The sequence below is a fragment of the Lepus europaeus genome, chromosome 10 (assembly GCF_033115175.1).
Source record: "Lepus europaeus isolate LE1 chromosome 10, mLepTim1.pri, whole genome shotgun sequence".
Taxonomy (NCBI): Eukaryota; Metazoa; Chordata; class Mammalia; order Lagomorpha; family Leporidae; genus Lepus; species Lepus europaeus.
The window spans coordinates 18,188,539-18,476,896 of record NC_084836.1 but is presented as its reverse complement, the minus strand read 5'-3'; the positions used below and the strand labels follow the sequence as shown (position 1 = coordinate 18,476,896).

At 40.4% G+C, this 288,358-nt stretch overlaps 1 protein-coding gene and 1 long non-coding RNA gene across 8 annotated transcripts; one reads left to right on the top strand and one right to left on the bottom strand.

The window, feature by feature from the left end:
• Positions 1-71,325: 71,325 nt before the first annotated feature.
• On the bottom strand, positions 71,326-148,358 carry IGF1 (insulin like growth factor 1). Of its 7 annotated transcripts, none has more exons than XM_062203021.1 (5): positions 148,110-148,358; positions 142,092-142,248; positions 93,000-93,181; positions 91,451-91,502; positions 71,326-77,502 (listed from the first exon to the last, which is right to left on the bottom strand). In XM_062203021.1, exons 1-5 carry the CDS (start codon positions 148,125-148,127, stop codon positions 77,477-77,479), a joined length of 435 nt encoding a protein of 144 aa, XP_062059005.1. In that variant the 5' UTR covers positions 148,128-148,358; the 3' UTR covers positions 71,326-77,476. The 7 variants fall into 7 exon arrangements, with proteins under 7 accessions (XP_062059005.1, XP_062059009.1, XP_062059003.1 ...); XM_062203025.1 differs by lacking the exon at positions 148,110-148,358 and adding an exon at positions 147,868-147,957; XM_062203019.1 differs by lacking the exon at positions 148,110-148,358 and adding an exon at positions 147,323-147,651.
• Positions 148,359-148,936: 578 nt separating this feature from the next.
• LOC133767570 (uncharacterized) lies at positions 148,937-187,816 on the top strand. Its single transcript, XR_009866893.1, has 4 exons — positions 148,937-149,025; positions 149,340-149,434; positions 180,171-180,286; positions 185,757-187,816. It is a non-coding gene; the product is annotated as an uncharacterized LOC133767570 (long non-coding RNA).
• Positions 187,817-288,358: the final 100,542 nt, after the last annotated feature.

The window sequence follows — 288,358 nt, the reverse complement described above, 5'->3', positions numbered from 1 at the left end:
ACAAATTAACATATTGCCTTGTACTTGGCATGTACCTATTGATCTTGCAAATGCATCTTCATGACTGTTAAGTACCACCAGAAGCAGTCTGCCTGCCCCTCAGTTATATCAGTTCTCCAGCCCTACATGGATAATTTTGTTCACAAGGGTCTTGATCGCCTTTTCCCACAAGATAGAATATCATATCAATGATGTTATGATGATTGGACCTTGTTGAGCGAAAATGTGCAGCAAGTCTGCAGAAGTTGATAAACACATTTGCAGTCAGTAAAAATCAGACAAAATTAGAGGAACTTTCTATCTCAGTGAAATTTCCAAGGGTCCAGTGGTGTGGGACCTGTCAAGATGTCCTAAGGTAAAGGAGAAGGTGTTGTACATGGTGCTTCTTATAACTCAAGAGGCACAATGCCTATTGGGACTTGGTTTTAGAGACAACATCTCTTATTTGGATGTGTTACTCCAGACCATTTACCACGTGACCTGAGATACTGCTAGTTATGAGAGGCTGAGGGAAGGATGAGAGAAGACTATGCAACAAAATGAGGCCATTTTGGAAGATGCTCATTTTGGGTCATATTATCCAACAGGACAATGACACTTGAAGTATCTGCAGCAGATAAAGTTTGTTTGGAGACTTTGGCAGGCTCCTCTAGGTAAATTGTAGTGCACTTTGGATTTTGGATTACAGCTTTATCATTCTCTCCAATAATTACTCTCCTTTTGAGAAATCTCGGACTACTACAGGGATTTGGAGTGTAACTACGGGCTACCGAGTTACCATGGAACTTGAACTGCCTATCCTGAAATTGAGCGCTGACAAAGTCATAAGATTTGATATGTACAGTGACACTGTCAAACAGAAACAGTGTTCTGTGAAGTGGCCCAAATGCCCATGCTCTTCACTCCTGATACATTATCTTCTCTCCAATCTAAAGCTATGTGTTCATGAGGAGTTCCTTATGATCAATTCACAGAGGAAGAGACCTGGACCTGGTCTCCAATGGTTTTGTATGATATTGCTAGTTGAAGATGGACAGTTTTAGCACTGCAGCCTCTTTTTGGAACATTCCTAAAGGACATCAGTAAAGAAAAATCTTGACAGAAGGAAGTAGGAGTAGTGACCTAGTTGTTCCCTTTGCTTGGAAGGAGAAAAAGCCAGGCATTTGATTATATACTGATTCACAGTTTGTGACCAATGATATGGCTGAATAAAATGGATATGGCAGGAACATGATTGAAAGATTGGAGACAAGGAAATGTAAGGAAGGTATATATACGGACAGACCTCTCCAAATGGGGGAACATTTAGGATGTTTGTGTTCCATGTCAACGCTCAAAGGGTGATCTCAGAATTTTTGTATTTAAGATTTTTTAGGCCGGCGCCGTGGCTCACTAGGCTAATCCTCCGCCTTGCGGCGCCGGCACACCGGGTTCTAGTCCCGGTCGGGGCACCGATCCTGTCCCGGTTGCCCCTCTTCCAGGCCAGCTCTCTGCTGTGGCCAGGGAGTGCAGTGGAGGATGGCCCAAGTCCTTGGGCCCTGCACCCCATGGGAGACCAGGATAAGCACCTGGCTCCTGCCATTGGATCAGCGCAGTGCGCTGGCCGCAGCGTGCCTACCGCGGCGGCCATTGGAGGGTGAACCAACGGCAAAAGGAAGACCTTTCTCTCTGTCTCTCTCACTGTCCACTCTGCCTGTAAAAAAAAAAATTTTTTTTTTAAATTTATTGGAAAGTCCGTTACAGAGAAGGAGAGGCAGAGAGGGAGAGAGAGGGGGAGAAAGTGAGTCTTCCATCTGCTGGTCTGCTCCCCAGGTGGCCGTAACAGCCCGAGTTGTGCCAATCTGAAGCCAGGAGGTTCTTCCTGGTCTCCCACACAGGTACATGTGTTCAAGGACTTGGGCCATCTTTCACTGCCTTCGTAGGCCATACCAATGAGCTGGATCAAAAGTGGAGCAGCCAGGACTCAAAACAGTGCTCATATGGGGTGCCAATATGTTAGGCTGTAGCATTACCCGTTATGCTACATTGCCACCCCCCATTTTTTAAGTTTTTGAGATAACGTTTTCATTTCACATTATAGTCAAAGGCTTAATACTGCACTAAGTAGAGTTCAAAAAACAAAAATCAAGAAGACTATAGTTCAGTAGGAACACAGACAAGGGTCATAAGCAGTAAACTCAAAAGGTATCAGCCATACCACAAACAGTAAACTTCAAGATAGTCACAGATCAAAAGTATGGTACAGTTTCCACCCACACAGAAACAAAGTGTAAAGTACTGTTTTAGTTATAGCATTGTACAACACTTTATTTCATAGATGTGAATTTACAAAGTGCAACTTTTGTATTGAGTGGCTCCCCCCACCAACCTCCCTCCCTCCCTCCCATGGCCCTCCCCTCTCCCTCTCCCATCCCGCCCTTTATTGAGTTTCATTTTCGATTACCTTCATATACTGAAGATCAACTTAGTATATACTAAGCAAGGATTTCAACAGGCTGCATTCACACAACCGCACAAGGTATAGGGTATTGTTCGACTAGTAGTGTTTTTAAGTTTCATAGTAAAACACAATAAGGACAGAGATCCTACGTGGGGAGCATGTACCCAGTGACTCCCGTTGTTGATTAAACAATTGGCACTCTTATTTGTGATGTCAGCAATCACCCGAGACTCTTGCTATGAGCTGTCTAGGCTATGGAAGTCCCTTGAGTTCACTGACTCTGAACTCGTTTAGTCAAGGCCATGTCACAGTGGAGGCTCCTTCCTCCCTTCAGAGATGGCCTGTTCCTTCTGCTGGGGTCTTGTTCACCAGGGTCTTTCATTTAGATTGTTTTTTGCCATCGTGTCATGGCTTTCCATGACAGAGATCCTACATGGGGAGTAGGTGCACAGTGACTCCTGTTGTTGACTTAACAATTTGACACTCTTGTTTATGGTGTCAGTAATCACCCGAGGCTCTTGTCATGAGTTGCCAAGGCTATGGAAGTCTTTTGAGTTCATCAACTCTGATCATATTTAGACAAGGTCATAGTCAAAGTGGAAGTTCTCTCCTCCCTTCGGAGAAAGATACATCCTTCTTTGATAGTCCGTTCTTTCCACTGAGATCTCAGATCTTTCATTTAGGTCAATTTTTTTTGCCAGAGTGTCTTGTTGAAATCTTTATTTTTATATATTTCTCTACATATCAATTTAGTATAATCAAAAATAAATGTTGATGTGAATGGAATGGGAGCGGGAGCAGGAGATGGGAGGGTTGCAGGTGGGAGGGAAGTTATGGGGGGAAAAAGCCATTGTAATCCAAAAGCTGTACTTTGGAAATTTACTTTTAATTTGTTTAATGAATATATAGTACAAAACTCCTAACAATTTTCCCAAAATTCAGAGTTTGACAAAAAACACTATTTGCAGCAAAACTGAACAAGAACAGAAAAGCCTGTGTGTAGCTGTTTTTATTTTACCTTCCAAATATAAGGGAGAACATGTAGGAAGTGTTCATGCTTGTTTTACTTTACATGATGTTCTCCAGTTGAAGCCATTTTGATGCAAGTGATAGAAAATGATAGAATTTAATAGCAGAGTATTCCATTGTGTATATTTTTTTTACACATTTAAACTTTTATTTAATGAATATAAATTTCCCAAGTACAGCTTATGGGTTACAATGGCTTCCCCCCTCCCATAACTTCCCTCCCACCCGCAACCCTTCCCTTTCCCGCTCCCTCTCCCCTTCCATTCACATCAAGATTCATTTTCAATTCTCTTTATATACAGAAGATCAGTTTAGTATATATTAGGTAACGATTTCACCAGTTTGCCCCATATAGCAACAAAGTGAAAAAACTACCGTTGGAGTACTAGTTATAGCATTAAATAACAGTGTACAGCACATTAAAGACAGATCCTACGTAATTTTTTAAAATTAATTTTCTATGCCATTTCCAATTTAACACCAGGTTTTCTCATTTCCAATTATCTTTATATACAGAAGATCAATTCAGTATATAATTAGTAAAGACCTCATCAGTTTGTACCCACACAGAAACACAAAGTGTAAAAATACTGTTTCAGTACTAGTTATAGCATCACTGCACATTAGACAACACATTAAGGACAGATCCCACATGGGGTGTAAGTACACAGTGACTCCTGTTGCCGACTTAACAATTTGACACTCCTGTTCATGGTGTCAGTAATCTCCCTAGGCTCTAGTCATGAGTTGTCAGGGCTATGGAAGCCTTTAGAGTTCGCTGACTTTGATCTTATTCCGATAGGGTCATAGTCAAAGTGGAAGTTCTTTCCTCCCTTCAGAGAAAGGTACCTCCTACTTTGACGGCCCCGTTCTTTCCACTGGGATCTCACTCAGAGATCTTTCATTTAGGTCTTTTTTTTTTTTTCCATGGTATCTTGGCTTTCCATGCCTACAATTCTCTCATGGGCTCTTCAGCCAGATCCGAATGCCTTAAGGGCTGATTCTGAGGCCAGAGTGTTGTTTAGGACATCTGCCATTCTATGAGTCTGCTGTGTCTCCCGCTTCCCATGTTGGATCCTTCTCTCCCTTTTTGATTCTATCAGTTAGTATTAGCAGACACTTGTCTTGTTTGTGTGATCCCTTTGACTCTTAGACCTATCAGAGCCATCAATTGTGAGCTGAAATTGATCACATGGACTAGTGAGATGGCATTGGTACATGCCACCTTGATGGGATTGTGTTGGAATCCCCTGGCACATTTCTAACTCCACCATTTGGGGCATGTCTGATTGAGCATGTCCCAAATTGTACATCTCCTCCCTCTCTTTTTCCACTCTTAAATTTAACAGGGATCACTTTTCAGTTAAAATTTAAACACCTAAGAATAATTGTGTGTTAATTACGGAGTTCAACCACTTGTACTAGAACAACAACAACAAATACTAAAAAGGATAAAGTATTACATTGTACATCTAGAGTCAGGACCAGAGCTGATCAGGTCATTGTTTCTTATAGTGTCCATTTCACTTAACAGGTTTCCCCTTTGGTGCTCAGTTGTCACTGATCAGGGAAAACAAATGATATTTGTCTCTTTGGGACTGGCTTAATTCACTCAGCATGATGTTTTCCAGATTGCTCCATCTTGTTGCAAATGACCAGGTTTCGTTGTTTCTTACTGCTGTATAGTATTCTATGGAGTACATGTCCCATAATTTCTTTATCCAGTTTACTGTTGATGGGCATTTGGGTTGGTATATCTTATTTGCTTTATCTGTTCATCAGATGAGCGTACCTTAGTTGATTCCATTAATTTGTCTGTGACTAGCACTGCAATAAGCATGGTGGTATAGGTATTTGATAAAGTATGTTCATGTCTTTTCAGTATATATTCAGTATGGGAATTGTAGGATTAGATGGCAAGTCTTTCTGGATTTTAAAGAAATCTCCATTTTCACCAACAGTGTATAAGTGTTCCCCTTTCTTTTCACCAGAATTTGTTAGTCTTTTGGGTAACTATTCTGACAAGAGTAAGGTGATCTCATTGTGGTTTTGACTTGCAATTCTGATTGCTAGGGATATTGAGCTTTTTTTATAAGAAATGTTTTTGGCCATTTGTATTTTTTTTTGGAACGATTGAGGTCCATTGCCTAGTTCTTGAACCCAAGATGGATCAGAGACCTAAACTTAAGACGTGAAATTATGAAGTTTCTGTAAGAAATGTAGGTGAAACACTTCAAGACATTGCTGTAGGTGATGATTCCTTGCTTAAGGACCCCCCACACCCCCAAAGCAAGGCTACAAAAGTAGAGCAAGATAAGTTGGATTAGGTAAAACTCAAGCTTCTGCACAAAGGAATCAATACAGTCAAGAGACATCCAACAGAATGGGAAGAGTATTTGCAAGTTATCTGGCAAAAGATTAATATCCAGAATATATCAGCAACTCAAACTCAGTAAAAGATTTTAATAGTCAAATGGATAGATTTATTCTGTGTATACTAGTCACTTTTCCCTAGCATCTCTGCCATGAACCAATGATTTTATAAACGAAGTGACCATGGTGACAAGAACGGAAGAAACAAGAACTTCTGCTCACTAGGGCCATCTTGGGTGTGGCTATTGCTAAACCAATGCTGAGTCTTTCCATAGGCCACTATTCCCTGGGGTTCTCATTCCTGGCTGCAGGTTGAATACATTGGACCGCTTCCATCTTGGGACAGTGTTATGGTCTTACTGGAATAGATAATTATGCTGATGATGGATTTGCTTTCCCTGCATGCAGAGCTTCTGCCAGAACTATCATTTGTGGCTTATAGAATGTTATATTTACTGTTGTGGTATTCCATTAAGTATTTCTTTAAAAAGTAATTGGCCAGTTTTTAAAACTTTACTTGAAGAATGAGCAAGCAAAAAAGAATGTCCACCTGTTGGTTTTCTTCAAGGGCTTGAAATAGGACTGGACTGTGCCAAATCCAAGAGCTCAGAACTCAGTCTCCCCCTTGGTGGCAGGGATCCAAGTACTTGAACTACTACCTGCTGTCTCCCAGGGTGTGCATTATCAGGAATGCTGGATTGAAAGAGGAGCCAGGAGTTGAACTTAGAACTCCAAGAGGAGATGTAGGTATCCCAAGCAGTGTTTTAACCACTGTCAAGCACTCATACAGCATAGCTTCTGACCAAGTAGCCCAACTTCATAGCAAGAGAAGTGTTGCTAAGGAATGATCCCTCTGAAAGTCTCCTCTTACCATGTTGCCTACTATCTTGAAGCAGCTGGGACCATACACAGTTACTGCTCGTGACTCATTAAGGGTAAGTTTTTCTTCTTATTCCTATGATTTTATTCTGTTTACCTATAGCTCTTAGTCCCAAATGGAAGAATGCTACCACGGAACTGCAAGATAGGACTACCACCCAGATATTTCAGACTAACATCTCTAAGTCAACAGGCAAAAAAAAGAATTACTGTGTAGACTAAATAAAGTAGCTTGTCCTTCCCACTGTAGGTGGACCTCATCCAATCCTATATAGAATAAGCAGAATTGGAAAACAAGGATTTTATACCTCATTAAGATGGACATCAGTCTTCTCCAGCCTTTAGAATTTTTGTTCAAGTCTTTAAGTGCAAATTGAAGGTTATACTATTGGCTCTGCTGGTTCTGTTACTAGACTCAGACTAGAAGTATATGATTGGCTTTAATGGTTCTCTAGATTGCTAGAGCTGTAGTGCCTGGGACATCTTGTCTTCCATTGTTATGCGAGTCACTTCCGTATAATCTATTGTCTACAACTGTATTTATCTTCCATTTGTTCTGTTTCTCTAGGTAATCCATAGCAATGTGGTTTTGGTACAAGTGAAGATTTGCTTAATACCTAAACATTTGGAAGTGGCTTTGGGACTGGATAATGGGTGAGGCTAGAAGCATTTTGAAGTGTATACTAGATATATGGCTGTTAGGAGCAATTCTGTTGAACTCAGATTGAAGCAAGGAACATTGAAAACGAAGATATTCTTTGTTATGACAAAAATTGGAATGAATTCAGATTATCTGTTTTGTGGAAGGTAAGTTTTCAAGTGGTGAAGGTGAATGTTAAACTGAGAATATTTCTAAGTAAAGTATTTAAGGAGTGGCTTTGTCTCTACTGGATTGAGAATACTAAGACAAACAGGTTAGTTGAAGGAATGGTTAAACAAAGACAGATCATAGGACTCATAGGGGCTATGTTACAACAAATAAAGCATATTTTAGAAGGAGTCAAAGTGTGTCGACTACCAGTTGATAGTGTTTTTGGGATAATACAAGTATAAAACACTGCCAGTTTACACTAAAGCACATGGAGACAGGACAAAATGAAGGTTGTCAGATTCTTTGTGTTTGAGTTGATAGCCAAGTAATTCTATCTTTCATGAAAAAAGGGGACCTAAAAACCTCAAGTCAATAGGACCACCACTTTAATAGTCCTGATGACTCTTTGCCTGAGATTGTAGGGCAATTCTGCAGAACCTTGATAAGACTTCCCGACTGGCAGAGGCAGGAATATAAGATTCCCTGCTCCTCTGGGTCCTGCAGGTGCAACCTATGACAGCAGGCTTCCTTTTCATGTCAATGTAGGATCCTGGGAACCAGAAAGTCCTCTCCCCAAAAAAAGCTAACCTTTGCATGTAAATTGGGACATGACAAGATTTCTGTTCTTCCTTCAGTGGCAGATCCATTTTATTTCATGTAAAAGCATGGTCATGTCTCAGTATGGGCAGATTACTTGTACAACAGATTTTGCTTTGAGAAAATTCTGGGCTGTGGGCAGTCACAGCTGCTTACCATACTGTAATTAAACAATATGCAGTGTGAGAAAAACTCTAGGCACTCCTGCTCTACTTTCAGACCTTAGCAGGATTTGTACACCTGTACCACCAAGTGGTGCTTTCTCCAGTTTCCTACCTGTTCCCAATCATTTTGTGATTGTACAGTGGAGATCTGGTCTGTCAAGAATCTTATGAGGGGGTACAGACTTCTTTGTGCTTGAAGTTCTTGGAGAATTGATGGCCCACTATCTCACACTTGTTCTTTAACCTGCATTAAATTTCAGCAGTTCTTGTCTTTCCCGTTCCTATGGCTGCCCCTTTCTCCTCCTGGGCTCCCTCAAGGGTGGAATATTTGGTGTCCCTAAGTTGCCCAAGAGGACCCTTTCACCCCTTGGAACTTAGTTCCCTATTTTGCAACCTTAGCTCACTGATGAATAAGAATTATTTTGTAGATGACCTTTATTTTTCAAAGGCAGCATAGATTTAGGAGTATAGATATCAGGTTGTTCTGTTTGGGTAGCGATACTGTTTTTACAGGTTGTACATCCTAGGTGGAAGCAGAACTGTATTCAATGACTTGAGAAGTGTTCTGATCAAACGTATACCTAAAGGACTGATCGATGTTTCACAGTGAATGTATCCATAGTGGAACTTTTGGTTTTTCCCAACTACTTTGTTGTCCTATCTAAATTTGTACCACTGTCTGCTTAGTTGGTAGAGACAGAAATCCAAGTTGTCCCAATTTTCTCTCCTTTACACATCCAATGCAACAGTAACCACTTTAGTTATTAATCTTATGACTAAAATAAGTACAGCTATTTATTTCCATGATTATTTTTACTTGTATGGTCTGGATTATCATCTGTTGCCTGAATTTGTGTCAACCAGTGAACTGGTCTTGCAGCTATTACTTTTATCCCCTTCGTCTGCATCATCCTCCCAGAAGCCAAGGTCAAAACAAACCTAGTTTTATTCTAAAAACAAATGATCTGAACATGTCAAATCCCTGCTTATAATCATTCAAGGTCTTCCCGTTGCCCTTTGAATAGAATCTCTATTCCTCATGACCTGAAAGGCCTTGGATGATCTGGCCCCTCCTACTTCTGCAACTTCAGGCAAGACCACTTCCCCCACTTACTATCTGGCTATGGGGACATCTTTATTTCTTGATTGCACCAAATTTTCTTGCCACAAGGTCTTTACACTTGCCACTCATCTTCTGCCTGAACTTCTCTTTCCCATTACTTTTCAGTGTCATCTTCATTCTTTGGATCTCAGCTTGAGTGTTGCCATTTCACATATGCCTATCATGATCCCTATGTCTAAGACAGTACTGTCAAGTCTAGTTAGTGATACGAAGGAAATGGGATGATAGACTAAGTACAACTTGACTTTTGTGTCTCTCCCCTACTAGAATATGAGCTTCATAGTGGTTTGCTAGTATATATCCAGTTGTCAGAACGAAGACTAGAAGATGGTAAGTATCTAATAAAACTTGATCAGGTGAAGTTATTTAGTGCATTTCAATATACCAGGCCCCAGGCTAGGTGATGGTGATATTGTAGCAAATCACACAAGAGTGGTTAATTTTGTATAGTTCAATACTTTACAAGGGGTGGGGGCGGAAACCAACTACACCAGTAACAGTTTGATTCCACTTGTGATTGGTGCTCTGAAGGGCACACATAAGAACTTGATTTTTACCTCCAAGGAAGTGATAGCTAAACTCTAAGACTTTGTGGGAAGAAACCAGTGGAAGAGTGGGAGAAGAGCAGTCAAGTGTGTGTGAAGGCCCTAAAGCTGAAAAAGAGTATGTATGTTTCGAAACATCAACAGTAGTCCCAAAAGGGTCTCATGTTGAGCTCATTCTGACACACCGGCTCCAGAGCTCTTGATCTTAAGAGTTCAAAGTTAGGCTATTGCCTCATTCAACAGGTCTTAGAAGTTCTCACACACTTATTGCCTTGTGCAATAGACACAAAGACCATTTGCCCTAACTGGAGAAATTAAGTTGAAATGTTTCTTCAGAATTTCAGGGAAACTTGGGACGTGTGGTGGAATAGTTTCTCTTTATTTTGGAATAAATCAAGGGCAAAGGATACCTTCCCTGATTTGTGCATAAGGATCAGGAATTAAGTGTGTGACGTGTAAGTTGTGAGAAGCATGTAAAACTTAAAGAGTGTAATGAGGTTACCAGAGGCTGGGGAGGCAAGGAGGCAAGGCAGGAATGGGGAAAGGTTGATGAAGCACTAAGTCACATTTATATAGGAATAAGAAATTCTGGGATTCTATTGCACAGTAGGTTAAGTATAGGAAAGGTCAACATTGATTTATTTCTCCAAGATGGGATTTTAAATGTTATCACCACCATAAAGAAATGTTAGGTCTTTGAGGAGACATAGTTATCTTAAATGGCCATTATCCAATTATGTATCAACGTAGTACCCCTTAAATATGTACGATTTTTATGTGCCTGTTAAGGTGAAAAAAGTGGTAAGCAGAATTCAGAGGCAGAGAGCACTAGGGGACTTCTAATAGTCTCCACTGTCCTTGACTCCAGAGCAGTCTAGTTTCAAGAAGCTGTGAAAACCACCAACCCCTCTTGGGGCTCCTGTTGTCTCCCTTGTACAATAAGATATTTGAATCTACTGGAAGAGGCCAGAAATTAAACAGGTTGCTTATAATCACACAGTGAAGGTATAAGAATATGAAGCAGTGCTTGGGGATTGGCATCAATGTCAAGCAATTTTATTGAATTCAGTACTTACCCTGGGATTCATGTCTGAATCATTGGGCTTGGTAATTTTTCTAGAGAAGAGAAAAATGCTACCATCATTTACAAGATGCCATAAAAGAAAACTTGAAGTTACAAAACATTGTGAGGTATCTGGATTGCTGATTTATGACAAGAAACTAAATAGCCGTGTAAATGTATTTTAAATGTCTTAGATTTTATTGATAAGATACCTTCTAGGAACCCTGTTGAGTAAACAGGCACTCCCAACTTATGCATGTCTGAAGAATTAGTGCACCTAAGAACTTCAAAATGTCAGTTCCAGAATATGTTCATAAGTGTTATTCCAGAAAGTTTTAGGTTTTAATTATTTCACCTTTTGACATTGCTTCACTTCAAAAGCTGACTCAGTTTTCATAGTTAACTTAGTGTTATTTTGTGGCCTAGAGTGAAAGATCTCTATTTACTGAAAACATGTATTCTTCTGAATCTTAGCCATTACTGGAAAAAAAAAAGTCTTTGTTACCAAGTGCAAATTGTTTTGAGATGGTGGATAAGGAGGCAGTAAGTCTGTCTTTCCTGAATTTCCTGGTCATTGGCATCTTGTTTGGAAGTAGTGTCAAGGGGAGCCTCCATCTCTGCATATTTTCCTTTCCATTTTTTTCTTAGCCAAGTAATTTGTAGGTGATGGCTTCCCATGTGCATTAGTGCCTTCCCTGTCACTGGAAGTATTTTGGTAGACAAGGATACACAGCCCTTTCAGAGCTATTCATCAAAATGAAAATATTTGTTGATTACTCCTTTAGTCAACATTGGAATACTCCCTTGGAGTTCAAATATGAACAAAAATCTCCACTTTAAAAAGATCTATTTGAAAGTCAGAGATACTGAGACAGACTTTCCAACCATTGGTTCATCCCCCAGATGGTTATAATGGCCAGAGCTGGACCAGGGTCAAGCCAGGAGCTTCAGCTGGGTTTCCCCACATGGATGGCACTGGCCCAAATACTTAGGCCATTTTCTGCTGCTTTTCCCAGGCCGTTAGCAGGGAGCTGAATCAGAAGTGGAGCAGCCAGGACACAGACCAGCACCCATATGGGATGCTGGTGTTGCAGGTGGTTTTATCCGCTACACAATTCTTGCCCCTAGAAAGCATCCTCTTAATGTATCCATTTGCAGTATTAGACACAGTTTTAACATAAGTGCTGGCTATTCTAATAGGAAATAGAGGGTTCAACCATAGAATTATTGTATTGCCTAGAAGACCTTTTAAAATATATAGCCTGATTTCTGAGTCTATGATGTCATTTTGTAAGACTTCTAGAGATATTGTGAGAAGGAAGATGAGAATATTGGCTGTATTAGTGATGAACTACGTGAGCCTTGAACAAGTTTTCTGAAGCCCAGTTCTCTTCAAAATTTTTTTTAAATACAAGAGAACTAAATGGAACACAAATAATATTCAAGTGACTATTAGGTGAGGTAAGATAGGAGTGTTTAGGGAAAAATGAGTATTTAAGTATGGATACTTCAGTGTAATTTTTCCCCTAGATGTGCCTGGCAGTGGCAGGGAGTAGGAGATGGAGAGTGTTTTGTAATAGGAAAGTAAATAGGAAGAAAAATGTGAATATCCACTTCACTGGGGAGAATTCCACAGCCTATACTGGTGACAGGCAATGAATGCATGGTGCGAGTTGGTTGTAGAGACAGTGAACCTTAGCTCGTGCAGTCCTTATGTACCAGGAGGGCAATGACCTTCAGTTTGTTAGAAGGTGCGATTCTGGCGAGTTTTGTTTGCAATCTGAGAACCAGAAAACGTTAGTAGACTTGATATTGACAGAGAAGTTATTTGAAAATATGCAGTGGATTACTCAAAGGCCCTGGACTAGAGTTTGTCATTTTCTCTGACTCCTGACATGGCTTCCAACAGATGTGCCAATGAAGACAGTCATAACAGAAGAAAAATGCCATGCATGAAGCAGAAAGAAAACCGTGACATAAGTTTATCAAGGCTGAATTACAAGTACTTATTCATTTGGACAGAATCCTTACACTGACTTTACAGCCAGAGAAGAACTTGCCCATCAAGTATGTTATTTGTAATTGATACCTGGTTCTGAAATAAAAGCCAGACTACCAGCTAGTGAGACACAGGTTATTTGCTGCCAAGAAACTGAGTTTCCCATCCAAGGATACTCAGTTGTAAGCCTCCAGGGTACCTGGGAAGACCCTCCCAACTCTGCCAGTGAGCAGGCCATTTTGTGCCCAGGAGACTGTTGTATGAAGTTGTCTACTCTGAAGACACAGAAGGTTCCCAGTGAACACGATGGCTCAAGTGATGCTGAGATTCTAGGCACCAAAAAGGAACTGAGCTGTGCTTTGGAGAATAAGGTAACAGAGTGGTTGGGGAAGTCATCTTCTGCAGCCACAAGTTTCAGAATTACCAAGACAAGCGGTCATTCTAGGAGCAGCTTCTAATGCTCCTTAGTCATAAGGATTTAGGATGGCAGGTACCTTCCCTTCTGTCACAGCAGCAGGGTGGAAGCTGTCAAGCTAATGGAGAGCCCACATTCTCAACTGCTGCACAGACCTCTTCAAGTAGTCATGGCCAAAGTAAAGCAAGAAGTTGCAGGAGAAGTCTAGTTCCATAGTCCAGTGCCATTGGAATGAGGAATCTACAGAAGTCCACTACTAGAATGAGAACTATGGCTGTAGGAAATAACATTAGACTATAGAGCAACAGATGTAAGTGGTACACAATTATCACATAGGAACCCAAAGGCAAAGGACTCTCCAGAGCCTGTACATGAAAATGCTGACTTTCACAAGGCTCTGAGTTGTTGGTGCCTTCTGAGATGTCAGCTGTATCCACCGGTGGATGCAGGACTGTGTACTTTGTAGAACTCTAGAAAAATCTGGGCTGGAATGCAAAACCAGTAAGAACAAAGGAAGATAACTACTCAGTTATAGTAGCTGCCAAACCAGAGCTCCGGGCAGGGGGCGGGGGCGCAGAGACTATTGCACATCCCCTGCTTCAGGTAGCATCTCCCCTCTGAGGTAGGATACACCAGAAGTACAAGAACATGAGGGACTCCACTGCAGCAGCCTTTGTATGGCCAGGACTACAAGGTTGCTCCTGAGAAGTTCTTCTCCATGGATCAGGAGAGCATCTCTAGAATATTGAGAATGGCCTGCCAGGACAGCAGCCATATGTCCTTCCACTGCCAGTCCCACCAAATCCGAGTAAAGGACACCACCGCGTCAGTCTTCAATATATTTAAAGGCATGGAGGCACATTAAGGCAGGTGCTGGAGCAGGAACGCAGTCCATCATTTGAGAATTTCAGCCCCAATAATCTGGAGCATTATACCCTGATCACCCATGGTGCGGGGGCATAAGCATCCGAATGCCATGTATTATCCGTGTTTTTGAGGTCTAGGAACCTCCAGCTTTGAAGTTATTTAAGTAATTGACCTTTAAGATTAGGTAGAATCATTTCTTAGATAGGAGCAGGTCCTAGCAAGTACCAACCTGAACAGCTATGCAGGCTGTGCTCTAACTACCACTATGCAGCACTACTCACATAGCAATGTCAGTATTCATAGGGTGGAGCGGGGAACTCCTGTGAATGACAGGGCTGTATCTTGGAGAATTTCACGTGAATACATTAGTCTTCTTAATCCTATTTCTATGAATTTTGCTCTTTGGCAAAGTTTAATAATTACAAGAGAGCATAAGCTTGTATAATTCAAGCAAGACAGGTACTTATGAAGTTTGGACTTTTACTCTTGCACCGAGTTCATACTCTTGACATAACCATTGTAAAGATTTGATTTTTCTCATCTTTGTGTTGCATTTTAACCAAAGTAATAACCATACATACTAACTTGCAGAACCAAGCATATTTTGTGCAGTTTTAAGATACTTTTACTTCCTTTTGTAAAATATCTTTCTGTTAGGCAATAGTGGGGACACAGTGATTCTGTAACACTGATGGCAAAGTGGTTTGTACAACATTTAGAGAATCAATTGGGACGTTTATTAAGGTTGTGGATGCTCATTTATCCTCTTGTGTCATGTAGAAGTATTGCACGTTCTTACAGAATACAAGACACAGAACCACCCACTTCCCCCCAAAGAATCATGTAATAAGCTAACAGTTAATAGACTTGATCCATGCAATTGTGAAAGTTCATGGGACACACTGTTCAATGAAAGTTTCCTAATGAGTTTGTAATGTTATGAAAACAATGGATCAAGCAGTAATATTTTTCTTGGATGCACAGTAAATATGAAGACAAGGATTCTTTAGGTTTTCAATCCCACTGTCAGCATCAAGATTTCCCCCCATAACCTGTTAACATGGTGATGTAACTAGTTTTCTTAGAAGAATCTTAAGCTCTTGGAATAACCCAACTAGTTCATGATTTTACATATATGCTTTTTTGTATTGTTTGGTTAAGGTTGTTCATGTATTTTGCATTTATCTTCCTGAAGGACATGTTATTCTCATGTTTTACTGATGCTATATTTAGGAGTTTGTATCAAGTTAGTTTTACTATGAATTAATTATGCTACTTCTCTTGCTATTTTCTAAAGCTTTGTAAGAGAACAGACTTCTCTTTTGAAGGATCCCTGTTTAAGTCCTTTGCCCATTTCTTTACTGGGTTGGTTGTTCTTTTGAATTATGTTCGAATTTTCAGCGCCAGCATTGTGGCATAGCAGGTAAGCCACCACCTGTGACACAGGCATCCCCAAAGGGCATTTGTGTCCCAACTGCTCTATTTCTTTCTTTTTTAAACTTTTATTTAATGAATATAAATTTCCAGTGTATAGCTTATGGATTACAATGGCTTCCCCCTCCCATAACTTCCCTCCCACCCGCAACCCTCCCCTCTCCCGCTCCCTCTCCCCTTCCATTTGCATCAAGATTCATTTTCAATTCTCCCAGCTAATGCCTTAGGGAAGTAGCAGAGGCTGGCCCAAATGTTGGGTCCCTGCCACCCATGTGGAAGGCCTGGAAGAAGCTCCTGCATCCTGGCTTCTGCCTGGTTCATCTGGGTAGTGAACCAGTGGTTGGAAGATCGAGCTCTGTCTCTTCTTTAACTCTGACTTAAGTCAGTCTTTTTTAAAGAAGCTTGAATTTAAGCTTCTTTATTAAGAACTTTATTAATCTTTAAGGGAAAAATAGTGCATTCCTGGCCTACTCCCAACATGTCAGAAGCTAGTACTTTGTGAGGTACTTTCATGATAGTCACCAACATTTGGCAGGATTGCTCAAATTACAAATGCTTTTACATGGATGACCTTGTTTTGTCATGACCTTTTTACAGACAAAAAACGAGCTCAAAAATGATTCATCTGAGGTCAAACAGCTAGGATGTGCTCAAGCTGAGACTTGAGACTTGAATTCATACTGCACATCACTTCTGTAGTACTCTGTAGCACTCTATGTACAAAGCCAAATTACAGGTGTACGTAGCAACACATGTTGTACTCTGGATCAGAGGTTTCACTGATGAACGTTAGGGATAGTAGCCTTTCTTGTAAGTAGAGGTACACAGCTATGGATCAGAAAGATCACACAGGCAATTCTTTGAAGGAGTAAAACTGAAGAGCCTAGCATGCTCTGATATCTTCAGAATGTCCGTGGGTTGAGAATTTTGGTTCTATTTAATCAAGAATTGGTAGCTCGTTTCCATTATGAGCTTAACAGTGAAAATCTAACAGGAAAATCAGCAAAGCCTATTGGAATGCCTGAAAGACTCCAAAACTTCCTCAGACCCACAGGAGTAGTTTTTATAACTATTTTGGAGCTAGCTTGTTAAGGGTGTCTAGATGGCAGAATGTGATCTGAGATTTTACTTAGTGCTTAGTGGTCGGTTAGGGGAAGTGGTCACAGCTTTCACATCACTTATTTTTATTCTTATTTGACAGAGTTAGACAGAAAGGTCTTCCTTCCATTGGTCCACCCTCCAAATGGCTGCTATGGCCAGAGCTACACTGATCTGAAGCCAGGAGCCAGGTGCTTCCTCCTGGTCTCCCATGCAGGTGCAGGGGCCCAAGCACTTGGACCATCCATTGCCTTCCTGGGCCACAGCAGAGAGCTGGACTGGAAGAGGAACAACCGGGACAGAATCCAGTGCCCATATGGGATGCAGGTGCCACAGGTGGAGGATTAGCCAAGTGAGCCACGGCGCTGGCCATCACGTAATTAGTTATACTAACAAATATTCCAGTGAAAAATATTAACCATGAAAGACAGTTGTGAAGAGACAACTTGGCTTTTATCAGTTTGCAATATCACTGAATGTCTAAGTTTGGGGCCCTTAAAGTTCCAGTCTACAGAGACCTTTTTGTTTAATTTTGAGATGCATCTGTTGGCCATTTGGATTTCCTGTTTTGAAAGATGCCCATTTAACTCCTTTGCCCATTTCTTTGTTGGGTTGATTGTTTTGTTGCTGAGTTTGAGTTCTTTATATGTTCTGGATATTAATCCTTTATCAGTTGCTTAGTTTTGCAAATAATTTCTCATTCTGTTGGTTGCCTCTTTGCCGAATTTCTTTTGCAACGCAGAAGCTTCTCAATTTGATAATTCCATTTGTCAGTTTTGGCTTGGATTGCCTGTGCCTCTGGGTTCTTTTCCAGGGACTCTTAGCCTATGTTAAGGTCTTGCAGGGTTTCCCCAGTTTTTAAAGGATTTGTTTTTTGTTAGAGCAGCAAATCTTTCATCTGCTTGTTCTCTCCAGATGGCCCCAATGGAACTGAACCAATCTGAAGCCAAGAACTTCTGGGTTTCCCACATGGGTGCAGGGGCCCAAGGACTTGGGCCATCTTCCACCTCTTTCCCAGGCCACAGCAGAGTGCTGGATTGGAAGTAGAGCAGCCGGGACTTGAACCGGTGCCCATGTGGGATGCCTGCACCATAGGCAGTGGCTTTACCCGCTATGCTGCAGTGCCAGCACCATCCAGTATTTTCTAATTTCATGGTATCAGTTTATAGATTTTGGTCTGATCCATTGAGTGGATTTGTGTAAGGTATAAGGTAGGGATCTTGCCTTATACTTCTGCATGTGGAGATCCAGTTTTTCTGTCACCATTTCTTGACTAGACTGTCCTTACCCCAGGGATTGGTTTTAGCTCCATAATCAAATATAAGTTGGTTTAGATGCATGGATTGATTTCTGGAGTTTCTATTCTGTTCCACTGGTCTATCCTTCCATTTTTGTACCAGTACCAGGCTGTTTTGTTACCATTTCTTCTTATCAAGTATGAAAAGTAGGTGCCAAGAAAGTCATCCCAGCAGAGAATGGTTTTGTCTACAATGCTGGGTTTGTGGCCAAGGTTGATATACAGACTTGCATTCTCAGAGCACAAGGGCTTGAAGAGAGACCAGAGTGTCCAGGTACTTTTTAACTATGGTGATTATATGGTATTCTGGTATGGTGGCTTTAAAATGTGCCCCCCCAATGCATTGAGACTCCTTCCTTCTACAGATGGAGGGAATAGCCTGTAGCCTCTACTCTTCAATATGTTTTACTAGTCAAAGTAGTCATAAAACCAAAGGACTGGAACAGCCAGTCTTCCAAGATATAGATCTGCAAACTGGCCCTTGATCTGGTAAGATCTAAAACCATATCCCAGAAGGCCAGCTACTTCCACTTCTTGACTCTTGAGATATGTGTTCTTAGAATCTAGTCTTCACATGGTAAGGAAGCCTAAGACATCCCAATGGAGAGGTTCATCTGGAAAGAAACTGCTTGGCCACAGCAACTTACCAAACAAGCATCTTCCAGGTACATCATTTCACCCAACTCCACCCAGGCTATGTGAAGCAGAGTTGAGCTGTCCCCATTAGGAGATCTCCAAAACTTCAGGTTCTTAAGCCAAGTCTGTCATTGTTTATGCTACTATGAACTGGGATGGTTCATTATGCAGCTGTAGAAGCCTGAAAACACTTGAGAATCCCTCTGAGTGATAAGAGGCTCTTAGATGCTTCTGTGTTACTGTTTTTCCTCTTACTTGAACTGTTCTCTTGAAGACAGTATATGTATATATGTTTCTCTTGTGTTTGCTTGCTCCTACTGGCAGCAAAGAAAACCCGAGCTGAACATATTTGATCAATGGAAGTTTGAACATCCTTTCTCAAAGTAGTTCCTGTAGGGCAGATTTTGGCATATGAGTGAGATGCAATTATGCTGGGTTGTATAATCCTTTTGACAGGTAGAGTTATAGACGGTGAGACACAGAAAGATCTTCCATTGGGTCACTCCCCAAATGGTCACTGCGGCCAGTGCTGCACCAATCTGAAGCCAGGAACCAGGTGTTTCCTTGGGCCATCCTCCACTGCCCTCCCGGGCCACAGCAGAGAGCTGGACTGGAAGAGGAGCAACCAGGAATAGAACTTGGTTCCCACATGGGATGCAGGCGCTGCAGGCAGAGGATTAAACAAGCAAGCCATGGCACTGGCCTCTGTATAATCCTTTTTCTTTCTGGTCAGTGATCATCATGTCCTCTGACTGCTAGGTCTCCATAGGCAGTCCTTTTTCCCAGCTCTATGGATGTTTTCCGAGTCTTGAATCCTGAAGTGAGACTCTGGAAACAGAAGTTGTTTCTCTAGTACTTATGAGAGAAGCCTTAACAAGCCATTTGACATTCCTAGGAATGTAGTAGAATGAAGAAATTTAGGAATCTTAGGGATTGGACTTATGATGCTTTGAACTCCAACAACAAGTAAATGTGACAGAATTGATTAAAATTGGAGTCAAATGTCAACTTTGTTATTTTGTTCTTTTGGTGTCTCTACTTAGTAGTCTATGGAGTAACCATTGTCCAGTCCTTCATTGACAACCAATAAGTAGATGAATTTGATGGATCAGCCTATCTCAGATCTGCGCTTTTAATCCTGCAACTGCTTTTATTCCCTTCCCTTTGTTTGCAATGTCACCACCCCTGCTATATTGAGGTATAATTAACAAACTGAACGAATTTAAAGTATACTGAATTTGACATTTATGTCCATTGCCATAATCAAAGTAGCTAACAATTTGTTGTTCCTTCCAATTTCCTTGTGTTCTTTGGTAAGTCTACCCTTCACCATTTCCCATCCCAAACACTAGGCAACTACTGAATTGCTTTATGTTTCAGTAAACAATTTCAGAAAATGGAACCTAAACAGTCAGGATTGTTTAAAAAATTCATTGTATTTGAAAGAGTGGAGAGGGGAGAATTTGTCTATGGTTTACTTTCCAAATGCTTACAATAGCCAAAGAGCCAGCCTTAAGCCAGGAGCCTGGAATGCAAACTCAGTCTCCCAAGTGGGCCCACAAGGAACCAAGGTACTTGTACTACCTTCTAGATAGACCCTTCCCTCCCTGTTGTACGTTAGCAGGAAGCTGGAAGTGGAGTGGAGCCAGGACTCAACTCAGGCACTCTGATACGGAACAGGGGCATTCCAAGTCATTCTAAGCACCATGTCAAAAAACCACATTCAGTATTCTTTGGCTTCTGCCCAGAATGACTGAGATAACCACATTGTTGTATATATGGGCAGTTCATAAGTTGCTAAACAGTATCCTATTGGATAAATAGGTTGCTATACCTATACATTTACCTGTTATTGGACATTTAGGTCATTTCCAGGTTTTGACTATTATAAAGCTAGTAACATTCATGTATGCATACTTCGTTTTTTAGATATACCTAGGAAGATGTGTGTATGATATGGTAATTGTTTAATTTCAGAAAATCGCCAAATCCAATTTTCCTCATATCCTCGAACATTATGTGATCAACTTTAATTTTGGCTTTTTTTTTGACAGGCAGAGTTAGACAGTGAGAGAGACAGAAAGGTCTTCCTTTTTCGTTGGTTCACCCCTCAAGTGGCTGCCACGGCCGGCGTGCTGCGCTGATCTGAAGTCAGGAGCCTGGCGCTTCCTCCTGGTCTCCCATGCAGGTGCAGGGCCCAAGCACCTGGGCCATCTCCCACTGCCTTCCCGGGCCACAGCAGAAAGCTGGATTGGAACAGGAGCATCCGGGAAAGAATCTGGCGCCCCAACCAGGACTAGAACCCTGGGTACTGGTGCCGCAGGCAGAGGATTAGCCAAGTGAGTCATGGCGCCGGCCAATTTTGGCTCTAACATGTAGTGGTATCTCATTTTTCGTGTGCATTCCTCTAATTCATGGTGTTGAAAATCTCTTGATGTACTTATTTGTAATCTATTTCTTTGGTTAAGGTGTTTGAATTATTTGTCCATCTTTAATTTTTGAATTAAGGTATTTAGAATATGTATTCTAGATAGAAGTATTAATTTGTAGATACTCTAATGCTGTGACTTATATTTTCATTTTAATAATTTTGATGTTGCTAACATTTTAACAGATGTGAAATATTTTACTAGCTTTTGAGCTCAAGGAGGAGCAGAGGTGGATCTTGGGAGAAGTATCAGCAAATCCTTCAGTGGTTTGGCATCAAGTGCCTATTTTTTAAAGTTTTCTTCAGTGAACGTTTATTGAGCAACTTTTGTGCATAGAACATTGTAGTATAAGCATTGTGGTAAGTAATATTTAAACTTGAATTCTGGGATTCAAGCAATGTTTTAAAAACAGCTTCTAATTTGGAGACTCATGGTTTCATATAGCATTATACTTAGTCTAAAACTTCAGACTAAGCTAAACAGCCATGCTTGGCATCCTATAGCTTTATATCCACATCATCTACATCCATCTATTTCTATGGATGTGTTTGCATAACTTGGAAAAAGATCAAGATTACATTCACATTATGTCTTTGGTCAAACAAGTGTTGGGTAGACTGTTGCAAATTCAGGGTAAACCAAATGATAATGTGAGAATACATGTCATGAAGCCTATACTCTTAACTCCATAGTAGACACACAGATATGCCCTCAGGCTCTTATCCCGACAATTTATAAAAGATTATAAGCAGTGAGCCCACACTGACAGCATGTATAATAACAGTTTAAAACAGTGGGAGGAGAGAACATACAGATCCCAAAACTACAGTGCACAGAAGTCTGGATTTATTTTGTACCTCTATAAAGCCTTATAAGCATAAATTCCCCAGAGGATGTTTAGTCATAAAGTTTGTAATAATTTAGGTCAGGAGTTGTTGGAATAAATAACTTTAAAGGAATAGAACTTTGAGGAATATAATTTCCTTACAAGAGACTTAAGTTATAACCTGAAGCTATAAAAGTATAAACCTGCAAAAGAACAGAGTCAGTGCTGAATGGAGTTATCCTAAATGCCAACTTAAATTTCTAAGCCTAGAGGGATACAGTTTGTTATCAATAAGATATTTAATGTGTTTATCATGGCAAAGAGAAAAGGGAAATTTCTAGGTAATCTATTATTAGAGTTCTAATAAAAATTTTTAGTCTATTAGTTTAAAAAATGACACGTGAAAAAATGTTCAAGATCACTAGCAATCAGGGAAATGCAAATCAAAACCACAACTAGGTTTCACCTCACCCCGGTGAGAATGGCTCACATTCAGAATTCTACCAACAGATGCTGGAGAGGATGTGGGGAAAAAGGGACACTAACCCACTGTTGGTGGGAATGCAAACTGGTTAAGCCACTATGGAAGTCAGTCTGGAGATTCCTCAGAAACCTGAATATAACCCTACCATACAACCCAGCCATCCCACTCCTTGGAATTTACCCAAAGGAAATTAAAATGGCAAACAAAAAAGCTGTCTGCACCTTAATGTTTATTGCAGCTCATCTGGAAAACATGCTGAGTGAAATAAGCCAGTCCCAAAGGGACAAATATATGTTCTCCCTGATCGGCAACAACTGAGCACCTAAAAGGAAACCTGTTGAAGTGAAATGGACACTATGAGAAACAGTGACTTGATCAGCCCTTGTCCTGACTGTTGATGTACAATTTAGCACTTTACCCCTTTTAGTACTTCTGTTCTAGTACTAGTGGTTGAACTCTAACACAATTATTCAGTTAAATTTAAGCACCTAAGAAAAGTGATCCCTGTTAAATATAAGAGTGGGAAAAAGAGGAAGGAGATGCACAATTTGGTACACGCTCAGCTGGACTTGCCCTAAATGGTGGAGTTAGAAACATACCAGGGGATTCCAATACAATCCCATCAAGGTTGCATGTACCAATGCCATCTCACTAGTCCAAGTGATCAATTTCAGTTCACAATTGATCACACTGATAGGTCTAAGAGTCAAAGGGATCACACAAGACTAGTGTCTAATACCAAATGATAGAATTTAAAAGGGAGAGAACAATCCAACATGGGAAGCAGGATACACAGCAGACTCATAGAATGGCAGATGTTCTAAAGAGCACTCTGGCCTCAGAATCAGCCCTTAAGGCATTCGGATCTGGCTGAAGAGCCCATGAGAGTATTGTAGGCATGGAAAGCCAAGACACTCTGGGAAAAAAAAAAAAGCTCTCTGCGAGTGAGATCCCAGAGATCCCAGTAGAAAGAACGGGGCCATCAAAGGAGGTACCTTTCTCTGAAGGGAGGAGAGAACTTCCACTTTGACTATGACCCTGTCGGAATAAGATCAAAGTCAGCGAACTCTAAAGGCTTCCATAGCCCTGACAACTCATGACTAGAGCCTAGGGAGATTACTGATGCCATAAACAAGAGTGTCAAATTGTTAAGTCAACAACAGGAGCCACTGTGTACTTATTCCTCATGTGGGATCTGTCCTTAATGTATTGTCCAATGTGAAGTAATGCTATAACTAGTACTGAAACAGTATTTTACACTTTGTGTTTCTGTGTGGGTGCAAACTGATGAAATCTTTACTTAATATACAGAAGATCGATTTAGTATATATTAAGACAATTGAAAATGAATCTTGATGTGAATGGAATGGGAGAGGGAGGGGGAGATGGGAGGGGTGCGGGTGGGAGGGAGAGGTTATTGGGGGGAAGCCATTGTAATCTATAAACTGTACTTTGGAAACATTTACTAAATAAAAGTTAAAAAAATCAGTTTATAGAGCAAATTTAAGAAATTTAAGGTTTCTTTGAAAGGCAGAGTGGCAGAAAGATCTTCCATCTACTGGTTCACTCCCCAAGTGTCTCAATGACTGGGGTTGGGCCATGCCATAGCCAGAGAACCCAGAGCTTCATCTGGATTTAAAAGTTTTTGAAGATTTTGAGAGGTAGAGTTACAGTGAGGGAGAGAGAAAGGTCTTCCATCTGTTGGTTCACTCCCCAGATGGCTGCAACAGCTGGAGCTGCTCCAGTCCAAAGCCAGGAGCTTCTTCCCATGTGGGTACAGGGGCCCAAGGACTTGGGCCATCTACTGCTATCCCAGGCCACAGAGAGACTGGAAGAGGAGCTGCTGGGACTAGAACTGGCACCCATATGGGATGCCGGCACTGCAGGCAGAGGATTAACCTACTACTCCATGGCGCCATCCCCCATCTGGATCTTTCAACACTTGTGCTATCCTCTGCTGCCTTCCCAGGCATATTAGCAGGAACCTAGGTTGGAAGGAGAGCAGCCAGGTCTCGAGCCAGTGCTAAGAGACGGCATTTCAGGGAGCAGCCTTGTTCACTGAGCCACAATGCTGGCTCCTGCTCTAGAAATTTGAGCAATTGCAGTTTAGTCTTCCTTTATATTTTCTCTTCAGTGCATAAAAAGTAGGTATGGATTTGAGTCTCAATACCATCCATTAATGGATTGACTTCTATAGACCCCAGGTGTCTCTCCCTGCAGCTTAGTTGCAAATTCCCACCTCCTGGGATAGTGACAAGGATTTTAAGAGGTAGGTAAAGGGTTTAGTGCAGTACCTGGCCTGAGGTTTGAAACAGTCAATGAATTAGATAGTATCATTACTTCTGGGTAGAAACCTGAATGAGGAGCAGTACTGGAAAACCTAAGCAAGAATGTCAACTCTCAGTATCCCATGATTCGGTACTGAGGATTGAAATCAGATTTTCATCTAGTTTTTATTTCTATGATTATTAACAAAGTTAAGGAAGCTTACAGAAGTCACTGACAACTTTTGGAGGGTGTCTCTCGATGCCTTGCATGCTCCATCTGGGATGCAGCCATTATTCTACCTGACAGATGAGGAGGTTACTGGGGCCAAGTGTTTGTCACAATGACACCCAGGTCAAAGGCAGAGTTCAAGTACACCCCAGGTCACATAACTCATTGTATTCAAGAATCTTCCCTATCTCTGGTGCCATTTGGTAACTGTTTCCAAGGCATTCCAACTGCAGAATCATGCCAGTGCACTAGTTATTGTTTTCTTGATCCTTTAGCAAATCTTCAAACTGGGTTTTCTGCCCTCCTGAGACACAAGTCACAAGGCTGACCTTAACCATTTTGGCATACCCAACCCCCTCCCACCTTCGAGTCCCAAGGCACATGAAAGAGCAGCACAGGGTTCATGATTTATTATTTTCCCAAGCAGGTCACACAAGCCCAGGTAGTGAGGATCTGTAATGAAGTGTACCATTTTGTCATAAATTCAACTTAATGGCAATTTTAGAAGGGCAGCTTGCCCAGGGTTTGTAGAAACAAATCAAAAATACCAAGTTCCAGGCATGTCCTCCTAGAAACTTTTGGCAACTCCATTTCATTTGCTTTTCAAGGAAATCAGTTTCCTTAGTTTTGGTCCCTAGTTGCTTAGGGTAGCTTTGCACCAAGTCTAGAATCACTGTGGTAGCAGAGAGGGGAGTGGGTGGCATGCTGTTCAAGTTATTTTGCCAAGTCTTAGGTCTCCACTTCAATCGTCAAGGAGGCATGAGTTAACTGCCACAGATTTGGGTTATGGCCCAGTAGGAGTAGTTTGTGGTTAAGACATTCAGATGTCTAAGAGAGGAGTTTACTTTTTCAGATCTTCATGTTCTTGGCTAGTTCCAAACTGATGAATACTGGTCATTACCACTCTCAACTCAAGAACTTGTTCTTAATCCATGAAGAGTTGACAGTATTAGAAGTATAGTGTTTTCAGAAAACGCTGTCAGACACTTAGGGATACACTTGAATATACCAAGTGTGTGTTTACCTTGTACTGAGCTCACTTCTATCATAGATACTAGCAGACCTTACTGTGCTTAGTTATCCACATGTGTTACCTTCTACAAAACTCTGCTAAGGTACAGGGCAATGTCATACCCGATTATTTCTCTAGCTTCCAGCCCAGTGCCTGGCATGTGGTAGCTGCACAGTTAACATTTCATTGAATGAATGAATCTCATGACTTTCCAGCAAGATCTGACTTTTAAGTCAAGGAGCCTGGAAGTGGTCATTTCTTCCCATTTTCAGGATGATCCACATAGCCGGGTGAGACAGTGGTCTAGAAGACATAGTGGAGAGAAACAAGACCCAAGAATGACATAGGTAGGGTAGTGAGTATAAAAACTTTCATTTGAACATGTACAAGATGCCAATACAACCACAGCATACATACTACCAGTACTAAAGAATGTTCATGGGACCGGCACTGTGGCTAGCGGGTGAAGCCACTGCCTGCAGTGTCGGCATTCTGTGTGGGCGCCGGTTCAAGCCCCAGCAGCACCACTTCTGATCCAGCTCTCTGCTGTTGCCTGGGAGGGCGGTGGAGGATGCCCCATGTCCTTGGGCCCCTGTACCCATGTGGGAGACCTGGTGGGAGGCTCCTGGCTTCGGATTAGTGCAGCTCCAGCCATTGCTGCCAATTGGGGAGTGGACCGGCAGATGGAAGATCTCTCTGCCTCCCCTTCTGTGTGGCTCCAACTTTCAAATAAATCTTAAAAATTTCATGGCAACTGGAGTTAGAAACCTTAGTTATTATTCTAGCTTTCAGATCCAGTGTGTAATATTAGCCTAAATTATCCCACCTTCCCACCACCAAGTAACATTGCTCTATTGCTGTACTCCAGAAAGAGGACATTCTAGCTTCCCTTTTTGGATTTGGTTTTGTAGGTGGGTCTTACCCATATTCCTCCCCTCAGTGTAGAGGGGAGTTTAGCTGGTAGTTTAACTTTTATTACTGCTTACATGTCTAGCTCATAACCGGGCCAAGATCAGCACCAAAATGTAGGTCCAGAACACCTAGGTATGGAATGTTTGGATCCTCAGTTCTCTATCAGGTGCGATGGAGTGGGGGTGAGGGACTCAGGAAATGGCTCTCCAGTTTGAGCAGGTATCAGAATTACCTGGAGGATTTATTATGGTACAGATGACTGGGCCCCACTCCCAGACTTCCTGTGTCAGGAGCCTGGGCTAGGATTCCATAAGTGGCATTTTAAGAACTCCAAGAAATGCAGGTTTGTCCAGGACAGGCTGGATCTGACGTAAGCCTTGCAACTTGCCTCCCACCATCTCTAAGCCTCCCATTCTCTTGTAAAACTGCCCTACGCCACCCAAAAGCGATTCTACTCAGTTTTGTCAGAGTTGGCCTTGGGGTGGGGGGAATCGAGTTACTTGTAGCCATTTCTCAGTGATCTGGGTCAAATCTTTTGTGCAAGATATCTTATTTTGCTGTTTAGGCCATGTCCTTATGGACTGCCTCTTAGTTGGCAATAAATCAAGTGAGAGAACCTATCACTTACATAGGGTTGCATCCACATAAACTATGTATTCATGCCATTGGTCTTGCATGGACAGTTAAGTAAAATAAGTTTCACATTATCTTTTAGATACTTTCTTTTCCTCATCTGCTCCAAGTAGGAAAATAATCGCAGCTTCAGTGTAAATGGGAGAATCTTAGCCAGGTCTTTCTGTCCTCTAGATAGCTTGGCTGGACTACAGGAGCTATCTGGTTTTCTGATTAGACTGTTTTTATGAAGAGAAAATAGTTATTTTCCCTTCTCATGATGAAAGGCTTATCTAAAATCCCAAACTTCATTCAGGATTCTTCCCCACTATTTGTCACCACCCATCCTTCCCTGACCCCACTTGCCCTCCAAAAGCCAGGGATTAAAAATATGTGGGAAGATTTTAGTGGTGTCTGCAGAGTAGAACTGCATTTTTCTATGTAGCATCCAGACACAAGATAGCACAGTTTTAGTTCTTGTGTGTTTAATCTCATGATATTGTTTTGATTGTAGCATTTCTTAGTCACCATCTATGCACGGATTGTGCCTCAAATTATGGGAATTTGATAAGAATGCTTTGAATTCGTCTCTTTTCCAATGGGCTCCACACTCTTCAAAGCAGAGAGCACAGGAGGACAGCTCACATTTTTTTTTTTTTTGTATTTTAGCAGTGTTGGCTGGGATTATATACGAGCCTACATACTCTCATTTCAGGTCTTCTTTCACATGCCTAAGGAAAGATTTTCCCTCAAATACTTAAGGATTCTAAGGAGAATGTGAAATGATACACATCCTGTTTAGATACCTTTACCAGCAAGCTGGCAATTTGTATCCTAGGCGGGCCTGTGGAGACATTTGTTCTAAGTTGATTTATAATAATGGATGACAGTCTATTAGCCATCCCTTACCTTCAGAAGGGTATAAATCTGGCTATAAACCTTTTGTTATAAAGTCAGTTGTATTTCAACTTACTTGCCTAAGGGATGACCAGATAGCTAGAAAAGCATATTTCTGGATCTGAGTGTTTCTAAAGGAGGTTAACATTTAAATCAGTGGAGTAAATAAGATCCACCTTTACAATGTGGGTGGACATCAGTCTGTTGGAGAACAGAGGACAAAAAGGCAGGGGGAAGGGCAATTTTTTGAGCTGGAACATCCATCTTAGACATTGGAACTCCTGGTTCTTAGGTCTTTGGACTCTGACTTCCACCAGGCAAGCCTCCCTCTGTTGAGATTCTCAGACCTTTGGCGGGCAGGGGGTTCCACCACCAGTTCCCCCTGGTTTTCATGTCTTTGGAGTTGGATTGATTCACACTGCTAGCTTCCCCAGTTCTCTAGCTTGCAGATGGCATATTCCAGGACTTCTCAGCCTTCGTAATTGTTAGACTTACTTCAGGAAGTGAATAGGTATCAGATGATCTCCTATATGGTTCTTTTTCTAGAGCATCTGGACCTATACAACTACCATACAAGGCTTATTTGATAAATTCAAATATTTATCATTGAGCTATGTCAGGTATTATTCCTGCCTCTAGCTTAAGTTAAACAGTATTGCTACTTTCATGGCATTGACATTCTAGATTTAAGGGTGGACAAGCAAGAACATTATGGTTTTAGATAGGATTAGTCCTGTGGATAAATTAAACTGGGTTAGAGAGTCAACTAGGGTTGAGTAGTGTCTTGATAGGAAGAGGACATTTGAAGAGACTGACGAAGAATCAGAAGTGTGAAGATTTGGGATAAGGGAATTCTAGGCAGAAGGAATATGCAGTGTAAAGGGATGAGTCTATGATGAGCTTGGTGGTTCTGGGAATGGTGGGTAGGGCAGAGGGCCTGGAGAAGAGTTGAGTCAGGTGTAGTTGTTAGAGCAGATGAGGTAGAGGCCAGGTCAGGACTGTGCCTTATGGCAAAAGATTGGATTTTAAAGTAATGGGAGGTCTTAGTGGCTTATATTACCCATTAAAAACAAGCAGTTTAGAAAAATCATGCCAATTGAAGATTAGATTTCTTGTCAAGAATGGAAGCCAATGAGGCCAGCTGGGAGGCTTAGTGGCTCAGGAGTCTACATGAGTTAGATGTGAGTAGTAAAAGGTGGGATCAGTGGAAGACTAGATACACAGATGGTTCTCACCACTCATAATGGCTCACATTATGAATTTTGGACGTTATGGTGGTTCAAAAGCACATGCATACAGCCATTATATTTTTACTTTCAGCCTCGTAGTCAATGAATTACATTAAATATTCAGTACTTTATAAGAGTGTCAGATTTTTCTTTAACTGTAGGCTAGTGTAAGTGTTCTGAGCATATTTAAGATAGGCTAGCCTAAGCTATGATGTTTGGTCAGTTAGGTCTATTTAATGCATTTGACTTAAGTCCATTGTAAGTTGAAATATGATACAGTTAGTAAATCCTTGTTCAACTTATCAGGACCTAATAGGTAGGCTTTGGTGGTTAATATGATGAATGGAATCAAAACTGAATCCCACATTTCTTGCATAAGCAGTGAGGGGAATGGAGAACCTGCAAGTGAGATAGTGATGACTAGCGAATGCAAGACATCTTTAGTTTTGTTGAGTTTCAGATACATTACATCTCCAACTGGGAGTTAATAGAAAGTTAACATACACATCTAGAGTTCAGATAATAGTTCAGTTGGAGATGAGCGAGGAGTTCTTACTGTGTTCAATATTGCCTAGCCTAGATCTTGGGCAAGTGAAGAGATGTGGCGATTTAAAGGAAATCGCTGCTCTGCTTACTACAGCATAAACTTTTAAGGTTTGAAAAGGAGGGCATGCATGAGGGAAGAGATCTTGCATACACAGGCTCACTCCTGAAGGGGTGAAACAGCTGGGTATGGACCAAGCTGAAGCCAGCAACTCCATTCTGGTTTCCCACATGGGTGGCAAGAACCCAAGCTGGGCCATGTGTTGCTGCCTTCCTGGACACATTAACAAGTAGTTGGATCGGAAGCAGAGTGAGATTCAAACTGGCACTCCAATATGAGATTTGGAGTTATAAGCAGAATCAATCCACTGTGCCATAATGCTGGCCCTTGTAGCTCTTAAAGTTTGTTTCTTCAGATGGTTCAGTCAATTTATTGAAACATTCAAGTAAAGAAAAAGCTTTGCCTTCTGTTTTCTTCCTGTTACACATGTGCTCCCAGAAACCTAGCTCCCAAGCTCTTTTTTTGAAATCTCTAATAACCTGTTCTTTGTTGAAAAATCCCCTTCAGACATGAAGTACTACCTTCTCCTTCAATTTGCTATCAGGGAGTGTTGCAAGTCTTCTAGTAATCATTTCATAGTAAACTAAGAATTGATGCTGATATACTATGATCTGAATTTTTAGTTTTAATGACAGAACAAGACTTGAAGAAACATCTCTAATGATATAAATAAAAGCATTTGCAAGCATTTAACTGGTATATTTCTTGTCTGAGAGCCTTCTGTCTGAAATCATGGTCTATACAACTTATAAATTTCCCCTCAATCTTTAGGAACAAGAAATGGTTTCCCTTGGATGCTACTATAAAAGAATGGTCAAGATATGTTCTGCAGAGTTCCCTTGCCACGTAATATATTAGCAAATGGTCTTCATAGGTGTTAGAGTAGTGGGTCAAATGTTGGCCTTTACCTTTGTTTAGCTAGATGGCGTTTAGATAGTATTGAGCCTCTATCACCATAGCTCTTTCAGCCTCTGCAATATATTATTACAATCAGCTTCACTTGTTCCCAGTTCTTTCAGCAACTATAGTGGCAGCTGGCACATCTCCCACTTCATCCGGAAGTGCATTCAAGGGTCTCCAGCTAGAAGTTCCCCCAGCATTTCTTTTTTGACAGGCAGAGTGGACAGTGAGAGAGAGAGAGAAAAGTCTTCCTTTGCCGTTGGTTCACCCTCCAATGGCCGCTGCGGCCGGCACGCGGCGGCCAGTGCACTGTGCTGATCGGAAACCAGGAGCCAGGTACTTCTCCTGATCTCCCGTGGGGTGCAGGGCCCAAGCACTTGGGCCATCCTCCACTGCACTCCCAGGCCAGAGCAGAGAGCTGGCCTGGAAGAGAGGCAACCAGGAGAGAATCCAGTGCCCCAACCGGGACTAGAACCCAGTGTGCCGGTGCTGCAGGAGGAGGATTAGCCTATTGAGCCGTGGTGCTGGCCCCCCAGAAATTATTTCTTCATACTGCAGAATGAAAAAGCTAGGGTTCAGTTGGAAATATTCATATCTAGAGTCAAAGGAATGAGGCCCAAGTGCACTAGACAGGGCCTAAAACAAAGGACAGTCATTATTAGAGGAGCTAAGAAAGGTGCTAAGCTACAAGTAATTTTTCTGATTGAGAGGCAAATAGAACCTGATAGAAGGGGCTTGATAATAATCTGGTGGGCTTTAGGCCTTGTAAATTCAGAGGCCCAGACCTATCTATCTCTTCACATGGGGTATATCCTAAGGGAGGTGTGAACCTCCTAGGGGAAGGCACTCTGTTGACTTTCATTACTTGGCTGGCCTGGGAGGAGAGCTGGCCAGGTAAAGGCAGGTGGCATCTCTAACAAGAAACTTACAGTTCTGCCTGCAATGTTGCTGACCCTACTTGACCATCCCCTCAGCTGCAGTGGTCACTTTGGCAGTTGGGCTGAGTGAAGGGCTTTTCAGCTTGGAGCCAATAAGATCTGTGGCTCTGACCTGGGCATCCTTCGACTCCAGGGCAGGTCCATTTCCAGTGATCCAACTCTTGGCAGAGCTGCCAGGGCTCTTCACAAGCTGACTTCTGCTGAAGCCCAGGCTTACCACATTGAAAGCCACTGCAGTGGACTGGCCTGTTGGGTCTCCTTGAGGGCAGATCACTGTACAGATCAGCCATGAATAGGCCTGCCACCCATTGCTTCTGATGCCGAGCTTTCTTTTCCTCCTGGTTTGTGTTAAAGCAGACCAGAGGATGCAAGTCAAGGGAGTGCCCGTGTCCCATCTCTAATCTTCGGTGGCCTGAACTACAAGTCCATAGTCACAGGCATGTTCTGTAGTAGTTTTTCTAAGGTAGACAATGCCCATGAGGAAAATTATATTCTCACTTTAAAACTTTCTTTCCCTTTGGTCTGAAAGGGAGGTTTTTTCTACTTACTGTATACTTCGCTGATGGCGAAGTGAATCTAGCTATGAGATTATTATTTAAGTTCTTATTTTGGCTATGCTATTACAGAAAAATGTTAGCCATCTCTTTTATAAGGTCTAAAGATTAAACTGTGCATCCTACAGATTCCTTCATAATAGAATTAGTTTCCTACCTTGAAGAGAATAGAGAAATGAAAGAACAAGTTGGGCTTAGAATAGAGAAATGAGGGAGCAAGTCCTAGATCGCTTGCTGACAATAGCAATATCACATGAATACTTAGCAAACCGTTTCAACCATTAGATAACAACTTAAGAAAACATTTACCAGAAGGTCCAATGCCTTCTATAAATTTTAAGAATCATGTATTTGAAAACACCTCTTAAATATCTAACATGGTGTAGTTTGTTTAGCCAGTAAACTTAAGCACAACCATCTAAAATGTTTTTAGTTTCTTTCTACCAACAAGTCTAAAACATATGATACACAGATTCAGTCCCACAAATTAAAATGTATCTTTGATTGATTTTAGCAGCTTAAATTTATGGACAATCTTATCTATAAGCCATTTAAAATAAAACTCTTAATAAAATTTCCCCATGTGGACATACAATATTTACACACATATAACATAGCATAGTAGACCAATATAGCAATTTTAATAATAGCTTTTAAAATCTTTAACTCTTTTTGTAGATTGCCAATTGATTTGAATTGCTTTTTGTTTTTAGTAACCTCAGTTAACCATACTTTCTCTCAGTTGGTACTGTTAATACATTATTGGCTTCATCTGTTTACAGAGCCATCCCAAAGTACTGACTACAATAAAAGTGGCTGGAAAAAGTCCATAGGAACCTATAGGAGGACAGCTAAACACAGAACCAACAACGCTTTAGTTTTATGAGCAGCACATCATATATAACTGTGGATGACAAAAGACTTTAAGTCGCCATGTTTAAAATTATAAACTCATCAACCAACAAGAGGCACTTGCTTACTTCACAGTATTTTTGAAAGCACCTGTAGGATTTTACAAGTATTTAACCCTTTAGGCCTCTGGGGCTTTCTCATTAAGATAACTATCATGTCTAGTAACACAAGATCATTAGACTTTTTAATTCTCAAACATTTGTATTAATAGCATTTTCCATTATAGAAAAGTAACGTAGATTGAAGTCAGGGGTGGGGTATCTTCCATCAAAGTTTCTTCATAAGTGCAACCAGTAGAAAATATCCTAGCATTTCTTCTATCCTAGTTTTGATCAGAGGGATCAATAGGATGTGATTGGCACTGCCTATGTTTTCAAAATTCTAAGAATTGCTCTCATACCATGGGTTTTCCAAGATCTACAATGCCAATTGCTATGGTCCACTTGTGTGTGGAGTCTCCCGAAATTTGTCTTTGGACACCCAAGTCTCTTTCCAGTGGGAAGTAGGAAAATTCCATTGTACCAATTGTGGTTTTGCTTTTTCCTCCCGGGAAAAAAACCACTTTTATTGACCTGTATTCTGTACTGATATGTAATTGCATGACAAAGACAATGGTAGTGATGACCAGCATATGTCAAGAGGGTTTGAGAACTGGTCTAAATTAGAAAGATTTGCCTTAGGAAGTCCTGCTCATGTGAAAGTAACTGAAGAAACTGTCAACATTTTCCCTTGGGAGATGCTGTCCCAAAGTTCACACCCAGTCTTTAGAGTCTTACAGTATGTCATGTGTCTAGGATAGTCCATGTTAGAGCCAGAAGTGTTGCTAGACCTCAGTCTTTGGCAGTCATTGAGATAAATGTATCTTGTAGAAAAATTGGTCTGCAGTGTTTAAGGAAATTGTTGAGTGCTTGTGCTGTGCCAGGAAACATACTATGAACTCATGCATATGTTGTCTCATGTCATAAAGCTTCAGTTTTCCAATTAGTTGTAATACGGATTTTTTATTTTTGACAGGCAGAGTTAGAGACAGAAAGGTCTTCCTTCCATTGATTCACTCACCAAATGGCCGCTACGGCTGGTGCACTGCACCGATCTGAAGCCAGGAGCCAGGAGCCAGGAACTTCCTCCGGGTCTCCCATGCGGGTGCAGGGCCCAAGCACTTGGGCCATCCTCCACTGCCCTCCTGGGCCACAGCAGGGAGCTGGACTGGAAGAGGAGCAACTGGGACAGAATCCGGCGCTCCAACCGGGACTAGAACCCGGGGTGCTGGTGCCACAGGCAGAGGATTAGCCTAGTGAGCTGCAGTGCCGCCCTGTAATATGGATTTTTTTTTATATTTTTATTTTTTTTTTTTTTGACAGGCAGAGTGGACAGTGAGAGAGACAGAGAGAAAGGTCTTCCTTTTGCCGTTGGTTCACCCTCCAATGGCCGCCGCGGTAGCGCGCTGCGGCCGGCGCACCGCGCTGTTCCGATGGCAGGAGCCAGGTGCTTCTCCTGGTCTCCCATGGGGTGCAGGGCCCAAGCACTTGGGCCATCCTCCACTGCACTCCCTGGCCACAGCAGAGAGCTGGCCTGGAAGAGGGGCAACCGGGACAGGATCGGTGCCCCGACCGGGACTAGAACCCGGTGTGCCGGCGCCGCAAGGCGGAGGATTAGCCTGTTGAGCCAAGGCGCCGGCCTGTAATATGGATTTTAAGTCTTGCTTTTATTAACTTGGCCTGAAAAGTTGACGATGTAGTTTTGCACTTGGAAGGCACCAGCTTGAAAGAGCCAAAGTGGTATATTTTGAATTCCTGTACTTCGTGAATAAATCCAAGTTCATATTAGAGTTAGGGTAGTCAATACAACTGAGTCAAGTGAACTCATAGGGCATGTTTGTGAATGTTAGTGTTGGTATTCATCTGTTTTCAGACTTCCTTCTGCAGTGTTCCAATGCTTGTATATTATCTTCATAGTTAACTGCATCTCCACCTGTATGTGTGGCCAGATTACTAGCTTTGGGCAATGAAATGAGAATTGATAAGTATTCTGATCAGGTAGAAGGCTCTAGGGCAAGTACATGAGTCTGCATCTTCCCTTTCTCCAGCCATGGTGACCAACAACATCCCGAAGGGTTGAGGCTTCACTAGCCCGAGTCTTGAGTACAGATAGTACAAAGTCAAATTCACTACACGAAGTCAATATAGCATGAGTGAAAAGCCAACCTTTGTTATAAGTCATTGAGATTTGGAGATTGTTAACTTTAGCCCAAGCATTGTTACTCTGACCCATACAGATGCTAGCATCTCAAAAATAGAAATCTGAAGTGTCATTCCTAAATGTCTAAGTCTCAGCAGTTTAGCCTGAGGTTTGAGTTGACCAGACCTCTGTGCAATCAGGGTGCCTTCATTTGTACCCTAAGGCCTGCTGCTGTCCTGAATGAGTTGATCTGTGTTTCAATTTCCTTATCTGCAAAATAAAGTTGGTAGTACCTACACCATAGGCCTATTGTGAAGTGAAAGAAAAATGTGCCCATGATACTTGGCAAAGAGGACTTCCCTCTGTCTCTATAATAAGCATTAACTGTCATTTTATTATCCTGTATTAGTACTGATTTTATAGAACCTATCTTTCATAATCTAATTGAGTAATCTTAAAATTCCTTCCAGCTCTAAAATTTGATGCTTCCATGGGAGACCTTTCTGGTCCTTAAGTTTTCTCGGGGTAGCTTTAGATCATTGGAGTTTTGTGATGCATGTGGGAACTGATGTTAGCAGAGCTTCTGACTGGGCAAGAAGTCTTCCTACACACACACTCAACCCCAAAAAGCCACAAGTCTATCCACTCTTCCTCAACTTTCTCCTCCTTATCTTGATACATCATGCCTCAAAGTTGTTCCATACTTTGACTTGACTTTGAAGTTGCTTCTTGTTCTAAAATATGCTTTCCTTTTTGGCTTTTGACATTAAGTGATAAATTTTTTAATTAACTTGATGTTAGTATATAAGACCAGGAATGTCAAATTTCCTTCGAGAATGTGAGGGGTTTTGATGCTATTTTCAGGTCTGGAGACTAAGAGGGATGAGAAAAGCTTGTTCTTAGAAATATACTGACCTCAGCATTGTATCAAGACTTTTATATGCACATTATTTGCAGTACCTTCTGATATGCTATGTAGATTTTTCTATGCTCTGTCTAGGAAAGAATGCACTGACTCTTGAAAAAGGAACCATCATTGGCTAAAGATTTGGTAGGGATCAATAACTATCTTTAAAATGCAGATGTGTTTTAAAAGGGAGAGAAGGATCCAACATGGGAAGGGGGAGACACAGCAGACTCATAGAATGGCAGATGTCCCAAAATAGCACTCTGGCCTCAGAATCAGCCCTTAAGGCATTTGGATCTGGCTGAAGAGCCTATGAGAGTATTTTAGGCATGGAAAGCCAAGACACCCTGGAAAAAAAAAGACCTAAATGAAGGATCTCAGCAAGTGTGATCCCAGTGGAAAGAACGGGGCCATCAAGGTAGGAGGTACCTTTCTCTGAAGGGAGGAGAGAACTTCCACTTTGACTATGACCCTATCGGAATAAGATCAAAGTCGGCGAATCCTAAACGCTTCTATAGCCTTGGCAACTCATGACTAGAGCCTAGGGAGATTACTGATGCCATAAATAAGAGTGTTAAATTGTTAAATCAACATCAAGAGTCACTGTGTACTTACGTCCCATGTGGGATCTGTCCTTAATGGGTTTTCCAATGTGAAGTAATGATATAGCTAGTACTGAAACAGTATTTTTACACTTTGTGTTTCTGTGTGGGTGCAAACTGATGAAGTCTTTACTTAGTATATACTGAGTCGATCTCCTGTATATAAGGATAATTGAAAATGAAAAAAAACAACATTGGTGTTAAATTACATAGAAAATTAATCAATTTTTTTAAAAAAATATCATGCAGGATCTGTCATTAATGTGCTGTACACTGTTATTTAATGCTATAACTAGTACTCCAACAGTATTTTTCACTTTGTGTTGCTATGTGAGGGCAAACTGTTGAAATCTTTATATATATTAAACTGATCTTCTGTATATAAAGAGAATTGAAAATGAATCTTGATGTGAATGGAAGGGGAGAGCGAGTGGGAAAGGGGAGGGTTGTGGTGGGAGGGAAGTTATGGGGGGGAAGCCATTGTAATCCATAAGCTGTACTTGGGAAATTTATATTCATTAAATAAAAAAAAATGCAGATGTGTTTTGTGAATGAGTGCATGAGAAAGACATTTTCTAGGATGGAGAAAGTTCAAAACTTACAGCTGTGTCAGATGTGAGCTGGCAATGCCAAGGTTATCTGTAAGGTGGTGATTGTTGCATTCCTGGGACAATAGTCCAAGATCATTGCACAGGAAGATGGCAGGAAAAGTGAGCTTGATTTTTTTTTGGGGTGGGGGGAACTCAGGAAGAGTCAAGATCAGAGGATACAGAGTAAAGGCAGGGTTACAAAGCCCTCAGGACCAAAAGTCAGTATCCTGGTTTGTTTAGTCCAGAGACAGGAAAAAGGACATCCTCTAAGAGGACCTAGGTTATGGGCTGGAGGGCGAAGATAGATAACAGGAAAGAATCTGGCTTCTCCAGGGACTCAGAGCAAGGCCTGCTCCAACTTTGTCTATTTATGCCCTAACCCTTCTCATGAGACAATGGTTTCACTTGCAAGTAGGAGGTGGGGATGGAGCTAACTGTTTAAACAGAGGAAGTCAGCGTCCCCAAGCTAGGATACTTCCAGGAAAGGCTTGGCAGAAAGACCAGCATACTAATGGGGACTTCAGTCACAGGTCATGCCAGGAAAGGATTGTCTCATACTTTCAATTTTTTTAAATACACACACAGAATAAGTGGGCATGTGCAGTGGAAAGTGTTGAACTTGGGCTGAGCTTACCATCAACCTGGCATTCCCCTTGAACTCTGGAGGGAAGTTGAGCCTCTGAAATGCCCTTGCAATTGGTAAAGTGCCTGGCCAAGGGCTGGTGCCAAATTAACTGTTGAGGCCTAACTGACCAACAGACCAAGTAGTGAAGGAGACAACTTTAGAGGCTCAGTCAGATCTGAATGGAAAGAGAAGGTATATGTCCTGGAAAAGCAACAGGCATGGGGACAATGCATTCTTTCCCTAACTCTTAGATGAGGCCAATCACAGGCATCTCCGATAGGTAAGCCAGGACAAGTCAATTGCTTTCATGCAAGGTTGTTTATTTACTGTAGTGTTTCTATTCTCTAGGTTACATTAGGTGGTCTTTGAAAATCCAAGTATGGAAGAGTTTGGGAAGCAACTAATGGTAGACAAGGCTCCAGAATCCTTTAGTCAACCCAGCGTCATGAATCCCTACCCGTTATGTGCAGCCTTTATGAATCATCATAGAATCAGGTCCAATTTAGTTTTAAGGGATCCTCCCCCACCCAGTTTGGGACACTATACCAAGATTGCTTTGACTTGCCTCTTAACTTCCTTTTGAGTTAGTCTTTCCAAATGGTTTAGGGTGGTCTTGGGTGCTCTAACATCAAATGTGGGTTCTTCAATCAATAGTTGTCTATGCCTTAGTTATATGAACTTTGGTTTTCTTATCTACAAAATGGATTAGCGCTTGCAACCTTAGGAAGTTACATGAACCCAGAATGTTTGAGAAGTACCAAGGCTGCACCTGGCACACAGAAGATCAGTGTCTTTTTAAAGACTTATTTGCAAGTCAGAGTTAGAGAGGCAGAGAGGTCTTCCATATGCTGGTTCACTCCCCAGTTGGCTGCAATGACCAGCGCTGTGCCGATTTGAAGCCAGGAGCTTCTTCTGGGTCTCCCACGTGGGTGCAGGGGCCCAAGGACTTGGGCCATCTTCCACTGCTTTCACAGGCCATAGCTGAGAGCTGGATTGGAAGAGGAGCAGCTCGGACTAGAACCGGCGCAGATATGGGATAAGTGTTTCAGGCCAGGGCGTTAACCCACTGAGTCACAGCACCGGCCCCCAAGTGTCTTCTTGCATAATGCTGGATATTTATAATCTTTCTTGCCCAAGTAATCCTGGGGCATTTTGCCTACAGGACAAGGAAGCCAGTTTAAGTGTGAGAGTCAAAGACTTCACTCCAGTGACAAAATTTCTCTGGAATAGCCAAATTGGCAATGTCTGTCATCGCATTTCCCAGTTTGACTTCTGGGAACTCTGATCACTTGAAGGGTTAAGCCACTAATCCCTCTCCATTAATCCAATAGAAGATGGGGTAGGAGAACTGGTGAAGATAGATACCAGGACACACACGTGTTATACTTTCAAGTATTGGCTGGGGTGACCTATCCCGATTTTAAAGGTTTCTGATATATATGCTGATGCACAGTGCATATTAGAAATCTCAATGAGATCCAGAGGAACCTCATGGGATTTTCTTGTCTAGCAGTAACTGAAGGGACGATTATAGTATTCTAAAGCAGGACCCCTTGAGAGCTTGGATCCTTCAAAAATAGAGGGTCACTCCATAGTAGGAACACCTATCATCTGAAGATCAAGTTAAAAGGAACTTAGGACGAGTAAAGGGTAGAGATAAATATCCACTAAGGTCTCTTTCCTAGAGAAGCCATGGTTTGATGGTACACATGGGAAGAGAAAACATCTGCCTTTTACCAGTTCTGCTACTGAGCACATAAGATTAAGGGAAACCTTCCAGAAGGTTCTCTTGCAGCCAAGTAAGAGCCAAACTTTGTTCTGGCTTAACAAAGACTGTTAGTCCCCGATTGCCTCTTATCCCATTACTTGGCACATTTGAGTTTACAGGTGAAGCTCATTCCAGCCTCTAGGATCTGCACTAGCTGTTATTCCTACCTGGAGCCTTTCCCCCAAATAGCCACATTCCTTGTCTTCTCACATCATCTTGCCCACGGTTAGATAGAGAGTAGGGCGGAAGTATCCCGTTTTCTGTCCTCCTTATGTAGTACTACTACCCTTCTCTCCGCATTACCTAGGCTTTAGTTTCCAGAATACTATATATACACATACATACTAGCTTCATCAGCTTGACAGATGACATATATACTATATATACACTATACATGTGAACTTGCAAGTCATCCTGCTACTTCAAGTTTGGTTCAGAAACTTTTTCCAGATCTTACTTGTTTTCTGTTGAGCTCATTTCACAGGTATAGCTTGTACCTCACATTTAAACCTTTAATTATGTACTGTTAGCTATTTTATTCCGGCAGCATTTAAAACTTATTTTTGCCTTCACAGTCCTGTTCACACAACCTCATCACCAACGTCTCAGCAGTGATTGGAGTTTGATACACCATTACATTCTATTTGGAAAATGCCATCTATTTATCTGAATTATCTTCCTCAACTAGCTTTTAGTTTCTGGGATCCTCATTGTATCTATATAGTATTCCTCCCCACCACCCAAGTAGATTAATGCCCGAGATAGTACTGGGCATATAGCAGGTACTCAGTTTTTCTTGAGTTTCGACTGAGTTTGAAGTTTAGAAACCTGAAATACTTGTATAGGCGAGTCATCACAGATGTGTGTACTTGAATGTTTTAAGCTCCATTTCAAGCCTTCAGTAAATCTACACTAGTTCTAATCTGTTCTTGCATTAATCCCTTGACTGCAATGTGGGCAAGGGCCCTAAAGTTCCATGGAAAAAATCCAGCTGATTCTGTAGGCATTAACTCCATCTTGAGGACATCTAGTACTAGGGGCACCTGCCATCCCTTAGGTCTTCTTGAGCACAACCTTCAAGTTCTGGGGAAGGAGTGCTGCTGAAGACTGAGTTCAACTACCTAGGTAGTAGTTACACCTGTGTAACGAGGCACCAGTTAACCCTGGACACTAAAAGCCCAGTTTCCCAGGATGGAACTATTTCATTTTTATCATCACCCATCAATGCTGGAAGCATAATTCACTGAGGACAGTGGAGGCTTCACATTTGTGTAGTTCTCCTACACTCTGTCCCTAAGTGTTTTTTCCTTTGGCTGGATCTAATTATTTCCCTGTAATAAATCATAACCCAGTATGACAGCTTTCAGGGAGTTCCATGAATCTTTCTAGGGAATTATCAAGCCTGTGGGTTCTCTGGAGATTCCTCCAAATTAGTTAATGTCAGCCCTGAGCAAAGTCAGACTGTGCCTTCAGAATCTGAGCCTGGTTAACTCCAGGTAATGGCACATCCACATTCTCTTTCCGAAGTTTGAAATGTTATTGAAGTACAACGTTGTTGCTATAAGATTAGGAGTGACAGGGCAGACTTTTGCCTGGATTCCAATTTATTTTCCCACCCCTTCAGTCAACGCTAGCTTCACTTCTCACCATCTGGTCCTTCTTTTTACAGTTCTCACCTTGTACTCACTCCCTACCTCAGCTCTAGGCTTCACGTGTGCAGGACAGATAGGAAGACTGGCACAACTCAGTGCCGGGCAGGGGAAAGTTCTCCAAAGTCAACCCTGGTCCTTCTGGTTCTTGGAGTGACCCCTTGCCATTGCTCCCTAAACTTTGAACTTTTATCTCCCATTAGACTTTGGATTTGGTGACAGCAGCACATTTCATTAAGTGCTTGAGCATTCTGGTGTACCTTCACATTAGAACTTTCTATCTACTCCCGGCACGGAGGTTGGCTTAACCAAGTGTTTCACCAGCTTGACAAATCATAAGGATCACCTGGAGTTCTTAGTATGTCTCATGAAGATTTGATGGTAGGTCTGGGTTCCGGCTCAGGAGTTTATTAGTGCCTCTTGTTTTCTAACACATCCAACTGCCAGGAGTTCTGCTTCATAGCTAACTTTCAGTCCCCATCCTGTGTATTTTATTTCTTCTGGTGTTAGAAACCGTTGTATACTTTTTATGTTAGAGGAGTCTTGCCCTAACCCTGTTCCTAAACCTGGCAATTCTTTCCCCATCTCACCATGGCCAATTCTCCTCTGGCACTAAGATCTTTCCAGTTCCCTACCCCAGCATCTAGTCCTGCCACAAACTGATGGATATCTGGTATGACCCACTCCACAAACAACCTCATTTAACTCAATAAACATTTACCAATTTGAGTTATGTCCCAGGCACTGTGCTAGATGCTGGCACAATGAAGAAAGGAAAGTACAGTTTAAAGGGTGTGACAGACACATAAAGAAACAGCCGTAATACCATGTGATAAATGCTTTAGCAGAAGCGTGTACGAAATGCTATGGAAACTCAGGAGAGCGATTAATTCCTCCTGGGAAGGGTCAGGAAAAGTCAGAAGAGTTTACACTTGGCAGGTGATCAAAAGTTCTGTCCGAGGTCAGTGGGAGGAGAGGGCATTCCAGGCAGAGAGAAAAGCCAGAGCAAAGCCAAGGAGAGCAGGAGTGCTTGATTGTACTTAGGCAACCAGGACCAAGTAGCCTGGTGAGCCAAGAGCAGTGATTTTCCCGAGTTCACAGGCCATCTGCAAGGGAATTCCTCGGGGAGAACCATTGGAAACAGACTTTGCAAATTCCCAATTTGTAGTGGTTTGGAATTTCAGGGGTAGGGGCACAATTTTATTTTCCCCCCCTTTAACCAGCTCCCTTGATTATGCCCAACCCAGTTACAACAGCGATTTTCTATAGGGGTAGATTATAGTTACCAGGATTTCATAGGTATTGATGCCACATAGCTGAAGAGCCTCGCTTGATAGGTCTGGGGTATAGCTTGGGCATCTGCAGTTTTCAAGCTCCCCTATGTTCAGGGCACCAGGTTAAGAAGGCAAAGCAACCATGTGGAGACTTGCTACAAGCTAAGAAGGAGATTTAAGAGGTTCGTGGAAGTTTCCCCTGCCACGTTAGGGAGTTTAAGATTAGGTATCTTCCATCTATTGGCTTATTCCCCTGATGACCACAATGGCTGGGGCTGAGCCAGGCTGGGCCAGGCTTAAGCTGGGAGCTTGTAACGCCAGCCATCCAGGTCTACTCTGTAGGTGGCCCAGGCCCATATAGTTTGGCTGGCTTTTCCAGGAGCACTAGCAGGGAGCTGGATCAGAAGTAGACAGGACAGTGAACCTATGCTCAGATGAGATGCCACCCTCACAGGCAGCTCAATCTCCTGTGCCACAATGTTGCCCCCCACCCACCACTTTAAGATTTACTTGAAAGGCAGAAGAGAGAAGAGAGTAAAGAGGAGAGAAAGTCTTTCATTCACTGGTTCACCCCCCAGATGCCCAGGCCCCTGCCTGGCTAGGTCCAGGCTCTTAACCCAAAAAGGAATTCAAGGTCGAAGCATAAACGTGACCAGAAAAACAAAATTTAAAAATGCATACATTCATAACCAAGCATGAATAAGCTTGAGAAAAGAAAGGGCTTAACAGGACCTGAGGCCGCCTTTTATATATTTGAGTGGGGAGGGCGGGAAAGAGGATGCGGAAGTGAGGCATAATTGAATATTCAAAACAGGTGAAGTTTGGGGCGGGGCTTGAGTGCCACTCATTTCCTTGCTCTTTTTTGGAAGTCTCTAAAGTGTCAAACATCAGTGCATACTGGCAGTGGGGGTGTTGAGAACGGTAATTTTGTTATGATGAACCAAAGCCCATTACAGATATTCAGTCAGCAGTTGTATTGGATTTTTTAAGCTTGCACAGGTTCTTAAGCAGTGAGACCCCAGTAGCTGCTGTTTGCACTTAAGGAGGTGGAGTTTGGATGGTGCATGTGGGCTGCCCCTTGAGCGAGGCTTCAGGGCAGGTGCTGACAATTCTCCCTTGTTAGCTACCTCTCTGCTTATGTCAAAATGAGGAGCCTAGAATTCAAGCTGGGACTTAAGTACCTGGGGCATCACCTGCTGCCCTCCAGGGTGCACATTAGCAGGAAGGTAGAAGCAGGTGTGGAGTCAGAACTGGAACCCAGACACTCTGAAATGGTATGCAAGCATCCCAAGTGGCATCTTAGCATACCAAAAGCCCATCACTAGGAATTGCAGGTAATGGAGAACAGATGAGGGAGGTAGCTCTTACAAGCTCTCAATTCTCTTTAGTGTGATTAGATGTTGGTGTCAAGAAGCAAGACCAAATATGCTTTGTGCACTCCTGCTTGGGAGGAAGGGCTAATGCACTATATTTCCATGAAGTGAGCTCAAGTGTGCCTTCAGAATAACTGTTCTTCCTGGTAACTCAGCTCCAAATACACCTGTTTCTTTCCTCAGAGACACAATGAATATCTCTTACTCTCTGTTGAAAAATCCTCATCTGTAACCCAAGAAAATTCTGAGACATGTAAAGCTTCAGGGAGTTAAGACTTCAGGGAGACTTGATGGTGCGGGTTATACATTCACGTGGTTTCCATTAAGCTCAAGAGTTAGAGGTATGCGACTTCAAGTCCTTGAGGTTCTTGAATACTTGTAGAAAGAAAAGTGCGGATTATGGTGCCTTCAGAGCACAGAGCAGTAGTTTTGGGATGACCACCATGGTATAGAAAAGAGAGGTGTGGGAGGTAAAATGAGAAAGTACAGGAATATAGCCAGGGTGAGGTCCTAGGACTTTGGTGGGCTGACCTGATCAGGATACAAACAGAAGGTAGAAGCCAGTGAAGTCTTACTCTCCAATCATCTCTATTTTCTCTTTCATCATGCCTCCTTTTTCCTCTCTCGTCCTCTTTAACCCTTGTCACCGTTGTTCCCCACAGTGCTCCCAGAAACAACTGAAAATTCCACTGGACTCAGCAGTTCCTTGATGGGCCCATGACTCGCAGCCTTTGTTGAACCTCAGAGCAGAGAATACTGGCGATTCTTCAGTCCAATGCCTTCCATTTGTAAAGGAGGAGATGGAGGCTTAGAGAGGGGAAGTGATTGCAGAGAAAAGAGAAATCTGTATAACTATGTAATGGTAGAATTATGACAGACCCATGTTTTGACTTTCTCTCTGTGTCAGCTGAACTATGCTGTTATTGAAATGGTGAATTTGTATGATTTGCATGCTTTGAGGGGTAAATTGTACTTCATGTTTGGTATTAAAACCACGTGGTAGGAAGGCTACAGCAATTAGTTCAGCTAAACTTGCTACAGAAAAAAAAGTACTTTGCTTAAAAATGCAAGTTTCACCAGAAAGGAAGTAGAAATTTCCAAAATAGGGAAGTTCAGATTCATATCGCTTTAGGCTGTATAGTTAGAATTCCTGTCTAGTAGATTCTGATATTCCTATTTGCCATTATCATGGTCCCAGATCCCACTACCTTAGGACAAGGAGAGACTTCATCTAATGGTGGTGTGGTTGAGTACAGGGAAAGATGTCATGTGTTTACATTATTTTGGTACTTTGACTTTGGTCTTGCTTCCTTTTTAAGCCATCTAATGCTGTCTATGGTACCCTCATGTGAGTTTGTGGGAGATAAGCTCACTACTTCTTTCGCAAAGTAATACACTAGTCTTTACCTGTGATGTTAGGGAGTACAAGAACCCGACACAGTGTGTACCTCAGTGCTCATCACATAGCTGGAACTCAAAAGTCATTTACTGTATTGAGTCGAGATGAATTCTGCAGATCTGCACAGAGTGATTATTAGTGCAACCTTGGACAAGTCATTTCCATTTTGCAAGCTTGCTCCTTTTTCTTACTAACAGACAAGAACCAGAAATCTCTCATGTCCCTTCCCACTCCTCCAAGACTGTATATATTTTGACATTTGTTTTTCCAAAACTCCCAGAAATTTGGACCTAGGAGAGACTGTGAAGGTCAATTAGCCCAACCCACAGCTTGTTCAAGATGGAGCCAAATTATTCAAAGAAGTAGAGATTTGGCAACATCATTGTTTGTGTAATAGTGCAAATCAGCCAAAAAGAATTATTCAGATAAAAATCACTGGAGGGCCCAAATTATCTTCTTTTGCTCAATCTCCATCACATGAGTTAGGAATAGCTAAGTCTTGATTTTGCTTTGGTTTTCTGTTAACTATGGATGTATAATTTATATACATTACAATGTATACATTTTAAGCATGTAGCTTTATGAATTTCCACATATGTATCCACCCATGTAACTATCTCACTAAACAAGATTTAGAACATTTTGACACGTGGAGAAAATTTTCTCAATTCTCTCTTCCATTCACTACCCCATCCAAGGGGCAGAGATCTAATTTATGTCAGTGTAGGTTGTTTTTTGTCTGGTTTTGAATGTTATATGAGTGGAATAATTCAGTATGTAACATACTGTGTCTGAGGATTAGCCGTGTTGTTATATACACCCATAGGTTGTTTGTTTTTGTTTATGCATTGCTGTATGTGAATTATATGATGACCACAACTCAAGAATTCATCATTACAGAATATTAGCTATAGCCCAGGAGAAAAAAATCAGATAATTTGAGTTCTACAGAGTAAATGGGCTCATTTTCCTCATCTGTGAGTGCAGGGGTTGGTAAAAGAATTACTCACGGGGCAAGTGTTTGGCATGCTTGTTAAGACACTTTTTGGGATGCCCAAATTCCATATTGAAGTATCTGGGTTCAAGTCCCAGCTATACTTCTGATTTCAGCTTCCTGCTAATGCACACACTGGGAGACAGCTAACAATGGCTCAGTATGTGTCTCCCTGCCTGCCATGTGAGAGACTCAGTTTGAATTCTGGGTTGCTTGATTTGGCCTGGCCCAGCTAAGGCTATTTTGGGTGTTTGAGAAGTGAGCCAGTGTATGGGAGATAGCTCTTGTCTCTCTACCTTTGAAATAAAAACAAAGAGGAATAACTAGCAATTTTTCTACCTCTAAATGTCCTTGAATCACAGACAAACAACTGGTAGACATCCATAAATCACATATCTGACAAAGCACTCACACGAAGAATATATAAGTGATTTCTGTTAATAAGCAAAAAAAAAAAATTTTTAAATGGGAAACATGCTGTGTATGTGTGTATGTGTGTTCCTCTAGTTATAAAGGAGAAGAAATTGTTGAGTGGAAAATCTTGGAGTCATTGTTATAAATATGTAGCAAATATTTTCAAATATTCAGTAATGTTTGGCCATCCACATACTTCAGAAGCTGATTTTTGAAAATACAGTCCTTTGTGTTGCTTTTGGTAAGGAAGGCACCATATTTAATTTTAATGAATGCATGAAATGCACATAAAAGGGTTTCATTTACTATAAAGCTCTCTGCAAATGAAAAGCATTATTATTATTCCAGATACAATGTGAACGCAGCTGACATCAACCACTGTTTATCCCAGCTGCAGGTGTAACAACCAACAAGGGCATTCTCCTTTGTTCCTTTGCCATGACTGTGGGAGAGCATCTGACCCCAACACACAAATAACAGCTGTGATTTTAATTGAGACTTTTGAGTGGATAAGCAAGGTGTACACTGAATGCATAGCAACAGATAGGTTTTCACTTGGGCAGCCACATTATTATTCCCTCAGACTTTGAAAAGGGAAAGTTTTAACAGGCCTCTTGGACGTGACCCTTGTTTTTTCCCCCACCTGTTCGCAGTTACTGTCATAGAATGCGTCATCTCTCTCCCACGCGCAGAGTGGGAAAACAACTTTGCCATCCAGAGCGAAAGGACTTTGTTTTTTCTGCATCAGGGATACAAGAATTTGCATACGGTTCATTGTCCATATCCAATTAGTCTCCCTCACTAGGCGCTGGAGTTTCCTGCCCAGACAGCCTGCCTGGGATCCTTATCATTTCAGCAAAAATAAGTCAGCGTGAGCAGCCACGGCAAACCAGAATTTTGCCAGAATGCTTGTGGTCTCTGCCTTGCCCTTTCTCAAGATTTTGCAACTCTTGCCTTGCCTTAGCAGGGTGAGAAATTGTCCCATCAACGTAATCAACCGAGATTGGTCAACCAAAGGGAATTTGCTTGTTCACTAACATTTGCTGCCTGTATCTTTTTGGACAAGGATATCCCCATGGCTCTACCCGACTGGGAAGATTAACTATTAGGTATTCCCTTTCCAATACTGTGCATAGATGTGTTTCAGATTTTGTTTTCCCCTTAAAGTTTTCCTCATGATAGGTTTAACAGCTCTATAGTAATATGAATGTGCAGACACACACACACATGAAATTAAACACTATATGGGTGTAGAGTGGAAAAAGTTCAAGAACACAGAAAATCTGGATTTGAATCTAACTAATCACTACACCTAGATGACAGGCCTCAGTTGCCTTATCTGTAAAATGGGGATAAAATTACCTCCTTTATTCTCAGGATTCTTATAAGGTCAGAGAGGGCAATGCATGCACACCTTCCCAGAGAGGGTCTGGCACACAGCAAATGCTGCATAAACAGAGGGTGAGATGATTGTCCCATAGGTTTATGCAGTTAGGGCCAATCAGCCAGTGTAGAAAAGTGGCTCTCCCAAGATTGGCAGGAAGTTAGTGAAAGACCTAGGACAGGGGCTAAGACCCAGAGCTCCTTTCTACTCTGGACCAAAGGGGGCCATGTCCAAGAATTGCTTCAGCATGTTTGGGGGGAGGCAACAAAGCAAACAAAATGAAACAAAACGCAATTATGCTTTTGTGATTTCATAACCTAAATGGCCTAGTTGACTGACAGGAAAGGAAGGTTTTTATTTTTGAAATATTAATGTCTGCTTTGTTGACAGCATTTCTGCCCTGTTCGGTCAGAGACAACCACATTGCTTTGAAGAGAGTTAGGATTGTTAGCTTAGGAAAACAAAAGACAAAACCTGATGGGTTCTTGCAGTATACAACAAAAGCATAGACTGAAAAGTCAAAGCTTGGATTTGCAAGAGCAACGTTTTGTTGAGAGGGGAAAAGGCCCTTGAAAAGCAAAATGACAGGTCCTTAGGGAAGTATGTTGTAGACTGCATGACATAAAATGAGGTTACAAAGTGCACAGGGGAAGAACGAGTTTACTTCACCCCTTCTCTGGGCTGGCAGGGGTGGCCACCTAGTCAGAGGAGGGGAAGGGGGGATGGGCTTGCCTGCCTTTTTACAGGAGGGCCATGTGAACTTTTGCTTGTGACCTTTTCTGTGGAAAATCTTCTATAGACATCAGCCTGTGTGGCTACCCTAGGATTTTCAGTTGAAGCAGCACACCTCAACGGTCCCAGATTTTTCTTTGCTCTTTAGGAGGTACCTGTTTTGAGAGCTGTCTTTTCAATGACCAAGAACACTGGTAAATGCCATGAACCACAGATATGATCCCCAAAAGGTGGTTAGAGATGTGGAGGGTAAACTCCAGCACATGCCCTTGGTGCCCCAGCCATCCTCATTACTTAGGCTTAATCTGGGGGTGTTAACAACAGCACGGAGATTAGGCACTGGGCTTCTTGAGGCAGGCTGAGTGCCTTAAATACTGGTTCTCTTCCCACATTTGCTAGGAAACTTTGAAGAAATTTATGAAACTCTCTGAGCCTGGACTTTCTTGTCTGCCAGATGGCATCATCGTAATTTCTGCCACATGAGTTTGCAATGATTAGATGAATTAATACGGACTTAGTGGGAACAATGCCTGGTACACAGTAGTGTTCAGTAGTTGCTAGTTGGAGTTCTTATTGCAAGTGTGCAGCCACAGCAGAGCAAAGTCACCCCTGCGTGCTTCCATGTTTGTGTATACACATATGTGTGTGTGTGTGTGTGTGTTGGGGGTGGTCTGTCTATGGAGCTGACAAATTCTGACAATTTCCTATAATAACCATGAAGAAAGTTATATTTTCACTATCTTGATTTTCTGTTTGTCCATTTGATTTTCTTTACATTCATTTTGATATCTGTTGAATAAACATGAGGGATCTTTAAAAAGTTTATTGAAATGCATATCATGAAAAAAATTATGTATGGATTTCAAAGACTTGTTTGTACCAAAACAAACTTTTCTTTAAACTTTCCCACAAACTCTTTGAAGTACCCTCATGTTCACTGAGCCTCTTCTGTGTGTCTGCCAGGCACTGAGCTAGGTTCTGGGATATAAAGGCACATTAGATAGGTGTGTTCCTAGCTTCATGCAGTTCACAGCCCCAGCTGGTCTGTTCTAATAGCTCCTTTCTCTTTTTCTGATCTGGGGGCCTGGGCCAGTCTCCGGAGTGAGTGTGTTTCCTAGTGTGTTGGCAATCTGGGGTCCTGCAGCAGGCCATAAAGTGCATGGTATATGGGTTTAATAATGTCAGGGGAAATTTTCAGTTAATCCCTTGGACTGTGGGTACACCCAGGATTCAAAGGCCAGACCAAAACGGCACGAAGAGAAACAGAGAACTGGTAATTATCTGGTGAATTTGGGTCATGTGGAAAGCCAAACCAAATTACTTTAGCCAAGGGGAAAATGATTTTTTTTTCTCTTCAAATGAATTAGTTTTGGTAAGATTTTGCTAGGGTCTTTCTTCCCCTCTTTGCTTTATTTGACCAGGTATTTCCTAGAAACCTGAACACTGTGGGTAAGATGTAGAGACTAGGACTTTGATGGAAACGAAGCTACCCATCCATGGGGTCTTTGGGGAACCGTTATTCCCAGTGTGCAACATAAATGGAAAATTGAAAGAAAGTTCTGTCATACCAAGTTAGCTCTGCTATCATGATCACCTCTTAGGTACTATGATTTTGAACTAAATTTAACAGCTTCTCTTCATTTGTGAATGAACAAATTTTTTGAGTTAGAAGTTTTGTTAGGTCTTTTTAGGTCCTACATTATATTGTATTGCAAACTTGCATTTCTAAGGCAAAAACACATGAAGAGGATATGCTTTAATTTTTATGTTTGTAGTCATTTATAATACTTTTAATGGAGGATTTCAATCTATCCCTATTCAGGAAATGGTAATGGAAATTGCCTTCTTTAACAGTGTAATCTGTAATATCTTGTTAAATAGTATAATGAGAATTTGTCACTTTGTCACCTACCTGACCTTTTACAACCCTGACACTCAAAGTGAAGTGACACCTCCCTCAGTCTGGATGAAATGCTTGCATATTTTACTGTGTTCTCACCAAGAAACCTCTTCAGCCAAAATTTCAGCTTGTCCAAGTCAATTTTTAAGCAAAGTGCATAACCAGAAATTGGCACAAACATTTGTGTATCATCCTTTCCATATTCAAAAGCTGTCTGAGACTCATTTGATTAAGCATAAAAATAACTCTGTGAATGTCATTAGAGAAGCTGATGAACATTCCATGTCTGGTCCCTTGAATCTGCAGTCTGAAGATGCATTATTAAGTCACTGTTAAGTCGTTTCTCTTGTAAGAACCTGATCATGCTCTCTAGAGTCTGAAAAAACTATTTTCATATTGAGTTTAGAAAGTTTAATTTTTCTATTTCCATTCAACAGAAAGGAAACAGCTGGTGAGAGAAGGAAAGCTAGTACAGTTTATTTGGCTACTGTAATCTCCACTGGCTTTTTTGGTCAATAGAGCATCTTTATTCCAACAAGGGTCCCCTCCCTGCCAAATATCCTCATTAAACCAAGCTGTGATTAGAAAAGAATAAGTGACATTTTATTTTATATGTGACTCCTTCCAAGCTTCCATACTCCGCTTTAAGTTTTCCTCTTACACAACTTTTCCTTGGCCTTAGGCATTTCTTTGCCCTGGCAGCTCTTCAACACAGGATGTGCAAAGTCCTTGACAAGTCTTGTAGATTACTAGTGAACAAAGCATCCCCTCGCCCGTGACTGTGGGCTCAACTGTGATCCATGTGCGTATTCATCCCACATCTCGTTTTTCCAACCAAAATGGCCTTGGGTACTTTGACTAAGTGATCATCTATGAGGATAATTTATTGGTTTAGAAATGGAAATCCTCTTTCACTTCCTCAGACTTAGCATTTGTCTTTTGTCTTGGGTGAGGCTGCTTCTTTCTGGAGTCAAGCAGGGTCAAAATACGAGGAGACTTCAACAGAATGATGAAAAACCGGCAGTGATAAGTTTATCTTGGTGCAAATTTTTTTTTTGAAATCCATGCAATTTTTTTTCATAATATACAAGTGGGATGGTTTGGGGGTGGGAGGGCGGGTATGGAGGAAGAGCTGCTATATTCCAAAAGTTGTACCAATGAAATTTGTATTTATTAAATAAAAGCTTTCTAAAAAATAAATCTTTGATCTCATACCTCCTGTTTTTCTGACTCCTTGGTTAAAACTATGTTTCTAAATCTGTATATATGACATAGAGGAAACTTGTATAACTTAAATAAACTTTAAAAAATTTCTACAAGTTTTCTGCATTTCCTCACCCCTTACTTATTTTTCACTTCAGTCTCAGTGTGGTGCTTGTTATCTAACCCACCAAAAGTACCAAAGAAAAGCCACCAGTATCTTTTATGATGCAAAAGAACCTTATTGAACATCTTCTTTTTTCTTTTTTAATTTGAAAGGCAGCTTTAGAGAAAGAGAGAGAGGGAAAGAAAAAAGAGAAGAGAGAGAGAGAGAGGATCTCCCATCTGCTGGGTCATGCCCCAAATGACCAGAAAAACCAGAGCTGAAGCCAGGAAATAGGAGCTCCTTCTGGGTCTTCTACATGGGTGCAGGGACCCAGGCACTTGGGCCATCTTCTGCTGCTTTCTGAGGCACATTAGCAGAGGGCAGGATGGGAAGAGGAGCAGCCGATATGCAAATTGAACCAGTGCCCATATGGAATGCAGGTGCCACAGGCAGAGGCTTCACCTGCAATGCCACAGTGCCAGTCCCTTGCCTTTCAGTGTAGTAGAACACTAACAGTCTCTTGTAACACAATATCTTCCTGACTCAATAGCATGGCTTCGATTCTCCTCTTTCCTTTAAGACTGCAACATCTCAGAACACCTTTCTTTTACCTAAATTCCGAGCAATGAATTTCTTCTAGGTGGAATCTTGGGCCTTCAACTACTCTGTCCACACTTGTCTTACATTTTCTCATTCATTTCTTTGCTCCTAATTATCTATCTTTCTGAGTATCTTCATTTTCTTCCTTCTCTTTCTCTTATCTATAGATCTAATTATCTTTTTTATCTTCTTCCTTTTCCTCCTCCTCCTCCTCTTCCTCTTATCTATCACCTAATTATCTATCTATATCTCTGTCATGTAACTTTATATCGTTATTTTTATAGGAAAATAATTTTACTTCCTTTGCTATTGGTACATGATAGGTTACTGTGATTATTCTACACCTTGATTTCTTCCCTTAACAGTAAGTGTTAAGATGTACACAATTCTGTTTAAGTTAATATTTAATTTAATATTGTCCATTATTGTAAATACTGTTATGGTCTGAGTGTTCCACAAAATCCATGTGTTGAAATGTATTGCCCACTGTGGTGGTATTAAGAGGTAGGGCATTTGAGGAGGTGATTAAAGTATGAGGGCTCTGCGTGCATGAGGTAGAGGGAATTAATTTAGATGCTGTTCATTTATCCTTCTATCACTACTGGCACACGAAGATACATTTGTCTTCTTTGAAGGTTGCAGGAATAAGGTGCCATATTAGATGCCGAGAACAGTTATAACCAGACACTGAACCTACTGGTGCTTTGATCTTAGACTATTCAGTCTGCATAATTAAGAGAAATAAATGTGTAAATTACCCAGTCTGTGGTACTCGGTTTCATCAGAATAAATTGAGCTGAGAAAATACATTCACAGCTGTTTTAACCATTCCCTACCATGAATATTGATGTTGTTGATAGGATTTTGTTTTAACAATGTACTTTTCTCCTTGCACATACTTGTGAGGGTTCATTGGTAGATCATGGAATATGGACATTTGAAATTTTAATCTTTACTCCTCAAGTGCATTCCAATGAACCAGAATATAAACCCAAGTGTGTGAAGTATATGAGAAAATCTGTTTCCCCGTACTATGTCAATACTTGATATTACTAAACTTTAAAGTTTTGCCCACATTATGGATAAAATGTTATTTCATTATGGCTTATAGTTTTGATTTTTTTTATTATAAATGGGAGTAGAACTGTTTTTATATAAATGTCAGCCATTTGAATGTCTTCTTTCACAAATTCTCTGTTCATAGCTTTCCCCATTTTTCTACTGGGTTGGGTGTGCTGGTCTAGGTTAGGTGACCAGCATCGCCTCCTTCCTTTTTCAGCAAAAAATCTATGTGAAGTGAATAAGATTCATGAGACTTTCTTGGAGGATACTCTTCCAGACAGAAAATCGCAAGTAGAAAGACTGAAGGAACATACTTCTACATTTGAGGAACAGCCAGAAGCCAGAGAAATTAGAGCGGAGTGTGTGGACTGAGAGAGTAGGTCTAAGAGTAGACAGAGGCCAGATCACATTGTGCCTGGAAAGGCCCTGGGAAGGACTTTGGGTATTATTCCTATTGTGATGGAAAACACACGAGCAGGGAGTGTCTTTTTCTGGCTTACAGTGAAATTAAAGGCTCTGGTGGCTGTGTTAAAAATAGAATAAGAGGGTCCAGTGCTGTGGCACTGCAGGTTAAGGCATCACTTGTGATGTGCCCGTCCAATTCAATGTTCCTGCTAATGATAAGACAGTAAAAGGTGACCTTTGGGCCCCTGCCACCCACATAGGAGACCAGCACAGGGTTTCTGGCTCCTGGCTTTGTCCTGGTCCAGACTTGACTGTTGCAGTCATCTGGAGAGTGAACCAGTGGATGGAAGGTCTCTTCCTGTGTTTTCCTCTCTCTCTCTCTGTTGCTCCACTTTTAAATAAATAAATAAACATCTTAAAAAAAGAACAGAATAAGAGAAGTAAGTGTATATTATACTTTCACTTCTTCTCTGATGTTCTTGTCTCCTCTTTGTATAACTGAATTCTGACCTATATTATTTTCCTTCTTTCTAAATAACTCTGAATACTTCCTATATGACAGGTGTCCTGATAACAAGTTTCTGTATTGTTTGTTTGTCTGAGAAAGTCTTTATTTCTCCTTCACTTTTGAGCAATAATTTTGCAGGGTATAGACTGTGGGAGATTTTTCTCTCCACACTTTAAATATTTCCATCTACTCCCTTTTTGCTTACCCAGTTTCCAAGGGAAAATTGGATGTAATTCTTTTCTTTGTTTCCCTGTAGGTATTTTTGAACTCTAGCTTTTTTCAAGACTTTTTCTTTATCTTCGATTTTTCATAGTTTGAAAATAACGTGCTTCGGGCCGGTGCCACGGCTCATTAGGCTAATGCTCTGCCTGCGGTGCCGGCACCCAAGGTTCTAGTTCCATTGGGGTGCCGGATTCTGTCTTGGTTGCTCCTCTTCCAGTCCAGCTCTCTGCTGTGGCCCGGGAGTGCAGTGGAGGATGGCCCAAGTGCTTGGGCCCTGCACCCACATGGGAGACCAGGAGAAGCACCTGGCTCCTGGCTTTGGATCGGCGCAGCGCACCGGCCACAATGCACCAGCCATAGCTGCCACTTGGGGAGTGAACCAACGGAAGGAAGACCTTTCTCTCTGTTTCTCTCTCTCTCTCACTGTCTAACTCTGCCTGTCAAAAAAAAAAAAAAAAAAAAAAAAGCAAATAATGTGCTTCTGTGTGAGAATATGTGTGTGTGAGTGTGTGTATATTGCATTTATCCTGCTTGGTGTTCTCTGAGATTCCTAGACTTGTGGTTTGGTCTCTGACATTAATTTGGGGTGTAATTCTCAGTTTTATTATTTCAAATAGTTCTGGTTCCTTCGCTGTTTCTGCTATTCCATATATATATATATATATATATATATATACACACACTGCATATTTTCTATTTGTGTCAGTTGGATATTCTATTCATTTGTTCTCTTTTCTTAGATTTATATATTTATTTATATTATATATTTACTTGAAAAGCAAAGTTACAGAGAGATGGAGAGAGGGAGAGATCTTCTGTCTGGTGGTTCACTCCCCAAATGGCTATAATGGTCAGAGCTGGGCCTGGCTGAAACCAGGAGCCTGGAACTCCATCCAGGATGCCCATGTATCTGGGCCATCTTCCACTGCTTTGCTTGGCACATTCGCAGGGAGCTGGATAGGAAGCAGAGTAGTTGGCACTCAAACCAGCACTCATATGGGATGCCAGTGTCGAAGGCAGCAGCTTAACCCACTGTGCTAAAATGCTGGCCCCCAGCTTTGTTCCGTTTTTGAAGTTTCTGTTGATATATCCTGAAACTCAGAGATTCTTTTCTTAGCTGTGAGCTGTGTCCAGTCTACTAATACAAATAAGTCAAGTAAAGGCATTCTCAAGTTCTGTTAGAGAGTTTTGGATCTCTAACTTTTTTTTTTTTTTTTTTTCGGTTCTCTCTTAAGGTTTTTGTCTCTCTGCTCACATTGTGGATCTGTTCTTACATGTTGTCTGCTTTATGCATTGGAACCTTTAGCATATTAATCAAAGTGATTTTAAGTTTCTGGTTTGATGATTTCAATTTCCCTGCCATGTCTGGTTCTGATGCTTGCTTAGTCTCTTCAAATTGTGGGGATTTTTTGGTCCCTTTTATTATACTTTGTGATTTTATTATTTTTTTTTGATAAACCAGACAACAAGATGTTCCAGGTCAAAAAGAACTGTTGCAAATAGCATTCAGAAATGTCAGTAAGTTATAGAGGAAGGGAAGCAATCCATAGTCCTGTGATTAGGTTTCAGGCTCAGTGAGGCTGTGCCTCTGGGCTGTGAACTCTACGAGGATTTCTCAGTTTTCCCTTTCAGTTGGGGCAGAATGACCGGAGCTGGCTGAAGCTGGGTGTTTCCCTTGCCCCGGGTCAGCTACACTTGGTCATACTCCAGGAGGTTAGACTCTGGTGAAATAGTTTCTTCTGGGGGTAGACCTCCTTAGGAAGAACAGAGTGCTGAGGCATATTTAAGAATGGCTTTTGGGGTCGGCACTGTGGTGCAGGGTGTTAAAGCCCTAGCCTGCAGCACCAGCATCCCATATGGGCACCGGATCGAGTCTCGGCTGCTCTACTTCTGATCCAGCACTCTGCTACAGCCTGGAAAGGCAGTGGAAGATGGCACCCATGTGGGAAACCCAGAAAAAGCTCCTGGCTTTGAATCAGCTCAGCTCTGGCCATTGCAGTCAGTGAACCAGCAGAATGGAAGACCTCTCTCTCTCTATCTGGCTTTGCCTCTCTCTATAACTCTGTCTTTCAAGTAAATAAAATAAATCTTAAAAAGAATGGCTCTTTTCCTGCTCCTCCTGCAGGAAGCACAAAGGTATTTTTTCACTCCGATTTACTCTGAGAACCTGTTTGAGTTCCTGGAGGCAAATCTTACCATACTGTGAAGACTGACTCCCTCTAGAATTATTTTTAACTCTCAGACTCATCTGTACAGAGCTTCCAGAAGTTCATTAGATTTTCCTACACCAGTACTATTTCCTGTCACAGTTTCCACTACTAAGTCCTTGCTCCAGGAAGCCATGACTCCCTGTATTTGCCTGTCTGTCTCTCCAATCTTGGGGGCAGTGGTTTGCCCATGTCCTCGCCTCCCTTTTAGATCCTAGAAGAGTTGTTGATTTTTCAGTCTACTCAGATTTTTACTTTATTGCTGGAATGGAGTTCTGGCTTCCAAGATCCTTCTATGCAGAACATAAAACCAATAGTTCCTGTGAAAAAACTGGGGAGGGCTATTCCACTTCTGATCCAGCTTCCTGCTATTGCTCCTGGGAAGGCAGTGGAGGATGGCCCAAGTATTTGGGCTGCTCCCACCCATGTGGGAGACCAGGATGGGTTTCTGGCTCTTGGATTTGGCCTGACATGGACTTCACTATTGCAACCATTTGTGGAATGAACCTGTGGGTAGAAGAGCTCCCTCTATGTCTCGCCCTCTCTCTCTGTATCTTTGCCTTTCAAATCAATCACTCAATCACTCAATCTTAAAAATTAGAACACATTAAGGAGACAAAAGGATGATATGTTAGCTTGCTAGAACTGCCGTATCAAATTACGATAAACTAGGTGGCTTAAAGCAACAGAAATTTATTTTCTCACAGTTCTGGAGGCCAGAAGTGTAAAACCGAGGTGTTCGCAGGGCTGTTCTCTAGGGGAGAATGCTTCTGTCCACTTTCAGTTTTTGTGGGAGGGTCCCTCCAGTCTCCACCTGCCTCTTACAGGCTTCTTCCTGGTGTCTGTGTCTTAGTGCCCCAACTACTTTCTTTTTGCTCTTTCAAAAGACACAAGTCATTGAATTAGGGTCCAGTCTAGGTTCAGGATGGTTGCATCCTGAGATTCTTAACTAATTATATCTGTACAGATTCTTTCCAAATAAGATTGCATTTATAGATATTGGGGTGTATGTGAGGACTTGGATACATCTTTTTGAGGTATACAACTCAACCCACTAAAGCAGTAAAAAAATCAAGTTAAAAATTTAAATGAGCAATGATGAAGCCTATATGAGGGTGTATTTATGAAGATTACGGGATTTGGGATATGTTTTTAAGAGAGAGGTTATGGGGCTTGATGGTGGAGTGTGAGATGGTGAAAGACATCAGAAAAATGGCTCAGAGCTTTAACCAGGGCCACTGGGCAAATAGTGCTACCATTTACTGATCCAGAGAGAAACAAGCTTTTGGGGGAGAGGATTATGAAGATTTTTTTCCTTGATGACTTTACTAATACAACATGGTACTTAGGAGGAAGGCCTCAGGGCCAGCATTGTGGTGGAACAAGTTCAGCTTCTGCCAGATGTGCCAAGATCCCATCTTGGAACGCCAGTTAGAGTCCTGGCTGCTCTGCTTCTGATCCAGCTTCTTGATAATGCACCTGAGAAAGCAGCAGATGATGGTCTGAGTGCTTGGGCCCCTGTGACCTATATGGGAGCCCTGGATGGACTTCTGGGTTCCTAACTTCGACCTGGTCCAGCCCTGGTCCTTGTGACCATTGTGACCCAGTAGATGGAAGATCAATATCTGTTTCTCTCTGACACTTTTTTAGATTAATTAAAAGAAATGTTTAAAACGGAGCAAGTCCTCTGGGGTCAGATAGACCTGGCTGCGCAAATAGGGTTGTATCTTGAGGCATGTTGTTTAATTTCCTGGGCCATAGTTTTTCCATCTGCAAAATGGCTGTGAGAATAATATTTCTGTCATAATATTGTTGAACAATTAAATGTAATTATGCATGTGAAATATAAATAGGCAAGACTCTGTAAGTCTCTCTATCCATCCAATTTTCAAAGCTGGATGCAAGAATCTGTAAGATCCCTTCAATTGTACCATTCTTTGATTCCAGTATCGGTGTAGTAGTTTTGTTTTATTTATTTATTTAATTTTTTAATCTTTATTTTGGACAGGCAGAGTGGACAGTGAAAGAGAGAGAGACAGAGAGAAAGGCCTTCCTTTGCCATTGGTTCACCCTCCAATGGCCACCGCAGCTGGCGCGCTGCGGCCTGCGCACCGCGCTGATCCCAAGGCAGGAGCCAGGTGCTTATCTTGGTCTCCCATGGGGTGCAGGGCCCAAGGACTTGGGCCATCCTCCACTGCACTCCCTGGCACAGCAGAGAGCTGGCCTGGAAGAGGGGCAACCGGGACAGAATCCGGCGCCCCGACTGGGACTAGAACCCGGTGTGCCAGCGCCGCTAGGTGGAGAATTAGCCTGTTGAGCCACGGCGCCGGTGGTGTAGTAGTTTTGGAAAACTGATACAGTGGCAGCTATAGGATAGACTGGAATGAGAGCAAGAAGGAAGCAGGGATCCTACTAAATTTTCCTTTAAGAGGTGTCAAGGGCAGCGGAATAAGGGTGGAGGGGAGGGAGAAGCAGAGAAGGTGTTACAGAGAGAACTGCACAGAACTTGGCAAAAGAAGAGCAGTAAGATAAAGATGTCTGGCTCCCTAACTCTGGAAAGTTGGATGCAGTCACTGATGGAAGTAGAAAATTCAAGCTGTAGAGAAAACTTGGAAGGAGAAAGGGCACATTCAGCTTAGATTCACCAAGTCAAGTGAGAATGGCATGTGGCAAGTGCTTGATATCTGAGTGGTTGGTAGATATTCTGGGTCAGTTACGTCCAACAGAAATATAATGAGAGCCAAAAATATAAGCCATGTATAATTTAAATTTTTCTAGTAGCCACATTAAAAAAAAGGAAAATAATGAATCTAATTTTAACAATATCTTTTATTAACCCATTATAGTGAAAATATTCTCAAACATAATTAATATATTAATTAGGTACATGTCTTATATGGTACATGGTACCATATATGGTACATGGTATATGGTATATGTTTTATAAATATGGCACATTTTGATTTGTACCAGTGATATTTCAAGTGTTCAGTGGCTACTGTATTGAGCATTGTAATTCTAAGTGGAGGTGATGGTCAGGCAGTGTATCATGACTGATAAAAGAGAGATCAGTCTGGCATCATCTGCATGAGGGAGGAGACAGGATGGAATTTGTAAGGGTGAAAATGTGAAAGGAGAAGGGAACCAAAGATAGAATTGGGGACCAAATAATTTCATAGAGCTTTGATTTTTCCATAAGCCTGCCTGGCCCCTCCAAAGAGGTAAATTCATAGTAGTGATTCCACTCATGTTTTATCACATTTGCCTCTTGTTTTCTTTACTCTACACTTTACAAGTTCTTAGTGTATTTTTATTGCCTATCTCTATCACTAAAATGTGAATCTGTTTTCCTCATGACTATCCTTGTATTTCCAGGAATAGTACCCTTTCACATATTAGGACTTAATAAATGCTGAAGAGATAAAAGCCAAATCCTTGCCTTTGGAGAATTTACAACATGATTGGTAGAGAAGCATTACATGCAGGAAAAACAAACTAATGATAGGTTAATATAGTATTAGATTCCTAATTAATGATATTATAAATGTGGGACACAGGAGTTTAATAGAGCGAAAGATCCATAGGGTTTGAAATAGACTAGAAAAACAGAATTGGAACATGGACTGTGTCTTGAATGATGGATAGCTTTCTAATATTTGAAAAGGAAGAGGGACATTTCTAGGTAGGGTGAATGGCATACAAAGTTGCTATGCTTGTGGATAGTTTATTTGGGAAAAAGGAAGAGATTAAGTTGCAATGGTGGCCACTGAAGTTGTTGAGTTGAGCTCAGCATAATTTCAATAATGGTATATAAAATGTATTGGATAGAGGAGAGCTAAGAGGCAGTTACTGCAACTGTTCAGAAGGCTGTGAGGGTTGGACTAAGGCTATATACCATTGGGGATAGTCAGGATGAGAGATATGAGAGCTGTTTGAATTATGGCCTCCACGGACTTTGTTTTGGACTAAACATGCTTTGGATAGGGAATACATTGTTAAGGACAACTCCAAGGCTCTGAACTTCGTTGACTGAGTGATGGTGCTATAAACTAAAGTTCCAAATAGAAAATGACTTTTAGAGGTGGGGACTGAGAGAGGAAAATAGGTTGAAGTCAAAGTTTGGAAGATATCCAAGTGGAAATTTCCAGTAAGACTTCAGATGACTAAGGGATTCAGAGAATGTAGGCTTTTTCCAAATCTTCTGTTATTTTTGCCTATACAGAGAGTGTTTACTTTATGTGTTTTCCCGTGGCTCAGTTGATTACATTCTTTAGTGTGGTTTGAAGCTTCTTTGGCTTCAAATCTGTATTTGTTTTGGGCATGGTTGGAGTAGAGTGTTAATGAGCACAAGGTCGTGGGTTTGATCCCCCAAAATGCCAGTTAGTTTCATGGAGAGGAAAATTGAGTTCTATGGTTCACAGGCTTCTCCTTAATCCTGTCTACTCGTCTCCAAATTATGTAGCTTTTCCCCAAGGGAATCTGGTGAGAAAGTGTGAGCGGTTGTGTGCAATCCATAAAACTACTTGAAGAATAGCTCTGGGATGTTTCATTGGGAAGCTTAGCCTGCTTTCCTCTCTCAGCTCCTGGGACAATGATCACTTTTTCAGAGACAATGTCATGGCCAAATGCACATGGAATAGTCATGTGCATGTCCTCTCACATCTGCCCTCTCATATTCTTTTGCTTTTCTAGTAAAGGGCAGAGTAATGATCCAGCAATGTGTGGTTCTTTGGTGCAAGCATCTACTTTTGTTGGAGCATTGTCAGTTTGACTTTGAGAACTGGCTTACTGATGTTGTACAAATAAACTCCAGAGAGCATTAACATGCCTTAAAAACTCCCTAAGCAAACTTTTCACGGACAGATTTTCTTTATCTTATCAGGCTTCTTTAGCTTGCTATATACTCTTACTGAGAAATGCAAGCCAAAATTCAGAATTCTTGCAAAGTGGTCTTACTGGAATACAATATAAAGTGTGCTGTGTCTTTAAAAGAGTGATGGTATCCATGGAAGAACCCTTAGACAAACCCGCAAAAGGCATGTTCCACACAAATACAGAATTACCAGCACTTGCTGGGATGGCAGCTAAAGTCTGTTTCTGTTGATACTGCAGTTTCAAAAATCAGTCCTGGAGGTTCTCAGATTGCTTTTCCAGTTGACAGATACACCCTGGGTTCTGCAGAAGTGACCCCCCCAAAGAGAATTTGAAATAACGTTGTGCACATAGTGAAAGATTGAAAATAGATTCTCATGGGTTAAGGAGGACTTGAAAATAGGTTCACTTTCCTTTCAGGGAATCAGATTTTACCACAATGGGGATGCTTCTATTATTTGACATGATGGAAAATTTAAAAGGCTGAGGAATGAGACCAGACCATCAAATACCATATACTAGATTCCTAAGAATAATACCAACATCTTAGAATATGCTGTGGAGTAAATATGACCAAAAGCAAAGGGCAGAAAAGCTACAACTATACTCATATGCTGATGAATCCGGTCAAACTGGGTTAAAAATACTTGATGTTTTGCTTATGCTTAATGACAAGCAACTGATGTGTTTGTGTTGTTCCTTTGAATTAATTACAAAGAAAAGAGTAATTAGCATTATGTAGGGAAGCCTTAAAGTATAAAATTAATACTTAAAAAATCCATTCTATGAGAGTGGGCATTTGGCGCAGGAGTTAAGTTGCTGCTTGTGACTCCCATATCCCAAACAGGGTGCCTGGCTCAAGCCCTGGCTATTCTACTTCCAATTCCGTTTCCTCCTAATGTGTACTATGGAAAGTAGCAGAAGGCTCAAGTCTCTGGGTTCCTACCACCGACATGGGAGACCCAGATTGAGTTCGGGGTACAGCCCAGATGTTGTTAGCAACTGGGAAGTGAACCACCACATGGAAAATCTCTCTTCATCTGTCTCTCTGTTTCTCTGCTTTTCATGTAAAATGAAAACAAATTTTAAAGATTAAAAAAAATCCATTATATTGGGGGTTTGGAGCTATGCTGTCTGGATTGGGCTTAGGTGAACAAAGGTAAAGAATCACAATGAAACAAGAAAAATGTTAGACTTGGAAATTTATATTTGCTTTGTGGTGCAAGAATTTGTACCAGTGCGTTTTACATATTTATTAGGGAAAAAAATTGCCATTTGATCAGTGTCGGGAAAGTTGATGCAATGAGTCAGAATGTACGTGAAAAAAGGTCTCACAAAACCGATGGAGAGAATTCTAGCTTGGGAATTTTAGATCCTTAATTAATATTATCATTCCTAATAATAACCATAGACATAGAAATAATAAAAGCACTGATTCAAATTCCAGGAATCATATATAACAAGACCTGATGAGCAAATTAGTACCAGAGTATGCCTGTGGTTTCACCTAGCCACAGAGAAATTAAAACAATGAAAAGAATGAATGAAGACAATATAACAAATTTTTCAAAAAGCTCAATTAATTCAATTTAAGGAGTAGACTTTTAGTCTGGGATTATATCCTTGTCATTTAAAAAAAAATCATTTCCCTTTATGACACAGTGGTGATGATAGATGGTTATTTTTTATGAGTTTATTTTAGCCAAATAAAGATTCTAGCACTCTGTGTCAGCTTCTCTCAGTTTCTCATTTTATTTTTGGAAATTTCCCTATTTTGAGAAATCTAGACATTTAAGAACTATCACGTGATCATGTTTAATAATATGAGGCAAATATTGTTATTAGTATTATTTTATAAAAGAGGAAACTGAGCCCACAGAAATTGTTTAAATTTGTCCAGAATACATAGCTAGAAGTGTGGGTATTTCTTATACTCTGACATCTGCCTGATTTCAGCACTCATTTTTCTTACTACTTTTATTTTATTATTTTTTTCTTTTTTGACAGGCAGAGTGGGTAGTGAGAGAGAGAGAGAGAGAAAGAGAGAGAGAGAGGTCTTCCTTTTTGCCGTTGGTTCACCCTCCAATGGCCGCTGCGGCCAGCGCATGGTGCCGATCCGAAGCCAGGAGCCAGGTGCTTCTCCTGGTCTCCCATGCGGGTGCAGGGCCCAAGGACTTGGGCCATCCTCCACTGCCTTCCCGGGCCATAGCAGAGAGCTGGCCTGGAAGAGGGGCAACCGGGATAGAATCCAGCGCCCCAACCGGGACTAGAACGTGGTGTGCCGGCGCCGCAAGGCAGAGGATTAGCCTGTTAAGCCTCTGCGCCAGCCTTACGACTTTTATTTTTAAAGATTTATTTATTTGAGAGGCAGAGAGAGATCTTCCATCCACTGGTTCCCTTCCCAAATGGCAGCAATGGCTGGAGCTGGGCTGATTTGAAGCCTGGAGCCAGGAGCTTCTTCCAGGTCTCCCATGTGGGTGCAGGGGCCCAAGAGCAAAGAGGGAAAGTGCCCTGACTTCCTTCTTTTCCACCATCTTTTGCTGCTACCTCCTATCTACAAAACTTACCTTGAAACCAGAAGCATAGGTGATGAGGAATGTAGTTCTTTGTGACACAGAACTGATCAAGGGAATATTGGGAATATGAAAGTGAACAAATACTAGCAGATTCTAGTGTAATGTGTATATCATTTATTATTATTATTATTATTTCACTGTGGCTTTCATGATAGCAGCAAGCTCTTGAGATACCAGAGGAGATTTAAAATATTAATAGTCTAAGAGAATCCATCTGTGTATAGAAAGGGGATGGGAATATTTATATTTCCAAATGACCTTTAGAGTAGAGAGAGGCAGAAGAAATAAGGTGACAAATTCAGTTCTAAGGTAACACTACCTTTGAGTATATGGATGCTCTGGGCCATGTAAGATAGAGAAATTCGATTCTGGGTAATGTTTCTGTATCTCTTTTGGTTGGCTCCTTCTTTCCCTCAAGGAACAATTATCACCACCCTCCCTTTTATCATTTAGAGATTTGTGGTTGGGAAAGGCAGCTCCATATTCCTGGAGAGGAATGATGGGTTCAACCACAGCACTGGTATGGAGAAGTCAAACAAAGCTTTTAAGACTCCAAATTTCCATCTGGAGGGAGAGTCCCTGTCCATGACCCCTCTGAAGGAGGTTGAGTCCGAAGCAGGAAACATTGAGTTCAGTCAACAAAGCAGAGTTAGGAAATCACAGAACCGTGAATCTTTAACCCTACTTTCTTTAACTACAATAGAGAAACCTCCCTGCCAGGCCAAATTTCCTACCTTACTTGAAGTCCAAGGTTGAATTTTACTTGTGATGTATTGCTGCAATTGTTTTAAATCCAATTTGCATCTGTTTCTGTTTTTAGTGATTGCTTTATTCTTTTCAAAGTCATCTCATCCCATCACGGAGTGAAGGAAAGAACATTTAGAAACCAGATGTTGTGTTAATCATAACAGTTATCCTTTATTGGATCCCAAGAGGTTTAATTTTTATCTATAAAAAGGTGAGGAAGATACAAATTTTCAGCTCAACCTCATGCTTGGGAGCTCCATTGAGAAGGCAACAAAGGGTCTGCCCACTATCTGCCATAAAACCCAGGGAGGCTCAAAATTGGTGTCCCTAGCCTATTACTTTAACCTCATCAGAACCGAAACTCTCCTGTTCATAAAATTTTTTTTCATGATATACTCTCTAATGTTCCAAAGTGAAATTCGTAGATAACACCACCATACAGCATGTCAACAATGACCAAAATATACCTGAACTATAACAAAAAGGAGAAATGAAAGAGAAATGTCTTATAATAAAATAACATGTATCACCAGTTTTTTTTTTCATTTTCCATTATTTTTATACACAGAAGATCGATTCAGTATATACTAAGTAAAGATTTCATCAGTTTGCACCCACACAGAAACACAAAGTGTGAAAATACTGTTTTACTACTAGTTATAGCATCACTTCACATTAGACAACACATTAAGGACAGATCCCACATGAGATGTAAGTACACAGTGACTCCTGTTGTTGACTTAACAATTTAACACTCTTGTTTATGGCGTCAGTAATCTCCCTAGGCTCTAGTCATGAGTTGCCAAGGCTATGGAAGCGTTTAGGGTTCGCCAACTTTGATCTTATTCCAATAGGGTCATAGTCAAAGTGGAAGTTCTCTCCTCCCTTCAGAGAAAGGTACCTCCTTCTTTGATGGCCCTGTTCTTTCCACTGGGATCTCTCTCGCAGAGATCTTTCATTTAGGTCTAGGTCTTCTTTTTTTTTTTTTCCCCCAGGGTGTCTTGGCTTTCCATGCCTACAATACTCTCATGGGCTCTTGAGCCAGATCCGAATGATTCTGAGGCCAGAGTATTGTTTAGGACATCTGCCATTCTATGAGTCTGCTGTGTATCCCGCTTCCCATGTTGGATCGTGTTAAATTGGAAATTGCATAGAAAATTAATTAATTTTTAAAAAATATCATGTAGGATCTCTGTCTTTAATGTGCTATACACTGTTATTTAATGCTATAACTAGTACTCCAACAGTATTTTTTCACTTTGTGTTGCTATGTGGGGGCAAACTGTTGAAATCTTTACTTAATATATACTAAACTGATCTTCTGTATATAAAGAGAATTGAAAATGAATCTTGATGTGAATGGAAGGGGAGAGGGAGCGGGAAAGAGGAGGGTTGTGGGTCGGAGGGAAGTTATTGGGGGGGAAGACATTGTAATCCATAAGCTGTACTTTGTAAATTTATATTCATTAAAAAAGGACACATTGTAAATATCAATAAATAGTTTTGCTTGTGCTGCTCATGCTCAGATACAATGCTACCAGAAAATAAAATAAGGTAGTCAAATGGTTGCACCTATGTGGAGAATCAGAAATGTCAGAGCTGGATGTGCAAACTGATACAGGTGTAGAGCAGAGAGTTTCCAACAGTGCTATTCACATTACCAATGATTATGTGGTTTTCTAAAACAGTGGGCAACATTCGGGAAGTTTCAAATAAAATAAATTACACTCTTCTCCTAGTTTACGTGGTAATTGCACTCATGAAAGATTCAGCTTAAGTTAAAATTATGCAAAAATACCTTGAGTTTATAAATAAATTGGGGTTATATTTTAGACTTAGGTCGTAATAAACAGGGTGGGGGCCGGCCGCTGTGGCTCACTTGGCTAATCCTTCGCCTGTGGTGCCGGAATCCCATGTAGGTGCTGGATTCTAGTCCCAGTTGCTCCTCTTTCAGTCCAGCTCTCTGCTGTGGCCCAGGGAGGGCAGTGGAGGTTGGCCCAAGTGCTTGGGCCCTGCACTGGCATGGGAGACCAGGAAGAAGCACCTGGCTCCTGGCTTCGGATCGGCACAGCACCAGCCGTAGCGGCCATTTGGGGGCAGGTGAACCAATGGAAGGAAGACCTTTCTATCTGTCTCTCCCTCTCATTGTCTGTAACTCTATCTGTCAAATAAATAAATAATCTTTAAAAAAAATAAACAGGGTGATCACCTATATAAAAAGAGTGGAGCCCTAGGCCCTACCCAATGGATGCCAGTAGCAGTTTCCCAATCATTCTGACAACTCCATAGGTTCCCACACAGTTCCCAAAAGACATCTAGGGCTGGTAGTGTACCCACTGAGAACCCCTAGTGTGGGCTGATTGAGTCTGTTTTGAAGGTCAGGGATATAAGAATATGGGTCTCATAAAACTCCAGGCTGTGAGTGCATATTTTCTCCCTTGAAGCCCTAATTCAACCATGCTACCAACTTGTATATGCTGTCAAGAGAAAAATAGGTGAATTGTTGCTAGAACTCTTAATAAGATTTTTATGATCAGCTTTCAGTTTTATTTATGCAAATGGCTTATCCCTGTACTGTGTAAGCACCCAAGATATAACCTTCCTCATTTGAGGTTTCCTGAGATTAGTTTATCTGTGATTGTTACACAAGGTGTGATATGTTGCCGAGAACTAACATTGCAAGGTGAACAAATAGAGGATGGAATGCCAGTGGGTAATGGTAAAAGTCCAGTAAGGTACATGGGTGACTCTGCAGAATTGCCTATTTATCTAGATAGTACCATAGTCAAAGGTGGTTTATCACTCAAGAATGTACTTTGCTACCTGTGACACATAAAACCAGTTGAATGAGAATCTTTCAGTGTACCAAGTTGTTCCTATGTCAGGATGGGAGTATAAATGGTACTACAAACACAGGCTTTCATGTCCTCAGACCCTGATTCAGGCCTCCTCTGCTTATGACCTTCAGTAAGTTAAATAATGTCTTTGGCCTCCATGTCCTTGTCTGTAAAATATGGTTCGTAATAATGTCTGATGCATAAGATTTTTTATAAGGACAAATGAAATAATATGGTTAAGTTGCTTGGCCTAGAGATTGATCACAGTATGTGGTTGGCAAATATTAACGATTACTATTGATAGTAGTTGTAGTAAGTATCACTCATACATATCCTATTTTTTTTAAAGATTTAATTTTATTTATTTGAAAGACAGAGTTACAGAGAGAGGCAGAGACAGAGAGAGAGGTCTTCCATCTGCTGGTTCACTCCCCAGATGGCTGCAATGGCTGGAGCTGTGCCAATCCGAAGCCAGAAGCCAGGAGCTTCCTCCAGGTCTCCCACATGGGTACAGGAGCCCAAGGACTTGGGCCATCTTCTACTGCCATAGCAGAGAGCTGGATCAGAAGAGCAGCAGGGACTAGAACTGGCACCTATATGGGATGTTAGCGCTTCAGGCCAGGGCTTTAACCTGCTGTACCATAGCGCCGGCCCCCATACATATCTTATTTTTAAAATATTTATTTATATGAAAGGCAGAGTGACAGAGACAGAGGGAGGCACAGAGTTCTTTCATCCATTGCCTCACTCTCCAAATGGCCACAAAATCCAGAGCTGGACCAGGCCAAAGCCAGTAGTTAGGAACTCCAACAAGGTCTCCTTAAAGGGTGGCAGGGGCCAAGCACTTGGGCTATCTTCTGATGCCTTCCCAGGTGTCTTAGTAGGAAGCTGGAATGGAAGCTGGCCAGCCTGGATGCAAACCTGGTCAGGGATGTCGGAGTCACAAGTATCACCATGCCAGCACCCAAAATTAGATTTTAAAAATAAGGCTATGGTTTGACCTAGAGGACCTTGAAGGAAGATGGAATTCCGCTTAAGGACAGACTGGCCCTTTTAAGTATGTTCAATAATAAAAGATGAGGTAGCCCTGCCTGCACTCTGCAAAGCTGAATGGAGGAAGAATGCTCTGCATTAGAACATCATAGAATTTTCCCACAATTTATTTTTTCTATTTTTTTATTTTTTATTAGACAGGCAGAGTTATATACAGTGAGAGAGAGAGAGAGACAGAAAGGTTTTTCTTCTGTTGGTTCACTCCCCAAATGGCCGCTACGGCCAGTGCTGTGCCGATCCGAAGCCAGGAGCCAGGTGCTTCTTCCTGGTCTCCCAGGCGGGTGCAGGGACCCAAGCACTTGGGCCATCCTCCACTGCCTTCCTGGGCCACAGCAGAGAGCTGGACTGAAAGAGGAGCAACTGGGACTAGAACCCGGTGCCCATATGGGATTCCGGTGCCATAGGTGAAGGATTAACCAAGTGAGCCATGGTGCTGGCCCTCCCATAATTTCTTTCTAAGGGAGGAGATCAAGTGCAGGATATGAAGTAGTTCCTGGAAGAGGAAAAAAGTAAAGGAAGAAGTCTTGCTATGATGAAAGGAGGCAAAAAAGCACCCAGAAATTCTTTGATGGTTTTGTAGTAATAATGTTGTCTGACACTGGACTGGAAGCCATCTTCTGACCTTTGCTTGAGTGCCTTCCACTTCATTATCTAGTAAAAGGGTGTAACTAGGTTAGCCTAGTTTGAATGGGGAAAGGTATTGTTCTGGGTGGGCATTACAGGGAAGCAACACAGAAAACCATGGCTACAGGGGGCAAAATGCTGAGATCCTGAACAGAACATTTAGAGGAAGAGGGGATTTGAAGAATGCTAGTCCTGGAGAGATCCCTGAAAATTTTGAGGGAGTGAGGTTGGATGTGACCTTGAGTTAAGGTACCAATGGCATGTGCAAAATACCAAGGGAAACTTCTCTCTTTATTTTCTTAAAGCTGAGCACAGGGTTCATGACCCTTTTTCACATCTAGGTAACTTTCAAAATAGTACATACCTTTATATATATGTATATATATATATATATATATATATATATATATATATATATGAGAGGGGGGGATTTGCTCATTTTTACACCTTGTACTTCTACAAATGCTACCATGAGTTTGATATTCTTGGTATCTATCTAGTAAAGAATTAGCTAGTTGTTGAATATAAATTCTGTGTTGACAGCTCGCATTCTTATAAAGTTTCTTGATATGGAAGTATATTAAGTGATATTTGTGTTTTATGATATGTTCGGATCTTTTGAGATGAAAATCTTTTCCCAAAGACTTTGTGTCAAGGATTTTAACACACTGCTGGGTTACAGTGAGTGGGCTTGGTTACTTAAGATTGTTTCATTCTCAATGCATATATAATTCATACATTTCTTACTTGTACCTCGTTTGTACAAGTCCTTTGAAACATTTATTTTAAATATCTATAAATTCCTCAAGATACCTCCATTTTGGTATATGATTGTTTTTATTTTTCTGAGTATACTTTTATGCTTATTTGTTGCAATGACTCTAATGAATGAAAGCACTATACAACACTGAAATTCTAAATAAATGACACATTACACCAACATTATCCAAAGAACCAGTTAATCAAATATGATTAATTTTAATGTACTTACTAAAGAAAGATATACCATTTTATTATGACACTCTAGCCATACATTTTCAAAATATGCTTATTAAACAGTAAATGTAAGATAATGATTCAGTTAGTTACATTTTTAGAAGTCATTAGGATTGATATTCCTCTGCCATAAATGAATGAATAATAATTTCAAATACAATCAGAATTAATTTAATAAAAATATGCTTTTGAGCTAAAATGTATATAATGAATGACCTATAATTTTCTGGTTTCAAAGTAGCAGGGAAAATTAATTCAGTGGCTGTAAGTTTATCACTCTTGACCTACAAGTGTGATAAAAATACATGAAGCAAAATACATGATGTAATCCCAATTCTCATAGTTCATCAACTCAGTAAAAAGAGATCTGACACGGAATTTGTGTAAACTGATTATAAGCTGCATGAAAGTTTTTGATATTTTGAATAGACATTTTAATGATACATGAACACAAATAAGAAACACGAGTAGACACTGAGGCTTCAGAGTCCCTCCTGCAGTGTGTTTAGCAGCAGGTACAAGATAAATATCCAAACAAAATCAGATTAAAGGATTAAGAGAAGCAATTTTGTTATGAGTAGGTGAGTGGGGTCAGTGATGGCTTGGAAGGGATCATAGAGTTCTATTTTTTTTCTACTTTGCATCAGTGCACTTTGGGTAAAAGAAAATGAATACTATTTCCTTTGGAGTCTGGGCAATTTTTTGTTTTAAAGCAAATTCTAAGGATTGTGAAAGGTCATTTTGAAGGTGATAGGTGATTCAGCCTGGGTTATTAAGTAGGAAAAACTTTATTTCCATCTTAGCTTGTGTTTCAGTTGGGCAATAACATTTGTATTTTTGTGTTCTTTCATTTTTTTAAATTAAAAAATGTTTTTGTTTCCCCTTGGAAGATGATATCAATGACTATTGACAAATGGGGAAGGAGAGGGACCATGTCCAAGATCAATGTCATCATCCATTAAGAGGCAATGGTGTACAATACATGCTTTTATAAAGAGGTTCCTTTAATTTTAGGGTTTCAGCTTAGACAGCCCTCTACAAAAATCTGAGGCAGACACTAAAAAAACAAGGACTGGGAGGAGTAATAAAGACAGTTTCAAAAATTCCCTGGGCCTCTGTCTTAGCTATGAGAGGTTTCCTTAAAAATTAAAAAAAAAAAAAAGAAGAAGAAAGAAAAGGATTGTTCCAGTCAGGACTTGATTATTTAAGTTGATATCTTTATCTTGTACCATACATAGTTAAAGCTTCAGTCTTTTTGTCTCCTTTTTTTTTTTCAAAATAGAAATCACACAAAAATGATATCTATGTATCAGTTTCTAATATCTAACAGGAAAGTCTTATAGAATATTAAAATAGCAATAAGCAAATACGTACTATAGGATTAAATACTAGCATTGAAAAAAAAACAATAATAAAGAATCAATGGAAATTTCCTTTTGGTTTTTCCCCTCAAATCCGGGATTTCATGATCATTGCAGGGAGGGGCACAAAGGCTCACAATTCTGTTTTTAAAATAAATGATGCCATAGCATAGGTCAGATTCATCTTTTGAAAACATTAATGGGAAATCCCAAGTGATTTCAGTGGGAATGGTCTTTCTTATAAGGAGAGCCAAACAGATTCTGCTATAATAAATTAGTGCAATCTTTTATGATTAAAAATAGCAAAACATTTTAAATAGTCTGATTCAACAAGTCAAACATATATTTCTATCTAGCCTATAGGTTAAAGAGTCTAAATGGGTTTAACTTACTATACCTCCTTCCAATATGAACATAGAAGAAAAGGACCAAGTCATTTTGAACATTAAGATTTCATAAAGACTGTATAAGGTAAAAAAAGAAACCAAAAACAGAAAACAAAAAATCTTCACAGATTGTTAGCCATCTCTTTCAACAATTTCTCATAAATTCTCTCTCTTTTTCAGTAGATAACTCCCACCTCATAAGGAAATACTTTCCAAGATTTCCCAGTGAGATCAGTGATTGCTTTATAGGAGAGCTACTGCTCTTTGAGATGTTTGGGTGAAGGGAGAACATGTTCTACAAACCAGTGAACACTAAAGAGTACCCAAGTAGGATGTGGCAGAAGCTGCTTCTAGTAGATGAATCTTTGTATGTTCTTCTCTTTGTTTTAATTTTCTTCACTTGCTGAATATTTTTTTTAAAGCAGAGAGCGCACACACACACACACACATACACAATCAATAACAACTTAATCATCTGTTTAGTTCTGCCATTTGACTAGAAGGTTTTTTTTCCCATTTATACTCCATGCTCTTGATCAATGTGTTCTGATTGGATCATATATTGCTACTTTGCTGAGTTGGAGAGCCAACAAAATAATGGAGCCTTCTAACTTTTACAAATTTCCATCTTCTGCCCCTCTACCCCCAAACTCACAATTTGGTGAACAGTACACTACTTGTGAGTGATAAAATGTTGAAAGGTGGTGGTGGCTAGACCTAATGCTATTTTATTAAGCCCTCTATCTATAGAATTGTTGTTTTCATACTTTAAAAAAATATGTCTATGCTTTCTTTTTTTTCTTTTTTTTCTTTTTTTTTTTTTAGTCAAGTACTTTCTTAAAGAAACAATAGCACCACATTGGCATAGCTGGCCAAACAATAAATGGGAAAGCAAAATGTGCTACATCTTCCATTCTAAGCAGTTTCCCAAGTGCATAAACTAGTAACAGAAACCCTGGAACCACATGCATGGGATGGTTTCATCTACACAAACATTGACATTCCAAGGAGGGGATGGATTCTCAAGGGAGGCCAGGCTCTTTTGTTTTTAATAAGATTTTCAAGGAAGTGACTTCTTCTTAGAATGTGTGTGTGTGTGTGTGTGTAGGGTAGGTATTGAGAGTTTTTCTTTACCCCTAGAAGAGTACTTTCTAGTGAAGAGAAGCATTAACCTTTTCAGAGGAGGTGCCTCATCTTAATATTCAAATAATACTTTATACTACTTGTGAAAGTGGGAACAGAAATTTGACCTAAGTATTGAGTAGTTGTAATTACATTGAAACTAAGCTTTAAATTGAAAGCTCATCCTTAGCAATATTTAGAGTCTTTTTATAAACACCTTGCAATTTTCCCATTCTAAAATTTAAACCAACATAATTCTAAAGCAGAACTTACTTAGTTTTGGGTTGAGAAATTTTAAGTGCTCACTTCTGTCAATCCCAGGTCACTTTGCTGCACTATATAGTGGTCAATTGATTTTCAGAGTTCATATCAATTTTTCCTCTACTATTAATTTACATGGAAATAATTATGGGCTGGTATAATTACTGAATTTTTAATTATTTGATTTGTGATCCAGTTGGAGAGGATTATGTGTTGGGAAAAAGTTAAGAAGGATCCCATAGCATCACCTATTTAAGCTTTCCTCATTTGGGGGAGTTTTTGACAGTTAATTGAGTACAATGTCATAGACACTTGTAGAATTGTCAGGGAAATCATAAATCTGCAGAAGACTGACTTCAAAGTTTGGTTGGGAATAAATTGTTTTAGAAGGTATATACTGGGAACAAGAAATAAAAACCAAAAGTGTCTTTATGGGGAAAGTGGGGCAGCATCTTATTCCACTGGATACATGTATCTGCCAAACAAGCAGAGGGTGAAAATGATGTAGTTTCTTTGGCATTAGTTCATAAGGATGACCACACTGGTCAGCAGGCCCAGGGTGCTCAATTCAAATAACGCAGTGGACTGAGATTTCATTGCTACTTCACTGAACAGGACTGGTGCACAAACGAGGGCCTCTTTTTTGTCATTCCATAGAGATCCTGAAAATCATTTCTTTTTCATGGTCTCTGAACCTTGAGGTGAACTACTGAGTAGAAAACCAAAGATGTTATTTGTTTGTTTTTCATATATACTTTCCAAGAACATAGAGGATAAAATTTGCATGAAATAATCATACCTGGATGCTTTTCCCCAAGAAGTTCTAAGGCCAGTAAAAAGATCTGAATGCTAGGTGATTCTGTTCTAACAAAATCGTGATCCGTACATGGATAACATTTTTAGGCCGTCCTGGGCCATCCTCACCCTTTGGATTTTCTTGACACCCATTATCAGTTGATAAGACATATCCACACAGAGCTAGGGACTACCTTTCTAAACAAATAGGAGGGGAGAAGGAAATTTGCTTCTCAGTAACCTCTGGTCAGCACATTTCAACGACAACAAAATTTTTTGTTAAAGTTATGTGGATACAACCAAAGAGTAAAGTTCATGTAAGAGAGTAGCTTTCAATATTTTAAATCTTGGACCATTTTCTTTTCTTGCCTACAAAGAAGGAAAAACTGATTTTTAGAATGAATAGAATGTCACTTACAACACTAAAAGAGGTATTACTAGATAGATAGTAACTGCCTGGAAGATTCTATGAGTGCTAACAAATGGAGTAACCAAGAACCACTTCACTGGTAGGAATCCTGTTGGTTTCTCCCATTTTTCTCTTCTATTCTCATCTTCACGTATTTGTATATTCACAAATCCAAATGTAGAATTCAAAATCAAATGTTTCTAATTTATTTTTAAAAGCATTTTAAAAGAGAGTGAACTGTGAGCTATCAACAACTAGCAGTGGGATGGTTTCACCTACAAGAATTGGGATGTCAGAAATGTTTGGTTAATTAGTCTCTAGGTAGGCTGAGAATGGGTTTAAAGAATTCCTGCATCCTAGCAACTCAAGCAAGGGCTCTGGTTTTATCCCCTCAAAGCAACACAAGGTGAAAGTCTGAAGCTTCAACTTTTTAATCCTCATGCCACCCCTTTGAGGTAGGTAGATGACGTATTGCCCCCATTTTGCAGTTGAGGAAACTGAGGCACAGAGAGGCGAAGTGACTTGGCCAAGGTCACACAGTGGCGAGTCCGTGGTGGAGCTGACAGATGTTTGTTTCTTCGGTTAGACAGAGAAACCAGGTCTGTTAAAACTCCTGGCCTTCTGCTTTTTCCATTCCACGGCTTCCTCTCTGGTCTCGCCAAGCAAATTTGCATCAGCGGATTTTTGAAAAGCATAACTGGGGGTGGGGGGAACCCTTTTGCCTTCTTTCCCAAATGGATGGACTTTTCCTTCCCTTCCTCCTTGTGTTATCTTTGGCTCCAGGTTTTCCCTTTTGTTTTGCTTTCACCTTTTACCGTTTTGGCCAGACTCTTTCATATAACAAACTACAAAATAGCACCATTGTACTAAAAAACAGAGTTTTACATACTGTTTGATATATCCTGTATTATTGATATACTAAATTTACATAGTGCTCTATATGGAAAAAAATAAAAAGAAGTGACTAATCAGGTTGCACTCTAACTCATCATTCGAGGGAACCACTGAGAGTTTGACTTTCTATGTTTAAAACATAAGCCTAAAAATGATTGGCCTCAAAGTCACAACGATCTGCATTAAGCTTTTAGCATGATGTGGAAAAATAAAGCTTTGTGCCTAAAATAAATGCATCCAACTTATATTTGGTACAAATGCCACAGGTTAAATCTTGCAGGTTAAGAATCGGTGTGCTACTTTGCTGCTGCTTTTGAGGAGGCCAAATTTGGTAAATAAAAACATTAAGAAAGGGGTGGTGGAGATAGATGAAGATGACTATTAAACACCATAAACACACAGCCTGTGTTGTATAGAGAGAAGTGCAAATAAGAAAACAATTCATAAACCACTTAGACAAGGTTGCTGAATGAATGGCTCCAGCAGCCAAGATTCAGAGAGAAATTTAGTGCAACTGGATCTCTACGACACCCATGCATTTGTGGCTCTTGAGAGGCAGGGACTAAGATATATATGTATTCTCTATAGAACATTATTGATAAAGGATCAACAGCAATCTACCAACTCCAGGACCATTTTTGCAAGGTGCAAAGCTTTGAACAATCACGCCTATAGACAATATTGGAATGTTTACTTGTGTATTTCATTGGGGGAAATGCCCAGCTTTGAAATGTCATCAAACTTATTTGGTCGGTATTCCAATGTTTCACAGGTAACTCGCGCAGAGCAAAGGGTCCTGCGGTGGCCTGTCCTTCTTCACTCCTCAAGGGTCTTCCTACATCCTGTAGTTCTTGTTTCCTGCACTCCCTCTACTTGTGTTCTTCAAATGTACTTCCTGTAGATAAAGGAGAAAGAGTGACATGAAATCGATGAGGTTTTATATACCGATCTATTTCTTTAAAAAGCTTTTTTAATTATTAAAATATAGTTTTATTTTTAAGTGACCCATAGTAATTGAGCACACTCATGGGGTACAGTGTGATCAGTCAACACATGCATACAACATGATATAATCAAGTCAGGGTAATTAGCGAGTACCCCCCTCAAATACTGATCTTTTCTTGTGTGTGTATGTGTGTGTGTGTGTGTTGGGAACCTTTGAATCCCTCTCTTCTTGATCTTTATTATAAAATGTTGTAAACTGTAACCATCCTATTGTGCTATAAAATAGTGCTATTCCTTCTATGTAACTAAGCCCATCCATTTCTAACATTAGGGCTCAACCTTTCCTATCTTATGATTTACCAGTCAACCTAAAAGAGACCCCTGGGCTTTGGTTTTTCTGAGAAAGATATATACATGTGGATAGGGCTTTAGTTAATACTTGGCCAAACCTCACTCAGGCTACTTGCATGTACCCCTGGCGTGGATACCACAGATTGCTTTATATTCACACAAAGATGCACTTTTCCCACAGCTTAATTGATAGGAAGGGGACACTACAACATCCAGCCTTCTGGCCTGTAGCATCTTTTCCTAGGGAGAAAAAAATGAATCAGATTCTGGGATCAGCCTCTTCTGTTTTATCATAGATTGTTCTGTTTTGATTTTTTTAAAAAAGATTTTTCATCTTTGCTTCCCCGTGGGGAGAGGCAGAGTTTGAGAAGTAGAATATCAGGAAGTTTAGTCACTGATTTAGAGTCTGTGAAATCACAGACATCCTGAGCTGAGCTCAAATCCTCACTCATCCATTTTCTAGCTATGTAAATTTGCGCAGGTGATAATCTCTTGTATCTCCACTTCTTTATCCATAAAATGGAATAATAATAGTATCTACCTTATAGGATTAAAAATGAAAGGGTTATGGGCCAATGCTGTGGCATAGAGGTGTAAGCTGCTGCCTGTAGTGCTGGCATCCGATATGGGCGCTGGTTTGAGACCCGGCTGCTCCACTTCTGATCAAGCTCTCTGCTATGGCCTGGGAAAGCAGTGGAAGATGGCCCAAGTCCTTGGGCCCCTGCACCCAAGTGGGAGACCTGGAGGAAGCTCCTGGCTCCTGGTTTCAGATCAGCACAGCTCCAGCCACTGCGGCCAATTGGGGAGTGAACCAGCGGATGGGAGAACTCTTTCTCTGTCTCTCTTTCTCTCTCTGTGTAACTCCTCCATGTTTTTTAAAAAATACTTATTTATTTGAAAGGGCTGATATATACGAGAGCACGTCAATAGGCTTGGCACATGGTAAGCGCTGCATACTCAGTGTTAGTAGTAGCAGTAGCTGCTATGGTTATTTGCTCATTTTTCCTCCTCTTCTTGTTATGTCAACTTTATTGGGCATTAACCATTCCAGGACTAAAAATCCTGGGTTCCTTGCACTGATGTTCCATTTACTCATCAACAAACAATGCTGTTGTTTGGAATATTGAGTTTTGTTCAGAACACAGATCCTGTGAGAGCAGATACCTATCTGTTCACTGAAGGTTGAAGTCTCAATGTTTAGAACAGTGCCAGGGTTATTTCAGGTGTTCAATAAATATCTTTAGAATGAATTATATGAATGAATGAATCTGAAAGATCCCCTCATGACATGTAAAACTAAGTTATTATACTTGTCCTATAATTATTTTAGCTTTGTATACATTCTTTTTGACAGGCAGAGTTAGACAGTAAGAGCGAGAGCGAGAGCGAGAGGTCTTCCTTCTGTTGGTTCAGCCCCCAAATGGCCACCACAGCCGGAGCTACGTCGCTCTGAAGCCAGGAGCCAGGTGCTTCCTCCTGGTCTCCCATGCAGGTGCAGGGGCCCAAGGACTTGTGGTATTCTCCACTGCCTTCCCGGGCCACAGCAGAGAGCTGGACTGGAAGAGGAGCAACCGGGACAGAACCGGTGCCCCAACTGGGACTAGAACCCTGTGTGCCGGTGCCACAGGCGGAGGATTAGCCTAGTGAGCTGCGGCGCCGGCTGCTTTGTATACATTTAAATAGCAAAGTATCTAGGATATAAGGAGATACGAAATAAAATTGAGGAGAAAATTGCATTTACAGGAATACATTTAAGGTTTACCTCTAGCCAAAAGGCCTTCTATATGAAGACATAATGGACAATTATTTGTATATAATGAGGTTCCTGGAATAAGTATCCCTATTCCTAAAACATGCTTTTATTAAGATCAAAACAAGAGCTCTCACAATGATGGGTGGCATCTCCCAACTGTTCCTCTGGCTAAGGTAATGGCCTCCCCCTCCAAGGCATAAAATTATTACATATGTAGAGACCTTTGATTACTCATGTCTAAGACCCAGAGTTAGCAGATTTAATACTAAGGTAAATGGGGGAAAATCAACTACCACTTCTTGGAAATAATACTTATGGTCCCCGACCCACAGAGATCTGGTGATGTTTTTCAGCTCTGCCTGAAACATTAGACTTCTCTCCAAGTCCTTCATGAAAGGTAGCTAGCCCTTTGTGAACTGATGGGCAATATCCTTTAATGACCTACTAGAAAGAAGATGGCATCACTGTGTAAAAACATGTATTAAAATACCTAGCTCAATGACAACTGCAAAAAAGTCCTGGTCAAAAGAAAGTGGGCATCCGTATCAAATATTTTGAAATGCCATCTGGTGACAATAGTTCTCCCTGAAATAGCACACAAATTAACTTGCAAATGCAACAAGTGCAGTTAATATGTATTTATTGCTGTGCATTTACCACTAAGCCACCAGTAAACTTGTGTTCCTAATCTTCCATCTCATTCTGCTTTCTTATAGTATTCCTCTAGAAAAAGTGAAGAAAGGCATATGGGATCAGAGAGTAGGATCAGTATTGTTTCCAAACTCCATGAAATATTGTTGGATTCTCCTTGGAAACTGATGATGGGATATGGCTCAGCAAAGTTCTACAACAACATTTATTAGTATACTGCCTCTCTGCCAAATTGCTGACCAAATCAACTTACAGGTAGAGAAACACACTGACTTGAATTTTACCTTTTTTTCCCCCTGTAAGGGGCACACTGGGATAAAGAAAGATTTTTAAGAATCTAGAATGCTCAAACTTCCCAAAATGTTAAAGAATGAAATGGCAACGAATGAAAAGGAAGCCTCACAAGGTGTTTAATCTTTAGTTTTCCACTGAAGCTGAAGTACTTTAAAATTTCTAGAAGAAAACATTCAGTTACTGTCTGTGTTTCATCTTCAAGTTCATGAAGGCTGTAGCAAAAAGAACCGAGGTCAGATTGGCTGACAATGTAGATTTTATCTGCTGTCCCCCAACAGAGAGCTTATTTCTTTTCTCTTGGAGCAGAAGGTATAAAGTGTAAGGTCTTGGCAGAGCTATCCTCTGGTCTATTTCTTCTGGGTCTGTCTCAGCATCACAGCAGGTGATGGCTGAAACTCAGTTGAGTGGAGCCGACACTGCTCCAAGTAGCATGGTTCCCATGCACACACACGTACAGCTGAGGCCATTCAAAACCAGCTGGGATGTTGTCTGGTTTGCATTTGGCTCTCTTCCCAGGCTCTCACATGTCACTTCTTTGTTACAGACAATGACAGTGACAAAACAAAAGCACTCAGGGACTTGGTCTCAGTTACATCTGTTGCTTTGCTCATTGTCTTAATTATACCGCCACCCTTGACAATGGGTGGCAAGCAGAGGCGCGTTAGAAGCAGCCGTCGTCAGAGTCAGAGCTGGCACCCACCTTCGGTGCACTTCTTGAAGGGTTATGAAACTGTCCCACATTCAGCCAAGCAAAAACTTTTCACTTCAACAGCCTGTCCAAGACAAACAAACCAGCTGAAGCTGTTTCTAGTATGCAACTAGACAGTTTTTTGAAAGGAAAACAGTAGTGAGTAAATACTCTTTCCTATTGACACCAGAGAAGGTAAGAGTATTCAAAAAAATGTTGGTACAGTTCACTGGGATTTAAGAAATGTTTCCTTCTGAAGGAAGAATTAAAGAACTCATTAGGGAATAAGTCTGGGAAGGGCTTAGTTTGTGACATACATTATTGCATGTTTTGTATTCATACGTATAACCAGATATTCAGGAAGATAGGAAAAGACCCAGAAGAGGCCATTTGCATTCTTTTATTATTTCCTCATACTTGTCCTGTCCAAGCTTTCCTCTGCAAACCTATCTACGAACATTTTGATTACATTCACTGAAAGTTAATAACAAAAATAATAAGCTTGCTTAACATTTCAGGTGAGTTCCCATTTGAAGAATAATCTCACTGAGTCTTTATGATTTGTGATGTCATCCACATCAGTCCCATTTACAGGCTAAGGCTCAATAGGACTTAGTGATGTGCTTGAGGTCACATAGGAATTTCTTGATAGACCTAGGACTGCAAAAACAACACTTCCCAATGCTTCAACCCTTAACTACGTGCTGTGGACTATATGCATGATCAATTGCATGTATTTTTTATTTAAACCTCACTGTTCTTTTAGGGTCTGATACTAGTGTATTCACCATTTGAATTTTAAGGGATCTAAAGCTTAGAAAGAGTAAACAACTTGAAGAATTTTTTACAGTGAAGATGTGACAATTGTTGGGGTTTGTGCCAATTCCTTCTGACTCCAGAACTCATCAGTTAGCCACTCTGCTATAATGCTTTTTCAAGGGATAAAACAACATCGGGTGCTTCAGAGCCCAAATCTCTTTCCAGTAGAAATAGTGGATAATGTAATGAGTTATCCATGATCCCAATGGGTGGTAGATGCTGGTTTAGAGGGTAAGACAGTGCTTTGTGGGTAGAAGTCTCTAAACTTGGAGGTGCCCTCCCTTTGTGAGCTGAGTCCCTTGTGTATGATTATTTATAGAGGTTTAGTAGCACAGTATTCAATTAGCAAGCTAACCTCTTGGAAATTATAACCCCTTCTTTTCTCTTTGACCAATTTTTTGAGATTTTGCTCGGGAGTTTGAAACTAAAAGGAAGATAATAGGCTCTTTAAATTTAGGGAGGAAGCGGTGATGTTTTCAATAGACTATGTTTCCATCTCCACCCACTCCAAACAAGTTAAGCATTGTATGATATAAAGTCTAGGAAAAGCCTGGCACCCAATAAAAATACTGGGAAAATACTGTTCAGCACGGAACATTAGCAGCCTATTGTATAGCATAAAGTGCTAAATTTAGCATTGACTCTCTCCCAAAAAGGGCAAGATGTTGGAAAAAGAGCAGTGGATGATTGGAGAAATGGCCCAGATAGCAGCTCTTAGCCTCTTAAAAAAGATGTGCTGTAGCTATTTTGCTGGTTTGGCCTGCAGACATGTGAAATTGTACAGAATGATTTAGATGTCTTAGTATCAATTTTGATATCTCTTTACTTCAGGGAATCATAGGTTCAAATTCCAGGAGAATTGGGTCAGCCTCTCATCTCTGGGAGCCAAAGAGAGTGAATGTCATGCAATCTCCTCAGCACTTTGGGATGTGACTTAAAACCAGAGGACAAAGTGCACATTTGGAGAGGTCTGTCTTCCCCACGTGTATATCTGCATCTGTAACAAAGGGTGAAAGGTTTGAAGTGATGTTACACACTGTCGGTCTGTCCAGTCTCATGCTGCTTTCTGAAAACTACCTTCATGTGGGTCATTGTAGGAGTGACTCTCTGCTCTGCCTTCTCTCCTCCCATATGACTCTGTCCTTTGGCTTTGGTGGATTGGCCCAAGATGGCTGGCCACTAGTACAAGCCAAGACTGAATATGATGGGGATACCAAGCAGACCCACTCCTGGAAGACCCAGCATTCCTTTATTGGCCAACTTCAGCTCAAAGACTCCCTGGTAGCTTTACTCAACTTTCCTTAGCAGTCTAGAACATTTCTGCCCAACCTTCTCTCCCTCTCTCCTTCACTTGGCTCAGCCTTGCAATCTGACTGTTAATTCATGCTCCCTGTGCCCTTTCCTATTTCCTTTCACACAGGCAGTCCCCCTCTGATGAAGCCTTTGCTAATTTAATCTCATCTCATCTTCTATTTCTTGGAGGACCTGTGTTTACACATCTGGTATGTATTCCAGTACCTTATCTCCCACAGGAGTTGTGTGACCTTTGACAATCACTACACTGTTTCTTCTTTAAAAATGAAAGGGTAGGGTAACACCACCTACCTCGTGGCGTTCTTCTGATTGAATGTGATAACCTTTGCACATGTAGCTGGCATAAGGGAGATATCTATAGGTATGTTTAAGAGTGCATATTATTTCCACAGCTCTGGAGTTAGACACATTTTGTGAACTTGATTGTCAGCAATGTGAATCTGTTTTGATTTATGTGCTATCAGAGTCCTTTTTGCGTCTATGTTTGTTAGAGTCTTGATGTACTGGAGAGTAAAGTCTGCATGTCTCCTGACCAAAAGGTAATCCCTTGAGGGTAGGTAGCATGTTTTCATCACTCCCCAGACCCAATTGGGGTGCTTTGAGCAAAGTTGAAAATCAGGAAATGCTTGTTAAATTGATTTAAATTTCTTGCAGTAGTGATGAACTAGAGTTCAGGTCAACAGCAAGTATTTTAGGCAGGCCCCCTACTTCTTCTTGCATTCTGTACAAAGACAAATAGCACCCTCCTGTCTTGGAACTTCCAAGCGTTAGCCTATGGTGTAGTAAGCATCAACTAAGAAATGCAGGAGGGGGTTCAGGGAATAATGAACACACTGGTGTCCACCTCAAGTTTAGATTCTGAACTGGACACTTGTCAGAACAAGATATTTAGCCTTTCTCAGCCTGAGTTTTTTTTTTTTTTAATCTGTACAATAGGTATGATTATAGTGTTTACCTATAGGCTTATGGTGGTGATTACCTTAGTGAGGTGATTTGCTATAACCCTTACTGCAGGGTATGTGCCTAATAAATATTGGCTATTATATCTATTTATTTAAAATAGTTACTGTTGTCAGGACACTTTTTGTGCTAGAGTGTTGTTCTTTCTGTGGCCGAGTTTGGAGAGACAGTCACTACTTGTTGGGTTTTTTAGCATTCCCTCGAGTGCAGGAATAGAAGTAGAGCTCTTTGTTTCTAGTAACTGATGCACCCTTAGGAATCCCCAGGAATCATGGAACATATTCATCCCATCACTATTCCAAGATTATCCTGATTTAGCAACTTTCTTACTCTTTAAAAGATATCACCTGGCTTTATTTCAACTATTTCTGCCTGTGATGTAATAAACTACCACCAGAATAATTAAGAGCCTGGAGAAAACAAAAGAAACAAATACTGAAGGGCACATTCCTTTGCTGGCAAGAGACATTCATATTGTTTTCTGTAATCTCCAAGGATGTTGTAAAATATGTTAGAATTCAGGGCTGCTTAGACTATTGATTTTTATGGGCAGCTTATTTAGTTAGCTGTTTGTGTTTGTGTTATATTTTTAAGTTAAAAAGGGTTTAAGTGCAGTATCTGTCCCAAAGGGAATTGATTTGAGGATTGCTGAAAGGTTCAACTGTTGTGGTATTTAAAAAAGTGAAACACCAGATTCTAGTAATTTCACTGATATGTACTAAAGATTCAGCACATTCTTACCTAAAAACTGGATTTGATTATTCTTTTTCTCTTAAGCCTCCAAAATTGCATTGTTCCATCTGACATACTGCTGATGCTAGAATTACTTAGACTAGTGTGTGCTGTAATTAATATTACAGTGTCCTTGGGAGATGGGAGGCCCAGGGTTTCTGGTGTTATTTCAATGCAATAGTGATGAGTTCACAGGGTTAGTAGGAAAGGGTGTTGCTCTCTTCTATTCATTCTTTGTGTGTATGACAAATCTGGGCAGAACATTCAAACTCTGTGTTTGAAATTTTTCTCCTCATTGAATTGAGAGAAATTTTGGAAGTTTGGAAGGCTTACTTGAACTTTTAGGATGAACAAAATAACACTATGACAAGTTGAAGTGATTTGCATCTGTTTGAGGTTGATGGGAGCCTCAGCATATAAAAGTAAACATGCAAGGTGCCAGCCAGTGCTTTTCCAAGACAGAAAGTGGAGCAAGTTCATGTGTGCATACAGTTTTAAAAATCAGAACTGTTATAATTGTGCCAAAAGCACCTCTACCTCCATCCTAGCATTCTTTTGAAGAAGGAAACAAACATTATTTATACAGATGCTGCACAGCGCTCAATAGTGACCTAGGTCAACCAATACTGACAAAATAACAATAATGATGCTATGCATTTATTGGTTTAATAAATTTCCTCTATTCCTGCAATGCCTCATGCACTGTTCAGACATGCCACAAACTTGTGGCATGAAATAAAGGTTGTATGTATCCAATGAACAATTGTCAACTGACTAGGAATCCTTACCCAATGCTCAACCTGCCATAGTCTGACTCCTAATCATGTGGGATTTTTGTCTTGCCATAATTGTTATCTACAGCTGTGAAAATAGCACATCACATTTTCACAGATGGCAGGACTGGTGGGTCCTTAATTACTTGACCTCTTAGTGTTGGCTCAATAGAAAGCTCCATGAGAGCCTTTGTAGATTTTACACAGAATTCTATTCAAGCTTTTGGCATATGAATCCCATCGTGGACTCTTGGGTTACTTGACCAGTTTGGGTTTGATGTAAAACATCTGGGTTTCTCACCGGGAACTTTGGGGCTATTTTACTAGAGACAAGAATTGCTGTCATGCCCAGCCTTCCCTACATCTTGCCCTTAACATCCCATCTTCTTATGGAAATTTTGACCATGCTGGTTAAAGGAACCAAGGAAGACACTGTTAGTGCCATCTTTTTTTTTTTTTCCCCAGAGTGATAATAACATGTGCCTGCTCAAATAAATGTGTTACTTTATGTGACCCAATGGGAATGAAGCCACATGCCAAAGCGAATACAGAAAGACAGAGGTTAAGAAAGGGGATAGTGGTGGAGGAGGCAAGTGATGTGCTTCTATCAATAATCCCAATCTCTAATCGAAGTAGGGACAGGAATTATGGAAGGAAGATGGGATGGATGCACTGATCCTTGGTTGTAATGGGTCATGAGTTAGACCTGGAAATATCTAAAGTTGCTAATTGATTCTATGGGAAAGTTACTGGGATCTACAGATAAGGATCTAGAGAGTTCCTCTCTGTAAATCAGATGGGAAGTAAGTAAAGCCCTGGATCCTGAGAAGGCACAGTGGAAGGAAAACTAAGTTCTTCTTGCCCCTCTGAAAATGTTTCCTTAATTTCCCCAGTAACATTTAATTCAGGACTAGAACTTGGGCCTTTGAGAGGACAAAGAAATCCTTCGGTTTCTCCTGAATAATCCCAAAATGGGATTTCTGGCTCCTGGCTCCTGGCTTCTGCCTGGCCCAGCCCATTTGGTGAGTGAACCAGCAGATGGGAGTGCTTTTCCTTTTCTCTCTCTCTCATTCAATAAATAAATAAATCAGGGAGTAAGGGAACATGATTATGTTCATAGAAGTGTATGTATCAACTATTGATAACTAATATTGAATCTGTTCTCTGTGTATTAATAGCACATTAACATGAGAAAAAAGAAAGTATTAAATAAAAGATCTTTTAAAATCTCAAAAGTAGACTTGATTAGGTCAGTGGAATTACTAACTGGAATTTAAGCATCAAAGCAGACATACGAATGTGTCAGAAAGTTTATGTAAAGACAGAATGCAAAGATCAATTTATTTTGTTGCAAAAACTTTTTTGAAATCCACACACAGGTTTTTTTTACAATTTGCATTTTCTATAAAAGTTTTGAGGACCCTATATTTCAGTTGAGGAATTCTAGGGTGATATTCTGAACTCCATAAAAAGATATTCTGCTTCATTTGAAACTATTAATCTTTTCATTGCCACCAAAGGCTTCCACTTTAACTTCAGACTATCAACTTTGCCCTTTGATCAAAAGTCAACTCCATGTTATCTCCTAAATATTGCAAAAACAAAAACAAACAAACAAACAAAAAAAACCCTGTTCCTTTCACATAGGCAAGTAGCGAGAATAGACCTCATTTTCCCCCATGCATAATACTGGACTTTTATGACCAAAGAAACAACAAAATTTAGTACCTAAGCATACATTATTTCTGGGTTGGTGGGGAAAGAGATGATCAGTGCTTTTTGGGAGCTCATTTTATGTATCCTTTTCCACCCTTACATTCTAACAGTACACACATTCGAAGCTATATGAGGTTTTATTTGTTTTCAAGAGACGTTTGAAAAATCAAATTCTTGTGAAAGGCACTGGATCAGCAGCCCTAGAAATTGAAGTGTCCCGGAAGCTGTGTGAGCCCGGAAATATTCCACATTTCTATTTATTTTGGCAATTTCACTTAAAACTAGCAATAGCTGGAGTTCATGCTACAATTAAATTTTCCCCAGGCACCATGAAATGAAAACACATATTACATTTGATTTTAACTGGTAGAGAAAAATGGTGGTTTTCTCAAAGTTCACTGTATGACCCTGAAGTAAAAGTTAATAGAGCTTCACATGGGAGAGCTAACCTACCAGTAACACTGGAATTATTGATAGAACCAGGGGTTCTTGGGTTGGAAGGGGTCTTAGGTCATCCAGTTCTCTTCTTCTCCTATCCTATACTTGAAACTCCACTACAACAGCAACAAAAAATATTGGCAAGCATAGGCTCTAAGCTTGTTGTGACAGGACATCTGCTTTAACCTCAGAAAGCTGATTTCTTTTTCATATGGCTCTAATTTTCAAAAGTTGTTAAAATATTCTTAGTAAAACTTTAATAGTGCTTACTATGTGCCAGGCACCCTTATAAGCACATATACACAAGTATGCATACACATTAACTTGTGTTATCACTATAAATTCAATTGTTATGATGAAACTGAGGCACAGGTAACTTATGTATTTGTCCAAACACACACAATAAGTGAGAAATCCAGGATTTGAACTCAGGCAGTCAGTGCAAAAACTTTCAGGGCTCTTATCGACTATATTTTTCTGCCTCTCCAATGATCATAACTCTCCTTCATACCTGGTACAGAGGTCTGTACATTGTAGTTGCTCAATTACAACTATTTTTTCAGGAATTTTATTTCAGCATAATTCCATATCTATTCCAATTACTTTTATATACAATCATCAATTTTCCCTAAGAGAAACAGTTGAAGTTGAGGCATTGAAATTTTACATGATTAATACTCACTTTACTTCAGGAAAACATTCTCACTATCCTAATTAAGGTGAGAAAAATCAATTTCAGCTATGCAAATTTTCATATCTTTCTACAATTATTCTTCTGCCTATATCATTTCATTTAATCCATCTACCCACCTACCCACCTGTCATTATATGCCATGAATCTCTGGGGTTTTGAATATTGGTACTAGAAAGGAAGAGATGGAAAGACAATAATAGATTCTTCCTGTTTCCTTATTTCATATTATTCAGTAATGTCCTATAGGTATTCAACATTATAGCTTTAGACTTGACAAAATAACTTCCAGAAAGAAGTGTGTTTTAATGCACAGAGTGGAAGTTATGCATTTCTTAACATTCTCTTGCCTGCCTGCCTGCCTGCCTTCCTTTCTTTCCTTCCTTCACTTTTGCTTTATCTCTTGAATGGAGTTTGGTATAATTACAGTTTTCCCAATCCTTTTACCAGACACAAATTCTTAATTCTTCTGCTGAACTGTGGTCCCTTGAAGAGTCATCTGTTTACAGGCTACTCCACGGTGATGGCTGCAGCAGGTATTGGCCTGTATCTCACCCCAAAGCATAGATGTCTTCTCATGAGAACTCAGCCTCTCCTGAAAAAAAGGTAGCTGACCAAAAGGGCTCAGCTAACAGCCTGGCTTTTGTCTTTCTGTTCTCTAATCCAGGATCCACTTTGCAACCACAGGAGCAGTGGCTTGGCTCTCATCGAGGGTTTTGATGTGATTATGATTTGATCTTTTACTCCTGGATCTCATGAGCCTCAGTCATCTCCATTATATTCAAAGGATGCTAGGTTTTCAGTGAATCATGAAGGAAGGGTGATCCTGATGTGGAAACAATGGCAGGTGCATGAATGACCAGGCAGAAAAGACTTTTCTTTAACACCATGTCTTCTAGGTAGGCTACTTGGATGAAATGCTTCACTTCTTGATTTGCCGTCTTCTTACCTCAAGCGTTTGATTGGCTGAGTATTTTTATCTTGCATCTTTTCTCAGTTCTTATAATCTGTGATTTGGATGATCTTGAGACTTTTCCTTATTATCTATGAGGACCTTAATCCCACTGATTAAATAAATAAAGGGGATGGGAGGAGACTTGAATTTTGTGATTCTATTTAGCTTTTTTTTTTTTATCCTCATGGAAATCCAGTAATTTACTCTCAATTATTCACTGTCTTCCTTCTGGTGTAATAATATCAAACTAGTGGAAGCTTCAAGAGCCCATTTATTTCCCCTCTGTTCATTTTGGAATTCTTTCTTAGTTGACTGACTTTGATTATGTGCTATTGTCTGGTGGCCAGAAGAGCAGCCAAGAACCCAAGTATGTCTTTACTCATTTCTGGGTCTCAGTGTCTTTGTCTTTAAAATGAAGGGATTATATGCAATGCTTTCTGATATCTCTTCCAGCTCTAACATATCATGGTTCTAGTGTTTTTATGGAGCAAAACTTCAGAGACTCAGGATTTCACATCTAAAAATCTAGATCTCTGTGTATGTGGGGTGGTGGAGTGATAGAGGGAATTTCTAGGAGATGCAATAAAAAGGCTACTATCAGACATTAGAAGTTTTCTGTTATGGGCTGAATTGTGGTCCCTTCCCCCAAACTCACATGTTAAAGACCCAACCCCCAGTAACTCAAAACATGACTGTAGTACAAGGTCTTTATGGAAGTAATTGAGTTATAATGAGGTCATTAGGGTGGGCCTGAATCAATCTGATCAGCATTCTTATACAAGGAGGATGTTTGGATACAAAGATATGCATGAAAGAGAAGGAAAGGGAGAGGAGTGGTGGGGAGAAGGAGGCCATTTATAAACAGAGGAGGGGGCTTGGGACAGATCCTTCCTGTTGGCCTTGGAGGGGTTGATTCCTGAGTTTAGGACATCCAGCCTCCAGAAGTTGTGAGCAAATAAATGTCTGTGGTTTAATTCACTTAGTCTGTGGTGCTTTGTTATGGCAGCCCTAGCAAACTTACACATCTTTTATATCTGATTCCAAAGAGTTGGGGTGGGAGAGGAGTTCAGTAACCTTCTCTGAAATGTTGTCTGACAGGCCTTTCGGCAAATACTGGATGCCCTCTGGCCTAAACCTTGGACTTGACTCAGAAATGCAGCCTCCAATGACATGGCAGGAAAGGAAATCTGGGAAATTCTATGACACAATTCAGTCTTGCTGAGAATTTTGGGCTAATAGTTAACTCTGAACATATATTGACATGGACAATTCTTCCATTACAGATTCATACAAAATTTTAAAGTGCATTTAAATATTAAAATTAATCTTGATTCTTTAATTGTATTTTGGGAAGGATGGGAGAGAGAGTATGTCTATTATAGTTTTTATTTATTTTTACTTTTCATCTTTGCTACTGTCTTTCTTTGGATTTTCTTAGGTACTAGATTTTTCTTTTCAATTTTCCCCACATTTGTTAGTCCCATTCGGTAACAGGTTACTTTCATTTCTTTCAGTGTACTATCTAGCTCCATCAGGCCTACTTGTCTTCATTTCCTGCTTTGCTTTACTGCTGTCTGCTCGCTCCTCTCTTATCATCCTTGCCTCTGTCTGCTTAGTCCTTCTCTCCTCCAGTTTCCTTTTTTGCCTCTGTGTTCAGTTTCTAGCTCCAGTCTCCCTTCTCTGCTCTTTCTTCTTTCCTCTGATCTGCTGACTTGCTTCTTTCCCCTCTTTCTCTTCCCCTCCTGGGTGATTCTTTGGCCCACCTTTCCTTCTCCTCTGAGACTTCATTTTCTTGTTGGTAGATGGAGGCTGATACTGTAAACATCACAAAAATAATTGCATTGAGAAAAGGTGGTTCCTGTGGTGTTCCCGAAGGCAAAGACTTTGAATCATCCCAGAATGCTCAGGCTCCATATGACATGAGAGACAGGAATGGCACTGGAAGGGGTCTAGGCCTCAGTCATAGGACCCAACATGCCAGAACTTTGGGACTCACCACTAACACCCATCTACCTCCACCCCTACTAGAAATTAAGAGGCACTGGGCCACTTGAGAAGAGACAGAATGAGGCTGTCTTCGCCCCTTCAAGCACCCTTTCCAGTGGTGTCCACCTAGAAGTTTCTTCTGGGGTCCTAGCTCTCTGACTCACCATTGGCTTTGTTCTATGCACCAGGTCCTGCCCAGTCCCCTTGCATCACTTGGGGTGGTTCCCTGGGGTTGTATCTCTGCTAAGTCACTGAAGTCCTCCTCTAGTCTCAGCTGTGGTTTAGGACCAGGAAACAGCAAAGGTGTCATTCTGAACTTCTTGGTTTCTGCTCAGTATGAGCTTTGGCTCCAAATTTGAAACCACACATTGACAATTTTCTTTTCCTTTTTTTTTTTTTTTTTTCTTAACAGAGTCCCCAAGGAGACCTAAATAAGTTTTTTTTTCCTTTTCTTACTCATCATCTTCACTTCTCTTTTTTTCTTCCTTCACCTTCTGTTTAGTTCTCATTCTTTCTACTTAATGAGTAAAACTTGAGTTAGGCAATTATTATTCCATTCTTTACTCACTCACTTAATAAACTCATGTGCATTGGACATTTTATGTCCTAATATGATAGATGTTACCTCCAAGCTCTGCTTACAGCTTAACCCTTAGAAAAAGATGCCTACAGATTTTGATCATTAGAAATCTCTAGGCATTTTATAGTTAAATGGAAATTTCTATTTTTGATATTTGTTTTAAATTTACCATAGATAGTGAATTTTGAATCGTTCCTGTCAGACTTTTTATTTGCACCATTGCACAATCTCAGAACTTGAAAGTTCACATGCTTTGTTATTAATTACAATTATGAAAGATGTTAACACTGGTCCAACTATGCAGGTATATGAAAAGCATCTTAAAATGTACACATTAACTGAATTTTGACAACCTGATATGGTAGATGTTATCATTATCTCAATTTTATAGATAAAACTGAGGCTTGGATACATTACAATATTTGGTAATGGACTCTCAGCTGGTGAGTTGTGAAAGCAAGATTTCCATTTTACCAAATATTTCAGTTTTTATAACAAAGCCCACATTTAGTCACTGTTTTCCACCATCTTCCACCTATCAGACCTTCCAGAGAAGTGGAAGTTCGAAGGTACCACGTGGAGTGACCAAAGTGCTGGCCATGTAAGGGAAGGCTTTGGTGGGGATGGAGATATTTAATTATTTTCTGCTGTCAGCCAGGACACCATGGGCAGAATTTAAGTTTGGCCTACCCACACCTATACTATGGAGAGCATCTGAGGATGGCTAGATCCTTCCCGGGGCTTACCTTTTGAGTCTTGGGCATGTCGGTGTGGCGCTGGGCGCGGACGGAGCGGGCTGACTTTGCCGGCTTGAGGGGTGCGCAGTACATCTCCAGCCTCCTCAGATCACAGCTCCGGAAGCAGCACTCATCCACGATGCCTGTCTGAGGTGCCCTGCGACTGCTGGAGCCGTATCCTGTGGGCTTGTCTGCACAAATCAAACGCAGAATGGCCTGATGTTAGGGGATCTGCTGTCTTCAGAGTCTCCCATCTAGCTCCTGATGCCTCAGCTCCCCCCTCGTCTAGCAGCCCTCCACCACCTCCAATGTCTCAACCTCCTCTTGAAGCCTCCCCAACAGTTCCTGACTCCACAGACCCGGACTTCTGTGGGTCTCTTGTAGTTGGTACCACCCTTGTTAGTGCTAACTCATTCACAGTGTACGCTGTGTTAATTTTCCCCAAGTTCTCAGAAACCTATAGGCAAAGATCTTGTGCATGCTCAATTCTAGTCTTCCTTCATGTACTGTCTGAATTAAGAGGCTGCTAGGAATATTAATGAAAAGAAAATATGTTTAGCAAATCTGCATAGTGTTTATATTCAGGACAGCTCAAATGTTTGCTTTTATGCTGAACTGCTACACTGTAAGATCAGATTGTATGTCCAAGAGGTTTTCAGTCTAGAAATGGCTCTTCATTTTACGGATGTGAAAACTGAACCTCAGCATGCAAGGCCATTCATGCAGCTGTTGATGGAGTCAGGAGTCAAGCCTGTTGTGGGAGTCTGAATAAGCACTTCACTACTTTAAGCCTCATTTTCTGCCTATTTCTATAATGGTGATGATAATATCTTCCTTGTAAGAGTGATATGACATAATCTATGAATAGTGGTTAACACAATACCCAGTGCATAATAAGTTTTAAATAAACATTGGTTCGTTTTTCTAAATATCCCTTTTTAAGATCTTAGGTGGTCTGTGAACAGGCAACATTACTATGGGCTACATCCATAAACTTAGAATGGGAGAGGACTTCCTTTCCTATCACTCCAGAGATATCTGAACGATCAATTTGGTTTTCCTATAAATTAACAACTAAGACTGAGGCAGACTGAAATCAATGCCCTTCTTTCACGTGATTCTGATTGCTCAGAGCAAACAGGAGTCAAATTTCTTTTGATATTTGCAAATCAATTAGGCCTCTTTACTTGGCAAGTAGATTTTGGTTTGGTTTAATTTTGTTTTGGGCACACTTTTCCTGGCTTTGGAATTAAATGAGAGGGCAAAACAAGCTTACATGGAACTTAAAATGCTCCTAAATTATTTGGGAGCCTTTTTTCAAAGACGATTTTTGTTAAACCAAATCTCACATATACACTAGAATATAAAACAGACAAAAATGAAGTTTCTCTGGCTCAGACAAGGCTAAAGGTACTGGATCTAGGTCTTTTCTCATAACCCTTGCCTCCTTTGAGAGATAGGAGGCCTGGATTTTCTCCACTGATGTCCAGGCTTTGTGGAAAAAAATTGTGAATGAGTGATCCAGAAGAATCCACTTAATGAATATGACATATATTCCTGGCAGAGGAAGCATTATATTTTAACCATATATTTTATATGTATATAATAATGCCACCAAATTTAAGGATAGGGTTTTGAAAGTCAAAATTCTCATCTATATTTTGAACTCTCTCCTTGGGGGAGATCAAAATCATGGTTATGGCCTCCTACCAAGTTTGGCTGCCTCCCTGCTCAGAGGGCCTGCCGTTCATGGCAGCTCCTAAGAAGCTAATACTTTCCTGATACTTGGCACAAGAGCCTGGTGGCTACTTCCTCCGGCAAGGCAGGTTTCTTGGCATTTCTAGGGCAGTTGGAGGTAGCAACTAAAGCTTCATTTGTGATATCTGTGGTAGATTTCCTTCTCTAGCCTTACTCCAAAACGCTGTGGGCTCCTCATGATTGTGGGATTTCAGAGGGGCTGAGCAGCTGGCCAAAGTTGGAGCCTCAGCAGTACTTTCACTTGCCATTGGAGGATCAACTTAGCTTCTGCTCGCCAGCCGGGCCCTGGCAAGCGAAGACTCAGCTGGTCCCCTGAGCAATGTAAACAATGTTTTCTGTTTTTTTGTTTTGATAATCTTTTCCTGGGATTATAAATTAGAACAAAGACACAAATGGGCTGTGATGGCTCTTTGGTTCTTCATAATCCACAAAGGACTTCTACATACTTTTTGCTAAGTGACTAGCCAGCCAAGGAAAGCTGATAGACATTGGATTTTCTCTTGGGGGTAGGGAGGAAAGAAAAGGGGGCTTGAACTTCTTTGCAGTAATTTTCCTTGTAGTCCTCAACAGGTTATGACTGTTGCTTGTTGAAATTACAAATTTCTTAATGAGAAATTGGGATTTATTTTTTGAGGATAGAAGAGTAATTTGATGTTTGGGGGTGGGGTCGTAGGAATGGTGCCAGAAATTGTCAAGCTTGGCTAACTCAGAAACAACAGATTTCAAAATTCATGCTCATGGGTTGAAAATAGAGAGGGATAGGTTATGGGATTCTGGGACCTATTTAGCATTTCCATTTCAAGCAACTCTCACATAATCCTGCTTCTGAGTTCCCATAGGTGCTCAAGCTTCCCGCCTGCTACAGAAGGAAGGCATCAGCCTTCATCTTAGGATGAAGAGGACTTTTTTATGTATTACATATTCCTCTCTTGGTGACCACTGACAGCCATGAAACTCACCACAGGTCTATTTCCTCTTGTGAAATAAAGAGCAATCATTAACACAGTGAAATATAATAGCACCCACCAGACATCTGGATGTCACCTCTATTAGATGACTTCTAAGTTCAAAATGGCACAGTGTGTGAAATAGCTGTGCCTTTTAGTTCATAGATTGATAAATTTTAGAATCAAGAATTGTAGGACTTTTCTGTAATGTCTCATAAAGTTATCTTATGTCCAGATTTTTTAAAAAAGAGTGAAGTAGTGATACATAGGCTTAGATTTTGCCATAAATACAATGGCCAGTTATCTAGCTACCAAAATCTTAGAAAGATGTTTTTCTCTGTTCATAGTATCTTCAATGGACTCCGTGTACTTCACTGGGAATATATGAATACAACAAGTGTTTACCTATTGCTTTTTAAAGTTTAATTCATCCTTTGAAGTGTTCTATAGATTTGATTTCTGGTTCTACATCAAGATATTTAACAAACAACCCTTTCTCATCAATCGAGAGGCCACAATTAAGGGTCAAAGCTTTGTCCTTTATCTTCAAATGCCTCATATTACTTCTTTTTCTAGAACCACAATAGAGATATTTATTGTTAGTGGCTAAAATAAGAAACTTTATACATTGTGTTTTATTGGGCAATAAAACAGTTTACTGCAGGATCAATGTTGACACAAATAAGTATTTAGTGATCTCTAGAATATTTATAGTCATTTTGACTAGTTTTTGAATGAGATGCAATTAACTGCTCCATTCTTGCCTTAAAATACTGCTAATTAATCAATATGTAATTTTGCTTCAGTGGGCAGAATCATATGTAAATTAAAAACACATTTGCTTAATATAAGAAAACCATTTCTGATAAGTTGAATTCAAAATGTTAAAAAATTGGACAGATCTCCTTGAAAACTAGTGAATTCTCTGTTGCAGGAAGCAGGTATGCTCAGAGTTCCTAGCACTGGGTACCTGAATTGAATACAGTGGTTGATTCCCATGGTCCTTTCTATTCTGAAGATTCTATGGTAAGTAAAGAGATAGAAGAAAAACTCAGCTAAATATTTACTACAGTTACATTGTCTTCAAGAAAAGGCTTTTCATATTTTCTAGCTCAGAAAGTGATAATTTGTTTTCTATTTATGTTTTGAGATGTGCTGCAACAAAAGACACAGGATTTGAAGAGTCTCTTCTACAATGAGATACAGTGCCAGAGTTCTGTTCGACTGGCACTATAAAGGGTCTACACGCTTACTCACCTGCTAGCGTGAGCAGATTTGCAAACATACCACAGAATTTTTCTTGCTGACAAAGACTTGACATTGAAAATGTATATATTTATATACATATTTGGTCAGTAGTTTTGCTTCAGAGGTTTCATAGTATGTAGACTAAAGATTGCTTACCAGACAAGTTGGCCACCACCTAATCCAGACTTTGATTCTTCTATAAGTAGACATAATGTTTAGTCAGAATGCCCTGCTGAATCTTGAAAGTTGGCCAACAGACAAAATTCCAATGGTTAAGCAGCTGGCTTCTATAATAACAGCACTTCCCTTTAAATAATGCATGGTCAGTGAAGTAATTCAATAATCTTTAGGACAAACTTGCTAGTTATAAGCGTTTTGGGCAGAACTGTGGCATCATCAAAACCATATCAATTAGCTGAGTCTCACATTTTGTCATAGTTGCAAACAACCCTCTCCCTTCCATCTCTGAAGAGAAATGTGCAAAACTGAGATTTAACCAGGGCCATTGCTTCTAGAGCAGAGTTCTAGTCATCCATCACTGGTAAACATGGTCCTACCTCCACTGGTACTATATAAAGTATAGTACTTTATATGCTTGTTTTTCTTATAAATTTCTGGGACTGCAGTTGGCACACTCTTTCTGAATTTAATTTCTTTTGAAACCTCCCCTGTTGCTATTGAGAAAATTTTCCTTTAGTTAACTCTACCATTGGAAAGAAGGGACATCAATTTGCAGAATTAGCATTTAAACAATGAAATATGCAAACATTTTCCAAAAAGGGATACATCTGGGTTGTGATGACATATCCTTGTAACTCTTTGGTTTCTGAGTAGTGAAACTATTCTCTAGAAATTTGTTAACAGGAAGGGGTTCCTAAATGGATCAACTGTTTCAAACCAGGAAAGAAAAGGTAAGATAAATCAAGTTGAGTTTTGGGGGCTGTTTCTAGAAAATTCTTAATTATGAGTCTCATAGAAGAGACCAATAGGATTATTAGCTATTGAGAAACTTATCTGCATTTAATTTTGATTACCTAAGAATTGACTACACAGCAGATATCATAGTTAAGATCTGTAGGTGTCAGAAAATTAGGCTTATTTCACAATGCCTTATTTCAGAACTCCAGACACCTTGAACATTTACAAACTCCAAATGTTTAACTTCTTATGGCAATATTTTTCTGTATACCATCTTATCTCATAATGCATTCAGTTGACATAATTTTGTGTGTGAAGGTAGCATAAAATTGTGTGAGATGTAATCTTAAATTTGTCCACATTTTAGTATTTTAATTGTGATTTTATTTTGTGGAAAAAGAAAAAAAATCACTTTCCAATTTGATAGCTTTATATGAAAAACAAGACTCCTTTCATGAGTTCTTATTATAAGGAAAATTGTGATAAGACTGTTATCCAGTTCCAAAATGTAATACATTGAAAGAGTGATATTTCTTGAATTCATAGGATTTCCATTTCATTTAAGACCTTTTGAGAGTCAACATTTTACCTTTCAAAAATTGGATGGAAATCATATATAGATTAAAACAACTATTGAGATATGTATCATTATGCACTTGGTAAAGGTATGGAAAGAAGGTTCCTATTGGTCTTATCATTATACCTTTAGTGCAACATAGGTATGCAATCATATATACTCAGACACATAGGAAGGGATTTATTATTGTCAATATCAAAGCTGATGTCAAACATTTTGAAATTAGAATTGTTTTTGAAAATATGCATATATACATATAGGCACATATATATATAAATGACCTGTTTTATACTTTGCTCATGGGTCCTACATTTGTGCTTTTCCTGTGGAAGTATTTTTCCAAGTAAGATTAACCTTTGGCATCTGTAAAAGTGAACACTGAGAAATGTTCTCTTTTCTATGAACTGTGTGTCATAAACTTTTCTTGAAAACCTATCAAATTTAGGCATTGATTTCACTTTGGGGTTGTGTTAATTTTTAATTGGCAATGTTGGCAAGTCCCATTATCTCTCCATTGGACGAGGTCATCTTTTCTAGGAATCATGGCCCTATCTGACCTGCCACCAGACTTCACTCAGCAACTCTTTCTCAGCTACTAAATCCCCATAACCCCCAAATCCAAAGTCTTTCTGTTATTCAATCAAGTCAATGTTTGTCTATCTATGGGTCTAAAAGGAATGAAGTGAAGCTCTCTGGGGCTTCCCCTTTCTTGAGAGCCTCCCTTCTCTTGGAAGCCCAGCTCAAGGACAGGTGTGAAAAGGGTGCTGTTCAGCCCACCTTGGCTTCCAAGACCAGGGAGCTGAAAGGAAGGCTTAGGGGCAAGAACAACTAGAGACTCACAGCAGAAACATTACTTTTAGGACTCTTTGGAGAAATGGGCCGACAGAGTGGGAAGCAACGTGATGTATTACTTTAGCCTAATACAATGCCCTGGAGGACGAACGTCTTGCCAGGACAGCACAATTTACTAGCTTAGGTCTGATTTCAGGGCTTGGAGGAGATGGATGCAGCCAACAAAATTATACTTTGGCAAGAGAAATGCTTTGCTGGACAGAAATGTTGTCCTAAGGGAATGTTTTATCAATGTCTAAGGTGAAAGATAATCAGATGCCAAGAGGTCATTTTATGCCTGAATTATTTCAGTGGGGCCTGTTATATACATCAGTTACCATTTTCTAGGTAGGTAGTTTCTATTATTTAGAATACATTACAGGATTTGGGTAAGGTCATCCTGTGACATCTGACAGGCAATGGACAGAGTGGTTGAAAGCACAGGTTTTAGAGTTGGACAGGTTTGGGATCTGCCATGTATTCATGTTTACCTTTGATTTGGCAAGGTAACAAATCTTCTATGACTTAGATCCTCATAGAAAATGGATGTAATAGGAGTCCCTCCTAGGACTGTTATAACCATTCAGTGAGACTGTATGTAAAGTGCTTGCACAATGTCTGGTGTGCAATATACAACAAAAATATTGGCTCTTAGTATTATGGAGTTGAGTTGCTTAACATGGCTAGTTAGGCAGGTATCTTGTTCTGCCCTTACTCTTAAAAATGCATCCTTTCCAAAGTTTGGTTGAAACAGATGGCCTTTCTAGATAGAAGAGGACTGTTCTCCATTAAAAAGAATAACTAACTGTTCTCTTAAAAGGATAGCCAACTTTGTGTTGCATAGACTATCCAGAATAGTTTTTATCCAGAGTAGACATCTTATGAGAATGGATTTTCTAATCGAGTCCAAAAGAGGCAGAGTCAAATGGGCTTATTTTAGCCTTTGTTACCTTTGATTTTTCCCAAGTAACCCACTGGCTAAAATCATTGATTTATTTATTTTTTAGTTTTAGCTTCTATTCACCTTCTTATTCACCAAAATAATACTGCAAGGCATGAGATGGGTGTGGGTAAAACACATGGTCAAAAGTTATTTCCCAGTTACTTTCAACCAGCATTTGGATTTCTCCCCCTTTCTCTCCACTTCATGTCTCACCTCTTTCTTTTCCTTTCTTTGTTCTTCATACTCCTTTCCTGCTATTGGCAGTCATTGATATTTTGTTTTATCACTGATGAAATTAAGGACAAAAGCTTATGCCATGATGAATTAATGGTAGCTAGGATTTAGAATTTAGTTCTCTCTCCTGGTTGACTAACTAGGACTCCCTCTCTTGCCAACCCTGCTTTGGGAATAAGCAGTCACAAAGCATACCATACTGCCAGGCCCACTTAATCACTTGTCCATCTCAGACCCATACCTGAATGATAGGAGAACAAACAAAAAAAAAAAAATAAAAAAGTTGAGGAATCCTATGTATGTACCACAGTTATCTCGTTTTTTTTTGGTTTTTTTTTTTTTGTTTTTTTTTTGTTTTTTTTTGAGAAAGACGGTGACGAAAATTGTAAGCCGACTCTGGCTCCAATGTGAAGATTGTAGCCACACCACAGGCATTATCTCCTATACTTACATTGTGGTTGTTAGTTTACTCTTTCAGATGTGAGAAGAGAGATCTCATAGGCAAAACATAAGGCATTCATGAACAAAGAGCAGCGCCCTTCTTTCTGGTGCCACAGAAAGGCGAAGCAGCCAAAGAGGTATTAAAACACATTCTCTTTATTTTTCATTTCACTCTCTAAAGTCTAGTCTATCATTTCTCTTTTCTTTGCAACTTGGCACATGCCTTGTGTTCTCAGGGGCCCTGCTCCCTGTAAGTCTTCTCACTCAGGCCTCTGTTTTTTGTTTTTTGTCTGGGTACATCTGGACATTTTCCCACGGGTGGGTGTGACATGGTCAGGACTGCAGGTGAAGAGGTCCGGTCTGGCCTGTCTGAAGAAGTGTCAGGAGGTGGAAGCCCTGTAAAGAGAGGCATCCAGGCCTGCGTCAGGGAGCCAACTGGTAGAAGACAGCCTCCACAGCAGCGGCAGAAATAGCCCTTGGTACCATGGCAGAGGATAAAGCAGCCAGAGACAGTGACAGATTGAACACAGGGAGAGAAGGAACTGGGGGTATGGCTTGGGTATTGCATGTTATAAATTATTTCATAGTGTGTACTGGAATGCCACATGCGTTCTATGTGGTATCTCTCTTAGGCTGGTGTCTCAGCATTGTTCTTTTTACATCAAAAGGTCCTGAGGGGGGGGGGGTACTTCTATATCACTATGTAGAGAGGGAACAGAAAAAAGAAAATATGGTATAATTGAAACAACACTGTATTCCTGCCATAGATTCTTTGTATGACCTTACAAGTCACCCAAACTCTCTGAGCCACAGTTGTTGTATGCAGACAACAAAAGCACTGGGTAATGTCAAGTATACCTTCTATAAATATGTCCCTGTTATCTGGATGGTTATGATTTTTAATCAGTAATGCACTTATGGGACATAAGAGTGCTTCTCCCTAAGTAAAAAGGAGCTACAGTAACAAAATGTAGCTTTGCTAAGAGAACCAGGATTTTTCTTTTTGTTAGGCTTGGTTTTAGTTGCAAACCTATTTTATAGGTTGAATTTAAGGAAAGCAAGGGTCAGGATTAACCTGAGGGAGGAAAATGAGAAAATGTCTGAATTGGAAGTGGGCTTGAGTGAGGAATGGAAGGAGACAAAGCTGGCCATGAGGACTGCAGAAGCCAGCCAAGGAAGGGCACATACACTTGTGAGTGAGAAAGAAAAGATAAGAACCCTTACGAGAGTAATTTGCCGCAGCTGTTGAAGCAGTTGATGGAATTAAGCTACATTTTGAAAACCAGAGTTCTAAAGGAAGAGAGATGGGTACTTGGAAATGAGAATTACTGAGTCTCTCTAGAAATCCTTGAGCATGACACTTTACCATTAGTTGTTAATATTGTTGAGCAGAAGGCTTAACTCCTAGCACTCAATGTGGGCTAATGTTTTATTTTGCTAATTTCCTTGGTGTCTGTCAATCCACATGAGTCCTCTGTTGACATTCCCTTCCTTTCAGGTAGACAGATGAAGAATTTCCCTGGGGAATATCTGGCTACAACTGCATATTACCTCATCTCTGGAAATGTGAATGAACTTCCAGACAGGTCATCATCTATTCCATTGCTACTCAACATCTACCCAGAGGACAAAATCAGAACATAAAGATTATCAGCACAGTTTGTTGAGTGCTATCCTCTTTTTTTGTAAATAAGTTAATGCTAATGTTACTAAAACTTAAAAAAAAAACTATAAAATGGTTCTCAAGTGGTAGTATTAGTCATCAAAATAGCAAACAAGTGTGCAGACTGAGACTGAATGGTTCATTTAGAGTGTGATTATGTTATTTCAGGGAATTTCAGATAAAATCTAGACTCATCAGACCATTATTTCTTTCCTTTCTGTAGAAGTTTGCTATTTTTCTCTTTTCCTCTTAGCATTCAATTGCTTAAACATGACTAAGAAGTTTTAAGTGCTTTCCTTAAATTATGGCATTTTATAATTTCCTATAACTATACATTAGAGTAAACTCAAGGTCAGCTGAAGAAGTTTCTTAGTAATGGTCCAGTAATGATTGAACCTGTTAGGTTTTAGTCACTGCACTCGCCACCCTGAGTTTTCTGAATTGAAGTGAGCTATGAATAAGGAGAGAGAAGGGTACATCCTGGCTTGAGTCCAAGGGGAATTGTGTTCTTATCTTTATTTTATTTGGGACCAACCTCATGCTTCCTTCACCAAATCTCATTCAATGCTTTTTAGCAAATAGAATTACTCTTCAAGAAAAATCTCCAGTGAATTTTGCAAAATAAATAAGAGAATCAAAGAATTATATTTTCAGTTTGAGATATTACCTGGAGAAATCACACCGCTTCATTTTTACTTCTTGTACACATTCAAACCCACTGTCAATGGCTACACGACTCCACTCATGACCCAACATGAGGAATGGCCAGTCACTCAGCTCTGTGAATTTCCTTTCTGAGAATTAGACACTCTTGCCCCAGAAGTCATTTGCCAATTTATCACAAAACCTATCTGTGGTTGCAGAATTAGTTGGCCTCTTTGAGAACAAGCAATGTGAGGCCTAATATGACACACAGCTGGGGAGGCTCCTTTGGTGAAGGGACACTGGGCCAGGAGAACTGCTTGTGGGCCATTTTATTTCCCCTGACACTTGTCTTCTGTCTGCTCTCTTTGGCTCAGATTTGTGTTTTTGCAAAGCTGCATGGAGGCACTGATTATGCTAATACTTAGGCATGATTAGCTCTGTCCCAAATCTAGCAGGAAGCAAAGGACCAAGTTCAGGGTCTAAATACAGTCTTTCTTTAAAAAAAAAGTTTACTTATTCATTTTATTGATTTGAAGTGTAGAGCAATGGGGGCAGTAGGGAGATGCTCCATTTCCCAGTTCACTCTCCAAGTGCCCACAATAGACATGGCTGGGTCAGACTGGAACTAAGAGCCAGAAATTCCACTCAAGTCTCCCATATGGATGGCAGAGAGCCAAGTACTTGAGCCATCATGTTTTGCCTCCCAGGCACATTATCAGAAAGCTGGGTTGAAGTAGAGGTGGGACATAATCCCAGGCCCTCTGATATGGGATGTGGGTGTCCCAAGTGGTAGCTTAACCTGCTGTGCCACAAAGCCTACCCTTCTGACACATTCTTGCAACAGGGAAGCCTACATTTTAATCTCCATTATGTAAACTAAATGTTTATTTGAATGAAAACTGCATACATAAACTTTAGGAAGATATGACCTCAAAGGTTCTGTAGCAACTTCTGTATAATTGGCATGGGAGGAGACAGGTAAAGGTTTTTTTTTTTTGTTTGTTTGTTTGTTTGTTTTGTTTTTTAGCATTAGGAGTCCTGATACGAGAATGTGGAGCGAGCTGCTGACATCCCTCTTCCTGAACTGTAAGTTCAAGTCAAGAAAAGGATGGTAGTAAAAAGGGATATCTTAGTTCAGGAACATTTTAATCTACCTCTAAAGACTAGCTAATTTATGTTTCTTCTCAAACAACTCCTCCTCCTCCTCCTCCTCCTTCCTCTTGGCCTCTCATTCAAGAAGATACACTGGCAAAGTTCACTTGTGAAGCCGTGGTCTTCTCATATCTGATTGCACCAGCACTCCCCCAGCCCAATGAGATTTGCCTTTGGCAGGCATTTCCTGCATTTGGACTACGAACTGTCATAAATTCCTTTCGTTCTTCAGAACATCTGTGCCTTCTTTTGCCACATCTTTTTTCCTGGTACTCAACAGGCCACAAATCACCCCGTTCTTCTTTTTCCAGGCTGTTGATGTCTTAACACTCTCCTTTCAAACCAAATTCCTCTCTTGTCCTTGGCTGTGGCTCTTGGCTTCCCAGCTTTCTCGTCTCCCCCATCTGTGTTAGTCATTTGTGGGATCACCAACAGTGTCTCCTTCTCCTGGCCAGAAATTTTGCATTTCTCTAAATGTCATAGGTACTATGCAGACCATGTTACCTGGTTGGAAGTTAAACTTCCTAATATGGTTTAAACACAGTGGTGCAAACAATGCCTCCATGCAAATAAGAACACTCTCAAATCTAACGGATATTGATTAGCTAGTGAGAGAGAAGGCATTATAATGTAACTTGAAAAAATATAATCAAATACAGTTACAAACTTTTCCATTAAACACAACTTCCTCTTTGACATCTTGAAATAAAAAAAAAAAAATGAGTCCTTTGCCATAACACCCTACCAACAGCTTCCCTTTACTGAGGACTTTCTATTAAGCTACTATAACAAATGTTACTTTTTATTTCATTTATATTCTTACAGTATCTACCTGGAATCGACATTACTATTATATTCATTTTACATATTAGGAAGCTGAGGCTGAGCAAGGTTAAGTAACTTAATTAAAATCCTATGTCTAGTTAGCCAGTCCACCTCCATGAATACCTTGGAAGTAGGAAAATTCTCTGATGATGAAAAAGTCTGAGGTTGATGCTGTTCTGGGATTGTTGAGGGCACCTGATGCTAGCATCCATGAAGGAAATAGGTGAGGTCAGGTAAGTCAGCCCATCATCCTCAGGTTCTCATCACATACAGTAGACCAAATTTTATCCTATGTATTCTGGAGAATGCCAGAGGGAATACTATATGTGACTTTTGCCCTTGAGAAAGAAGTTTTGCACTTGTGCAGTTTAGAGAATGAATGAATATTATTAGATGCTCACACCCCACCTAAGTACACTGTAATGCTTTCAGTTTCAGTTGGAGCATTCAGTTCTGTAACATATCCAGACCATCTTGCTCCCAATACCCTTGAAATGTTTGAAGTTATAACAACTTTAGCAGACACTGAAAAGAGAAATTTTGCCCATAATCATGATAGCCCGACAAATCACATTATCTTCATTTTTAAAATTCTTTCTTATTCTCATCCAGATGCACACATTATTCTGACTTAGCTACAACTGCTACAGCCCAAAGTTAATGTAGTATTATATTTTTCCACTTGGCATTATATTGAAAACATTTCCCATATTGCTTCATAGACTTCATAATAATTTTAAAACTGAAGGATATTTTATTTATATATTTCCTATGACTAGATCTTTGGGCTACTTCCAGTTTCATTATTTTAGCTAATGCAGCAATAAGTGTTTTTGTACACATAACATTCTACTCATAGATCATTGTCAGAATAAATTCTCTGGAATGGAATTACTGACTCAAAGAGTATTATCAGACAATCCTATTCTGATGAAAGCACACAATTTTGCATAAGGACCAGAAGGAATTCAATCAAAAAAGCAGAGAATTATATCCAGATTTTCTCCCAGGATTAGAAAGAGACAGCTAAGGTAAAGCACAAACAGGACTCTTACCTGTATCCCAGGAATTAGAAAAACAAACCCATTTCTGTTTTCAATTACTAGTGCAGTTTCCTCTGAAGGAAACATGGGGCATAACCAAGACTTGAGCTTGAAATCCAAAGGTTTGCTAAGTACTTGAAAAATAAAGGAAAATGAAATTGATGACAAGAGACCTTGGTTCTCAACTATCAAATCACCGAGTGCCTATAAAGTTTCTTCTCTAGGGTGTATGTGGGTAGGGGTGGGGAGACTCAAGGAATGCAGCTGCCAAGATATTACCACATCCCCATGGTATGGAGTTGGAGTTTGCATCCTAAATACAAAGGCTCTGCTCCCGTAATCCTTCTGAGCCCAGATTCTCTTTGAAGAGACTTTCTCCTTCCCAGTCTGTTATCTCTCAGTCTTCTTTCAAGGCATAATAATCCTTGGTAATCTGTCTTCTTATCCAACCCAAAATTTGGCCAACAGCGTCTGCTCTCCTTTTTACTGCATTCTTCCTCTCCTGTTTATCATCATTCAATCACAAATGTCTATTAAGTGCCTGCTAAATTCTAGACACTGTTCTCAGTATTGGAGATAAAATGTCAACAAAACAGGTATAATAGGATAACAGGTCACCATTCCCTTGTAACCTGGGTTACTATGGCAGCCTTAAATGAAACTGTAATGTGGGGATTATATGCTCAATAATTCAGTGACAATAGCTTGGAACAATTGCTGAAGTCTAGCAAGAGAAGTTTCCTTCAGGCCCCTGGGAGAATTCTTATCTGATTACTCAACTCCTATTAATCTCTCTGGATATGTAAAATGATTATTTTGTTTATCACAAACTTATTCTTAATTACATACCCACATTAACCTTTATTTTCCATAGTTTCCTATTTCTCCAACTTGATTACAAGCATTTTTAGGGCAGAAATAGCAACTTCTTGCTTCTGTGTCTAGAAGAACTATCCTGGGCACATGGGCACTTCCTAAATACTCACTGACTAGTGGATGACAAGTGAGGTACACAAACAGCCCAGAGAGAAGAAATATGAACACTGGAAAGAAGAAACCTAACATCAAGATTAGTGTCGATGGCACCATTTCTTCTGGTGTTCAACCCTGTGGGTTGCTGTGAGCTAAGGCACAAAGAGAACTTGGAATAGATTGTGGCACATGGCAAACCTTCACAAAGTCACCTTATATCATCTCTTTAGCATCACTACTATGAATTCAGTGTGAAGCTGTGTGCTAATGTTATTAGAGCTCCATCTCTGGAGCCAGTTTGAATGTGTTCAGACACTGGCCTTACCATTTCAAGCTACATGATTGTGGGATGCTACTTAAGGTGCTTGTGATGAACGAATCACTAAGCATTTGACAGCAGTGGGCTCTGTGGTGCAGTGGGTTAAGCCATCACTTGAGATGTCCACATTCCATATCAGAATGCCTGTCTTGAGTGCTGGCTACGCTACTCCTGATCCAGCTTCCTGGTAATGTGCCTGGGAATCGTTGGATAATGATCTAAGTACTTGGTCCCTACCACCCATGTGGGAGACTCAGATGGAGTTCCTGGCTCTTGGTTTTTGCCTGTCTTAGCCCTGGCTGTTGCAGGCATTTGGGGAGTGAACAAGTAGATAGAAGATTCTCATTCTCATTCTTTCTCTCTCTCTCTCTCTCCCATCTACCCTCTCTCCCTCCCTCCTTCCCTTTTCCTCCTTTTACACTTCCCTTTCTCCCTCCCTTGCTGTCACTCTTTCAAATAAATAAATAAATCTTTTAAAATAAATCACTTAGCAAATGTTAAATTCATTCAGTAACTAATCAGTGAACGGCCATTACATGTCAGAATTCAGGAGGACAAAGAAGATAGTTCCTTCCCCTGTTGCCTTCAGGGGCCAGCAGTTCATAATGTGTTATGTCATTCTGCATCATGTTAGCAAAATAGTCTGGACAACCAGCTCCTGGCTAACTCTAGGAAATGCCTAGCAGTTCACAGTGCACTCTGTCCTCCAGCCATTTCAACAACCCCATGAGTCATATCAAATTATTCCCATTGTATAGATGAGAAAACAGTTTAAGTGACCGATGTGTCTGGAAGTTCCCTTGTTTTCAAATGGCAAGACTTCTCCACTCACATGCCTGACCTCAGGACCTATGGGAGGACGAGTGTCAGGTTCATGAATCTGTGGGGTTTCATGAGGCAGCTCACGCCCAACATGACTAACACACCATGAAGTGGGTGGGTGCACAGTGACTGACACATATCAATGGTTCTTAAACTTGAGCCAGCATTGTTCTCACCTGGAGGGCTTTTTAAACACAGAGATTGATGGGGACCACCCTCAGAGTTGCTGTTTCAACTGGTCTAAGTTTGGGCCCAAGAATTTGCATTTCCACCATATTCTCTGATGGTACTAAATCTCTTTGTGATGCCAACTTGCAATATGTAAATATAATATATGACCAAATAGTAGAGCACTAGCAAGAAGGAAAAGCCACCTAGGACTATAGTCCTGGCAATGACTTCTTAAACTTTAAGAACTCCAGGATGACTTCATATCTCTTTTGATAATTGCCCAATAAAGGCATCCATATGTTAGTCTGGTAGCAGAACCAGTTTTATTGAAAAAGAAATAATCATAACCCTCAATTCAGAAATTTAAGTGAAATGAAAAACACATGTTGACCTTTTTCCCTTCCCTGCATTTTTTATTTGCACAGTCTGTGTCATTCTGAATTCCAGCTAGCACCTGAAGACAACAATCCAGGTCTCAGGGAAGGAAATTAGAGCCTTAACAAATTCCCCAGCCAAATGGAAAGCTTGAGACCCAGGGATATCCTCTGATATTGAGAGCTGCCTTTTCGAAGTACCACGTTCAATCTGCTGCTAAGCCTTCAAAATTGTCAGGTGGGTATTTAAGCCAATTTGCTCAGTTGTAGAACTTAGCTCAGAAGACAGACTTCATGAGGGCCCGAGCCTATCTTTTCTATGTTTTCACCCTTTTGTACCATCTAGGGTAAAGCAGAGAGGCCATAAAGGTGGTCTGGGTTTTGGGAACACCTTCAGCACCACATCATCACAGTGTGTCTTCATAGATCATTCAAAACTCACGGCAAAAGAGAGGAAAAGGGAACACACCACTGATGAATGCCTATTCTCCAAACCAGAGGACATTCAATTTTTCAAAAAGAGAAATGATAATTTGTTATATGTCAGGCCATACATAATCATCAACATTTCTCAAGCCAGTGTTCAGATCATTTTCACTGAGGGAAACTGGGATAATTAATCCAATTGCTTCCATGAGGAAGTGCAGCAAGACAGTAAGTGATGGTCTATTTAATTTTCAAGCTTTTGCCAGGAGATGTGTGGGAAGCTCTCATAGCTTTAAATCAAATGATGCCCTACAGGCAGGAAATTCATATTGGGAACATGAGGAGGAGAGACAGGGGCACTGCTGGCTTGACAATTGTAACCTGCCTCCAGGTCCCTGTTTCTATTTCCCTTTAAAGAAGAAGCTGAGTTGTTCACCATTCTTTCTAGTCACTTCCTCTTCCTGTTAGGTTATTTCAGCACATGCCTTCTTCATTGGTCTATTTTTGGGAAGGATCAGAGGGAAAATGACCTCACTGGCATATGGAGAAGTCAACTGGGTATCCCCAGGGTTGGCTGGTACCCCTGCATTGAGGGGTCTCCCCATCCTCTCCTGCTGTTTCTTTCACAGCAGTCAGTGCAGGACCCTCTGAGGAGGAGCCTGTTACAACCATAGAAATATGAGGGAGTTCTAAAATTTCATGAAAAATTCACATTACATTATCTCTTAATCATTGTCCCACAAATTTTTGATGTTCCCTTGTATGTATTAGCCTTGTGCCTTGAGCTCTTCAGCAAGGCTGAAAGGAATCTTGAGAGGATGTATGATACTTGGTCTGGTTTCAGGGTGTTCATAAGCTAATCAGAAACAGAGACCAAGAGGTCCACATGCTCTGAGGGCAGAAACTTATTCACATTTTAGCACTGGTTAGGTTCTTAGAAGTCCTCCAATCCATGGATATGTTTTGGTAGGAGGCCTGTGAACCTTCTGCATGATGTATAATTATGTGTGTTGATGGATTTTCCTGGAAAGAGGGAACTGAGATAAACAACAGTTTTCAAAAAGCTCCATTATCTGAGAAAACTAGTGAAGTCTAGTCCCTGTCTCATAGAGAAGCTGAGGCAAGGTCAGGATTCCCGCTTCCCACTACAGCCTGCTTTCTGTTATACATTTCAGAGACACCCAGGGCTAGCTTCCTGATTGACTGCTTGTGATTTGTAATGACATTCTAAATGCCAACTCCAATGTCCAAAGACACTATAGGATCCAAGATATCTCCTTAGGTGGGCATTCATCAGAATGTGGTTCCAGAGGTTATATGCACAAAGCTTAGGAGACAGATGGGAATATACTCATTTGGGAGAGTCTTAAAGTTCATTGGCCCATTCCAGGTTATCAGTTCTAGAGAGAATTCTATTTTATGGTACTGAAGTCCATCTGCTTTCCCCACATTTAGTTAACCACTGGACTCCTGTTTTCCAGTCATGTCAATTAACTTCCTGAGGAATTAAGACACTTACATCCTGAAATTCCTTCCATTTATCACTTCTCTTGATTAAACAACATGAAAGAGCAAGTCCTTTAGGAATGGAAATAATTAACCAAGGAACAGTGCATTATCAACCATTAACACTGCAGCAAAAGTTTGTTCTGGGTCTTGGAGAAGACAAAATGAGGAAGGTTGGTTTACTAAAGGGGATTGGTTCAGAATAACAGAATTTGGCTAAGCTGTAAGGTCTTCAGGGTCTCCTCCTCCTTGAGGTCTCCCCTGTCTACACTATCTAAGGCAGCCACCTCCCTCAAGTCTATCATCCCATTGTTTCTTTCAAAACATTATCAAGATTTGACATGGCCCTGTTTACTTACTGGTTGACTTGGGCTTTGTCTCCTTCCTCCCCCATGCTCACTGGAATGTGAGATCTGTGAAGCCAAGAGCCTTGTGGTCCCTGTTCTCTGCTATAGCCATGCTTCCCACAATAGCTCTGCATGGAATAAGTGCTTAAAGAATATATTTTGTATAAATGTGTGCTCATATGGATGAGTGGATTCAGAAACTGATTTGCTCATCTCTGAATCCTCAGTGTTTATTGTTGGGTGCTCAAAAGATGTTTGTGGAATAAATGGATGGAGAGGGGTGATCTGTGTTGTTTTTCATGTTAAAACCTTGCTTTGGGAATGGGGAGAGCTGATTGAATGATATCCACACCTTCTAGGATGGATATAAATCAATATTCCTTCCTTAATAACAAATAATAGAATAGAATGCTCTCCCAGAGTGTTCCGAGTCAGGAAAAGAGCTTCAAATGTTGGATAGTAGGATTCAAATTTAAAAATGCCTTTCACAATGTAGAAAGAGGGTGTCATTAAAAGCAGAAAAATGTTGAAAATGGACAAAACAAGTACTACAGTAAAATATTTGCAAGCCCTGAGTGAGAAACTACAACAAGTTGTCATATGAAGCGGGTGTGTGTAGAAAATTATAAAATGAAAGCCTCTAGAGTAATTTTCTGTAAAACTTGTCATGGCTGAGGTTTTAATTAGAGTGGGAACTCAGATTTCATCCTCCTATTTTAAGACTCATTTGGAGAATCTGGAAAGGATCCAGCTAGGAGTAAGAAAGAAAATGATTAACTGGGTGGAGAATGAAGTTAAAATCTATCCCCAAAATGAAAAGGCTAAGAGGTGACTTAATCACCATGGCCAGGTATATGAAGGGTTCCTGTTACATAGAGTATTCTTTCTCATCTCCACTGAGGACTAGACAAGGGTAAACAGACTTGAGCTGCATTGAAAGTATTTCCACTTTAAACATTGGGAAGAATTTCTTGATTATAAGGGAGAAGCATGTCGACCCTGGGCGCTGTGGGAAGCTGAGCAATTGCTACCCTGGAGATCTTTAAACATAGGATGACAACCATCTGCCTTGGAAGGCTTTGCAGAGGCAGGGGACTGGACCTACGGACCTCTTGGCTTTCCTTCCATCTTTGATTCTGTGTTCAGAATCACGACCACTAAGCACCCTCATTCTACAGTAATCCTTGGTTCCCGTCATTAGACAGACCCCACATTGTCCAAATCCGAAGGGCTTCCCCCGGGAGGAACGCGATTGTTCTCTTCTGAATGAGAAGGAAACTGATAGTGTTGCTTCAGCTGCTTCGCTTCTCTAGCCCCCACGGAGAGAGGCCAGCGTTTGTCCTGATGGCCTCAAATGCTGGGTCGGGCCTGTTTCTCCATCTTGTGTGGGATTGGAAGACATGAATCCAGTTGATTCCTCCAAGAATCATGGAATGTTAGAGTGGGAAGACCTTTCAGAACTAATTCAGACCAATCCTCTTGCTACTCAAGTGAGGAAACTGAGAACTTGGGAGATTAAATGCCTCTCTCCAGGCCACACAGCCAGTTCTTTTTGCATGGAACTAAGATCCAGGCCTTCTGACACCTTATTCCACACTATTTCCTTACTACCTGTGTTTATACTTTGGTTAGTAGGAACATTTTTAAGGCAGATAGAATGTCTAAAATCATGTTTTCAGTAGTTGGACTACAGGTGAAAAAATGAGCAAGGGAGAGCGGAAATTCTAGTAGTAGGATTTTTGGCAGCGGGATTCAGCTTGAGTGAGTAAGGATAGGTCACCCAGACTCTCCAGTAGGTAAGTCTCCCCATATGCAAGTTAGGCATTTGAGCCAGGAACATTTTAAGGTTGATGCCAACTGTAATATATTATGATTCTGTGATTTGAAATTTTAGTCACAGAAATAATAATGAATAGAAATTCAAGTGCTGGTCTAAAGGAAGGAGATTTCAGGGGAGATTATTTGTGAGGTAATTGGATGGTGTTCAGCCTTTTTGAGATTTAAAATGGCAATTTTCTTTTATTTCCATTTAAAAGTAATTTACAAATTCAATATTGGGAGGGCCACTCTTTAGCTATCACCTATACAAGGAAATTGCAAGCCTATTCTTCTGTGCTGCCTTCTGAGCTTTGAATCAGTATCTAAATGGTCCATCTCCTGAACAATCCACTGTGATTCAGTATCTCTAAAACCAAAGCCAACATCTCTGCCATTGGCCAAAGTCACTCTCAACCAAAGTGAAGCAAATCAAAATCAAATCCTCCTCTGGACCTGCTCATGCCAGTACCATTATTCTCTTGCTTATGCAAACTCAAAATCTTATAATCATCTTTGACAACTTTCTACTTCTTTTTATACAGACAGGCAATCAAGTTCTCCATTATCATTGGCCTCAGCTTACCCTTTTAATGCCTATTCCGCTCCTGCAAAATTCCAGGCACTCATGACTCTCTTGTTTCCAGCTTTTGCCCATTCTTTAGATCAGCTAGAACAAAAAGGGTAGGTGACAGGATGGCAGTTTCAGGAGTCATGAGTGACAATTGTGAATAGGCAATAGTTGGAAACAGACAGTGGAATGGACTAACGTGGGAAAAAGGGAGAAGCAAGATGCATCAATTCTTCAGAGCTTGTGGGCAGAGAATGAAATATGAAAAGAGATCAGAAGTCATTTAATGTGGGCATGGGAAAGAAGCATAACCCAAGGAGACTGGAAAACTGGGGACATCTGGCTTCCATACACACTATCTCATTTAGCTCTTACAACAAGCCTATGCAATGGGCACTGATACTATTCTAGCTTAACTGTTGGAAATACTGAGCCTTGAAAAATGTTATATTTCCAGGTCTGCCTATTAAATGGCCATGAAAGATTCAAATTCAGGGCTTTCTGAGTATCATTTTACTATACTGCTTCTCAACTTCCTGCCTAGAGAGAAATTTCCTGCCTAGAGAGAAGCCAATGTGTGGTGCATCTTAGAGCATCTTCTTACAGGAACTTAACATGAAACAATGTACAAAGCCCAGTATACTCTTTTATCCATTTACTTCGAGTCACTTTCGCCACAGTGACTTTTACATTAGTTTTCTTGACCTGATAAGCAAGGTGAAGCAAAATGGATGCTTTTTCCATTCTAAACATCGCACTATCCCCAAACCCAGCATTTAAAGCTCTTTCTTTTTTTCTTTTTTTTTGAGGTCTGCTGATCCTAATTGTTATCTCTTATGGCTCTAAGAAATTTATTAATTGCCTTTGTCTTGTTTAACACCATGCAACACAGACAGAAAGGAAACGGCAACTGAGGATAATGATGTCCTCTTGAGCAGCCACTCATTTGCTCTAACGCATCTGGCTAATGGATGGGGTGTGAAATTGCTCAAGAAACACAGCCGCCAGGAGGTTTCTTAGTTTTTGCATGCCCAAGTTGTTCTAAAGCCTGGAGCTGAGCCAGTCTTATACACTGTCATGCAGGCAGAAATCATCATCATAATAAATAGTGACTGAATATCTATTATATATCAGGCACTGTGCTAGCTCTAACCCCCTATCTCACAGGGATGTAAGAGGAAGGTATTATTCCATTTTTGATAGCACAGAAAATAGTTCAGAGATCCTATAGCTAGCTCATTAAGTAATGATGTCATGTTTGATGTCTGGATCAGGCTGACTCTAGATCAACCTTTAATTTGCACTGTCTTGATTTGAGCACCTAAGTGGCGTGACTTAAAGAGCTCAGAGATTGTCCTTCTGGCAGAGATTTCTAGTCATTGCTCAACAGCCATTCTTTTTTTTTTTTCCCCAGTACTAGAGACTCTAATCTTCCTGACTGCATTCTCCTGGCAGATACAGATAGCCAGTTAATGGCCCTAAGTTAATGGAATGTAAGTGAAAGTGTCCCTTGACAGCATCTGGGATCTTTCCTTAAAGAACAGCCAAAATGTATCCTGTGATTTTAAAAGATCTTCCTGTTTACTGGAGCATATGTGTAATGTTGGGTCTTCAAGCAGCTATCTTGGGCCATTTGGATATGGACAATGAGAGGATGGCAAAACAGAAAGTTTGCAGTAGCTGGATCCTGATGGATTTTGTGGAACAGAGATGTTCTGTATGGTATACAGCTCAGCAACCCTGAACAATGTATCTTGGGATTACTACATGAAAGAAAAACAATATTCAATATTGTTTAAGCCAGTGTATTCTTGAAACTTATTCCCAGAGTATTTTCATGATAATCTCTTCTAGCATGAGCAAAATAATAAATTGCTTCCTGTTTATTTGATGCCTTAAATGTCTCTACTACAACATTATTTTGCTAAATGAGGATATACTATACAGAGGTTTTGAGAAGGAGGGTACTAGATCATCAGGGTGCATTAATGGAGTAAAAAGGAATACAAAAAATCAAGCTAGAGGTGCCTGTAATTCTATAGCAGGCCTCAGTGCTGCTGTGGATAGTGAGGGGTGAAGATGGAAAGAAAAGAGCAGAGCTAGGGTCTTCTTGCTCCTGACCGTATGGAAAGAAGAGGCCCAATTTACCTTTTTGTTTTTTTTTTTTTTCTCACTTAAAAGTGTCCAGCAGCTCTGTGCTTCCAGGAAATTCACCAGATTTGTGATTGCAGAGACCAAAAGTACAGGTTACATCAGCACTGGATTACCAGTGATGATACCTGTGGATCAGCAATTCTAGGCTGAAACAGCACAGTCAGGGTCAAATAAATAAAGAATTCTACTAATGCTGCTTCAGCTTCACAGGGGGAAGGGGAGAACCCACCATCAGTAGTCATTCCTTGATTAAGTCACCTTAAATTCGCTCAATAAACTTATTTACTGTCTACGATGTATCAGGCCTACTTTTTATGGATTAAATATTATATAAATTTAAATGCTTTGTGACAATATGATTTCTAATCTAGGTACTCTTCTTGCATAACTAAACTGCAAGACAGCTTTAAAATAACTCACATTAAAAAGCAAATAAAATTATTGGTTGCCGGCCATATTTAAGACGCTTCCTTAGAGGCTGTGTAATATGTGAAAATGGGTGAGTAAGTCAAAGTTGTGACTTTCAAGGAGTTTATGATCTAGCAGGGAGATGCGATAACTCAAATAATTGTAATTCAAAACAGAATAAGGTCAAGTTCCTAAGCAGGTACAAACCAAGAAGTTTCGGATGAGGAGTCATGAAAGGTGGCCTCCATTCATAAGGAAGACAGGCAAGTCACGGATTGGCATGGTGTCCCATTGCTATGATTTTCTATTTGCAGCACAGGAAAGGAGGTTGTTTGTTGTCCCTATCTCGAGAAGATTTAAGCACAGGCCTCTCTCAAAATGTCAAAAAAGGGACTGCCTTCTCAGCAGTGACTTGATTAGTTCAATGGTCTCTTCCAACCTATAATCTGTAGCTCCTCTTTCTCTCTTGATACAATCACCTTCGGAATATCTGGGGTTTCCAATCCTATCATATTACATCCACTTGGCAGAAATGAAGCACAAGTGTAGGGGAGTAGAGGGACCTCCAGGGAACACCAAACACCAACCCCCTTTCTTCTCATCCAGTAGTGTAGAGAGAGGGCATGTTCCCATGGAGAAAGTGCTCAACCATGTCAAATGCAAGGTCACCAGATGAAGAATAAAAATTATTTTATTATGAATAAATTCATCCAGAGCATATATGTTTATAGGTGTGAATTTTTACATAGCAGATTCTCTAAATAGGAGGCACTCTCTTCCAGGACTTTTATATTATTCTTCTGTCCCTCTTTTTCTTTCTCCTTGCTAAATTTCATGCTTTCCTTGCCCAGTTCACTCATTTGTTGCTAAAGCCTAAAAAATTCCTTACTTTCATACAACTCTCCTAGAAATTATTCCATGACAAAGAATGAAAGAGTAGCACAAAGAGCTAAACGAACTATTTTGGATGTGACAGGAGCTGTGTTTGCCTTTTGGTTCTGTCTGACCTTTGCTGCAAAGCCCCTCTTGCTCTGATGGTCTCAGCAGCTTTCTGCCATGAATGGAAACATGGCTACCACACAATGTTCCACTTGAAGATAGAGGGGCTCCTGATGGTTCTGCAGCTAACTTAGACCTGATCAAATGCTGCTCTGAACTTCACAATGTCCTGTTCAATATCTATCTGAAAGCTAAGGTGGTCTACCACCTAATTTGGAAACTGTGGCTGTGACAAAGAGTAATGACTAGCAATTACAAATAAGGGACTTATTTTGTCTTTTACTGTCTTCAATCTCATTGCTATGCTTCTTTGCTATTTCAACTTCATTTTCTTAATATCTATATGCTGCTTGCCAATACAATATCCTTATGTCTATGCATCTAGTTATTAGTTAATTCATTTGAGAGGTAGACAGACAGAAAGTGAAAAACAGAGACACACAGGGAGGTCTGCCATCTATGGTTCACTACCCCAAATGCCTGCAATAGCCAGGGCTGAACCAGGCAGAAGCTGGGGATCTGGAACTCAATCTGGCTTTCCCACATGAGTAGCAGGAATCCAAACTCTTGGGCCATCACCTAACTCCTCCCAGGGTTCATTATGAGCAGGAAGCTGGAATTGGAAGCAGAGATGGAACACAAACCCAGGCATTACATATAGGATGAAACCATCTCAACTGCTACATGAAACTCCTGCTGCTATGCATCTAGTTTTGATTTTTTCTTTTCAGCTCTAAAAGGACTCCAATAATGCTTTGTGTGAAGTTTTAGAAGAAGGGTCTTTGGCAGTTGCTCCTAAATCTCTGTTAATTGGAGTCAGGATTTGGGATCTAGGGGTACAGAGTCGTGGAGGTTCAGCCTTGAAAGGGGCTTCTGAGAGTCTTGCTCTAGCAGGTTAGTATAATGATGTTAGAGGATAGCAAGAAGGATTTTGGAAAATCAGAAAGGCGACTAGTGATAAAGTGAGCAGATATCAAAACTCATACTCTAATTCTCTATCAAGTGAGTCACAACTGTCATATATAGAACAGGCCAATGGTTCCCTACACCTAGTTTGGCTTGTCTAGTCCACGACCTTTTATGAGTGGACCAATTTGTCCTTGCACAGGGATTGAGCTCATCAATGAAATTGTATCAAAGCCTGTAACATCTTTATGCACTTGATTTTCAAAGATCAGAGACTATTAATTTCCCTTCTACAGAGCAGTTCAGTATTTCTCTAACAAATAATATGAGAACTACTGAATGTTTCTTATTGTGCTCTACTCTGTTTAAACAGAACAAGTAACTTCCAGGTAGTCAGTGCTTTCAGAAACCTGAGATCCAGGTGCCAAGATCTAAGCCCAGTGACATGTTATGGTTTCCTTTTCTTAACACTTCTGGAATTGTGGGCCTTCCCAAGACAAGAGAATGCAGTATACCTGCAATGTCTCAGTGTGTAAGAAAACAGTTGGAGGCCACAAAATCACACAATCTGTTATTTGTCTTGGCTAGCTGGGATAAAAAGAGGAATGATCAAGCCCAACCAGAACCTAACAGAAAGGTTTCTTTGCTACCAGGATTCTAAAACCAGTGACTCTAACAGTGAGTGTGCAACAATGAATACTGTAGAAGAGAAACAGGGAGATTGATGGGAAGTGCATTCTAACAGGTAGGAGGGAAAGCCTGGCAAATATACTATGGAGTTCTCAGATGATTACAGTACACAACAGTTGTTCTATTCCTTATTCTCCCCCAGCACCAGCCATCTGTGCCTTTGTGGCTAAACTCTCAGTGGCTAATGCAGGAACCCCGCCAGCTTGCTTCGATATCATATTTGCATATAAGAAAGCCTGTCATGGAATAAATTCTCAATAAATATCTGTGTATGTACCAACCACAGTTTAGCACTAAACTTTGCAGATCTGTAACGCTGAAACTACATTAAGTTGGTTTTGTCTATTAGATACTTGTAGGCCACAGCACACATTTATTTGACATCCTTCCAGGTCTAATACTGTTCTTACAGTTGTCATTAACTCTTTGAGTTTCAAGAGAAGTAAAGGGAAACATTAAACATACACTTTAAAAAAGATAACATTATCTTCCTATTAGCTAACCTCACCTATGGGAGAAAGAAATCTGGGCCAGAAAAGAACAGAGTGAAAGGGGAGAGCTTGGGCTGGAATCTTCCAGGTGAATTTGGTCCACAGAGACATCTATGCAGCAAAGTAATTTAAGGACATGGGCCCTAAAAGGAAAACAGCACCTGCCTTGCTGAGCAGTGTAGTCTGGAAATTGCTGGGTTATCAACACGTTGCACCCTGTGAAAACCTGTGACTTCAATGTGAAAAAAACAAAAAGGCTTTAATTAGATTGGATGTTTTTGAATCTCCCTCAGGAAGTTTGAGTTTGGGGGTTGAGAAGCTGAGAATTTGATTAGGATGAAGGGAGCCTTCTCAAAAATCTTGGAACCTCACAGCCTACGGTGAGCTATCTCACCCACATGTGGCCCCCTTTTTGCATTTAGAAGAACTGTTGCAGCTAGTATTCTTCTGCAGCCAGGCAAGGCTAAGCCTGGACTAGTGTGCTTGGTCTGTGGCCCGAGATTGTCTACATTGTGCCTTTCCAAACTGTTTGTTATGGGTTTTAGGTTTCTAGGAGTGGGGAGAGTTCCCTGTGGGGCTCAGCATTTCTTAGTTTTCTGTTTGGTTTTGTTTAGATTTGATTTTGGAAAGATGATCTCAAAGACGTATGGTTGGATCAGGGATATTTCTTCATGTCTCATCTTGTGGCCTCTGGTATTTAAATCAATCCAGTCAATGATAATTGAGTACTTTGTACATGCAAAGCAATGTCTCAGTTTCTGAGAATGTACAGAGGAATTATGGCATCAATTCTGGCCTGAAGAAGTCCACAAACAAACACAGATTTTACTATAACTATGGTTGGGAAAGTTACTGTAAGTACAAATAAAGAGGGACCTGGAGGAGGAAAAGATCAATTCTCACTGTTGAAGTAAGAGATCTCCCCAAGGAAGAAACAGATGAGCTTGGCTAAACAGTTACCCCATATTTACACTTCTAGAGAAGAAGAGGTAGAAGAAAAAGCACAAAATAAAAAGTAAAGAAGCATTAGGGACAGTATGCTGTAAAAGTTACCAGTTACCCTAAGTGCTTAGGTCAGATACCCGAGTTAAAACTCTGGTTTTGTTGTACTTAAAACCAATTGTCTTCAGGTACATTGTGTGCTTCTCTCTGTCTCAATGGCCTTACCTATGAAGTACTGATAATGAGACTCCCTTATCTACAGAGAGGTTTGATGATTAAATTAGTTAATGCATGTAAGGGTGCCCAGGAAGACAGTGGAGGAAGGCCTAAGTGCTTGGGCCTCTGTCACCCTTGCGGGAGACATGGATAGAATTCCTGGCTCTTGACTTTGGTCTGGCCCAGTCTTGGCTGTTGTAGTCATTTGAAGAGTAAACTAGCAGATAGAATCTCTCTCTCTACCGTTTGCATAAATAAATCAATCTTCAAAAAAAAAATACACATGAGTGCTTAGAACAGTATCATACATATAAGAGCTCTGACAGTGCTATTATTATTCAACTTTAAATATTGTTCAACCTATCTTTTTGAACTTATCTAGCACTACTCTCTACTAGCATAACTCCTAAGCACTTAACAGAATGTCTCATACCCCTGCAAACACACTCCATACTTTGCTGTCTATGTGTTTTTTTCCCTGGGGAAGTTTCCCTGCCCAGAATTTCTCCATCTACCAAAATCCTACCTATTAAGGCCTAGCTTAAACACTAGTTGTGATGTGAGTATGCTCATTGGCTCATTGCACTTCACAGGCATGGTGGCAACTTTTTGAAAGCTCCCCTTCTGAAACTTAGCATGAACCAAAGTTATTCCTGAGCCTCAAGAATGAATCATGAAGCCTGGGGAATACAGAGTTTTCCCTTCCTTCTCCCTCAAGGGGAGCACATGCAGCTGGGGCAAGGGAAAAGTCATCTTTCTGCTATCTCTAGATTTCCCTGAAAGATGACTGCAGCACAGAAAGAACAAGATAAACACTAACATCAGATGGCCACCTGCATGTGCCAGTGTTTGATTTAACCAAGACTAAAGGCCATTGCCACCTTTGTGAACAATCCAGGATCCAATGCTCTTCATAAAGCTCCCAAGAATATTCTAGGCCAGCCTATTTAAGATGGAAAAGGACTTCATTTCCTCAATTTTGAAAATTGTTCCTAAGTGGAGCCAGAGGAGTGATCCAACGTGAATGGAATATTCCCCATCAAGAGTCAACCGTCAGAGGCTAATATTGGATAGAGTCAGGTTGTTGGATAGAAACCCACATTTTTGATTGGGAATGCAGAGACAAGTGGGAAGAAGCAGCCTCTCCTATTTGCTGTTTACGTATCAATCTGGGAACAAATTGGCTTCTTAAGCTCACGCCCCCACACTCCACTGTGTCCGAGTTCACCGTTAATTCAGTGCTCAGCGGAGAGATTCAGGTCTGAACACACAGGATGGGAGCTACTTTTCCACTTGTGCTGTTTCAAGCCTGGAGAATCTTGGCTGGGAGTGTGGGGGAAGGGAAGGGGAGAAGGGAGCATATGACCCCCAGCCACCCACCGTGCCATTCCTGGGATTTGATTAAAGGGGAAAATATTGGCTCTGACATTCTCAATTTGCAAGATCCAAATATATTTTGACTTTTAGAAGAACGGAGGGCTCAGGTTTCAAGGGAATGTCTTGCTTAGAACTTCTGACTCAAAACTTAAAGCCACTGGCTTCTCAGTAGTCAAATGCACAGCAAGTGCAGCTAACAAAGTGACACTGCTACGGCTGTGAGTTGCACAACAGCATGATGTCAGCTTGCTGATGGGAGTTGGGCTGTTGAGCAATGCTGCTTGGAAGAGAGAGGTCACACACAGAAACCTGTCCAGCAGTTCTAAGAATTTTATATCTTTAAAAATATTCAATATATTTCTTTATGTTTTGGAATCTAGGCTTTCCAAATCCCTGATTAGTGTTTTTCCACAAATCTCCCCTGAATCTCAGGTCAGGCAGTGAATTTCCAATCGACAAGTTAAACTTCTTTAAAAATATCCCCCACTGAAACCATTGCAACCAGGGAGGAGTTTTCCAGAGGAGCCCCTGTGCATTGTATCTGCTTTCTGCTTTCAGCCACCTCTACATAAAGTCCCTTCCTTTATACTGGTGGGCCTGGGAGATCCAGAACTGGAAGCTTCCATGAAGCAACTTGGATAGACTGGAGCAAGATTTCCCATCCTCTCACGCTAGCCGGGAGGAGGCACACACTCTATTGCATTCCAGTGTGCCTAGTTAAGGACTGAGGCACCCTGCTGCTCCATCCACAACCCCTCGTCCCAGGATGAACCTAGCAGTCAGTTTGATGGGAAGCTGCCATTTCTCTTCCTGGCTCTGGGAAGAGATGAGTCATGAATGCGAGCAGAGGACAAGGAGTTGGCTAACCAGACCCAAAGAGCTAGAATCCCTCTGGATATTTCTCCCGCCACAACGAGAGAAAAAGGGCTCCATATCGGACCAGCGCTCAGTAGCAACAGTCTACGGGATGTGGCCCTTCCCTTACTAATGGTTACCTTTATCCCTGTGGTCACTTTGTTCACTGCTGATGTGTGTTTACCGGGGATTTACACATCTGTGGTAACTTGGTAAAGGATCTCCTACATGAAGAGGAGAACGTCTGTTCTAGGTCACACTGGCGTCTTGGGAGAAAGTTTTGACCTCCTTTGAATTCCCAATATGGGCTTTTAATCTATACATTTTTTCCATTTACAGACAGATGTGCGTGTGTTTATGTGCGTGTGTGTGATCTAGAAAGTAAAGAGAGATCCTTTAGAGCTGATGAAGTATGAACAAATGTACTTCAAAAACTAAACTGAATTCGAAACTCCAATGAGAAGGTGCTCATTAGGGAAAATCAGAGACAATACTTTAGGGAGGAAAAGGTATCAAATCAAAAGTATTACCATGTAATAATATTTTGTCAGGAGTTTTCCTCATTTTTGTTCAACTACAGACTTTTAGCTAGCATTAGTCGTCTAATCAAAAGAGAACGAATCTATTTATAATTGACATAAATGATAGTCCTATTTATAGTTCTCTTTGGCGTTCCATGTTTCTCTGTGGGAGATTTTCCCTGAAACAAAAGCCTACTTTTTGTAACAACTGTGTTCCAGGGGCAGCCTTGATCATTTCTGTTGCCCAAGAGATGTAGCTAATTAACCTCCTATCCCTACTTATGGGATGTCAGAATATGAAAAGCACTGACCAATAATACAGCGACTCCTAATTTTGCCCTTGCAATTGCAGTCCACAGAAATCATAAATGACCCAAAAATAAATGACAGTCCCCAAGCTGTTGTGGAAGGTGCATGAATACTGTCTTGGCTAACCCACTTTCAAATTCAGAAGGTATTCTCGCCCAGCACGTCTTCGGTTCTAACAGCTTATCTCTTCAAACTGGTAGTGGGCCTTATTTGTCTGAGATTTTTGTGATGATCCACAGGTATTACCTCTCATCTGACACTCACAAAAACTCCTTTCAATGGGCAGGTAGGGCTGACTGTAACCATTTAAAAGGGGTCAGAATTGCCCAAAGACATCCAGCTTATAAACAGCTAATTCAAAGCTTTTCAGGCTATCCAGCTCTCCTCACCTCATATTCAGAACTTTTTTGTTATCCAATGTTGTCTTTCTTGTACTAAAATAAATATTATTCAAATATGCTCACACACGCACACAGGCGGGCTTCTGTGCTTAATTCAGAAAAGTCGCTGTTTGGAGGAATCCTGGTGCTGAAAGAAGAGGAACCAATGATGCCTATGTTCTCTGCATTGGAGCCTGTCTGTATGCGGGCTTACAGAGGGGCAGGTGCAAGGTGAACCTGATAACCCCTGGTGAATCTGGATTGGTCATCACATTTGAGTTGGAAAGACTGGCCTGGAAATTTCTTCACAATAGGAGGGCTGCTTTTATGAGCTTTGCATCAATCCAAAGTCAAATCAGCTTTTCCCCACACAGTATTTCTGGCTTTTCTCATGCGACAGATCACATCCATGCCTCTACTGGGCTGAGGATCAGGCAGGCAGAGAATTCGTGAAGGTGAAAAATTCTTCCTCACTTTTAAATATCAGGAGAATAATTAACAGGACTATGTGCATGTCAGAAGAGGAGAATGACAGTTCTAGATATGTACTTGGGAATTCACTAAATCTGTTTTGAGATCAGCCATATCTAGGAGCAAAATGAAAAAACAACAAAAAATACCATTTTGTTGCATTATTATGTTCTTTAACATATAGGTTTATGACAGTTAGTCCTACATGTGTGCAAGGTTGCTTGCTTAACCAAGTTGAAGGTCACCTTTCATATGCCGTAGGAGCATGGTAGATACTAATATTACTGTCTCCTCTGGCTGTCTCGTTCCAGCTTTCTCTGCTTTCTTGCCCTATGCTGGGTGCACAGTAGTCCTTAAAGCATTGCTAAGTTTCCCTTCAAAGAGTGACTTTCTTCCTTCTGGTCAGTATTTTACAATTGGTCATTCCAATCAAAATTTACTAAGTTGGTTCTATTTTGGAGCCTGAAATTTGACTCCATTACCTTGTGACTTGTTGACAGCCCTCTGCCAGGGCGGACAGAAACAAGAGCCCCTTCCTAGGTATTCAGGACCGTTAGAAATGGACCCTTTTGAATGTAGCACACAGAACTACTTGTTTCATTTTTTTTTCTAGGATATTTGTACTCTACTTGGCATTGGTTCCATTCACCATCCTAGCCAGGCCCCCAGGAATCGATTCACGTCTGTAATTCTAACACAACCAGAGCATACTAAAGGGTTTGCTGATGTTCCTTGAGAGGCATACAATAGTGTTTTAATCTGTAGATCACAGCCAGCTTCCAACAAAAAGGATCATGTTTTGTTTACCTATGATTTCTCAGTAGTTTCCATTAGATACAGCATTTCTCACTCCCTACTTGACAAATGCCTAAAAGTCCATGGAGACTTCCTACTCAGCCATGTCTGCATTTGAAATGAGTTACTGTTTCTTATGGGCACACATGCCTAATCTAAACCTGTAAGACAAAAGAAAAATGAGTAACTTAATTAATTCCATGCAGACATTGACTGTACTGCATATGACAGACTAAGTGGGACCTTACAGCAATTAATAAAATGTAGCCTTCACCTTTGAGGAGCTTATAGCTAACCATATGGTATAAGGCATGAACACTCACCAAAAAGCACAAAATAGAACAGATTATACATGCTGCAAGAGTCATATTATTGCTTTTCTCTTCAGAGGAAAGAGAGTTGACATCTGGTAGAAGATTTTACAGAGGAGGTGACATTTGAGAGAACAGGAGGAAAACCCAGGGAAAAAAACACAGGCAGTAGTATGTAATCTAGGTTGGATGTTGGTATATGTAGGGAGCATTTGTAAACTCTGCTAGTCCATTGAGCTAATGACTCCAGGCCTAAAGCAAGTCATGTAAGGGGTGAAGTGGAACAGACTAAGGCAACAGAGTGGTAGGAGTTTGGGTAAAGCAGATAGCATAAGCCAATATGAAGGAAAGAGTCATTTAGTAAATATTGGCAGATAATTCAAATTTTTATAAAACTACTATATTTGCCAAGCTAAATACTTATAAAGACTGGATACAACTTACAGACTGGTAGTTTGTGAGCACTGCTGTGGGGAAACATTAGGAAATATAATTGGAAAGTCAGATAGAAACCTTTCATAAAATGCCTCCCTGTCAAATTGGGAGTTCAGATTCTATTTACTTAGCCATGGATGGTCGCTGGAGGTTGTTTAGAAAAGGGATAAAGTGATTATAACTGTGCTTTGGAAAGATTAATCTCATGGGTGGGATGACTGGTGTCAAGCATGATTGGACACAGAGCGATCATTGAGGAGGCTGTTGCAATAGTTTGGGTGAGTGATGAGGAGGACCCAGTGATGGGACTGGAAGTAAGGATACATGTGTAATCTTCCAGTGAATTGGTAACAGCTGTTCTGGATCTTAGTGCAAAACAAACTATAATGCTACAACTTGCTTTGTCTAAGGAGTTGGGTTTTGATGGTCTCTACTGTCTTAAACACTCTGGGTGATTGCATAACCTGTCCGTTACATTGGCTGGGAATCTGGCCTTTCCTGCTTTACAAGGTCACTGGCCAAAACTTCTACTTGCTCTTGAAGAAATATCCCTTTAATTATCCCTAAATTATTGAATGTCCATTGTTTTTTTTTTTTTTTTTTCAGTTCTGTGTTCTTCCTTCAGCAGGTGCACTTGAGCTTTTAGCTGAGATATACCCTTGCTATGTTTGAGAACTATGACAATCTGTAAAGACAAGGCTTGGGTCTTATAAAGCAGCAGTGCTTATTGTAGAACCTGGATGATAGTACAAAGGCAACTAATGTGTGCTGAACTGAATAAAAGAGAAAGGCAGAGGGATAGTAGACAAAGAGATCTGCATTTCTGAAGCAGGAGTCCCATGGGTCACTCTGTGCTGAAGCCAGGAGGGTAAATAAATGGATAAAGGCTCAAAGGGCACAGCTGTGAACAGGAAGGGCACACTCTACACCTGAAAGGCTCCAGAGGATCCTGCACTCAGGAATGCAGGTTCTAGCCATCCTAGCTTGCTCTGTTTTTCAAGATATTTGTCTTTGCTTTTATTCAAATATCTTGATTTTTATAGTTCTGAAGTTAAAAAAGTTTGGCAGATAAAAAGAAAACATTTCTGTGGGCTAGATTCAGGTGGGTTTGGAGTGGGGATTGAAGCCATTTTATGACATCTACTCTACAATATCAAATCCACGAGCAGAGGAGTTGTGCTTTTCTTAACATTTCCATCACCAGTGTATGGCTAATGAGAAGGTATGCAATAGATGGTATAGACTGGAAAAATAGAGGGGAGAGATTTGACTCAAGCATGGGGTTGTACAGTTGCTATTTAAAGGATTATTGTAAACTTGAGGGAAGCCTCTTTGAAGGTATGGCTTTATCTTCCCTTGGGTCATTATGTAGCACAGTGCAAGTGACCAAGCTGATGATTCTATAATTACACTGATTATTTCTATAATTTTACTTTAATATATTTTGCTAAGGCACTGAGCAATAGTAGCCAGAGAAGAATGCTAAAAGAAACAACCAATAAGCTTACATCCTGTTGAATTTCTTAAACAGATTTGTTTAGGGATTTCCCTGAAACAGTAAATGTTCATTCTAGAAAAAATTAGAGAATATCTTGTCAACATTCACTCAATGAGTAGAGCCTCAGGAGTTGGGAATATCATTGTATTAAAATAATTTGTTTTGGAGGGAGGGAGGGAGGGAGGAAGGAAGGGAATATCATGTTCTTGGATTCATATCTATGAATCATATTGAATCTGTTAAAAATTAAATTAAAATAAAAAATGAAATAAAAATAATTTTGATTAACTCTGAACAAATCAAATACATAATTTTGGCCAAAGACCAATATCAACTTATTCTAGATTTGAAAATAGTCAAAAATAGCAAGTGCCTTAAATTCAATGGAAATGTATATGAAAACTGTTTCAATGACTTACTTTTTTCCTTGAAAAATTGGAAAAAGATCACAATTATTACACTTCAGAGGTGGACTGTCTTGGTTCATCTTCATATAATTACTCCAACGGCAACAGGTTTTGAGACGGGGGGGGGGGGGGGGTGCGGGAAGGTCACCAAATTGACCAGGTCATTGAGTGGTAGATTTCTGAGTAAATCTCAGATTTCCTAACTCTCTAATTTAAGGCCCTCCCTTTTAACCAGTGTCATTTCAAGGGATACAAGTTACAAGCCGGCCCTCTCTCACTATGACCTATTGTGCTGTGAGATAATCTTGTTTTGGCAAAGCAAATCCTTCAGATACCTTTGAACTTCCTCAATAGGTTCAGGCAGGGAAACTTGTCAAGTTCCAGAATGGGTCTAGCAAGGGCTGGAAGCCAGCTGTACCTCTTTGAAAATCAGTTTGGAGTTTACTCTTCACCTTCCCAAAGGTGTCAGAAATACAGTTTTCTAGTCTTAAAATCATACCTCTCTAATTTCAGAACGAACCTTTTAGGAATGGATCAACTCAAGCTCATAAGAAATGATGTTAGGACCTGGCTGAGCATTAACACAAAGCAATATGACATGAATAAAATGCACGTTTGTCCACTCAATGCAATTAGAAGTATTTTTTGAAGCACTCTTGCTTGGCTGTTCTTGAAAAATGTAACTATTGAAAAATAAACTGGCAAGATCTTAAGGACTGGAGTTCAGTTCCTGGCCCCAGTGACGGGTTTGGAAATTGCAGCCACAGCAACTAGGAGTTCCAATTTCCAGTTCACGGAAAGTCAGGCCAAGAGGTTATCCTTAGAGCCATTCTATAGTTTCTCTCAGAAAAACTCCACCAACTTGAGAGAATCTGGATTTGATGAGGGCAAATCAGTCCCTTTATTGTTAATGACCAGGAACAAGCTTGGCCTTGACATCATTTTTCAAATCTTCAGTGAAAGTTGAGCGCTATTTTGTATTCTCTGTTATCAGATGAGAAATACCAATTAACGTGTACCTATTATTTCCTACTGACTAGGCCAGGGATCCTCAAACCCTATTCCCTGGGTATCTGGTTAAAGTTTGATGAATTGGTTTGGGGTCTCTGGGGCTCCTGAATCTGCATTTCTTTTCTCTTAAGATTTTATTTGAGAGAGAGAGGAGAGAAAGAGAGAAAGAGTAAGAGAGAGAGAGGGAGGGATAGAGAGAGATACAGATTCATATATATATATATATATATATATATGAGAGAGAGAAATCTTCCATTGGCTGGTTCACTCTCCAATGGCCAGAGCTGGGTCAGATTGAAGCCAGGAGCTTCTTCTGGGTCTCCCAGAGGGTGTGGGAGCTCAAGGACTTGGGCCACCCTCTGTTGCTTTTTCAGGGGCACTAGCAGGGAGATGGGATGGAAGTGGAGCAGCTGGGACTCAAACTGGTGCCCATATGAGATGCTGGCATCACAGGCTTTACCTTCTGTGCCACAGCACCAAATCCTGCATTTCTGATGAATTCTCAGGTTACTTTAATTCTTGATCTATCATCACAAAGCTTCATTTTTACTAAACATTAACACGTTCCCTCTTAGAACATTTGCTAATCAAACCAAATTTGCTCATTATTTTTTTAATAAGATTTATTTATTTTTTACAGGCAGAGTGGATAGTGAGAGAGAGACAGAGAGGAAGGTCTTCCTTTTGCCGTTGGTTCACCCTCCAATGGCCGCTGCGGCCGGCGCATCTCGCTGATCTGAAGCCAGGAGCCAGGTGCTTCTCCTGGTCTCCCTTGCGGGTGCAGGGCCCAAGCACTTGGGCCATCCTCCACTGCCTTCCCTGGCCATAGCAGAGAGCTGGCCTGGAAGAGGGGCAACAGGAACAGAGTCCGGCGCCCCAACCGGGACTAGAACCCGGTGTGCCGGCGCCGCAAGGTGGAGGATTAGCCTGTTAAGCCACGGCGCCGGCCCAAATTTGCTCATTATAAACAAGAGTTTTGCTTGCTGCAAAACACTTGCCATAGCTATGAACCAAATTCAGTTTTTTCTAGGAGATAGACTTCTCTGTCCTTTATTATTACTGCTGTTGTTTTATGCAATGGTGGGGGCATTGAAATAATTTATATTGATTAAAGTCAATCATCCCCTGAACGACTTTATAACACTAAGTGTCCAGTGCCTACTTCAGAACCACTCAGAAGTAAGGTCCTTTGTGTCTTTAGCTTACACATCATGGAGGCTTTAAATAATGTTACTGAATTCTCATCTGCCTTATCTGGAGGGAGATTTTCATAATTGCTTGCAAAGCACTAATAATTTGCAGAAATTCCAACTAGACTTGTGGCACTAATACCTTCCACAAGTCTTACTGTTCTTATCACTCAGGGTCCACAGACTATCTTAAAGGAAACCTTAAAAGATGCCTGTTCTATGAGTGTGTTATTGATCTTCTCAGAATTTATCCCTAAAGATCTGTTCCATACTTTGAGGTAAAAATCAGGAGAAAAGAAGGAATCTTTGGAGAGCCAAAAACATTTCCCACTAAATTGAGAGAGTGGAATTATAAGGTGAATGCAATTAACTGGCATATGCTGAGAACAGTCATCCCTTTAATAGGGAACATTTGCTGTGCTTGACAGACTCAGAGTGGAATGGCTGGATCCATAGGAAGGAACATGCTGAAAATGGTTTCAAGATGATCCTGTTTTTTCACTTAATAGCCATTGATTGAGGGTGGCCAGCCAAAAACAATGAGACAATGAGCCAACAATAGTCTTACCCTTTGACCATATTAGATATAGTTGCAGCTGAAATTTGTTATGTGTTTCAGGAATAACAAAGCATCCATATGGAACAAATATTTGGCAGTGTGGCAGCTGATGAAACCAGGAAAAATTAGACAAATTATCAATTGCTCGCTCCCAAATTACCCCAAAGAGAAATTAGATCCATTTTCAGTAGCTTTGCCTTCAAATTTCTTAATTCCATGAGTCACCACTACCTTCTGCCAAACTAAATATGTCTATGAACGGCTGGAAAGTTTAATGGAAAGAAACATAAAACTAAAAATACGTAGGAAAATTTAAGCTTCTTCATGAAGACCTTCATGGAAGACTAGCAAATTAGGAATGTGTGGAGACAGAGACCATGTATCATTAATACCTTTTGTTTCAGGTAACTTCTGAGTTAACAGGTAATACAAAATGCAGCAAGCAGTCATCCAGCTGAAGTAATTTTAAATCAAAATTAGCTCTAAAAGGAAATTAGGTCTTTACTTTTTAAGAGCCTCTAGCCCATTAATTTACTAGGGTTTATGAAGATTTATAGTCTGATCATATTTAAGATAAAAAGACTCAATAATGTTAACCAATGGGTCATTGAAATTGCAAAAAAAGCCTTTATGATTGGTTAAATGCTTCAGTTTTCAAAGACTATCTGATATATTATACCAGAAGAATATGACAGTCTTGGTTTATGAACTGTAGTTACCAGCACTGTCTTTACACGAGTTCATCAAGGCTAACTTTAAAGTGTCCAGCTGTGCAAAGAGCTTTGTACTGAGTGTGAGGTGACTGAACTGTAATCTTGGCTTTCCCACCAGTATGCTTTGTGACCTCTTGCACATCACGATTTTTTTCCAGACCTTGGTTCCCTCATTTGGGAAGAGAAAGCACTGGGCAAGATTGCTGTGTGTGGTTCTTTCTAGCTCTCTAATTCTTCAGTTCTGCTTTGCAAATAAACTACGTGTAGTGTTCTCTATAGGCTGTTGCTCCAGCTGTTTTGCCTACCTCGAGGCTTATTTGCTAGGGAGGTACCATTTGTTGCATACCTTCCCTTGCCAGTTACAACTCCTTTCAAATAAATGGAAAAATAGAGGAATTGAGTGGAGTTTCTGATCTCACAACTACTTGTAGCCTTTGAAATTTCCCTGTTGACTAAGATTAGCTTACTATTGAGTTAGGAGTTCTCAGGGAGACAACAGTGAAGGGGTCCTCAGAGGTGACATCTCAAGTAGATTTGTAGACTTTTCCCCCAGTTCCTTCAATTTTAGATCCACAGTGATGGAAGTAGTAAATGGAAAGTCAGGGGGTATATTCTAGGAACTGGTAGAAGGAAACAAGTTTTGGAATGACTTTTTCAATATCAAATCAAAGTATTTGTTAAGTGCCCCATGCTGGATACTGTGGAGGACAGAAAAAAAAATTGTTAAAATTTACTCCCTCTTTTTGGGAAAGAGTTCAAAATAAAACAGAAAATGAAATTCATAGCAGAAGCCAGTTTTTGATTGTGTGGTTCAAAAGTTTCTTAGCTGCGTCAAATCTTGTGTCTCTGGGACGTGAGGCTCCTGGGATAGAAGAACCACAGGGCCCCTGGTCCGTATGGTAACAAAACTCAGTTTCATTGTCATCAAAATCATGCTCAAACAAAAAATTCAATTCCCCTAAGTGGAGCTGTGAAAAGGAAGTAGTTTAGCTGGGCAACTCGAGAACTCAAAGATACTTTTCTGATTAGTGAGTACGTTCCCTCTGCTGAGCACTGCTTTCTCGAGGCTCAGCAGAATCCACCAATAGCTGACTTGGTGGAATGGGAATCTTTTGCCTGTGTGTGATACCTCAGTGAGTAACTAGCTACCTCATGGAGACACACACTTTCAGCAGGTTCAGTATGGTAAAGTGATAGCCTCCAATTCTTTTGTGCTTTGTCCATAGAGAGCAAATGAAGAGCAAAACAACCTGAAGATCTATATTTTAACTCTTGGGTGGTCTAAGTGCAAAGCGACAAGTGAGTAGGAGATAGTAGCCTGCTTTTCTTTTTAAGAATGTAGAGAAGCTACACTGCCAAATTAGCTTTTACAGATTATAATTGTTTATAAGGCTTTAAGCAAGTCAAGACATTGAACTAATTTTTGGGCCATGATTAGGGAGGCAAGGTAAAGTTTCCAATTCATTCCTTTAATAGTGATATGTCTGGGTAGCCCTTTCAGCTTCCAAATCTCTTGTATGGTTTAGCTTCACAGCAACTCTGAGATATAATGTTTTTATTCCCATTCACTAGGGCCCAAAGATGTTAAGTAGCTTCTCCAAGGTCACAGAGCTTTTCAGTAGGGGAGCTGGGTCAGACCCAAACATGGAACTTCTGACTGTCACTGGGCAATGAAATGACTGTGAGAATACTCAGTAAGGAAAGGCACAAGAAAGGAGGAGAATTGAGGCTACTACCTTTGAACCAGACTTTTTCACTGGTAAGGATTTGAGCGTTTATTTATTATGTGACTGAGAAGGGAACGGCCACAAATATTGAGGTCAAAGACAGACAGCTTCTTTTTCATTTGCTCCAGATGGTCACAATCAAACTTCTAAGCACACAGTTTAGCTCTGGACATTTCTGCCTGCCTTTACTTCTCTTACTAAAATAAATGAGTTCCATAGCTATAAGGCAAAAGGCAAGGCCTGCAAATGCCTTTGTATAGCTTATAGGAAGAGCTTTTATGTTTTCAGAGTAAAGTTTTCAAAACTCAATGGCTCTTCTCATTGCTTATGCTGGGAAAGGGATCACAGATTTCTAGTTAATCAGCGACTGGTATGTTTCTTTCATTTATGGTTTTCCCTCCTCTCTAGTTGCTGGATTCTTGTCTACTCCTGTAGTTCTCAAAATCTCCTGAGGGTAATTTTGTCCCTCTGGAGACAGGCAGCCATGTCTGCAGACAGTTTTGATCATCACAGCTAAGAGAAGAGGACTGCTGGCATCTAGTGGGTAGAAACCAAGTATGTTGCTAAACATCGTATAATGCACAGGAATGCCCCCTTCCCTGCCCCAACAGTGCTGAGGTTGAGAGCCACTGCTGCCCATGGCACCTCTGGGAAGGGGGAGTGGGCAGGATGAGACTGAAGTAGGATTTAAAAACAAATCACCTGGCATCATTAAGGAGTTGGGGATAGGGTCAGGGGAGAGGGAGAAGAGAAATCCATGCCGTCAAAGCAGTTGAATCCAGAATTCTAACACTTGGTGCTCCTTTCCCCAGTTTCGTAGATGATCAGGAGTTGGCCACATGTGGTTGGCTCAGGATAGGCTTTCTAAATAACTTTGCTCTGAGCAAAGAGCCATTTCATCAGAGTAAAAGGCACAGGGGTAGTACCATCTTCCCAGAAAGACTCACAGACCGGTCTCCATGCCTGACCAATTTTCCGAGTTTACAAGGGCCCATCACACAGCCTCTCTAGTACCTCAGAAAGGCCACAGATAAAAGAAAATGAGGAGAGATTCATAGAATATTTGTTTACAAATCTGAAAGAAATCAGGTGTAAATTTCTTTTGGCTTGAGACCATCAGGGAAATCTCCAGAAAAAAAGTTGATCCAACAACTCGTCAGACTGTTTCAGATTTTCCAGGAGTGCAGCTTTGCTAAGTCATTCCAAAGCAGTTCTACCAAGTTGACTTTGGAGAGAGTGACCAGAGAGTCAGAATAGTATAACATACAATAAAGAGCCTAAATTATGACCTTAAGTGGACTTGGAACGCCTGAAGCATATATGAAATCTTTGTGTACCATTTAGGAGTCCGGCGAGGAGTTGCTTTTCTCTGCAAATTTCAGCAGCAAGGAAGAAAAAGGTGTTAAGTCTTAGGTGAGTTTATTGGAATGAAAGATATATCAAGATTTATGACCATTAGGATAAAGTTGCATGGAGGCCTCTCCTGGTCCTATAATTTGCTGGAGGATTTTGACAGAGGCATGGTTAATTGATGCTAGGCGGAAGAATACTGCATTGGAATCTAAAACAGAAACAGTATCTCCTATTTCACTAATTGGATGTATCACTTCTATATTTCAGTCTTAGTGTTTGATAAAAATATTTTTAAAGCTTTCCAAGCTTGTAGCAATCCTCAATTTTATTTACTTCCACCAATGACGTAGTTTTATATAGGAAATATAAGAGATATGTATACTGTAATCAATAATGATGTTCTTGGGTATCTTCCCAGGGATTTCAGAACGCCATTTTTTGGGGGCATGGAAACCCTTATCTCTGCAGAATTCTCAGCATTTAATGCAAAAGGATTTAATTTAAAAGACTGTGTGGTCTCTTTTGGTTGCACAATTTCTCTTTGTGTCCTTGCTTTTGCTGATCAGATATTTCAAAGCCATTAATTACCTTAGGATGAATGCAGAAGGCCACGTGCAAAGGTTCTGGCCAACTGCATAAAACAGTATGCCAAATGTAAAGTAAGTGGAGGATTCTTCTTGGTATTTGAAGTTCAGTGAAAAAGTAAGAGGGAGCAGTTATGCCAAGAATGCAAAGCCAGATCTTGCCAAGTGCTCCTTTAAGTGGCTCTAGCCAATGTGAGACTAAACAATGCATTAAATAGGCACACAACTTACTGTAGCTAGGGAATTATATGTCAAATAACAGTTCTTTGCTATGTTTTAAACACTATCTCACATATATATATATAAAGACAAACAAAATGCCATCTTGTCATCTCCTTAGACTAACAGTTAATAAGGACTCAGGGTTTGAACTTTCCAGGCAACCAAAAGTAATTATTTGGGATGTAAGAGTTTGCTGTTGGTTCATAGAGATGTGTAAGGTGGAACTATGCCAGCACAGCAGCTCAACACAAAAATGATTTTTCGCCACTATGGTTGTCAAAGACGTCTGGCTGCATAAAAGAGCAAAGTCTTTGCAGTCCATCATTGAGAACAATGAGAAGTCTCCTTGGGAGAGACCTCATGCCTGTTTCCAGCATGTCTGGTGCTTTGGTGTAGGCTGCTGGAGAGGAGTTTGGTTTTAATGGAGGCCCTGAGGAATGCTGTCTGGACAAGGTGTTTGGAGGCCCATTGAATTTGCAGAATGCCAAAACTCTTTCTTGGATCTCAATGTCTGCCTTACCAGCTACTGAAGATAGGAGGCATTCTAATTCCAATGGTCTTCATACAGATGGTTAAGTGATACTTGCACAGGTGGGAGACTTGCAACCTAAACTCCTGACTGTTCCCACAGTTCTTGTCATTGTCAGGTTAGGAAAGACTCTTCCTGTCTGGCTCATTGTCTGGGTTATGGCGCCCTGCAGCCACCTCCCTTTTACCACCACTCACAGTTCTCCAAGAAAGATTTTGGGAGTGACTAAACAGCCTTCTTCAGTAGGTCTTTGGGGGAAAAAAAACCTATTAGCTGCAAGAAATGAATCTGCTGGGGTTTGCTGGTAGAGGAAGAACAGAACTTGAAGTTGTCCACAGGAGAGCCTCACCCAGGCCACACTGCGTAGTCTGGTGTTCACAGGTGATCTGCAATGTTCTATCACACTGGGCTCCTAGACTGTAGCCTATGAAGGCTCTGGTACAGCAGTAGCCTCTAATCAAAAAAGACTTTTTGTGTGAACCCTGAAGATTCCTATTACCACTTCCTTGAATTTTCCAGAAGGCAAAATATAGGGTCATTCCACGGGTCTTCTTCACTTCTCTTTTGAAGGAAGTATTAAAAAATCAACTGGGTTACCCTGGGATGCCTACTCTTAATCTCTCAAAGGACTGGATTGGACTTTGGAAACATCTGTCTGTGCTGCGATGCCTGTATACAATGTAAAGAACTGAATGGACAAACTTCTTAGAGACAAGAGACTTAGCTTTGGTTTTGGATCCATCCAGCAAAGTAATTCAGAAAATCTCCATGTTTCACATTTCTTATTTGTTCAATGAAGCAATATTCCTTGCCCATCAAGAATTGGGTAAAGACAAAGTGGAAAAGCTGATACAAGTTGATTTTGAAAAAGTAAATATATTAGACAAACACAAAATACTCTTCTTGTTATTATTACTAATATGACTACACAATTGCTAATACTACTAATAGGTTTCATCAGCTGCTGCCAAGAAGAGAAAATGAACATATAATTGGACTGTTCAGATACCTCAACCTTTGCCACAAATTCTGAAACTGATCCCAGAAGAGAATAAGTATAATAACTAACATGTGTATGGTGTTTACTAAATGTCAGAATCTATTCCAAGTTAACATATTCTAATTTGTTAACTCATTTAATCCTCACACCAATTCTAGAAAGCAGGCTCCATTTTATAGATGAGAAAATTGAGGAACAAAGAGGTTAAGTAACTTGTTCAAGTTTATTCACCAAGATTGTTGCAGAGCTGGGGTTCAAGCACTGGACAATTGGCAATAGATACAAAGCTCTTCGTTTTAAACCATTTACTTTCCTGCTCATAATTCATCATGGAGAAAGTGGTGTGGAAGAGCATTACCATGTTAGAAAAGTATAAATGACTTTCCACTCTGGCACAGAAATCAATGCCTTCTTAATGGTCCCTTGGTTGCACAGACTGGCCCTCTTGAGTACATCTAAAGAGCAGTAGCAAGCATTTGGAGTCAATGCAAAAATGCACTGCTTTTCTCAAACAATATCTGTGGGCTATTAGCTTTGTGGCACCAAAGAGTCTAAGATCATAAGGGCAAATTCTACAATAGTACCAATTAGTTTCAAAGATAAAAGCCTTATCACAGCTAGCAACTGCACCCCTAACTTTGAACAGCTACCACATAAATGTATGGTTGACAGTCTAAGGAGTACCAGGAAAAGGAATGCAAATGGTATAGCTCAAATTCAGCCCCTTTCAAAACAATGCTGATAGTGGGTGAAGGTATCTTTGGGTGCCTCGAATTGGACATGCTTCTTTAATTGAAATAGGGTTAGGAGCCTATAGAGTCTTATTTTTCTGTTCTAACTTAATAAAGGGAAATTGTAAAATGAACCTATTCACTGTCCTCACTGCCAAGAAAGTGAAAAAAAAAATGTAAAGATGAGACATGTCAGCCAGTTCTTCCCAACAAAACAAAAACCAAAAAACAAAAGCTGGTGGTGTGGTTTCCACGAGGCGTGCTCCTTTGGCCAGGTGACCTGCATGTATTTCATTATTTCTGGGCTTCTATTCCACCTCTGAGGGGTTGAAGCCCAACTTAAAACAAAACAAAGCAGCTGGATCCTCTTTCCTCAAGTGGGTGGAATCTCCTATCTTTGGGGACCAACAGAAACTATGTACAGAAGATAAAGGAGCCTGAATGTTCTTTGGTCCCTACTTAAATCCAAGGTTCCCCTTTCTTTAAAAGAACCAAATCCTTGTTAATTGCAACCTAGACTATGAGTCTGTTAAAGTTAAAAGAAGTCATTTACTTTAACAAAATTCCCTTGTTTCATAGACAAGGACATCCCGACCCCGTAAGTGTAAATATCAGCCAAAGTCATATAGCTAATGAATGACAGGTCTGGGAGGAGTTTTCTGGGCATTATATGTTGAAGGAAAAAAGATTGAATTAGCAAGAATAATCTCAGGCTACGAAGGTTGTTGCAATCCATAATGATGAAAGTTAATCAACTTGCAAAGTTTCACTTAAACTCTCTACAAAATAATATATTTTAATACAGGAAGAATACCATCCTTTTATTCAAATGTGTTCTTAATAACTACACATTGGAAGTATGTTTTACAAAAGCTATAAATCTGGAGTAGCTAAAAGGATGTCCAACTTTCTTTTCTAATTGATTTACTTCTCTTTTTCCCCAGACTGCTGAGGTAAAACATATACAGTTTATTTAAGGGACTGTTTATAGACTCTTAAAACTAAAAAGGACCCCAGGAACTCTTGCTTTTGGTTGCTCTTAATTGAAACCATCCAAGATGGTTGGTTGTCCATCAATTTTTAAAGTATCTCTAAGGAGAGAAATTCCACAAGCCCCTAAACAGCCTGTCAAAATGGTTAATCACCATGGCTGTCAGAATTTATGTCCATGGCAAGCTTAACTTCTCCTATTTCATTTTACCTCTTGCTGTGTTTCAGGCAAAACAAGGTTATAAGGAGCCAGCCTCTACAAGGGCTCCATCAATTTGGTGAGATAATAGCTAACTCTTTCTGAATGTGCTTTCACCTCCATTAAGCCACCATTTTTCTCACAGGATATGACAGCACAAGGCTGGTTGATAATTCAGATACACAAGGCAGAATCATTAATTAGCTCTACACTGGATCTTTCATTTCACAAAATGTGTGGGGAAGCTACATTAGTTATAGATGAACTGTTCCACGTATATGGGGAAAATGTACACAGCACAGATCATGTGGAAGGTTGCTTCCACTGTACTCTACAGGAACTTGGGCTTGAATTATGAGCTCGTTCACAACACTCTATCAATCTATTAAAAATAGGAATTACAAAAAATCTTTACTCGGAACAGTTCTAGTAGCATTAGAAAACTCTCCTTGTTAAATATTCTGGATTGACTAAAAATACAGAGGGAAGCAATTTTCTTTCAGAGGTTTAAAATCCAAACTAAGATCAGAAACTGCTTTCCACTATTAAAAACTCCAAAAGAGAGTCGAAGCAGCTTATAATACAAGGCATAGCCACAGCAAAAGTTTGAAAGCAAAGCTAAGAAAAAAAAAAAGTGTCAACCAACAGGCGGTAAAAGTGGGGAAGTAGGGAAGAATGCTTTTCTTTAAAAAGTATTTCAAAGACTGTAAATGCCAAGATCTGACTTCTCTACACACAGTAAGTCCCAGGGGACAAAGAGGAAACTCAATAAAATTTGTTGACAACAGTTAATGCCTGTAAGAATAATTGGCTCAGACACAAAACAGATCATCAGTGTAGCTTGGGGATGACCAAAATATAGTTTCTAAGTCATTGTTAATATACATTATATTCAATTGAGAAAAAAAAAAGATGGCTAGTTTTATCAAATAACTGGGCAAACATGAAGTGAGGGGTAATGTCCAAAGTGCTTGACAACCATAATTCAATGGTTCATAGCACAAAGATCCTATGAAAAAAGTAATTCCATTATATTCAATTGCATTCAATCCTGTCAGCTCAATAGTCAAATATGAGTGGTTACTCTGTCAGCCAGGCATGAACTAGATACTAGGATTGAAAATATTCAAAAATGTGGCCTTTGGCATCAAGAAGCCCATTGAGAAGGTGTTATTCATGGGAGGGTAGAACTTGGTTAAAAACAGAAAAGAATATTCAGAGAAAATGCAGAATATACAACCTATTCTTCCAAGACCATTTTTATGACACTTGATAATATTTACGTGCATTTTTTTCACCTCCCAACTAGACTGAGTTCCTTGAAGTCAAGGTCAACCTTTCATTCATTTCTAATAGTTTCTTACACATAACAGATGCTCAATTGATGTTTTAAATTAAATTAAAATACCTTAAAGAGATAACTTCTCCTGGACAAAGAGAATTATTCAGTTTATTAAAAAGCTAACAAGAATAGTTTTGAGGGTCTATGTCAGATATAAATCAAGGAATTCTGTAAGACAAAACATTTGAAACATATCCTCTTCATGACCATACTGACAATAAAACATGATTTACAAAACCACTTTCTATCCAAAGTCATACTCTAAACATAGAGTTGCTATATATACATTTTCCTTTCAAGTTATTAAAACAAAATTAAAAATATTTGCTGAAATGTGATTGTTGTAGTGACAGAGTAAAAGAACTCCTTCAGTGCCTTGAAATTGATTTCCATTACAGTTGTCTAAGACTCTTAAGTGTTTTGTGAACATATATAAGGATCATAGAGTTACTTAGGATCAAGTCATTCTTTCCATTCTCATTTTTCATCATCTAATGCAAACATCACTGGCATGGAAGGGTCTAGTTTCCATGCACCATGCATGGAAATCTTGGAGCACAAAAAGCTGAGCCTCATAGTTCAACCTGGCATGTAACAGAGGACACTTGTGGGCTTGGCAATTATCCACTGAACTAGATGAAAGGAAATCTCACAAATAGATTGTCAATACAAACAACAACAACAACAATCATTTAAGGCATAATAAGTGAGAACCACTTCTTCACTGGAAAATAATGCTGATCAGAAGCAGCAAATTATAGAATAGTTAAAACTGGTCATGTTGGAGTCACACCTTTACCTTCCATAGGATTTTTTTTAAAAGGCAAAACAAGTCTGCTTTGGGAAAAGCTTCGACCCAATGAACTCACTCATCTGCCCTGCCACAGAAAACTGGATAGAATAGCTTTATTGCTGGAAAATAAATGAATTCACTTAATTAAAGCACTGGCTGGAAGCAGGGAGTGGGAATTTGCCCATTTAAATGACAGAAGGCACTTCTGGTCGTCTGTCACTAGCCATTTAAAGACTGTTTGCTGCCAACTCCATGATCAGTATAGACCATCAGTCCCCTTACAAGCTTCTCCCTCTCTTTATGCCCTACCTACCTCCAATCTGGCATACACACTCTCCACTTTCAGCATACACTATTACACACACACATACACCACCTACCCAGAGACAAGCTGATGTTTGGAAAGGAGATGAGAGAGACTTCAGGTGCCTGAGTCATCACGGGAGCTAGTCAAAGCTCAGTGGGCAGCTGAGGTAAGCTGTCTACACGTGGGTGATATGAACCTTTAAGGATGATTCATGCTGAGTTTCCTGGAATCCTTTAAAATTCCAAAGAAGTCTACAGAATGAGCATCTGGCTTTACATCTTCCACTAAATTGTAATAGACGGTGAAGCAGATGCCTGTGAGGTAGATTCTTTCAGTGATCAGCTCCCTTAGGAACCACTGACTTTTGTTTGCGTTTGTTATTTGCAGGCACTGACTTGGCTGTCTACTTTTTATTGACTGTCAAGTTCCTAATCACCTGAGACCCACTTAGGAGATAAGTGATGCTGCACTTGTCAGATACCCTTGCCCAGATGGAGATGTCCCTGGCGAGTCCCGAGAAGAGCTGTGCCAAAAGACAGCGCTGACGAAAACATCCAGGGCAAATAGCATGGAGGGAAAATGAGTATGGCATTTTGGCACGCCTTTAGAGAGAACCTGCGGATTTGCAAAGGTGCCTTTGAGCGAAGTTCACCTTCTGGCTGTCCGTGGCGATTTTGTATAGCACACAGAAACGTGGGATGTGCCCTCTTATTTCTCTCCCCTGGTGCCCTGGACTGGAAAGTCCTTCTTATGCTACTCCAAATTATGTATAATTAAAACAGCCCTAAACATATTCCGCAGGTTTAGAAGGGTCTCAGACTCAATACCCCAGGGCTGTTCTGCCCTTATCCTTTTATTGAAAGAACCGAAGAGTGAGGGTAGTTCATAACAGCTGAAAGAAAGCTCCATAAGAAATAAAGACAAACTGTTAAGGAGGAAAATTCCATCGTAAATCTGCAAAACCTGCCACAGCCCCGCTGAAACTCTATGCTTACTTTAAGGTGAGGAATCTCAGAGGCTGAGGATGGCTGCCAGCCACGGGCAGTCATTCAGTTATTCACACACTGCCTGCGGTTGTAAATTCACAGAGCCATATACTTCAGACTTGCACGGCGCAGAGAGAGGGAGGGCTACTTACTGAAATAAAAGCCCCTGTCTCCACACACGAACTGAAGAGCATCCACCAGCTCAGCACCGCAGAGCGTCTCCGGTCCGGCTGTGGCCGAGCTGGTGAAGGTGAGCAAGCAGAGGGCCAGGTAGAAGAGATACGAGGAGGACAGGATGCGCATCTTTACCTGCCAAGGAAACAGAAGCAGGGTCAGGGCTCCTCCTCGGTCCTTGCGCGGGGAGTGAGGGTGGGACGCGGGTGCTTTTACTCCCAGTTTTCCAAATCTGACGCTGATCAGAACCACCTGGCTCACAAGCGCAACCCAGTGTGTGAGCGACAGCTGGGGGTCACGCGCTAGCATGTCTTGCATCAAACAACCTGTTTTTAATCCCCTTGTTACTGGGAGTCCTGGCAGGAGTCCTCCCAGACCCCTTCTTTTGGGGTTCTAATTACAACTAATGGAGATAAAACATCCAGAAACACTCACATAAATGAAAGATGCTTGCATTAATTACCATCAAGTATTACCCACACCTCTCTGAAATCCTGGTAGAACTTTTGAATGATTGAAGGTTAAATTGTCATCAGGACAGATTTGAGACCAAATATATTTGCTAGTTTAAAATCACTAAAAATTGGCAATCACACATGGCATATGCATTCGTTACTGAACAGAATATGAAATTAATCAAGACATTATTCCCAAGCTACTGAGGAAAAATAAATTGCTGTGGCTAAAAAGAACTTGTGAAAACACTATACAGCATTATATTTTCTTTAGAGAGGGAGAGAGAGATTGATCTTAGCTGGGGAATATCAACAATTAATACAACCACAAGTAGGAAGAAAAACCAGAAACAGGAAAAATATGAGGTTTTAGAAATGAAATTGGCTCATGCTGCAACAGGAGCACCCATCATTAGGGTCACATCCAACACCCCTATAACAAAAGGTTAATAAGAGAAAAGCATAATATTTTAAAATCAAAGTTTTACCTGAACCAGGAGACTTCAGAATGAAGACCCAGAGATCCAGGGGAACTCTCTGATTTTTATGCTTAGGTCCAATGAAGCATGGACAGTCATGTAGAAATGTGATTGGACAAAAAGGGTATGATCTAATGCTAGGAGACTGAGGTGGGGAAACCCAGCAATGCTTGTCTCTTCAGATTCTTCGTGGCCCCCTTGTATAACAGTTCTATCTCCTGGGTATAGGACGTGACCCCTTCTGGAGTGTCTTGTGACCCACTATAGGACAGGATAATTTCTTTTTGGCCAGTTCTCACACAGAGAGGCACAGAACGGTGAGAGTAATATTTCTAGGTTTTGTGTCTGGCTGTGGGGAGGAGGGGTTCTAGTTTCTATGGTCTGCTGGGAGCAGAAAGAGGCGCAGTGGAAAGTCAGAAAGAGATTTTGCTTCCAAGGTTTTCTTATTTCTTTTAGTTCAAAGCACACAGCATGCCTAAGAGGCACGCTTTGGGGTATTGTTCTGAGCCTCCACACTAAGTAAATGCTACTCCTTCTGCCTCCTCGAGCCCTTCCCCCATGTCCAGTATCAAATCCACACAGGTGGAGAAAGTCTCTTCCATGGCCTGGGCAGTGGGCTCAAAACCTGCCAAAGCCTTTCTTCTTCTTCTTTTTTTTTTTTTTCAACACAGGAACTCTGACTTCATCTCTTGGAGGGACTTGCATGTCACTGTATCCATTTTACAGCAAAATCTACCAAGGGACCCTGGTTGGCGTGACTTCGCCAATGACAGCCAGCCAAGTGGCAGCCCTGCCAAAGTCAAGATTCCTGTGGCTCAAGTCTCCCCCCCTCACTCTAAGCAGTCAAAAAGAGCTAAGATGATCATTAAATTTTTCCATATTGCTACTTGTGACACAGGGATGTGCTTTTTTCCAGGAAGCTCCTAGGGTGAGCAACTTCGCCTTTCTCTCACCTTTCGCATCTACTTTCAGCAGCACGGGAAAACCAGAGACAGGAAGTGAGGTGAAGGACCCTATCCCAGGGGTCATGGACTTAGGCTGGAAGCTATAATTACTAAAGAGCCTTGTTTTGAACCTCTCCAGAGGGGCAAGTCCGTTGAATCCCATCGTTTTTGGAGAAACAGGCTCAGTCATTGATTTTCTGGCCACCCGCCTTGTCCTCCATGAACTCCCAACTTAATGGCTGTGCATCAGTGGCAGTGTTTGCTCCATCATTTTAATTAAGATTTCCATTTTTGTGGCCAGACCTTCGGCACAGCAACTGGGAAAAAAAAACCCAAACCCTGACTCTTGTTAACACAGTATAAATATTTAGTTAATGCTTGTAAAACAGTGGAAGATGAAAAGCACCCTCTATTTGCAAATCATCATAAATAATAGACATAAAATATAAGAGGAGGTAAAAGCTCATCTGGACATTGACTCCATTTTGACAACTCATTTTCTCAGCCTCAGCATGGAACCCTCCACTCCCACAAAGCCAAAGCTGCTGGGGCTGTGAGGAACAAGTCATCACCCAGTGCTCATTTGTCTTAGTTGTAAAAGAAGTAGTTGGGGGTTTCCCCTTCAGTCTTTGCAGAGGGAACCTCAGCCAACCCACCCCACTATACTTCATGGCCCTTTTCAAAAGAGCAAACCTGTGACTGACCTTACAGAACGTGTCCCCACACCCTGGCGATGGGCCAGCTCCAGAACCTATGTGATTTCACCAGTCCTGCTTCTCCACCCCTCCCTTCCTGGCGGAGCTGATGATAATGCTGAGAGCTAAGCACCTGCAGTGGTGGATGCCTTCAAGTTCTTTACTTTTTGTGAAATCCAGGGTGGGGAAGGGGCTGTCTCAGTTTACAGCCTTAGTGAATTCAGAACTTGATTAGGTGGCAAAACCCTATTTTTAACAGCTATTTCTGATAGAACACATTTAAGCCCAGCAATACTCATATATCTCTAGCATTTACAAATTTAAGCTTTCTAGATAGATTTTTCCCCCTCTTTTTCTTTTTCTGAGTTCTATTGTCAGATAAATATCAGTACTTATAGTTCTTGCCCAAGATAGAACCTCCTGTGCATTTCCTTTTGGTTCAGGGAACAGTCCAGTCCACCCCCAGAGAACCAGAGGATTTATCACATCATGTTCCCACCAAAGAAAACAATAACGAACTTGCTTAAGAGTTAAAAGTTTGAAATAAGTGTCCCCATATGCTCCTCATTCCCCTGGCCTTTTATTTTGCCAAATACAAAAGCCTTGGCGATAGAGAAAAACAGAAGATGTGATAGAGGGGAAAAGGAAGAACTATAAAGAGAAGAGAAAAAAAAAGAAATATAGTTCCTCAAAAATCAGTCACCAATCCAGATTCTTAAGAGCCCTCTCTTTCTAGCTCAGAGAGATGGCATATCAGTCAAGCCCAGATGTCTACACTACACCAAAAATGCCCAGTAAAATTTGAGGGCAATAGTCATAAGAAAATACTCACTGTAGGTGTAATCATTTTTGTTTGTTCCAGGTCTTTTACAGCAGGTTAGGGTGGGTATTATGAGGCTGATGTGCATAGAAAATGAAGGACTTAAAAGCATGTGCTGCCTTGGGGGTGGGGTTTGTGAAAGCTTCTAGTTACATTTGGACACCCAGGCAGGTATGCTGTGAGCCTGAGTAAACTGCTTTTTGTCCATTCAAACAATGAACAAATTGCACAGCTGGCATCTGAGTCCATCCTTCCCCCCCAGTCAAACCACTCATTTCCACCATGTGTCTCCTGCAGCTGGCTGGGAAGAGTGGCCCGAGCCCCAGCCTGCTCCTCTCCTCCCTTGCCCAGGCTCACCAACTTGGAAATACCTTGCCACTGAGCGTACAATCAGCATCTGGTTTCCTGGGGGGTCTGTCTCTAGACAGGACACTTACGCCGTTTGAATTATGTTTGAACCAGCACACAGTTCCCTCGAGCCACTTCCTGCTGCAAGTACAGCTGCCAACTCCACTTCTGAAACGTTCAGCATACACAGCATGAAAAGTTCATTTGGAGACAATTTCCCAAACTTGTATTGAATGCAGACAGAACCCTCCACAGCCTGGCTGCTGATCACCTAAGCAGGCAGACAAAACCCCCAGCTGCCTGACCCCCGAGGTGATATATGCACTGCCTGCCTTTCTTTCAAAGCAAGTTGGCCAGAGCGTGTGTTGGCATCTCACGGACAGCAGAATCAGGTGCCTGACAAGGCTGTATCCTCAACTCCCAAGCCACTTTCTCCACTAAGAAAGATCCGAGTGATGAAGTACTGAAAGCAGCGAATGAATGCTGCACTAAGTGGCTGGGACGGTTTATGAATTGAGCCCTCAGGCATTTGCTTCGGAGGAGCCAGTGACATCGGCTTAAAAGTGCTTGCAAATTGAAAAAAAACACAAGTCGTAAAGGATATAATTTTGCTGAGAATGGAAACTTGAACCAGGGCCAGTGATCAGAAACGAGAAGTTGGTGCATTGACAACGGCAGCCAAATTTACCTAAAGAGACTTTGCAACAGGGCAGATAAAATCAGACATTTACAACACAAAATCCCAAGTCCAAACTTTGCCCACAGAAAGTCCTCTCCGGGAGAGAAAACACTGGACAAGCAGCTGCTACAAAGTGTCTGCTTCCCGTATACAGTATGCATTTGTTTAGATTGTACGAATATGCAAGGTCAGCAAGAGTTGTCAAGGACTTCTTTTTCACAAGAGCAAATTAAACTTTGCTCTAACTTTGTCTCTCTGGGCAGTAAGTGCAGGGAGTTCCGGGACCTTAGATCTAAAGATCATATTTAAAAGCTTTAATACCATCTGAAATGGAACTCTTTACATGAGGCATGTCTTGTAAAATAAAGTCCTGACAAGCACATACACACACACATACACACACACACAGCGGTCTTAAAAATAAAACATCTGCACCTGCAAAAGAAAAAAAGATCCCAAAGTTCATATCCACGCTCTGTAGCCCTTAGCCCTAGACAGGATTTAAAGGAATCTTCTATAATGACACCACCGAAGCCCTGCAGAAGTGGAGGATTTAGCATAAGTACCTTGCAATAGTTTCTACTCATAAAGATATCTGTGCGAATGCATCCATCTCCCGGAGCTATTTTTTCAGATCCCACGGAACTGCATGTTCAGCAATTTATAAATAACTCCCAGTTCCGAAACAATGAAAAATGTAAAGTGAATACCAGTTCTAGGCAGAAGAAAAACAGTACACAATTTAAGTACAATTCCCCCAATGACTTCAAAGAGTAAAAAAATATTTACCTTCAAGAAATCACAAAAGCAGCACTTAAATAATTGGGTTGGAAGACTGCTGATTTTTCCCATTGCTTCTGAAGTACACAGTCTGGAAATGAATTGGTTAGCAGAAATAATGAGGCGAAAAGAGATCCAGAGAGATGGGAGATGTTGAGAGCAATGTCACATTTCAATTTTGAGGACTTTATTCCATTGCGCAGGCTCTATCTGCTCTGAATTTAGCAGTGACAGTGAGATTTAGCAAACAGAAGAGGGATTTAGAGAAAATCCTCACATTTATCTACAAAACACAGACACTGTAGACAGGAAACAGCTGGGGGAACATTTGCCTTCTCTCTCTCTCCCTCTTCTGGCAAAGTTATCGAGTAAGGACTTTTTTGGGCATGGTGACAAATAACATCATACCTTTGCATTTTAAAACTAGAGCACAGAAGAATTTTTTTCCCTTAAAAGAATGTGTGTTAGTGACAGGGTTAGCAGGCATGAAGACACTCAGGCTGCCATGGAAAATAAGGGTCTGCTTTCTGAGCAAGTCTGCGAATGCCACTTACCAGTATGACAGGAATACACGTGGGGGATGGGTGAACAATGTTCTTTTTATCTTAGTGCAAATACAATTTTTTTTTTTGAAAATAAAAAAAGAAAGGAAGCAAGGGAAGACCACCTCTAGCAAACGCCACAATTTTAACCCTGAAATGACCAGAGAAATACAGATTGGCAGACAGAGCTCAGGTGACCCCTTGTCACAGGTGCCAAATGAGGGAAATGATCTCATTTCCTAGAACCTACTTACAGAAGGGGCAGGTGGCATTGGATTGGCTCCCTTTAGGATACTGGCCGACGATTTTTGCCCAGGTCGAGGCAAAGACTATGCTGAGCTGTAAAATGAACTGAAAAATTAAAATAAAATCGTGTTCTTCATTTTTGTTACCATTAAACATTCTAGGGGAATGGCACTTGAGGGGCAAACTATGTTCATATTTTTCTGCAAAACTGGAACCTGTGTGTGTGTTCTTTCTCCAATCTGTCTGCATTCTAAATAACACCAGCTGGCTAGCTTTACCCTCTCAAGGGTTATGATGTCATTCAAAACCCTCAACTGGGTGAGTGGCCGACAGCAGGGTCCAAGCCAGCTGTTTTGCTATTTATAATGTATACTTGGCTTGGCCCGGGGGAATCAAGTTCTTATCTTTGGTGGATACAATTTGTACCTATTTCTCTTTGGTTTTCCGGGGCATTTGATAAGAAAGTGGATTATGAAACATGGTTGCAAAAGCCCAGATCAGACATAGCCCTTTTCCTGGATGTTTCACATGCATGGTGGAAATACCTGGATCTCGTGTGTCCCTCGTCACTGTCAGGGGACTTGACAACATTGACACGTCGACTGAACCCCGAGGTGGCTGTTTATGTCATCCTGTAGCCAGAAGTTTGTGTGTAGAGGGAGATGCTTTCAAAGGAAAACTTATTTGTTTTTACAGAGGGTTGGGTCTGGTGACATCTCCTGCATAGTTAATAACTCAGCAATATTTACCTTCCAGAAACACAAGTGAGAGATCTGGGGTCATGCTTTTTCAGCAGCATTTTTCTGAGGACCTACTATACGCCCAATTACACAGATCCATAAAGAGACAAAAAGGGCCAAGCGTGGTCAAGACTCCTTGGGGCTTTTGGCTGAGGGACAGGGAGGGAAAGTTCATTGTCATGTGGTGAGTATGTGCTCTTTTAAAACTATGAGCAGTACACAGTAGGAGGGAGCGACACATTTCTCTGGAAAGACAGGGAAGTGAAACGTTTTCGAAAATCCAGGATAGGGGAGGAGGGATTGCCTACAAGAGATTTGGGGTACAAAGTTGGGACGTGTCAGGGAAGACCTGAAGAGTATACAAAGTCATATCCCGATATGTGAGTAACCCCTCCATTGAAAGAATCATCCAAGGCTTCCTTTCGAAAGCTTTCATTGTGCACTTGATTTATGACTTGACTTACCCCATGTTTTTTTTTTTTCCTGCCACTTTCCCAGACTCTGCCCTCTGCAAAAAAGCAAAGTCCATGCTCTTCTTAGGGACCTTGTTGACGTAGTGCATGGAACCAGAGTTCAACTCATGTGTCTCCCAGGTAAGAACGAACTTTGATTTCCAGGTGTGCAGGGTCAGGTGCAGGCTGGAGCCTTGGCTCTGGTCCTTTGTTCCACCACAGGCTACCTTCACAGGGGCAGGCCAGCACTTTGTCCCGCGCTTCCTGTTGTAGTGTCGGCATCCCGTGACCATGCCAATTTCTCCTGGAGGCTCGCTACATTTGCCGGAGTCCGTCCCCCTGGCTGACGTGCCCCCTTGGTACACACTGGGCACAGATGACCTTATCCTCAGACCCTTCTGTATGAAATGCTGCTCTGGGGACAGAACACCTACCATCCCCTCCCACACGGCACTCCTGCAACATCGACACACCGACGCTCTTGGTTTTATAACCCCAATTACCCTTAAAGGATAATTGGGTTTTAATTTATGTCCCAGTTTTTGTCACAATCAAAGAAAACTGAAATGTCAGTGGGTCATAATTGTCATCAGCTGTGCTGCAGAACCATTCCGATGTGAGCTATCAGTTTCCAATGGAGGACGCAATTTCCTGAAGTGATTAATGTAGATTTAAATTTGAAGAAGGGTCTCTATTTCTGGGGAGGGGAGCTAGCAACAGAGCAGGGCTGTCCTTCCTAGAGAAATGGCCGTCTCCAGGAGGCAATATGAAAGGAAGGGCAATAACTGGGCCGCATGATTCCTTTTTAATGACTGACGGCTGTCCCTGATTAAGGGAAAAGGAAACCCATGCACCTATTCCTCGAGACTCGGAGGTGCTGGTAAATCTGGCGCCGAGGGCAAGTTCAGGTCAGGAAGTCCCACTGGAGAGGAACGTTTAGGGTCATTCTGAAACTGCTGAGCATTAGGCAGCCCTTCGCCTGGAAAAACATCTGATGGTGAGGTACGGGAGCTGGGTGCCACCAAAACAGCCGACTGCCAGGATGTGCTCACCCTGAGAACACGCACTCCTGGAAATTCAGCTTCACAGCTCACTTTTTGCATGTGTAACGCCTGTGAGATATAAATGACTCTCTGTGAGCCGGCTTCCTGAGTAGCGCATTTGCATAAAAGCTACAGCCTCTGGAGACTTCTGACACCTTTCTTAAAAAAATGTTCATTTCCTTAAAGGGCAAGCTGGCTGAGGTTCACAGAAAGGGGAACCCAGGGTCTCCCTCTTTTGCTGTGTTCCCTGCCTAACCTGGAGAGGAGCTCACCCCAAAGGTAATTTCATATCCATGTGCAATAGGGCATATTTGCGATTTATTTAATGAATAATCTTTGCTGACCTCCCTCACCCCCCCCCCCCCAAAAAAAAAAAACCCTCAGAATGGATATTTTATGGAAGGAAAACTTTGGAATCGAATACAGGGTGAGGCCTAAGGTTCCAGGGCAATCTATAGGGGAAAGAACTTGTAGGAAACCATTGAGTATTTCTCTTGGATCATGGTTGGTGAGGACTGTAGTCCTGAGATCAGGTAGTGCTTTCTCCAGTGTTTGAGGTCAAGAGCTTGTCCATCCGGAATGTGAAAGTCAGAGGAAAAAGCTGGACCTCAACCTGCAGCAAGAGGGCTGATGTTAGCTCTGAAAGATCTGCTCAGAAGGATCCCTGTCACCTCTCCTAACACACACACACACACACACACCACCCCTAGAAGATCTTAGCTCCAGGGAGCGTTCCCCCCACAGCTAGGAAAACGGTAATAGGAAGGAGAGAGAACTCCTCTGACTAAAGAAATCAATGCTTTCTTTTCAACACCAAACTTGGATCTTATTTCTTCTAAAATGTCAAAAGGACAAATGCTGGAAACAAACGAAATTGTTGTGGTTTTGTGAGCAAAAGAACTTCGTTATGGCAGCGGAGAAGTCACTGCATGGGGTAAAGATGGGTGGGTGGAATGAGAGAACTTGAGGGCTCACCACACTTGCCCCATGTTGAATTCAAAGTGGGAAAACGAGACACCAATTCCAAACCTCAGGGGTGCAACCCACGTAGGCGCTTTCTTTGGGAATTGAAAAATGTGCGCGCCCTCTAGTGGGCTTCTGGGAAACTGTCGCGGCTATCTCTGCTCAGGATTTGGGGGTCTGGCTGCAGTAGAGGGGTATGGTGAAGCTCTGGATTCAGATACGTTTGAAGCAGCTTCCGTGGATTAATTCCTCTGAAAGAAATAAGACAGATACGCGACTCACTGTAGTCTACCAAGGGACAGAGTACAAGATGTATAAACGAGGAAAAAAGATGATAAACCTCGTGAGGACATAGATGTCTTCTTTATGGCCATATTCATAATGCTGAACTCCTGGTATGAGGACAAAGCACTGTATTCAGTGAATACAAGTCTAAAAAAGAACGGATTAAAGTATTTAGAACATCATGTCACTCTGCCTTTCAAATAAATCAATACATAATACATTTATTTTAAAAAGGAGGTGGGCATTGTGGTACACTGGGTTAAGCTCCTGCTTGGGACATCAGTGTCTCATATCGGAGTGCCTGGAATAGAGTCCCACACCCACTTTTTTTAAAAAAGAAGATTTATTTATTTATTTGAAAGGCAGAGTTACACAGAGAGAAGAGAGGTAGAGAGAGAGAGAGAGAGAGAGAGAGAGAGGTCTTTCATCTGCTGGTTCACTCTGCAATTAGCCGCAATGGCCGGAACTGCACTGATCCAGAGCCAGGAGCTTCCTCTGGGTCTCCCAAGTGGGTGCAGGGGCCCAAGTACTTGGGCCATCTTTTACTGCTTTCCCAGGCCATAGCAGAGAGCTGAATAGGAAGTGGAGCAGCCGGGACTTGAACCGCCACTCATATGGGATGCTGGCACTGCAGGCAGCGGCTTTACCCACTATGCCACAGCGCCAGCCTCCCACCTCCACTTTTGATCCAGCTTCCTGTTTTCTGCTAATATGTTCCCTGGGAGGCAGCAGGTGATGGGTCAAGTGCTTGGTCCCCTGTCATACACATGGAAGATCAAGATGGAGTTTGTGGTCCCTTACTTCAGCCCCAGACTTATCTTTGGTTGTTGTAGGCATTTAGGAAGTGAACCAGTGGATGAAAGATCTCTCTCTCTCTCTCTCTCTCTCTCTCTCTTCCCATCTCTTTTTGTCACTCTGCCTCTCAAGTAAATCCATCTTTATAAAAAAGAGAGACTGAGATGGGTGTAGGTGCTGGATAGAAGCATGAATTACTTGCAGAAGGGGACAAATGCAGCTCCTGACAACCCAGGCTTCCCCACTGGCTCCCTGTCTGTTCTTTGTGTTTTCTACCCCCTCAGCTTTCAGTGTGGGCTCTCACACCCACTGTCAAAGACCGTGGTGTTAAAGTATCGCTTCGGCATGGAAGCAGCTCCATTTTAAATTCTTTTTCTATCCTGAATTTGCCAGGAAGACAATCTCATTTCTGTACAAGTCTGTTTGCAACGCCTTGCTAACACTTCCTAAGCCCCAAATCTTTGCAGGTGGCAGTTTCTGTTTAATAAAAAATAGGAACTGCATAATAGAATTTAACAATGCCATTTTGTTTTTATGGTATTTGTTTTTAAGAATACCTTCTGTGTAGGGCAAGAGATGCTGTAATTAACATAGACATTTTTAAATTAAAAAAAGAAAAAAGTAAAACAGATATTTTAAAGTTGAATTTAAAAACATGTGCCTCTAAGTCTTAAAATATCCATGTAGGAGACTATGTATTTAAAGTAAGTAAATAATATTGCAGGTGGCCAACTGTTAGGATAAACAATGTGCAGTTGGTATTTGCAAGTCTGATGTATGAGATTATTCAGTGCAGGGTAAACCTTATTGTGTTAAGAAAGTACATACATAGCCACAATCTAAGAGCTGGGAATAAGGGCCCTGCCTATTATAACAGACCACCAGACAAATGTGCTCCCATGTTCCTAGATGGTTGAGAGCCCCTCCCCTGGGGCATCTTTTACAGGGCCTGGAGATGTTGAAAAAGCCTTTGCTGAGAGGACAGTATTTGAATTAGGCCTTGAAGCATGAGTTCACCCCCAAGATAGAGGGAACAGCATGAGCAAAGTTACACAGCAATGCGGAGAGTTTCAGCCTTGGGGGGTAACTGGCCATGAGCTCAGGGTCCTGCGCTGTGGGTCCTCTTTGTTCCCTCCCTTCCCCACCAGCCGTCTTATGCACATCTTGGAAGACTGGAGAGCAATCTGAACTCCCTCATGTTGCCCTTGTACAGGAGCTTCATATGTAACCAAGTCTGTGATGAACCCTGGGAACAGGCGGTGCCTCTGACAGAGCTGGTTACCTGATGACCTAGGTCCCTCTGAGTAGTCTCGGGGAAGCACCCACCTACAAATTGACCACCCAGTGGTTTCACCGGATACTCCATTGTGAAAGATTTAATTATAGTGTTTACACTTGGGGAAGCTGTTTTTTTTTTAAAGATTTATTTATTTATTTGAAAGTCAGAGTTACACAGAGAGAGGAGAGGCAGAGAGAGAGAGGTCTTCCGTCTGATGGTTCACTCCCCAGATGGCTGCTCTGGCCGGAGCTGCGCTAATCTGAAGCCAGGAGCCAGGAGCTTCTTCCAGGTCTCCCACACCGAGTGCAGGGGCCCAAGGACTTGGGCCATCTTCTACTGCTTTCCCAGGCCATAGCAGAGAGCTGGATGGAAGAGGAGAAGCCAGGACTAGAACCAGCGCCTATATGGGATGCTGGCACTTCAGGCCAGGGTGTTAAGCCGCTGCACCACAGTGCTGGCACCAAGTTGGTTTTAATTTAAAAAAATGAAGGGATTATAGCTGATAAAAATTTTCCACTGTAAGGGTTGAGGCCAAAAGGTCAAGGCCTGAACTCTATAGGAATGATGGTTTATCAGCATCGCTGTCTTCATGTGGATCCATCCAGGAAGTTCTGCTGTGCTTGTGGAGAACAGGGTGCACAGCCTCCAGCCTCAGTTTCATACTTAAAGGTGTTGCCAGGGAGCCTTGCAATCTGCCTCCTCTTGAGGTCTATGTCATACAAAGCAGTTTGAATGTTCAATTGAAGAGGAGACACTATGGAAGGAAGCCCTTGGCAATGATCCATCCTTGGAGACGGTGCCTTATCCTTTGCCTGATACAGACCCTTAAACACCTTGCAGATGCTCAGCTGTGCCTACAGTACATTGTCTTCCTTTTTACAACACCCTAGAAAATCCTCAGCCTCTCTCAGAGTTCAAAATAAAATTTTAAACTCAGTTGGGGGGTGGTGCAGCATTGTAGCACAGTGGGTTAGGCTGCTGCTTGCGAAACCAGCATCCCATATCAGACAGCCTGTTCAAGAACTGGTTGCTCCACTTCTGAGCTGGCTTACTGCTAATGTGTCCAGAGCACACGACAGCCCTGGGTGCCTTGTCTCCTGCCTCCTGTGTGGCAGACTCCTGGCTCCTGGCTTCTACTTGGCCCAGATCTGGCTGCAGTGGCCATCTGGAGAGTGAACCAGCAGATGGAAAGGAAGACATCTCTCTTTCTCTCTCTCCACTCCTCCTCCCTCTATCTTCAAATAAATTAATAATTAATTAATAAAATAAATCTTTTCCAAAAAGCCCAGTTGTATTATACAGGGTTTTCTAGAGAAACCAAATTGCAGGATATAAACATGTCTATAGTGAGAGAGTCATTTGAAGGAATTAGCTCATGTGATTGCAGCAGCTTAACAAGTCTAAAATCGTCAGGAGCGAGCGACCCAGCAGGCTGAAGGAATGGAGGAACTGTCACTGGGGTCTAAGGGCTGTCTGCTGGCAGAATTCCTGCTTCTTCTGGCAGGGTCAGTCTTTTCCTGCAGCGGGTCTGCCACTGATTGAGTGAGGCCCACCACTGCCTGGATGGTGATCTGCTTTACCCAAAAACTACAGATCTAAGTGTTAGTCTCAGCTCAAAACAATCACAGAAACTTTCAGCACAATGGCTGAAGAGATATCAGAGTACTGTGGCCTAGCTAAGTGGACACGTGAAATTAACTTGCACTAGTGGCTACAAAGGTGGTCTTCTGTCGTGAAAACTGAATAATTTTTTCCCAGTTGCAAAAAAGACAGCTCAAAGAAATGGATTATGTTTTTTCCATTTCTAAATTTTCTTCCCATGCATTTTTCTTAAACCTCTGGCTCCCGAACTTCCCGTTTCTTGAAGATTGCTAAAAGGAAGTCACGGGACACTTGCCTCAGCTAAGTCAGTAGTATTCCACAAACAGGCTGCTGATTGGCGACAAGAAAATAAACAGTGTTTTGCTTTCTTTCTACCAGTAAGAGGAACCAGTGTGTATAGAACATACACACACATGCCACGACTCAAACCCATGCACAGGAACATGTATATCCCATCTGTGCCTACTTCCTCTGGATACTAAGACGTGTGTTCATTCCCTTCTAAGAACTGTCACTGTTTAGACCAATAGGAGCAGTTTTTCTGCCTAAGGTGATGTTTAGGGGCGATCTACTCTTCCACAATGGATCAAGAGGTCTTGTACATGCTTAGGACTTCAGGGACTGACTCTGTGCCTGGTCCTAAGTGGAAAGATGTAATCAGCAAGATGATAAATGAAGTTTAATTTTATTAACACCTTTCTGCATTTTTTTAAACACATGGAGCAAGTATGACTTATATAATCAGGAAACTTAAGAAACAGCCATTAGAACATCGTTAGTGGATGCTGTATTATCTGTTTTTAGTGTAAGCTGAAAATGTAGCAGGTATGTGGTGTGCGTGGAAGTCTCTCTCACTCTTCAAGGATTGGGGACTCTCTATTGTCTTGGTCTTGGTGTGCTTTCTTGGCTTTTGTATCCACTTGCTTACCAAACTTCACTCTCAGTCTTCCACCTCTTTGTTAAGTGTCTATAAAATCCATACCCTTCCTTTCCTGGTCTACTGGTTTCCACACTGGACTGATGAACTTCTAATTCCTGAGTGGGCTTCTAACCAGTCCTCCCTCCCGCTGATCTGGCCACTGGCTGCTTGCTGGAATCATCTCCCTCACATGTTCCTGGCTCTCGTGCTTTCTCAAAGCTCTTTGCTCACATCTTAATTTGCATCCTGCCACTCTAAACACTCCCTTTCTCAGCACCCTCGTCTCCTGCTATGGCCCAGCATGGCTTCTTAGCAACCAGCCTGTTACTGTTTACCAGTACGTCTCTACGTCTCAGCATAGTGTAAACATTTAATTAATAATCATAATGATAAAATGCCACTATTGAGCACCTATTACATTCAACTCTTTATTTCATATTATTTTAAGGATATCACTTAATTCTCACACACCTCAATGAAATACTAGATTTCCTTTTTCATTTCAGAGTCCCTGGTGCTGTTCTTGGAACACACCAGATTTTCAAAACTGTTTGTTGTTCAGGGAGAAGTTAAATGATTTAACAGATGTCACATGGCTAGTAAGTTAGAGATTCAAGTTCAGTTTGGACTACTACGCAACACTATGTGGCTTACACAAGTTCCTCCAGGTTTTATATTGGCAAGACTATATTATAGTCACGTTCATCCCAAAACAAGCAGGCAGCACAGCAGAAATATAAAATGACTCCACAGAAGCAAGAAGTGCAAGAGTCCAAACCAGAAGCTCAGGCAAAGACTGACTCTGACCAGAGGTCACTTCTGTTCTACCAGTTACTATAAGAACATAGGATAGGTTTCCTGGAGGGTGGTCTTGCTGGAACTTCAGATTTGGGAAGCTAAAGTAGAACAACTCACAATGCCAAACATCTGTCGACTGTTTTGATCAGACATAGGCCTTCATGTATTCTACTTAATGCTTGTGAGTGCTCCAATACTGAGAGTCCAGAGTCTAGGTCCAAGCAATCTTTGGTGTCTCTATTCCCAAAGGGTAAAGGAGCATCTACAGGTTGCTCTAGAATAGGGAACAGCAAATCTCTCCTAACCTTCTGCAGAATCTGAAGTTTGGCGGTTCTCAGAAAGCTATTACTTTTCCTATTTGGCAATTCCCAAAAGGGTTCATGACAGATTACTGACAGTTCCTGAAGTTGTGCTTACTTTCCTGCAATTCAAGATAGGGTAGTTAGAGCAGAATGTATGCTTATTGACCTGTATTTTGTCTTTTTGCTTCCAATTTTCCTTCCTTTGTCTCTTTCGCTAGCTAATGAATACTAGCTGAACTAGCTCTAGCTTCCTTAATCAACTGCTCTCTGGCTTCACATCTCTGATTCTTTACAAGGAAAATGGTGACTTCAGATTTGGATCTTGCTAGAGTTAGAACACTGCCAGCCCAACTGGCAGGTTCCTTCCCAGCTTGGGTTCCCATCAAGGTAGCAATCCCACATCCTGGACTGGCCAGCTCCTCTGCAAGGCGCCAGTGTTGTTAAACTCACTCCACTGCTTTGGAAAGCAAGAGACATCCAGAAGCAACTGCAGCATTTGCAAAGTTTGGAGAGGCTAGGGATTCCAAGTGCAGGCATCAGTTTTTCCAAAGAGGCTATCTAGGTCAAATCTTCTAACATCTGACCTTGTTCAAACCCCTCCATTTTGTGGATTTTGCAGATAAAGCAAATGTTTTTCAGACCACAGATGATTCACCAGGTGCTACCCCAATGGACAGGCTCACTGGGGCAAGGAACTCCTGTGAGCCAGACTCAGCCAACTCTTAGGACCCAAAGGCAAAACAAACAAAACATAAAGTCCAATGCTCCCGGGAATTGAGGGGAATTTTTGCAGTGGGAGGGAAGAACTGAGAACAGATGCTAAGTGTAGTCAGGAATAACGAGATAATAGCAGTCATCAGCATTCAGCACCAGTGGTGATAAATTTGCACTTTTGCAGTTTATAAAGAAGAGTTCCACAGGATCTCCCCTGAGCCCTTTTGAAAAATGTCAATGGTACCTATGTCCCAAGCATGCCAAACCCAGTGCTCCACACAGGGATCTTCTCTGGGAAGGGAAAGCAATTACTGAAATGAATGGCTAGGTTGTAACTCACCAGCGGGCTAGTCCAACCACCCACGTGGAAGCTGGGGTCACCCCAAGCTGGAGAAAACTCATTCTCCTGGAACTACTAACCTACATTTCCTGGAGAATAAATTTACACAGCTCAGTGTCAAGTAAGTTGGTGAAGTCAAGAAAATGGTCAGGAAATACCAGGCTGGGCTCAAATGGGTGCTTTGAACTGCGGCATCACTTTGAATGGGACTATTATGTACCTTAATAAATCAATGTCATGTGGCAAAATCCTGCCTTATACGAACCAGCTGAAGAGTGTGATGTAACTATGTTAACACTTCTTTTATAGTCCTGGAAGAGTACAGTGGGGTTGGGTCTATCAGTAGTCATGTAAAGAAGCTGAGTATACATTCCAGATGTTCATTATGTCCCAACAGTTCACTGGGAGCTATGTGGGAGCATTCTCATTGCCCAAGAAGTTGATTTTAGTAATTGTGAGAGAAGCAAACTTGAATATGTTTGGGATTATAATGCTAAATCCCATATATCTTATTAAGTAAGTGTGCATGTGTAAAGCAAAGCAAGCATACAAAAAAGCCATGAGAAGAAAGAAAGAAGAAAAAGGAAAGAGAAAAAATAAAGAAAAAAAGAACAAAAAAATCAAGCAAACATAATGTGATAGTAGGGCCTTTCTATCTCAGATCTTTCTTTCCCAGTTCAACCTTACAACACCATGCTCATTTCTGTCCTCAAACTGAACCTTTGCTAGAAGGGTCTAGGGACCCAGAAGTCAATACAGATGCAGATCAGATCAACCAACTCACAGAGGAACTGAACTGTGCAAAAGCAGACCATTCAATGAGCTCCACTATCAGAAAAAAAGATGTTTTTATTTTTTATGTTGCTTAAATTTCAAAATCTCTTCCAAAAGAATTAGTTTTAAGCAAACTCTAATGAGTTCCTTTAAAAAACATTCAGACTTTTAGACTGTAGAAATTTGTTTCAAAATGTTCTTTTTTAAAAAAATATATTTAAAAGAGTCACAGTGAGAGGGAAATACAGAGAGAGGAGAGATATCTTCTATCTGCTGGTTCACTCCCCAAATGGCCAAAATGACCAGGGTTGGGCCAGGCCAAAGCCAGGAGCCAAGAGCTTCCTCCACGTTTCCCACATGGGTACAGGAGCCCAAGGACTTGTGCCATCCTCAGCTTCTTTCCCAGGTGCATTAGCAGGGAGCTGGATTGGAAGTGGAGCAAGTGCGACTTGAATTGGAGCCCATATGGGGTGCTGGCACTACATGCAGAGGCTGCTATGCCACAATCCTGGTCCCTCAAAATGTTTTTTGTCCTAGAGGCTGAGATGTTGAATCACACTGACTTTTTTGTTGGAGATGTCATGGAATTCATACAACATCCTAAGCCCTTTAGACTACAGCCTGAACTGATCTTTGCAAATAATCATACCATACATTACATTATTTTGACTGTTCTGACCAAATTAGACTACTTATTATAATTATGCCTTGTCCTGTTTGACTTTTAGTTCCTCCTAAGGGATCTTCACCCCCATCTTGACCCCAACTCTTTGCTGAAAATTCTAGCACATTTACCATCTGTACTATATCAGTCTTCCTGCTCTCTCTTTTGTGTTCCTGTGTTTGTACCAGTTAGATGCAATGGCTCATTCCTGTAAGTTTCCCTGTCACTTTGTTCATGCCTTTTCTTTTTGTACACATGTATGTAAATAGATAGGCTTTCAGGCATATATTTATTTATTCCTTCATTAAAAAAATTATTGAGCATAAGGCACACACTGAGAACTAGAAACATAATGGTGATTAAAACCACACACCAGCTCTCCTTTCATAAAACTTAGTCTAATGAAGGATATATTAATGAAATAATCATACAAATGACTATATACTTATAAGCTGAGTTATATATCCTGCAAGAAATTGCTCTTCTTTATTTGCTTTTCCAAAAAGGGCAAAGAATATATTTGATCAAAGTGTGGACTGAGAGGGTTGGAAGCAGAGGAACAGAAAAGAAGTAAAGAACTGAGTTATCTTTATTTCTTAAGGTAGCATTTACACAAAACTCTCTTTGTTCCCCAGGATTCCAAAAAGAGGGAGAGGCTCAATCCACTTTTTTTTTTTAACAGTATGAATAAGAAATAGGCATTTGGAGTTTTCATTCATCTATGCATTGCCTACTTATTCACTACATATTTATTGTGCCCTCCTACATAACAGATATATTTCTTTGTGTGTTTGGGAAAAGATGGAAAACAAACACACAAAGAAATTAATAATAACTTACGAAGTGCTAGGTACAACAGATAAATGAAAACAGGAAGGGTCAAATAGTCTAATTTGGTGGCGATTGACTTAGCGACATAGTGGAATTGACCACCGTCGGCCCTCACTGAGAGAGAGGGACACCTGTCTGTCTCAGATACTTAACTTTGTTTCAGAGGCCATCATTATATTGACTGATCTCTTAGAGTGGAGAAAAAAAAAAAAACATTTTCCTCCCCTATTCAACATTTATAGTTATGGCCCCTCCATCAATAGGCAGATTAACAAGTTGAAAGCACACACATCTATTTAATATAATGAGCCTACATTATGAGATGAAGTCCCAAAGAAATAGGTAAACCCAAATATGTTTATGCTTGGTTTGATGAGAAATATTATGAGGGCAAATGGGAATGCTGTAATGATAATAAGCTGGGGCTAACTTAGCAAGGCTTTTTTGTTCAGATTCTTCTCCATGTACCTTTGTTCCTTTTCTCCAGTTATAGAGAGGATGCCTCTCACCTGACCTGCTTCAGAGGAGAGTGGTGGGGGAAGGTGAAAGTGACCTTCTTGCTTCCCTTATTATCTCAAGTATCAAGGTGCTCTATTTTAGGAGCTGGGTTTTCCTAATTCCCACCTCTTTCATATGCATATTTCTAAACACATAGCACTCTGTCACTTGTATTCTTCTACCAAATACATGCATGATTTGACTATGATGTTGACCTACATCGAAAAGAGGACTCCTAAAATCTCAAGTTTTCTCAAACCTCTAAGTTGGCAGAATAAACCTAGAACTACAAGATGAATCAAATATTCTTATCATTCAAAATAATAATTTCTATAAATTGAAAGCACCAATGTGGAAAAAATACTTCATTGTTCTTAAACACTCTTCTATATGCTATAGGTAAAAATGTTAGTATATTTGCCATGGGCCACACAAGGTTTTGTTATACCTGCCTAGTGACTTTATAATGAATGCATGTAAGGTTTTCCAAAGTGACCGCTGTAGTCAGAAACCTATCTGGAGCAGACAGATGACTCTAGTGTGGATATTTGTATTTCAGTTGGTTCCCTCCTAAACATGACCCTCAAGCCAAAGCTCCAAGACAAAAAAAGCCAAAGAGCTGATAGCCAATCCTACCAAGGCATGTTCTCGCTCTGTTCTGGCATCAAGAGTGTGAGCTCTGTTATGCCAAATCACTTTCTGACTCTAGAGGAGTAACCATTAGTTCTCATTTAATGTGCTAAATATTGATGGGATCTTTGCTATGTTCCCAGCCTCTTTTGTAGGTACTGTAGGGACACAAAGACTACCAGACATAATATATGACCTCAGGGTGCTTGTTCTCTTATTTTTAAGAGCTACTAAATACAAAGAAATTAGAGATGACATAAACTTGCTGTGATTCATCAAATACCTGATCAATTTCTAAATTATGCAATTTGTTTCTATGGTGGGCAGAGAGAGGAGACCTTGACCCTGCCTGGCAATCATGCTCCATTTCTTTTTTTTATTATTTTATTTTGTCTAAGGAAATTTATTATTTTATTTTGTCTAAGGAATACAATTTCATACATTTAATATATACAGATTCAGAACATGATGATTCTTTCCCTGCACCTCCCTCACCTCCCAAACTCCTTCCCTTCTTCCTCCTCCTTCTTCCTTTCCCATCCTTATTTTTTACAGAGATCAATTTTTCATCTCTTTTTGTTCATTCACCTCCTCTTGTGCATATTTGCTTCAGAACTATCTTCTCTCTCAAATTTTCCAATACCCCCATCACCATCTTCACTCTTTGTTCAAGACCTTACTTCTTATTTTATCAAAGAGATAGAAACAGTAAGAAGAGGACCTCTGTAAACACCATAGCATACCCTACCTATATATTTTTGTTTCCACATACATTGTTTGGCCTCCCACTTGTAGGGATAAAGTCCATGCTCCTAGTCAAGGTAAACTTTTCACTTGTATGTACTTGCCTACTCAAGGAGCTCACTCTGGAATTCTTCCCCTCTCTCCTGCATCATTACCATTAGCATAATTAAGATGACACTTTTTCCATCTTTATTCTACTTCCCCATATAACTTCTATCTTATTTTTTCTCCTTCCTTTTACCACAACCATTATTTTGTTGAACATTTTCCACTTAATTCATTTTTTAAAGATTTTTTATTTATTTGAAAAGCAGAGCCACAGAGAGAGAGAGAGAAAAAAAAAAAGATCTTCCATCTGCTGACCCACTCCCCAAAAGGTCACAATGGCTGGAGCTGGGCCAGTCTGAAGCCAGGATCCAGGAGCCTTCCACAGGTCTCCCAAGAGGGCACTGGGGCCCAAGGTCTTGGGCCATCCTTGGCTGCCTTCTGGGGAATAACCAGCAAGGAGCTGAATTGGAAGTTGAGCAGCTAGAACATGAACTGTTGCCCATATGTGATGTCAGCATCTCAGGCTGCAGCTTTAACCACACCAAAATGTCAGTCCCTTAATTAATTTTTTTAAAAAAATATTGCTAGGGAGCAGAAGAGAAAGTTTCTCAGAGTTTAAGATTTCTAAAAGTCTAATTCCAGTAGGATCAATTTTCATTATGAAAAAAATGCCTCTGAAAAAAAATGTTGAAATCTTTTCCTAATATATACTAAACTGATCTTCTGTATATAAAGAGAATTGAAAATGAATCTTTACATGAATGGAAGGGGAGAGGGAGCGGGAAAGGGGAGGGTTGCGGGCGGGAGGGAAGTTATGGGAGGGGGGAAGCCATTGTAACCCATAAGCTATACTTTGGAAATTTATATTCATTAAATAAAAGTTTAATAAAAAAATGCCTCTGAAAAGTAGGTACAATGGAAAGAAAATGGGATGAAAGTCAGTACTTATTTGTTCTTGGGTGACTATGCAATCAACTGCTAGCCAGTGAATAAATATCCTCAGGCCTATTTGTTTATGCAGCTCTGATTTATTGGAGTCAATGAACACTTGGAACCCAAACCATTAGTAGATCAGGTACTGCTGTATATATAACTATATATGTGATCATTTCAGTCTATTAACAAGGAATAATTTGTCTTATAGAGCTGTACCAAGATTGTAGTAGAAGTAGGTAAATTGCTATTTATAAAAGTCATGGAAAATCAGAAACTACCACAGACCAAGCTCAACCGATAATGAGCCAGAGGAGTTTTTAATGCAATCAATCTGTAGCCATCTAGGGGCAGAACATGAGCCACTTGTAAAGTAGGTATCTACCTTCAACCTCAAAGGTAAGCCAATCAATGTTATCTTTCCATCTTACTACTGAGTGCTCAGAATTCTTGGATTGCAAATATAGAAAGCCGTGGCCATCTTCTCTCTTGATGCGCAAACCTTACTTCTTGAAATTATAGAAGAAACAAGAGAAATGGAAATCTAACATTTAAAATAGTCACTATTTATATATTTTTTCGGAGTGGGTGAGGGAAAAGAAACAAAAATACATGTCTATTACCAGGGTTAATTTTACCACATTTCAAGATAAGAATCAAAATATAGCAATGATAGACTTGTGGAATTTTAGAATTTGAAGGGAATTTAGAAGCTATCTCAAGTCCAACTGCTTATTCATTTGATATCTGATGGAAATGGAGAAAAGGAGTATGATGTGGGATAATATACAGAATAATGAAGTGTGGTAACTTCACTGATGCAAGAAAACAGGAGGAAAACTGGGTATTTCACAACATATTTTTAATAATATGCCTCTTTATGAAAGAGGCAATGTATGGATGTGATGCATTCTTGGACATATTGATGGGCACCTGCTTGGTTAAAGCATTTCTTCTAGATTTCTGCTCCTAAGAGAAAAAAGGCAACATTAAAGGACAGGAAATTTAGAAACACATTTTTGGAGGCTAGGCCCAGATTCAGAATGGTTAAGTTAGGTCAGAGAAACATTGTGTTTGGAAGGGTAAATAAATATCTCCCCAAATAATTTTCCCAGAGGTTGAAATAAGGCCAGGGTTTACATCTGAAAAGCATCATTGAGTAGTTCTATGGCCTCGAGAAAGTTGCTCTCTCCGAGTTTTCCTATTAATAATTCCAGGTTGAGATGGACTGGGATTGATATTCCCAGCAGCATCACTGACTGTGTGACCTTGGGTGACTTATTTATTCTCTGAGAAACTCCTTGCCTTATAAAATTAAGATAGTAACACATACCTCAAAATTTAAGCACACAAAAGAGTAGGTGTTACTAATAGCATAATTATTTTTACATATTTCATGCAAGCCATTAACCTATAATGTTATCTAATTTGGAACCCATTGTGCTGTGTCATCTGTAAGCAAAGTTTCTTGATGGTCTGCCCTTGGCAGAAAAGTTGGGTTAAGGTCAAGTTGACCTCTTTCAAGTTGATTTTGGTTCTCTCAAATTTATTTGAGCCTTGAGGAATAAGCCAGCTACTATGAATGATTGCAAAGCTCTCAGGAAGTATCATCTACTATAAAGTTCACCATCATTTTCACTAATCCAAAATGGACACCTAATATGAATGTTCAACATGAATAGTTGCCTAAAAGAATTATAAATTCTGCAATTTAATTCAAACCACACATAGTCACATTGATCTTTCATATTTATTAGCTGTCATGTGAATGTGATGTCAACTATTAGGGGAACACCATGCTTGACTATTTGATTTTGATGATTTGATTATTGGAGAGATGGAGCAGTAATCTTTTGTGTCATATTAACTCTCTATTTGGTTAGCTGAGCAAAGCAGGAAGCACACAATGTGGGTCAAATGAGGCAAGAGGCAGAGGCTCAATTTCTTTTCCCTCTCTCCGCTTAGGGAAAATGGCCTTGTTTTAAAAATACAGACCCTGGAAAGGTTATGCTTCATGGGGAGCTTAAAAGGACTTGATTTAGGGTTCCATGTAAAACTAACAAGGCTTCTCATAGATTTTAGCAAAACTGTGATGCCTTCCAACACTCCCCATTTCTTTACTGAAGATAGCCTCAGAGAACAGTCTCACAAAGGATTCCACAGCCAGAACTGGTCGCTTACTTCCTTCTAAAAGACCACATCGACTAATTTCACATTCTTTGGGTCCCTCTTTATGTCCTGTAATTGGGACTGGCTCTATTTCTCTGCACATTTCTTATTCTGGCTTAACATTATATATCTCTCCCCAGATCCTCCTTCTGAGCCCTCTGGAACTCATAGCACAGCATCAGCAAAATCCCCAAATAATTCATCTTTTTGTGCTTCCCCTTTTTGCTTTGAAAATCATCTGCCTCTAGAGGATGCTGACTTTGCCCAGCCTTCTCTGTGGACTTGAATTTCATATACACAAGTTCTGGAGATAATGACTTTTCTCCTTATTCCCTGTGACTATTTTCAGATGATCTTTGCCCCCTCTTCCCTAAACCACTCCATCTCCAGCTAATCTGGAGCACTAATAGAATATACCACCTTCTTTCACACTTTGTTGCCATTATACATGGTCTTCCTTGTTACTCCCTTATTTCCTTAATTATTTGTTGCCTGTGTCACTGTCTCTACCACTGTTTTTGTTAGCATTCTTGAATACTTCAGCACCTATGTGGACATTTCTCAGACAACTTGGCCTCTCAACTCCTTGACCTCCTTGTGTCCAATCATCTGTGCCTTCATTTTGCCTCAACTCCTATTATCAAACTTTAGACTTTGTTGACTACATTACCTATGAAAGCTCCATTTCAAGTATCCTACTTGCTGCATGCCACCTTCTATTTTTTCCAGTTTATTTTGTCTATTACTCCACCTCTAAACAGTCAACCCTCTCTGATTCCACCATGATTCCCTCTCTGTTATCCCCGTATGTTCTCAGTTACCCTGTACTCAACTTAGATTTCATGACCCATAAAGTTAATCTAGCCCCTGGGGTATAAGTACCTTGCCCACATCTCCTCACATCATACTTGTTAGGCAAAACTTCAACTCAGAATCTTTGTCAACTTCACACCTGCACCTGAGCAGCTGGAGGTATTGGGAGAAAGCATATAATCAAGATGAAAACATATAATGACCCCCCAAGTGGCCGCTATGGCCAGCGCGTTGTGGCCGGTGTGCTGCTCTGATCCAAAGCCAGGAGCCAGGTGCTTCTGGTCTCCCATGCGGGTGCAGGGCCCAAGGACCTGGGCCATCCTCCACTGCACTCCTGGGCCACAGCAGAGAGCAGGACTGGAAGAGGAGCAACTGGGACAGAATCGGCACCCCAACCAGGACTCAGGGTGCTGGCGCTGCAGGCAGAGGATTAGCCTAGTGAGCCGCGGCACCGGCCATTAGATTTTTTTTTTTTTTTTGACAGGCAGAGTGGACAGTGAGAGAGAGAGAGAGACAGAGAGAAAGGTCTTTCTTTGCCGTTGGTTCACCCTCCAATGGCTGCTGCGGCTGGCGCATCGTGCTGATCTGAAGCCAGGAGCCAGGTGCTTCTCCTGGTCTACCATGTGGGTTCAGGGCCCAAGGACTTGGGCCATCCTCCACTGCATTCCCAGGCCATAGCAGAGAGCTGGCCTGAAAGAGGGGCAACCGGGACAGGACCGCTGCCCCGACCGGGACTAGAACCCGGTGTGCCTGAGCTGCAGGTGGAGGATTAGCCTATGGAGCTGTGGCACCAGCCAGATTTTTTTTTTTTAAAGATTTATTTATTTGAAAGACAGAGTTACAGAGAGAGGTAGAGAAAGAGAGAGAGGTCTTACATCTGTTGGTCCACTCCCCAGATGGCCGCAATGGCCAGAGCTGCGCCGATCCGAAGCCAGGAGCCAGGAGCCAGGAGCTTCTTCCAGGTCTCCCATGTGAATGCAGGGGCCCAAGGACTTGAGCCATCTTCTACTGCTTTCCCAGGCCATAGCAGAGAGCTGAATTGGAAGAGGAGCAGCCAGGACTAGAACCGGTGCCCATATTGGATGCCAGAGCTTCAGACCAGGGCTTTAACCTGCTGCACCACAGCACCGGCCCCCTCACCATAGATTTTTGATGACAAACAGCAAGTCAACTTGTGGCACTTCTTGGAAATTCATGATCTTTCCAGAAATAATGTAGAGAATCCAGACAGAGGGGGGACTTGGGGAGAGAGTAAGACTAAAAAGTAAGATTTGGTAGGATTCATATTTTTTTCTGTTTTTTTCCTGTCTCTCTCTTTTGTTTTAGTTATTTTCCTTTTTTGTTTTATGTTTTTCTAGGGTATCTCTCTTTCTCTCTGTTTCCTTCCTCTCTCTGTAACTCTGCTTTTCAAATAAGTAAATAAAACTTTTTTTAAAAAAACAAAACATGTAGAGCTGTGTATTTTAGTGTACATCTATTGTTGTTGCCCACCTAGACTCTGTTAATCCCCTGTTACCACCATCCTGTTATTCTGGAAGAAATTAATCTTGTTCTCCATTCAGCAGCCTCATCTTTCCCCACCACATTGTGCTCCTATGCTTGTATTTGCTTATCTCTGTGTTTTATATATTCTGTGTCTCCCTCTGGAATAATAGCTGCTCATGACTACGGACTCTGTTGTTCCTTGTTGTACTTACAGAACACAAAGCAGTACCTTGTACCGTGGTAGCCACTTAGTGTGTATTAAATAAATGTCAGTTTAGGTCTGGGGTTGATCCTTAAGCCTACCTCCAGGGTTGATGATGTGACTCAGCCTTAAGAAAATTATCACATTTTACTCTGTTGCTTTAGGATGGGCACCCAAGCCAATATATCCCTAACATTGTTAGTATGTACTTTCGGAGCTCCAAGGGATCACTTAGAGGAAGTTGGGCTGAAAATAATGTCACTCAAATGGATGTAGAATAGAGAGAGAAAAAGAACAAGGACAAATTCTGATGATCTTTTTAAGATCCTGGATCAACACAAGTATATTACATAAAAAAATTCTAATTCCATCTTTTATTTAACTTTGCTTAATTAAATTGAATTGTATTTATATCCTTTAAAATCCAAAGAGTCCTGCCTAATACAGGTTGTAGCTTGTGAGAATAGAACTCTATGAATAGCTGCCTTTAATGGATGAATAGAAAGAGGAGACTTAATAGAATCGACTTAAAAGAAGACTAGTTCACAGCAACAAAGAAAGTGTATCAAAAGGAAGAAGTGGCAGTAATTTTCATGCAGTGGTTAAGAGATTACTTGGGATGCTTGCATACCATATTGGAGTGTTTTGTTAGAGTCTGGCTCCACTTCCTATCCAGCTTCTCGCTAATGCACATGCTGGAAGGGAGAAGATGCAGTCTCAAGCATTTGGGTCCCTGCCACTCATTTGGGAAACCTGAACTGAATTCTTGGCTCCTGGCTTCAGCCTGACCTGGCTCTAACTGTTATGGGGATTTGGGGGTTGAACCAGCAGACAGAAGATCTCTCACTGTGTGTCTGTTTTATAGCCTTTCAAATAAAATATAAATAGACACAATTTTTTAAAAGGAAGAGGAAGGATTAGTAAGATTGAACTTAAAGTGCAACCAGATAGAGGACTTACTAAAGCATAGGTAACTGGGCCCCACCCCAGATTTTCTAATTCAGTAGTTATTGGGTAGGACTCAAGAAGTTAAGTCTCTAATAAATTCCTAGGTGACATTTGTTTTACATTTGAGAACCACAACTGTAGGGATTTTGACTAAGGTGAGATTTGAAAAGAGTTTATTTGGCTGTAAAATACACAAAAAGAGGAACAGTGTCTACATTGTATTGAGTAAAAAAAAAAAAACTACAGGGCATTAGGAATGAGTGGGAGGGGAAGATGTAGAGGTAGTGATGATGAACACTTTTTTTCAAGGCTTTAAATTATCAAAGGAGTAAGAACAAGAGAGAGGAAGCTAGAGGGAATTACAGGAAAAACCTTTTTATTTAAATACGGATGAGATTTGGGCATGTTTATTTGATGACATCAAATTGCTGTAGTGAAGCCCTGAGAAGCAGAGGGTGGGGAAGTGTAAGACCTGAGTGCTAGCATAATGTAGTGGAGGGGCCCAGAGAAAATAGATGAGGGCTGCAGGCAGAGGGACCAGCATCTAAGAGCAGTGGAGGGAGGCAGGTGTGGGGAGGTTTGACTAGGGAGGAACTCATATTTGCACTGCCTAGTTCTTTTCTTAAAATAGAATGCAGACTCATGAGCTTAGAGCAAGGAGAAAGGAGTAGAGCAGGGAACTTAAAGAAAAACGATAAAGTTTGAAATAAGTGCTGGGAAGAGAGAGAGTGTTGACCATTTGAAAGCACAATTTTTTTTTTTTAGGGCATCCAGGGTGAGCTGAGGCTGTGACTACAGGATGTAGACAGACTTTGCCTAAACAATGCATGAAAGCCTGGTTTAGAGCAGAGAAGGCACTCTGTGGGTTTTATCCAGGGTAGGGGTGACTCTTTCTTGTTCTTTTGAAAACAATAATACCTCCATTAACGAGTGCTTTGGGAATACAGCTCTTTACTATGAAAACAGGCAGTGTGGAAAATAAAAACATGCCCATAAATCATGAAAGGAAAAACATTTGTAGTTGTATGACAAAATTGCTCAGTATGCAGTTTCTTTTTGTGCTGGATCAGAGTCTAGTCTAGATCACCATATAAAATCTTGATCATCTTCTGTCCAAGGTCCTCTTGACCCACTTCAAAGATCTGACATCTCTTACTCTCTTCAACCCCACCCCTTAACAAACCTGGGAAGGATTTCATAAGCAGTCTTGATTATGCCTTTTATAGATGGCTACGATATGGATATAGTTTGAGAGTCTTCCAAAGGCTTAAGTTGGGGGTTTAGTCCCCAAGGTGGTGATATTGGGAGATGGTGTGGAACCTTTAAGAGATGGGGTTGCGAGGGAGACACTTAGGTCAGTTGGAGACATGTCATTGAAAGGATTAAAATGCTTGTGTGGTACTCTGTCTCTTTCATGAGCATCACTATAAAAGCCTAAACCTGGCCCCTTCCGGGATCTCTCTGGCTTCCTGATTCAAAATTGCTTCCTCCCACATGCACTTTCATCATCTACCATGCAGTCCTTCCAAGAACATATGCTATGTTGTGTGGACTTTCAGCTTCCAAACCTGTGAGATAAATAAGCCTCTTGACTTTATAAAGTTAGTCTTTTTCAAGTATTTCATTATAGTAATGAAAAGCTAACACAGAAATATTCACTATCCCTCACTCATGTGCTACCTGAGTCAAGCTTATGCATTTTTTTTTTTTTTGACAGGCAGAGTGGACAGTGAGAGAGAGAGAGAGACAGAAAGAAAGGTCTTCCTTTTGCCGTTGGTTCACCCTCCAATGGCCGCTGCGGCCAGCGCATTGCGTTGATCTGAAGCCAGGAGCCAGGTGCTTCTCCTGGTCTCCCATGCGGGTACAGGGCCCAAGGACTTGAGCCATCCTCCACTGCACTCCCAGGCCATAGCAGAGAGCTGGACTGGAAGAGGGGCAACCGGGACAGGACCGCCGCCCCGACCGGGACTAGAACCCAGTGTGCCTGTGCCGTAGGTGGAGGATTAGCCTATGGAGCCATGGCGCCAGCTCAAGCTTATGTATTTTCAATGACTTTTCTCCAATTCTGGAATAATGTTATATTTTTCTTCCTTAAGAGAAGTTTAGATGTTGCTATGATTTGGATATGGTTTTTTTTCCAAAGGCTGGTATGCTGTAACCTGGGTCCTTAATATGATAGTATTGAGACATGGTGAAAGCCTTGAAAGATGGAGCCTAGTGAGAGGAGATTGGATAATTGGGGGTACCACCCCCAGAAGAGATCAATGCCAATCTCATGGGAGTGGATTAGTTACAGAGGGAATGAATTGGTTATTACAAGAGCAGATTGTCGCAAGGCTAGTTTGGCTTACGCAGCTTGCACCATTCAGTGTTGTGATGTAGCCAGAAGACCCTCACCAGAGGCCAAGAAAATGGAGTTGTTAAATTTTGAAATTTCAGCCTCCAAAACTATGAGCTAAGTAAACCTCTCTTTTAAAGGTACTCTAGGCCGGCTCAATAGGCTAATCCTCCACCTGTGGCGCCGGCACACTGGGTTCTAGTCCCGGTCGGGGCATCGGATTCTGTCCCAGTTGCCCCTCTTCCAGGCCAGCTCTCTGATCTGGCCCGGGAGTGCAGTGGAGGATGGTCCAAGTCTTTGGGCCCTGCATCCACATGGGAGACCAGGAGAAGCACCTGGCTCCTGGCTTCGGATCAGCGTGGCATGCTGGCCGCAGCGGCCATTGTGGGGTGAACCAATGGAAAAGGAAAACCTTTCTCTCTCTCTCTCACTGTCCACTCTGCCTGTCAAAAAAAAAAAAAAAAAAAAAGGTACTCTATCACAGATTTTGTGTTATAGCAACACAAAATGGACCAAGATAGCTGTTAACTTCAAAGTGAAAGTAATGCAGATAATGGAGATAGTGTATCTGATATCCAGAACCTTTGTTATACCCAGAGATCAGAAAAATGTCTAACACAAAAAATACTCAGGAGGTATCTGTTGAATGAATGAATGAATGGATGGATAATCAATACTAGTGAATTGGGGGCATGACTGAGATTAGGGGGGAATGAAGAACAGACATTGTTAGTAGAAGTAAAAATTATTATAAACTTTGTGGAAGGTAACTCTTAGTTGAGTTGACGCTGAGACAAAGATTTGAGGTTAAGTAGTTGGCTTACTATGTTTTATGCTTCTAGGACAGAATACTGAAGACTGAGTAATTTATAAACAAGAGAAATGTATTTCTCCCAGTTCTGGAGGCTGAGAGCTTAAGACGAAGGAAGCACCCACATCTGGTAATGCTTCTTGCATTAGCCTCACATGACAGAAGGTGAAAAGGCAGGAGAGTGAACTCCTGCAAGCCCTCTTGTAGGTGAGTTAATCCCATCTCATAGCCTAAATACCTCCAAGTAGGTCCCACCTCCTCACACTGTTGAACTGGAGATTAAATTTCTAATACATGAATTTCAGAGGACATATTCAGACCATAGTAGTGGTTTATTTGGAAGGCAATCGTACAAAGCAATGATAAGAAAGTCGGGAAGTGAGAGAGGGAAGAGGAGAAAGTCAATAAAAGGGTACACTTAACAAGAGGGTTACCACGGTGAACAACTAAGCCTCGATCCCAATGGTACATATAGGAAACTAGACGGAGTTGTTCTTTTGCAAAAGAGAGAAAACATTTACACATTTGTGCATCAACTCCTATTTGTCATTAGCTGAGGACTGTGCTGGAGTTTGTGCATGTCTCATCCTTTCTGGCCTACTCTGTAGGTAGACAAAACGCATTCTGAAAGCCACGGAAATCCCTCAATCAGAGTACTGCAGGTGCTTGTAGTAGAAAACCATGACTGACTGGGGAGGGGGCACAGTGGGACACCAAGAATGAAGAATCAAGGTCAGTTCAGCAACCTCTTTCAAAATTTTAAATGCACATATCCTTCCATGCCATAATGCCACTTCTTTGAAGTATGCACTTGATAAATGTATATATATCTACAAACACACACATATATACACACAGGATATTCATAGCAGAATTCCTTTAACCATAAATATTGAACACAATGTCAGTAGCCATCAGTAGGGGGTCATTTGAATAAATTATGGTATATTCATATATTGGAATCCTATACATCTCCTAAATAAATGAGGATATGTATTATTAAATCAGAAAGATCTGCAATATACTTGTACATGTGTATATTAAATTAGAAAGATCTCCAATACCCACATATTATTAAATTTAGAAAATGATCTAATAAAATTTTATGTTACCATGTATTTCATACACACACATACATATATACATATATATAAAGAAAGCTCATGGAAATGTATCTTTTGAAAAATTTTGCATGGATTTTAACTTTATTTTTCACTAGAATAAACCATTAATTTAATTTCCACAATATTTTTGAAATGTCCTGTGTGTGTGCGTAGATGTGCATAGGCTATCACTGGAAGGATATACAAAAAATGGGAAACAGTGATTCCTCTGGCATGGAGGTTAGGAATGGGAAAACAGGCAAAATGGAAGGAAAACATTTTTGTTACTGTAATCTGCAATATTGTCTAATTTTTAAAAAATATGTTCATATATAATCTATTGTAAGAAAGTAAAATTTAAGTAAATTCTAGTTGCTGCATGTGTATGTGCATAGAATGTAGTTAGCAGAACAAAACACATGCTTCTTCCCCCACATTTTAATACCAAGAGAACTGAATCACAAAGGATTGCACCCGTTTTATGGACCTCTAAGATGCCCTGAGGTTGAGACTATTCTGTTCCAAACCAATCATCAATGTGACCTCCTCTAAGCTTCTTTTCTCTGCTGAGTTTTTCACAGGCCTGTGCTTTCTTGTGACCCAAGGACATGGTGGCAGATAAATGTCTATAAGGCACACACAAAAAAACCAATAAATTCTGGTTCAAGGCAGACTAGATGTTCTTGATAGTAAGTTGCCAGTAGAAATGTTTTCATCGTTGGAGAAAGTGTCTCAAGTGGTCACGACACTCTCAGGCAGGATGGCCACTCCTTGGGGGTGCCCGGAGTGTCTCCACAATTGGCTGGGCAGTGACGTGTACACAAGTGTCTAATTAGCATAGATCTTCAGTGTGAGGAACTGGTGCTTTTTCTGGAGTGCTGGGGGATAGAGAAACTAATTTGCCCTTGTGAAACTGGTCAGCTGCTGAACTGCTTTCTTGGCCTCTCCATGGAGGAGAGGATTAATCAGCTAATTGTTCAATTTAATCAATGTGGGCAGCCACATTTAACACAGAATGCCCAGATGAGATGGTTCAGTTTTTGGCAGGAGTCCAGGGGGAGGCACAGCATCTCTGTTTCTCTGTCTCAGTGCACTGAATGTTAATAACAAAGATCATAATTTTTCATCTGGACTATTGCAACACTAACCCAGAATGCTCTCCCTGTCTCCACTCTTGCCACTTTTAAAATCATCTTCCAAGATGTAGCTTAAGTGATCTTTCTAGAATATGGATAGAATTCTGACGATCTGTTTCTTGAAAGCCTTTAGCAGAACTCTACTTTCCTATACAGTAAAATATATTCCACTGACCAGGGTACCAAAGTCTTTTATGGCCCAGCCCCTGTCAACGTTTCCAGTCACATGACTTACCATTGTCCATATTTTTGGATTTTTAGTAATGTTTGTTGATCCCTATATACAGTTCATGTTCTATATTTCTGTATTTTTAAGCTCAGAGGTGCTGGCCCTCTGGGTTTCCACAGCTCTGTTAGACTCTTTCCCTGTAAGTTTTATAGTACTTTTTACACTGTAATAATTTTAATTTTTGTTCCCTTGCCAAAAGCCTTTATTATATGATAAACATTTCTAGATAAAGATATTCTCTTATGTTCACAAGATGTGGGAAGCATTCAATAATAGTTGTTAACATATATCAACTTCCTTCTATCCCTTTCCCATCAATGCCTCTGCTTGAGTGCCTTCAGTTCACCACCTTTGTAAACATCTCACCCCATTACACTATTTTCATCATGGTTTAGAAAAAGGGTGGTGGTTGGATTCCCCAAGGAGAACACTCAAATGCGAATTTGCATGCAAGAATTTGAGGGGACGTTTCAGGATCAGCACCTGTGGAGGAAGTGAAAGAAGCAGATTGGGAAGAGAGAAGTTGGGCTGTGGTGTAGAAGCAAAAAGCCTTAACTGACCCCACAGAAATTTGTGAAGCTGGGTCGGTCCTTTGGGGTTGGCTCAAGTTGAGGAAAAGATGCTGAATTTTTAATGTCTCTGCATCAACCAGACATTGGATGTCGGCTGCCCCTGGAAAGGAGTGTTATCTTGAACAGAGGGATTCTCTTCATCTAATGACAATTACTGAGAGCTGTTGGTGGGCATCATATCCAGCATTTGAGAGAAGAGGTCTTTTGGTCCTGAGTGGGAATCTGGATAGCACAGCCCTCTATATCAACTACAAATTTGGACTCTGGATTCAGACTCCCAGTGTTCAAATGTGAGCTAAGCGAACTATTTGCTAAGTGATCCAGTTATCTGTTGCCATGTGATGAAATACCTTAAAAACTTAATGGCTTATGAAATGCAATCACTTCTTCAGATGACAAACCTGTAAGGCTGAGAGGAATAGTGTATTTCTGCTCCTCATGGTTTCAACTGGGATGGCTCATCTAAGATTGGAAGATCCACTTCAAGAGAGCTCACTTGCATAACTGGAAATTGCAAGACACCTAGGGTTTCCTATTTGCACAGTGACTGGATACAAAGGATGTGCATGCCATGACAGCTAGGCAGAAGTTATGTCACCTTTGATGATGTAAGCTCAGAAGTCATGGTATCACATTTTCATACAGGGATGCTGCTATCATTTTAATGTTTGTTCCCTCTAAAACCCATGTTGAAATCTAATTGCCATTGTAACAGTGCTAAGAGGTAGTGCCTTGAAGAAGTGACATGGCCATGAGGGCTCTGCCCTCATAAACGGAATAATGCATTATTGCAGGAGTGGGTTCAAGATCATAATTTTCTGTTCAATATAAATTAACCAGTCTCAAGCATTCTGTTTTAGCAGCACAAAACAGACTAAGACAGGTATCAATATTATATTGTAAGGGCTGGCGCTGTGGCTCACTAGGCTAATCCTTAGCCTGTAGCGCCGGCACCCCGGGTTCTAGTCCAAGTTGGGATGCCAGATTCTGTCCCGGTTGCTCCTCTTCCAGTCCAGCTCTCTGCTGTGGCCCGGGAGTGCAGTGGAGGATGGCCCAGGTCCTTGGGCCCTGCACATGCATGGGAGACCAGGAGGAAGTACCTGGCTCCTGGCTTCGGATCGGTGCAGCACGCCAGCCACAGTGCACTGGCCGTAGCGGCCACTTGGGGGTAAACCAACAGAAAAAGGAAGACCTTCCTCTCTGTCTCTCTCTCTCACTAACTCTGCCTGTAAAAAAATATTATATTGTAAGAAGAACATGTGAAATTGAAGTTATTGTTACATATATTTTTGAAAGCAATCTTCCCTCTGACCATAATAATTCATACTCACCCTTACATAAAATATATTCTTACTCCTCTCCCTATACCCCCAAGTCTCACCTCAATATGGCATTAGGTGCAGTCATTGGAGTACCATTTTGAAAACCTATGACTAAAAGAGGAATGTTATCCACTTCTCTCACACCAAAGATACAATATGGAAAAGGCAGTGAATAACCTCTATTCTCCATTCAAAGAGAGAGAAAATAAAACACACTGTTATGGAGACATAAAAATTTTAAAATATAGCTCAATACATGTTCTTAGTTTCTTGATTAGGGTTAATTATGTTGCCTGGAAATGCTCCTCGCAACTCTTCGTTCTGCCCTTGACTCTTTGTCCCAAACTGTGAATTATCCTTCATCTCCCATAAACTGTAGTCCATGTTTTCAATTGGATAATTTTCCCAGTCTACATTCTACTGCAAATCATTTTTTAAATTTTGTGTAATTTCTATCCATTCTAGTCCAAATTAGCAGTGATTCCACTGGAACAATCCTCTTTAAAAGACTGGACTATCAATATATCTGTTACCCAAAAGCTACCCCCACCAATCAATTTGAAATAGGTTCTTCTTTATGTTTGTCCTCTTTGAGTGTTCTCAAGGACATTGGAAGCCCTCTTATTTAATCGGGAGAATGTGAGCTATGCCCCTCATACCCAGACACCATCTTAGATATTAAATAAATACCCTCTCTTTGATCAACTTCACCTTGAAGACTTTTATAAATTTAAAAATCTTGAAGAGGCTAGAAATGAGAAACAATTTCATCTTCAAAATCAGCAAATCCTGGCTTATTTGTAAGTAACAATTTCTTCTCTCTCCTATGTGAGAAGAAGCACAGTGGCTTTACCAACATTCTTGGGAGTCCCTTTAGTTAAATCATCAAGTTCTATAGTTATATTTCCTTTTGGTCATCTATCCTGGATGACTGAATTGCCAAATTTCCTGCCACTACACAATAAGGAGCCTATTCCTACCCAAGTTCCTTTATCTATTACTCCATAAGATATCCCAAAACTTATGGCTTAAAATAAACCTAATCATTTGGTTCATGATCTTCAATCGGGATGGGGCTCAGTAGGGATGTCTTATCTCTGTTCCCAGTTCGGGTGTCTTGTCTAGTGTCAGAAGACCCATGTACAAGATAGGTGGCTTATTCACGTGACTGGCACTTTAGTGCTGACTGCTAATTTCTGCCCCTGTGAACTTTCCCACAGGTGGTGTGGGCTTCCTTACAGCATGGTCTGGGTGACAAATGTGGGAGTTTTCAGAGAACCAGAATGAAATTGTATCATCTTTAATAAAATAGACTCAAAAGTGCCACAGTCAAGCATTTTCCAGAATTAGAGGGAAGACACATAGACCCCACTTCTTGATGGGAAGAATATTTTATTGTAAAAAGATCATGTGTGATGGGAAATATTATTAGAGTGATACTAAAAAAAAGTTAACTCAGCATACTACCTAGCCTGCCTTTGCCTCAGTATACCCAAAAGGGTAGTGCCTGGCAGGAGACACACTACTGTAGTTATTCTGGCCAGCATAGAGTAGAGATAATCCACCTGTTTCTTATCCTTTACAGCAGAGTTCTGTAAAATATAGTCTGGGGTTATATCCAGCCCACTATCTGTTTGTGTCAATAAAGCTTTATTGGAATGCAGCCACACTCATTCATTTATATATTATCTATGGGTGCTTTCACACTGTAACAGCAGAGTTGAGCAGTTCTGATGGAGACCATATGGTCTGCCAAGACAAAAATATTTGCTGTCTGTTCTTCCACAGAATGTTTGCCAATTCCTGCTTTACATCCTACTCAATCGTAGAGAGTTAGAACTGAAAGGTGCCTTATAGATAGCCCCTTTGAGTGTACTTTTTAAGTACTGATATGAATAGTGAGGCTCTCCAAGGATTATTTAGACTGCTTAGAAGGAATGACCATGTTTTCTGCCATTTCCTTGATACTGTGTTCTGTGCAGCTGATATTTTACAAATAGTCTTTTCTTTCATCCATAAACAAGCTCAAGGAAATCTTTATTTTAATTCTCAATTTATTTCTGGGGAAAGTGAGAACTCAGGTTAAGTAATTTGTCCAATTACAAGGTGCAGAGCAGGAATGCCCAGGTCTCCCTGAATCTGGAGCCCGTGCTGCTAACCAGGGCAGTAGGTGAAATCTGCATTCCATGGCTCTCTCAGTTCCACCCACCTGAGCCCACTGTACCACACATCAGCTAGACTCAAGGTTTATGACCCTAGCTCTATATTGAAATCACCTGAAGAGTATCAAAATATACAGGTACCTGTTAAAAATATAGACCTACTGTAGATTAGGAAAGTCTGTTTTCAACAAATTCCCACTGTGATTCTGTTGTCATTTAGGATTGAGAACCATTATTCCCTGTTCACTAGAATCAAGTCCTTTTAACTCCTTCTTAGGAGGAGTTCAATGAAGAGTTGTATTGTCCAGTTCTCATTTTTCCATTACTTCCCATTTACTCCATTTTTTCATGGCATTTACCAGATACCACGAGAGCTGAGCCAAACACTACAGTGACTTTAAGAAATCACCAAAGAGAAACGTACATCTGTTACCACATTAACTTATTCTTTCTCCTAAGTATATATTCTCCTCTGAATATGTACTTGCCACAGGTAGTGGCAAGCCAAATCCTCATCCTGGAGCTGCAGAGCATTGAAAAGACTAGAGAAGAAAAAACAAGGAATCCCGGGATCTTCCATGTGCTGGGGAGCAGTTCTGGCCCAACACAGTGATTGTTGGATTTTAACCTTTGCTTCTCTTCTGCCTTTTATATGCACATTTGCAGAGGATTTGAAAGTGGAATGGAGATGCTAATAACAGCTTTAATTATGGACAAAGCCAGAAACAAATAACTTTTAAGTGATTATTACACACATGAACTCATTTAAATATCAGTACTTTGAAGTAGTGCAACAAGTATACTTTCATTTTAAGTATAGTGATGGTTTTATTTACAGAAGTTGTGATTTCTACTTTATCACTGAAATTTGGTGAGTTCCCCAGTTGGCAGAGCAAGAATTTAATTCCTAGTCTTCAAGCACAAGAATGGCAAGAGACATTTCTAATCAAGATTCTCACATTCATAAAGAATTAAAAACCATTGCTAGGGCTGAAGCAGTGGCTTTTGAAAAATTATAGATTCTTTGGATGTGGGAAGAGATGTTCTCTTTCTCATTTTGCTCATTTAACCTGTTGCAAAACTTGACAATGTTTTGCAAAACTTGACAGTCTCTTGGATTTAAAAAAAATATATTTTGTAATCCAGATGTCAGATGAGGTCTCTAACTCCCATAACTGCACATGTGGCTGCAGGGTAATTAACTACCCTGGTTTGCCCAGGACTGAAGTATTCCTGGGACATAGGACTGTCATTGCACTGAGAAATTCTTGGGAAAAATGATATATATTGGTTGTCCCACAGAATTCAGCTATTATTTCATGCACTCACGAAAATGATCTGTTCACCAACATTTCTCATTTCTGTCCTCTTTCTCCATCCCACCATGTTTCAGGAACAAATAAAGTTTTCTCCTCTTGTGCACAGGGGTCCTGCCTCCCTTCCTGAAGCCTGACACCAGCTGTTTCATGGCTCCAAAGCCTTGACGTCTACTCCCAGCAAGCTTATCACGACTGTGGCCCCCTGAAGAGGAATGCTGCTAAGTAAATTTCATCTTGTCTCATTGCTGTTTGCTATACAGAGCTGTGTTCTAAATGGATATTTTTTTAACATTTTATTTCAGAATATTTTTATGTTTATGAAACAAAGATTGTCAGGTAGTAATACAAACTTCCCATATAACCCCCACCCTATCTCCCCATTACCATCTCCTATTAGCACCTTCATGTTGAGTGAAATAAGCCAGATGCAGAAAGACAAATACCACATGTTCTCCCTTATATGTGGGAGCCAAAATTTAATAAAGCCAACTCAATTAGAATACACAACATTGATTACCAGAGGCTGGGAAGGATAAAAGGTTTTTGGATGGAAAATTAGGGGAACCAAATGGATATATTTTGTCCGAATCTGTGGTAATCTCCCCTCACTCATCACATAAAGATCAACGTGCTTGCTATATAGAGCCATATATAAAGGACATGACTAACCCTGTGTCCAAAGACAGCTCACCTGGCTCCTTTGAGTTTGAGCACCTTATGTTAGAAGAAAGAGGAGATAAAAACAGAACCATTTCTGAGATTCCTTCCTACCCTGATATCCCTTTGTATTATACATCGAGTTAAATGCAATCAGTCACAAAAATCTTTTACATGCACCCTGGAAAACTCACAACAACATCCTTCAAACATGAACCAATACAGAATGGGGAAATAGCAGCAAAGTTGATCTTTAGACCTTTCTTGTGATGTAACAATGCCCGGAGTGTCCCCATCATTCTCAGAAATCACTGTTCTCTACTCTGTTCCCCTGTGGTGGGGCATGACGCTATTTTAAGATTTGTTTATGAGTTAATTACTTAGAAACAAAAAAAAAAATCCTTTCTCCCCAACCTATTTTAAAGGAATTGCAGTACTTTTTGAAGACTGCTGAAAACTTGAAAAATAGGCAGATGAAAAAAATCACCAGTAATCTCTCTGTGCATATATTGCCCTGGTAAACTTTTGGTGTATTTGGTTAAAAAACCAAAAAGTATACCAGGATGTTTTAAGCTAGTTTTAATCACCTAGCAATAGATTACACTTTCTCATTTCATCATAAGATTTCAAGTGGCTCAATTGGGTTCCATTCCATGAATAGCCACAATCTATTTAATCAAAGCCCTTTGTTTGGCTATTGAAGGGTCCTCCTGCCCCAAGTGTTTATGAACAAACATTTAATGAATTACATTTTTACCAGATATTCTGATTTCTGACTAATTTGTTACCAGACATCCTTAGTGGTGAATTTCTGGGATAGATGTTGTATGCATTTTTGATTTTTAATGTAGACTGTCAAATTGTCTTCCAAATGGTATCATTAATTATACTTCCTCAACAGGATAGGAATTGGCTCCTTCTTTCAGTTTTGCCAACAGTTCGTCATCACCAACACTCACATTGGCAAGTCCTTTGAAGAGTGGCAAAGTCCAATGTGACAACCAAACACTGATAACTGCTGTTTGATATTGGATGTGTTTAAAATACATCTGAAAATAGACAAGAAAGCCAACAGTGACATTGATCTTCGGGGCCAAATTCATCTAATAAGTATTGGAACATATAAATGTGCATCAGGGATTCTTATCCCACATGTAACAGTCTGCTTCTACCTGAACAATCCTATTTATTTTTTATTTATTTATTTTTTGTTTCTTTGACAGGTAGAGTTCTAGACAGTGAGAGAGAGAGAGACAGAGAGAAAGGTCTTCCTCCCATTGGTTCACTCCCCAAATGGCCGCTACAGCCGGTCCTGTGCTGATCCGAAGCCATGAGCCAGGTGCCCCTTCCTGGTCTCCCATGTGGGTGCAGGGCCCAAGGACTTGGGCCATTCTCCACTGCCCTCCCGGGCCACAGCAGAGAGCTGGACTGGAAGAGGGGCAACTGGGACAGAACCCAGCACCCATATGGGATGCTGGTGCCGCAGGCGGAGGATTAACCAAGTGAGCCACGGTGCCAGCCCCTGAATAATCCTATTTAAACTAGAGACTATGGCTGCCAGTAGGAAACTGGAGAATAAATAAAATGTTTATGAAAAAAGAAATCTTGCCATGGTGAGTGCACTTGCCATATGCATCAATCAACTTCATCCTGAAAATAATGTGGGTATTTTTTATACCCATTTTATCAGTGAGCAAACTGAGTCCTCTGAAACTTTCTCCTTGGTTTGCAGTTAATTCAGAACAGATCTGGTGTGCTGGACCATGGTTTTTCTGGCTCTATGCCAGTGCTGTTTCTAACACAGAGGCCTTCCTGGAAAGGAAGAATGAGACTGGGATTAAAGTGTAAAAATAATGCTAGGTTAATAGCAGAATGTCTAGCACACTGTAGTACTTGAATGCATGTGTATGAGTGAGTGAACAGCCTGGGCTTCGCACACATGCTGAAATGGAATAGGGGTTAGTAAGGTTTTCTCCTCCAGAGTTGTTTGTTCTTAGTCTTCACCCTTTAATTATGCCATATTTAATTATGCCATATTTCCTTCACTCCAGCTTAGTCCCAAGCATCCTACAGTCGCTTGCTACGCTGTGTCTGGGTGGGAGAGGCAGGTGAGCTGAAATGCTAGGCAGACATGAGCTTTCCTGGTGTTAAGCATGTTAGTCATTTCGTGGAGTTCAACTTAAGGCTCCAAACCTCAAATCTGGTAATTCTTTCCATCATAAGTGCCTGTGAGGGAAACAGATGACTTCTTTCTCAAGCTCTTGTGGATATCCTTTCCCGAGTGCATACAGGAGGGACCAGGGCAAATTTTGCTTGCTCTTAATGTAACAGCTCTTAATATGGCCCATCATTGAGGTGTGGACTGCTTTGGGAAAAGGTTGAAGGTGAAGGAGTGTGGGAAAGACTTTGATGGGGGGCAGTTAAGAGGGTTAATCCGAGGGACCTCATTGATCCAGCAGGCAGCATGGCCCCAGCCACAGGCACCGGGATAAGGAAAGGCAGAGGGGAAGCAGAGAACAAGGCAGAGCTTATCTGTGACCTGAGAAAGAAAGTGACATTTAGATTCAGGAATAAGACACATCCTCAGGTGTGAGACCTCAGGCCTGAGTTGGGAGGAGGTATAACCTTATACCTCCTTATATATATACCTTATAACCAAAGGTGGAGCTTGGAGACCTAAGCAAATCAGAGGTCTTTTAACCATTCCTAGAGCTAAGCCAGGCTGTGTAGGTACACAATGGAATGAGTGTATCTGTCCCCTCAAAATCTATATGATGAAACCTAATCACCAAGGTGATGCGATTAGGGGATATGACCTTTTGACCTCGTGAATGGTATTAATGCCATTGAAAAACAAGCTCACTCTGTCCCTGTTGCCACTTAAGCACAAGGCACTGTCCATGAACAAGAAAGCAGGGAATTACCAGACAAGATACCAGCAGCTTGATATCAGATTTCTCAGCCTCAAGAACCATGAGAAACACACTTTTGTTGCTTGAGAACTAGCAGGTTTAAGGTGTTCAGGTTGATGTGAGGAGTCAGGCTTTCTGTATTCATAAGCTTGTAGAAGTTCACCTTAAAGGATGTACCCGATAACTAGTTATGGAGTTTGTTCTCTGTAATAGGCATTGTGTTCTGCGTTGATAATACAACAGTGAATAAGATAGATAAGTTGACTTTGTGGAACTCTATTTATTTATTTATTTAAGATTTTATTTATTTGTTTGACAGGTAGAGTTACAGACAGAAAGAAAGATCTTCCTTCTGTTGGTTCACTCCCCAAGTGGCTGCAATGGCTGGAGCTGCGCTGATCCGGAGCCAGGAACCAGGAGCTTCTTCCTTGTCTTCCATCTGGGGGCAGGGGCCCAAGCACTTGGGCAATCTTCTACTGCTTTCCCAGGCCACAGCAGAGAACTGGATTGGAAGAGGAGCAACCCGGACTAGAACTGGCACCCATATCAGATGCCAGTGCTGCAGGCGGAGGATTAACCTAGTGCACCATAGCACCGGTCCATGTGGAACTCTATTTAAATGAAGAAGGGGGGGGGGAAGTGGCATTGTGGTGTAGTGGGTGAGGCTTCTGCTTATGACACTGGCATCCCATATTGCTGGTTTGTGTCTTGGCTGTTTCAATTCCAATCCAACTCCCTGCTGATGGCCTGCGGAAAGCAGTGGAAGATGGTCCAAATGTTTGGGACCCTACCACCCACACTGGAGACCCAAATGAAGCTCCTGGCTCCTGTTTTTGGCCTAGCCCAGCCCTGGTCATTGCGGCCATCTGGGGAGTAGACCAGTAGATGGAAGCTCACTCTCTCTCTCTCTCTCTGTGTGTGTATGTGTATGTGTCTTCCCCTCTCTCTCTGTAACTCTTTCAAATGAATACGATATTTTTAAATGGGGAAGAGAGATAAAAAAGGAACACTTGATTCCATACAGAATATTTATATAATGTTAATGATAGATATCAGGCTAATGGGATGGAATGTAACTGGAAGAAGCCCATTTTGAACAGGGTTGTCCTAGGGCAGTCGATTGGCAGTGGAAAGGATGAGGATAAACCAGTTTTAGAAAGAGCTGGGAAGGAGCAGTTCAACCAGAAGAAAAGGCAGCTACCAGGGCCTGAGGTGGGAAAGGGCTGGTATGTTCTGGGGTCAGGGAAATGAAAAGAGGCCAGTATGGGAGGAGAGATGCTCACAGATGAGCCTGGAGAAATGGGCATTAGTGAGGATGAGAAGGAATTTGAAGGCCCCACCAAGATTTTTGACTTTATTCTAAGCACAAGGGGAGAACATTTGGACTTTATTCTAAGCACAAGGGAAGACACCAGAATTGCTCTTTAAAAACTTTCACTTTCAGGGAGAGAGTTTGGCATGGTGGTTAAGATACCTTTTGGGATGCTTGCCTCCTATATTGGAATGTATGGGTTTGAGTGCCAGCTTCACTTCCAATTCCAGCTTCCTGTGAATGCAACCATAGAAGGCAGCATGTGATGGGTCCTTGCCACTGATGTAGGAGGCCTGGACTGAATTCCCAACTCCTGGGATCAGCCTGGCCCAGCCCTGACTGTTGGGGACATTCGGGGAGTGAACCAGCAGATAGAAGATCTCTCTCTCTCTCTCTCTGCCTTACAAATAAATTTAACAAATTTTTAAAATCACTCTGGTTGTTCTCTAGAATTATGGCAGGCAGTTGATATCCACTAAAGCACTTCAAAGCCCTTTGGATAACTTAGTGTCATTCCTTGGTTCCTTGCAAGATCTCCCCCAAATAATCACTTGACAAAGGATTCTGTATAAGTAATTAAAATTCATATTGAGATGGAATGGTGCAAAGAAATAAGGTGAATCATTTGGTTACATTTTCATAAAGAAGAATGATTGTAAAGGAGATGAAGAAATGTTAATTGTGGAAAAGAATGCCTGGTTCATAATCTTTTGCTTAAATTCAATATTGTCATTTATTTACTTCATTGATTCATACTTTATTTAATAGAGCAAATATTTATAAGCTGTTCCAAGAACTCTTCTCTTTCCAGGGATTTCAAAGGAGGGAAAACACATATGATATTTGCCTTCTTGTGGCTTGTGGCCTGCTCTACACGATGTTCAGAGCTTATAAAGACTGAACCATGTTGCAAGACAATGAAGTTCTAGAGATCTGCTGTACGTTATAGATCCTATAGTAAGCAAGATGATATTGTACACTTAAAATATGATCAGAAGACCTCATGTGAAATAGTCTTACAATAAACAAACCAACCCACAGAACACAAGGAAATATTTGGAGGTGATGCATATGTTTAATGTCTTGATTGTGGTTAACAGTATCATAGGTGTGTATATACATCCAAAATCATCAAAATGTACGCATCAAATATTTGCATTTTTATATGTCCATTATACCTCACTAAAGCATACAAAGGAAGGAAGAAAACAAACAGAACTGAGTCACCTGGAAGTGCATGGAAGAGTGATGTAACTTTATACAGTAAGAGCCTCAGATTGTCCAAGGAATGGGAGCTCCATAAATATTGGTTGAAAAACATTTGATGTTATCCAAGCCATCAGCTTCGCTGGACCTGTTTCTTCTTTTGAACAGAAAAGAAAATCTGGACAGGCATACATCAATTGTGAGGATCTGGGTGTGTAAGATTTCTCGTCATGGTGGACATCTTATCATGCACAAACTGGAAGAAGTATCAGAATGGCATCACTTGAGCAATCTTAAAATTACTACAAATCGGGCAACAAGACATTGCAAGCCTCTTATGTGGCACAATATTTGTTTACAGGAAACAATGAAGATGGAGGAGCACGTTGAATTTGTCTAAGTACATGAGAATCTCATCCGTCAGACCTAAATGTGGGCAATTTTCCAGGATAAGTGACCTGGTTTCTTTAACGCAATGCATGCTTTTGGGTGAGGAGGTATCATTAGATTAAAGGAAACATAAAAGACATCTTAATCTTGTTTGGAACTTTATGCCAACAGAATAACTGTAAAATGACATTCTTGAGACAAGAAATGAATTCAACCTGAATATAAGATTGCATTAAATTGTTATTATTGATGTTGTTAAGGCCAGTAACGGTGCTATGGTTTTGCTGTAGACAGAGGTCCACAGGTATTTTCTGCTGTTTTCTGGATGAATATTGATGATATTACCATATGTGAAACAAACCAGGCATGAAAGGACAAATGCTGTGTGGTTCTGGTTTTATAAGGTCACTAGAATGGCCAAATTCATAGAAAGTAGAATAGTGAATTCCAGCGGCTGTGAGGAGGGGAATGGAGAGCTAATATTGAATGGATGTTGGTTTGGAAAGACGAAGACAGTTTTAGAGACAGATGTGGTGACAGTTGCACAACAATATGAATATACTTAATATCCATAACTGTACACTTAAAATGGTTAAAATAGATGGCAATGGATGTTATGTTCATTTTATCACAATAAAAAAAAAGTCCTCAGGTATTAGGGATAGATGCTAGAGTAGTTAAGGGTGACCGACATGATGCCTGAGATTTGCTTTAAAATAATCCAGTAAAACAGAACAAAAAACCTGGAGGAGAGAGAGTAAATAAGATTGGGAAAATGCATAGAATGATGAGGAGTGATGGGGAATAAATTAAACTATTGGTTATTTATGATAAACCATAGGAGAGTATATGAAGTTTAAAATTACTACATCACATTTTGGTGTATTGAATTTAATTCTCTAAGAGGCACTGCACACTTATACTCTTTTTAGAGGACTCATTTTAAAAAAATCTTGCAACACCTTAGTAACATGTACTGACCTCATATGAAATTGAGAATAAAATAGCCCAAACTCATGGAAGAGGTCATGGAGAATGCAACCCTCTCATGCATAAATGCAGGGATACTTGTGTTGTTCTTGCCAGATTGTTGGGAAGAATAAACAAGATCATATATGACAGCATTCTTTATTGCTGCCTCCATCATAAAATATGAATGCTCAGGCTCCACCTCAAACCAATGGGAATAGAATCTCTGAGTGTGAAACCCAGGGAAATGTGCTTTTAAAAAGCTACCTAAGTGATTCTAATGTGCAATCAAAGTCAAGAGTTACTAGTATATGAACCGCCTGGAACATAGTAGATGTTTACAAAGTGTTGATTGAAAATAAATCTAACACAAGTTGCCCAGGATGGTGTGTTTCAGCCATTTGTCAAAGCCTTTTATGAGAAAGAATTTCTATACAACCTTTTCTCCTTTTTACCCAGGGGATCCAACTACCAAAAGCCATAAACTTATTTCTTAGTCTTTGCTAGAGCAGGCACACTTTTGCTCAAGAGAGTATTGTGACTGTTACCAAGAGCCTGCAAAGATAAGAACAGTTTCAAAAATGTTTTTGGTGCATCACAAAAACCCCATTGTAACACAATGCTATTTGGAATAACATTAAAGAAAAGTGAATTATGCCTGTTTATCAAAGGGAAAATGAAAGCCCCTTGGACATGAGTCTTATTTTGAAGCTGAAGCCTTTAATCAAATTCACAATAAAAGATAGGGTCCTTCTATGAACTGGGGAATGATAAGCAGCCATTATAATCTCAATTTGTGGCTGCTGGTATTTAACTCTGTTTCACCCCTGTTGTGCTGAGAATGGACAGATTTTTATGATTGTTAGAGAGGGAGTCCTTAACCCATCCAATTAACTGAATAAACTCCACATATCTTTCTTCCCTCACCTGCACCTTGGAATTTGGAAAGAGTATTTATGTGACAGTCACTTCAAACACTGAACAACAACAACAACAAAATCTAAACTTTCATTGCAAATAATTACTCCATGTAGTAATAGAATAAATGATCCTAAACCTTAAGTGAAGGGAGATGGAATATACCTTTATCTTTCTCCAAAGCCACTAGATTGGGTTGCCAAATTTAGTAAATAAAAATGCAGAATTTTCAGTTAAATTTAATTTTTGAATAAAATTGAAAAAATTTTTTGAATATGCCTTGGACATATACCAAAAAAAAAAAAAACATTTTTAACCTGAGATGTAAATTAAATTTGTGTCCTATATTTTATCTGGAAACTAGACAAAAAAGAAAAGCGGTCTTTTCTCAGACACCCAGAGTCTAAATATCTTAACCAGGATGGCTGAGAGGTACATACAGTTAATGAATGTCCAAGAATATGAGCCAGGAAGCTGATATTGGCAGTCAATACCAAGGAGACAGCATCAGGTAGCAATTGTTTCCTAACAAATTGCCCTCTAAATGCTGTGGCTTGAAATAAACATTCATTGCTGCTAATACTTGTGTAAATTGACTGTAGTTTGTTCATCTAGGCAGGACTGGGGTGAGTTACTCTGTCTCTATGTGTCTGAATGGGTTGGGGTAATTGAGCTTAAACTTATGGTGGCTAGGGAAGCTATGCTCCACAGGTCTCTCTTCTGCCTCTGCAGACCAATGGGATACTTGAGGCATGGTCCTCTCATGGTGAAAAAGGCACCAGAGTACAAATGGAAACAGGAAGTTCAAGGGCAAAACTGGGGCCAGCACACTGTCATTTCTACTCACAAGACATTGGCTGGGGCAAGTTCATGGCCAAACCCAAAGTCAGGCAGTAGGAAAGTACATATATTCTATACAAGAAGAGGCCAAGGCAAGGCAATGCAAGTGGAATGAAAAATTGGGGCTAACAATTTAATCTACCACAGGCGGACATTGAGGTTTAGGAAAAGGAAATCAAGTCCCTGGTACTTTCAGAACCAAACAGGACTCAGACAAGGGGAGAGGGAAAAGCAGGAGATCAGTTACTGGGGAGCTGGGCTACCAGGATCAGAGAGTCTTAGATGCAGGATTATTAGAATCTTAGTTTGAGCCCTTGTCTCCAATATTTCTATGTTTTCTTGGAAAAGCTGTTATAGACTAGTCGAGGTGGAACATACAGGTGGGGAGTTGACGGTCTTGGTTATGAAAATTAGAGGACAGGACGATGTTTTTAGATCTCTTAAATTTTACTGCATAACCTACCCACACTCCTTCCCTTCTCAGCTATGATTAGTTACTCCTTCAGTTGAAGAGGCAAGACATTGTAAAAGACAACTCATCTGCATTCAATTAGTGATGAAATCAGTACATTTTCCACTCAAGGAAGAGAAACACTACATTAACTAGTTCAAGCTAAAAAGGAAAATTATTAATATATAACTAAAAAAGCTAGAAATTTTAGTTTCAGGCAGGGCTGGATCCAGGTGCTCAAATGATATCAATAGAGATCTGTGTTTACTTCACTCCTAGGTTCTGTTTCCATCTGTGCTGGCATCAGTTTTAGGCAAGCTTCTGCCTTGTGACACCACAGTGGCTGCTGAGTTATACAGGAAGAAAGGTCACAACTCTGAAAAAATTCCTGAAATTGGCTAGACTGACTGTGGATCGAATGTCTACATCTGAATCACCTGCCATGACTAAGATACTGATTTGCCAGATCTGGGTGTTCAAATCTGGATTGTGAAGTTTTATCAGCCCCACCTAAATCATGTAGACTGAAGAGGAGAGGGATGGGAAAACTGGGGAAGTGTATCCAAAATGGGATACAGGTCCTAGGCAGACAAAGAGGCAACAGCGGGTTCTCTCTAATGACTCCCCAAGTTCTTTGGAAGAAATGATCTTTCACCATCTGCCTTCCTCAACTCTCACTGCCCTACATCATCCATGTCGTTTCTCCGCTGTACTGGCCACTTTCCTCCTGTACACGCAGTCCAGGCTCCCCTAGGTTAAGGACTCAGTGTCATTTACTTGGTCACTTTCTCATGGAGACTGTCCTAAACACTATTTTAGATAGCAGTCTGAACCCTCTCTCACTTCTGATTTCTTTATTCTGATTTACTCTTTCCTACCTTTTTCATAGTACTTTATTCATTACATAATTCACTTATGTCCCATGTTTATTGCTTACTCCATCTCCACCTACACCACCATCCCCTGTTTGCTATCCAGCTGCACAACTGAATGTATATGATTCAATAATACATCTCAAGTGCCAACCACAGTGTCAGACACATAGTAGGTGCTCAATAAATGTGTGTTACAGTTCCTAAGAAATGTTAAACATCAGGTCAATTTGAGAGGAGAGGAGAGAATTTCCAGCATTGTAATTCCACAGCAATCCATCTTCCCAAATCCCCAATTATGTACGCATGATAGAAACATCCTTTTCCCCTGTTGAACTTGGCCAAGGCCCACCAGGAAGCTGGTTTCCTGAAATTTAGAAAGCTATGCTCTGGTCTTGCACATGAAATTGAAGGCACATCTCAGCTTATACATGGTGGAACCAAGGAATACCAGATACCTTTTCACATGGTGGTGGTGGCAGCTATAGGGTAGAGTGTGACTGAGGAGATAGATGACATCAAAGTGGAGGTGACAGACATTGAAAGAGAGATATACCCGTGTCTAAACAAAATTAGGACTTGCTATTTTAGGCCTTATCTTAGAAGGAGATATCTTAACTTCCTAGTCTAAAATCAAAGTAGGTCAAGTCTTTTTTTTTTTTCTTTTTGGCCTGGGCCACCTCTGAAAGCTGCAGTCCAGTTACAAAGGTCACAGAATCTTCCAGGTGTGCAGGTCAGCTCTCCCCTTATCTGAGCCAAAACTTTGCTGCTTTCTGAGATACAAACAGCAATGATTGGGTCTTGGAGAATCCAATTCTAACTGCCTAATCTCCATTTGGTTTTTTGGAGGGGTTAACTCATTATGCTTAGGCTGATGCTATTGAGAAACGCTTTGGAGAGCTGAACGTGTGCTGACAGTAGCAGTGGATGGGAGTGTGTGACATCTTCAGCAGGATGAACCTTTGGAAGGCCTTGTTTGAAAGGTTATTTCTTATGGCTTTTTTGAGAGAGCTGTACTTCGTTTAAACAACAGCAACAGATAGGAAGCTTGTGGTAAAAACAGAGCAAAAGGTGGGAGCCCAAATTAACACAAGGGCCTGTTTTCACTTGGGGAGCTTCAGCACACAGAGCTGTGAGAGCATCACTCCTTGCCAGTGACCTGTGCACTTATTTAATCATCCAGTTGCAGATTCACCCTGACATTTCAGCAACTAAATGTTTATTTATTTATCTGAGAGGCAGAGAGAGCAAGCTCTCAGCCACTGGTTCACTCCTTGAATGCCTGCAATATCTGGGACTCAAGCCACGAGCCTAGAACTTAATCCAGGTGTCTCACATGTGTGGCAGAAACCTAATTATTTGAATCATTACCAGTACCTCCCTGGGTCTTTACTGGAAGGAAGCTGGAGTAAGGAGCCAAAGGTGGGAGTCAAACCCATGCACTCTGATTTGGGATGTAGGTGTCCTAACCATTAGGTTCAATGGCTCCATGGAGCCTATAGGTTTCTGGTGACAACTCAGGCTGGAGTAAGGAAGAAATGCCTATTAAGGAACCCTCTGTTTATCAGTTTTTTCTTCTTTTTTATGCCTCTGTGTCATAGACGCTGCTGTTTGAGTTCTCTTCCTGAGATTTTACTACCACATCTACATGGTAGTTGGCAACAGTCAGTTCCTGTCCTATGCAACGAGTGGAAATGAGATCTGAAGAGGCAGGAAAGACCCTGGAGAAAGCAGAAAAAAGGATGTTTAAAAAGAAAGAACTGCTTTTTTGCACAAGCAAAAGAGAATTTCTCTAAACATTTTCCAGAAACTTCTAGCAATTATTATCCCCGCAGAGCTGTACAGGACAGCTGCAAAGGGACGAGCAGGGGAGGAAGACTTCTTTTCAGTTTCTCTCTCTCCACACTGTTTGGTAAGGTTATCTTCCCTATCTATTGTTTTTAATTGGGATCGTTAGAAAAGACTGATTTAATTAAAACAAAATAAATCGCAGGGACTTCATTCACTTGGCCTTTATTCTCCATGATCCAGGAAAAAGGGCTTCATTTACCAGCTGTGTGGACTTTGGCAAATGATTTAACCTCCCTGTAGCCTATTACCTCATCTGAAAAACAGGGATAATAGTAGTGCCTACACCAACGGTTGCTTGTGAGGATTCAAGGAGATAAGGTGCATACAGCATTAAGCTCAGATTACCCTAGCACTCAATGATCCCCACTGCCATAGATGTTATTCAAATGCTGTCCTAACAAAGAACTCAGCAATGAAGTCTGGTTTGTCCTAGAACTGGTACCTAATGGTCATGGAAAGTGACAGTGGCAGCTGTCTCATGTCCTGTTGTCACTGGTCCCATGGCTGGGGCTATCATGGACAGTGATGCACAGTGGATAGATGGTGTCTGAAAGTCCAGTGTTTCAGAAGGGGTGAGGAGCGGGGAGCAGCTGTTTGGGATCAGAACCAAAGGAATAGGCAGAAGGCAAGGTTGATGGGGTCACAAGCACACCTGTCATCACCTTAGCGAAATAAATTGCCTTCCGTCTTGTCCTGAATGCATCTGAGACAGATATGGAAGGAATGGAAAATGTGGTGGGGCTCAAGTGTTAAACAGAAATGTTCTTTAATTCAGTTACAATGTGGAGTCCTCTGCCCATCTCCACCAGCACCCGTTCATCTCTTCACCAAATATGTTAGGGGCTAGAAGGATCTTAGCCATATCTGGAATCATAAACTTGTTGTATATAAAGACTGAAATAAAGGAAACACATAGATGAATTGGATAGTATCTCTAGTAACAGAACATATGATTCAAACTAACATTTACAACCTGGATGCGCATTTATCTCAAATAAAGAGAAGCTAAGCAGGAGAGAGTAGGCTTCAGGTTTGGTTGACTGACTAGCTCAACAATGCCATGAAGTTCAGGTTTTCTCTGTCTCCGTGCTCTACTACTCTTGGTGTGTGAGTTGTGTTTGTGTTCTCAGACTGTTTTTTTAAATGTTTTAAATGGCAAGTGAGGCAACATGCTTGCTTTCTTGTTTCCAAACAGTGAGAGGACAGGAGTGGAGAGAGAACCTGTCCTGCAGGCACGGACTAATAAGTGCATCTTTGAGGAGTGAGTCAATTTAGGAAACCTACTAACTTCTGGACCAATATTAGTGACCAAGTGCATACCTTGTGGCCACTGGCATAATGGTGGCTAGATGGATCCTTTGTGCTGATCAGCTTAAGCCTGAAATTTTAAACCAACCTTTAGTAATGGAGAAGAAATCATTAGCTTAGGCTGGATTTTCAGCCTTGGCACTATGTTTGGGGCTGGATAATCCTTTGTTGTGAGGGATTGCAGGATGCCTATCATTCTCCATCTCTACCCACACATTGCCAACAGCAGGGGACTGTGTGGAGAAAGGTGAGGATGAAAAGGCAAGGACTAGATGGGCTGACTTTTGTAGGCCATGCTAAGGATTTTAGTTTTTATCCTGTAAGAACTGGGAAGCTGCCAAAGGGTTTTCACTAAAGAATATTTATTTCTGGGCTCTGGAGAAAGAATAGCAGATGAGAAGGAGAGGCTGGTGACCAGATATTGTCATACAGCAGGTGGTCACTGAGGCTAGTTTCAGTGAGGGTGTTGGAAGGAGAAACAGAGAAAACTGGACCTAGTTAAGTTCTGTTTAGGAACTAAACTAGAACCAGTCCAGTGCTGAAGTTGATACGGGTGTGAGAAAAAGAAAATATTGAAGATGATACATGGGTTTTTTATTTGCTCCTTCTGGGAACACTGAAGGAGGTCGGATTGTGGAAGGAAGTCCAGGTCTTCATCTGTTGTTTTTGAGGCCTGTTGAGAGATCTCAACAGAAATGTCAGGTGAGCATCCTGAGGCACAAGTGTGGTGTTCCAGGAAGAATATCAAACTGGGGATCTTCATTGGTGCTGTGGGCATTGCAGGAATTGCTCTGAGGGGCTTGGATACTTAGCAGAAGAACCTTGAATGTTGGAAGAAGCAACCAGAGAAGCAGGAGGAGACTGGGAGGAGTAGAAGGAATCCCTGGAGAGGACTTATTTCCTTAAATCAAGGGAGTGGGGCATCTTGAGAGGGAGGGGAGGGAAGAACTGAAAAATCATTCTTTGTATTTAGCGACATCATCGTATTGTGAGACACCACAGTCCATGCCTTTCTAACTCTTGTTTATACTGTGGATCCCCAGCTGCTGGCCATATCTGAGATAACCTGGTTTTACTTTGAACTATGACATTGCACAGAAAGCATTCAACTTTTGTGTGCAACATGAAAGAGTCTGAACAGGACACAAATCTTCTGTGAGTTCAGTCTGCCTGCAGTCTTTGAGAGAACTCGCTGTGTGTTCTTGTGCAAGTTACTCGAATTCTCTGTAACTCAGTTTCCTCAGCTGTCTAAAGGGAGTAATCTTGACCTCCCTATCACAACGAATGGGAATGATAAAATAGAGTAATCCTTCTACAGGGCTCATATGGTGTCTGACCCGGGTTAAGTGCTCAGTAACTGTCAGCTGTAACTGCTTAACTTTGCCTTCCCTGAAATGTTTGGGACCAAAAGTGTTTTGGATCATGGAGCTTTTTAGATTTTTGGAATATATATATATATATATATATATATATATAAACAAGATAGCTCGGGGAAGGAACCCAAGTCTAAGTACAAAATTTATTTATATTTCATATACACCTTGAACACCTCATCTGAAGGGCTAGGACTATGCTGTAATGGTTTTCACGCATCTGCATTTTGCCTTAGACCTGTCATGTGAGATCAGCTGTGGATTCTTCAACTTGCCACGTCACATTGGTGCTCAGAAAGTTTCCGACTTCCGAGCATTCCCAACTTTGGAGTTTCAGATTAGATGCATTCAGCCCAACCTGGGGGCAGAAGGGCGGCCGTGTTCCAATCCATAAACAGGGCAGCAGGAAAAGGATGAATGCATAAATGCACTGACAGGAGGAGAGAAGAGTGAACAGAGAACGAACAGGCTTTTCAGAGGCCCGGATCTGCCTTCAGGATGTGTGAGGCACCCCTGAATCTTGACAGTACATCCTTCCTGCTGGCTTATGCTAGTTCAATGATTTGCAAACAAATAAACACAATACAGCACTGGCTGAGGCCGCACTGGAATCTTAGTTCTCTAACTTCTAGTCTGTTACTCTGATTATTACCATGCACAGTTTGTTTAGGACCAAGATATTATGGGATTGAGAAAAATCTCCCCGAGGAAGAAAGCAGATCTTCGCAGCCAGCAGCAGATTGTGTCTGGGATTAAATTTAGTGTCCCAGGTTTCAAGAGAGGCCAATTACCGACCTTGCAGCTGCTGCAGTCAGCGCCTGACTGAAGCTGCCGAAGGTGTTGCAGAGACACATGGCACGGAGAGCATGCCAGCCCCTCCTGAGATGTTCTTCTCCATGGTTATCCTATGACCTCATCTAGAAATTGATGCATTGGGTGTCTTTTGCCTGTTGCTGAGTGTGAGCTTGCCATGAATGCCTATCTCTCCAAAGTTCAACTTGCTCCCTTCTCTCTACCTGGAGTGTTGCATCTTCCTTTGCTGCTTCCGCAGAGCCTGATTTTGTGGAACTCAGATTATAGTAGGCTGGTGCTTTACCTGTGGGATCTTGTGAAATTACAACATTTCGAAGACCCTCCCGTGTATTCTGTGTCCAGCTGGGAGGAGCCCCGGAAATCTCCCGTGTTTAACAAGCACCCCGGATGCTTCTAATGTAGAAAATTCAGGCACCTGTTATTAAAAGCATTCCACACACTCTTTATCCAGATCTTCTGGAAGGAATTCTAGAGTGGAGAAATGTATGGAGTGAGGTTTTTTAAAGGCAATGTTGATATTGAAGGTTAAAACTACATGGGGACTTGATTTTAATTTGGGCCTTGGTTTTCTGGTCTGCCAAATGGGGCTAAGAGTAAAAAAGCTTTTGTCTCCAGGTTGCCTCTGCAGCTCAGATGAATGAAGTACAAATGAGAGTGGCTGTAAGGCCACTGGCTTTAATAATTATTTTGCATTAAAATATAATTATTTTGTATTAAAATATGTCTCAGTGCTGGAAAGACCTAAAGGGCTATGTAATTTGACACTTAAATTTTTTGGCAGGGAAGGGCCGATGCACGAAACACTCTTGTTTTCTACTCTTTGCTTTGACATAGCTCAGAGCCCACTGTGTAGCAGCCAGCTTAATTTTTGTTGATACGGGCTCAGAATTTTTAGGTTTTTGAATGCGAATGAGTCATCATCTGAGATGCTGATTGGTTGATACCAGTTCTATTTGGTCAGATACTAAATAATGAGGAGGGGAAAAACTTGTGATTAATGCAGAGAAGCTAGGAAAAGGCAGTGAATAGCACACAAAAATAGCTTCAATAATTATAAGTCTTACAAAGCCTGTTGTGACGTACTTTATGAGTCAAAGATGAAGTGTGTGTGACATGAAATGAATCATTCTGTGAATAAGAGAAGGAATGTTACTTATTTAAATGTGTTTTGTCAGCAGTAATGCTTGCTTCTGAATAATGCCTGCTCTTAAACAGAAGTGATGGATACCTTTGTTGGTCTAACATAAAAAGTGGTACAACTTTGTTTAAAAAAAAAAAAAAGGAATTCATGGTCACTCAGTATTAAATTGACTCTGGCCTCACCCTAATAAAAAGTAAAAAGCAACAGCATACTTAAATAATGCTCAGGTGTCAGCTTTCTGCTTTGTGAGAATGTAGGTCCAGCACCTTTCCTTGACTTTAGAATTGGATGGAGAGGAATAAGACCATGTCTTTTTAACTTAGCTCCCTCCAGAGCAATCTTTCAATGTTGCTCTGTGCTGTTCCCACATTTTCTTATATAGTAAAACATTTTCTTATGTAGTATATTTTCTTAAATATACAAATTTCATATTTGTATATTCATATTATTGAAATAATTTCCAGCGTGTCTACTGGGGGTGGATGGGATAAAATAGGTTTCATTGGTGTAGTGATCCCTTGCTTTCAAAACAAAATTGAGAAGGCTATGTTAAAGATTACTGTCTTTACTAACTTATTTTGATATGTTGAAAGTTTTGGATTTCAATAAATACATTTCTTTTCTACCTCCTAGCCTGCAACAATGGAGAGACCCACATGGGAGGCAGGCCACAGGAAAGATTGACATTTGCACTTCATGACTGATCAGCTGTTGAGAATGTGCTTCTAGACCACAATTACGTGGGCTTGCTATGATTTCCCTCATGAATGAGTTAGCCAAGGCTGCTAGTTGGCCCTTAATATACTCTTCTTCCTTAGGAATAGAATCACATTTTAGCAGAGCACAGTGTCATGGAAAAAAAAAAAAAAACACATCTTCTCAGCTTCTTTTGCAACTAGCTCTGCCCACATGACTAAGTCCTGGCCAGCAAGATTTAAGTGACACATGTAATTAGGAAGTTCATTTTAATCTCCTAACTTCTGTTTATTTTCATTTTATTTGAAAGGCAGAGAAACAGAGGGAGAAATGAACAGTGAGAGGGAGACAACTTCCACTTGTTGGTTAATTTCCCAAATGACTGCAACAGCCAGGATTGGACTGGGCTGAAGCTAAGAGCCTGGAGCTCAATCCAGGTCTCCCTCATGGGTGGCAGGAACTCAGTTTACTTGAGTCACCATCTGCTGCCCCTTAGGGTACACATTAGTGGGAAACTGGATCAGAAGCAGAATCAGGACTTGAACCCAGGGCACTCTGAAATAGAATGCAGGTATCCCAAACAGCATCTTAGTTGTTCCACCAAATGCCTCATCCTATCTCCTAGTCATTTAAGATTTTATAGATGATTGTGAGGCCTTTGGACCTCATTCTAAGAGCACTTCTGGAGGACTGAGCAACCAAGTCATTATCCATGAACCACATTCAGTCTGCCATGTGAAGAACAGGAAAACCAAATGCCCACCAAATGGGGAGATTGAATCAATCATAGCAGTCAAACCACAGAGCAAGCCATTGCATAGATTGACTTAGAGTTTCTGGTGGATTTGGAGGGGATTCCATAAGGAAATGTTGAGAGAGAAAGCCAAGATGCAGAAAATTACAAGTAACATCCCATTTTTAGTAAGGACTGTTGCAACTTACCATATGCACATGACTATATCATTATGGGTATGATTATATAACTATAGGGAGAATTCTAGATGGTTCACAAGGGCTACCTTAGGTTATTAGAGGAGTAATAGTTGCAAGGGTGGGGAGAGATGGAAAAATTATTGCTCTTAAAAATTCAGTATGTCTGAATTGAACACATTTAACTATTATCAAGAGTGTTTATGCTGTGTCTATGCACATTTCTTTCTACCTATAGATCACATATAATTATGTATAAATGTCACAGAGTGGTATATAGATTCTGTATATAATAAATTTTGTTATAAATATGGCATCAAGTCTATGACACAAGCCTGACTTCACTTTTATGTGGAGAAACAAACTTGGTGAGTCATGTGGCTGCCCAGGGTCACACACCCCATGGCAGGTGCTCAGGAGGAGTTAAGTTCCTGGAGGTCTGATGCTACAGCCTGCATTTCTTCCACTTTCTCGCTTTATTTATTCCTGCATCTCATTTCCTTCCTCTTCCACCTCCTTAAAGGAGATAATTTTCCTTAGCAAAAGCAGAAAGAGCCATCACTTACAAGATTTTCCATGAAGAAATAAAGACTTTCTGAAACTTCTGAAATCTAGAAAAGCATTCATTTCCTAGCTTAGACCTGCAGGGAGTGTGATGTTCACAACAGAGAGTATTAGGAGTATCTATGGTGGGGTAGCAAATACAGTTGTTAGGCCACCACTTGGGGTGCTCACTTCCCCTTTTGGAGGTGCTTGGTTTAAGTCCTGGCTGCTCTGCTGCTGATTCAGCTTCCTGTTAATGCGCTCCCTGGGAGGCAGCAGTTGATGGCTTATGTCCTGCATCCTTGCCACCCATTGCCAGACCAGACTGAGTTTCTGTTTTCTGTCTTCAGCCTAGTCCAATCCTGGGAGTTGTGGGCATTTGGGGACTGAACCAATGAACTAAAAATGTCTCTTTCTATGTCTCAGTTTCTTTCTCTCTGTGACTCAAATTAAACAAATAAATACAATTTTTTTAAAAAAAGATTCACTTATTTATCTATTTGAAAGAGTTACAGAGGCAGAGGTAGAGAGAGACAAAGGTCTTTCATTCGCTGGTTCACTCCCCAAATGGCCGGAGCTGGGCTGATCTGAAGCCAGGAGCCAGGAGCTTCTTCTGGGTCTCCCACATGGGCCATCTTCTACTGCTTTCCCAGGCCATAGCAGAGAGATGGATAGGAAGTGGAACAGCAAGGACTCGAACCGGTGCCCATATGGGATGCCAGCACTGCAGGCAATGGCTTTACCTTTTATGCCACAGCGCTGGCCCCAATAAACACAATTTTAAAAGAAGCATACGAATGTTAAGATGACTGCCCTCTTCCCTGGCACATTTAGAAAAATAAATCACCCATTTGGAAGGGAAACCTAAAGAAAGCCCTACTAGAAAACAAGTAGCAAAAAATCACTCAAGTTGGAGAGGGTATTAAGACACTGGTAACCTTGTGCACTGCTAGTGGGAGGTAAAATGATACAGTTACTTAGAAAAGAGTAAGTATTCCTAAAAAAAATTGACATAGAATTACCATAGGATCTGATAATTCCATTTGTGGGTATGTACCCCTCACAAATTGACAGTAGGGTCTTGACAAGTTATTTATATGCCCAATGTTTACAGCAGAATTATTCACAATAGTCAAAAGGTGAAATCAATCTAAGGGTTCATCAATGGATGAATGGATAAACAAAATGTGGTTTATACATACAATGCAATATCATTCAGGCTTTAAAAATATTCTCGGGCTGGCACCGCAGCTCACTAGGCTAATCCTCTGCCTGCGGCGCCGGCACCCTGGGTTCTAGTCCTGGTCGGGGCGCTGTATTCTGTCCCAGTTGCTCCTCTTCCAGTCCAGCTCTCTGCTGTGGCCCGGGAAGGCAGTGGAGGATGGCCCAGGTCCTTAGGCCCTGCACCCACATGGGAGACCAGGAAGAAGCACCTGGCTCCTGGCTTCGGATCGGTGCATTGCCCCGGCCACAATGCACCGGCCGTAGTGGCCACTTGGGGGGTGAACCAACGGAAAAATGAAGACCTTTCTCTCTCTCTTTCTCACTGTCTAACTCTGCCTGTCGAAAAAAATTTTTTAAATATTCTCATACATGTCACACCATGAATTAACCTTGAAGATGTGTTGCTAAGTGAAATAAGCCAGGTATACAAAAGGGAAGATATCTTATGGTTCTACTTGTATGAGGGACCTAGTGGAGTCAAATTCTAATTCGTAGGGAATAGTAGAGTAGAATAGTAGTGGCAAAGATTAGTGGGGGAGTGGGGAGTTAATGTTTTGGGTTACAGATTCATTTTGGGAAGATGAAAAGTTCTGGAAATGGAGGTGATGATTATACAATTATACTTAATGCCACTGAACTGTACATTCAAAAATACTTAAAATGGTAAATTTTATGATACATATAAAACATACAACATAAATATGTTTCAACATAAATTTAAAAAAAGGTAAGTCCCATGCAAGTAAAAATCCACCATTCCCAAGTGGTTGGGTTCCCAAGGAGACTGTCTCAAGAACAATTTATTGCCCCTCTCTCTAAATCCTTTATACAGTGGAACTGGACACTTTTGTGTTCCACATTTCCCAGCGTCACTTAGCTCACAGCGACCCTGGAGGGGTGCAGCCAGGCAGCCAACTTTCCTGGACGTGTTCCTCTTCCTGCGCATGATCTCACAACCTGATTAAGTGTGTCCAGATTCGCAGGCTCCTAGGGGAGGACAGATGACAGCGGCCATCAATCACAGAGGCAGGCCATGAAGACAGCCTCGGTGGGACGCATCACCTTCACAGTCAACCCGGTGGAGCTGGGGAAAATGCTAGAAGCATGCTCTGGCAGGGAAGAGACGTGTGGAACTCGGATGGGAGTAGAGGCAATAATCATATTGGAATTTCCTAAAGTTATCCAAGATTCCATTTCAGTGCTCGTTGTGTTTAACCTTCTTTTTAACTTAAGCCTTCCTCTCTTTTAGACACTTACATAAACATTTCTCCACAAGGAGGAGGGAAGTTCATTTCACTTGACCAGAAGCAGCACCTCTGTGGTGGCCATCTGCCAGCCAGATTTGAGATGACAGTCTCAGGTAAGAGAAGGCTTTAGCAGTGCCCCCTCCTTTTTTCCCATTTCAAGTGTCTTGTTGGTACAGGGCCACCCTGTTTCTCATCCTCCTTGCTCCTTCATCAGCCCCTTGCACCAAGTTCACAGAAAGAAGGGAACGTTTCGTATCAAGTGTATACTGTGAGTGCTTGGCAAACCCCTGTCAGCACCACCTGTACTTTCTGATCTGGGCACCACCTGGCATACAATGCCTCCATGGAAAAACTGTCCTTGGCCAGGGCAGTTGATGGAAGAGAGAGACATTGATGCTGCAGATCCAAGACATTTCTGTTGATGGAAGGAGGAATAGCAAACCCAGCCTTTGGTTCTATTACCTTTGGGGACTACGGGACTTGAAAGATGCTACTGACCAACTTGTGGGGACAAAGAATTAAACAGGGCAAGAGTAGATGGAAAAATAAATTCTTTGGAATAAAACCAGGCCATTTACAGCTGCGGGTATTCTGTTGCTTGACTGTGAACTCTCTCCCCAGCCTTACCTGTGCCTGGACTGTTAAGGAGGAACTGTAGGGCTTTTGTTTTGCCTCCAAACTTTCCTCCCAAGTGTTCCGTGACCTGCACCACAAGAAGCTGAGTTCTGAATCCATTCCTCCCATGAGGTCTCCACTGTCTCTCTCTTGCTCAATATTCTGTTTCTCTCTCTTCTCTCTCTCTCCTCTCTTTTCTTCTCTTCTCTCAATATTCTCTCTCTCTCTTCTCCCTTTCTCTCTCTTTAATATATGCAAAGATCAATTCCTTCATCATGAATCAGAATTATCTGGGTTCAAATCTCACATTTCTAGCCCTCAGAGTTGGCCAAGAGTGGGTGGGGGAGCTTGGGTGGACTCAAGAATCCCTTTGCAGCGCTTGAAAGAGGTGGGTCCACCCCACGCTCCATTGTCTGAGAATGGACTGATGTTCAACTGCAGTTGCTTTGTTAATGCATCCCACATGTTTCCTTGCTGGCTGGTGAAAGAACACTCCAGTGTCAGGTTGTGCCTGAGATCCAGTCAGAGCAGCTTCTCCCTGACATTGCTGTGATGCTGGGCAGATGTGCTTCCAGGGCAGGGCAGCATGACCACCGGTCCACAGAAAGCCTGTGTGTGTGTCAGGGCAGAGGGGCTGGGCACGTGCAGCTGGAGGAGCAAGCACCTCTGAAAGACACCCTGGGTGGTGAAGCCTCCAGGGTTTGAGATAGGATCTTCGTGAGCCCTGTCAGCTACTGAAGGCAGCACAAGCCTTCACTGGCAGGCGTGTTTTGTCCTTGTAGGTACAGGTTTTGCTGTGAGATCTCTCCAGTGCACCTTTGGACATTCTCTGCTCCACTCACCCCCTCTGCCAAAGGGAGTAGTGTCTTCACTTTCCTTTTACTAGTGAGTAAGCTGAGATTCAGAGAAGTCAGGGAATGTGCTTCAAGTTACCTAGCAAGAAAGCGGTGAGGTCTGAACTTGGACTTCCTGGTGTGCTTTCCTCTTTGGAGATGTGGGCTGATTTTGCTGAGCACCCGGGAAAGGTGAGGCAAAGGAGGTAGCAGGCTACAGGGAGAGGGCCTTGAATTGATTCCAAACTCTGTTCTGAGTTGACCTCTTCTCATCTGGAAGGCAAAGGGCATGGAGGATTTTCGGGTTTCTTTAATACCCTCTGTTCTCTTTTGTTTGCTTGCTTACTTTCTCTCCAATGTAAAGCCATGTCTGATTCCTTAGCCGATGCCAGCTGTCCAAGGGCTTTTTGTCTCCCTCCCAGCACCAAGCCTAAGGAGTGTCCTCAGGACAAGGGAATATATAGTAGGGCTCAAGGACCAGGATGGCAGAGGAAGACCTCTGCTAGGGCTCTGGCCTTGTTGGGCACTCCTGTCCTTACCTGACCATACACCAATCCCCAACTTCATCTTCGTAGTCCAACACAATTGTCACTGCCACTGAGTGCTATCTTCCCATAACCCTGTGCTCTAGCCTTCCCCACATAGATGCCATCGTGGCTGCTACTGTAGCTCATACCTGCTTTTGGAGCTGTGATGTCTTGTGTTCATTGCTTATTCACACATTAGTCTTCTCTGCTGATATGAGGGAAGGGAGGAAGAAATCCAGCCTATTCTCTCTTCTGCAATTGCACACTTACAGGAAAACTTCAAAGTGCATGGGCCTATCAGCAGAGCTGTGCCATTATCTGATGGGATTTTGCCTGGTTTTGCAATCTACCCACTTCTAGAGCCTTACCCTGCAGCCCCCGTCCCCCTCCACACACACAGCACACTGCCGCAGCTTTACCTGTGAGCAATGTACTCATTTTAGTAGTTTTCATTTTCCTTACTGTTGAAACCTAGAGAAATAAAATGAAGTCCCCTTTAATCTCTCTTTAGCAAGACTCATGAGCAACATTTCCTTTCTTCTGGTCCATTTTGATGTCTGTAACTATGACTTCTATCTTTCTGTTCTCTCCTCCAGGAAGCTTTACATATCATTCATTAAATGTGTATGTATACAGCTTCAAGCAATAATCAGATATTCAAAGCTGCTTTCTTAAAGCATCCCTGAAAACTTTTTACTTATTTGTCTAAAATAGAAGCTGTTTTAGAACTACAAGAGAGATAAAATTTATGAGGTTAGAAACAGTGTCAGCTGTAGGCACATGGTGTCGTTTCTACAATTCAGTTGTACTAAGATGTGTTCAAATGTTTCTAGTAGCTCTCATACTGGCTTTGAATTCATCTTTCTAGAACTGGGCTGAGATCATTGCTTAATCCATAATCACAGCAATTCAATAGTCATTTACCAAATATTTGTTGAGCATCTACTATGTTCCAGGTACTATTCTTTTTTTTTTTTTTAAAGATTTTATCTGTTTATTTGAGAGGTAGAGTCACAGACAATGAGACAATGAGAGGGAGAGACAGAGAGAAAGGTTTTCCTTCCATTGGTTCACTCCCCAGATGGCCGTAATGGCCAGAGCTATTCTGAACTGAAGCCAGGAGCCAGGTACCTCCCTCCCAGTCTCCCATGTGAGTGCAGGGGTCCAAGCATTTGGGCCATCTTCAGCTCTCTGTTATGGCCTGGGAAAGCAACAGGATTGGAAGAGGGGCAGCCGGGACTAGAACTGGTGCCCATATGGGATGCTAGCACCACAGGCAGAGGATTAAACTACCACGCCACAGAGCTGGCCCCTCCAGGTACTAATTTCTTAAGTTTCACTGTTGTGATAAGACACAAATGGTTATTGCTTCATAAAATTTTAATTATATGGAGAAAGAAAAAGGCAAAAAAAGCAAAGAAATATCTATAATAATTAGTGTAGTATGTACTGTTAATGAAGTAACTTGGAAGCCAAGACAGAGGAACATGGTTATGAGTGACCTATTTTCAATAAGGTAGACAGGAATGAACAGCTCTGTTTTGAGACCAGAAGAATGTAGAACAAGTGGAAGCTAATTTAAGGCAGCGGAGCATCATGTGTAAAGAGCCTGCAGTATAATGTGTTTTAGGACTTGGCAGAAGGCCAGTAAGGCTATCACCGAATGAGAAAAGCAGAGGAAGCATAAAATGAGGTGAGACAGGGATATTGGGGCCAGGTCATAACCTTTTGGGCCAGGGTAAGGAAAGTGAGCTTTGGCCAAAGTTTAATGGAAAGCTATTAAATGTTTTAAGGCAAGAAGTGTCATGATTGATTTTATGTTAAGATGTTCTGTGGCAAGTCGCCTACAGAGAGTCAATAATGGAAGCAGAGATATTTGTTATGAGGCAGACAAATGTCCAGGTGAGAGATATAGCCTAGATTAGGGTAGTGGCTACAGATAGGAATGCCAATGTTGTATTTGGATATATTTGGAGACAGAAAGGATGGAACTTGCTGATGGTTTATATGTGGGGGTGAGAATGATAAAAAAAAAAATCAAACATGGTCCCTGTAGTCAAAATATAAGATGTCAGCAGGGATACGTGAAAGAGTTGATCATATTTATGGAGGAAGAATTGCAGTTCAATTTCACTGCAGGGTAGGCTGGGAGGGCATGGCAGGAGTAAGGCTGGCACAGCCATGTGTGAATTGCTAAGGGGTTGAGTTCTTACCTTTTGTGAGATGGAAATCAACACAGGCTTTGAAGCATGAAATGTGCTACAATCAGAATTGTGCATTGAGATGGAGAATGGATTGAATGAGGTGGTCAAGACAGAAGTCAGGGGGTCCATTTAGGAGGCTGAAGCAATAATTTAGAGCAATGTCAAAGAAGGATCTAGAAGCAAAAATGGCAATATTTACAGCTCACAACTCCATGGCACTTTCTCTATTCCAAGTACTTTATATACACCGACAAATTTAATCTTCATGACATTCCTACAAGGCCAGTTCTATTTACTACTTCCATTTCTCATACTAGAAAACTGTGATGTAAAGAAGTTAAATAATTTGCCAAAATCATATCTCATTTAGTAAGTGGTGAGTAGGGATTTGAACTCAGACTGTCCTGCTTATATCTAAGGAGTGGCCCAAGAGGGACGACAATGATGGTTGAAAGGAGAAAGGGCCCTACTTAGTGATTCAGTGGGTAGGTGGGTGGGTGGAGGCACAGGAGAGAGAGGAATCAGAGAAGGTTGTGACTTGGGTGCTGGAAAAAGGCATTGGTCCATCTTTTGTTTGTGCTGCCCACAGGGCAGCAACTTGGGAGAGCCCTCCCTGCAACTTGTGTGGCATTAAAAGAGCCTCTTGTAATCCTGTTTGATCTGGGGTTTCCCAGCCAGGGTTGGCATGCATATGTATAATGTGAAGACTTCCTTGGAATGTCACAGGAATTACAATCCTGCCCTTCTGACCTCCCAGGGATATTATGAGTAACAAATGAGATAATGAGCTGCAGCCTGGAAGAGTGGGAAGACAGAGGGCTTGAGCTAAGTTCCTTCTGTCTCTCTGAAACCTTGTGGGAAGTCAAAGAATGTCGCTGAGCCTCAGTTTTCCTACTGGGGAGAAACTGGGAGTCATTTCTCTTTTGGTAATTACAAAGGGCTGCCCAGATATGGATGAAGGTCATTGCTCGATGGATGCACTTTGGAAATTACTGGGCGTTTCTCAGACACAGGGGTAGTTGCTAGGCTAATGACAACATGCCAGTGGGAACATGGGTACTACGGGGAGTGTGTGCCACCCAGGTAAGTCATTTTCATTGATAAATGTAAGTATCAAACAAGAGTGATATACAAGCCTGAAATCACTGATATTTAAAAGGAATAGAATGGGCTGGCGCTGCGACTCAATAGGCTAATCCCCCGCCTGCGGTGCTGGCACCCCAGGGTTCTAGTCCCCGCTCGCTCAGGGCACCGGATTCTGTCCCGGTCGCTCCTCTTCCAGTCCAGCTCTCTGCTGTGGCCCGGGAGTGCAGTGGAGGATGGCCCAAGTCCTTGGACCCTGCACCCGCATGGGAGACCAGAAAGAAGCATCTGGCTCCTGGCTTTGGATCAGCAGCGGCCATTGTGGGGTGAACCAATGGAAAAAGGAAGACCTTTCTCTCACTGTCCACTCTGCCTGTCAAAAAATAAAAATAAATATAAATAAATGAAAGGGATAGAATGTATTAAGTGTCCTTAGTTTTAAATCTTGTCATCTCTAGCCAGGAATCAATTTCATGAGAACTTTTTAAAGCAGTGGGCTGGGCACAGAAGTGAATAATTCAGAAACAGTCTCAGGAATCAGTGAAATTGTAGCTTGGTAAAGGAAGACTGAGAATACACAAAGAAATAACCAAATAGACAAGCTACCTCACTTCAGACTGTTAACTGCTATGAAGGAAACAAGCAGGGTGATGAGGAAAGAGTGGCAGCTACTTTATGGGTGTGGTCAGAGGAAGAAGGGAATAGTCATGGGACGAAAAGCTATGCTCTCGAAGAGGACCTTCTGGGCATAATGGCTAGAGACGAGACCTTTCACTAGGAACCAATCTACTCTATTCAAGAAAGAAGGCCAGTGTCTCTGTAGTATTACAAGGGTGGGGAACCCTGACAACAGACGATGCTGAAGTGCACAGGGACTAGGAAATATAGGATGTGGTAGAGTTTGACTCTACTCCAGGTGCTAAAGGGAACCATGGAAAGCATCATTTGGGTTAAGCTTCTTAAAGACTCCTCCTGCTACTGAATGAGCATAAGATTGAGGTAGGGCAAGAATAAGCAGGGCAAGATCAGTTAGGAGGTGGTCATTCAGGCCATTGGGCCTCAGGGGCTGCAGAGAGCTTTAGGATATGTTTGAGAAATAGAGGTGATAGAGCTTGTTGATGCATTAGATGGGTAAGCCTTGTGGCGCCGGCACACCGGGTTCTAGTCCCAGTCAGGGCACCGATCCTGTCCCGGTTGCCCCTCTTCCAGGCCAGCTCTCTGCTGTGGCTAGGGAGTGCAGTGGAGGATGGCCCAAGTCCTTGGGTCCTGCACCCTATGGGAGACCAGGAGAAGAACCTGGCTCCTGCCATCGGATCAGCGCGGTGCGCCGGCCGCAGCGCGCTACCGCGGCGGCCATTGGAGGGTGAACCAACGGCAAAAGGAAGACCTTTCTCTCTGTCTCTCTCTCTCACTGTCCACTCTGCCTGTCAAAAAAAAAAAAAAAAAAAGATGGGTAATGAAAGAAAGAGAGAAGCTGAGAAAGGATTCTAGGCTTTAAAAAAAAAAGATTTATTAATTTAGTTGAGAGAGAGAGAGAGGAGAGATATCATCCATCCCCTGGTTCTTTCCTCAAATGGCCACAATGGCTGGGGTAGGCCAGGCTGAAGCCAGGAGTTTGGAACGTTATCTAGGTCTACCATGTGGTTGGCAGTGTTCCAGGCACTTGGGCCACCTTTTGTTGCTTTCCCAGGCACATTAGCAGGGATCAGAAGTGAAGCAGACAGGACTCCAACTGGTTCCCATATGGGATTCTGGAATCATAAGTGGTGACTTAAATTACTGTACCACAATGCTGGACCCTTGCTTGCTTTTAGGTTTTGACCAGATAGCAGGAAGCTCTGGAACCAAACTTTTGCTGTGAATTCTCCTAGTCCTATGAAACTCCAGTGCGAAACTACAGTCAACAGAGACATTGTATTTATCTACACTCAGAATCACTTGAACATCAAAGCAAGCAAGTCCTACTCCAAATAGAGTTTTCAAAACTAGAGAAAAAAGCTAGAGGAAGATTGAAGAAATAAGAGATGTTAAGAAGTAGAAGTGTGGAAAGTGTTCTGGTTTCCTTCTTGTCTTTCCACTGAGGCTATCCATGACTGTTCTTCTACCCCAGTAATCCCCCTTCCAATCTGTGCAAAGCTAGAAGTAAAGAAAAGCATCCTAGGATATTTATTATAGTCAGTTCAATCCTGATTATTAATTCTCTTTCCATGTCTTTTTTGAGATTACCTGGCCATGCTGGGCCATTCAAGAGCAGAGAATGGAAGGTGGGTGGGGAGACACTAAATGGAGACAAGAGAGGAAGTCAAAATTCACAAGGAAGAAGAGGCAGACGTGGTGAAGTTTGCTTCCCGTGCCCCTATTCCAACCCTACATACAGGACTTGGGGTCACTTCTGCCTTCACAATGGCTGATCTAATTGAAAGGAAGACACACACCTGGAAGAAAAGCTTACACAAGAGAATACTCGCGTTCTCTTTTATCCCTTACAGTCTCATAGTCTGCCCTAAGTTAACTGAGACAAGAAAGCAGGCTTAGTGGAGCATTTATTTCAAAGTTTCATAATCTCCTATTTGACAGCAGCTGATGGTGCAAAGTGTGGAGCCTACTGGATCTGATTATGTAACAGATGGTTCTGTTTTCAAATTTTCTCCAAATGTTCAGATGTTTTTCACTAAATTCATATTTCCCATCTGATGCTACCCCCTGGGGCTGAGCTTTAATCTGGGTTGCAGTTTGTAAGGTTTTGTTGTTTTTTCCTTTTCCTTTTAATCTTCCAATAGAAAGAGAATTCACCACCAGTCATGCACAGGGTCTGGATGGGACTGCAGATGAATATAGGAGGGTTGTTCTCTGAGGCAGGTTTTGTCTCAATCAAATCTCCTGCCAGAGGTGGACTCAATATGCTCTACTCGGAGAAACCTCAAAACTCAGTCCCAATGACCTTGAGATTTGAACAGTGTGTTTCTTTACGTGGGTAGCACATGTTAGCACATCAAAATTCTTAGTAGCATATTAAAACTCCTTTAGTACACAGAATAAAGGCACTAAATAACTGTTACTGGCCCATTCTGTGTCTCTAATTGTGTCACCTCGCTGCTCGGTAGGGTTTTCCGTTCATTATTTCCAGGTTCTTTTGCCACTGCTGTGCGTTAATGGTCTCCCTATTCTTTCTCTTCAGTCCAGCTGTCAGCCTTGCCTTCCTAGTGTTTTCATCGTCCTGCCAGCATTATGAAATTTAATTTATAACAGAAAGTCTTCTCTGAGCTTTCTTTTTTAAAAAAATGCATTTCTGGTTTCTTTCACCATTTAGAAACTTCCCTAGTTTCCCAAGCACCTGTTCCTAGGGTCTTCTTTTGACAAGGTTGCCTTTTCTTTGCCCAAGAGCATGTAGACACGGGAAATAAAGGAAAGGCTTGGGAAGGTGGGACATGCTTGAGAGGTCGGGTGGTACTCAGGGTGAGTGTCCTAGTTTGGAGGCCTAGTGCTGAGCCTTAGTGTGGCATACTTTCAGACATTGTTCACATAGAAAATAAGGTAGGTGGTAACCTCTGAAGCCATAAGATAATGAGGTTAGCGCCTCCTGGAGTTGTGCACAACAGCAGCTCTCCTGCCAATGATATATGAAGCTGAGGACTATTCACATCACATCTCTGGGATTCCACTGACTCATCTGATGAGGGAGATTTGTGTGTAATACCTACTAAGATCTTCTTTTGCCACCATTTGTAAGGCCCACCCTTATGTATGTATGTCTCAAATACATATTGAGCTGAGTCAGCTATGTAAATTGTGGACCTAGTGCAAAATGAAGGTGTGGAGCAGAGACCCTTGTTCAGGAAGGAAGAATTTTAATATATTGACTGTTGAACATTAAACCAGGTATGTAGCCCTTTTGAGCTCAGGGTCTTGTATAACTGCATAAGTTGTCCATGAAGTTGGTTCTGATGGTGCAGCTATCATGACCACATGGCGGCTACTGGGCAGGTTATACGTTTGGGAAGGTGTGGTTTTCTCAGAAAGGGGAGTTCATTTCCTGAGTCGATCAAATGCATTATAAATGGATCCCCCAAAAGAAAACCAGATAGTGGAGGTGGGCATTTGGTGCCATGTTTAAACACTGATTGTGACAGCTGAAGCCCGTATTAGAGTGCTAAGGTTCAAGTTCCAGATATACTTCCAGTTCTAGCTTCTTGCTAATACACATGCTGGGAAACAGCAACTTATGGCTCAAGTAGTTGGGTCTCTGCCATCCACATGAGAGATTTAGATAGAGTTCCAGGCTTCTGGCTTCTGCCTGGCCCAGACTTGGCTGTTGTGGGCAGTATGGGAGGGAAATTCATTCTCTCTCTCTCTCTCTCTCTCCCTTTCCCTCTCCCTCTCTTTCTCTCTCTCTTTGCCTTTCAAATTACAAAGCTCATAACATTTTAAAAAATGGAGAAAACCAGATACTAAACAGTAAGACTCCAGCTTCTTTATCCTAGGTTTAGTGTTTAGTGCCCTGGGTATAGATATCAAGTATCATGTGCTTTTAGATGGTCAATATGATGCCTACTACCCAAAGCAAGGCTCAAGGCTTGGGTAGGCTGAGGTCTGTGACTATGGAATGAGAGGGGGTACAAAAGGTGATTTTAAGGAATTCCTCCAAGAACAAAGGACTAGGGAGGATTCCAGCTCACATCTGCATTTTCTTCCCTTTGTTATTCCTGAGCCTTTAGACAAGTCTTGCTTAAACATTCCATCTTGGTCTCAAGCTGTAATACAGACTGTCATGGGAGAGCTCCTACGACCACACTTGGACCAGAAGATGAAATGAGTGAGAAGAGCCCCTGCCCATGTCTCTAGACTAGCACAGCAATGGCAGCTGCTTTCATTAAGTAAGGACTCATTCATGGGAATGATGAATTTTGGGTGAAGACACCATAACATTCAACTTCCCTTTCTGCACCCCACTATGGAGATTCCTCATTATCATCCTTGAAACACCTAGGGTTTTATTTTATTTTTCAAAACATACATAATGTCCTTTAACCCATCTGTTGTATATTCATCTATTTCATATGTTTGTAATTTGAGAATCCTAATGAGGGCTGTATTTCTGGGCAGATAGATTTCTGAGCATTCTGGAATTTCATAAATCTTAAATCATACCATGATACATGTCTGTGGAAGCATTCTCCTAAAATAGAAATGCTTTTATAGATCCCACAGTGTTAATATTTTAAAAAGTTGATAAATGAGCAAAAATGCAATTTAGCCATTAAACTTTTAAAAATTCTGTTCATGTGTCTTATCTACCTAGTTATGTTCTTAGAACTCATTTTCCTCCTGTATTTAATGTGTGCTTTATTGATAACTTCCTCAGTCTATGTAAGGTGAGATTTCAGAGAACCAAATGAACTAGATTTTTGTGATACCTAAAAGTGCCTTCCCTGATAAGTAACTTCTTTTTTGTTTTTTCCTGAGGCAACTTCATGGTGTTATTGTGCATTAATTGGAAAACAGTGACTACCCAGCCTGAATGGTGTTTTGGTCAAGGTTTTTTGTCTGCAGGAAACAAAAACTAATTGAAACATAGGAGAAATTGTATGATCCTGCAAGGAGGGAAATGAGTAGAGTTATTGTGTGCGTCTTGTATTCTGCTGCTATGACAGAGTAACAGGGACAGGATAACTTAAAAGAAGTCTATGTGGCTCATGGTTGTGAGGTCTGGGCAGTCCAAGAGCATGACATGGCAGAGGGCCATGGAAAGGACCTCCCTGATGCATCGTCACATTGTAGAAGGGCCGTGAACGTGGGCGAGAAAAAATGAAAATTGGGTGGAACTCATCCTTTTTATCAGGACCCCACTTCCATGGTAACGAACCTACTTCTTCAATGACAGTAGTAATGCCTTCATTAGGTTACAGTCCTCATAGCCTTATTTCTTGTTAATGGGCTCATCTCTTAATACTGTTAAAATGACAATTACATTTCAGCATGAGTGTTGGAAGAGACTTTCAAACCATAGAACCATCATATCTGGGCACTGTAGAAACATAAAGATGAGATCCCTGAGATGATTCTTTCAGTCTCTCATTGGGCTAAATGAAAAGAGTTAGTGTTCCATTTTCCACCTAGGCCCATGGTTGGTTTGTTTTCTCTCAGTCCTCACCTCTCAGAAAACTATGTGTCTGCGATGGTTTATGGCTGACGATGACACTGTAGGTCTGATCTATCTATCTGGTGAATGAAAGAGATCAGTGAACTATGTCATGGAGGAACAGATTTGCTTGTGATAGCTTTGTGAGGTACTGGCAGTGGTGATAGACCTAAGTTCTGTATTTTAGGCAGAAGAGCTTTATCAAGTCCAGAAGAAGATGGCTCAGGAGACAAATGCCATTTAGCTGACACTGAGCAGGTAAAAACATTAGAGATGAAAGGGTTTTTTATTTTATATGATTAATTCTTGTATTTCAAGCTTTCAGGACATTTCATTTAGGGTTTAACATTTGAACTTTCATTTCATGGAGAATTGAATAACTAGAGGGAGTTTATATTGTGTAACTTTGAGATGGTCTTCATTGTGTTAGTTGGGTTAATTGTATAACCTCTGGCATTGTGTTAGTTGGGTTAATTGTATAACCTCATACTGGACTATGAGACTGGGAATGATTTGGGGATGGGAAATAGAATAGACAGTGACATTTTGTTCTATGAGGAAATGACATTGGAGGTAATAAATATCCTTTTTCCAACCCAGAGGTCTCTGTGTGACATCTGAATGGCTCACCCCAAAGATCCAGGAAAGGATATCAATAGTTATGGCGTCCTAAATGGATGGTGGCCAGCTGTCTTGGATTGCCTAGAACTGAGGGGTTTCTGGGATATGAAACTTTCAGGGTTAAAATTGTGAAAATCTTGGCGTAGCTCAAACAAACAGAGTGACAATTATCACTTTACCTAGAGGATAAAGGTGATGATGATGAAGAAGAAAAGTATCCAGCCTAATCTTGCTTGTCCATAGGCTCTCAGTTTGAGTAACTTCTTGCTTCCTTGATATATGTGGGTCTCAGTGTCATGGGAATCAGTGTCATTGGATATATGGGAGCTGGTCTGTATTTTTCTTATTTGTATTTATATTTATTATTTATTATTTATTTGAGATACAGATAGATGAACAAAGAGATAGAGACTGTTTTGCTCCTCAATATCCATAATAATTGGACTTGGGCTGGGGCCAATGCTGGGCGCCAAGAACTCAATCCAGGTTCTCAATGTAGGTGACAGGGTCTCAATTACTTTAGCTACCACTACTGCCTCTCGGGGTCTGCATTAGCAGAAGAAAGGAGTCAGTAGCCAGAGCTGGGTATCAAACGCAGGCACTCTGATGTGGGTTATGGGTATCTTAAATACCAGGCCAAATGCCTACCCTGGGTATCTGGTTTTTACAAGTGGAAATCAAAAGTAGCCAGTTCTATTGTGGCAGGTGCTGTGGTGTAGTAGGTTAAACATCTGCCTGTGGTGCCAGCATCCCATACAGGCACCAGTTCGAGCCCTAGCTCCTCCACTTCTGATCTAGCTCCCTGCTGTTGGCTTAGTAAAGCAGTGGAAGATGGCCCAACTGCTTGAGCCCCTGTGCCCATGTGGGAGACCTGGAAGAAGCTCCTGGCTCCTGACACTGGACCGGCACAGCTTTGGCCTTTGCACCCAACTGGGGAGTGAACCAGCAGATATAGGACCTCTCTGTCTGTTTCTTCCTCTTTCTCTCTGTAACTATGCTTCTCAAGTAAATAAATAAATTTTAAAGAGAACGATTAAAAAAAAAGATGCCAGTTCTCCAAGGGCCTATGCCCTAAAATGCTGCTTCCATCAGATTCTTTTGACGAAAGTAGACACAAAACCAGCCTGAATTCAAGAAAGGGTATATTCTCCCATCTCTTAATACATGAAACAGCATGCGTAACAGTGATGGAAGAAACCAATTATGGCCATCTTTGGAGACAGATACTGCTTTGTAAATTATAAGGTACATGGGAACATAATATTAATGTTGTAACATAATATTAATGTAGCAGGTTTGGTGCACCATGAAATAAGTCAGATTGTCCTTAACAACCTATATTCTAGAAAGAGAGACAAATGTGCATATATTCAAACACAATACAGCTTGATATATGTGTGTATCATATGTACTTTTACATACACACATGTTTATACACAAGTATATCCAAGGTAAGGGTAAGTTGTATAGAAAGCCATGATTTTTTTTTTTTCTATTTGAGGGTGATAGAAAATTATCAGACTTCACTGATGCTCCAGGGGACTTGGGGGATGAATAAGAGTGTGTGTGATGCATAAGAAGCATAAGAACATACCAGGCACAGATAAATGTTTTACAGATTTGTGAGAAGAGCTAATAGTTTGTGAATTTGAGTGGAGAGTGAGCCATTTGAATTGGAGTTGAAGGAGCAGATAGGGGACATAACATGGAAGACTTTTTCTGCCATGTTGTAGAACAGATGCATTTTAAAATGAAGGAGTAGTGCCGGCATCGTGCTACAGTGGGTTAAGCTACTGCCTGTGACACTGACGTCTCATATTGGAGCACTGGGTGGAGTCCCAGATGCTCTGCTTTTGATCCAGTTCCTTGCATTATAATGCACCTGGGAAAGCAGTAAAAGATGGTTCAAGTATTTGGGCCCCTGCCACCCATGTGAGAGACCCATATGGGGTTCCAGGCTCCTGGATTTGGCCTGGTCCAGCCCAGCTGTTGTGGCCATTTGGGGAGTGAACCAGTGGATGAAAGATCTCTTTCTCTGTCTCTTTCTTTCTCCATCACTCTGCCTTTCAAAGAAATAAAATAAATCTTTAGAAAAACAGATCAAGTGGGTGATTAACTAAGTTAATGTTTTTAATGTTTACCCTGGCAGCATTAAATGATGATAGTAAAAACAAGTACTTAATAAACATTTACTGTTTTCCAGGCACTATTCTATATACTATAGAGCCATTTGATATCCTAAGGACTGTATAAGGAACATTAAAATTATTACCATCCCCATTTTATAGTAGAAGAAGCTGAGGCACAGGAAGGAAGACAACTTGCTAAGTATCACATAGTTAGTAAGGGTTGCAACTAAGTTTAAATCCAGGCAGTCTGTCCTCTTAACCATGTGTTACGTTACCCCTTGCTTACTTTATGACAGATTGTTTGGTGTTTGGTATAAGGAGAGGCTGGAAATGTTTCCACCACTTAGGAGTCTTCTAAAATAATTCAGGTGAGTGTTGTAACATCCTGAAAAAAAAAAAAAGACAGCATCACTGACAAGAAGAGATGCAGATGTATCTCAAAGCCATTAAGGGAATATGGGATTCAATGAAAAACTGGAAACAGAGGGTAAAGGAAGAAAATCGAGGATGCTTTTAAAATTTCTCATTGGGTGAACTGATGAATGGCAGTGACATTATAATAAATAAAAAAAAATAGAAGAGTTAGTTCAGTTTGGAAGGAAAGACAAGGAGTTCAGGTTTGACACTTTAGCTTGAAGTGCTCATAGGACAACAATCCAGTGCTGTGTGGGAGACAGTTGGCAACAAGGACAAGATTCAGTCGAAGAGGCAGTTTCAAGAAAGGAGTGGTTCCCTAGTGCCAAATGCATTAGAAAGGTCAAGTAAGGTAAGGTCTGTGGGGCTACCATTGGATCTGTAAATACAGAGGTCAATGTGACCTTGACAAGAACAGAGTAAGTGGAGAGGTGGCTGGAAGCCAGCCTGCTGTGGGTGATGAAAGGAGGAAGTGAAATCAGCAAGGGGTGGCCTAGATTTCCAAGAACTTGCCTGGGAAGGGAGGGAGAGACATAGACCAGGAGCCACAGAGAGATGATGGGTGTAGAGGAGAATTTTGTTTGCTTGTTTTATTTATTTATCTAAGAATGGGTTTACTTTTTGAGCTGAGAGCATTGGGGTGGGGGCTCAAGATTTAGGAGGAAGATGGGCACTAATGATGGTTCGAGGTTCCTGAGTGGATGGAGAAGGGGTGCTAAGTAAAGGTCAGCTGGAAGGAGTAGCTTTAGGGGGCATTTCTCCTTTTAAACAGGAGGGAAGAAAATAAAAACTGTTTAGAGAAAAGTGCATATTCGTAGCTGTGCATGTGGGATAGGAAATTGAGAAGTTTTATAATAGTCTCTAAGAAATATTAGTAAAAGTCAATTGCCCAAGGAGAGGCCTAGGGAACTGGAATGAGACAGTGGAGGCAGGAATAACACTTCGGAAAACAAGGTGGTGGGAAGGAAATTACATTCAGGTATTCATTATGTGCTAAGCACTGGGCTAGATCCTATGCATCACAGTGGTGGGAATACTACAAATAATACCAGGAGTTAGGTCCCTTGGAAATTTCTATGGAAAGCTGATGCTCCATAGATATTTTCTGAGTGATTACAGTTTGCTTTTTGCGGTCTAGTTGGAAAGTAGTCCTCTCTTCTGATTCAAGCAACGAATATTAATTGAATATCTAGCCCAAGTTTTCTTCTTGCTCTCAACCCATATGTTCTTCCCCCTGGGAATGGGGAAAAGATTAAAAAAATGCATGCTCCTCTCCAATCTTCCCTTTTGCATCTCCTCCTTAAAAAATCTCACTCACACATGTGTACACCCCTGGCCAAGTTCAGTGATTTCCGGCAACATTCCTTACTTGTTGATGTTAAGCACAGGGATCAAAAATATGATGAGACCATGACAGCTATAGCCACTGGAAGTGATTCTTGACCTTAAGTGAGCATCAGCATCACCTGGAAGGTTGTGAAAACACAGATTATTGGGCTTTACCCCAGAGCTCTTGAGTGAGACCTGAGCATTTGTGTTTGGAAAAAAAAGATACTGATGCTTTGGGTTGGGAATCGCATAGGAGACCATTGGTCTAAGGATTGGGAGTGTTTCTTGAGGCAGCAAAGCAGCCATTTCTGGGAAATGGTACTTAGTAATAGAACTGGAAGCCATTCTAATAGAGTTGGGTAGAGCTGAGATGAAAGAATTCTATGATTCTCTCCTAGATGCTGGGTTGTCTCCCCAGAACATTGAGGCACCACAAAAGGAAGGCTAGAGGTAGCTAATATCTCAGCATTGGTCTAGATGTTCCCGAAGAATAGGAACTATCCTAAGCTTTCTAAACACACACACCCACTTTGCCTCCTTCTAGCATCAGGTGTTTTTCTCTCTGCCCAGGGAGAGGGCATATGAGCTGAGAGCAGGTAGAGGACTTGGAATAGGAAGATGCAGAGGCTACTAGAATTGGAATTGGCCTTGGCAGCTATCCAAATAGTGGTTCATAGCTGTGTTTAGGAGTGACAGATATTTTTGAGGATAATATTGTTAGCATAATTATTACATTTTTTCAAATTAATTTAATTTAATTAAAAATGTTTAGAGAGAAAAAAAATCTTCCACCTCATGGTTCACTTTCCAAATGGCTACAGCTGCTAGGGCTGTGCAGGCTGATGCTAGGAGCCCAGAACTCAATCCAGACCTCCCATGTGGGAGATAGGTACCCAAGTACCTCAGCCATCACCTGCTGCCTCCCAAAGTGTGCATTAGTAAGAAGCTGGAATCAGAAGCAGAGCTAGGACTCAAACCTACTCCAGTTCAGGGTGTGGGCATCCCATGCAGCGACTTAACTTCTGTGTCAAATATCCAATATAGTTACTTATTGAATGATTACAAAAGACATGCATCATGTGTTACCCGTTACCACATTTGATTCTTATCACATATATTGTCATAGTTACATGTTATCACATATAATCTCTCTCAGTAAGCTCTAGTTTGTCCCCATCTTCCAGAAAAAGCAACAAACAAAATGTTGAGGTTAAATAGTTTTCCAAAATCACACAGCCAGCAAGTGGTAGGACTGGAATTCTAGTCTCTCCAGTTCATCTTCATTTCATCTCAAGTGCTAGGAGAATGTTTCCCAGAATGCGGCTCCAGCAAAGCCCATGGAGAGGGCTGGAAAGCACAAGGTGTGACAGGGAGCACACAGCATTCCATTTCCCCTCCACAGATGTCCATGTTCTATTCCTTCTCTCTGTCGCCCATGTCCTCCCTCCCCCGCTCCCTCATGTCCCTCCCTGTTGCTTCTCCCTTCCCTCTGTGAGCAGTTGTATTATTCAACTTCCAAAAAGAGCCCCTCACATTTCAGCCTACATACAGTTCCTTTAGCAAGCAGTGTACTGAGGAAGCACTGAGGGATTATTTTCATAAAGACAGTGTGCATGGGGGCAGCTCTGTGACTACATTCAGCACTGGCCCTGCTGGAGGAAAGATGGAAAAATCAGCCCATTTATCCCACTTCTGGCAGCCTGTGTTTCTCACCCAGCCTGTGGTTGAGTCCTAAGAGCCCAGCACTGCAGCGAGCCCTTTTTTGCATCTGTGGCTGTGGATGTAACAGAGGAGGTTGAGGGCTGTGGTCAGCACTCTGAGCGTTCTGAGCACCACATACTCTGAAGCTACGCTGAATAGGTGGCTGCTGGGGTCGCTGGCTGCCTGGAGCTTTCCAGAGCCTTCGGTTCCCTGTTGTGCCAAAAATACATTCAGGGCAAAGGGCTTGGGCTTTCTTCCCTTGTGGTATTTGGCTGTGTTGTACTCAAATCCTAGCTCAGCCCTGGCAGGGCTGAGGACTGTATAAGTGAAAAATAGTGGAATGAAACCTCAGAACACGTTATGACCTTCAAGAAGGTTTGGTTTGGACTGAGTTCTAGAAATGGTCTGAGATTTTTGGTTGCAGCCTTTTTTATCCCCCCCAGAATTTCTTCATGGCTTCTGAAGGGCATGTGAGGCTCGGTAGGCCTTGCTTTGCTCTTCCTTCTAACCCCATCACTGGGGAGAAAAGGTTGTTAGACGTTATCATTAAATGGATGTCACATACCAGGAACTGGGCTAAGGAGCTTTAGAACCGTCACTGCACATAATTTTCATAAGGCTTTGGTGAAGAAAGATTTGTGGAACTTATTGTACAACGATGAAATTCAGGCCCAGAATGTTTAATGCCTTGGCCATGATCTCAAGGTAATAGCAATGAGAGATTTGAACATCAGTATGTTTGACACCAGAGGATGAGCTCTGAATATTGCATCCTTGTTTTCCTTCTTTTTCCATTTTTTTTATCCTGATATTCCTTCTCCTCTCCTCCCCTCTTCTTTCCTTCACTGCTCTCTTCTGTCTTCTCCAATCTCCCCCCCAACCCCTGCAATTCTTCCTGCATTTATCAGGGCAATTTATCCCACGTTTTGGATGGCCTGCTGTAGAAAGATTACTGTACTAGGCTCTCTAGGACCTGCAAAGAGGAAGACACATCAGTGTCAAAGGAGACCTTAAAAACTGAGGAAGTGAGATTGGAGGTAGATCCAACTGGAGTGAGCATGTCTTCTTCAACAGGTCCTTATACCTTGTCCTGTTTAAGAATATTCCCTCTCTCTTTGTATTTCCAAGCAAGACGTTCAAAAGCTTCTGATTCCTAGGTCCAAGTTCATGAAGAGAAAGGGATGAGGATTTCCACTGTGAATTATTTGTGGCCTCATGTTTGTAATTGCCACTGTATGTGTAAGTTAGAACTATGTGGGATTGAAATCAGTTTAATTTGTTTGGGAATGGTTGTTTGTCCCAAACCAGATCAACTGGATATCTGCCTTCAATATTTATTGGCATTAATGGTAAAAATACTTTCTTTTGGCAACAGGCACTGCCTGCAATGTTATTGCTACCATTTGGAGAATGCTGAAAAATAATCCAGATAGTAGGCACCTAGACTGAGAGAGAAAGAGAAAGAGGAGATTCCTGAAGATAATGCTGAAATGAATATTTTAGTTGTTTGAGCCAATAAATCCCCAATTTTGCATAAATTGATTTAGATTCAGTTTCAGTCTTTTGAAAATGAAAGGTCATGAGCAGGTACAAGTAGGAGGAGATGCAGTCAGGTGTTCATGCAGAATTTCTGGCCAAAAGTTGACAAGGAGAAGAGTCTGGGCAGGAACTGCCCCTGTCTCACTCACTGATCTATACACAGCACCCAGAACAATGCTTGGTAGGTAATAGGCACTCAATAATTGTCAGTCGAATGATTGAAATAATTCAGATCAGGTTAGACAACTCACACATCAGATTTTGTTATCGTAAGCTTGGAGAGCTTTATGTATAACTGTTTGCTACCTTGTTGTACACTTCCTTCTGTTTTCTTATTTTTAAAATTATTTATTTTTTGTTTATGAGAGAGAGAGACAGACAGAGAGAAGGAGAAAGATATTTTCTATCTGCTGGTTCATTCTGCCAAATGGCTGCAATCGCTGGGATGGAGCCAAGCTGAAGCCAGGAGCCAGGAACTCCAGCTGGGTCTCCTGTATGAGTGTCAGGGACACAAGCAGCTGGATCATCTTCTCCTGTCCTCCCAGGCAATTAGCAGGAAGCTGGATCAGAAGTGTGGCATCCAGGACTAACCAGTGATCTAGTACGGGATGCTGGCAGCATAGGCAGGAGCTTCATCTCCTGCATCACAGCACAAGCCCCTCACTAAGCATTTTGTGTGATGAGAGATGTTGCAGAGGAGCTGAAGGTCATAGAAGAAGTCACATCAACCCCTGTGTTTCTCTGCCTCTTTTCCTACACTCTTTTACTTTCCCTTCCCTCCTCCTTTGTCTCAGTATCAAGTAAATTCTCTTTGTCTTACACAAATTTCTTAAGCCTTCTTCTTTGGAACTTTGACAGCAGATGAAGTGTATATCCAAGCACTTGGGCCATCCTCCACCGCCTTCCTGGGCCACAGCAGAGAGCTGGACTGGAAGAGAAGCAACCGGGACAGAACCCGGTGCCCCAACTGGGACTAGAACCCGGGGTGTCAGCGCCACAGGTGGAGGATTAGCCAAGTGAGCTGCGGCGCCGGCCTTGTTTTCCTTTTAAAAATGTTTTTATTTGTATAAGGTGAAGAAATTTCATGTATTTCATATATGCAGATTTAAGAGCATGGTGATGCTTCCCATCCTGCCCTCCCTCTTGCCCATGCACTTTCTCCTTTCTCCTCCTTCCTTTCTTATTTTTCTTTTAATTTTTACTATAACATACTTTCAATTTTCTTTATAATCACAAGCTTAACCCACAACTAAATAAAGAATTCAATAAGTAGTAAGTTAAAAAACCACTGTTCCTCAAGAGTATAGACAAGGGCTATAAACAATAATCAAATCTCAAAATATCAATTTTGCTCATATAATTAGATTTTTTGTTCTCTGTATGTTAGCTTTCACAAGTCAGGGAAAGCATGGCATTTGTCTTTTTGGGACTGACTTATTTTACTAAGCATAATGGTCTAAACTTGCACTCATTTTGTTGTGAAAGACAGGATTTCATTTTTTTTTTTTTTTATGGCTGAGTGGTATTCCATCGTGTATATATACCATAGTTTCTCCCTTCAGTCTTCAGCTTATGGACATCTGGGTTGATTTCATATCTTAGCTATAGTGAATTGAGCTGCTATAAACATGGGGGTAGCGATAACCCTTTCATATGCTGATTTCATTTTGGGTAAGTTCTCAGGAGTTGGGATGGCTGGGTCATAAGGTATGTCTATTTTCAAATTTCTGAGGAATGTCCATACTGTCTTCCATAATGATTATGCTAGTTGACATTCTCACCAATCATGGATTAGGGTACCTTTTTGCCTACATCCTAACCAGCATTTGTTCTGTTTTGAATTTTAAACGATAGCCATTGTAACTGGAGTGAGGTGAAACCTCATTGTGGTTTTTATTTGCATTTCCCTTTTGGCTAGTGATCCTGAGCATCTTTTCATGTGTCTGTTGCCCATTTGTATTTGATCCTTTGAAAAATGACTGTTCATATCCTTAGCCCATTTCTTAAATGGACTCTTTTTTGCTCCTTGGACTGCCTGGCATGCTGCTTGCATTACCTTATTCCAGAGAACTGAATGGCCTACTTTTATTTCTGGAACTTGTGGAAAGCTAGGACGATCTCACATTGAATTTTGCCTTTATAGCTCCTGGTTCAATGCTACATTAGTAATAAACATTCCATAGATGTCTGCTGAAGTAGGGACATCAAAAAGTGAAAAGAATATTGTCTTAGGTAACTAAACACTTACAACTCAGAAAAGAAAATTTAATTATGACAATGTTTAATTATAAATGTAAATATAAATAATTTATTACTCAACATTAGTACAGTAATGGTTGGTTGAGCTTTAGCACATATAGAGAGCACTAACGAAGTCAAGGCCTAAATTTTAACCTGGTGATAACCTCAAAGCTAGAACAAGGTTTCAGTGAGATAGAATAGAGTAGGAAGGAGAATATGTTCTCCTTTTGCAGAAAAAGTCTTCATGGGATGGCAATTAAAGACCCAATGTACTTGAAAGTGTCTCTTCCAATCTGAAAATAAACTGAACTTCCTGAATCACTTTTGGAAAACCAAGCTTGGAGGATTTTTCTGACTTTCATCCTTCCTGCATCAGCATTTGGAAGAGAAACAGGCGACAATTAACAATTAAAAGAAACCATATTAACAATCCAACAATCCGTGGGTTTGGGCACAAGGGGAGATAGGAAATCTAATGATTCTACCTTTTTAATAGGGCAAAGCATAAAGAATTATGGAATTACCTAGAACTTAAGCTTTTCATCTTTTTTCACTTGATCGCTAGCCAAGTAACCACTGTAGAATAATTTAATATTCTGACTCGTCAATAATAAGGCTTGCAACATTATATTTAAATGCACTTGAAATTTTGATGAGATCATTAATAATATCTCTTGTCAGTGACTTAACTCTAGTTAATAACTTCCTTGTGACTTTCGTCAAATAGGTTTTCCTGGGGATATTAATTTCCAAAGGTTTATGGATGTCCTTCAATTGTTAGCCAGTGACAGAAATAGCTATTTCACTGTGGCATGTTTTGAGGTTTTGCCCTTACTTCTAAGAAAAAGGCGATAATTGTGTAAACCAACTACTCATCTGTGTTTGGCATCAAGTTTAACCTAAAAACTGAAGTAATATTTTCTAAAAAGAATAGTTTCATGTAATTTTCAAGATAACAGCATGCCAACACCAACTATTCTAAAATGGCAGCCTGTTATTTTACAAGTTATATAAGGCTAATAGAGGAGAAAAAATCCTCTTACTACCTCTCTTTGGGAACAATTTCTTAGAATTTTCCTGACTAATACAGAATCACGTCAGTATGTTCATTTCTCATCTTCTGCAGCTCACGCCGCACAACCAATCCAAACCCACTTCTATCCCAGAGCCAACCCAAGACTCCAAAGTGAACTGAATTTGTATCTACTCTGTGGTGGAGAGAAAAACTTGGGATAAGGTCAGCAGAGAGCTGTTCATTAAATTCTAGAACTGTTGAGCAGTGAGGCACCCTTTAGAGTTGGAAGGAAGCAGTTGAGAGTGAAAAAAGAATTTCTTTGTACATCTGAAGAGTGTTCATTCAGAATCTGTTACATACATGTGAACCTAGAGCCCCAGGGCTTAGTTTGGGGAAAGGACTCTGTACATGTTTAATGAATGAATGGATGAATGAGAAAAGTCAAATAGGGTTTGGATAAGCTTACAGATGATTGATATGTATGCTATGTAGCTGGTTAGGAAGGGGAGTTCAATTTAAGAAAAAAAAAATTAGACTTTCCACTTCCTTTTCCTATCCTCTTCCTCCTCCTCACTAAATGAATTATTGGAAAGAGAGACTCTTGAACCTGGAATCAGAAAAATCTCCTCCACCGTTACAAGAACAGACATATATGTTCTTTGAAATTTCTTTTTTTTTTTTTTGACAGCCAGAGTGGACAGTGAGAGAGAGAGAGACAGAGAGAAAGATCTTCCTTTTTCGTTGGTTCACCCCCAAAATGGCCGCTACAGCTGGTGCACTGCGCCGATCCGAAGCCAGGAGCCAGGTGCTTCTCCTGGTCTCCCATGCGAATGCAGGGCCCAAGCACTTGGGCCATCCTCCGCTGCCTTCCTGGGCCATAGCAGAGAGCTGGACTGGAAGAGGAGCAATCTGGATAGAACGTGGTGTGCCGGTGGCGCTGCAGGTGGAGGATTAGTCTATTGAGCCGCAGCGCTGGCCTGAAATTTCTAAAGGAGAGAGACAACAAGGGAGGGGGAGAGAGATAGAGAGAAATATTGAGAGAAATTTCTAAGGTCCTTAAACTCCAAAAATGTCTTTTTTTTTTTTTTTTTTTTTGACAGGCAGAGTGGACAGTGAGAGGGAGACAGAGAGAAAGGTCTTCCTTTTTGCCGTTGGTTCACCTTCCAATGGGCGCCGCGGTAGGAGCCAGGTGCTTCTCCTGGTCTCCCATGGGGTGCAGGGCCCAAGTACTTGGGCCATCCTCCACTGCACTCCCTGGCCACAGCAGAGAGCTGGCCTGGAAGAGGGGCAACCGGGACAGGATCGGTGCCCCGACCGGGACTAGAACCTGGTGTGCCGGCGCCGCAAGGCGGAGGATTAGCCTAGTGAGCCGTGGCGCCGGCCCAAAAATGTCTTTTTCTAAACATATGAAGCAAAGGCTGGGTTAAGAGGTGGTCCTTTTCTGACCTTGGCAGTTGTGTTGAAGACAGGACCATTCAGAAATAGAGAAATAGTGGTGAAATTAGCATATGCAAAATTCCAAACATTACATCTGTGTGCTGTGTTCTCAGGAGACAAAATATTCTTTTACCTGTTCAAGGGACACCCTGGTCCTTGGCTCTTGACTGACTGACTCCCCATTCTTCCAGGGCATCCTCCACCAACTTCAGCTCTCTATATTAATTCATGTATCTCCAACTGTCCTAGGGATTTCCCCTTGGCTCATAAAAGTGCTCAAATCTTTTCAATTCTGAATAAATACCAATTGTCTCATTCAGGCAGTGTCTCACTCTAGCTATTATCCTATCTTTCTTAGTCCTATCTCATTCAAATTTCCAGTCACTATTTACGCTTTCTCACCTCCCTTTCATTTCTCAACCCCCTCCCTCCTTCCTCAGTTTTTATCACTCCCTATCCCTGGAGAGGTTCTCGCTGAGATCAACAGTGGCTTCCCCACACTAGCCAAGACCATGCCCATCCTCTTGAGTCTTTCTGTTTTTGTGATTAGTTGGATTTTTGCTCTTCATGTGTCACCACTTTAATGACAAATTGAGATTTTTTTTTCTTAATTGGCCTTATTTGTGATTCTAGAATCAAGGATTAATCAGGACTAAAAGGTTCAGAAATATCCTGGTTGTGGTCCTTTTGATATTGCTTGGTCCCTGGTTCTTTACTTTCATTCTCATCCTACTTTCTTCACCATTCTCATCATCTCCTCGTAAAACTCTCTTTTCTCTGAGTATTTCCCAAGATGCTGGTGTTATTCACTCTTTTGGTCCAGTTCTCTTCCCCATTTATATGTTGTTTTTTTTTTTTTGAGTAATTAAATTCACTTTTATGGTTTTAGCCAGAACTTATATTTTTGCCTTGTAAAACTCTACCTTTCCCGAGCATCAGACTCAATGGTGCAGCTGTCCACTCAGAGAACAGTTTTATGTCAGTCATCATGGGGTAGGTGCTTGTGGCCTGTGCATTTTTCAAGGCCTTCCAACATCTGGGAGACCTAAGTAAAGAATAATGAGCTCCAAAGTACAAAAACAACCATGTGAAAACAAACTTAATATGTATCATGTAAAACATGATAGTATGACAATTTCATTACAACAGTAAATTTGTCAATTGAGAAAGTTCAATTTGCAGATAATTGAAAAAACCATAACCAACCAAAAACTAAATGAATTGCAAATAATTTCAAAAATCAAAAAGACATAAATCTTGTTGGATTTTTATTACAAAAGCTAGAGGTAATGTGGGATGTGGGTAAATTTTAATATGTTTGCTGTGATGTGGGATGGGGCTTCCAGAAAAAAGAGTGCCGGGCCTTTGAAGGGCTTACAAACAGCCCTGCCTCCTGTATTATCTCCATCTGGGTCTTCCACAAGCATCTAAAGCTTGATATTTCCAAGGGAAAATTCATCTTCTTCCCTCTCTGGTATCTCTTGTTTTAGTTGGCATTGCCCAATTAGCCAAGCTGGAAGTCATCCTTGGTTCCTTGATCTCATCCAAGCCTCTTTATATCCTGCCATTCCACCAACTGCTAGATCCCATTGGCTTTTCTCTTGATTGTTTACTTAAGTCATTCCTTCCTTCCTTTTCTCCTATTTTGCTTAAGTCACGGTAAACCTTCACCTGACCCTTGAAATAATCTTGCAAGTGGCATCTCTACAGCTGCTCCATCCGTTATTTCCTTACAGTCATCTTAGACTTCAAACTAGGCCCTGTCACTGGTACTTAAATGCCTTGGGGACTTGTAAGTGGTTAGGAAATACAATCCGAGATCCCTGGTGTGATATCAAAACCTTGGTGACTGCTTTTATCTGTTTCTTCCACCTCATCTATCACCCTTCCCTGCCTGATACTTGAGGGTTAACCATTTAGGCTATACCATAGCTCTCCTGGCCTCTGGGTTTGCTCCTAAAGATCCCCTTGTCTAGAAGACATTTTTCCTCTATTCCCACCTTTCAATCACTCTTTAAGGAAGCCTTCCACAAACATATCAAACCTGGACAGAATTTTCTCCCTTGTAGCACTTAAAAACTACCTCTGTCATAGACTTACTTAACAGTTGGATGCATAACTAGATTGTGGCAATACTTTTCTACCTATTCTCCAGTAGGTCACTGGATAACAGAGAGGCACTCATCCTTGCCTTTGAATTTCCATTGCATACTACAAGAGAGGAGTCAGATTCTTAATCAGTTTTTAGTTATAGGTTCCCAAATACTAACTGCTCTGGGAACCCAAGTATCAATGAGAGTACTCAATAAGAACCCAAGCCCATTCAACCCAGGAATCCATCTAAAACAGTTCCAGTAAAGCGATTCTTTCATATTTAACTGCGAATGGATGAACATGATTTATGGAGTAGAAATAACAATACAATGATGAACACAATAATATGTGACCTTGAAGATTATATTGAGGATACATATTTTTGTTTTTTACAGTTAATTTTTTTCATTTTATTTAAATGGGAGAAAGAGGGAAAAGGGAGTGGCAGAGGGAGATGGAGAAGGGGAGAGGGAGAGGGAGAGGGAGAGGGAGAGAGAGAGAGAGAGATCAATCCCCCATCCTCTGATTCACTCTTCAAATGCCAGCAATAGCCAGGTTTGAGCCAGGCCAAAGTCAGGAGCTTGGAAGTCAGTCTGGGCATCCCACATGGGTGGTAGAGATCCAACTACTTGAGCAATCACCAGTTACTCCCATAGTACTGGATCAGAAGTTGAGTAGTAGGTACCCAAACCAGGTACTCCAATAAACGATGTGGTTATCTGAAGTGGTGACTTATCCACTTCACCAAACACCTGCCCCAATATATTACAGATATTAATGCCTGATTAATGCTTCTCACTCAGAATTTGCTATAACCTTTTGGCTAGGTGTGGTCTGGTCCAGATGTGTTTTTTTATTAATTGTCCCCTTTTTACTGATCCTGGTTTGGGAGCTTATGTTCATATAATCTCTGATGTTTTCATGTGAAAAATTATTCTCTCTGGGTACTAAGGTCCCCATTAAAATGAATATGCATCCTTTTCATTTGCATTTGCTCCAAATTCACCTCCAAGTTTGACAGACAGTCATCACTGTCTCCATTTAAGGAGACTACTTTTACCCAGCACTCTGCCACACGCTTTTCGAGAGTGCTGGATCCTCTGGGGCCTCTTTTTCCTTTTTCCCTACATGTGTATAGCAGAAAAGCAGACAGGACAAGTAAAGAAAATGAGATTTGCTTTTGATGGCCTCCAGACACATGAAAAAATGTTCAAGATCACTAGCAATCAGAGAAATGCAAATCAAAACCACAATGAGGTTTCACCTCACCCTGGTGAGAATGGCTCACATTCAGAATTCTACCAACAACAGATGCTGGAGAGGATGTGGGGAAAAAGGGACACTAACCCACTGTTGGTGGGAATGCAAACTGGTTAAGCCACTATGGAAGTCAGTCTGGAGATTCCTCAGAAAACTGAACATAACCCTACCATACAACCCAGCCATCCCACTCCTTGGAATTTACCCAAAGGAAATTAATTTGGCAAATAAAAAAGCCATCTGCACATTAATGTTTATTGCAGCTCAATTCACAATAACTAAGACCTGGAACCAACCCAAATGCCCATCAACAGTAGACTGGATAAAGAAATTATGGGACATGTACTCCATAGAATACTATACAGCAGTAAGAAACAATGAAACCCAGTCATTTATAACAAGATGGAGGAATCTGGAAAACATCATGCTGAGTGAATTAAGCCAGTCCCAAAGAGACAAATATCATTTGTTTTCCCTGATCGGTGATAACTGAGCACCAAAAGGGAAACCTGTTGAAGTGAAATGGACACTATAAGCAACAATGAACTGATCAGCTCCTGTCCTGACTTTAGATGTACAATGTAATACTTTATCCTTTTTAGTATTTGTTGTTGTTGTTGTTCTAGTACTATTGGTTGAACTCTGTAATTAACACACAATTATTCTTAGGTGTTTAAATTTTAACTGAAAAGTGATCCCTGTTAAATATAAAAGTGGAAAAAGAGAGGGAGGAGATGTACAATTTGGGACATGCTCAATTGGACTTGCCCCAAATGGTGGAGTTAGAAATGTGCCAGGGGACTCCAATACAATCCCATCAAGGTGGCATGTACCAATGCCATCTCACTAGTCCAAGTGATCAATTTCAGTTCACAATTGATGGCTCTGATAGGTCTAAGAGTCAAAGGGATCACACAAACAAGACAAGTGTCTGCAAATACTAACTGATAGAATCAAAAAGGGAGAGAAAGATCCAACATGGGAAGTGGGATACACAGCAGACTCATAGAATGGCAGATGTCCTAAATAGCACTCTGGCCTCAGAAACAGCCCTTAAGGCATTTGGATCTGGCTGAAGAGCCCATGAGAGTACTGTAGGCATGGAAAGCCAAGATACCATGGAAAAGAAAAAAAAAAGAAGAAGGCCTCTTAAACAGGCCTCTTAAGACATAAAAGAGAAAAAAAAATGTTAATACTCAGTTAAATTTAAAGTTCCAGAAAAGCAACACCTTCTTTTCTTTAGTATAACTACATTCTGTGAAATATTTTCTCTTTTTTAAAGTATAACTACATTCTATGCAATATTTGCAACATATACTGGAAACTTCTAAAAATCCATTGTTTGTCCAAAATTCAAATGTAACAAGTGTCCTGTATTTTTTTCTGGCCACCCTTCTCTGACATTGAATCCTCAGATCTAGACACATTTCAGATGTGCATGAAATCTCTAGAAATAGTTTTCAATTCCATAAGGAAATGTCCTCTCACTTCTCAAGCAATGATACCCTCTTAGTCTAACCCTAGTTGTTCTGCATGGAGCATGGACCTATAGCAATGATTTTTGTCTTTAACAACACAATTAGAAAACAATCCCATTTACAATGATACTGGGCATCTGGCACTAGCCTGCATCTTAGGGAGTTAGAGATGCTGTGTTCTGTGGGAACTGCATGAGCCGGATCCAAAGGAAGTACCCTTGCTCAGTTCTGGGGTTTAATGAAGTACATTGTACACAGCAGGAGCTCAACATACATTTGTTGAATAATCAGCTGAAGAACCATATAAATAAATGCTTTGAACATTAGTATGCACACAGAACTCATAGTATATTGGGACTGTATTTTCTACTTATTTTCCTATACATCAAGCTCAGCATTGAATACATAGTAGATGACTAAAGAATGAATGAAGAAATGATGGAAAAAGAAATATTAGGTTTGTCTATATCTACATTTTAGGCATCTTTACACATATTGCCAAATAAAAGCTTTTACAAGAGTTACAATATATACATTCTGAAGTTCTTATAGGAGTTGCATGATTAACATTGACACTAGTAGTCCTAGATTTTTTAAAAAAATTCATTTTATTTATTTGAAAGACAGAGTTATAGAGAGAGGTAGAAGACAGAGAGAGAGGTCTTCCATCTGCTGGTTCACTCCCCAGATGGCCGCAATGGCTGGAGCTGCACTGATCCGAAGCCAGGAGCCAGGAGCTTCCTCTGGGTCTCCCACGTTGGTGCAGGGGCCCAAGGACTTGGGCCATCTTCTACTGCTTTCCCAGGCCATAGCAGAGAGCTGGTTTGGAAGTGGAGCAGCCTGGACTAAAACCAGCACCCATATGGGATGCTGGCGCTTCAGGCCAGGGCTTTAACCCGCTGTGCCACAGCGCTGGCCCCATTAGTCTTAGATTTAAGGGACTTTGATTCTAGTTCTGGGTCTAATTCTAGTCATGTGCCTAAATTAGGACAAATCACCTACATTCTCCAGGCATAAGTTTATGCTAAATCAGGGGTGGGGAATCTTGTTTCTGCCAAGGGCTGTTTGAATACTTATAACATCATTCATGGGCTATGCAGAACTATCAACTTAAAAATTAGCCTGCTATAGATTTATTGAATTTTGAATCCTGCCTGTTGTTGCCTTGGCAGGACCAAACAAATGATTTCATGGACATTATATGGCCTGCAGGTCAGACATTCCCCATCCCTGTATGAAAAGGATAAAACGTTTCTTCCTGAATGTTTCTTCCAGTTCTAAAACCTCATGATTCCATATACTGGATTTTTTTTTTTTCCTGCCGATGTCTGGATTTAGACTCCTTAGAGTTCTAATTTCTCTCAAATACTACTTTATGACCTATGGAAATTGTTTTAATTTTTTAGTAGGTACTGAAGCAGCGGCCAGACACTGTGATAGGAATATTAAGTGCATTTAATGTTCACAGTAACCTAACCCTATAAGGAAGCTTATCCTGTCCCATTTAGCAGATGACAAAACTAATTACAACAGTGAACAAGACAGATCCCTGTCTTCATGAATCTCAGATCTTAGCTGGGGAAGGGACAGGCAATAAGCAGATAAATAAAAATATAAGCAAAACAATTTCAGACAGTGATAAACAGTATGAGAAAAATAAGATTAATTAATATGATGGGGTTATGAGAAGTCTAAAATAGACATAATTTTTAGTAAGAAAATTCAGAATTCCATTTTATGAAAACTAGAATATCTGTTTGATAGCTAAGGGAAGATTCTCCTACTGCTACTCCCAATAATCGCAATAAGTGCCACATATCGAGTACCTGCCATGTTCTTGGCACCAGTATAGATTCCTTAAATGTATCAACTTAATCTTCACAAGTAGCCTGTGAAGAATTATCCTTATTTCATAGATGAGGAAACAGGTTTTGTAAATTTTCCAAAATCCTGAAACAAATAGATGACAGAGAAGGGATTCAAACCTGTATAGTTAGGTTCTATTGGGGTCCCATGTTGCCATCTATTCTGTAGTGTCTCTCTCTCTCTCTCTCTCTGGCAAGAGAACCATTAAATAAAGGAGAAGTCCAGGAACAAAGCAAGGGCAGGAGGTGTCACCAATGCACATGTGACATTAAGATCATTAGACAGACCTGGTGACAGAGAAAGATGGAAAGGCAAAGAAATCCAGGCCTCTGACCTGGGGTGCACCAGGATTTTTTTTTTATTAAACTTTTATTTAATGAATATAAATTTCCAAAGTACAGCTTATGGGTTACAATGGCTTCCCCTTCCCAAAACTTCCCTCCCACCCACAACCCTCCCCTTTCCCGATCCCTCTCCCCTTCCAATCACATCATGATTCATTTTCAATTCTCTTTATATACAGAAGATCAGTTTAGTATATATTAGGTAACGATTTCAACAGTTTGCTCCCATATAGCAACACAAAGTGAAAAAAAAATACTGTTGGAGTACTAGTTATAGCATTAAATAACAGTGTACAGCACATTAAAGACAGAGGATTTTAAGGTCAGACGTAGGAAGAGGAGTCAGCCAGGGAGAATAAGAAATAACAGCTTGAAAGATGACAAAGGAAGAACAGAATTTGAAAAAACCTGGGGTTAACAGTGGCCAAGAGGAGAGGGAAATGCTTTAAGCAAGGAAGATTGGACCTATGTGTGTGTGGTCACTGAAAAGTCAAATATGATAGGAACAAGGAGACAGCACAGAGGAAAATGCTGAATGTGGCATGAGCAATCTCAATGTGAAGGAACAGAAGCTTAATAGATGCATAAGATAGTGTGAGGTGAGATAGTGGCACATGTGTGTAAATAAGTCTTTGGAGAATCTTGCTGTGAAGAATGTCATAGAAGTGAGATGATAAAGTAGAAAGAGGACGAGATGAGAGTAAGGAAGGATATACATGCATATGCACATATCCACATACGTTTCTATTAATGATGGGAAACAGTAGATCATGTTTACCATTTTCTGATCACAAAGCCCATGAACTTTATGCCACATTATATCCCCTCATTACACTGAATTGGAAGTGAGTATATATAGGCTTATTAATTTTGAAATGGACTCCAGATGTGATTTTTTTTAATGCTGTAAAGCTGTATCAGTTATGACAAATCAGCCCTCAGTGCTGGAATCATGCTGCCAGTTTCTTTATCCCTTCACCTCATTTACCCATCACACAGACAAATAGGAATTCAGCAGTTGCAGGGCCTCCATTGCATTTTAATAATTTTGTACCTAGGATTTCTCTTTTTGAACTGAGATTTTGGCTTCAGCCTCTTCTTAGTTATGTGACATCTGTGCTTGGGTAGTTTTGAAAGCCAAGATATTGCCTCATCATTTGAGAATTGAATTCTGTACATGCACAGTCCAGCCTTAGTCAAAATAGGAATAAAATTATGTTTATATACACATTGATATGAGACTATTCAGTCGTTGATTCTGCAAGTGCTTATCAAGTGTCCATGCTGCCATAAGCATTGTGTTAGACACTGGTGATAAAAAATGAAGACACAGTCCCGACACAAGGATCTCTCAAGAGTAGGGTCAGGAAGAAAATTATTATAATTAGGTATCATACAGCAAACGAAATGTAATGTTAGTGACACCACAAAGTTATCTGATGTCCTGGTGAACAGAAGCAATCTGTATGTGTGTATGTGTGTGTGTATTAGTCCATTTTCTGTTGCTATAACAAAATGCCTCAGACTGAGTACTTTATAATGACTTTTACTTAGCTCACAATTTTTGAGGTTGAAGATCTGATATCAGGTAGCCCCATCTGTCTGTCCTCTGGTGATTTGAGGATATGATGGAGAAGAGGGAGGAAAATAGCCACATTTAGAAGGGTCCAGCACATAGTATGATTTCACTTTACGACAATCCACCCTTGTGAGAACTAACCCATTCAATGAGACCGGCTTTACCTCCTGCCAAGGGCAGCATCTCCAATTCTTGATTACTTCTCACTGGGCCCTGTCTCATAAAGATTCTACCACCTCAGCATCACGACACTTAGTAGCAAGCATCTGATACTTTAACTTCTGGGGACAAACCATGGCAGTGCAGTGTTGTCTAAATGTATTTAATGGAGAGGTCAGTGTTGAATTTGGGACTTTAAGCCTGCCTCAGATATACGAAGGGTTGCAGCATCAATTTGGTTTATGATAATAAATGAGCAGTCATATGTGATTGAGACACTGAAGGTGCAAATAGATGGTGAGAAAGGATGGGAGACAGAGAACCATTGTAAATGAAGCAGCAGGAATCGAGACTGGAAGTGTAAGTTGGCCCATAACATCTACCCTTCCATCCATCCATCCATCCATCCACCCATCCACTCACTTGTTTATCCCTTTACTCATGTAATCATTATTTTTGAGAGCGTACTATGTACCAGGGACCTATATTCACTGCTTTGAATACAGTGGTGAGCCAAAGTGGACACAATACCTGCCTGCATGGAGCTATTAGTCCAATGAATGAAGAATATTAGCTGCTGCACTATGTGACTTGTAAGATAATCAATCTTTGGTATGAGAAAACACATTTGGAGCTAACATGGTGGGTGAACTTGAAGGAGAAAGTGGTAGTGGGAATTTACTTGCAAGGCTGGTGTAGTGGCCTCAGTGAGAAGATTAGGAGTACAATTAGGACAAAATAACTGAGAATATTAGCACTTGACCATTTACGACTATTTCATACATTAATTTTGGAAATATTCATTGAGAAGCAGCACAGCATAGCCACTAGGAACATGAGCTTTTGAAGTACATGCTGCTAGTCTTTGATTATCTGGGCTACCTTGGAGAGTTACTTCATCTCTACCCCGGCATTTTCATCTCTAAAACCGACATGACAATAACAGTAACTACTTCTACTGGCTTGACTCCTCCCCACCAAAGTCATGTCCACTCAGAACTACCTTTCATTGCCACCTTATTTGCCAATAGGGTCTTTCCAGATGTAATTAACTAAGGTTAGATGAGGTCATCTGGACTAGGATGGGATATACTCAAGTGAGGTGGTATTCTTATAAGAAAACATAGACACACATGGAGAATACAATGTGGACAGTGGAGCCAGAGTTTAGGGTGATGCAGCTTCAAGCCAAGGTATGGAAAGGATTTCCAGAAACCATCAGAAACTGAAAGAGCCAAGGAAGAATTCTCTTGTATATGTTCTAGAGCTAGGATGGCTTTGCCAACAGCTTGATTTGGGGCTTCCAGCCTTCAGTCTAGCCTCTGGACTTCAGAACTATTAGAGAATTAAGTTTGCTTCTTTAAGTCAAGCTCTTCATGGTCCTTTGTTTCAGTAGCCCTAGGAAGCTCACAAATAAGGCGTGGTGAGTATTAAATTAACTAATACATAAGAAGTGCTATGAATAGTGGCTGTTACTCAGTGTGTGCTCAATAAAACATAAGCCATTATTAAAATGTGCCTGCTACTATTTTGCGGGGTCCTTTGGCAGATATCATTAAACTAGAACCATGTTCCATTGAACCAATCATTGTTAATTATGAGAAGGTTGGTGCATGGGTGTTTAAAAGCAGTGTTGGCAAGAATCCTTGTCAAACATTTAGAGTGAGATGGCCCATTTCACTGGTAGCATGTGCTTTGGAAATCAGCATCAACATCCTCTGCCATTCACTGAATATACTTCTGTCCCTTCTTGAGTGCAAAGGTTCCTATTTCTTTACTGCATCTCTTCCTAAGAAAAGCAACTGTATTGGTTTCCTAGGTTTGCCTAAGAAAATATCGCAGACAGGGTGGCTTGAAAAACAGAGTGCTTTCTTTTCTTTTTTTTTTTTTTAAGTATTTATTTTATTTATTTAAAAACCAGTTACAGAAAGAGAGTGAGTGAGAGAAAGAGAGAGAGAGAGAGAGAGCGAGCAAGCGATGGGGAAGAGACAGAGAGTGATCTTCTATCTCCAGGTTCACCAGCCAGGGCTAAGTCAGGCCCAAGCCAGGAGCCAGGAGCCTCCTTCAGATCTCCCACGTGAGTGCAGGGGCCCAAGCACTTGGCCCATCTTCTGCTGTCTTTGCAGACGCATTAGTAGGGCACTGGACCCAAAGAGGAACAGCCTGGACTTGAGCCAGTGACCATATGGGATGCCAGCATTACAGAAGCACCTTTGATGGCCACAATGCCAGCCCCAGTGTTTTATTTTCTTGGTTCTAGAGACTACAAGTCTAAGATCAAGATGTCAGAGTTTTGTTTGCTCCTGAAGTTTGTTCATCTTCCTTGGCTTAAAGATGGCCCTATTTTTGCCTTCACATGGCTTTTGTGTATTCACACAGCTTTTTCCATGTGTGTCTCTCTGTGTGTGTCTCCCTGGTATCTCTTTTTTGTGTATGTCCAAATTTCCTGTTATAATGACATCAGCCAGATTAGATTATGACTCACTCTCATGGCTTCCTTTAAGCTTAATCACTTCTTTAAAGCCCCCCAATATAATCACATTCTGGTGTTCTGGGAGATTTCCAACATAAGAATTTTGGGAAGATATAATTTAACCCGTAATATTCAGGTCTTAATAGCAGCTTAAGGCAGGTGGGCTTCTAAGGCTCAGTCATTGATTGGAAGCTGTTTCACTCATTTGATGAAGCTTTTAGAGGCTAGGAAGTGCAAGGCCAAAATTTCAAGTCCCCTCCTTTGATTGGCAGGAAGTGGGATGTGAGCATAGGAAGGGGCCCCATTGTGGTTTCTCATGAGGTTGGGAACATGGTGGGCACCAGGGCACTGAATGAAAGAAGTAGTTCCTGACCAGACTCCTTGCTGTAATTGCCTGTTTCTCTGTCTACATCCTCGCTAGATTGTTTTTTTCTGGAGAGCAGGGATCATTTCTCTCTTGTTCATTGTTGAATTTCCCAAAGCCTGGCACATAGCTGGCATACTTGTGGAATGAATGATTTACTTTTGCAGCCTTTTCCCTGTGTGAAAGTTACTTTCAGTATAATGAAAGCGTTTTCAATTTGCATCCAGAGTCCTTCAGTCTTCTTCCCATTTGATGTTAAAAATTTAGATGCTGTTTTATTTTTTCCTTTGGAAATATTTGATTCTCACAGATAGATGGACTATTTACTAGAGGATTGCTAACGGGCTTCACAAGTATCTCCTTTAGTCCTCACAATAGCCCTGTGAGGTAGGTGTTGATTCATTTTATAGCTGCAATATTCCCACTTGGAGAAGTGAGTTCCCTGGCCCATGTCAGGCTAGGAAGTGACTTCTGGTTGGGATGGAAACCCTGACCTCTCTGACTTGAAAGCTCAGCTTCTTTAGCACCTACCATTCGCTGCCTCATGGACAGCTTCCTGCCTCAGACTTGACATTTGTAGTTCTGCCAAGGATAGCCAGGCCTCCTAGCTTTTCTATCCATGACCCTGGAAAAACTGAAGACTTGACTCATGAATGAACCAAGAAGATACATAACCTTAAGCCAAATAATAGCAACATTTGTTTTGTAAAAAGCTTTTCTCAAGACCCACAATGCTAGAAAAAATCTCCAACTTTTCCCAGGCTGGGTTCTGCCTTCTATCGCTCTCACATTTGCTGTTCTGTAGGAATGGACAAGGTATCTGGGTCCACACATGGAGATTAAAAAAAAAAAATCACAAAAGGACTTTGATTTGTATTTGCTTTTCAACCACACTTGAACTGTGAGATTTCCCCCCAATTCCCTTCCTTTCTTTTCTTTTTCTTTCCTTTTTTAACTTTTTTTTAGGCCAGCTTGACTTATTGTCTTAGCATTGTATACACAGCCCTGGTGATACCCTGTGATGAGTTTGGGATTCTTCAATGTCTAAACACAATGGGGGTGACTTAAGGACAGAGCTGCAGCCTTGCTTTTGACTCTCCTTGGTTTTGTGGGTTTAAGTTAATGTTATTTGAAAGTTTTGTATGTGTGTGGTTGAATATATACTATAACTTGTTCTTTTGTGACAACAAGATTTATACTGGCGGTGTCTCTCATACCACTGGAAACTGGAAGGAAACCACCAATGTGAACCTCCGGGAGTCTTAAACAGACAGCGGCCAGTACTCGCCAGTGATGGCTTCAGGCTGTCTTTGGGCCTCTGTGCCGGCTGTGCTTCATCCTGGCTCACATGTGAAGGCAGCATGCGAGTGGTCTGTCAGATACTTAATAGAGCACGTATGCATTTAGACCAGTTCTCCTCCTTGCTAATTAAGATTTCTGCAGTGAGCAGGACTTCGGGAGTTGTATTAAATACCAACTTGCTTCCCAAGTTTCTGGTTTTTTTTTTTTTTTTTTTCCCACTTAAAATGACTTGGCCTGAAGGCAAAGGGATTTGAACAAAATAAAGAGGCTGGCTTTCCATTTTGTATATCATTTTGGCTCCAGTGAGCTGCTCCCGGTAAAACTGAGCGTGTGAGACATATCTGTTTTATGCAAGGGCTAACAATACCAGCCTTTTATAAATCATAAATCATCTTAACCACAAACAATTTGGAGCCACCAACTGTAATCTATAAGGTTTCAATTCACAGAGGCTTCATTTCTTTTTGGTGCCTTTTGGGCGACTAGGCAAATATTTATATGAAGTTCTCAACTATTAAGAGAATTTAAATCACTGTGTGTGGACTAGAAACTTCTAGTCTATACCTCCTCAGACATTTTTTAGATAGGTGCTCTGTTTTTCCTTTCATGGAATATTTTCTATAATCTTGACAGTCATTTGATTTAACTTATCTCAGGTACAATTTGTATTAAACAGATCATAGATTTTTTTTGAGGGGAGAAGAAGGGTGAGGTAGACAAATTTTCATTGTGTAATTCTTTCATTGATATCCTTCTGCATGATGTGTGCTTATTTTCTTGAAAACAAATAGGAATTAATGACAATTACTGTTTGAGACTCTGTAGCGATTAGGATCCTTTAACACAAGTAATAGTAACAACTCTAGAAAACTTGAGCCGAAAAGGAGACAAGATATTTATAATACTCAAGAGAAAGCTAGAGAAATTGACTCATGGATGGAGGGGTCTGAACAAGTCCACAGGCCAGGCAACAGGACCTGTGGAGCAGTCCCGGCAGGACGCTATTGAGGAATGAAAGACCCAGTGAGCACCTCACTCCTGTTGACATCACTCTGATCCAGGTTTACTGTGGTCCTGAAAGGCAAAGTCTAATTAGTGTATTCTCCATCTTTACCTGTTGGAAGGTGAGGCCGGACATGCACTAACCCCAAATAATCCATAGTGGAACCTCCATGAAAGGATATAAGACATTGTTAGGAAGGAGAACCAAAGACTGAGCAGCCAACACCAAATGTCCATTCCTTGCTTACTATCACACTTCAGGAGTTAATTCTTTTTTTAAATTCCCTTTTCTTCTCAAACTTTCTTCATTCCTAAGGCAGGAATTCCAAGAGTTTCAAGGAGTCTCTTTTCAAACTAATTTTTACCTCCACAAGAGGAATCTGATCATCTTCAATTCCATTCAATGAAATAGTTGTGAAAATGTTTGGCTTCTAAGTGGAGAGTCTGGGGAACAATACCCTTGATTCAATTCTGCACTGTTAAGTTGGGCAGTTTAGAAGAATAGCTTGGCTTTCCTTCCAAGTGCTAATGAAAGGTAATGATCAAGAGCTGGGCTACATGCTTTTATATGGTTGCTTATTACAAGCTATTTAACTTTTACAGCTTTATTAAATGTTTTATGGAAAGGTTTATTTCATGTTTTATTGCTGCTTTGTAGGATGGCCACATTTGGCCAAGAAGCCTGACAGATGAGCACAAATGTTTTGCAAATACTGCTGGTAAGCAGTTTCTGAGTAAAATCATGTTTCATTTTGACATTTTGGGTGGGAGTGGTTCTCTTTTGTGAAGCACAGCAAAACTGAGTGATTAGGAGAGGAATGGAGAAAAGGAGAAGAGAAGCATGCAGGACATTCTGATTTTTTTTAGATGTAAAAAGTGAAATTAGATATAAAATTTTATAGGTCTCCTTTGGAAGAAAAGAAACTTTTGAATTAGGATTCACTCCACCCCTTCAAAATACACATAACTGATTTAAATATATTTTATAAATCTGAAAATAATAATTTATAGTGTATTTAGTGCACCCTTCCAAAAAGCCAGTGATGGGGGTAAAATTAACATGACTACTACTCCATTTGCTAATCACTTTGCATGTAATATTTCACTGAATCCTTACAACAAGACTATTAGGTACAAACTCACATTAACTCCACTTTAGAGATTGAGATTCTGAGACTTTAATCATTTTCCAAAGTATCCAATCCCAAATCTAGTTTATGTATCACAGTGACATCACTGCCTGGTAGTAGGATGTGTAGGTAATTCAAATGATCAATTCATCTCTGTTACATTTTTCTTCCATTTTTCTATAAACAACATAAAAACCATTAAGAGAATGTATTCTAACCAATTGTTAGCACTTTCAAATTGCCTTCTGAGTACTCCTTCCATCCTTGTATTACTTCAGTTAACTATCATGCTTAAATGTTTATTTATTTATTTTAATTTTATTTGAAAGATGGGGGCAGAGAGAAATCTTTCATCCACTGGTTCACTCCCCAAATGCCCATAACCAGCAGTGGGGAAGCCGGAAACCAGGAGTTCATCTCACATGGATGGCAACTATCCAAGTATTTAGATCATCACCTGTTTCCTCTCAGGGTGTACATTAGTCAAAAATTGGAATCAGAAGTGGAGCCAGGGGCAAACCCAGTTATTCTCATATGGGATATGGGTGTCCTAACCAGCAGCTTAACCACTGAGCCAAATACTGCCTCCAAGTCATTATCTTTTCAGAAAAGATCTCTGATTTCCAGATTCATGGATCCCATGTGCCATCTCTCCTGGGAAATCAGAACTTTCCCCTCTTTTTCCCCTAAATGTTTCATGGTTTATTTATACTTCTCTTTACAAAGCAAAAACCTTTTCTAGCTATGTGGAAAGCACAGTCTCATGGAAAAGATTTCTAAATCCTTGATCATTTCTAATAAGAATCCAGACTATTTTTTTTTCTTTCCAGTGTTGTCAATGTCATGAGGAAGTCAGCTGAAATGCTATTTCTTTGTAAAACTTCCCTATGAATGAAGGAACTCAAAAAGTTCACAGACAAATGGAATTAAAAGACAAGTTTGTCTTGGTGCAAATATGTTTAGAAATCTATTAATAGTTTTTTCATTATATGAATTTTCCATGAACTTCTTAAGACCCCTTATATATGCCTTGTCAGTCTGGCTTTGTGTAACATCTCATGTGTTCAGAGAGTATAACATAATTTAATCCTATCATTGAGAGTTCGCTGTGTGCCAGAGGCTGTGATTTGCAGTTTATGGATGTCTCCCATTGCATTCAGTTCTCATTACAGCACTAGACAGTGAGTATTATCATCTCTGTTTTACATACACATGAGGAAATTGAAACTCAGAAAGCTTAGGAGGCAAACCTGGCCTTCCAAATGTAGCCTCTGTTACCAGTACCCAGTCATCTTTCCCATATTCCATGTGGATTTTATCTGAGGTGAGAGAGGATTCTGTGCCTGTACCTGCTCAACTCACTTTGGAAAATTTCCAAAGTCCTATGACATCTGAGTAGAGGAGACGTTTGTGGATAGATACCTTTGATTGGGATGACTTTTCTGGCTTTAGACTGTGTTCTTAGATGAGTCTTCATTGTTGCCTTTCTGTCATGTCACCCTATTCTTCTTACTCCAGAGTACGAAAATCCTTCCTCCACAAATCAGTCCCTAGCATGAAGTTTAAATGATTTTCCAGGCATATTTAGGACCTGAAAATTGACATGATTCTTGATCATTTTGAAACTTGGCATTTTTTTGTATGAACACATGTGTTTGTGCGTGTTTAGTTAAAGGAATGTAAAGTAGCACATGTGCAAGAGGAGAGGCATTAACCAAAGGGATGAGTGTATGTCTTGTGCATTCATATGTTTAATTAAGGGAGGGAAGTATAATGAAATGGTGCGTACATGTGTGTATATATGTGGATGTGTCTGAATAAATTTTGTGTGGTTGATTATGCAGTGTCACATTCATGTTTGTGGGTAGGCTGTGTGTCTGTGAACACAGAAGTAAACATGTATATTGGAAGAGTGCATATGTTTGGATAGAAGGGAATAAATAATCCAAATTATAGGTTTAAAATTCAACACAGGGAAATTTATAAAGTCAGAGCTCAAAATACATGCCATAAAAGCTGGACAGTTTGAATTTACCCTGGACTATAGTGTATCTCTTCCCATTCAAGGTAAAAGTGTGCCCTGTACTCAACATTACACTACTGTGAGCAAAACAACTGGTGATATGCCGATCGATTTGGACCTTCCCTTAAAGAATAATGATACAAAAGGAATCACATCATAGTACATGTCTGCCTTTGAGACAATTCTGGAGCTGTCTAGACATGAGCTAATTACTTCTATTTATCTTTCCTTTTTTCCTCCAAAATCAGCTAACACTCTAATAATTGTTGAGCCTTTCATTATATCATGATATTGGCTATCTAGAAGAATGGATATATAGAGCAATTGGGGATCAAGTCTGTCAAATACTAACTTCGCGTAACTTGGGGAAAGTCATCTCATCTCATTGGACCTCTGATTTTTCATCTACTAAGCAGATGTAGGAACATTTGTCCAATCTACTTTACAAGACTGTTGTAGGAAGCAAATAAAACGCTGTGAAAACATATAAAATGTAAACCTAAGTACTGTAAATTGTTATTGATGTTGTTCTACTCCAGAAACTGAGCTGTTCAATCTGTATATTACTTGGATGTCTCTGCTAACTGGTTGAACGAAATGAACACTTAAGCAAAGAAATCAGAAGATGTGAATTTAAGTGCTGCTTTCATTACCTTTGGCAGAATAACCTTTGGGCATATCACTTTACTCCTGGAGCCCTAGGGGTGTCTGTATTTATAAAATGGATTTATAATATTTATTCTAATTAGCATACAGTATTGTTTTAAGGATTACAGAGAATGTGAGAGTCTGTAAGCTTTAAAGAGGATATTTATTAGTATTTCCCTTGTGAGCTACTTGAATGATCCACTTTTCTCTTGGTTTATGTGACAAAGGGGAAGGCTGAAGAGCTTTGTAAACAAATACACATATCTTATTTACCTCCCTCTCTTTGAGCACATAATCAAAAAAGACTGGTGTCCACAGATCCAGTTGTATTCATGTAAATTAGGATTAAGAGGCTCTGTAACTACTCCTTCTTCTTGAAAATTAATTGATCATGCAATACTGCAGAGTTGGCCAGTTAATTATTGAACATAATGACTGTCAGTTGTGTGTCTACCTGAGTGTGTTGCTTACGCATCTCTAAGCTTAATATCTAGTATTCAATGATTTGATCACCAAATGTTCATGGAGTTCTTAACTGGTTTCAGGTAGAAATTAAACATATAGGGATTAAAAAACAATTTAACAAAGTATCTTGGGTGCACTTATAGAGGTGTATAAGGTACTGGTGCTTTGGGAGCAGGGAGGAGTGAGAGCCCAATTCTGAGTAGGTGTCATTATTGTCCAGATACTGTGGTTGAGATGGAGCTGAGACTGGCAGCCTCAATGAGAGTTTACCATACAGACAGAGGAGAAAAGGAAGAGGGATTCAAGGCATAAGGAATGACACAAGTAATAAAATAGAGAAGTAAGTAAGTGCACTGTATGTAGAGAAGTTGCAAGTAGGTTGATATAACCCTTTAGGATGCATGTGAGAATAAATCTAGAGCTTCTCTGCTAAGGGTAGGAGAAGTAAGGGCCACATTATTACGGAGTTGGGATTCCATACTAAGCAACTTGAATTATTCGTTATGTGCAGAGACACGTTAAAAAATCGTAGGCTGCTAAATGAACTGATCATATTTGCATTTTAGAAAAGGTCAGATTTAAGCCATTACTGAAAATCAGCTATACATTTTGAAGCTCTAACAGATCAAAGACAAAATATCTTAAGGATCTTGATCTTCTGGAATTTTTAACTAAAGGTAACTTGGGAATAGTAATTTTTTTTGGCCTAGGTTGGTTTAGAGAACAAGAGAAAGACAACAGGGAGAGGAAATTCTTCCCTCAGTCTATTAGCGCACTATTAAATGATGATATTTGAACAAGAACTTGTTCATATCAACTCACCCCTTCCCTCCTCATATTTTAATGGGAGGGTGCTCTTCATGAGTGGGGGCAAGTAAAGCCCCTATATATCCTATTATTAGCAAATTAATATGCATTTGTCTTTCTTTTAGAATAAAGAGAAAACTCCAAGAGATATAAAAATATATTTTGCAGAAGAGAAATCCTCCAGGACTGTGAAAAGTTATGGTTGAAAAAAAAGATTAAATTTCTGGGGCTTGGTAGACAAAGATCATTATATTTAAAAATGAGTTTTAACAGGAACCAGAAACATTTTTAATAAGATACAAGTATATATGAGATTTTTAAAGATAGGGGAATCATGTGAATAGGACATTGAGTAATGAAAATGCAACAGGATGAAAGGTGATGACAGTAAGCAAAGCAAAAAAAGGAACTGGGTGAGATAAGGACATTTCAGCAGCCAGTGTTAATTTACCTGCCCAGGCTCCTTTCTCAGAGTTGACTCTTATTTTTCTCATTCTCAGAATGGGGAAGGGACATGTATTTGTCCTGCTTGCTGTGGGTTGGACCCAGCACAGAAACATTGATCCACATTTGGTCGATCAATATTTTTTTTTCTAGAAAATTGGAATAGAGACACAAGAACACTATGCAGGCTCATGAAGTGTTGCAGCAGAAAGGATAGAAATGATTGCCTTGGATGCCATTTTCTTTCCTGTCCATGGAGAAACAGAGATCTGGATTGCAGAGAGGAATGGATTAAGAGGACAAACAAAGAAAAACAGAAGCAAGAGACCACAGGATTTGGGGAAAGTAGCTATCTTGGTCCCTGACAATGTTCCAGTTCCTCATTCCAATCTCCCATGAGGCTTCTCTAGACTTCCTGACTTTGGGTTCTATGAATTACACTTGTATTATTTTAAAAACATTCCACTTTTGGCTTACCCTAATTTGAATGGGATACTATTATTTGCAACCAAATGGTCCTTGACCAAATAAGAATTGCAAAAATACTAAAAACAAAACAAAACAAAAAACCCAGTAGTAGTGTAGACTTCTGTTTTAGAAGTCAGCTGAACAGCTTCTACTGCAGCATTTCTTGATTTCCCACAAAAATACATATAAATTAAAGGATTTAGAAACAATTCATAATAACACCGAAAGTTGAGGCTGGTCAGTGTAATTCCAGAATCTAGAGTTGATTTTCAATATTTATTTGTTTTAACCCTTAAATGGTATTTTTTCCTATGAGATATTTTCTCTTTCTTGAAGCATTTTCTCTCTTTGGCTCCCATGACCATATTTTTCTGATAGTTTTTGTTCCTCTCTAGCTTTGTCTTTCTGTATCTGTGTCTGTGTCTCTCTGTCTCTGTCTTTGCCATTATCTTCTTCTCTCAATCCCAATTGACCCTTTAGTATGTACTGCAGCATTCTTCATGGGTCTCCTTCTCCCTCGCTTTTCTCAGGTACTACTACTCACGGTTTTTGTTTTTACTCATATACTGATGATATTTAAATCTATGCTTAGTCCATAGCTTCTGATTATACAGACCCCCTCCTATTAGAAATTTCTACTGCAATGTTGTGATGGCAGCACATATAAAACTAAAATCATCCTCTTTCCAGTCAAACCCCCCTTCAGTGAACACTACCTTCCTCATCTTCCTAGTTGTTCTAGCTAGAAACATGGCAATTATCCTGGACTGTTCCTCTCCCTTCTCCTTAATATTCAATCAGTTGGCTAGTCCTGTTATGAAGACTACAGGGAAAGCAAAACAAAACCTAAGACTTCACTGGCATTTGATTTGGTGCCAGAAATCTTTAAACTTAATTTCCCGTCCTGAGCAATTCTCATAATTCATACCCCCATTCAACACATAAATTCTGACAAAATGTGAAGCCTGTGTGTGTGTGTGTGTAGTAAGAGGCACAAGAGGAAATGAAGAACTCTGTTAACAATGGATGATGGAGATGGGAATTGAGTTTTTAAAGAAATATAGTGAGTTCAGAGGCCAGTGTGGTGTAGCAGGTTAAGCTGGCACCTGTGAAGCAAACATCCCATATGGGTAATATTTCAACATTTCGTGTCTGGGCTGCTCCTCTTCTGATCCACCTCCCTGCTAATGGCCTGGAAAAAGCAGCAGAAAATGGCTTGAGTGCTTCATCCCCTGCACCCATGTGGGAGACCTACATGAAGCTCCTGGCTTTGGCCTGGTTCAATCCTGGCTGTTGTGGCCATCTGGGGAATGAACCAACAGATAGATTTGTGTGTGTGTGTATGTGTGTGTGCGTGCCTTTCCTTCTGTCTCTGTAGCTCTGACTTTCAAATAAATAAATAAAACTCTTTATAAAAAAAGGAAATACTGTTAGTTCAGAGTACCAGAGAACAAGGTGATGAATATAGAAGCAGATGTGTGTTGAGTGAAATTGGGAGAGAACCTGGGGATTGAGCTGGGATACAGTGCACCCACCCTTACACACCCCTGCCGCCAGTTTTACAGTTGAAAAAGATGGATTTTTTTTTTTGTCATATGATGTAGCATAAACCTGACCTAAGTGCTTCTTAGTGTACACATCTTCCTAAAGCACTTTTCCATGGTTAAGAATGATTAAAGTTGGAAAAAATATGTATGAAGAAAAGGTATGGTTGAATAAAGGAAAGGGTTGAATATGGAAAACTCAAAGAACCTGTTTCTGCAAATGATCTAATGCACAGTATTAGTTAATGTACAGGCAAACTTGCTGTCAATATGCTAATTCAAGATAAAGTGCTTCAACAGAAGTTTATTTTTGTGACTTTTTCATATATGGGTCTAGAGATAGGATGATCCAGGGCAGGAAAGCAGCTGTAGGGGTTGTGGTTCCCTCCTGTCTTGTTATTCTGGAATCACTTAGATTCCAGAAACACTGCCCAAGTGTCATTTAGATCAATGCTGGTCTTGAGACTGCTCACCACCAGTCAACGGTAAGACAACAACAGAAAATGAGAGCATTTATTTTATCTGATGTGCACTGAGGGAATCTAGAGGTATGTGTACTTATCGCTGGTCAGTAGAAAGATAGTTTGTAGATGGTACTAGTCTGTGGATCACGTTTGGAGGAGTACTGCCCTAGAATGCCATCTTTGTCACTGTGCTTTTGAATTGGCTAACTAGCACAATGCTATATACAAAAAATGCAACAAAAAACCATCAAAAGGAACAGGCAACAATTAAAATGTACCAACATGAAATAATAAGGGAATGAAATATAATAGGGTTGGATAAAACATATAAAATGAAGAGGATGAGATGAAAATAAAATGATATAAAGAAATTGAAACTAGGGATGGGCATTTAGCCCAGAAGCTAAGATGCTTGTCAAAGCACTCACATCCCATATGGGAGTGTCTGAATTTGATTCCCAGCTGCACCTCCTGATTCCAGTTTCCTGCTAATGGAGACCATGGAGGACAGTGGTTATAGATCCAGTAGTTTATTCCCTAGAACCTATGACTTTGGCCTGGTGTAGTCTTAGCCATGTGAGAATTTAGGGAGAGACCCTAAATTCCATCTGTTAGTCTCTTTCTCTCTCTGTGTCTCTTGAATAAAATAATAACAAAATGTTTTAAAGAAGATGTTGAAACTAAAATGCAATTATAACCTTGAAACCTACATGGGAAGTAGTAGACCACATTATCAATGCTGTACAAAATCCAGCAAGTGGCATAAAATACAAATATGAGATGTTTTAGAATATAGAAAACAAAAGCTTGAAGAAATGTAAACACTGCAGCATAAGATGACAGATGTGAAAGCCAAAAACAGAGAACTCAAAAACAAATAAAATATTCTCAAAAATTAAAATAAAATGGTACAAATAGAATCAAATTATTATTAATTTAAAGTAAAAGACACAACAATCTTAAATGATAAAGTGAGTGATATTTAAAGATTTAAAGGATTCCATTCCAAGATAAAATCAATGAGAGTTAAACTTACATTCTCTAACACACTGAAAAATCAAGCAAAAAAATTGTCAAACCTGGTAAAGTAATACCATAAGAATTTGGGGCATAAGAAGGAAAGTATAAAATAGATAAGATCAAATCATAAATATGGTTACATAAGTCGATGTGAATTTCAATATTTTTCCTCAAATTGAAAGTATAAAACAAACTATTATTATACATAATATGGATTTAAAATCGAAGATTGCATCAACAAATACCATAGGTGAAAAAAATTAGAGGATTAAAATCTCATTCATAACCATGATAAAAATGGCTAGAGATTGCAAAAATTAAAAGAAAAACAAAAAAGGAAGTGGGAAGGAGGTGGAAGTTTTTTTTTTTTTTTTTTTAAGGTTTACTTTATTTATTTGCAAGGCAAAGTTACAGAGAGCAGGAGAGACAGAAAGATCTTCCAGCCACTGGTTCAATGGCCACAACAACCAAGGCTGATCTAGACAGAAGCCTGGAGTCAGGAGCTTCTTCTGGGTCTCCCACATGAATGCAAGGGCCCAAACACTTGAGTCTCATTCTGCTGTTTTCCCAGGCGCAGTAACAGGGAGCTGGATAGGAAGTGGAGCAGCCAAGACTTTTACCGTTGCCCATATGGGATGCTGACGTCACAGATGGGCCCAGCTATACCACAACATCACAATATGGGAGACTCAAAAGCTCCTGGCTCTTGCTCTTGGCCTGGCCCAGCCGTGGCCATTGCAACCATTCAGGGAGTGAACCAATGGATGGAAGACCTACCCCCTAGTAAATATGCCTCTCAAATAAATAAAATACATCTTATAAAGAATGGCTATCAACCAAAAATTAAAAAAAAATTGCTGGTAAGAATGGGGGGGAAAGGTACCCTAATACACTGTTGGTGGGAATGTAAACTAGTACAACCAGTATGGAAGATGGTAAGGTTAGTCTTCAGAAAGCTGAAAGTAGATCTAACATATGACCCAGCCATCCCACTCCTGTGAATTTACCCAAAGGAAATGAAATCAGCATATGAAAGAGTTATCTCTACCCTCATATTTACTGCATCTCAGTTCATAATAACTGAGATATGGAATCAACCCAGATGTCCATCAGCTGATAACTGGATAATAAAACTATTGTATATATACACAATGGAAAAAAGAATGAAATTCTGTCTTTGGCAAAAAAATGGATGCAAGTATAGACAATTATGCTTAGTGAAATAAGCCTTTCCCCAAAAGACCAATATTGTATGTTTTTCCTGACTTGTGGTAGCTAACAGAGTACAAAAGATGTAATGCATATGAACAATATTGACATTTTGAGATTTTTTTGAAGATTTATTTATTTATTTGAAAGAGTTACACAGAGAGAAGGAGAGGCAAAGAGAGAGGTCTTCCATCTACTACTTCACTCCCCAGATAGCTACAATGGCCGGAGCTGTGCTGATCTGAAGCCAGGAGCCAGGAGTGTCTTCCGGGTCTCTCACATGGGTGCAGGGGTCCAAGGACTTGGGCCATCTTCCATTGCTTTCCCAGGCCAGAGCAGAGAACTGGATCAGAAGTGGAGCAGCTGGGATGAGTACCAGTGCCCATATGGGATGCCAGCACTGCAGGCAGTAGCTTTACCCACTACACCACAGCGCCAGCCCTGACATTTCAAGATTTTATTATTGTTTATAGCTCTTGTCTATACTCTTGAGGAATAATGGTTATTCTACTATTTGTTGAATTATTTATTTAATGGAGAAATAAGCTTGTGATTATAAAGAAAACTGAAAGTATGTCATTGTAAAAATTATAAGAAACACAATAAAAGATGGAGAGGGTGGGAGTGAGCGAGCGAGGGAGGGATGTATTATAATGCTCTTAAAACTGTAATGTTCCAACATGGGAAGCAGTCCACACAGCAGACTCATAGAATGACAATTGCTTTAAGTAACACTGTGCCCTTACGACATTCGGATCTGGCTGAAAAGCCCATGAGAGCATTTCAGGCATGGAAAGCCAAGACACTGTGGCAAAAAATGATCTACACGAAGGATCTCTGTGAGTGAGACTGTAATGGAAAGAAGGGGCCATCAAAGAAGGATGTACTTTCCCCTGGAGGGAAGAGAGAACTTGCACTTTGCTTATAGCCCTGTCTAAATACTGATGGAGTTTGTGGACTCAAAAGGCTTCCATAGCCTTGGCAGTTCATGACAAGAGCCTCAGGTGATCACTGATGTCATAAATAAGAGTGTCAATTGCTAAATCAACAACAGGAGTCACTGTGCGCTTACTCTCCATTAGGACCTCTGTCTTTAATGAGGTGTACTATGAGAATTAACTGCAAAACTTGTTTTCAAACAGTACTCTATACTTTGGGTGTCTGTGTGGGGACAAACTGTTGAAATCTTAGTACAGAGTTGGTTTTATGTATATAAAAATGAATCTTAATGAAGAATGGGATGGGAGAGAGAGTAGGAGTGCATGGGAAAGAACTGCTATATTCCTAAAGCTGTACCTATGAAATTTGTATTCATTAAATAAAAGCTTTCATAAAAAAAAACTATATGTATAAGACATAAATGAAGTTTCCTCCCTTTTTATAAATAAAAAGTAAAAAGATATTCTAAACCTAGATTTAAAAATAAAATTGTCTTTTGATAGTGAACATATTTAACACACCTTGCAAGTTCAAAAGTAAAATTATGGATAATGGTAGATGTTATAACTGCAATGAAAAAGAAAAGCAGCTATTATAATATTAATTTCAAAGCCAAATTTAAGGAAAGATATTACATATTACCAAATTATTTTTGACACACAACAGAGATACAACTGCTATGAATCTTATCTTGCTGAATATGATCATATTGAACTAGATAAAGCAAACCACTTGAAATACAAATACAAGTTAATGAACACATACTGGAATCTTTCCTTCTCGGCCCAAATCCAGAAAAAAAGATAGACGATGTGTTTTAATATTAAAAGAACAAATATATATCTTAAAAGTAAGTTTTTGCTGAACTTAAGGCCAAGAAAGAGAAGAAGGAGGTCCCAGAAATAAGTCTTTTTATAGGCAGGAACCAACCTGGTCAGGACACAGAAGTGAAAATTCTGTTACAGTTGAACCTACAGCCAAACACTCTCACCCTCTGAGAAACAACTGCACGGCAACAGGGTTACAACAAGCAGACAAGTAGAAAACCCTTCATCTTAGGAAACAGCATTAGTAAGCCTGTCATAAAGTAACTGCAAATAAAAAATGCAAGAACTTAAAGAGATAAAGGAAGAAATTTTGAAATTAGAACAAAAGACTGCAAAGCTGGAACAGGTGATGGAAATAAACAGCAACCTACTAGTGATGTGGGTGAAAATATGTGTGTATGCATGAGTGTATGTAAGTATATCCATGTTCATTCACATATGAACATGGGTGTGTATAAAAATTCAGTAAGTGCAGTAAACAATATACTTGGTAGAGTTTAAGAACAAACCAATGAGCCAAAAAATCGTAACAAAGGAATTCTTTTTTTTTTTTTTTTGACAGGCAGAGTGGACAGTGAGAGAGAGAGATAGAGAGAAAGGTCTTCCTTTTTGCCGTTGGTTCACCTTCTAATGGCCGCCGTGGTAGGCGCTTTGCTGCCGGCGCGCCGCGGAATTCTTTAAAAGCACAGCATGAACTTAGAAAAAAAAAGGTAGAAAAGAGGAAAGAAAAGATACATGGATCCAAGACTCAAAGGTTCCAACACTTATCTAATAGTAGTATCAAAAAGACAGAATAATTTAAAAGAAAAATAGATAATACTTGAATATCCCACCAAGTGAAAGCCTAGATAAAGAAAACAACCCTTAGATTGTTTTATAACTGCAAAAAATGGAAGATAAATAATTCCTAAAAGTTATTATAGAAAATGGTCAGATTACCCACAAAGGAATGAATGAAGCTTAAAATAATTTTGATCAACAATATTGGAAACAAGAAAGTAATGGAAAATATTTTCCAAATGCTTTAGGAAAAAATACATTTGGATCTGGAATGTGATATTCTAGCAAACTTTCATTTAATAATAAGATAAATAGACATTTTCAAGCCCACAAGGGCACGAAGTTTACCAACCAAGGATACTATTAGGAGAGAGGGAGAACTGCTAGATAATACTGCTAAATAATAAATTTCATTGGATATATATATATATATAAATTTTGTTTTATTTAATTTACTTCTTGCTGAATCAATGAGCAAGCATAAATCAATGAGCAAATAAATCAATGATGAGCAAACATAAACAATCTAAATACTGTATAAAAATCATATAGGAAGCTAGAAAAAATGTTTATATTAGAAGAAATAATCAAGAGAAAAGCAAAATTTAATCTGAAAAACACAAAATTGAAATAGTAGAGTTGATTAACAAGATCAAGAGTTGATTTTTTGGAAAGTCTTATGAAATCAACAATGTTCTGGAAAAACAAAACAATATATATAAAAAAAGAAAGCCCAAACAGAATCTGGAATGAAATTAGAAGCATACACAGAAATATATAAAATATTAAAATAAATTATGACAATTTGATGAAAAACTCTGTACCAAGAAATCTGAAACACAAATAAGCAGAATATTTACAAGCAAAAATGTAAAATGAGCTCAACACCATAGAGCAATAAACAAAGAAATGGGAGCCAAAGCCAGAAATTTTTTTCTAAGAAAAGGCACGAGGCCCAGGTGACTTTATGGGAAGCTTTAAGAAACAGAGAATGGTCTTATGCAAACCATACCAAAGGATGTAAATAGGTGGAAGGCTAGCCAACATATTTAAGTCTATCTTAAGAATGATGTCAAAACCAGACTATGTTCATAAGTGAGATTTGTTCTGTGATTTTCTTTTTGCATTAATTTTGTTCGCAGGTAGTTTGTAATTTTTGTGTCTCATGTGAATGAGGACTTTCTCCCCATTACTTCTTCTAATTTTAAATTGTGTTTAAAATTATTCTGAGACCATTGGATAGAAAGAGATTTTGTCCTTAAAAGGATTTATTAGTTTTAAGCTTAATTTCAATAGTTCCCTCGAACTTCATGTTTATAGTAATTTATATGGTGTAGACATACACTCTGATTTACGAGCATTTATTTGGGGAAAAAAGGATGCCAAATTCTCTAAGGTCCCAAGCGTCATACATCAAGAGTCCCTTTCATCTTTCTACATTTTATAGATACCTTCTGTATGTAAGCTATGGGGAGCGATACAGATGTTAGTCATTACAGGCATGGTCTTTTTGCTGTGACAGGCTTGGGAAACATTTCTGTCTCTAATCCCAGGGAAATATATTTTCTCTTTGTAGTTCCTTCCCTTGTAGTCCCAAAGCTTTCTGGGATGATTGCTGCAGAGAGAACAAATACCTAACTTGCTACATTTATTGTTTGTGAGTTAGTAGGGGTACACGTGTTCTCAAAGTTACCACCGCCTTTTCTTGCCACTTATTATGCTTGGCTCACTCGGCTAAAGGCTCAGTGTCGCAAGTGGTAATGCAGCACTGCATATTCACGTTAAGGAAGCAAACAACAGCAGGCTTAGGTTCAAATCCTGACTCCAGTGTTCCTAGTGGTGTGCTCTCAGGCAGGCTAATCAACTTCTCTGTTAGCTCACGCTCCCGATTTGTGAGATGGGCTTAATTAAAGTTTACAGTTCAAGATTGTTAGGGAGCATATATTATATAATATGTACAAAATCATTTAGCACAACTTCTTTTATTTATTTATTTATTTATTTTTTGACAGGCAGAGTGGATAGTGAGAGAGAGAGAGACAGAGAGAAAGGTCTTCCTTTTTGCTATTGGTTCACCCTCCAATGGCCGCTGCGGCCGGCACATCGCGCTGATCCGAAGGCAGGAGCCAGGTGCTTCTCCTGGTCTCCCATGCGGGTGCAGGGCCCAAGGACTTGGGCCATCCTCCACTGCCTTCCCGGGCCATAGCAGAGAGCTGGCCTGGAAGAGGGGCAACCGGGATAGAATCCGGCGCCCCGACCGGGACTAGAACCCGGTGTGCTGGCACCGCAAGGCGGAGGATTAGCCTGTTAAGCCATGGCGCCAGCCTAAAATCATTTAGCACAACTTATATAGTTGATAGTCTGTACTTAAGCTTGGAACATGATCATCAATCATAGTGTTCTTTTGAAAAATATGCATGTATTTTAATAAAAAATTTAAAATATAAAACATATTTATGTGGTGTTATGTGATATTTCAGTATATTTATACATTGTGTAATATATACTCAGGGTAAATATTCTTCAAACATTTAATATGTTTTTATAACAGAGAAATACACAATGCATTAATATTACATTCACCTTACTGTGCAATATAACCCCAGAACTTCTTATTCATATCTAGCTGTAACTTAGTGCCTATCAACCAACTTTCCCCTATACCTCCTGCCTTCCTTCCTCAGTCTCTGATATTCAACATTATATTTTTAACTTCCATGAGGTCACCTGTTTTTTTGACATCGACTATGCATGAGATCATGTGATACTTATCTTTCTGTGCTTGGCTTAGTTCACTTAACCTAATAACCAGCAGTTGCCCCAAATTAAAGACTTTACTCTTGTTGTGGCTAAGTGGTATTCCACTGGGGCTATGTTCCACATTTTGTTTATCCACTAATCAATGGTGGTCACTTACGTTGCTTCCATTTCTTGGTTATTGTGAATAACACAACAATAAACTTGGGGGTGCAGATCATTCTCTGAACGGTTTCATTTTCCTTGGCTATAGTGTTTTCCATCATGGCTGTACTAATTTCATTCCTACCACTGGTGTATAAGGGTTTCCTTTTCTCCCCATCTTGCTGACATTTGTTACCCTTTGTCTTTTTGATAGTAGCCAATCTATTTGGAATGAAGGGATTTTTTACTGTAGTTTTGATTTTCACTTCCCTGATGATTAGTAATGGTGAGCCTTTTTTCATGTACCGGTTAGTCATAGCATGTCTTCCTCTGAGAAATGTTTTAGATTTCAAACATTCAATTGGCAAATGAATTTTAGAATCATAAACAACCAGGAGTTACTCATAAAGTAATTGGTATCACAGCCCAAAAGAATTTGGAAAGAATTAAATACAGTTACTAAGCTATGTATTCTTTTGAATAGGATCTGGGACTTTAACTTTAATGCCTCTTACACAGTAGACACTAAGATGTTTGAAGAATGAAAGTGACTGATTCATGTGCTGAATTATTAACAAAAATAATTAACATGACTCAGCACCTCCCAAGATCACAAAGTGATCTTGTCACAGTTTTATTTGTGTTTTCACCAAAACCCAGGAAATAAGTTCAGGAAAGTCTTCTCACCCCCATTTGACAGCTGAGGAAACTAAAACTAAAAACTTCTCTGTGATTGTTAAGAACTTGGAGTTCAGGTTTGCTGACTTTTTACAAAACCTTGAAACTTTTTTCATGGCATCTTGTGCTTTGAACAATGTTTGGATAAAAAGAAGAAGGGGTGGTACTGGCCTTGTGGCACAGTTGGTTAAACTGCTGCTTGCAATATTGGCATCCCAGATCAGAGCACCTGTTGAAGTTCTGGCTGCTAAGCTTTCAGTCCAGTTCCTTGCTAATGCGATGGCCCAAGTATTTTGCTTCCTGTGGGATACCCAGATATTGTTCTGGGTTCCTGGCTTTGGCCTGGCCCAGCCCCAGCCACTGTGGCTATTTTGTGGAATGGCCCAGCAGATGTAAGATCACTTTCTTTCTGTCTCTCCATCTCTCTCTGTCACTTTGCCTTTCAAACAAAGAAAATAAATCTTTTTTTTTAAAAAAAAAGAATAAGAATAAGCTCTTGTAATATTGAAAATATGTGAACTCCATGACCCAGCTCTCTGCTTCTGTGCAATATACTCTAGTAGATCCTTCTGCATATGCACAAGGACCACGGACAAGAATGCTTATGTGAAAATAAGAAAGAAACATGTTAAAATGTTAATGCTTATCAATTCCTGGTATTGACCATATGGATGTGTTTCCTTTTTTTTTCTTTTATTTATAACTTAAAGTTTTCACAATTAAGAAAAAGAATATATATGCATTCAGAATGGACCAGTACAACTAAAGTGAAGTAGGTTTCCATCATGTTGCAGGACTTCTCAGTGTCTTTAATGTGCTGATGTGTATTGTGAGACTTTAGGGGGTGAGTAGAATTTCTCTCAGAAATTTCTTGCAGAATTTCTCAAACTTTGACCATAGGATGAAACTTCCTTGGGACATAGTCTGGAAAAGTATGCTTTTATAGATACCATGATATGCAAGAGGCAATTTGAATGATCCATTATCTTCCATCTGGAAAAGATTTATCCTTTGTAATCAGACTGTAATGTTTTTCCTACACCTACTATCTTTGAGTTCCCTTTCTTTTCAAATGCAGAGAATCCATTCCCATTCCTTCTGCTCCTCAGCAAAGTGACTGTTAAGAAGAAAGATTTTCTGAGTATGCCACAGGGTCACAGGAATGAGATAATCTTTTTCAAGACCAGCGTGATTCATTTGATGTGGGAAATTTCTAAGGTATTATTCAAAAGTTCTATTCATTTTTTTCATAGTATTTGTCATTTCCAGCTTTGGTCAGTATCTACAATGTGTCAGAGAACATTGTTAAATTCCCTTCGGTCCCCATTATTCAGAAACAGATTTTATTCTATTTTATTTTGTTCAGTGTTTATACTTCATATCAACATGAAGATCCACTGGCTTTAAGTGTTCTGAGTGTCACACCATAACCACTGGCGGCTTGCCTACTCCTTAGGGAATCCCATCAGAGACACTCCAGAGGTTGTCACATGTGTCATGCACAGAAACTGGCCTCATTCATATCTCTTCAGATCTTCAACCCTAAACACCAATGAAGTTGGACTTAAACCCAAACATAGCCACCTATACTAACTTGTTCACCTTGCTTCTCTCTAAATTGCATGTATATTTGAGATAATGAGACATTAATACCTCTCAGGTTTATATATATATATATATATATATATATATATATATACAGTATTTTGTATTACTCTAGTTCATGGATCCCATGTGCTGTTTTTTGCATTTCAACATTTCAGCAATTGGAATATATCTTTAATTCTTGGCGTCTTGCAATTCACCATCAGTCATGGCTTTTTCACATTTTAACATCACTGGGAAAAAATGTATCTTTTTGAGTATCAGAGCTTCTTACATTTGATGAGAAACAGTATATTTATCATCAGTCCTGTCTTTCCAACCAGATCTTCAGGCCAGCATTTGTTCTATTCCTTCTATCTTGCATGCAGTCATCCATAACCATCAGAGGGAGAATCAAACACACATTTCCTCATTGTGAGCAACATGGTGGATAAAGAGGAATAGGCTCTGAGTCTCCACACAAGATGATCTCCTGATTGTCTTGAGACCCCAGAGGTATTTCCTGCCTTGTGTATTTCACTGAGTGACTGACTATGAAGACAAAATTAGGTGGTGCAGGTAGAAGCACTTTGTATATCCCAGAGTGTTACACAAAGGCATTCAAGCATTGCTCAGTATCACTGTGGGACTGGCGAGCTTTTTCCATGTAGACCTTCACATTTCAAAGCGATGGTTTCATATTGTTAAAACCAAGTTATTTAAAGATGGTACTTCTTTGATTTCAATGAACTTGTTTCATTTTACTCAATGCTGACAGATTTCTGATACAATGCTTGTTTCAGCCTGGGTTTGGAGCAAATTGGGAATTAAGGATTTTGTTCCAGGTCCTGCTTCTGACCTTGGTCTCCATTTGACCTTGAGTAAATTCAGATCTCCTGGAGGGCAAGCTGTCCAGACAGAGAACGTTTAGCTATGGTTTACCTTGGATTTGAAATGTTTCCCTCAGTGATTTATGTCCCTGACATGGTCTCATTTTATATAACCCCAAATAAAGCCTCATATGTTTCCCTTGGCCTCTTTGAAATCACCAGAGCTGCTAACTCCATATATTCAAGTTTTGCAAAATTCCCTGGGATGTATCCCCTTATGTGAACCAAGCCAGTTCTACTTTGTTGATTAGCTTAGTGAATGTCTGGGCCTCTTTAGGGATTTCGAAGCTTGTGTTCTCATGGTGAGATGTGCCAAAACTGACAGATAGAAAATATAAATCGGTATTTCCTTCTGAGGCCCAGTATTCACTTCTTGGGAGTTAAGCTCTGACTCAGCTTTAGGTTTTCCTGTAGCGATTGTATTGAGGGCTCAGAGAGGACAAGTATCACACAAATGCTGACCTCTTAGTTACAAAAGTTATTGTTAAACTTTTCTTTTTCAAAAATAAGCATGTCTGGTTAGATCAACAAACAATAAACGTGCTTCTACATGTATCAATCAACTGATGATACAGTTTTTCTTGAGCCCATTCATAACCAGTACTTTGCCATAGAGGAAACAAACAAAAGGAGTACTCCAATCTTTGCCTTTCAGGAAATTCCAGTTTTGTTGGAGAAACTAAACCTCTGAAGAAAAATCAGTTATCAATTAATAGTCCTGAGGTTTAGTATGAAGAAAACTGTGTAAATGTCAAGTATATGAAGGCCCAGTATGATCGTTCCTGTAGATTTTAGATGAAAAAGATGGGGTTACACAATATAATCCTGAAATAAGCTTCTAAGGAATTGTAACAGTATTGTCTTATATGTGTGTCTGTATGTAGAGAGTGAGTTTATTACTGGGGCAGGTCATATAAGAAAACCAAGTAATCTAAACCATTATGATACCCCCTCAGTATCTGGACAATTGTCCATAGATAATGCATATCACTGATGCTTTGAAATTTTACTTAAATATTGAGATAGGTGAGTGACCCAGGAGAGGAATGGTTAACATTCCTGGCTTTCGTCCCTACAGTTTTTGAGCTGATGTCACTCAGTTGTTGGATTATCTGTTCTCTGAAAATTCAAATCCATTTGTACCCTGGCTTCTTCTGGAGAAATGTATTTGAGGTTTTAACACGCTGTGACGGACTCCATCAAGGCCCTCTTTAAAGACTACATCCTTGTTTGATTTTGGATGACCAAATTCATTATTGATGTGTTGGCAGGTGTATTGGTCACATTCTTATGGATTAAATGGGATTTAAATGTGATCACTCAGGTAGTCTGCTTTGAGTTTGAGTGAGCATGTTTCTACTCCATGGAGATAGGGTGATCTGCATATGCTCAAGAATGACACTAAATTATAAACATCCCATATCACCCTTTTATTGCTTGTTGATTTTCTGAGACTGTTTTTGTTTTAAATCTTGGAATGCTTTGAAGAGGCCCTTTCCTTCTCTCAAATGTCTATTTTTTTTCTGCCCTCAAATCAGCATTTCTGGTATTTTCTATCGTGATAAATGTAATTCAGAACTGAACTATACTATTCAGTGAAGTGGAGAATTCAAGATAATTCAAATAACATTTAAAATCTCTCCTCAACTATCCAAATATTTAGAGAAATGTGTTGATTTTGTTATTGTTGTTGTTTGAGGGGCTGATGTTGTCACCACTGGCATTATATATTGGGGTGCTGGTTCAGGTCCTGGCTGCTCAGATTCCTATCCAGCTTCCTGCTAATGTACATGGGAAAATAGCAGATGATGGTCCAACTACCTGGGCTTCTGCCACTCATATTGTAGAACTGGATGGAGTCTTGGCTGTTGTGGGAATTTGGGGCATGAAACAACAGATGAGATCTCTCTCTCTCTCTCTCTCTCTCTCTCTCTCTTTCTCACTCTCTCCTTCTCCCTCTCTCTCCTGAAAGAAAGAACTCTTCAAAAATTTTTTGCACAAACACAGAGTGCATAAACTTTTTTAAAAGGATTATTAACCTACACACACACACAAATACCCAGCATTAGAGATTTAATTCCTTTTCATTCCAGTTGCTTGTAGGAAGAGAATTTAGCAGAGCATTCTTTGTCCCTTCTTTACCCCATCATATCCTCAGAAGCAGCTGCTGTTTCCTTGGCCACAATACAACATTTATTTGCTGATTTTGGGACATTTATGTCCAGAGTTGGCTGAGCAGTGGGAATGCTGAACTTCTTGGAATACAAGGTTATAAGCCATGGGTCATGAGCTTGTGAGGCACCTGTGAGTGGAACACCCTTGCTAGTCTCTAAGCACAGACCCCTTGGTTTCCACTGCCATGTCCTAAACCCAAGAGAACTCTGGGGGCTTTTTGAAGTACTGCTGAGATGGATAAGACTGAACCCAGGGCACACAGCTTCCATGAAGTAAGGCATTTCTTCTGGATTTCTCCAAAGATCTAGAGACTCATTACTCACCCATACTCGTTTTACCAGATTTTGAACTTAACTTGGAAAAGAGAGGCTATCCAGATTAGATAATGGTACTGGAATCCTTCATCCTTGTGAATTTTGACCCAAACCCAATCTACTTCCAACAGCTTCCTTCTGGGCACACATTTGTTCAGGAAAAAACTGTTCTCTAGATCCCCTGCCTTAGGAGACTGCCACAGTCCACGCTTCTGCATTCCTGAGAGCCCTGCTAAAGGACAGCTGAACTTTATGATTCTGTGGCAGGTGCCACCTCCTTGGTTCAGGTCTCTGCTTTAAAGCCCTCAGGAGCTCCTGGTCTACATTATGCAATTTACTCCACAATGACCACTCCCATCCTATCTTTTGCTACTCCTTGACTTGTATTTTATATCACAATAATTCCAAACTATTTGAAGCCATGCTCCCCAGACAAACCCATGTTCTTTCTTGCCTCTGTGTTTTGGTTTAAGGGGCATGTGAAAGACCCTCTTCATTCCCCTTCTGCAGCCCTCTCTTCTTTTGTCATATTAAGACTATGTGCAAGCATCACTACTCTCAGATAATCATCCTGGAGCCAGACAATCCAGAAATTTCTTGTTCCTGTTCTTGTTCCTGTTGGTGAATGTGCACATACCACATTGTTTTACAACTTCCTCCTTGTATGTCTACCTCCCCAATTAGTCTACGAACTCCTTTAGGGCAAATACTGAGTCTCTTTTATCTCATGGGAACTAAAAACAGTGCTGAATAAATGGCATGAATAAATAAGTGTTCCTTAATGGGTAGTGCATGTTGCTTTTTGATCAGGGGTTTTATTCAATGGTAGGAAGAATAAACCATATCATAATAATAATAGTTATGTTTAATCTGAGCAGCTGTATTCTGACAAGTGTTTCTAATATGTGTAACTTTTGCAACACTATAGGTAGTCTATGATTATCCTTATTAAAATATAAGATGATTACTATAATTATTATGATACTTATAATAGCAACAATAAAAATCTAAAATTAAATAAAGGGAATTCCTCAAAGAGAAACTAAATGATTTTTAAGACCACACATAGTCACAAAAAGTAGAGGATGGGGTGGTTAAATAATGTAATGTTAAGCAATAACACGTTATTTGGAGGCAGGTGTAGGAACTGGCCATATTGGAGACCAATTGAAATTCCCCCAAATGCAATTAGACTTTGAATTACTCTACAGGGAAACACTAAAGGCAGAAGAATTCAAGAAATACTTCATTCAGTTTGCGGCTGGCAGTCTCTGTACACATGGAATCCAAAGATAGGAACAGCTTGTTAATCTGGCATTTAACAACCAGAAATTTCTAACAATTATTGCTGAGGGAAGAGTAACTGATGCATAATGATGGCCCTAGGGTATTGCTTGGTCATGAAGTGCCTTACGAATTATCAGAAAAGAATCAGAATTATGTTCCAGCTATGTTAATATTGTATAAGTTGTCTTCAAAATTTTTGGGTGTTAGTAATCTCTGAATAACATATATATTTAACAGTATTAAGTATTTGAGTATCTAATATCAAAATCTCCTGACAGAGAAACTTTTTTAAAAGATCTAATTTTTAAATCTTTTTTAAAAGATCTAATTTCTGAAATGCAAATTCATCATAAAACATCAACTCATAGTAGCTTTGGGTCAGTGTACACTTCTCAATTGGTAGGTATCATTTGCTCATTTAATAAATATTTGCCAAGTATCTATCCCGTGGACAGGTACTATAGAAGGTACTGGAGTTGCAAGGTGGTTAAAACAGATTCAGTCTCTGCCCTTTTGTCATGAGAGAGATTATGAAAGTTTTGATGTTAAAGAAAGGAATTCTGATTCTCAAATCTTAATTCTGTTGTGGATAACGCTATGACTCTAAGGTTGAATTAAATAAATGCTGCAAGAAAACTAGGAATCAACTGCTATGTACAGAAAAGAAGGAAAACTGGGTACAAGCATTTTCCCTAGCATTTAAGATGCTTGTTAAGATGTCCATATCCCACATTAGAGAAACAGGGTTCGATTCTTTGCTCCAGCTCCTGACTCCAGCTTCATGCTGTCACAGATAGGAAACAGCAGTGATACATCAAGTAGTTGGGTTTCTGACCCCTGTGTGGAAGACCTGGCCTGAGTTCCAACTCCTGACTTCAGCCGGGTTCAGTTCTGGCCAGTGTGGGCTTTTGAGGAATGAACCATCAGATGTGAGCTCTCTCTCTTATTTTTAAGAAGAAGGATTCATTAGACTTGAGGATTGAGAAGCATGAAAGTGTGACAATTACTTATGGGTACACAAGTAACCAAGAGGAATGTGATCCTGTAATGGAGACATGCTTTGGTCAGAGAGTTGGGGGTTTTGAAGAAGTCTGGGCTTGATCCTGCAGAGTGGATGGCAAATAGATTCCCTTCTGTGTTCCAATATATTGGCAGTGTATGCTTGGATCACCATTTGGGAGTTACATGAGGAGCCTCTGCACTTCAGAAAAATTGCTGTGAATGATTTTTGATGATGACCAGTGATGGGAGTTGGAAAAGGAATAGTAATTCCAAAGTAATGAGATGCATTTGTCACCCCATCTGTGGAAAATGGAAAACCATCAAGTAATCAATCAATATTTTTTGGTCTTCTATATATTATACAAGATATTGCCCAGAATTCGAATTGGTACCATGGAAAAATAAAAAGGAATACTAATCATTGCTCTTATAATGTAAGCAAAAAGAAGTAAATTCATGGCATAGTCCAACTGGAATACTGAATCAAGAAGAAATGAAATCCTGGATTTTCTTTATGCATCAGTATTTGATGTATGAAAATGTGTTAGTTTCCTGCAGGAAAATTCAAAGACAAGACTGGGGAGCTAGAGAAAGTTTTTGTATCACCTCCTAACTGCTCTGGTGACCAGACATGATCAGGGTTTTGGGGAGGGAGGTCAACAGCTTACAACTTTCAAGCAAGTAGGTCCTCAGTGGAATCCTAGCCAAGCAAAGTGCACATGAAGAGGTGTGGGCTATGAATTAAGTTTTGAGGTCTCCAATTCCCTTCCCACTAAGAGGCTTCAAGTTAAGGGTCCAAAGCCTGAATTGGCTCTGGCTGGGGATTGGCAGTTCATTTAGATCACTGGAGACCTGGGATTTGTTTGCTTTAAAGTTTCCTCCAAGACATATTTAATAGGCAGATGCAAACCTATATGTTCTCCTTCCAACAACTCTTGGATCCTTGTGTTCCTTGATGCTTGCACTCTTTTCCCAGGATGTCTTAAGCAACATAACCTTTACTTTGCTGAAGAAGAGCTTTGGCTTGCATGCTTTCCCACCACCCTGTCAGTTATTACGTCTGTTTTCTTGAAATGGCTCACTCCAGCTTGTTTATTTATGATGGGCCTTGTGGTCAGCTGCAAACTTAGTTTGCAGTTTTCTGGTAACATTTATTGTTTTCATCTGATTAAAGAAAAATGCATGCCAATGGTTGAAACATTGAAAAATACAGAGAAGTATAAAAATGAAAATTCAAATAGCTCATAATTCCTTTACCCAGAGTTGGTCACTGTTGATGTTTTGAAGTATTTTCTTTCAGGACTTTTCCACATACACACACACACACATACATACACACACAAATATATAGTGAGCTTGTCTTCATATTTTCCAAAACAAAATATGTATGGCTATGTAATTTCAGTTGTTTCGGATTTATTAAACTATTTTAAATAGCATGGGTTCTTAAATTTTTGTCCATACTTCACATTATTTATTTAGGAGCATATTCTTATAAAATGAATCATAATCTCCATTATATAAATATTTTGATGATTATGATAAGGACTATCCCAATTTGAATCTCCATAAGCATGATAATGCTAGGATTATTTCACTCTATCCTTGCTAGCATTGTATTTCATTGATAGTAGGATAAAAATAGTTTATTCTTATTTAAATCTTACTTTTTGGATTACTGGCAAGTTTTACAATTTTTGATAGAAAGTTTAGGCACTTACTTGTCTGCATTTAAAACTTATTTTCTGCTGATGTTGAATTCCTGGTTCTCCTAAGTAGGTTCTATGCACCTTTTCTGATGCATAAAATATCTTAAATCTCTTCACTACATATTCTCTCTTCACATGGTAATTGTGCACTCATAAAATATTTATTTAGAATTTATAGTATTTTGGGTTTCTAAATCCAGGGATGGATGGAAAATAATTAAGGTCTTTGGCATCTAGAAGCTTATGATAGAGAGACAACACACACATACACACACACACATACAACTGGGCAAATATCAGCATTTTGATGCCATGCAATAAAAATTTATGACTGTCTTCTATTTGCTATGGATTATGCTAAGCATGAAGGATATCAAAATGAAGAAGATGGACATAGTTCTTTTCTTTTACACGGCCTAGACTCTTGTTGGCTATATGGAGCATTATAAATGCCATTATTATACAGTAGGGTAAGTTAGCAGCCACTAAGGGCATAACTCTGAAGCCATCCTGTCTGGGTCAAATTCTGGCTCAACCACTAATTAGCTGTACTCTGTGATTTTGGGCAGGTAAATTAACCATCCTATCCTTCAGTTTTCTCATTGAGAAAATAGAGCCAATGACAGGGTTGTTTCATGGATTCATGAAAAGCATTTAGAAGAAAGCCTCATATATAGTGAGTGCTCATAGGTGACTCATTGTAAGAACTGTGACTTGGAAACACAGTTTATGATATTGGTCTGTGTAAGAAGGAAACTCGAGGTAGACTTGCAGAGCAAAGGAGTCAAGGACACTCCTTTTGAATGAACAAACAGCTGAAAACTTGAAGGAAGATAACACGGCACATTTGGGATTGTGCAATAGAGGTGCATACATGTGTGAAGATGAAATTCCCATGCAGAGAAAGCAAAAATGTGCAAAATCCCCTGGGAAAGATAATGGAAAATCTTGGAAGGAACCAAGAGGAGTTCATTGTGAGTCGAATGTAGAATTTGAGGGTCTTTCATTTATATCTCACCATAGGACAACCTTCTCAAAAATCCAGTGTGGTTTAAGGTGGAAAAGTTAGGAGAACAACAATTCAAATAACTGGATTTTGCATTAGAAACCGCAGAGGCTGGGAATCAGGGGAACAGCATCTTTAAAGTGCTGAAAGGAAAACAAACAAACAAACAAAAAAACTATTAACGAGAATTTGATATCCAGCAAAAATATCCTCCAGGAATGAATGTGGAATAAAAGCTTTCTCAGATGAAGGGAAATTGAAAGAATTTGTCACCAGTAGACCTGCTCTAAAATAAATACTAAGGGAAGTTTTTCAGGCTGAAGGAAAATTAGACCAGAAGCTTGAAACTTCAGGAATGAGGAAATAGTTGAGAAAATATGATAGACTTTTTTCTTATCATAAAATTCCTTAGAAACTTATGTGACTGTTGGAAGGAAAATTTATAACATTGTATGATGGGATTTTTCAATACATGTAATATGAGTGGATGTGTAGCATAAAGGTGGAGGGGGGAGGGTAAAAGTAGGGAAAACTGTTTGTAAGCCTTCCATTATCTACTTGAAATGTTCAAATATTAACTCTACGCATACTGTGAAAGATTAGGCATGTGTATTATGTTTTCTAGAGCAATAGCTGATAAAGTAGTACAAGGAGGGATATCCAGAAAGTAAACAGATAAATTAAAATTCAATAATAAAAGCTATTCAAATACATTGAAGGGTAGGGATGAAGAAACAGAATAACAACAAAAAAGTACATAAGACAAACAGAAAGGAAATACTAAGATAGGAGGCCTAAATCCAAACATAACAATGATTGCACTAAATGCAGATAATCTAAATACATTATTTAATAGACAGAGGTGGATACTTGAAAAATGCAAGTATCATGGTATCTATGAGAAATCTACTTTAAATATGATAATATAGATAGATTAAAAATAAAAGACAGAAGATAAGTTTTATATATATACATATATATATTATGCAAAAAGCAATTTAAAGAGAGCTGGAATGAATATACCAATATCAGATAAAATAGATTTTACAAAAAAGGAAATTAAAAGAGATAAATAAGAAAATTACATAATGAAAAAGGGGTCGATTTAACAAGAAGATGAAACAATCTTACATGTATCTACACCAACAAGCAAAGTTTCAAAATGCATGAAGCAAAAACTGATAGAACTAAAAGAAGAAAAGTCAAATCCACAGTTAGAGGGGTGTACAACGTTCCTTTTGTAGGGATTGATAAAGAATTAGAAAGAAAGTCAGCAAGCATATAGTCTACCTGAAAACAACCAACTAACTTTATATGACTGAAATTTAGAGAGAGTCATCCACTCAACAGGAACTAAAACACATTCTCTTCAAGTGTCCTTGAAACAGCCACTAAAATAGACCTTATTCTGGACCATGTAGGGATGAAAAATTTTTAAAAATTAATAAATTTAAAATAATTTAAATCATATAATATATATGACCACAAAATAAAGTTGGAAATCAGTATCATAAAGACAGGTGGGAACTTTATGAATACTTGAAAATTAAGCAACACATTTCTAATAATCAATTTGTAAAGTGGAGATTTGAAGATAAATTATAAACCATTTTTAACTTAATGAAAATGAAAATACAATATATCAAAATTTATGGGGTGCAGCCAGCGCTGCGGCTCACTAGGCTAATCCTCCGCCTTGCGGCGCCGGCACACCGGGTTCTAGTCCCGGTCAGGGCACCGGATTCTGTCCCAGTTGCCCCTCTTCCAGGCCAGCTCTCTGCTGTGGCCAGGGAGTGCAGTGGAGGATGGCCCAAGTTCTTGGGCCCTGCACCCCATGGGAGAACAGGATAAGCACCTGGCTCCTGCCATCGGATCAGCGCGGTGCGCCGGCCACAGCGCGCCACCAGAGTGGCCATTGGGGGGTGAACCAATGGAAAAGGAAAACCTTTCTCTCTGTCTCTCTCTCACTGTCCACTCTGCCTGTCAAAAAAAAAATTAAAAAAAAAATTTATGGGGTGCAAATAATGAAATGGTCCTTAGAGGCTATTTTGATATTAAGTGATTATTTTGGTATTTAGATCTATAATAGTATTAAATGCTTTATATTAGAAAATATGAACAACAACAATCTAAGCTACCTTAAGAAACTAAAAATAGAAGAGCAAATTCAACTCAAAGAAAGCAAAATAAATAATAGCATAAAGTGCAATGGAATAATAGATAATAAAATAATAATAGACAATAAAATAATAGAAAAAAATGAAACAAAATATATATTTTAGAGAAGACCACTAACATTAGTAAACATCTATCTGGAATGACCAAAGAAGTCTTTTAAGAAAACTTAAGAGAAAATAGACAGAAAGTACCAAAATCATGAATAAAGAAGAATATCACTACAGACCCTCAGACTTTAAAAGGATAATTAATATGATCATAAATTTTATAATAGATCAATTCTTTGAAAAACACAAAATACCAAAGCTCACAGGAAAAAACTTCTACTTCCTTTGGCTATTATTCCCACTGAACTGAGAATTCCTTAAGGATTTTGACTGTGCCCCATTCCTTTTTTTTTTTTTCATTTATTAAACTTTCATTTAATGAATATAAATTTCCAAAGTACAGCTTATGGGTTACAATGGCTTCCCCCCTCCCATAACTTCCCTCCCACCCGCAACCCTCCCCTTTCCCGCTCCCTCTCCCCTTCCATTCACATCAAGATTCATTTTCAATTCTCTTTATATACAGAAGATCAGTTTAGTATATATTAGGAAAAGATTTCAACAGTTTGCCCCCATATAGCAACACAAAGTGAACAAAATACTGTTGGAGTACTAGTTATAGCATTAAATAACAGTGTACAGCACATTAAAGGCAGAGATCCTACATACTATTTTTTTTAAATTAATTAATTTTCTATGCCATTTCCTATTTAACACCAGGTTTTTTTTTTTCATTTCCAATTATCTTTATATACAGAAGATCAATTCAGTATATAATTAGTAAAGATCTCATCAGTTTGTACCCACACAGAAACACAAAGTGTAAAAATACTGTTTCAGTACTAGTTATAGCATCACTGCACATTAGACAACACATTAAGGACAGATCCCACATGGGATATTTTTAATTTTTTTTTGACAGGCAGAGTTAGACAATGTGAGAGAGAGACAGAGAGAAAGGTCTTCCTTCCGTTGATTTCACCCCCCAAATGGCCAATACGGCCGCACTGCACTGATCTTAAGCCAGGAGCCAGGTCTCCCACGCAGGTTCAGGGGCCCAAGCACTTGGGCCATCCTCCACTGCCCTTCCGGGCCACAGCAGAGAGCTGGACTGGAAGAGGAGCAACCAGGACAGAATCCAACGCCCATATGGGATGCCCGCACCACAGGCAGAGGATTAGCCAAGTGAGCCATGGCGCAGGCCCCACCATGTGTTATTTTATATATCCAGCATCTATAGCATGCATGGTACAAAAGAGGTACTCAGTAAACTGGCTAGGGAATGGATGAATGCAACATTTCAATGAATTTTTTTTGACAAGGAACATCAAGACTTGGCATCAACTGTGACCATGGGATTTCAGAGGAAGTGAACAGGGTAATCATTTTTCATTATTGTCTGTGCCATCTTTGTGTTTTTGTTGCTTCTACAGAAGCAGCTTTGAACTTGCAGATGAGAAATAATATGCATGTCTCTACCTATATGTAGAAATCTCATTGCTGTACATCTACTCATAGTAGATACACATTTTCTTGGGCAGAAAAGAGAAGGAATATAATAGCCTTTTTCTGAGTGTCTGATTTTCAGGGTGCTGGGCACCTCGTAAATGTTAAGCTGGATAAGGGGGCGGCTAGGCCAGTCTAAGTCAGAAACATTTCAATACCGAAGTGGTGTTCTTGTTTCATTTTTTGGGGCGGCAGCCTAGGGGAGTGAAGAACTCTTTAGCAATATATTGAGGGCACATCTTTGGTTCTGACCTTCAAAGCCAGAAATTTAAAGGTTCTATTAAATAATGTACACACAACACACATAGACACTCACACATTTTAAATTTGTAGTTGTTCTTTGCATTTAAGAATAAACTTGGAGGGGCTGGCATTTTGGTGCAGCAGATTAAGTTACACTTGCAATGCCGGTATCCCATATTAGAATGCTGGTTCAAGCCCTGGTTGCTCTGCTTCTGCTCTAGCATCCTGCTAATGCACCTGGAAAAGCCAAAGATGACCCCATTACTTGGGCCCTTGCCATCCACAAGGGAGACCTGGGTGCAATTCCTGGATCTTGGTTTTGGACTGGCCCAGCTGGGGTGAACCAGCTGATGGAGGATCTCTTTCTCTGTTCCTCCCTATGTCACTCTGCCATTCAAATAAATAAAATATATCTTAAAAAAAACAATAGACTTGGAGAAATAGTACTTTACCATTTATGAAGGAAGACATGACCTTATCAGTGAAAAATCAAAAGAATGTTTATGGAATAAGAGTTTTCTTGATTCAGGATTTTAAGAATGTAGGTCCATTGTGGTCAAGTCCACAGGTATCATACAAAATTTTTCCCATGAAAGAGAAGTCAAAAAATTATGGCCCATAGATCAAATCCAAACTCCCACCTGCTTTTGTAAGTTTTATTGGAACTCAGCCATGCCCATTTGTTCATGTATTGCATATGGCTCTAATACGTCAGCAGGTTACCAAGATAGAGAAGTTGCAGTAAGTTATGAACAAACCACAAAGTCTGAGGTCTTTGCTATTTGTCCCTTCATTGAAAAGTTTGCCAATCCCTGTTGACAAAGATGCTTCCCACCTGTCAAGTTTAAACAGCATTTTTCTAGGCATCAAATGCTTATTAACTAACTGGACTTAGAGCTGTGTCATGGTGTATGTCATTCAGTGCCCAATACTTGGGCCCTGACCAAAAAAAAAAATCTTGTTTCAAGTCTAGTCTCTGCTGTTGATTTGTCATTAAACCTATGTTTTCTCATCTGTAAAATGGAGGCAATTATGTATCTCCTTCACAGCAACCACCCATGATTACTATCTCCACTCAAGTTTGGATTATGTGGAGGTTGACTCTTGAATTCAGGAGTTCCGTTTGACTGAACAGGTTCATTTTGACTGAAATAAAGCAACTCCTTACTTTACCAATTCACTAAGTTTTACCTAATTCATGATGGCAGAATTTTCCTTTTTTAAAAAATATACCTAGTGCATACAAAGGACACAAGATTTATATTTTGGTTTTATGTATTATTATTGTCCTTTTTATAGAAATTCTTACTAACTGAACTCTTATTGCTCAAATATTTTCCTAAAGCTCAAATCCCCAAACATATCACATCAGCATGGGTAGGCGAAGAAAATTGTTTAAATTGGACATAAATATAGGTGGGAGAGCATGCACAGTGAACTTCAGTTGTATCTTAGCTCTTCAAATAAAATTGTATCTCATTACTTAAACATGTTATGCATCATCACAACCATTTTCCCCATATTAAGAGATGATATAAAACCAGCAGAGAAAGTTGGGTGTCTGAGCTGTTTTGCAAAGTCCCTTCATTGGAAGAAAGGCTGGAAGCTTTAACACAGATTGAGAGAGATGACTCTGTAAAAAATACGTGTTTGCCACCATTTTGTCCTCATCAACACAGTTTTTTTCTACACATAAGCAAATAGAACAATTATTAAAGTACTATTGCATTTTCTTATACAGAAATCTTTAATGGAGTGTAATGTGACTGGTTGGCGACATTTCAGGAGGTTATTCAGGGTTTAAGGTACAGCTATGAATTTATAATAAGAATAATTATTATGCCTTCAAAATAAGGGTCTGCAGGCTCCCTTATTTGCTAACAGGTTTCTAGAAATGGGTTAAATTCGCATAAAGAATCATGCTTGCATTATCCTCTTGGGGTTAGAATTTCTGCCTAATTCCTGTGTGTGAGCCTCTGCTTATTAATCTTCCCACTGCTGCCATCTCCCTCCTAAAAACTAGAATCCTCATCTCTAGTGAGTGGGCCTCTGCTCCCCAGGTGCCAGCTGCCTCTGCCTATTTGCCTGGGTTTCCTGGCATAGCCTGCTCTTATATTCTGCTAATTCTTCTCCCTCCCTTTTCCAAATGGGTCTCATTTGAAGCCATGCGTGCCTAGGCAGAAGTCCCATTCTTTAGTCAAGCAAATTCAAGTATGCAGGCTGCTTGTTCCTCACATTCCCTTTCAGTGTGGTCCCTCCGTGGATCAGGACATGTTGTGCTTTACCTTGGACCTCTCTAATGCCCATCACTTTACCGATTGCACCACCTGCTGTCTGTTCCCATTCCTTGAGAATGCTGTTCTGCACATGGGCCTGAACTTCCAGGAAGCTCCTATAGCTGACCCTGTCTTCCAACCTTCAGTCTTCCCGGGCGATGATTCATATTTTGGATTGATCTATTCCCAGCAAGTCTGTACCACTAGCTACAATGAGCAGAGCAATGCCCAGCAGTGTCCAGATATATAACAGGATAACTCTGGGATATATTTTCTTCTGTTGCTTTTTGTTGATCCATTTTTAACTTGATCTGTCCCATACAAAATGTTGATAGACAAACAAGGGTAACATGAGGGTAAGTTAATGAAAATGACTTGGGTCTATAAGTAATACTAAACCATAATCAGTGAGCTCCATTAGGGCCAACCTCCATGAATTCTTATGATGGTTAATTTTAGGTATCAATGTGGGTGGATTAAGGTAACTGAAAGCATTGTTTTTGGTATGTCTCTAAGGGTGTTTCCAGAGGATATTGACGTGTGAGTCTCAATGAACTAAGTGGGAAAAATTCACTCTCAATGTGAGTGGGTACCATCCAATCTACTGGGGCCCCAGGGGGGCCAAAACAGAGGAAAGGCAAATTCTTCTCTCTCTCTTCTGGAGCTAGAATACTCTTATTCTCCTGCTGTTGCATATCACAACTCCAGGTCCCCAGCCTTTGGACTCCAGGACTTATACCAGGGTCCCACCGGCTTCACAGGCCTTTGGATTTGGACTGAGTGATGCTGCCTGCATCCTAGGTTCTCTGGCCTACAGACAGCCGATCAGGGGACTTCCTTGCCTCTAAAATTGCATCAGAAATAACCCCCAATAAATCCCCTCTTATCTAGCTAGTTATAATCTATTTATTCTGTTCTTTTGGTTCTGGAAAAATCTTCTCTAACACTATTCTAATCATACAGAGCAACTGTGACACAGTAGGCTGGAGATCTCTTCTAGCTTTCTCTTTCTCCTCACGAGATGTGTGATCTCTTTGAGCCAGTTTCCTTTTCCATTAAAATGAGGGAGAGACACCACCTTAGAGGATTGTCTGGATGATGCAGCAAACTTAACACACTAGCTGAACCTGATGATTTTAGTATACTAAGTAATTGTGTCTATATCCCACCACTAGTCCCAGATTTTTATTTATTTATTTTGCATTCATTACTTCTTACAATTATGTTGGGTCCCAGCTGTATAGAGGTGCCCTGTTCCACCTTGGAATTTTAGAAATGAGATGTTGGAGCACAACAATGCATATGAACCAACACTTTTTCATGTATAGGAAGGACTAGTCCTGCACCACTTCATCTAGATTCCTTTCCCAAAGAATAATCCTTCCTCCCTTCTTATTTTCCTGCCAGCCCCTCTCTTTTTGCAGCATTGAATGGTCATGTGGTTTGAAGAAAACACTGTTTTAGACTTGACTTTGTACTTTCTCCTCAACAAACCCTCACTTGGCCACCTTACCTTCCCAGACATCATGGGATTATAGAAAGAATATCAGAATTAAAGTCAGAAAGTCTGGTTCAAACTAGGATTTGTCCCTTACAAGTTATGTGATTCTTGAATGGAATTGTACACCTCTATATGTCATTTCCCTCAACTCCTTGATATTTGAGAATTGCAAAACTCTATATGATATCTAATTACTAAGAGCTGTTTTATTTAATTTGCTTCAGAGTCTTGCATGGTCTCAAGAAAGGGAAGGAAACTCAAACACTTATTTGTAGATGAACTGAAGAGAACCTATAATGTTCTACTCTACCTTTAGTAAATCAAATGAAATATTTTCAGATTAAGAGTTGACTGGAGATAAAAGATAAAGCACTAAAAACTTCACATTTGAGAAACCTTATCTGCTCATATCAAGAGTTTTTGAGGCTCTTTTCTTCCCTGTTCACACACACACACACACACACACTCCTAAAAGTGAGTAAGGCTGCTAGGAGCTTTTTTCCATACCTTATCATGGTAGCTACTCATCACTTTGTGTTGGGAATGGCTTTTTAAGTGGTATGAAACCAGTGAGCTTTTTCACAGAACGCGATGGGTGAAAATCCCTTCTTTCTTTGGTCCTTGCGTGAGACAGTCCCCAAGTGTATGATCTCTGCAGAGGGACTCCACCACCCTCCCAAGCCCATGTGATTCTTCCCTTGCTTACAGCTCAGTCTGTATCCATTCTGCCTCCTTCCCCATCAAGTCCCCCAATCTTTCTCTACTTACCGCACCACTGGTGGTCTGGGCTGTGCAGCCCAGATGTTTTCCCCAAACGATTAGAAGATTACTTTTCAAGTGGCTTCACAGAGCAGATGTTCCCATTCACACCCCACCCCACTTCCCAGACCCTCAATTGCTAAAACTTTTCTCTGCCCCAGAGAGCACAGCGTGTTGCTGCCGTGTGTTTGATCAGAAAAGTACAAGCAGGAACAAGAGAATCCCAAACTGACGACTGTTTGGAAGGAGAGCTCCTGGCTGTGTCTTCCTCCTCCCTTTGTTCCCATTACAGTTGCAAGCAGATGTTGCAACTGGCCAACTGGCTGTTCCTTCTCTGGCGCCTCACACCAACGCTTCTTCCCATTTCCCAACTTCATGCTTATGACAGTTTGCTGAGACTCTAGTATCTTTGTTTGCTTAGATAATATCCCTTCCCTTTACTTTAGTCGGAGCTGTGCTTGCTCAGCCTGGAAAATCTGTTAGATAAAGGAGTGGGCCCACAACCTAGATTTTCTAGACACAGGTTGCTTCCTACCATTCATGTCATTTGAGTCTGTTATCTCATCTACAGACTACACCCCTCTCCATTTTACCACTCGCCCCAGCTCCAGCCACAATAAACTACTGCAAGTCCATCCATGCTCTCTCTTGCCGCTAAGCCTTTATGCATGCATTATATTTTTATGGAGCATTCTCATTTCTCCTTTTGCTCTTTCCCTGGATAATTCCTGTCCATCCTTGATATTTCTACTTATATAAGACTTTTTATCTGATGTTAATCATAAGCATCCCTAGAGCTGTTAACTCAAGATCAGCCATTATTTCTATATATTATAATTATCTTTTTATATGTCTCTCCATTTTGTCATCAACTTAAATCTGAGCAAATATGTTTCAAAGTATCTAGCAGAAATGTTTAGAATGCATTCCAGATTCCTCACTTTCTACCTTCTAACAGTATTCATTGAATATCTATTCCATGACAAACCCTCTGTTAGATCAGTGTCATAAAGTTGAGGGAGGGATTGTCTGTATCCTCAGCTGGGTAAGTTTCATACACAGACTTCCAAAGTCATATGATGGGATTACAGTGGTGGGGTATCCAAAATGAAGTGGGAAACTGACACTTAGACAATTAAAGTAACCAATTCCAAAGACAGAACCCAGAATGAATATATAAAAAGTCAGGTTACTATTGGAAACAAATTGGAAGTAATAAATGATTTAGGGGAGGAATTGGCAAACTATCCAGGAGCCAAATCTAGCCTGCTTCCTGTTTTATAAATAAAGCTCTGTTGGAACCCAGCCATGTTCATTCATTACATCTTGTTTACAACTTCTTTCATGCTACAATGACAAGGTTAGCAGTTGAGAAAAACTAAATGCCACTGAAGTAGAAAATATTTACTATCTGGCTTTTTATAGGGAAAGTGTGTTGACCCTGCTTTATAGCATGAAATATTAAAGTCACTAGGCAAATTTTAGAAGATGCTAAAATTCTTCAAATACATTTTTAAAATCATAAAGCTACATAAGGAAAATCAAAATAGTATGACATTGGTAAAAGGCAAATAGCTCACTGGCAAGATAATAGTAAATCGCCGGCGCCACAGCTCACTGGACTAATCCTCCGCCTGCGGCTCTGGCACCCTGGGTTCTAGTCCCAGTTGGGGCACCAGATTCTGTCCTGGTTGCTCCTCTTCCAGTCCAGCTCTCTGCTGTGGCCCGGGAAGGCAGTGGAGGATGGCCCAAGTGCTTGGGCCCTGCACCTGCATGGGAGACTAGGAGGAAGCACCTGGCCCCTGGCTTCGGGTCGGCGCAGCGCTCTGGCCGTAGTAGCCATTTTGGGGTGAACCAATGGAAGGAAGACCTTTCTCTCTGTCTCTCTCTCTCACTGTCTAACTCTGCCTGTCAAAAAAAAAAAAAAGATAATAGTAAGTCAAAAAAATTTGTTTATATAGGAACTTGAATATTGTGAAGATGACATTTACTTTTTTTAGGAATATAATTTCCTTAATAAACAGTTTTAGAAAAAATATTCATTTGGAAGAAAATATTTTCATTAGTTTTTTTACATTATTCTCCTACTCTTATCATTGCTCAAAGTAATAATATATCATTTTTTTGAGGTCCATCTTTCTTTCACTTTCCCATTGTGTCTTAGTTCTCACTGCTTTTTTTTGGGTCAGTGTCATAGTACATTTTAGTCTTTAGTTCCGTTAAGGCAGTTGAATAGCAATTTCTTTTTATTTTTTCATATTAAAATGTATTTATTTTACCGATTCCCTTGAATGATAGTTTGGCTAAATATAGAGTTCTATAAACATGATCATTCCTCTCATCATTGAAAAGACATTTTTCTATCATTTTCTGAAAAATTTTAGTGCTAATAAGAAATTTTCTACGGGCCTAATGATAGAACTCATTGATCTGTAGAAAATCTGTCTTTTGATTTTGTTATCCCTTAATGTATTTTTTTTTTGTCTTTGACACTGTGAAGGTACCTATGATGTGTTGAGATGGGTATTTTATTTTATGTTTTTATCCAATTCCCATAAGGTTTTAGCCATTACTACTTTTATGGTCACCTCTGGCCTATGTTCCCAGTTTTCATTGAGCTCTTGTTAGTTGTTTGAGCTTCTCAATCCTTTGTTCTATGCATTTTAATCACACTTATTTTCCATCTCTGGATGTTTTACTCATAACCATCTTCCAGTTTTCTCAGCACTCTTCCAGCTGTGTCTACTGTGTTTTTAGGAGATAAGAGTCTACTCAGTTAGATGTTACCAAATAATTAGCCTAGAGTACGAGTTGCTCAGAGGAAACTTTATTTACTTGTGATGAGAAAAGGAAGCTAGGGAAGACAGAGCTTTCTAGAGAAATTGCCTCTCTGAGAAGCAATTTGCCATGGTTTTATTGTAAAGATCAGGGGAGTGAGCAGGATGTTGAAAAGGGGGAGTGCAAAAGCACTTTCTGTTCAAGAACCATACATCTTCACTTGCTGTAGTTTCGAAAATCTGACTCAAGATTGGGTTCTTGCAGTGTCCCTTGTTTGCGATGTTCTGTCTCCATCTGAGCACGTTGTTGTAAGATATCTGGCTGAAGAGCCCATGAGAGTATAGCAGGCATGGAAAGCCAAGATATCATGGAAAAAAAAAAAAAAAGACCTAAATGAATGATCTCTGTGAGTGAGATCCCAGTGGAAAGAATGGGGCCATCAAAGAAGGAGGTACCCTTCTCCGAAGGGAGGAGAGAACTTCCACTTTGACTATGACCCTATCGGAATAAGATCAAAGTCAGCGAACTCTAAAGGCTTCCATAGCCCTGGCAACTCATGACTAGAGCCTAGGGAGATTACTGATGCCATGAACAGGAGTGTCAAATTGTTAAATCAGCAACAGGAGTCACTGTGTACTTACACCCCATGTGGGATCTGTCCCTAATGTGTCGTCTAAAGCGAAGTGATGCTATAACTAGTACTGAAACAGTATTTTTATACTTTGCGTTTCTGTGTGGGCACAAACTGATGAGGTCTTTACTAATTATATACTGCATTGATCTTCTGTATATAAAGAGAATTGGAAATGAAAAAAAAAACAACCTGGTGTTAAAATGGAAATGGCATAGAAAATTAATTAATTTGAAAAAAAAATTATGTAGGATCTCTGTCTTTAATGTGCTGTACATTGCTATTTAATGCTATAATTAGTAATCCAATGGTAGTTTTTTCACTTTATGTTGCTATATGGGCAAAATGTTGAAATCTTTACCTAATATATACTAAACTGATCTTCTGTATACAAAGAGAATTGAAAATGAATCTTTACATGAATGGAAGGGGAAAGGGAGCGGGAAAGGGGAGGGTTGCGGGCGGGAGGGAAGTTATGGGAGGGGGGAAGCCATTGTAACCCATAAGCTATACTTTGGAAATTTATATTCATTAAATAAAAGTTAAAAAAAAAAAGATAATCTTTCCTGGAACAATCTCAAGTGAGTAAACCATTTTAAATTCTCTGTCTCTGTCCCTGTGCCTGTCTCTTGCTAAAATACCATACGCTTGGTTATAGAGTCTTTATTATTGTTTTACCATCTCCGTTTGTATGCTTTTAAAAGTTATTAATAATATTTCTAGTTTAGAAATTTCTTTTAAAAATTTTTATTTATGTAATTTCATTTTATTTGAAAGGCAGGGGGACAGAGAAGAACAGATAGATTTTCTGCCCTCTGGTTCATTCCCTAAATGCCTGTGACAGCTGGGGCTGGGCCAGGCCAAAACCAGGAGCCAGGAATTCAATCCCAGTCTCCCATGTGTGTGGCAGGGTCCCAAGTACTTGAGCCACTATAGACTGGGAGGGAACATTTGCAGAAAGCATCTATATAAAGCATATATATATAAAGAAATATCATCCAAGACATACAAATAAATACTTAAAATTCAACAAGAAAATCAGCAATCTGATCTTAAAATGGGCAAAAACCTGAATGCATATCTCATCAAAGAAGAGTCACATATGAAGGGTGTTAAAAAAAAAAGTTCATGAAAAATATGTATCTTAAAAAAAAGTATGTTTTCCATTCTTTTTGTACCAAGATAAACTTGTTTTTTAATTCAACTTTCCATGGGATTTTTGAAGTACCTTTGTACAAATGACAAATAAGCATATGACAAGTATTCAACCTCAGATGCTATTAGGGAAATGCAGTAATGAAAAGCCATTACAGGGGCCAGCACTGTAGTGCAGCAGGTTAAAGCCCCAGCCTGCAGTGCCGGCATCCCATGTGGGCACCTGTTTGAGTCCCTGCTGCTCTACTTCCAGTCCAGCTCTCTGCTACGGCCTGGGAAGGCAGTATAAGATGGCCCATGTGAGAGACCCAGAGGAAGCTCCTGGCTTCTGGCTTCAGCACAGCTCTGGCGGTTGCAGTCATTTGGGGAATGAACCAGCAAATGGAAAACCTCTCTGCCTTTCTGGCTCTACCTCTCTCTGTAACTCTGTCTTTCAAATAAATAAAATAAAATCTTAAAAAAAGCCATTACATATTAGAAATGCCAAAGTCCAGAACACTAATAATACCAAATGCTGAGAAGGCTGTGGAATAACATGCACTCGTATTCACTGCTGATGGGACTGCAAAATGATATAGCCACTTTGAAAGACACTTGGGCAGGTTTTTTTTTTTTTCCACAATATTAATCATAGTTGATTACATGATCCAGAAAATGCATTTTTTATATTTACTCAAATAAGTTGAAAACATATATCCACAAAAAAACTTGCATGTAAAGGTTTATAGAAGCTTTATTAAGAATTCCTATAACTTGGAAGCAACCAAGATATCCTTTAATAGGTGAATGTATAAATTAAATGTGATACATTCCATCAACAGAATATTATCTAGCACTAGAATGATATTAAGCCATGAAAAGACATGGAGGTATCTCAAATGTATATTATGAATAGAAAGAAATCAATTTGAAGGCTGAGCACTGTCATATGATTCCAACTAGATTGTCATTCTGTACACAGTAAAACTATGGAGACAGAAAAATGACCAGCAGTTGCCATGGGCAGGGAGGGAGGGTGAAGCACAGGATGTTTTGGGTACTGAAATTATTCTGCATGGTACTGTGATGGTGGATATATGTCATTATGCACTTGTCAAGACCCACAGAATGTGCAGAACAGAGTCAACCATGATGTAAGTTATGGATCTGGAATGATAATTATGTGTCCTTGTGGGTTCATAGAGTGTAACAAATGAACCACCTTCATGGAGACATAGATAATGGGGGAAATTGTATGAGCTGGGGAATACATGGGAAATCTTTACCCCTCTGCTCCCTGTTGTTGGGAACCTAAAGCTGCTCTACAAATTAAGTCTATTTAAAAGGGAAAAACTTTTCCTTTTGGTTCTTTTTCAAATTTGATTTTTTTTTTTTTTAATTTGACAGGTAGAGTTACAGACAGTGAGAGAGAGAGAGACAGAGAGAAAGGTCTTCCTTCCATTGGTTCACTCCCCAAATGGCCGCCACAGCCGGCACTGCACCAATCCAAAGCCAGGAGCCAGCTGCTTCCTGCCAGTCTCCTGTGCGGGTGCAGGGGCCCAAACACTTGGACCATCCTCCACTGCCCCTGGGCCACAGCAGAGAGCTGGACTGGAAGAGGAGCAACCGGGACTAGAACCGGCACCCATATGGGATGCCGGGCACCACAGGCAGAGGATTAACCAAGTGAGCCACAGTGCTGGCCCCCAAATTTGATTTCTTTAAAACCACAGTTCTGTTTTATGATTTCCCTCCTTTCCTTTATCTCTTTGAACATTTTAATTACATTTATCTTAATATCCTTTTGACATACACTTTTGAGTCAGGGGCTCGTTCTTTTTTTCTGTTCTGGAAAATGATCAACTATTAACTTTTGAACATTCTTTTCTGCTATTGTTCCTTTCTCTGATTCCAGAATACCCTTTAGAAGTTTTTGGAGCATTTCCATCTCTGGCCCCCTGCCTTTTAACTACTCTTTCATTAAAAACAATGCAAACCAAAGACCCCAAAACTCCTTGTTTTTCTAAGTTGGATTATGTGGGAATTTTTTTGTTCTGTCCTGTATTTACCAATTCCTCTTCTTAACTCTGTTGAATCTAGTTTTCTTCTTATTTATTGAATATTTTATTTCAATAATTAAAATATTTTAGCATAATAATTTTTAAAGTTTCAATTTCTATTATTACTTCTCATATTCAATAGTCTCATCTCATTTATGTTCATTTCATGTAATAATTTCCTATTGTTTTTAATGATAGCATTCTTTATCTTCTTACACTTTCTAAAGCCTTTGTCAGAATTTATTTACAAAATTATTTTTTTAATCAATTTATATTTAAATAGGTAATTCTGTTCTTGTTTTCATTGGAGATGATATGAATATCCTCAGTTAAACATAAAACCTCAAAATCTTAACTTTCACCAACAAGAATTTTTACTTTGTATAAGAGGTTTCAAAGTAGACAGTATAAAGCTGTGCAACTACTAAAGAATATCACTGTAGCAGTCTGTTTTTTATTACTAGAGCAAAATACCTGAGGCAGGGTAATTAGTAATGATAAGAGGTCTCTCTAGCTCAAGTTTCAGAGGTTGAAAATCCAAACAGCATGTGACTGATTAGCTCTTGTGAGGAGCTCCTTGGTTTTATCTCCTCATGGTAGATGGCACCACAGTGGCAGAAGTTCAAGTGAGAGAGACAGATTCTTTGCAGAAAGAAAGCCAGAGAGGGAGGGCTCAGTCTTGTGACCTCAGCTAATACTGCACACCTCCACAGTGGGGATCAACACCTCCACAGACCAACACCTCCACACTGTGGAGCAAGCTTGCAGCACGAGAACCCCGGGGGATACACTCAACTCACATCCAAACCATAGCAGCCACCAATGTTCCAGATCCCTCAGGTCTTTCTACTCATTAACCCTTTATCTCAGCTTCAAAGAATGGATGTGGCTGCAGGCCCCAGACATGAATCCCAAGCGTAAAAAGAAGTGAAGGTCAAAGGGACTTTTAGTAAGGCTTTGTCTTTTTTTTCTTTTCTTTTTCTTTCTCTCTCTTTTTTTTTTTTTATTTTTCAGGAGAAACAAGTGTTTTTGCCAGGAATTTTTGCTCTTATTGCCTTGTCCAGGAAGGTGTCACATAGCCTTCCATTGCTACCAGGGAATCTAGGGTAGTGAATGTTTCTTTTATAAATTTCAATAGTAGAGTAAGGTTGGGAATAGACAGTAAGTAGGTCAGTCTAAAGTGTTATCCTCAGCTCTGTTGCACATCATTAACTTTAAGTATTTTGAATGATTTCTCTCTCTCTCTCTCTCTCTCTCTCTCTCATCAATGGCCTTAATCAAGTATCCTTATCAATGGCCTTAATCTGTCCCCAGTTTAGAGAAACAGGTCTCCTAGTGACAGTGCAAGGTTTTATGCAGTGGCGTTTTTGGAGGCTTTGTCTATCCAGTCACCAAATTTGGATGTCCTTTCTTGTTTCTGGTAGTAAAGCTGTATCCACGCTCTCCTTCTTGCCTTGGACCTCAGTGTTCTACAAGCTTACAGCAGTAGGCAGCAGTTGTCAAACTTTTTTCAAATAATTCTTATTGGTGGAAGCCTAATTCTGTCTTCTCATTTCTCATGGATCTTTTGTTCCCCGTTAGCCCACAAAAGCCAAACTGCTGTCCATTGTTAGACTCAGAGCCCATTGTGGCTGTTGCTTACTCTTGTGCTTCATTTCAAGTTCACTGAAATGTTTGTCTTGTTTTTTAGTAGTTTAGCTATGTTTTCTTGTCTTTCTCCTCTTGTATTTTGATGAGGATGTCTTTGTGTTTAAAACAGACCATTGTACCAATGTATGAACTAATCCAGACATTTATAATTTTAATTCAGTTGTTGATTACACAACGTTTTTGTATTGTTGTCCACTTCCTTGCTTGTGGAATTAATCTTTTAATCTTCTAAATACTTTGTGACATTCATAACAGCAGAGATTGTGTACTTTTATATTCCCTTAAAAACTTGGGAGATGCTCAATACTGAATTGTACAGACCCTCTATAGATACAAAGAGGTACCAATCACTTCTGGCTAATGGGACACAATGCACCTATGATTTTTCTGTATGTTATTGAAAGGGAAATTGCAGGAGAGGATTTAAGGGTCCAAAGATTCATGTTAACTCTGTTGGGGATTTTAGAGAATTTTGAAGATGTTCCAATAATCATCTGGTCCAGGGATTTAAGGAAGAAGCTCCGGAATTAGACAGACCTAAGTTTGAAATAGAGTTCTTTTATTATTAGCCAGTATGAACTTGAACAACTTTCTTAAATTCTCTGAACCTCTGATACATTACCTGAAAAAACTGGGTATAAAAATAGCACTGACCTCACAGAAGTGTGATAGAAATAAATAGGACAATGTGTATAAAGCTCTTAGCACAGTGTCTGAAACCAATGGTAGAGCATTCTTATTATTATCGCTTGTTAATTTTCTGGCCATCCAAGGAAAAGGAAATTTTCTTCTTCCTCCTCTTTTTACCTCCTCTCCCCTCTCCATCTATTTTTTCTCCTTTCCTCCTCCTCCTTCACTGAATTGAGATCCAATATAAATAAGACAAACATGGTTAACCCAATGTATCCAGCTATTCAAACTTTAATTGTTTCTTTGTAATCTCAGCCCATAGAACTCATCTTATTTGTGCCTTTGTATGTTGACCTTGTCCCAGGATTTTCAGAGAACCACTGCCCAGCAAAATGAAATCCAAACAGTGTCATGCAATCAAGAAGTCCAACTTGCTCGTGCCCATCAAATTAAGAAGGTCAGTTTTAAATTCTTTTTGCCTGTCAATCAGTGTAGACCACCGTCCTCCTCCTCCTCATCTTCCTCCTTCCCTCCATCTTTGCCAATTTCCTAGTTTCTATCACTTCCTGTTTGTATGATTCACTAAAAACAACTGTCTGCCTAATAGAGCAAATCTAGTCTTCTTTGGCTAGAAATTGCTAATTGCAGTGAAGTTGAAGATTGAAGTATTTGTTCATCAGTTCCCCTTCAGAGTTCAAAGTCTTCACTATTAGCTTTATACACACTTCACACACTTTGTCCGAAAGAAATACAGTAGGCTGCAGTACTTTATTTGATCGTGGAATCATCCCTCAATTCTAAGAAATTTACAGGAGTATTATCATATAATGTTCTTCTTATACATTATAGTAACAATTCATTCAGAAGCAGAAATAACCATATTATTCTTTTCTACATCATCTCAGTAGCTGGTAGTTATCTCAGAATTCTGGTAATTATAGAATAATTGGAACTTATTTCTACCATGTGTGAAGGTTGGGTAGGCAATAGAAAATGAATACTTTTGGGGAGCTGTGCTACTATAACAGAACACCTAACACTGGGTAAGTTATAATGAGTTTACATTTATTTCTCGCAGTTCTGCATGCTGGGAGGTCAAACATTAAGCCAGCAACATCTAGTGAGGAACTTCTTGCTCTGTCTTCACGTGGTGGAAGGTGGAAAAGCAAAAAGGGATGAAGTCTGTGTCCTTACAAGGTAGTAGAGAAGAGGAAACCCATTTCTGAAATCCCTTAACTTATTCATGTAGGTGGAGCCCTTGTTATTTAACACCTTCCTGTCTCATCATATGATCCTCCCTCCACATTCTCTCCACTACTGGTATGCTCTGGCCTCCACAGATGGCTGAACTCATGGAGCCCACCTAAACTTGAACTGCAAGCCTCTGAAACCATCAACCAAAATAAACTTCTTCCTTCATAAGTAGCTTCTCTTAGGTTTGGAAGCGTGTCTGGAAGACTGATGTCTAGTCTTCAGGCAACACTTTGAGAGATACTGTCTGTCATCATGTCCACCAAGAGATTAGATCATAGCCTCCCACCCTGCTTTTTTCTGACTTTTTTTCCAGTATTATTTAGAAACAACTAAAAAGAACAGGTGTGAATTTGACTTCCCTCCTTTTTTGAGGCTTCTTTCTGAGCAAGAACACGTAAGAGATTTCCCACATCTTCCCGCAAATGAAGCCTCTATCACGAATATTGCTATGTCTCCTAGGGACTCATTGCTGCCCATAGTGCTTGTGGGAGTCCGCTTTTTACCAAGCTAAGTGAGAGTCTCAGCAGTTCGGTTTTTGCAGCCTAACCTGGATACCTGTGCTGCCATTTCATGCCTACTCGGCACAGTAGCAACGTGCCTGTGACCATACCCTTCATCGTGGGCAAGGTTTTTCTATAAAGGACCAGATAGTAAACTGCTTATGCTTCATAGTGTTCTGTTTCAATGCATAGAGAAGGGAGCCAATGACAGTACATAAAACAATAGGCCTGGCTGTGTGCTGAGGAAACACTAATTCATGAATAGTGAAATTTGAAGTTCACAATACCCCCTTTCACCACAAAATGATATTTGCTTTCCATTAGTTTCAATCATTTAAAAAGGTAATGACCATTCTTAGCTGTAGGATTTGTACAATCCCAGGGAATGAGCTGAGTTTCAACCCCTGTTCTAGAGGATGGGAAAAGCAGTCTTTCCACTCCATCTCAGCCCCATTCCTTCCTGACCCTTCTGAAGTCTCATTCATTCAACTTGTGTAGCCTTTCCTTCCTGTTTCTCCCTTTCCTCTTTACAAATAGATTCTTCTCGGGGCCGGCGCCGTGGCTCACTTGGCTAACCCTCCACCTGAGGCGCCGCATCCCATATGGGCGCCGGGTTCTAGTCCTGGTTGCTCCTCTTCCAGTCCAGCTCTCTGCTGCAGCCTGGGAGGGCAGTGGAGGATGATGGTCCAAGTGCTTGGGCCCTTGCACCCACATGGGAGACTAGGAAGAAGCACCTGGTTTCTGGCTCTGTATTGGCTCAGCGCCAGCCATAGCAGCCATTTGGGGAGTGAACCAACAGAAAGAAGACTTTTTCCTCTGTCTCTCTCTCTCACTGTCTAATTCTATCTGTCAAATAAAAAAAAAATTAAAAAAACAAAACAAATGGAATCTTCTCAGAGTAGCAATGTGCTTTAACCTGTTTCATTCTAAATTTCCCACGGCCCCTGTGATGGTTAATTGTGTGGTGTACCAAGGCTGTGGTGCTATATATATGTGAATATATTTATACACATACACACACACACATATATCCTAATGGTTATACTGGTTATGTTTTTCTGGAAAACTCCAACTAATACAGCTCCTCATCATTTTCTTAGCTGCTTCCATCCTTTTTTCTCTTTTCATATAACTTTAGAAGAGCACTGTTGGAATTCAAGAGCTGCAAACTGGAAACATATAGTCTAAGTCTGGTCTCAAATTTGCTATTTGACCAGTACAATGTTCTTAACTACATTATTTTAAAAATAAGATTGGAATTTAGGCCAGCGCCGCGGCTCACTAGGCTAATCCTCTGCCTTGCGGTGCCGGCACACCGGGTTCTAGTCCCGGTCGGGGCACCGATCCTGTCCCGGTTGCCCCTCTTCCAGGCCAGCTCTCTGCTGTGGCCAGGGAGTACAGTGGAGGATGGCCCAAGTGCTTGGGCCCTGCACCCCATGGGAGACCAGGAGAAGCACCTGGCTCCTGCCATCGGATCAGCGCGGTGCGCCGGCCGCAGTGCGCCTACCGTGGTGGCCATTGGAGGGTGAACCAACGGCCAAGGAAGACCTTTCTCTCTGTCTCTTTCTCACTGTCCACTCTGCCTGTCAAAAAAAAAAAATAAGATTGGAATTTAATGAAATTATTTAGAAATTGGAAGATTTTAAGAGTCCAGATATCGACTTTTCTTGAAATTGGGAGATTGGGAAATTGAGTTCATTTTTTTTTAAGATTTTATTTATTTATTTGAGAGGTAGAGTTACAGTGACAGGGAGAAACAGAGAAAGGTCTTCTATCCACTGGCTCACTACCCAAATGGCTGAAATGGCCAGAGCAGGGCTGATTTGAAGGAAGGGGCCAGAAGCTTCCTCCGGGTCTCCCACGTGGATGCAGGGGCCTGAGCACTTGGACCATCTTCCACTATTTTCCCAGGCCATAGCAGAGAGCTGGATTGGAAGATGAATAGCCAGGTCTCAAACCAGCATCCATATTGGATGCCAGCACTGCAGGACCCCAAGGGTTCATATTCTTAAGTGGAATAAAGTAGATGAGGTTAAGCAACTGCTCTCTGAAAGCTAAACAAGCGTTCTCTGCTATTGTCCCCACCACTTTCCACCATGTCCAGCTTGATGTGTTCTTGTGTTTGACCTGTGGCTTTCTGAACATGTGGATTCTAATGTATGCTTTATCATCGTCTTTAATATGACTAACTAGCCTGAGTTAAACTGGCTCTGATCTAGCTCTGCTACCCTGTCTCCTGCCACACTTCTTTTTGCTAAGAGTTCCCAGTCATACTGTCTTTTGACAAATCTGTAGGTATGCAAAGCTTATTCCTACTTGAAGTTCCTAATTTTTACTATATTCTCTTGGCCTAGAATAGAACTTCCCCAAATATTTGTATGGTTGACTTATTATTCGGGGATTAGTTTAAATGTCACATCCATAGTAAAGTCTTCCTTAGCCCCTCATTCACTTACTACCCTTTCTTTGCTTCATTTGCCTGTCTTGTTTTATTAATTATGAAAGAATTCTACAATTATATTTTTATTACTTTGTTTTCCTGTCTCATCTCACATCACTACTGAAAAACTAGTTGTGTTTTTTATAGTATCTGACACATGTAGATATGGACACACATTATGGAATGGAATTTTAGTTTACCCATTTACTCGCCTCTAGCCCTCTCTGTATTTGGATCTCTATCCCCTGGTATTTTTTTTTCACCATTGCTACTTCCTCCCCATCTGTTCCTTGACTCATCATGCTTTTATTTCTAACTCCACAATTCTACTGCAACACCTCTTGCCATGGCCATAAATGACTTATGAATTTCCTCAAGTCTTAGTCCCTTTCTTGCTAGCACTTTCTGCTGTACAAGACTTTCTTGGTTCCTCTTATTTCTTTTTCCTTTGTTCTGTGGCTCAACTAAAATTCCATTTAGTCCATATGTACTCTTGTACTCCTGCTACTCTGCACACTCTCACTGAGTGATCTTGTCTAATTCTTGGGGTTTCACTATGCATTTGTGCGTCTTAAAATCACCTAAACTGAATTTATCATCTGCCTTACATTGGTTTTCCTAGAAAATAGACTTAAATGGAAATTTTTCATGTAGGACATTTGTTGGGAAATGCTATTGGCAATAATCCTAATGAGTGGGAGTGTGTAAAATTAGGATTATATGGAAGGAGAACTTGATGCTATGAAGAGCTTATGTTGCCGGATCAAGTACTATGTAAGCTCTCTGATAGTGGAGCTGATTGAGGTTCTATGAATAGGAAAAGTCAACCTATACCTAAAATAAATATCAATTCCAGGAAAATTAATTATTTCCCTTCCTATATTAAAAGGAGTCCAATGCAGTTGTCTGGGAAATCAATAACTGGCTGTGCTCCTCAAGAGATTGTGTCATACTTATTGGGCCTTTCGTATAATTTGAATGTATTCCCCCAA

What these genes read in the sequence shown, in the direction of transcription:
- IGF1 (XM_062203019.1), bottom strand. Translation starts at nt 147,385, where the DNA reads ATGGGAAAAATCAGCAGTCTTCCAACCCAATTATTTAAGTGCTGCTTT. An exon ending in AGACAGGGGCTTTTATTTCA is followed by an intron (nt 93,182 to 142,091) that starts GTAAGTAGCCCT and finishes TGATTTGTGCAG; the next exon opens with ACAAGCCCACAGGATACGGC. An exon ending in GTCTCAGAGGAGAAGGAAAG is followed by an intron (nt 77,503 to 91,450) that starts GTGGGCCAAAGA and finishes CTTTATCTACAG; the next exon opens with GAAGTACATTTGAAGAACAC.